Source organism: Callithrix jacchus, chromosome 1, assembly GCF_049354715.1.
Source record: "Callithrix jacchus isolate 240 chromosome 1, calJac240_pri, whole genome shotgun sequence".
Lineage (NCBI taxonomy): Eukaryota > Metazoa > Chordata > Mammalia > Primates > Cebidae > Callithrix > Callithrix jacchus.
In genome coordinates, this window is record NC_133502.1 from 172,810,072 (window position 1) to 173,072,504 (window position 262,433).

The window sequence follows — 262,433 nt, forward strand, 5'->3', positions numbered from 1 at the left end:
GTAGCCCCAGCTACTTGGGAGGCTGAAGCAGGAGAATCGCTTGAACTCAGGAGGCAGAGGTTGCAGTGAGCCAAAAGCACACCGTTACACTCCAGCCTGGGTAAAAGACAACAGAGCAAAACTCCATTTCTTTAAAAAAAAAAAAAAGGCATGTAGTAAAATCTGTCATTTTGCAATTGATCATTTCCCCCCACTAGGCATCATATTTTTAAAACGCATTTGTGTGGATACATGTTGCTCTAAGTAATTCCTTTTACCTGTTGTATAGGATTCTGTGATGGGATCAAAACAGGATTTATTTATCCGTTCTTATCCGTTCTCTTTTGAGTGATAGGTTGCTTCCAACTTTTTCTATTTCAAACAGTTCTGCAGTGAACACTTTTTTTTTTTTTTTTTTGAGACAGAGTCTCCCTCTGTCTCCAGGTGCCAGGCTGGAGTGCAGTGGCACGATTTCGGCTCACTGCAACCTCTGCCTCCCGGGTTCAAGCAATTCTCCTGCCTCAGCCTCCCGAGTAGCTGGGACTACAGGTGGGCACCACCACACCCAGCTAATTTTTGTATTTTTAGTAGAGACAAGGTTTTACCATGTTGGCCAGGATGCTCTCGATCTCTTGACCTCGTGATCTGCCTGCCTTGGTCTCCCATGCAGTGAACACTTTTATACATATTTCCGTACACATATGAGGGCTTCTCTAAGCGAACACCTAGACGAAGCATAGGGGCTGCGTGTCTTTAAGTTGATTCCAATTTTCTCTTTAGCTGTATTTATGCTACTATTCAGCCAACCTACTGAGTTTTAAATTTGAACAATTATTTTAAATTTCCAATGTCTTTTAGTGATTCATTTTCGGAACAGCCTGTCCTCAATTCATGAACAGGGCCACCTGCCTATAGATGGAAGAGGCAGCTACACTGTGGGGGCGGGAGACACAATGATGAAAGAAGCAGGACCACTGGTGACCTGTGCCTGCCCAGGAAGGGACTATGAATTCTTCTCCCATCTCCCTCGGGGTTGTAACTGCACACTTTAAGGCCTTCTTTGGCTTGTGTTTGCTCTTTCCGACTGTTTGCTTGGGTCTCAGGTCTTGTCTTTGTGAAGCCTTATGCCTCTCTTTTGGGGTCGACTTTGCTCGCATCCTTGGGCATTCTTGGTTTTCCCCTTACCTTTGCTTTGAGAATGCCTGTCTGCCTGCCCTGAAGCGCAGTGTTGACCTCAAGGGCTTGCCTCTGATACTCACTGTGAAGGAGTGCTACTACTGGTCTGTGATGGAAGTTGATGTTTTTCCCATTTGCCAGTGTGCCATTAGATACTCTAGGGCAGGGGTCCCCAATCCCCAGGCCGAGGGACCTGAGCTGGTTTGTGGTCTGTCAGGAACTGAGCTGCACAGCAGGAGGTGAGTGGCAGGCAGCAAGCATTACCACCTGAGCTCTACCTCCTAATAGGTCAGTGGCTGTGTCAGATTCTCATACGAGTACAAACCCTACTGTGAATGGACTGTGCAAGGATGTAGGCTGTGCTTTCCTTACGAGAATCTAATGCCTGGTGATCTGAGGTAGATCAGTTTCATCCCAAGACCATGCCTCCCCCAAACTCCCTCCATGGAAAGGTTGCCTCCCATGAAACTGGTCCCTGGTGCCAGAAAGTTTGGAGGCCGCTGCTTGAGGGCATGTTCTGGCTCTCAGACTTAAATATTCCCTTGCACAGCTCTGGCTAGCAGGCACATTCCTCTGCTGCTGGCTGCTTAGCATGAGTGATGGGTGGAATGGGTTGCTGGGGGCAGTCGGGCAGTGAGGGCTGGCCAGCCTGCCTGCTCTAAACTCCCTCAACCACTAACTCTCACGACTGCCCCAGGCTCTCCTGCTAGTCCAAGTACTCCTTGGTTCTGCTGGCGTTGAGCTTGGAGCACTCCTGGAGCCTGCCCCGCCTTGCACAGCAGGTCTCTCCTCCTGTGGCAGGGATGCCGTGAACCCCTCCATCAATCCAAGTCTGTCTACTGTCCATCTTTCTGGAACTCCAAATTTTCTGGCCCACTGAGGATTCTCTTTCTTGTTATAGACAGTATACATGTATTTGAATATATACGTATATGTATTTCTGACAACTGGCGATTTAGAGACAGAACTTGTGCCCAGTCTGTCCCTTTTGCTCACTGTTCTGTGCTTCTTTTCTTCCTTATTTTTTTAAAATTTATTTTGAGAAGGTGTCTTGCTGCTGTCACCCGGGCTGGAGTGCAGTGGTACCATTTCAGCTCACTGCAACCTCTGCCTTCCAGTTTCAAGCAATTCTCCTGCCTCAGCCTGCTGAGTAGCTGGGATTACAGGCGTACACCACCACTCCCAGCTTAGTTTTGTATTTTTAGTAGAGACGGGGTTTCATCCTGTTGGCCAGGCTGGTCTCAAACTCCTGACCTCAAGTGATCCACCTGCCTCGGCCTCCCAAAATTCTGGGATTACAGGCGTGAGCCACCACACCCAGTCATTGTCTGTTTTAAATTCAGTTTTCTCTCAGTCTTCATTGGATTTCTCCTACCAGAGGTCTCTGGGTTTCTCTCTGGCTGTGTGTGTCTCTTTGAGTCTCTTTCACTGGCTGTTCTGTTTCCATGTCTCTCTGTGGCTCCATCTCAGTTCTGATGATATCTACTCACGCTTGTCTCCCTCTTCCTGGTCCTCTGAGCCCCTCTTCCTCATCAGGCCCCTCATCTCAGTGGCTGCGCCCCATCAGCATGAGGCTCTGGTCCCCAGGGCTGGCTGGCTCTGGAGCAGTTTGCGGGTGGGGGAGCCCCAGATTGCTGCAACATGGGACAAGGATTTCCAACACATGCTCCCCCTGGCAGCCTGCCACCACAGCTCGCTGCCTGCCAACATCACACTTCAACTTAAAGAGGGAAAACTGCCAGACCAATGTTTTAGCTACAGCCCTGTGTCAGGGTTGCATGGGGAATCTCGCAGCAGCCCCTGCCAGGAGCTGGAGCTGAGAAGGGATTAGGGAAGGGGCTCTGGGTAGCTGGGTGGTGATGGGGGGTCTCAGCTGCCACCCTCCCCAGCCTCCCTGGTTCTGGGTACCAGAAAGTTTGCCTGGAATCCACTCTGGGGTCTGGCCTGAGCTGAGTTTCTCTGGGCTCTCCCCAGGATGGGGGTTTCCTGCATAGTCCCCTCCTGGGCAGGTACAGGTCACCAGTGGTCCTGCTTCTTTCATCATTGTGTCTCCCGCCCCCACAGTGTAGCTGCCTCTTCCGTCTATAGGCAGGTGGCCCTATGCTCTGAGCCAAGCAACCCTACACACAGGGAATGGTCTGAAGCAGAGGACACGTCAGTGGGATCACTCTGGTTTACTGGTCAAGAGTTAAGAAATGTGCCAGGCAGGCGTGGTGGCAGGTGCTTGTAATCCCAGCTACTTGGGAGGCTGAGGCGTGAGAATTGCTTGAACCCAGGAGGCAGAGGTTGCAGTGAGCCAAGATCATGCCACTGCACTCCAGCCTGGGTGACAGAGCGAGACTCTGTCTCAAAAACAAAGAGTTAGGAAATGGCAGATACCAGTGTAGAAGCACACATCCCCACCGATGAAGAAACGCCCATCCCTTTCAGTGCAAAACTCCATATTTTTCTAGGACTTAACCCCTGCCAGTATAGATATGCCCATCCTTGCCAGCATGGACATGCCCATCCACAGAAACACTAATTCTAGCAAATGTCAAGATTTCCATTTATGCGAGTGTAGGAAAGTGCCCATCTATACCTGCATAGGACACGCTTCCCTGCCAGTGTAGACTCACCAGTTCCTTCAGAAAAATCAACTCATTCCTGTCCCTGTGGACACTCCCAGCTCAACCACTGTAGATGCCTTCGTTCCCATCAGTATAGAAGCAGCCACACCTGTGAGCTCTATTTCTGTTCTTTCTTCTTCTTCTTCTTCTTTTTTTTTTTTGAGATGGAGTTTGCTCTTGTTGCCCAGGCTGGAGTGCAATGGCATGATCTTGACTCACTGCAACCTCCACCTCCCGGGTTCAAGCGATTCTCCTGCCTCAGCCTACTGAGTAGCTGGGATTACAGGTATGCACCATCAAACCCGGACAATTTTTGTATTTTTAGTAGAGACCGGGTTTCTCCGTGTTGGTCTCGAACTCTGGACCTCAGCTGATCCACCCACCTCGGCCTCCCAAAGTGCTGGGATTACTTACAGGCATGAGCCACTGCGCCCGGCCGAGCTCAATTTCTATCACTATAGAAGTTGCCCTCTTGCTGATTCCCACCAGGATTCTCTCTAGATGGCCTTTCTCCCAGGCAGCCTTCCCATTCTCCTGGGGAAGATTCCTCCTCCCTCCCATCATTCAGGGCAAACGTGAAGCATGCTTATCTCTACTGTATAGAAGCGCTTGACATGGTTGGTGCACTATTTAGTATTCCTTCTGCTGTGAATGCGCCCAGTGGTCCAGTACAAATAGAATAAGCCCATATCAGAACAGGGGCAATGCCTCTTTTAAGAGTACAGTGGCTCCTAGAACAGCAAACATAAGCACATGCTTGTGTGTAAGCATAGACGTCATCATTCTAACTAGTATAGAAACACCCATCCTTGGCTGGGCTCAGTGGCTCACACCTGTAATCCCAGCACTTTGGGAGGCCAAGGTGGGCGGATCACCTGAAGTCAGGAGTTTGAGACCAGCCTGGCCAACATGGTGAAACCCCGTCTCTACTAAAAATACAAAAATTAGCCGGGTGTGGTGATGGGCTCAACCTTGGGAAGCTGAGGCAGGAGAATAGCTTGAACTCGGGAGGTGGAGGTTGCAGTGAGCCGAGACAGCACCATTGCACTGCCTGGGCCACAAGAGTGAAACTCTGTCTCAAAACAAAAACAAAAACAAAAAAAAACACCATTCTTAAGAATACAGAGGCTGCCAATCCCACCAGCGTAGAAGTGTCCAGCTATATGGAGCCATGTACTCGTGGGAGTATAGAAGCTTCCAGCTCTGCCATTATAGATGCACCCATCTGCTATCAGAGCTCGGAAGGCCCCTTGAGACACCTGGCAGACCCAGGAAGAGCCTGTATCAATGAGGAAGGGCAGCAGGGAGGGGTGGGGCAGGGAGGAGCCACCTGATCAAACTTCCAGCCTGCGGAAGTGCCAGCTGCCAATATAAACAGATAAGCACTAATAATCACTCTTTCTTAAGAGCCCCACTTGTGTGTCCCATTTCCTGAGGACGCCACCTGCACAGCTGCTCCTAATCAAGGACCATTTAATTCGTTCCCAGATCATTGTCGCACTAATTGTCTTAAACAAACCGAAGTTCATTTCACCTTATTCCCCAAGGGACTGGAGGGCTTCTAATTACCTGTAGGTGGTTCTCCACGCAGCCCAGCTTCATTAAAGATCACAATATGTTCCTCTAATAGGTTTCCCATTAAAATCCAATGGGTTCCCATCAAAATGAGTTATGTCCTAGAAAAAAAAAATCCACTAAAATATATTTTAATTAAAGTGAATTAAATGTTGCATATGTCTGTTTCTGCCAACAGGTTGCACTTGAGACTGATATTAGCAGAAAACGGAGGGGGCAGGTGGGAAAAAAAGGGAAGGGGAGGGGACAAGAAAGCTCAGTTGTGAGGTGAAGAGCTTTGGGATCAGATGGTGGCTGTGCAGCTACTGGCAGGGTGACTTTGGGAAAGCTCTCTTTGAGCCTCAGTTTCCTCATCTCCAAAGTGGCAATAATAATCCTGAGCTTGGAGTTTATTTTTGCTAAGATTAGAGACTCTATACATATATATGTATAAAGTGCTTCATACGTAAAAAGTACTCAAGAGATGTCACTATGGTTAATAATATTATAACTAAATATTGTATTAGTCAGCTGTGCTGTGTAACAAACATCTCCCCCACTAAATCTCAATGGCTTACAGCAACAAATCTTTATTTCTCACAAGGACTGCAGATTAGCTCTACCCCATGTATTTTCTTGTTCTGGGACCCAGGCTGAAGGCACAGCCCTGCTCTGGGACATGTCACTCTCAGGATAGAGATTAGAAGTGTGGGGGAGGAAGCTGAACCATGCAACTGCACTTAAAGCTTGTGCTAGACATGCACAGGTCATGTCGCTCCCTTCCCAATGGTCAGAGGAACTCATTGCCAAGCCTAGCAAAGATGCAGAGAGCTGCACTCCCGCCTACCAGGAGGCAGAGCAAGGGTGGGGCTAGATAATCCTCTTACAAAGAAGGGAATGAACTTTATTGTCAACAATAAAACCATATACCACAGTCCTATCATTAAGTATTATAGCAGTGTTCCTCAAACTTGCCTGATGATAAGGATCTCCGGGGCAGGGGCCGAGGAGGGAAGAGGAAGAATATAGAGACTGGCTCCCACCTCAGAGCTACTAAGTCAGGTTCCTCAGGGGAGGGTCCTAGGAATCTGTATTTTTAAACAAGTATCAGAATATCCGTTTTTCTTTTTCTTTTTTTGGAGACAGTGTCTCTGTCTCTGTTGCCTCCCAGGTTCAAGCGAGTCTCCCACCTCAGCTTCCAAAATAGCTAGGATTACAGGTGCCCACCACCTACCTGCCTGGCTAATTTTTGTATTTTTAATAGAGACAGTTTCACCATGTTGACCAGGCTGGTCTCGAACTCCTGAACTCAGGTGATCCACCCACCTCAGCCTCCCAAACTGCTAGGATTACAGGCATGAGCCACTGTGCCCAGCCAGATCATCTTTATCATTAGAAATGTTTGAAAAACACGGTTTTAGAGAATAGTGGATAGGCACATGGGCTTTGAAATAGATCTGAGATTGCAAACCGTCTCTACCACATATTAGCTATGTAATCATGAGACAGCTTTTCAAATCTCCAATTCTCAGTTCCTTCATTTGTGGAATAAGATAATGCACGCAAAGCACATAGCACAGTGTCTGGTACAAGGCAAGCCTTCCAAAACATTAGCTCTTACTATTTTTTTTTAAAGATCTTATTTTTTAAGAGCTGCTTTAGGTTAACAGGAAAAATGAGAGCAAAGTATAAAGAGTTCCCACTTGCCCTCTGCTCCCGAATAGTCACAGCCTCCCCCACCAGCCACATCCCCACAAGAGTGGTCCTTTTGTTACAATTGATGAACTTGTATTGAGACATCATTATCAGAGTCCATAGTTTAGCTCAGGGTTCATTCTTGGGGTTGTACATTCCATGGCTTTGGACAAATGTATAATGACATTTCCCCACCATTATAGTATCGTACAGAGTATTTCCACTGCCCTAAAAATCCTCTGTGCTCCACTTATCCATCCTTCCAAGAGCTCTTCCTATTTCTAAAATAAAGATAGTAGTGATGATAATGAATATAAAGCACCCAGCTCAATGCATTGCAATCAATGGTAAACTCTAAGAACAATTGCATTCCATTATGATAATGATCAGAATAAAATGCATAATAGAAATATATAATAATATTCATGTAAGGATTACACAGGAAGAGCTATCTACAGCAACTAACACACACTAATTTAAGCTCTGATCACCTTAGTAATAGTCCTTGACCTTGGCTGTGCATTGGAGTTACCTATGGAACTTAAGAAATTCCCAGTGTCTTAGCCCCACCTCTGGGGATTCTGAGTTAGTTAGTCTGGGATATGGTCTATGCTGGCCATGTTCTCTAGGTGTTTCTTCTATGCAGCCAAATTTGAAACCCATGGCCTTGGAGCTTGCTACTCAAGGTGTGAGCCTCCAACCAGCCACAGCAGCAGAGCCTGGGAGCTTGTAAGAAATGTGCCGTCTCGGCTGGGTAATCCCAGCACGTTGGTAAACTGAGGTGGGTGAATCATGAGGTCATGAGATCAAGACCATCCTGCCCAACATAGTGAAACCCCATCTCTACTAAAAATACAAAAATTAGCAGGTCATGGTGGTTCAAGCCTGTAGTCTCAGCTACTCGGGAGGCTGAGGCAAGAGAATCGCTTGAACCCAGGAGGTGGAGGTTGCAGTGAGCTGAGATTGCGCCACTGCACTCCAGCCTGACAACAGAGCAAGACTCTGTCTCAAAAAAAAAAAAAAAAAAAGAAAGAAAAGAAAAGAAAAAAGAAATGTGTAGTCTCAGGCCTTGGACCTAAGGAATCAGAATTTGCAGTTTCACAAGACCCCTAGGTGATTTTGCGCACAATATAATCTGAGCAGTGGGCGGGTGTGGTGGCTCAAGCCTGTAATCCCAGCACTTTGGGAAGACAAGGTGGATGGATTGCTTGAGTCTGGGGCAATGTGGTGAAACCCTGTCTCTACAAAAAAAAAAAAAAAAAAAGCCACAGGGTGGTGGTATGCACCTGTAGTCCCAGCTACTTGGGAAGCTGAGGTGGGAGGATTACTTGAGTCCAGGAGTTTGAGACCAGGCTGGGCAACATAGGGAGACCCCCCCATATCTACAAAAATAAAAATAAAATTAGCCAGGCATGGTGGCACATGCCTGTAGTCGAAGCTACTCTGGAGGCTGAGGCAGGAGGATTGCTTGAACTGAGGAGTTTGAGGCTGCAGTGAGCTGTGATCCCACCACTGCACTCCAGGCTGGGCAACAGAGTGAGACTCTCCCAAATAATAATAATTAGTATAATTATCACAACATCTGAGCAGCACTGCCCTGGACATGTCATCACCTACCCCCAGCCCACCACGGCCCCTGTCCAGTGGTCATGTTCCTCAGCCTCTCAGCAGCTCTCCACGTTAAGCAGTTTTTCTCTTTCTTTCTTTCTTTCTTTCTTTCTTTCTTTCTTTCTTTCTTTCTTTCTTTCTTTCTCTTTCTTTCTTTCTTTTTTTTTCTTTTTGAGATGGAGCCTCACTCTGTCGCTTAGGCTGGAGCACAGTGGTAAGATCTCAGCTCACTACTGCCTTCAACTCCCAGGTTCAAGTGATTTTCCTGCCTCAACCTCTCGAGTAGCTGGGACTACAGGCACGTGCCATAACCGGTTAATTTTTTGTATTCTTAGTAGAGACAGGGTTTCACCATGTTAGCCAGGATGGTCTCAATCTCCTGATCTTGGGATCTGCCTGCCTCAGTCTCCCAAAGTGCTAGGATTACAGGTGTGAGCCACCGTGCTGGGTGCTGAGCAATTTTTCAATCATTTTCCTTTCTCAGCTTCCAGGACACCACACCTTTCTGCTTTTACTCATTTCTAGCTCTTTTGGATTTTTTTTCTTGATTCCTCTCCTCTATTGACTTCTAAATGCTTGAACGCCCAAGGTTGGTGTTGGGTCCTCTCCTTCACTGTCACCTTCTATCCTTGGGTATCCTCACCTGAATCCATAGTTTTAGATACCATGTATTTCAGTGTCATTTTGTGGCTCTGAGCCACGAGTAGTGTTGGGACAGTAAGTGCCTATATCAGGGCCGACTTCAGGGTCAGGTGGCCTGTGCAGCCTCTCATTTGGTTCAATGCTCTGTGGTCACCGTCTTAAAAATTTTTTTCCTTTTATTTTTCCCCAGGTGTCTTGCATTGGAAACTGTCTTGAAATTTGCAAGAGTTTTTGAACAAGGGGCTGTGCATTTCCATTTTGCAAGGGATTTGCATTTGTAATTTGCATAATTTGCCCTGCAAATGATGTCGCTGGTCCTGACGTCTGCTCTACCAAGACTCCTGGGGTGGGGAGCTCCCTGAAGGAGCAAAGAAGCTTGGAGTCAAGAAGGCACAGCATCCCCACCATGAGCTTCCCCCACCCCAACTTATTTCTCTTCCAGGTTTCCCCTTTTTGGCAAATGGCACCCCCAATATTCCGCTTTTCAAGCCAATAATCCTTGATCACTCTTTGCTCAACTCCACATGTATCCATGAACCTCTGAAATACATTTTGACCCTGTCCCCCTCCTCTCCAGCTTAAGCCCCGCTTGTCTCATGCTGGGTCATTTGTACCTGGTTCCCTTGCCTCCTCCTGCCTCCAGAGCAGCCAGAATGACCTTGGTGGGAATGTGGGAGGAGGGTGTCAGATCTCAGCATTCCTCAGCTAACACCTCCTTGCACCGCTGCTGATTCATTTCCTTCCTTGCTACCACTCCCTCCCCTTAGACCCCACCTCCAGCCAGACTGAGGGTCCTTTGGTGCTTTCCTCTGGGGCCTTTGGTTCCCCTGCTTAGAACACTCTCCCTTTCCCCATCCACACACTCCATCCCCCACAGCGCTGACTTCCAAGCTTTCAGAAGCCCTTCCCTGTGCAGCCTTCCCTGGGCAGCCTTCCCCGATGCTCCTCCCCACTTGGGGCTTGTTGTACCTTGAGCTCCCCTGGGCCCTGGGAATCCCCATCCAGAACTTTTCTATTTTCATTTTTTTTATCTTGAGACAGGGTTTCACTCTGTCACTGGAGTGCAGTGGTGCGATCTCGGCTCACCGCAACCTCTGCTTCCCAGGTTCAAGTGATTCTCCTGCCTCAGCCTCCCAAGTAGCTGGAATTACAGGCATGCACCACCAGGCCCAGCTACTTTTTTGTATTTTTCGTAGAAACAAGGTTTCACCATGTTGGCCAGGCTGGTCTTGAACTTCTGACTTCAGATGATCCACCTGCCCCAGCATCCCAAAGTGTTGAGATTACAGGCATGAGCCACTGCGCTGGGCCCAGAACTTTTCACAGGCAGTGCATTTTGCTTACTTGCTTTCATGTCCATAGCCTCCGCTAGACTCTAATTTCCCTGAAAGGACGGGCCATGTCTTCCTGTTCTCTTGTATCCCTGATCCCTAGCACTGTGCCTCAGACACAGTCAGCATACTCAGTCTTTGTTGAATGAATGAGTGAATGACTGAATGCCCCCAGGCTTGTCTGCTCCTCTGGCTCTGCTCATAGGCCAGAGTCCTGAGAAATGGGCCATTCTCTTATTTCCCAGGCTGAGACTCACTAGAGGAGTCACCTGCCACTCACCATGGGGATTGTGCTGGGGACATAAACACAGTCCCATGAGCAGCCAAGAAACCTGCTGTGTCTTCTGGTCCCTTTGGCAGGAGCTGCCTACCCATGCCAATCCCTTTAGTGATCCTTTGGGGCTATGGCCTCATCCCTCAGGGCCATCCAGGCCACCTGCAGATGCAGCCGTTGTGACCAGCTGTTGCCCATCCCCACTGCCCTGGCTGGCTGTGCTGGAGTCTCCGGACTGGGAATTCCTGCTTTCCAGCTCTATTTGCTGTCTCCTGCTGCCTCAGACCCTTGACACATGCTGTGCCCTCTGCCTGAACAGCTCTTCCCGAGACTGGCTCCTTCTCATCCTTCAGGTGCAATTCAGAGAGGCAGCTCTGATTCTCCCTCAAATCTAGTTTATTTTATTATTTTATTTCGAGATGGAGTCTTGCTCTGTCGCCCAGGCTGGAGTGCAGTGGCATGATCTGGGCTCACTAAAATCTCCGCCTCCCAGGTTCAAGTGATTCTCCTGCCTCAGCCTCCTGAGTAGCTGGGACTACAGGCATGTAAGACACGAACTCTGGCTTTGCCCTTCCACCATGAGTAAAAGCTCCCTAGGCCTCCCCAGAAGCAGATGCCACCATACTTCCTGTACAGACTGCAGAATTATGAGCCAATTATACCTCTTTTCCTAATAAATTACCCAGTGTCAGGTATTTCTTTCCTTTCTTTCTTTCTTTCTTTTTTTTTTTTTTTTGAGATGGAGTCTCACTCTGTCATCCAGGATGGAGTGCAGTGATGCAATCTCAGCTCACTGCAACCTCCCTTCCCGGGTTCAAGCCATTCTCCTGCCTCAGCTTCCCGAGTAGCTGGGATTCCAGGCACCCGCCACCACGCCCAGCTATTTTCAGTAGAGATGGAGTTTCATCATCTTAGCCAGGCTGGTCTTGAACCTCTGACCTCATGATCCACCCACCTCGACTTCCCAAAGTGCCAGGATTACAAGCATGAACCTCAGCGCCCGGTCCTCAGTCTCAGGTATTTCTTTACTGCGATGCAAAAATGGATAAATATCATCTCCTTTGGGTATATACTCAGAAGAAGGATTGCTGGTTCCTGGGGTAGTTCTATTTTTGATTTATTTAGGAACCTCCACACTGTTTTCCACAATGGCTGTGCTAGTCTGTATTCCCACCAACGTTGTACTGGGGTTCCCACCCTCGCTAACATTTGCCATCACTTGCCTTTGTGATAACAGCTATCCTTACTATGAGGTGCTATCTCATGGTAATTTTAATTTGCACTTCCTTATTATAGTGATTTTGGGCACCTTTTCATATAACTATTGCCCATTTTTATATCTTCTTTGGAGAAATAGCTGTTCAGGTCATTTGCCTAATTTTTAAATTGGATGATTTGTTTTTCTGCTATTGAGTTGTAAGAGTTCTTTATGGATTTTGCACATATCACATATGTGGTTGGCGATGATTTTTTTCCCAGTCTGTTAGTTGTCTTTTCATTTTGTTGATTGTTTCCTTGGTTGTGCAGAAGTGTTTTTTTAAATGCAGTCTCATTTATTTGTTTTTGTTCTTGTAGCTGGAGCTTTTTGTATGATGTCCAAAAAGTCATTGCCAAGGCCAGTGTAGAGGAGCTTTTCCCCTGTGTTCTCTTCTAGGAGCTTATTGTTTCAGGTCTTACCTTTAGGTCTTTTTTCCATTTTGGATTGATGTTTGCATATGGTATAAGATAAAGGTCCAATTTCATTTTTTTGCATATGGAAATCCAAATTTCCCAGCACCATTTATTGAAGAGACTATTTGTTCCCCATTGTGCCCTCTTGGTGCTCTTATCAAAAATTGATCCACCATATATGCTTGGATTTATTTCTGGGCTCTCTGTTTTGTACCATCAGTCTATGTTTCTGTTTTTAATGTTAGTAACATACTGTTTTAATTATTGTAGCTTTGTAATATAATTTAAACCAGGCCAGGCACAGTGGCCCACACCTGTAATCCCAGAAATTTGGGAGGCTGAGGCAGGTGGATAACCTAAGGTCAGGAGTTAGAGACCAGCCTGGCCAACATGGTGAAACCCCGTCTACTGAAAAATAGAAAAAAATTAGCTGGTTGTGGTGGTGTGAACCTATAGTCCCAGCTACTCAGGAGGCTGAAGTAGGAGAATCATTTGAACCTGGGAGGTGGAGGTTGTAGTTACCCAAGATTGCGCTAATGCACTCCAGCCTGGGTGACAGACAAGAGTAAAACTCCATGTCAGAAAAAAAAAAAAAATCAAAAAGTATGGTGCTTCTAACTTTGGTTTTCTTTCCAGTATTTCTTTGGTTATTTAGAGATTTTTGTACTTTCATTTGAATTTTAAGATTGTTTCTTCTATTTCTGTGAAAATGCCATTGGAATTTTGATAGATATTTGGGTATGGACATTTTGGATAACCTAGAGGAAATGGATAAATTCCTAGAAAAAAATGTAACCTACCAAGATTGAATTGGAGGAAATAGAAAGCTTGAACAGACTAATAACAGATAAAGGGATTGAACAAGCGTATTAAGCCATTTTCGTATTGCTATGAAGAAATATCTGAGACTGGGTAATTTATAAGAACAGAGGTTCCATTGGCTCATGGCTCTGCAGGCTGTACAGGAAGCATAATGTTGGCATATCTTCCGGGGAGACCTCAGGAAACTTACAACCATGGCAGAAGGTGAAGGGGGAGCCAGGCTGCTCACATGGTGGGAGCAGGAGCAAGAGGGGTTGGGGAGAAGGGCCACAGACTTTAAAATGACCGGATCTCAGGAGAACTCACTTACTATACCGAGGGCAGCACCAAAGGGATGGCACTAAGCCATTCATGAAAAATCCATCCTCATGATCCAAATACCTACCACCAGGCCACAGCTCCAACACTGGGGATTACATTTCAACATGAGATTTGGGTGAGGACAACATCCAAACTATATCAAAAAGTAATTTAAAATCTTCCAACAGGCACACCTGTAATCCCAGCACTTTGGGAGGTCGAGGTGGGTGGATCATGAGGTCAGGAATCGAGACCCTCCTGAATAATATGGTGAAACTCCATCTCTACTAAAAATACAAAAAATTGGCCAGATGTGGTGGCACATGTCTATAGTCCCAGCTACTCGGAAGGCTGAGGCAGAAAATCATAAGTTTAAAAAAACAACAAAAGCTTCTTCAAAATAGCTTAAAAAGAGAAGGGGGTTTATTTAAACAGGAGGATCCTAGAGCTCCAAGCCTGGGCATGCAGCAGCCTCAGGAAGATAGGAGGAAGGACCCAGAAAGTTGTCAGGAGACCTGGAGGTAGTATCTTATGCTCCTTGTGACTATTTCTCTTTTTATCTAGGTCTCTCTCATTATTTTCATTTCTCTCTCTTCTTCTCCCCCTAACCCCCTTGTCTCACTATCTCTCCTGCATGATTGCCTTTTTCTGTCTTATCTCTGCCTGTCTCTGTCACTCTCTCCCATAACTGCATTTCAACCTTTCCATCATCAAGTCTACTCTCTGCCATTCTATGAGCATGTGGCCAAATACAGCCAGCCCAGCCCAGCTTGATGCCTCCTTTCGAATAACCAGCCAAGAAGACAACCCAGTATCTCTGATTCTCAAGGCCAAAGTCACAGTAGAAAGAAGCTGATTGGCTCATCTTGAATCAGCCTCCTCCTCTGGTCCAATCAGCTGTCGCCAGGGGAGCAGAGAGGTATAAATATGGCCCCCGAGGCTCCACCTGGGGGAGAGGCGGGTCTAGGAAAAGGGAGTCCAAGGACTGCCGAGAGCATAGATGCCCACCACACCTGCCTGCCCAGTTGGACCCTCTTACAGATGGGTTTTGACCTGAATTGAGCTTTGGTCCTCTTGGCCCTTTGGCCAAGGTCTTGTAGACTGCTAGCTAAGCTCCGTTCCCTTCATCTCTGCCGGTGGTACTTCCCTTCTCTGAGCCTCTACTTCCTCATTTGTGAAATGTTAGTAACAGCCCCTCCCAGTGGGGTGGTTGCAAGATCCCACATGAGGTCCTGTGGGCAGAAGGTCCAAGGCCCTGCCAGCCACAGTGACCATGACACATCTGAATTTCCTAAAGCCCTACAGTTCCCCTGGTCCTCTCCTGCCTGCCTCACTCCTCCTTTCTTCTCCTGCCTCCACCACTGTCCCACTGCCAGTACAGCCCCAGGATGCTTGTGGTTACACCCAGTGAGACCCACCTCCCTCTGCCACCACCCACATATTACTAATTTTGGAGACACACCGGGGTGCCTGGGTTTAGCTGTTGAAACCACACATTCTGACCATTCTCTCAGTCTACTGAGCCTCCATGCTCAGCCTGCCTGAGCTCTTTGTGGGTCAGACGTTGTTCTGCAGTCCCAGGTCTAAAATCAGGTAGGGGACACCAGGCAGCAGAGGGAAGGAAACATGTGTGCCTATAGGATATCAGACACCACAGACACTACAGTGCTGTCCTGGAATGCTGCCCTACACACTGTGGACAGACGAAGCTGTTAATGTCATTTTTTTTTTTTTTTTTTTTGAGATGGAGTCTTGCTGTCACCAAGGCTGGAGTGCAGTGGTGCGATCTTGGCTCACTGCAACCTCCACCTCCCAGGTTCAAGTGATTCTCCTGCCTCAGTCTCCCGAGAAGCTGAGAATATAGGCATGTGCCACCACACCCAGCTAATTTTTGTGTTTTTGGTAGAGATGGGGTCTCACCATGTTGACAAGCTGGTCTCGAACTCCTGACCTCAAGTGATCCAGCTGCCTTGGCCTCCCAAATTGCTGAGATTACAGGCACGAGCCACCACGCCTGGCATGTTTCTTCTTATTTTGCTGTTTTCTTATTTATTGAGCCAGTGTTCCCTGCTGCCTACTCTCTTCTTACTGGAGTCAGAGCACTGGGGACTTCAGTATCTACAGAAGATGAAGGTGTTGAACTTGGAAACCTCAGGCCATGACATAAGGCTAAACAGGCCTCACCATCCTGTGGGTGCAAAAAGATCACATGAAGAGGCACATCCAGCACCCAGCCCCAAGGCCTACCTCCTTGTCCCAGAACCCCAGTCTACCACAAACCTTCTGCCTTCTGTCCCCACAAGAGAGTTCGGGTTGTTCCCAAGTGGAGTCTTCCATGCACCTGTGAATCCGAGATGGAGTCACATGGACCACGTAAGCCGAGATTGCATGGGCCTGTCGGCCTCCGACGCTCTGGTTGTGCCATGGGCCTCTCCAAGCTTTCTTTTTTTTTTTTTTTTTTTTTGAGACAGAGTCTTGCTCTGTCACCTAGGCTGGAGTGCAGTGGCGCGATCTTGGCTCACTGCAGCCACTGCCGCCTAGGTCCAAGCGATTTTCCCACCTCAGCCTCTCAAGTAGCTGGGATTACACGTGCCCACTGCCACACCTGGCTAATTTTTGTATTTTTAGTAGAGCTGGGGTAGCTCACCATGTTGACCAGGCTGATCCTCCTGCCTTGACCTCCCAAAGTGCTGGGATTATAGGCATGAGCCACCATGCCCGGCCCCTGGGCTCTGAGCCTTTGCCACACCAGCCTGTGTTCCACACAGACCTTGCCTGTGCCTTGACCCAACACCAGACCCTTCCTGACAGCTCCAGCCCTTAAGAAGCCGGCAGCTCCTGTGACAGAATGCTTTAGGCTCACTCAGGAGGTTCCTACGTTCCAAAGTGACTCAGAAGTTGATGAAGCTGCTTTCTAAGTTCAAAAACCCACAACTAGCTTTTCCCTTGGGTGCAGCACACACCTCAGCAGGAGAGTGGGGTTGGGGGTTTGAGTCCCAGCCACCACCTCAAGTCTGGAACTCTCCTTTCTGTTCGGGCCCTATTGCTTACTCCAGAGTCCATATTTTCTCATGGTACATTCTCCCTAGGAGGCCCTGCAGCCACCCACCCCAACCCACGACCCCACTGCCATCTCGGCTGCAAGTAGCAAAAACCCTAACTCGACTGATACACATTCCTTCTCACAGAGGAGAAAACTGAAGGCCAGCAGGGCTGCTTCTGGGTCAGTTATGTCCATGGCTGCATGATAGGTTGGGGTATTGGTCTGCAAATATTCACAGGCCTCCCCGAGTCCTGGGTGAGTAGACATCCTGAACCGTGCACTGGGCTTAGTCATGTAACTCTCCTCAGCCATTGGAATGTGAGCCAAGTTCTTTTTTTTTTTTTTTGCTTTTTTGAGAAAGGGTCTTGCTCTGTTGACTAGGGTGGTGTGCAGTAGGACAATCAGTTCACTGTAGCCTCAAACTCTTGGGCTCAAGTGATCCTCCCACCTCAGCCTCCCAAGTAGCTGAAAATACAGGTGCCCACCACCACGCCCAGCAAATTTTTACATTTTTTGTAGAGACAGGGTCTCGCTGTGTTGCCCAGGCTGGTCCCAAACTCTTGGGCTCAAGCAATCCACCTGCCTAGGCCTCCCAAAGTGCTGGGATTAAAGGTGTGAGCCATCATGCCTTGTCCTCCAAGGCCTTAAATGTGCTCATGTGAGTATTGGCTCAGCCCCTTGCACTCCTGAGAACTGCCATGAGAAGAATTCATCCCGGCCTGGCATGGTGGCTCATGCCTGTAATCCTAGCACTTTGGGAGGCCAAAGCAGGAGGATCACGAGGTCAAGAGATTGAGACCATCCTGGCGGATATGGTGAAACCCTGTCTCTACTAAAAATGCAAAAATTAGCTGGGCATGGGGGTGTGCACCTGTAGTCCCAGCTAGAGCTAGTTGGGAGACTGAGGCAGAAGAATCGCTTGAACCTGGGAGGTGGAGGTTGCAGTGAGCCGAGGTTGCACCACTGCACTCCAGCCTGGGTGATAGATTGAGACTCCTCCACCACAAAAAAAAAAAAAAAAAAAAAAAGAAAGAAAAGAATTCAGCCTGGTTCCCAGAATAAACACACTGTGGGGAAGACCGAAGCCCAGCCTGCAGCCTGACACAGGGTGGCCCAGCCCGTTCTAGGTTAGCTAAGCCACATCAACTTGCTTGCCTCTGACCCGGGAGCCTGAGACAAGACTGCATCAGTCACTGGGTTTGCGGGAGGGTTGTTTGCAGCATTATGGTAGTAATAGCTGACTAGTCCATATGTTTATGGCAGGTTCCCTTTGTCCTCAGGACTGTCCCCAAACGTGGGGCTGCTGCATGGCCGGGAGTTATGTCTGCAGTCACACAGAGAGGCAGGAGAAGGGGGCAGCTTTTCCTCTTGCCATGTATGCTTTTGTTTGTTTGCAAGACTGGAGTGCTGGAGTGCAGTGGCGTGATCTTGGCTTACGGCCTCTGCCTCCCAGGCTCAAGCAATTCTCCTGCCTCCGCCTCCCATGTAGCTGGGATTACAGATATGTGCCACTACCACCCAGCTACTTTCTTTGTAGGTTTTAGTAGAGATGGGGTTTCACCGTGTTGGCCAGGCTGGACTCGTGACCTCAAGTGATCCACCCATCTTGGCCTCCCAAAGTGTTGAGAATATGGCACAAGCCACCATGCCCAGCCCTTATCTTCCTTAAATTCAGTCCTATCTTTTCATTTTTGATCAAAGGGAATGTCTCCCTCTTTCTAATGGAGATCATCTCCTGTCTAAGGAGCAGAATCCTGTCCCAGGCCTATAGCCCAGGCCCTGATCGATCACACGCAAGACGGATGGAATCATTGCAATCAGTTCACCTTCATGCCCATTTCCTCGCTCCTGGTGGCCAGAAAGGGGGCCCATGAATCACAGGGACACCCAGTGGTCAACCTGAATCAGATTTTCATCAGTTCAGACGGAAGTGGAACAAGGCAATTGAGTGGGAACCCACAGGGCTGGCCACAGACTCCTGCTGCCCCACGAAACTGGTGATCAAATGTCAGATGTGTGAAGCACACGTCAAATCCGTAAGTGGGAAAACTGCACTGTAGTTCTTGTTTTCCTGCAACTCCAGTAGGTCCTCCCTGCATTTGCATCTTGAAGGGAATGGGGGTCTGCCAGGTTGTCCTTCACAGGACTGTTTTTACTTTTTTTTTGAGACAGAGTCTCGCTCTCTCATCCAGGCTGGAGTGCAGTGGCATGATATTGGCTCACTGTAACTTCCACCTCTCAGGTTCAAGCAGTTCTCCTGCCTCAGCCTCCCAAGTAGCTGGGATTACAAGTGCCTGCCACCATGCTTGGTGAATTTTTGTATTATTAGTAGAGATGGGGTTTCACCACGTTGGCCAGGCTTGTCTTGAACTCCCAACCTCAGGTGATCCACCGCCTCAGCCTCCCAAAGAACTAGGACCACAGGCATGAGCCACTGTGCCTGGCCTCACGGGACCATTTTGAAAAGCAACATATAAAATGGATAAAGTCAGAGATACTCTGGTTCCTAGGGGATTCTGGGGAGATAGGGGAGGAGAAGCCCAATTCTCTCTGCCTTCCTCTTCACTCCCTCCTACTCAGGACCCCTGAGACATGGTCAAAAACCCAGGATTCTGTCAAAGTCAGGAAACTATTGGAAATCAGAAACAGAGCTCACATATACTAAGTATCTATGACATTCTAGGCAATTGGGCACAGATTTGCTCAGATGATATCCTTCATGCTCATTTTAAGAAGAAATGAATCATTGTCCGAGGCCCTATATAGCAGAAGAGCCAGGATAGGAAACCAGATGTCTACCACCAAAACCCGCTTTTGGTCTCAGTCACAAAGCAGTGACTCCCACCCCAGCTGAGGGCTGGCCTTGGGATGGTCCTCAGCCTGGGCGTTTTGGAAACAGCGCTCACTGTGGAGCTATGTGGTGAGTGATTCTGGAGAGGCCTGGGTTTGAGCTCCAGCAGTGAGTATAACTTGCTGGCCTTGGGTATAAGTGTGGCCTTGGGCAAGACTCTTCACCTCTTTCATCTCGGTTTCCTTATCTGCAAAATGAGATGTTGGGTCTTTACATCTGTGACATCCCATGACCTAAATGTAGCCCACCCCAGTTGGCCTGGATTGAGAGCTGCTAGGGAAGCCCTCCCACCACGAGGAGGCAGGAACAGCATTGAAGGGCCTGGGCCTCCCAGAGAGGAAGTGAAACTGAAGGCCTCTGCCTTCTTCCATCCCCTCTCCGCCCTCACATGCTGCCACCTTCTGAACTAATTGAAACCCAGCCAGAGCGGGCCCCCTCCAGTGACTCAGCCCCTGGCCCTATCTGATTGTCACAGTCAATTCCTAGAAGTTGAAGAGAAGTCAGTTCTCTTCCGCCATTGCCACCACCTCCCACTGCAAGGCGAGTTCTAATTCTGTCCTTCAACCGCAGTCAGGAGGAAGGCAGTGAAGACCCAAGGGGCTCTCAGGGGAAAGTCTGGATTTGATGTGTGGAGGCCAGACAGTGCTGGAAGGGGTGAGGAAGGCAGAGGACCGTCCTCGTCATGGTTGGAACCATGATGTGTACAGCTGGGGGGACGGGGGCAAGATCTCAGCTCGCCACTTATCAGCTGTGTGACCTTGGACACATTCCATCATCTCTCTTGGCCTCGGTTGTATATGAAATAAACAGGAAATCCCTCCTTCCCAATTTCATTTCTCAGAAATAACTGCCGCTAATGGTTTAGGGTTGCAGTTACCAATCCAGGAGAGATAGAGACAGAGATGGGAATTGAGATGGAAAGTAGGTAGATGGGCAGAGAGCTGCTGACTCCACATTCAACGGTGGGGTACACTGTACTGGAAGGTGGTTCAGGGCAATAGGAAGAGTGCAGACTCCACTCTGAAGAACTTGGCTTTGAAGAATTTCCTATCTCCTTCACTGAACCCCAAGAGAACATAAACCCAACAAGAGCAGGAGCTCTGCCTGTCCTGCTCAGCAAGATACCCCCAGCACCTGGACTTGTGCCTGGCACACAGGCACTTGGACAGAGGAATGGCAGGAGGCCTGGAGACCTGGCTGCTGCCCCTTGACTCCAAGGCAAGTCAGTAGGTACTAGACAACAGCACCTGGTACCACGCACCCAGTTTCCAAGCACAAAAGGCACAGGTCTGCTGCTTCACTTCCATCTTCTAAATCTCACTCAAAATGCCTTTTTTTGTTTTTGAGACAGAGTTTTGCTCTTGTTGCCCAGACTGGAGTGCAATGGTGTGATCTCGGCTTACTGCAACCTCCACCTCCCAGGTTCAAGCCATTCTCCTGCCTCAGTCTCCCAAATAGCTGGGATTACAAGCATGTACCACCATACCCGGCTAATTTTGTATTTTTAGTAGGGGTTTCTCCATGTTGGTCAGGCTGGTCTCAAACTCCTGACCTGCCAATCGGCCTCGATCCTCCCAAAGTGCTGGAATTACAGGTGTGAGCCATCTTGCCCAGCCCCAAATGCCTTTCTTTTTTAGTTTGAGATGGAGTCCTGCTCTGTCACCCAGGTTGGAGTGCAGTGGCACAATCTCAGCTCACTGCAACATTTACCTCCAGGGTTCAAGCGATTCTGAGGTAGCTGGGATTACAAGTGCCTGCCACTACCTCTGGCTAATTTTTGTATTTTTGGTAGAGATGGGGTTTCACCGTGTTGGCCAGGCTGGTCCCAGCTCCTGACCTCAGGTGATCCACCCACCTTGGCCTCCCAAAGTGCTGGGATTACAGGCATGAGCCACCACACCCGGCCTCAAAATGTCTTATGACCCACACTACCCCAGAGCTATGGAGGGAAGGGAATCTGGGAAACATAGTTTCAGTTTAGTCAAGTTGTCAACAATATAAAGCCACCTCCGTTCAGATTATCAAGATGCCTGCAGATTGTACTGTGGCAGAGAACAGGAGAGTTAGCGTCACTTGGGGTTTAGACGGTGAATGTGGACTGATGTCTGCCCCATGTGAATATGCACTGCTCTGATCCATCTTTCTGATGGGTGTAGAAAAGAATTTACTCCCCAGATCAACAGCCACATACTACGTGCCAGAGGTGATAGCAATCTGTTCAATTAAGATGCCACATCTGGCATAGCAGCTGTGATTGGTCCTACCACTTAGTTATATTTGCAGTGATTTACTCTCTTCTGCCATGATCCACCAGGTTTTTAAAAGGCTCTCTTGGTGATCTAAATGGGGGTATGATAGGAACCACCACTCCTGCATCCTTTAAGTCTCTGAGGGTGGCTCTCATCTCTGCGATTGCTTCTAATATGCAGTATCACTTCTGATTTACTATCTTAGCAAGGCTGGAGCAGTTCACTCTAATATACCCACCTCTATGAGCTTTTTTTTGCTTTTGACAGGGTCTCACTCTGTTACTCAGTCTGGAGTATAGTGGCACAGTCACGGTTCACTGCAGCCTCAACCTCCTGAACTCAAGCAATCCTCCCACCTCAGCCTCCCGAGTAGTTGGGACTACAGGTGTGCACCCCCACACCTGGCTAACTTTTCTCGTTTTTGTAGAGATGAGGTCTCACTATGTTGTCCAGACTGCTCTTGAGCTCCTGAACTCAGGCGGTCCTCTCACTTCAGCCTCCCAGTGCGCTGGGATGGCAGGCATGTGCCACTGTGCCTGGCCAGCTCTTTTATTCTTTCCTTGAAACTTTGCCATGGCAGTTTTGGCATCTCCATCTCATTTGCTGTAGGCTCACTTCATGTCCAAGCCTCAAGCGGTAGTCCCAGCAGCATTATAGAATGGGAACAGGGCTCCAGAGTCACAGGACAGTGTCCCATGTATCCTCACATCCAAATCACCTTATATCCTCTGTCCTCTAATATAAAATCATCAAGAGCTACTCCCAGGGGTGTTCTCCTAGTTCCTACCGGTACACATGAGCCTGCTCCAGCACAATTCATCTGTTCCTACTAAAGAAAGTCTAGATTATGCTAAGATCTGACCCTAGTTATCGGTCTGAATAGCAGCTGGGAAGAATTGAGGATGTTATGGAAGAATCCACATTATCTTGAGAAGCAAAGCATTTGCCTCAGGTGAGGCTTTGCTTTGTCTGCCACCAAGGGGAGGCTGCTCTTCTTGAGCAAAGAGGATGGGGGGCCACTTCTACCAGTGTAGACTTTCAGGAGAATCTGAAGGTCTGGTTTAATAGGAATACCCCCACAAATGTTCCCCTTCTAGGTCTCAGGGTCCTAGTCTTTCCCTGTGGGCTCTCTGATTTTAGCACAGAAGTCTTTCTGGGGTTGTGCATTTAGCCCCCTGTGTACTGCCACTACTTTTTCAATCAGATCTTAGGTCTAATTTTCAGCACGGTCTGCCCTCTGGCTTCAGGAGTTAATGGTCTATTTCAGCAGTCTCTTTTAGCCGCACCCTGTAAGCCTTCTGGCTTTCACACCAGGACATAAATTGATAGCTGGTTAACCTGAGCTGTCATTTTCCTTATTTAGGGCCTTAATTGCAGTTAACTTCAGACAACTCTGCAATCCTTAGAGTTACCATTGCCCCCCATCTCTCAAATGCTAGAGATATACCACTGTGTTTCTCTCCACCTACAAATCTTTCCGATCCGATCAGTTGAGAGCCTTAGCAAGGGCGAAGCTACAGCACATCAGGGGTTACCACCACTTCACTTACCACCAGCAATGTGGCTTTTATTGCCACTTGACTGTGAGTGATTGCATCTCAGAAGTGCATCTTGAGAACCTACTTCCTAGGACCCTTTGCAATACCAATTGTCTTAGGTTATGTTCTCCTAAAGGCAGATCCTGAGGTCAGCTTTAAAATAAACTAGCTGCTTACACTTAATCCTTATCTCAGGATCTGCTTCTAAGGGAACATAACTTAAGACAGTTGGTATTGCAAATGGTACTAGAAAGCAGATTCTCAAGAAGGGCTTCTGAGATGCAGTAGGGAAATGGGGAAGCAACACCAAGGAAAGCAATAAAGTATGTGTTAATTACCAGGCTCCTGCTACGGGCAACTGAGGCTCAATCTCACTGGGGAACTGATGGAGTGGAACATGTCCTAGAGCTAACCTACTCAAGAGGGAAGGAAGCAGGTATATTTATCCTCCCGCTCCTATGCACCCTTGGCTGAATGCTATCCCTGAGGGTGTTAACAACCCCACACTCTGGCCTCAGCCAACCAACTTTGCAATATGGTGAAGAGGAAGCACTCAGGCAGAAAATCAATCACAGGTGCTTATGCAGGACACCATCTGCATGTACCGGAACATCAAGTACCCAGGGGATCTGGGTGGGGCACTGACTGCAGCAACAGGTCTGTTGAGTGTACAAGATATACACGCATTGAAATTATTAAAGAATAAAAATAGACCGGGCTCGGTGGCTCACACCTGTAATTCCAGCACTTTGGGAGGCCAGGGCAGGTGGATCATTTGAGGTCAGGAGTTCGAGACCAGCCTAGTCAACATGGGGAAACCCCATCTCTACTAAAAATATAAAAAATTAGCTGGGCGTGGTGGCACGTGCCTGTAATCCCAGCTACTCAGGAGGCTGAGGCAGCAGAATCACTTGAACCTGGGAGGTGGAGGTTGCAGTGAGCTGAGATAGAGTCACTACACTCCAGCCTAGGTGACACAGTGAGACTCCATCTCAAAAAAAAAAAAGAATAAAAATAGCGAGGTTACTGAACGCTTACTATGTGTAAGCATTTCACATGCTGTTAACTCCTTTCATCTTCATAGTAACCCTGTTAGTTTCCTAATGTTAGGATCCCTGTTTTATGGGTGAGGACACTAAGATATGGAGATACTAAGGCAGAGATACTTGCCCAACATCCCACGGTAAGTAAATCACTATTCTTCAAGCTCCATGAGGGCTGTTGACTGTTCACCCATGTATATTTAATAGACGTTTGATATATCTTTGCCATGTAAAATGTATATTTACAATGTATATTTAATGGATTAAATGAATGAGACAATGTCGTTTGTATGCGCAGTGAGCTCCTAGAGGAAAGGAGCTGGATCTTTTGGTCTTGGTCTTCAGAGCACCAAGCACTCAATGAGAATGTATTGAATAAATGAGTGAATGACTTAGGAAGAGGCTAAGAACTGGAAGTGTCTTCCTCTGCCACAAATAACTGTGGGAGCTTGGCTAAGTCACCTCCCTGGCTTGGCTTCGGTTCCCCATTCTAGAAACACCCCACACCAACACTGGCCTCCTATCCTTACAGACCCTTGCTCAAGTACCACCACTGCCATAATTCTTCACCTCTCACTGGGGCTGCCAGCCCATTGGCCCTGCCTCTTCTCACCCATTGGTCCCCTCCTGGCTTCCTTCGTCTACTTGATTGGCTCAATTTCACCTCATCATCTTCCCTTGGTGTGTGGGTTTCCTAGGGCAGATGTAACAAATTACCAGAAACTGGATGGCTTGAAGCAAAAGAGTCTATTTTCTCCCTGCTCTTGAGGCCAGAAGTCTGAAATCAAGGTGGCAGCAGGGCCGAACTCCCTCTGAAGTCTCTAGAGAGCCTTCCTCATCTCTTCCAACTTCTTCTTGCCCCAGGTGTACCTTAGCTTGGGGCTGCATAACTGCAGTCTCTCCTCCATCTTTACATGACCTTTGCTTCCTGTGTGTCTTGTCTTCTGGCGTTTATAATCAAATCTGTTATTGGATTCAGAGTCAACTGGAATAATCCACGATGATCTCATCCTGAGATCTTTAATTACATCTCCAAAGACTGCCCCCACCCTTTTTTGTCCTGAGACAGTCTTGCTTTGTCACCTAGGCTGGAGTGTGATGGTGCAATCCCAGCTTCACTGCAACTTCACCTTCCAGGTTCAAGTGATTCTCCTGCCTCAGACTCCTGAGTAGCTGGGATTACAGATGCTCACCACCACGCCTGGGTAATTTTTTTTTTTTTGTATTTTTAGTAGAGACAAGGTTTCACCATGCTGGCCAGGCTGGTCTCGAACTCCTGACCTCAAGTGATCCACCTGCCTCGGCCTCCCAAAGTGCTGGGATTACAGTCATGAGCCACCATGCCCAGCCCAAAGACCCTTTTTCTAATTAAGGCTACATTCCCAGGTTCTGGGGGGTTTGGCTCTGGACATCTCTCTGAGGCACCATTCAATTTACCACACCAAGTGACTTCCTGACTCTGTGCCTGTGCCGTTGGAGAAAAATCACACAACTAGGCTGCCGGGTTTCACTCTAAATTCATGATGACAGACCTCAAATGGGCACCTCAAGCTGCCCCACAGAGCCTTCCGGGTTTCTCTTTTCTGGAGCAGGTATTTCCTATCTTTTCGCTTTTCAAATGTGTCACCCCCTTGCCACCTCATCTCTCCCAATAGGTAACCATGTCCCAGACACCACTGACGGAACAGATACCCAAGAAGCGTGGCTGCCTTCTCAGTCTCGCCCCATCCCTGCGAACCTATCAAATCTGCCTTGGTCTTTGTGTCCTCCCTCCTGGCACCCAGAGGCCATGTCCCTTCTCTTCCCAGAGGCCAATGACATGACCTGTGCTCTGAATCCCATTCCTTCCCCCAGTTTTGTTTTGTTTGAGACAGACTCACTCTGTCAACACCTCTGTTATGCGGCGGCATGATCTCAGCTTAGTGCAACCTCTGCCTTCTGGGTTCAAGCGATTCTCCTGCGTCAACCTCCCAAGTAGCTGGGTCTACAGGCACATGCCACCACATCTGGCCAATTTTTATATTTTCAGTAGAGACAGGGATTCACCATGTTAGCCAGACTGGTCTCGAACTCCTGACCTGAAGCGATCCACCCACCTTGGCCTCCTAACCTGCTGGGATTACAGGCGTGAGCCATTGCATCTGGTCCCCCTTCTCGCCTTTTCAAGGGATTGAATCACTGTCACTCAGGCTGGAGTGTGGTGGTGCAATCCTGACTCACTGCAACTCCACCTCCCAGGTTCAAGTGATTCTCCTGCCTCAGCTTCCCGAGTAGCTAAGATTACAGGTGAACACCACCACACCCGGCTAATTTTTGTATTTTTAGTAGAGACAGGGTTTCACCATGTTGGCCAGGCTAGTCTCAGACTCCTGACCTCAGGTGATCCGCCTGCCTTGGCCTCCCAAAGTTCTGGGATTCCAGACATGAGCCACTGGGCCTGGCCCATTTAATTTTTGTACTATTAATTTTTAGACCTTTCATTTTTCATTTTTCACTTTAATTTTAATTTTTTTAACACTTCATTTTCTAGAACAGTTTTATGTTTACAGGTAAAGAAGCCGAAAGTACAGATAATTCCCACATACCCCACCATCTCCAACCCCACTACTTCCCCTATTACGAACATCTTGAATTACTGTGGTATATTTGTTAGAATTGATGAGCAATATTAACACATTATCATAAACTGAAATCCATAGTTCACACCGAGATTCACTGTAGAATGTGTGACACAAATGTATAATGCATGATGACTCATGTATACAAATGTAATATACAATGACTCACATAAAATGACAAGCACCCACCGTGACAGTATCATGCAAAATAGATTCACTGCCCTAAAATCCCCCGTGCTCCACCTTGTCATCTCCCCTAGCTCCATCCCTAACTTCTGGCAATCACCAATGTTTTTTTTAAACTGTTTTAACAGTTTTGACTTTTCCAGAGGGTCTCGTTGTTGAAATCATATAACACGTTGCCTTTTCCGACTGGCTTCTTTCACCCAGCAATATGCATTTAAGGCTCCTCTGTGCCTTCTCATGACTTAATAGCTCATTTCTTTTTTTTAATTGTGGTAAAATATATATAACATAAAATTTTTCATTTTAGCCATTTTTTTTTCCGAGATGGTGTCTGGCTCTGTGGCCCAGGCTGGAGTGGAATGGCATGATCTCAGCTCACTGCAACCTCTGCCTCCCAGGTTCTAGTGATTCTCCTGCCAAGTAGCTGGGATTACAGGCGCCCGCCATCACACCCAGCTAATTTTTGTATTTTTAGTAGAGACAGGGTTTCACTGTGTTGGCCAAACTGATCTTGAACTCCTAATCTCAAGTGATCCACTTGCCTCGGCCTCCCAAAATGCTGGGATTACAGGCATGAGCCACCATGCCCAGCCTCATTTTAACTTTTTTTTTTGAGACAGACTTTCACTCTGTCACCCAGTCTGGAGTGCAGTGGCACAATCTCAGCTCACTGCAACCTCTGCCTCCCAGGTTCAAGCGATTCTTCTGCCTCAGTCTCCCAAGTAGCTGGAACTACAGGTACGTGCCACTACACTCAGCTAATTTGTTTGTTTATTTTTTAGACAGAATTTTGCTCTGTCACCCAGGCTGGAGTGCAGTGGCACTGCAATGTCCACCTCCAAGATTCAAGCGATTCGCCTGCCTCAGCTTCCTGAGTAGCTGGGATTACAGTTGTTGCCACCACGTGACACTAATTTTTTGTATTTTTAGCAGAGACGGGGTTTCACCATGTTAGTAAGGCTGGTCTCGAACTCACGACCTCGTGATCACCCACCTCGGCTTCCCAAAGTGCTGGGATTACAGGCTTGAGCCACTGGGCCCGACCTTTTTTTTGTATTTTTTTAGTAAAGATGGGGTTTCACTATATTGGCCAGGCTGATCTCGAACTCCTGACCTCGTGATCCACCCGCCTTGGCTTCCCAAAGTGCTAGGATTATAAGCATGAGCCACCGCACCCAGCCCATTTTAACCACTTTTAAATGGCATTAAGTACATTCAAATTTTCATGCCACCATCACCGTGATCCATCTCCCAAATTGAAATCCATACCCTCTAAATGGTCACTCCTCATTCCTACAGCCTGTTTCTTTTCATTACGGGATAATATTCCATGGCCTGGATGGGCCACAGTTTGTTTATCCACTCACCTATTGAAGGACATCTTGGTTCTTCCCACATCTTGCCAATTATAAATAACGCTGCTATAAATACTTGTGTGCAGGTTTTTGTGTACACATAAGTTTCCAAGTCATTTGGGTAAACACAAAGGAGTGTGATTGCTGAGCCTCTGTCTGACTTTATTTCACCAACCACATTGAGCACCTGGAGTGTGGCAGGAGCCAGGCCCAATACTCTATGTATGTTACCTTGTTTAATAACAACCCACAATACAGCTGGGTGCGGTGGCTCACACTTGTAATTCCAGCACTTTGAGAGGCTGAGGCGGGTGGATCACCTGAGGTCAGGAGTTCGAGACCAGCCTGACCAACATGCTGAAACCCCCATCTCTACTAAAAATACAAAAAATTAGCCGGGGATGGTGGTGCAAGCTTGCAGCCCCAGCTACTCCAGAGGCTGAGGCAGGAGAATCTCTTGAACCCAGGAGATGGAGTTTCTAGGGAGCTGAGATGGTGCCACTGCACTCCAGCCTGGGCGACACAGCAAGACTCTGTCAAAAACAAAAAACAAAAAAAACCCCACAATAACCCTGAAAACAGATGCCATCATCCCCAAATTACTGAGGAGCAAACTGAGGCTTGAGGAAGTGAAAAACACTTGCCAGTGTTCACATATCTGTGAACTGACATGGCCAGGACGCCAATCCAAGTTTTCAGATTTGGAGACCCGTGCATGACCGAGAGTTGGGGGCAGAGCGATTATTTCCAGCTTTTTTTTCTAATCAGGGTGTTGTTGCTCCTTTTCTCCTTTTGACAAAACAAACAAGTTCGTTTTTGGATCTGATTGTTCTCAAAGAAATGTCCTTTCCTTCTCCGTTACTCTCGGTTTAATTGGAACCATCGTCCTCTCACTCATGAATGACCTACTTTTGGCTAATGAAGGGACCTCTTCACCTCCACAAACGCTGTCTTCTGAATTCCCTTCCTCACCCAGCGGCATCCCAGACTCACTTGGAAAGGACTCCTGGTTGTGGAAAAACAAACATCTTCAAGTGGATAAATCCCTCTCTCTTATGAGATCTTCTCCTGTGTGTGTCCTATGATTGTGGGGTCCCTGGGAACCAGGCGCGGGTCAGGCACGTAGGGAGGTGTTGGCAGCAGCAACCTCCATGGTGGTTTTCTTTATGGTCCATAGTGTGCATGGGCAATAGAGCTGAAGTTCACGGGGTCACATCACCCTGGACCCAAAGGAAAACATAACCAGAAAAAAGACTGGGCCCACCCATGCCAACAGCTCAGCCAGGCCTAGCCAGCAGCCCCCAGTGGCCTCCCCTTCCTTCCCTACCCCGGCCCATTCCCTCCATCCCCAAGCCCCCTTAAGTACCAATAATGGAAGTGCTTACCTGGCCCCGCAACAATTCACCCTTATCTTTTATTTATAGCTGACAAAGCTCCAAGCAGGAAAAATATAATCACACTTTAAATAATGGAAGTTGTAGGTATTAGAGCTACATGGGCAGTTACCGGGGTTGCCACGATGTCTCCCTGCAGACCTGACGGGGCGCATGCCGACTGCATTTTTAATTTTTAAAACATATTTCTTCCCAAATTATTCCACGTTACCGAGGAGCCACATTTATGGAGGTGATAAATTACTGTAATAAAGTGCCTCTTCCTCAAATATATAGGAGGAAGCCACGTTGAGCACAGCCCAGCACAGGCAGCCCCGAGAGAGTGGCGAGAAGTCCCACTGCCTCGCTCCTCGCTTTAATTATTTGGCTGATGTGTCCTACATTTTTAATACAGTCACAAGTTTTCTTTAAGCAAAGAATTCGAACCAGGCACTAATTTGTATTTTTGTGTGCCAGTGTCTGGGAAGACATATGTATGTGAGTCTCTGTGTGTGTACCCTTGGGCGGTGAGACATGCGTGATTGCAAACCTGTGTAATGTGCATGTATGTGTGAGCATGTCTATGATAGGCATGCATGTTTACATGTGCAAGTGTAGGGGACAGCCAGATAGGATCCACACGTGGGTGCGTGGGAGTATGAACAGATCCCTGGCTCTATTGGGCATGCATGTGTGAACACATTTACATGGATATAGGTGCTTCAGCTAAACACGCAGTTTTGCGTAGACCTGTGCACACAGTACGCATACCTGCATGGATTTGTGCAGGTCAGAGCACACCAGCGTGGATGTATGTGTTCAGGCAGGGTTTTCTAGGCTGATCTGCCTTCTTGCAGACCTTTGTGTGCATTCGAACCTTTTCTTCTGCATTGAACCACCTCCCCTTCTGTCTTCCCTCCTTCCCCACTTGTACCTGGAGCAATGTCTGGCACTAGGGAAGCATCGGACAGGTGTTATTTTCATCAGTGTGGTTCCAAATGGGCTTAGAAAGCAGTGCTAGCTTCTGTGGGCACCTACAACTGCCCTGTCACCCCACTTTACAGATGAGGACACTGAGGCCTAGGGAGGATCACACAGCTAGATGGGGCAGAGCCAGGACCTGCATCCAGGTCTGTGGCCACAGTGCCTGCATCCTCTCCTGCACCATGCTGCTGTGGGCCCTCTCTGTCTTTCTCTGTCTCTCTGTCTCTCAGTCTCTCAGTCTCTGTCTCTCTCAGTCTCTCTTTCCACCTAAGGTTCTCCCCACCCAGGTGCAGCTCTCCAGAGGCTGATGCAGGTAGTGGATGAAAATGGGGACACTGATTTTTAACGATAGTGGGTTCAAATCCCAGTCTGCCATTCGCCAGCTATGTGACTGTGCTGGGTCTGTGGCATTGTTCCCTGAGCCTCAGTTTCCCCACCATCTCCTGAGGACTTTGGGGACACTGTCTTGTTGAGAAATGCTGAGTGTATGAAAAAGTGTATTGTTTGCTAAGAACAGTGGCAAGGCAACCCTGGCCGCACCCCCAGCCCCCAGTGGAAAACTACTTGGGGCATTCTAAAGCAGCAAAATAGTATGTGTTTATCATGCACCAGTTAAAACAATTCTTTAAGCACGGGATACGTGACCCTGCCCCCAAGGCTCCCTCGTGGAGAATACTTTCTGGTTTGTCTGTGATCAGTGGTAAGCAGGCACCAGCTTTCTACCTAGTTTATCTGGGTTCTATGAGAAGACACAGAACACCTGTTTGTTAATAATAATCACCTGTTCAGAGAGAATAACTACGTGGTCAGTCTGCTCCAGGCCCTCTGCCCGGAATGCTGTCAGGCTCTGAGACTCTCAGCTTGGAAGGCCACTGGCCCTTGGTTAGTCCCACTTTGTTGTTCTATCTGGGTGTCTGCTTCTTAATGCCTTCAGCACCACTGGGGTGGGGGTCTCTAGGGCCGAGCTGGACTCTGTACTGTCTAACTGGGCAGGTTTGCTGTAACACTACAAAAGCTTCAGCTTTGCGGCTCCTCACCTGCACGGGCCCATTTGGAATACAAATTCACTTTCACAGGTAAGTTTGAATGTGATTCTTTTGTCTTCAGGCTCCTTCCTCCAGTCTGCCCCAAGACTGACTCTCTCAGATCCTTCCAGCCAGGATGAAAGACCAGGGGTGGCAGAGCATCCACGTTCACCCCACTCCTGTACCCTGCCCAGAGGTCGGGGCCTTCCCAGTGTCTGTTCTCCTATCACAAATTGGGACACGGGGGCCTGGCAGGGTGAAGGGACTTCAGGACATCATACAATAAGTTAGTGTCACAGCCGGTCTCCCAGCTTCAAGGCCAGGGCTCCCTATTCTGTGGGTAAGGGATGCACAGGACTGGCCGGGAGACAGGGCCTCTTCTTCACTTATGAGTGCTGTGGGCTGGGGCTCAGAGAGTGACGTGGTGCCTTGCAAGGGGGCCGGGGCAGCTGTGGGTGGGGGCGTCCAGGGATTGCTGCTAAAGTAAGCAGCGGCTTCCTCTGAAATGCCTCTGTGGTCTGTGGACGGGAAGGAAGTGGAGGCCCGGAAACAGGAGGGGGCAGCGGGCTGAGGCTGAAACTTCTGCCGGTATAGCAGAGACCAAGCCGGGCACCCCCCTCCCACCCAGACACAACATTTGGCCTCAGCCAAGCTGCAGCCTTGGGGCTGCAACCAGGATGGCCTGGGAAGCTCAGGCCCAGCCCTTGGCCACCCAGAAGCTGCAGAATCCCGCCGGGTGGCTCCTTGCTGGGCTTCTTCCCCTCGTCATGGCACAGGCCACTTCATGTACCATTCCCTTTGCCTGGAATGACCCTCTACATTTTCCTTTAGTACCCAATACCAGTGTCACCTCTTCTGGGAAGCCTTCCCTGACCACCTGCTGCACGCACGCGCGCGCGCACACACACACACACACACACACACACACACACAGGACAGCCACAGACCTCCATCATGAATAGCGGCATTCACTCTGACGGCGGCGTTCATCCGGTGCTTCGTGTTTACTGACCGCTCTGCATGGATGATCTCATTGAATGTTTACAAAAACACAATACGTGGCTCTATCAATAGCCTCGTGTTACAGCTGAGTGAACCAAGGCTCAGATGAGCAACTTCCCCACGGTGGCATAGTCAGAAAATAGCTGAGTGGGGAGTGTGACCCGGCTCTGACTCCACAGCTGGGTCGTTTATCCAGGCGCCCTCCTCTTAGACCGGGATGGGAACAGTGCCGTGCCTCACACCTGCTCCAAGGAGGCTGCAGTGTGACACTAGCAAAGCTTCATTTGCAGCCTTGCCCTTCCCAGCACCCCCCAAATAGCTGGGAGCTATAGAGTACTCTAGGGGGAGAGGGAAGCCAGCTTGTAATGCAGAAGGGTTTCCATGTAAACATTTCTGGTAAACCGTGTGAAGAGACCTCAGAACTATCTCCAAGCCCACAACACTGTCTTGGGTTTTGTTTTCTCCTTCTAAATAAGTGCTTTTGAATCTAATTTTGTATTCTGTTTCGAAAGATGGGGCTTCCAAAATTGAAACGCTTCAGATACCACAAATCCAAAGTCCCTCCTGTGGTGCCCTGTGACTTAACCACTGCACTGCCTGGACCCACCCAGTCCTCTCCAACACGGCTCTCACTGTACTGGGGTTTTTCTGTTGACGGATCTGCCTGCTACCTGCCATCCCCACAGCCCCCACCCATAGATGGCCTGTGAGATCCTCACGGGCAGAGGGCAAGCCCTGGTTTCTTGGTACCCTAGAGACTGCTTGGTACATAGAAGCCCAGGGCAGATTTGTTACGTGAGCGAATAAATAAATGAGTGAATGAATGGATATGGTCCCTTCAATGCCATCAGGAAGTATGAGAGGTATAACTCCACCTTTAAAACTCCATGTCAGCTGGGCAGAGTGGCTCACACTTATAATCTCAATACTTTTAGAGGCTGAGGTGAGCAGATCGCCTGAGCCTAGGAGTTCAAGACCAGCCTGGGCAACATGGCAAAACCCCATCTCTGCAAAAATTACAAAAATTAGCTTGGTGTGGTGTCATGCACCTGTAATCCCAGCTACTCCAAAGGCTGAGGTGGGATAATTGCTTAAGTCCCGTTAATCAAGACTGCAGTGACCTGTGATGGCACCAGCCTGGGCAAGAGTGAGACCCTGTCTCAAAAAAACAAAAAAACCAGTCTACAGCTATACCACGCTGAACACGCTTGGTCTCTTCTGATCTCTGAAGCTAAGCAGGGTCATGCCTGGTTAGTACTTGGAGACTGCCTAGGGATACTGGGTGCTGTAGGCTGAGCCAGGCGTGGTGGCTCACGCCTGTGATCCCAGCACTTTGGGAAGCCAAGGCAGGTGGATCATAAAGTCAGGAGTTCGAGACCAGACTGGCCAAGAAGGTAAAACCCCATCTCTACTAAAAATACAAAAATTAGCTGGGTGCTATGGTGGGGGCCTGTGGTGCTCCCTGCTACTTGGGAGGCTAAGGCAAGAGAATCACTTGAACCCAGGAAGCAGAGGTTACGGTGAGCCAAGATTGCACCACTGCACTCTAGCCTGGGTAACAGAGTGAGACTCTGTCTTACACTCAAGGTCCATTTCCCTGTATGCCACCCCTGCATGGCTGTGGAGGGCAACTGACAATTTGCACAGGGTTCGGCTGAAGCCAATCTCTAGCAAGGAGGCCCAGAGCTCCTCTGGCCACCTGTTCCCTACATAGATGGCACTCCAGCCCCCAGGCCTGGACCCCAAGCCCGCAGCAGGGCCCATGGCTGCCCCCATCACCTTGGAAGCCCCTGAGGAAGAGGCTCTTGAGTGCAGCTGCAGCTGGTCAGACGCCTCCTCTGGAGAAGGAGGAAGTGAAAGTGCTGCGGTGGGTGAGTCATCGGAGGGTCCCCCAGGAAGGACTGGTGCCATGAGTGGCATAATAGGGACAGGCTGAGTGGGAAGAGACACCAGGATTAGGAGCCCTTTCAGTGTCCTCTGGCAAGGCCCCACCTCACCTCCTGGCCCATCCCAGACACTGGGGTCTTCGGCTTAGAGAAGAGAATGCCTTGGACACACCATCTCTGTGCTAGTCTCTGAAAGGGATAGAAATTAGACACGGTCCACTGCCGAGGGGGCAGATGGAGCCAGATGGGGAGGTCACAGAGGCTAACTGGTTGCCACCAGGGCAGGGCTCTGGTATGCTGGCCACTGCCTGGTAGTAATGATGGCCCACAGCAAGTAGGTTGGTCCCCTGCTGTGGTCAGGGTGTGAATTCTGGATTTGAACCTCATGCCCTCGAACCCCAGCTCTGCCCCTCACTAGCTGCAGGATCCCAGGCCAGTGGCTTCTCTCCACATCCTCTCCTTCCCCTGCTGTAGAGCAGGATCACAGTATTTAATGCATAGGATGAGCAGGATGCATTGGGATACATGAACGTATGTGAAGTGCACAGAAGAGTGTCCGTTCCCAGGAAACCCACAATTAACGATGACTATCGTGTCTCATCAGGAAAACCAAAATGCCCTAGGTTTGAATGGAAGGAATTGAATACAGGGGCTTGTCTTCCAATGGAAGGACTGAGAAAACAGGGGGCGGTGCAGCCTCCCAGGGACAGGCCTTTGCAGTTATATTCTACCTCCGACTGATGCCATCCTCAGTCTAGTTGCTTTATTTCTCAGAGCCTCAATATTTCCACTTGTAAAATGGGGGGAAAAAAGGACTTTTCTTTTTTTTTTTTTTTTTTTGATGGAGTCTTGCTCTGTCGCCCAAGCTGGAGTGCAGTGGCATGATCTCAGCTCACTGTAACCTCTGTGCCCTGGGTTCAAACAATTCTCCTGCTTCAGCCTCCCTAGTAGTTGAGATTACAGGCATGCTACCACATCTGCCTAATTTTTGTATTTTTAGTAGAGATAGGCATGTTATTCAGGCTGGTCTTGAACTACTGACCTCAGGTGATTCACCTGTCTCAGCCTCCCAAAGTCCTGGGATTACAGGTATGAGCCACTATGCCCAGGCCATTTTTTTTTTAATTATTTTTTGAGACAGAGTCTCAAATTGTTGCCTGGGCTGAAGTGCAATGGCACAATCTTGGTTTGTTGCAACCCCCGCCTCCTGTGTTCAAGCAATTCTCCTGCCTCGACCTCCTGAGTAGCTGACATTACAGGCACCCACCACCATGCACAACTAATTTTTTGTATTTTTAGTAGAGACAGGGTTTTGGCATGTTGGCCAGGCTGGTCTTGAACTCCTGACCTCAGGTGATCCACCCGTCTCGGCCTCCCAAAGTGCTGGGATTACAGGTGTGAGCCACCACACCCAGCCCATATTTTGTTTTTAAGAATGAAATAGGAGACTGTAGGTAAGTGTTTGGTAGAGTGCTGGCTCAGTGTGAGGACTCAGTGATCCTAGCAATCACTTCCACCCCACCCTAGTTCTCATGACAGTTCTATGAAGCAAGTACTGTGATCACTATTACTCTCATTTGACAGAAGAGAAAACAGGCATGGAGAGAGCAAGTCACGTGACTAGTAAAGTGGCAGAGCTGACCTGAACAAACTGTTGGGCTCCTAGGTCCCACCCTTATCCATTACACTACGCCGCCGCTTCCCATTTTACTATCAACAGCGCTTTCTCCAGCCAGCCTCACCCAAACTCAATGCCTCTCTCCTCAAAATTTTACCCAGGGCTTCCCACTCCGTTTAATAACCAGCATCTGCTTCCAAGGGTGATACCTGACACTTAACTTCTTGCCTTTTTCCCAGGCCTGGGGCTCTGCAGTCACCAGGGTTTGAGCCCTGACTGCCCATTTTCCAGCGTGGAGCTTGTAGAAGCCACTTCCCTTCCTAAAGCTTCCATTTCCTCAACTGCAGCATGGGGAGGGTGGCTTCAGGCTGTGGCAGGGACAACTTGAAGCCACGCTCGGGGAGTGCATCGTACTGGGAGCGTCTGTGTTCAGTGTGTTCCCTTGAACACACTGTGTGTTCAGTCCATGAAACTGATCAGCAGTTAATCATATCCACAGAGTCCTGGGGACGCTGCCAAGTATTTCTTTGCTTTTCCCAACACGTTCTCAGCCCCTGCAGTGTGCATCCTGGGCAAGTGTGCTGGGCAGTCCTGTGTGCTTGCCCCTCTCCTGCAAACTGCTTTTCCCAGTTTCCTTTGCCAACTGGCTTCCTGCTAGGTTGGGCCAAGGGGAGACACTGGCAGGAGACTGGAGTGGGGGAGGGGACAATTTGAGTATTTCTCCCTCCCTCTGCTTAGGGAGGGAGTGGGGGGTCTCCTTTCCCCAGCACAGGCTGCTCTCTTCTGTGTCTTCGATTCTAGAGAACACCCACTCATCTGCAGTTCCAAATCCCCAGGTGGCTCTGAGGGTTCAAATTACCCCTGAGCAGTGTCACTGCCTGTTCCTTTTGTCTCTCCAGCCCTAAGTGGCTGTAACTTTTGTAGGACAAGCAATTGCCTCACCATTTGCTGTTTGGCTTTTCGATTCTTCCCTCTTCCAGGTAACCAATTCCCTATATTGAATTTCCTCTGTTGGAAATACCTAGAGTGGTTTCTGTTTTTCTGGCTGACCCTGACTTTTACAACGGGCCTCGTCTGCCCAAGAATTGCCTCCCTCCTCTCCAGTTCCAGAGTTTTTATCCTAGATGGGCAGTGTCAGACCCCTGAGGTCATGTCATAGGCAGGACTGATGGAAGAGGCTCTAGCTCCTTCTGTCTCTTCCCAGTAAACCTCACAAGACAGCAAAGCTTTCTTATGCTACCACTGACTGTCTCTTGTGACATAGGTGGAGTGGCATTGCACTACTGTGTTATCTCTCTACCTTCCTGAAGACTCACTGCACAAAGTGTAGGTGGAACTATTGAGAGTCAGGGGAGAGAAGAAAGTGGTGAAGGGGGCAAAAAGCCCACTCCCGCCACACTAGCAAAGTGCCTGGTACAGGGTAGGCATTCAGCAGGGTATCCATTCCCCCGCCTTCAGCATCTGCTGAGACTCAGGCTGGAGCCTCAAATATTGGAGCCAGCCCTAAGGGGAATGAAGGCTCATTCCATGCCAAGACAGCTGCCCCAGGGTTTCATTTGTTAAGGAGCAAAGGAGTGGGGACAGACTCCTTTCTGTGAGTAGTGGGGTGGTACTGCCTCCCACCTAGTGTCACTGGGACTCCTTTTGGAGGCTGCTCAGAGGTCCTCCCACCTTGGCCTCCCCATTCCCATCTGCCCTTCCAGCTTCCTGGGTAGAGGCACACCAGTGAGTCCCCTCCCTCCAGCCCATGCTGGTGGCTGGCCAGATGGAAGGCAGTGGTCCCTCAGGCCCTTGCTGGGCCTGACCTATCCCAGGATCTGGGTCCCTAGCTTCACCTGTCACTTCAAAGCTTCCTGCCCCTCAGCCAGGGACTGAGGTAAATTCTAGGCATTCTGGGCTCTCTGTGTCCTCATGTTTGTGTGTTCTTTGCAATGTGGTATCCAAGCCGCTGCAGAGGTAGGAGGAGCCAGAGAACTCATCCAGTCCGACCCCCTCCCCTGCAGTTCAGATGGGGAAACTGAAGTTCAGAATAGAAACTTGCTGGAAGCATGAAATTCATTGACAGGTTAGTAGGGACTAGGGGGTGACACGCGTGATGAGCTGGGCCAAGGCCCCAGGGACATGGGTCCCGCACTGGCACTGGCATGGACATCCACATCACCTGCACTCATTTGTAGTAAAGAGGTCATGCATGTTTACAAACCATAGGACCACCATAGGGACCACAGGCCCCGCTGCTGGGGCTGACACATGCATGCACACGCACATACACGTGTATCTCCAATGGTAAACACGCCCACCCACCATTGTGCCCACAGACGTGTATTTACACCCACATGCACATTCATTGGCACACAGAGCCACACACCTGCACCTTCCCCTACAGAATCACACACGTGTGGAGTCTCACAAATCTGCACTCTGCCACAGGCCCCATTACACATATGCACGCAAACAGATAACACACACACACATCAGTCACCAGGATGCCTCACACACGAGGACGCACATACCCCCACAGACTCATGCGCGTACCACCCCACAGGCACAAAGCAGCATCCAGCATCCGATAGCCTACCAGCATCACTCCCCTGAGAGTAACCATGGCTCCATGCACAGGCAGAGGCAACTCAGCTCACAGGTGCCACCTGTCCATGTGCAGACACAGACACACAGGTGCGTGTGCGCACACATACCCCTCCCCCTTGGCCAGCCTCCTCCACCGACCCCCTACAGCCAGGAGCTCGGACACCCTCCTTGGTGGGACCCTCTCTTTTCAAGGGGCCCAGAGCCACCTGGCTGTCCTTGGAGCTAGGCAAGCACCTTGCCCACCCCACCCACCCCCAGCCTTGTCCCCTAAACGGGGTAGCTTAGTGGAGAGAAGGCTGCCCAGAGTTCAAAGTCCAGGGGCCAATATCTTGTTTGCAGGCGCTGGTGGAAGTTGCACAACCTGCCAGCTGGACGGCTCAGGCTTGCTGTCTCCGAGTTCCCCTTGGCTGCAGGCCCAGGCCCAGCCAGCGACCTGTTTCTCTGGAGGAGGGTGAGGAAGGTGATTCCTCCCTCCCCACCTGGGGAACTGGTGGCCCAAGAGGACTCCGCCAGTCCCCAGCTATGTGTGTGACACACCTGACACTGAGATGCACAGAACTCAGAATCCCACCTGTCCTTTCCCGATCGAAACTGAAGCTCAGGGAAGGGAAGTTTTGCCGAGGGTCACCCAGCAAGCAGGAGGCCCAGCAGGACTGGCACTCAGGCTCAATTTCCTTTCTTTTTTGTTTTTTTTTCCCCCTGAGATAGAGTCTCACCCTGTCGCACAGACTGGAGTGCAATGGCACAATCTCGGCTCACTGCAACCTCTACCTCTTGGTTTCAAGCAATTCTCCTGCCTCAGCTTCCTGAGTAGCTGGGATTACAGGCACGTGCCACCACACCCAGCTAATTTTTATATTTTTAGTAGAGACAGGGTTTCACCATGTTACCCAGGCTGATCTTGAACTCCTACCTAGGTGATCTGCCTGCCTCAGCCCCACAAAGTGCTGGGATTACACGTGTGTGCCACCACACCCAGCTCAATTTTCTTTCAAACCCTTTATCAAAAGAAATATCATCCAAAGCCAGAGAGTCCTAATGTAAATAAGCAGAGCTACTCTGGGTACAAAAGGAAGGGACCCCAGAGCCCGTGAGTAGAGACCATCCTTCCCTCCCACACCGACCATGGCTAAGTCAGTTAATCAAAGGATCACTGTGCCATATCACCAGATCGAGCTTAACAAACCTATACTGACTTAAAACATTTTATTTATCTATTTTGAGACAGGGTCTTGCTCTTGTTACCCAGGCTGGAGTGCAGTGGTGCGATCTCAGCTCACTGCAGCCTCGACTTCCCAGACTCAACCCATCCTCCTGCTTCAGTCTGCCAAGTAGCTGGGACCACAGGCATGCAGCACCACACCTGGCTAAGTTTGTATTTTTTGTAGAGATGGGGTTTTGCCATGTTGCCCAGGCTGGTCTCAAACTTTGGCCTCAAGTGATCTGCTCACCTTATCCTTCCAAAGCACTAGGACTACAGGTGTGAGCGACCACACTGGGCTCTTTTTTTTTTTTTTTTCCATTTTGTTTTAATTTGAAAAATTTTGCACTATGTGTGTGAGATGAATTCGTAAGGCCAATATGGCTATGGGGAGTCAGGATCTGGGGCCTCCAGATCACTCCCACCTCTGGGACCTGCAGCCCAGACTGGGCTTAGATCTCGAGTCTGTTCCCCTCCAGTGGCAGCATCAGGGACGTGGGCTAGAGACAAACTGAACATTCCTGAAAATCCTTTTTAAAGCCTTCTAGAGCTTTAAAAACCCACCCTGCGCCTACCTGCCTTTTCCCTCTCCCTTTCACTGCCTCCCTCCATCTCTCCCTTCTTTCCCTTCTTCCTCCTATCTGCCTTCCTTTCTCAGGGCATCTGGTCAAAATCATGATGCCTCAAGATGACAGTCACTGTGGCCCTTGTGAAGCTAGGCCTAGGCAGCAGCCTGCTAAAATAAAAGATAAATATACACAGGGGTGGAGCCGAGGTGTAGCTTAGCATGGACAAGAGGATTCAGATTTCTCCCTGATGAGGCAGGGGGGCACAGATCCAGAAAGGAGGAGACCGGCTGGCTGTGGTGGCTCATGCCTGTAATCTCAGCAAGTTGGGAGGCCAAGGCATGCGGATCACCTGAGGTCAGGAGTTCGAGACTAGCCTGGCCAACATGGCAAAACCCTGTCTCTACTACAAATACAAAAATTGGCTCAGGAACCAGCATGGTGGTGGGCAGTGGTCCTTCAGTGAGCTTTTGGAGAACTGCATTTTGTCCAGTTGGGCTTTGAAGCTGTGGCAGCTTCCCCTACACTTGAAGGAGGTCCCACCCCAGGACACAGGCCCTGGCCTTGGGCATAGCCTGCCAGTCTCCCCCAGACCCACCCCAATCCCACTGGCAGCCTCCCAGCAGGAGGGGACTTACACTCCTCACAACAGCCCTTTGTGGTGTAAATACATAACCTCATTTTACAGATGAGAAAATAGAGGCTTGAAGCAACGAATTGACTTGCCCAACACTTCATAGTCAAAAAGCAACCAAATTGGACTTGGCACACAGGTTGACAAACTCCAAGGCCAGGCTTTTCTGCTTGCTCCCTCACCGCTTGGATCTCCCACCTGCTGACCCCAGACCGAATTGGGTGCTCTGCTGGCCCCTGAGGTAGGTTGGGAGGCGGGTGTGTCATTAGAGTGTGGGATTCTGGAAGCTCCCACCATGTGTCATCATGTCTGATTACATGAGTTCAGGCTTCTGTGTGGGCTGGTGGAGCCAGAGCGTCTCCGTGCCCAGGTAGCCAGGGAACTTTTGCAGCCAAGAAGTGGATGAGAGGCTTCGGAAGGGTTCCCCACATCTCCTGGAGAAAGCCGACTGCTAGGCCTCTCCCTGAGCCATGGGGTGGCCCCGATGGGGAGTTGCCATCTGTCCGTGCTTTTGTGAGGGCACTTAACCAGACTCCCACCGGAGTGGGGAGTGGAATAGAAGGAAATGGCTGCACAAGGAACACAGCCCCCAGTCCTCTCATCCAGCCCCAGACAGACACACAAGCACACACACACAAAACAGTAACATGGTGTTGGAACAAATATCTAGACTTTTTTCTTTTGTTTTGTTTTAGATGGAGTCTTGCTCTGTCACCCAGGCTGGAGTGCAATGGCGCGATCTTGGCTCACTGTAACCTCCACCCCTCTGGGTTCAAGCAATTCTCCTGCCTCAGCCTACCAAGTAGCTGGGATTGCAGATGCATGCCACCATGCCTGGCTAACTTTTGTATTTTTAGTAGAGATGGGGTTTCTTTTTTATTATGATTTTAGAGATGGGGTTTCTATTTGTGGTTATTATTATTTTTTTAGAGACAGAGTTTCTCCATGTTGGTCAGGCTGGTCTCAAACCCGCGACCTCAGGTGATCTACCCGCCTCGGCCTCCCAAAGTGCTGGCATTACAGGCTTGAGCCACCATGCCTGGCCTAGAGATGGGGATTCACCATGTTGGCCAGGCTTGTCTCCAACTCCTGACCTCAGGTGATCTGACCACCTTGGCCTCCCAAAGTGCTGGGATTATAGGCAGGAGCCACAGCACCCAGCCAAGTATCTGGACCTTTGAGTAAAGACCTGCTTACACTCTTTACTTGTTAGTTCCACTGGGTGTTCACTTTGGGGGAAGGGCAAGTGAGAAAGAATGTGGCACAGGGACAGAAAGTGTGATCATCATCCTTCCCAGGTAGATATGGGTGAGGGAGGCAATATTTGCACATGCTCATTTTATAAGCAGGTATTGGCCAGAGCGGCAGCTCATGCCTGTAATCCCAGCACTTTAGGAGCCTAAGGCAGGTGGATCACAAGGTCAGGAGTTCAAGACCAGCCTGGCCAAGATGGTGAAACCCCATCTCTACTAAAAATACAAAACTTAGCTGGGTATGGTGGTGGGCACCTGTAATCCCAGCTACTTGGGAGGCTGAGGCAGAGAATTACTTGACCCTAGGAAGTGGAGATTGCAGTGAGCCGAGATCGCACCATTGCACTCCAGCCTGGGTGGCAGAGGGAGACTCTGTCTAAAAAAAGCAAAATGAATGATAATAATAATAATAAAAATCCTGAATATTGAGTGACTTCTGTGTGCTAGGCATTGTTCTAGGTACTGAGGTTATAAATAAAGTCCCTGTTCTCAAGGGGAGAGAGACAATAACCATACACTAAATATATAATGTACCAGATAATGACAAGCAGAGTGAGGGTGAGGGGCCACGGCTCAGAGATGATGATCTGGGTGGAGAAATAGTCAAACCTTTCCCCATTGACTTCCCAAACCCAGAGGATACATGAGAAATGACTTGGGGAATAGAAAAAAGAACCCATCACCCCAGGTGCTGCCGCTGCCACTGCCACCGCCTCTTCTACTCCCTCTCATGTTGTTTTTCCTTTAAAAGTTACTTAGACCAGGTGCAGTGGCTCACATCTAATCCCAGCACTTGGGGAGGCCAAGGTGGGAGGATTATTTGAGGCCAGGAGTTTGAGACCAGCCTGGCCAACGTGGCGAAACCCCATCTTTACTAAAAATACAAAAATTAGCCAGGCAGAGATGTGCGCCTGTAATCCCAGCTACTTCGGAGGCTGAGGCACAAGAATCGCTTGATCCCGGGAGGTGGAGGTTGCAGTGAGCTGAGATCAGGCCATTGCACTCCAGCCTAGGTGACAGAGTGAGATTTTGTCTCAAAAAAATATATAAATAAATTTTTTTAAAGTTACTTAAAACATACAGAAGGGGTAGAAAATTATATGGCAAATACTTATGTACCTGCTACCCATGTTAAAAAATGAAACGTTAGGTTTGTACATAAACAAAAACTTACAAATATAGTCAAAGGTCATCGTGTTAGCCAGGAAAGGCAAGGGTATGCTGTAGTAGCAAACCCCAAATCTCAATAGCTTTAAACAACAAAGGTCTGTTTCTATTGCATTCTCAATCCTGTGAGGGTGGACTAGATTGGGCTATATTCATTGCAGTCTCTTAGGAACCCAGACTGAGGGATGCTCCACTATTTATTTGTGAAAGTCTTCAAGTTTCACAAGGTAAGGAAGGGAGCAAGAAGACTCAGGTGCTGGCTCTTATGTTTCCATTTGAAAGTGGCATAGGTCAGTTCTCCTCGCATTTCATTGGCTAAAGAAAGTCATATGTCCATGTCCAACTTCAAACGGGAAGTGAAGTAAAATCCTCTCGTGCTCAGAAAAGAACGGAAATGGTGGTGAGCATTGTTATTATCTACTACTTTTCTTATCCCATTTTCATCTACCTTTCACTCCCAGGAATAAGACCCATCTAGAAGTAGTTGTATGTCCTTTTCACCTGTGGATTTAAAAGAATTTTTAGTGTGCCTGTATATATCAATAAAGAATATATAGAAAGAAATCTGCGAGGCACGGTGCTTATACCTGTAATCCCAGCACTTTGGGAGGCCGAGGCAGGCAGATCACTTGATGTCAGGAGTTCAAGGTCACTCTGGCCAACCTGGTGAAATCAGCTGGGTGTGGTGGACACGCCTATAATCCCAGCAACTCAGGAGGGAGAGGCATGAGAATTGCTTGTACCCAGGAGGCGCACCACTGAATTCCAGCTTGATCAATAGAGCAAGACTCAGTCTCAGAAAAAAAAAATATATATATATATAGAAAGAAATCACAAAGAAAATTAGAAAATATTCTGAGCTGAATAGCAATGAAAATGTAACATATCAAAGCCTATGTGATACAGCTAAAGCAGTATGATAAAGTTATAACATTAAATGGCTTTATTCGAAAGGAAGAAAGTCCCAAAATAAATAAATTTGCTAAGCTTCCACCTTAAGGAACTAGACAAAGAAGAGCAAATTAAACCCTGAGCAGGTAGAAAGAAAGAAAGAATAAAGATAAGACTGGAAATCATGACTAGAAAACAGGAAAATGAGAGAAAATAAACCACAAGCGGGCTCTTGAAAACATCAACAAAATTGATAAACTTCGTCTTTAATCAGTAAAAACAAAAAAAGACAAATTACCAACAAGGAAAATGAAAGGCTGGGTGCAGCGGCTCTGCCTGTAATCCCAACACTTTGGGAGTCTCAAGCAAGAGACGCTTGAAGCCAGGAATTCAAAACCAGCTTGGGCAACCCAGGCAGACGCTGTCTCTACAAAAAATTTTTAAAATTCGCTGGGTGTGGTGGCTCTTGTTTATAGTCTTAGCTACTCGTGAGACTGAAGTGGGAGAATCTCTTGAGTCCAAGAGGGAGAGGCTTCAGTGAGCTATGATAGCACCACTACACTCTAGCCTGGTTGACAGAGCAAGACCTTGTCTCCAAAAAAAATAAGGAAAAGAGAAAGAATGGCATCCCTACATATCCTATGAACATTATAAAGTGAATCGGAATATTGTGCCCAACTTATGACCATAAATTTGACAACTTAGACGAGGTGGATACGTTTCTTGAAAGACACAGACTAGCAAAGTTCTCAAGAAGAAACAGAGAAGCAGAAAAGATAACGATTGGATACTGGGCTTGATACCTGAGTGATGAAATAATCTGTACAACAAACACCCAATGCATATGTTTACCTATGTAACAAACCTTCACATGTACCCAAATGTAAAATACAAGTTTTAAAAGAGAGGGAAAAAATTACTTTTTTTCTCTTACAGCTTGAGAGACCAGCAGTTAAAATGTTATTATGTGAATATGTACGCTATTTCATGTTAGCATATATGTATCAAAACCAATAAAACTGTCATCAGCACTGAAATCTAAAAAAAATAAAATATGTTGGCTTTTTCTTTTTCTGAGACAGAGTCTAGCTCTGTCGCTCAGGCTGGAGTGCAGCAGTGCGATCTCAGCTCACTGCAGCCTTCACCTTGCCAGTTCAAACTATTCTCCTGACTCAGCCTCCCAAGTAGCTGGGATTACAGGCATGTAACACTGCACTCAGCTAATTTTTGTATTTTTAGTAGAGACAGGATTTCGCCATATTGGCTAGGCTGGTCTCAAACTCCTGACCTTAAGTGGTCTGCCCACCTTAGCCTCCCCCAAAGTGCTAGGATTACAGGTGTGAGCCACCACGCCAGGTTTTTTGTTTGTTTGTTTTTGTTTTGTTTTGTTTTGACAGGGTTTCACTCTGTTGCCCAGGCTGGAGCATAGTGGTGTAATCTCGGCTCACTGCAACCTCTACTTCCTGGATTCAAGCAATTCTCCTGCCTCAGCATCCCAAGTAGCTGGGATTACAGGCGTGTGACACCACACTCAGCTAATTTTTGTATTTTTAGTAGAGATAGCGTTTCACCATGTTGGTCAGGCTGGTCTTAAACTCCTGACCTCAAGTGATCTTCCCTATTCGGCCTCCCAAAGTGCTGGGATGAAAGGCATGAGCCACCACGCCCAGCCATAATGTGTTTGGCTTTGAGTACACTTTAAATGAAGCAACACCTAAGGGTGTCACTGAGAGGTCTATGAACTAGGCTGAAGTACTAAAAACCAAGCAAAAATAATAAGAAAAGCCAAGAAAAAAACATGGAAAGGAAGAAAAATAGGAGTGAGAAAAGGTGGTCAGTGTAGTGCCTCACCCAGAAAATGTCTTTCATGCTGTTTAGTGATATTCTTGGTTAAAAATTTCTGAAAGTTGTGGAAAGCAAGTCAAATTTTGTTCTAGCCTTCTGCTGTGAAAAAATGCAGTAACAAATATGCCTCAAATCTATTGTTTTCCAAAATAGGTGTTCATGCTTGAAATGTGCTATTGCCAAAGTTGATTTTTGAAATTAAAAAAAAAAAAAAAAACAAAACAGAAGAAACAGAAAACCCAAATAGGCCTATATATCAATTAAGGAATAGAAATTCATAGTAAATACTTTCCCATAAAAAAATTTCCCAGCCCAGCCAGGTGTGGTGGCTCACGCCTGTAATCCCAGCATTTTGAGAAGCCAAGGTGGGTGAATCACAAGGTCAGGGGTTCAAGACCAGCCTGGGCAAGATGATGAAACCCATCTCTACTAAAAATACAAAAATTAGCTGAGTGTGGTGGTGGGGCCTGTAATCCCAACTACTCAGGAGGCTGAGGCAGGAGAATCGCTTGAACATGGGAGGCAGAGGTTGTACTCTAGCCTGGGCAACAGAGCAAGACTCTGTCTCAGAAAAAAAAAAAAAAAAAAAATCCCCAGCCCAGATGGCTTCACTGGTGAATTTTACCAGTTAAATTTATTTAAAAAGAAATTTTAATTCTACAGAAACTCTTCCAGAACAAAGAAGGGGAGAGCAAAATTCCTAACTAATTCTGTGAGCTCAGAATTACCCTAATACTAAAACATGACAAAGAGATGAGAAAAGAAAGCTATAGGCCTATATCCGTAATGAATACAGATACAAAAATCTTTAACAAAACATTAGCAATTCAAATCTAGTAATATGCAAAAAGGATAATATATCAAGACCAAGTGGTGTTTATCTCAGGAATGCAAGATTTGTCCAATATTCAAAAATCAATGTAACTCAACATATCAATAGATATAAAAAGAAAAACTATATGATCATCTTAATAGATGCAGAAAAAGCATTTGATAAAAATTTACTCATGATTTTTACAAAAGAAATTTTCAGCAAACTAGGAATAGAAGGGAACTTACACAATCTGATAAATAACATCTACAATAAGACCTACAGCTAACACCATACTTATTAATGAAAGATTGCTTTCCCACTGAGATTGGGAACAATGCAAGGATCTCTACTGTTGCCACTTCTATTCAGCATTGTACTAGATGTCCTAGATAGGACAATACAAAAAACAAGCAAATAAATACATAAATAAATAGCAAACAGGTTGGAAGGGATTTAGTAAAACTCTGTTTGTAGAGAGCATAGTATCTATGTAGAAAAACAGACTACAAAGATAATAGAAATAATATGTGAATTTAGCAAGGTTGTAAGATACAAGGCCAATTTGCAAAAGTCAATTGTATTTCTACATAATAGTAATTTTAAAATTTAATATTAAAATTAAAAACCAATACCACTTACATAGTATTAAAAATATGAAAAGTTAAGGGACAAATATCATGAAATAGGATTTGTGCACTAAAAACAAAATCATTACCACCAGAAATAAAAGATCTAAATAAAAGGAAATACATACCATGTTCATGGATGAGAAGATTCAGTACTTTAACAAAATATTAAAACTTCTGAAGAATTATGTTAATACTTTCCCAATTGAAATTTTGATTTATAGTTGTTGCAATTTCAATCAAAATCCCAGTAGGCTTTTCTTCTGGTAGATATTGGCAAGCTGATTTTAAATTATGTATGTAAATGCAAAGGATGCAAAAACCTAGAATAGCCAAAACAATTCTGAAAAAGAAGGATGAAGTTGGAGAACTCACATTACTCTATTTCAGTACTTACTATAAAGCTACTATAAACAAGACAGTGTGGTGATAGCATAAGATTAAACTTATGGATCAACGGAACAGAAATGAGTCCAGATATAGACCAATATACATTTGGTCAATTGATTTTTGACCAAGAAATCAAGGTAATTTCAATGGAGAAAGAAGAGTCTTTTCAACAAATGGTACAGAAGCAATTAGATATCCATATCCCAAAAAAAAGAGCCTCAACCCTTACCTCTCATACCATATAAAACTTCAAATGGATCGAAGACTTAAATATAAAATATAAATCTTCAAACAGATAAAGGAAAATATCTTTGTGACCTTGATAAAGATTATTTAAGCAGGATGCAAATAGCGTAAACCATAAAGTCAAAAATTGAAAAATTAGCCTTCAAAATTAAAAACTTTTCCTTTATGAAAGTCACTGTTCAGAAAATGAAAAGACAAGCCAAAGACTGGGGGGAAAATGATAAGTAGCTGGCATCCAAAATTTTAAAATAGCTCCTGACTCAATGATTAGAAGACAAACTAACAAATAATAAAATAATGAAGAGCTTTGAAGAGGCACTCCATCAAAGACATATGAATGGCAAGTAAGTACATAAAGTTCAACATCATTATTCGTTAGGTAAATGCAAAATAAAGCCACAATGACCTAGTGCTACATACTTATAGAATGGCTATTTTTTTTTTTTTTTTTTTTTTGAGACAGACTTGATGTTGTCGGCCTGGGCTGGAGTGCAATGGTGCGATCTCAGCTCACTGCACCCTGATCAGTTGAGCCCAGGAGTTTGAGGGCAGCCTGGGCAACATAGTGAGGCTGAACCCAGGAACTCCGCCTCCTGGGTTCCAGCAATTCTCCTGTCTCAGCCTCCCAAGTAGCTGAGATTACAGGCAGCTGCCACCACGCCTGACTAATTTTTGTATTTTTAGTGTACCTGGCACCATGTTGGCCAAGTTGGCCTTGAACTTCTGACCTCAAGTGATCCACCATCTTGGACTCCCAAAGTGCTGGGATTACAGGCATGAGACATTGTGCCTGGCCTTAGAATGGCTAAAAATTTTAATACTAACAATATGAAGTGCTGGTAAGGATGTAGAGCAACTAGCATAAATATTGCTGTCAGGGATACAAAATTTGACAACTATACTGAGAAATAGTTTGACAGGTTTTTATTTCGTTAATAGATGAATCTTGAAAACATGCTAAGTGGAAGACGTCATATATTATCTGATTCAATTTTCTGAAATTTCCAGAATGGGTAAATCCAGATCGATAGAAAGTTGATTAGTGGTTCCTTGACTGTAGGTGGGGAAGGGACGATTTCTCCTTTGGTGATGAAAACATCCTAAAATTGACTGTGGCGGTGACTGCACATATCTGTGACTATACCACATTGAATGGTACTCTTTAAATGGATGAAGTGGATTGTATGCTAATTACATCTCAATGAAGCTGCTGCTTTTAAAAAATAAAAAGATTGAGTCAGGTGATTCTTCACATTTCTCCCACTCTCCATTTCCTATCTTCATAGTTTTTCTTTTTTCCAACAAGTATTTCTTGGCTGCTCCCAAGCAATTCTTGTTTCCAGTTCTCTCTGGAAGAGAATGAATGGCCAAAGAAAGGATTCTCCCGGGGAATGGTGGGTGCAGGAGAAGCTATAAGGCAAACACAGAATCCTCCCTCTCCACGGGGCAGGCCTTGGTCCCAGGACCAGGATTAGGGTGAAGTGAGCAGGGTACCCAGGACACAAGAGAGAAAGATATGCTCACCCAGTGGATCTAAGTGAAGGTCGGCTCCTGAGAATGGGCGCTTCCTTACATCTTTTTTTTCTTTTTGTAGTAAAACACACATAACAGAAAACTTGCCAGTTCAATAACTTTAAAGTATACAATCAGTGGTTTTCAGGACATTCACAATGTTGTGGAACCATCACAATGATCTAATTCAAGACATTTTCTTTTCTTCTTGGTTTTTATTATGTTTTGTTTTGTGACAGGTTCTCCCTCTGTCACACAGGCTGCAACGAGTTGCCTCAACCTCCCAGGCTCAGGCAATCCTCCCACCTCAGCTTCCTGAATAGGTGAAACCACAGGTGTACGCCACCACACCCTGCTAATGTTTAAATTATTTGTAGAGATAGAGCCTCACTATGTTGCCCAGGCTGCCCTCAAACTCCTGGGCTCAACTAATCCATCTGCCTTGGCCTCCTAAAGTGCTGGGATTACAAGCGTGACCCACTGTTTCCAGTCCCAAGACAGTTTTATTGCCCAAAAAGAAAACCCTTCAGTCATACGTATGGTTCCGGTGTGAGCTGGATTTGTGATCTGTGGAGCTGGGGGTAGAAGCTTCCATTTGAAATGTCTGCTCAGGCGGGTGCTGGAGCATGGCAGGGCTTCAGGAGACTATGCCTTAGTTGGCTCTAGAGCAGCATCTAACAAGGTGACCAGAATTTGAAGTTCTATTAAAGGAGACCCACTTACAATACACACAAGGGAGCCGACTGTTGAAAGGGAGCCAGCAATTAATCTTTAGGCGTGCCTTTTTTTGTGTGTTGCATCCATTGGGATTTTCATAGATCAGGTTTGCAGCTTGACCACGTTCTGAAAAGTGTGGGTCCAAGTCACACAGAGGTAAAGGGAGGACTCAAGTTTCTCTGGTTTTCAGGGTACAGGGACTTTCTCCTGGGCAATCATCTCAGCTAAGAAAACAGGGCCTCCCATGTGGGCTTGGAGGGAGACGTTTCAGACTACAGAGAAAAGGGTAAACTGTGTTTTCCCCACCCACGGAGACTGAAGGTCAGACCAGATCATGTTAAAGCAGGACGATGTGGTACTCTTCCCCGGGGAACTTGTGGGTTACCAAGACTGGCAGAGAAGGGGAGGAGAGACTTTCTCTGGAGGACCAGGGATGTTCTAGACTGTCACTCAGTCCCCGTGTATCGAGGGAACATTAACCCTGTGTCATGCGCTTGGCACTTGGTACTTATTATTCCATTTAATTTCCCCAACAATCCCTTCACTTACAGATGAAGCCTGCAAAGGATCAACAAGGTAAAGTGGCTGACCAAGGCCGCAGAGCAAGTTAAGCCCTGAGGCTAGGATTGGAACCCAGATCTCATGGCTCAAGTCTTGAGGCTGGCTCCGCCAAGCCTCTGTGAAGTCCCCCTGTGAGCAACCGAGAGCCAGACACGTGGTGGTAACGGGGTCGGGGAGGGTGTTCGCAGTGGGCAGTGCTGATCTGACCCCGTGGGAGGGACATTCCTGCCTTCTCCTTTTGGTCTGTCCTGGAAAGTCCCGCATCTTTTGCAGAACTGCTTCCTAGTGTCCCTATCTGGAATTTACACCAAGGGCAGCCAAAGGCCGAGATTGGCTTAGAGGCCTGAGAAGTGGCTCAGAGCAAAGGGTCCGGTCCCTCCTGTGCAGCCCTCCCAGCCTGGGCCCCTGTGAGTCAATGGAGAAAATCAGTGTTCATCGTTCCCCTATCCCTATCCTGAGCAGGGGTCTGGGGGCCCTGGGAAAGTCCCCTGAGCTAAGACTAACCTTGCTTGCCCAAACATAGCTGCCTGGGATTCAAGGAGACTGCAAGGGAAGAGGAGGAACTTAAGATTCAGACCTGGGTTCAAATCCTGGTTCCATACCTTACTTGCTGTGTGACCTTGGCCCATGTCCCTCACCTCTCTGTGCCTTGGTTTCTCTGTCTATAAAGTGGGACCAACCCTTATCCTAGGGAAGGGGCCAGCCCATAGGAAGCACCTCTCATTGAGGAATGGGAGCTGGTATGAGGTTTCCCAGCATTCCCCCAGCTTCTGGAAGCCCCCTTCCAAGGCGTAGAACCTGTGCCTAAAGTGCCAGTGCTCTGGCCTGGGCACTGACTTGGCCCTGGGGAGCTAGCATGATAAACCAGTTACGGTCCCTGCCCTTCGGAGCTTGAAGTCTAGGGATGGGGCAGAGCCATACATGGGATAGGGCTGCAGCAGAAACACATACAGGGCTCCGAAAGGGAAGAAGGATCCTCCCTGAGGTCAGGGAAGACTCCACAGGGTCAGAGGCTGGGGGCAAAAGTCTAAACCTTTTTTTTTTAAGATGGAGTCTCACTTTGTCGCTAGGCTGGAGTGCAGTGGCATAATCTCAGCTCACTGCAACCTCTGACTCCCAGGTTCAAGCGATTCTTCTGCCTCCACCTCCCAAGTAGCTGGGACTACAGGCATGCACCACCACACTCAGCTAATTTTTGTATTTTTAGTAAAGATGGGGTCTCACCATGTTGGCCAGCATGGTCTTGATCTCTTGACCTTGTGATCCGCTTACTTCAGCCTCCCAAAGTGCTGGGATTACAGGCCTGAGCCACCGCACCTGGCTAAGTCTAAATCTTTAATAACCTGTTTGTCACAGTCACTGACCAATCAGAAAGGACACTGGCTGTAAACAATCCACAGGACCCATCGGTGTCTACCAGCTGATTATTAATGCCCTGGGAAGGGGCATTGATTGGGGTGCTGACGGATGAATAAGAGTTGTTTCAATGGGTGGGAGGAAAGGGCACTCCAGGCAGAGGGAACAGTACGTGCTCAAGCCTGGTGAGGGGAAAAACATGGCTGGAGCATAGGACGTGTTGGGGGGGACAGTGAGGGATGAGAGCACAGAGGGTCTCGGATGCCGCTAAGTGTGGGAGACAAGGTTAGGACTTCTCTGAGGTGGCGTTCCACACTGGTGACCCAGATAACAGGCACTGCAGCAGGAGTTTTCAGGGTCTGGACACGCCTCCTCTCCCGGGCCCATAACATCTCCATGGCACAGAGCTCTTACTAGGGGGTCCAGGCTCAGGCTCCATTCTCATGGGAGAGGGGCTCAGTCAGGAGGGCTCTACAGAGCCTGTTAAGTGGGGAAACTGAGGCCAATGCTCAGATGTATGGGTGGGATCAAAAAAGTGCAAGGTGGAGACACTGGTGACCTGAGCTTCCCTGGATTTGAGTCCTGCCCCTAGAGTGACCCTAAGGCCTCCTGTTTGCCCAGGAAAAACTCAGGGATGTTTAGAGAGTCAGGGCCTAGCACCAGCTCTGCTGCTGATGCCTTGAGTAAGGTACAGACCCCTCTGGGCACAAGGGACCCTGTTGATGGCTTCCTTAGAAAGGGAAGGTGTCCCAGGCTGATCCTGTTCTGCCAGCCTCCCTGACCTGGCATCATGGAGAAAGTGAGGGCTTTGGACTCAGGCAGAGCTGCGTTTGAATCTCTGCTTTGGAAATGGACCGAATGTTTGACTTGGACCAAGTGCTAAGCTCTGAGCCTTCATTTCCTCATCTACAGATCAAGAATTGATTGGTGAGGTCAGTGTTGAATGGAACAAATTAAAACTCTGGGGGGCTCAGCACAATGGCTTGAGCCTGTAACCCCAGCACTTTGGGAGACTGAGGTGGGCAGATCACCTGAGGTCAGGAGTTCAAGACCAGCCTGGGCAATACAGCAAAAACCCGTCTCTACTAAAAATACAAAAATTAGCTGGACATGGTGGTGCACACCTATAATCCCAGCTACTCATGAGGCTGAGACAGGAGAATCACTTGAACCTGGGAGGCGGAGTTGCAGTGAGCCGAGATTGGGCCATTGCACTCCAGTCTGGGCAACAAGAGCGAAACTCCTCGAACGAGAAAGAGAGAGAAAAAGGAGGGAAGGAAGGAGGTAAGGAAGGAAAGAAGGAAAGGAAAGGAAGGAAGGAAAGAAGGGAGGGAGGAAGGAAGGAAGGGAAAGAAAGAAAAAGAAAAAGCTCTGGGGGACTGGAGACAAAACAGGAAAAGGAGGTGACAGAGAGCCTTGCCTCCTCCCTTACCTCCTATGAAGTGTCCTCTGCTTGCAGAATCCCTCAACCTACAGGCTTTTGCAGAAGCTGCAGGTCAGTGGTGAGTGAGGAGGGAGGCTGTGTCATTGATTGTTCTCCGAGGACACTTTGAGCATGAAAAGGGGTGCTGTTAGTAATAAACAGCCATAAACCTGGACTATCCCAAGGAAACTGGAGTTTATGATGCCCCTGGTAATGGGTGGAGACTCAGAGATTGAAACGGAGAGGCTGAAATGGGGACATAATTGAGGAGAGATGCGAGCAGGTGCCAGGAGGAGCAGCCTTTGGAGAGAGGGCGTGGTGCTGAAGCAGGCTTTGGGATGCTTTTCTGTGGGAGGTACCGATTCACACCCCCCACCCGGCACACGGTCCCAGGTGAGCTTCAGGAAAGAGCTACTTTGCTTGGCAGCAGTTTGGGAGCTGGACCTGGGCTGGAGAAGTTTGGTAACCTTATGCCTCTGCTTGTTGGTTGGCTGCTTCACTTTTTTCTTGGTTTAACTTCCTGCACAGACTGGTCTTGGGCTGGGAGCAGGAAGGCCCCTTCGAGTTGGGTTAGGAAAGTAGAGCAGCTTTTACGATGCCTAGAAGGCAGTAGCTGCTCAATAAATTTCATCGCCTGCCATCTTCACCTGCAAGCGCCTCCGCTCTGGGGCCCTGGTCCACCGTTGCTTAGAGCCCCCAGAGGAACCGCTGCCTTCATACTCCCCCAGATGGCCTAAGCTCTCCTGCCTTCCAGCCCTCCCACGCATGAATGCTGGACCTAGACATGCAGGAAGTCCACTGAGAGCCTGCTGGATCGCTTTCCTTTCCGCTTCCTTTCTCTGCCTCTCTGGTGGGGGCTGGGATGCAGCTGGTGGAGTTGGGGGGGTCTCCCCTAGACTGCTTCCCTGCACAGCCCCCTTAAAGCGTTACTCACGGCCCTGCATACCTTCATCCCTCATGCCTCCTCTGGGAACACAGGCTTCCAGAAACCTGAGATGACCAACCAGCCGGTGCAGGCCAGAGGGAGAAGGGCCCAGACGGTGAGGGGGAGAGTGAGGGGCTTGGCTTCTGCCTTTGCTGAAAACAGAAACTGCAGGCCTCCCCCTCCACTCTCAGCTTCTGGGACTTCTAGACCAGGGAGCAAAAAGCACTAGCTTTTGCCAGTCCCACTTAGGGAGATGGAAAAGGAGAGACGGCATGGAAGTGTGTAAAGGTGGAAGAACTTTTGTCACATACACCGGGTACAAAGATTTTCATACTGGGGACCCTTTACTGTCCCTTTAGGCTTCCAGAACAATAGGGCAGACTACTAGCAGGACCAACAACAAACAGAGAGGTGAACTAGGATTAAGGAATGGGTCTCAACAACTGTCTTGCAACTCCCAAATGTTTAATGAGCAGCTCTAATTTAATAATCAGCTCCCGGTTGGGCTTGGCGGCTCACACCTGTAATCCCAGCACTTTGGGAGGCTGAGGCAGGAGGATCACGAGGTCAGGAGATCGAGACCATCCTGGCTAACATGGTGAAACCCTGTCTTTACTAAAAATACAAAGAATTAGCCACGCATGGTGGCGGGTGCCTGTAATCCCAGCTACTCAGGAGGCTGAGGCAGGAGAATCTCTTGAACTTGGGAGGCAGAGGTTGCAGTGAGCCAAGAATGTACCACTGCACGCCAGCCTGGGTGACAGAGCGAGACTCTGTCTTAAAATAAATAAATAAATAAATAAATAAATAAATAAATAAATAAATCAGCTCCTGCCAGCCAATGCACACCAGCTCTAGCATGCCACTGGTCCTATCCCTCCCGTCTCAGGCCTCGATCACCTGAGGTTAGGAGTTTGAGACCATCCTGGCCAACATGGTGAAACCTTGTCTCTACTTAAAATACAAAAATTAGCTGGGCGTGGTGGCAGGTGCCTGTAATCCCAGCTACTCAGGAGGCTGAGGCAGGAGAATTGCTTGAACCCAGAAGGCAGAGGTTGCAATGAGCCAAGATTGTGCCGCTGCACTTCAGCCTGGGCAACAGAGCAAGACTCCATCTCAGAAAAAAAAAAAAAAAAAAAAGATTCCTGGCCACACAGCCAGGAAGTAGAGGGACTGAGGTTCAAACCCAGGTTGGTTTCACAGCATCACACGGCCTCCAGGTACCTGTGTCTGGGTACAGCTGGAAGCATCCTCCTCCTCCACACCCCTCCCTGGTTAACCAATGAAATTCTCCCCTTGAGGATTTTCTTTATTCCATTGATATAAGCCCATCCTCACCTCACTACACTCTTGGAATCTTAAAATTATGGCTCATTAGGCCCAAAAGGATCTTTAGAAATTAATTTGTCCAATTCTTTTCCCTAAAGATGGGGAAACTGAGGTTCAGAAAGAACACAGGACTTGCTTGTATCAGCACTAGATCTCCTGAGACTCGGAGTGCGTCAGTGCAAAGGGTCTTATCAGACAGACCTGGCGTGAGTCCTGCCTCTGACATCCACTTTCTGGGCTGCCTTGGCTAGCAGACATTACTTCGCAGTTGTTGTTCTTTGGGTTTCTTTGAGACAAGGTCTGTGTCACCCAGGCTGGAGTGCAGTGGCATGGTCACAGCTCACTGCAGCCTCTCTCTCCTAGGCTCAAGCAATCCTCCCACATCAGCCTCCCGAGTAGCCAGAACTATAGGTGTGCACCCCCATGCCGGACTGATTTTTATGTTTTTTGTAGAGATGATGCTTCATTAGGTTGCCCAGTCTGGTCTCAAACTACTGGGCTCAAGTGATCCTCCCACCTTGGCCTCCTCTAACAGTGCTGGGATTACAGGTGTGAGCTACCATACCCAGCCAAAGTCACTTTTTAATTTGTATTATTTATTTATTTATTTATTTTTGATGGAGTCTCTCTGTTGCCCAGACTGGAGTGCAGTGGTACAACCTCGGCTCATGACAACCTCTGCCTCCCAGGTTCAAGCAGTTCTCCTGCCTCAGCCTCCTGAGTAGCTGGGATCACAGCCACCTGTCACCACACCCAGCTAATTTTTGTATTTTTAGTAGAGATGGGGTTCCGTCATGTTGGCCAGGCTGGTCTCAAACTCCTGGCCTCAGGTGATACACCTGCCTCGGCCTCCCAAAGTGCTGGGATTACAGGCATGAGTTACCATGCCTAGCCGATGCGACTTTTTTAAGCCTCTGTTTCCTTATGTATTAAGTGGAGATCATGATACCTTCACTGACAGGTTGTTAAAAGATTCAAGGAGGTCCCAGGTTGGGATGCAGCGGCCTCATTCCTGGCACACAGTGGGTGCTCAGTGCAGGCAGCCTGCCTTCTCCACAGCAAAGGAAAATAGCATCTTAAGGCTCTGAGACCAGGGTCACCCCTTTATAGGGCCTGCAAGGGGGATAGATGGAACCAGTGGGATGCTAGATTTGGTGTGCATTGACTGCCAGGAGCTGATCACTAGATAAGAGCTGCTTATTAAATATTTGGGGGCTGCAAGGCAATTGTTGGGAGCTTTATTCCAGCCAAGGTAGGAGTACTTTACAGCACAGAAATCAGTAAACTCTACGAATGAAGGATTTTATTTTTTATGTATTTTATTTATTTATTTATTTATTATTTAAGTCGGAGTCTCTGCCACCTAGGCTGGATGCAGTGGTACAGTATTGGCTCACTGCAACCTCCAGCTCCCAGATTCAAGCAGTTCTCTTGCCTCAGCCTCCCAAGTAACAGGGACTACTGGCGTGCACCACCACACCTGGCTAATTTTTGTGTTTTTTTCTTTTTTCAGTAGAGACGGGATTTCACCGTGTTGGCCAGGCTGGTCTTGAGCTCCTGATCTCAAGCGATAGTTTTTGTTTTTGTTTTTTTAATAAAGGCCTATATGGTTGAGCATGGTGGTTCACACCTATAATCCCAGCACTCTGGGATTACAGTGGGTGGATCACTTAAGGCCAGCAGTTTGAGACCAGCCTGGCTAACATGGCGAAACGTTGTTTCTACTAAAAATACGAAAATTAGCTGAGTGTGGTGGTGCACACCTGTAATTGCAGCTACTAGGGAGGCTGAAACAAGAGAATCACTTGAACCCAGGAGGTGAGGGTTTCAATGAGCCGAAATGGCACCACTGCACTCCAGCCTGGGTGATGAAGTGAGATTCTAAATAAATAAATAAAAATGAAGGACTATAGTATAGGATTTTTCAGTGGTAGAAAATAACTGATAGGGTCATTATGATAATCAACCAAACAAAAAACCCACAATGTACAAATTTGAAAAAGAGAGGAGACTTTGTTTCTTATAAAGGGTTAGTGCCTACAAGGGGGCCATCCCACAAGCTGGGAAATGTGTCTTTAGCCAAGACCAGAGACAGGGCCTTCAGGAGGAGGGGTTTGGGTAGAAGCTGTATGCAGAACTGATTGCCTGAACAGCATATGTATTCAACACGTACAGGAGAAGATTTATGAAGCTGGTCATGACACGTGTGTATTGAACAACGGGTCTGTAATATAGGACCCATGTTTATTTCGGTATGGAGACTTAGCAGTTAAATGTATTATAATTAGGCCCTATAATTCAAAAGGTCTTTTCGGGACACAAAGCACGCACCATCTCTGTAAACCCACCAGTCTAGTCAATACAGTCGGTGCTCTTTTTTTTTTTTGAGACGGAGTTTTGCTCTTGTTGCCCAGGCTGGAGTACAGAGGCATGGTCTTGGCTCACCACAATTTCCACCTCCTGGGTTCAAGCAATTCTCCTGCCTCAGCCTCCCAAGTAGCTGGGATGACAGGCATGCACCACCATGCCTGGCTAATTTTGTATTTTTAGTAGAGAGGGGGTTTCTTCATGTTGGTCAGGCTGGTCTCAAACTCCTGACCTTAAACTCTCGACCTCAGGTGATCCGCCCCCCTCGACCTCCCAAAGTGCTGGGATTACAGGCATGAGCCACTGTACCCAGCCCTCAGTGGTCTTCTTATCAGGAGAAAGTTACTGAAATTAGTCTCTTGTCTAATGAAAGTTGTAGTTATGGTTGGTGGACCAGTAAGTCAGTATTTGTGAGTTGGATGAGCTGAATTGTTTTAATGTTATTTTGAGGCTGGTGTTTGTCCAGTTGTCAGAGAAAAAGAGAAAGCTTGTGGCAGTTAAAACACATTTGATTTTTTAATTGTAGGGTGTTTGACTTAACTCTTGCCTAGCATGGCCTTGGGTCTTGCTTATAACTTTTTTTCTTTTTTTTTAAATAGGGTCCCACTCTGTCCCATAGGCTGGAGTGCAGTGGCACAATCTTGCTCACTGCAACCTCTGCCTCCTGGTTCAAGCGATTCTCCTGCCTCAGCTTCCCAAGTAGCTGGGACTATAAGGCACATACCACCACTCCTGGCTAATTTTTGTATTTTGAATAGAAACCAGGTTTTACCATGTTGGCCAGGCTGGTCTCGAACTCCTGACATCAAGTGATCCACCTGCCTCAGCCTCCCAAAGTGCTGGGATTACAGGTGTGAGCCACTGTGCCCCGCCTCTAATTTGGTATTTTGCTGTTACTGAGTCTATTTTGTCAGTCTTATTATTTCTTTTTTAACATTAACGTTGGAGCCTGGACAGGGTGGCTCATACTTATAATCCAAGCACTTTGGGAGGCCAAGGTGGGCAGATCATTTGAGGCCAGCAGTTCCAGACCCTGCCTCTACTAAAAATACAAAAATTAGCCACATGTGGTGGCTCCACCTATAACCCCAGCTACTCGGGAGGCTCAGGCATGAGAATCACTTGAACCTGGAGGCAGAGGTTGCCAAGATCATGCCACTGCGCTCCAGCCTGGGCAACAGAGCAAGACTCTGTCTCAAAAAATAAAAAATAAATATAGATGTGACTCTGGGGCTACCTGTGCCAGCCAAATGTATCTGCATGTCTGCTATGAATTGCAGCTTTCCTATGTCCCAGCTGTGTGACCTTGGGCAAGTCATTTTACCTCTCTGAACCTCTGTGCGTGTGTGGTGGGGAAACTGAGGCATGTATGTCTGTACATCTCTATAAAGGATAACACTGACACTTGCCTCATAGGCTTGTTGGGATAATGAAATGAGATGACATATGGAAAATGTACAGTGCTAGGCTCTGAGCGCGATAAACAGTATTGATGTTATCTCAGCCACACGCTGGTTTAGTGTCTTCCCGTACAGAACTATAACCTGGTGAGAAAGGTGTTAACAGCTATAGTTTCCTAATAGGCACCAAGGCCCTGAGAAGTGAAGTCACTTGTTCAAGGTCATGTTGGCAGAGCCAAACTTTGAACCTGGGTCTGATGGGCTCCAAGGCTGGGGATCTGCCAAGATTCCCTGGCCTCAGTCCAGCTCTGGGGACTGACTGCAGAGCAGGGGCTGTGGTATTTGGCCATGGGCTGCAGGCAGAATGTGTAGGCCCAGGGGCCTGCCTGAGCAACTCAGCTCAGAGCCCAAAGCCTGCTGCTCTGAGCCATGCAGCTCACACATGCCTCCTTCTTTGGGGGTGCCGGAGCCCCAGATTCACTCCCTTTCCCCAAGTGTGCCTCTCTAGCCACTCATTCTGTTTCGGGTGAATCACTCAGAAACAGCAAGAGCCACCCCAACCAGGTCCCTCAGAATACCATTTGCATGGTGGAAGTGGACTTTTTTCTCTTTTTTTGAAACAGGGTCTCAGTGTGTCACCCAGGCTGGAGTGCACAGATGAAATCATAGCTCATTGCCACTTCAAACTCCTGGGCTCAAGCGATCCTCACATCTCAGCTTCCTGAGTAACTAGAACTACAGGCGTGTACCACTAAGCACAGCTAATTTTTTTTTTTTTTTTTTAGGGACAGGGTCTTATTGTTGCCTAGGCTGATCTTGAACTCCTGGCTGCAAGCCATCCTCCTACCTTGGCCTCCCAGAGCACTGGGATTTCAGACATGAGCCACCATGCCAGCCTTAATTTTCTTTCTTGATGACAAGTTAGGCCCTGGCCACTTCCAGTCCTGGTATTGAGGGCAGGTTTTGGGACTGAGGGCAGGGAGTGGCAGTACCCAGACCCCAGCGAATCTTCTCTGATTCCCTGCCCCTACCCTCTTCCTCCGTGCTCCCATCTTCCCTTTGCCAGGTTCCTCCTCTGGTTCCTTCTCCCCACTCCACCCCTCAAGACAAGCCTGGCGTGTCCTGATGCCAGAAAATTACACCATTCCCAGCCATCCAGGGCCAGGGCTGAGAAACCCACCACCAAATGCCTGCCTCTTCCTTCAGAGCAGTTGCTTCACATTTGGGATTTGGGGTTGATGGACAGATGATGTCATCAGCCCCAAATCTAAGGGGCCCCTTGCCTCCATCTGCTCAGAGAGCAGCCAGCCCTATCAGGCATGCAGAAGAAGCCTTGAGCACAGAGGAGAGACTCACTCCAGCCACATGAGACAGGAGTTTCAGGAAGGGCACCTGAGCCCTCTCACTCATCTCCAAAGCCAAGGGGTTACCTGGACACCTGGAGAATAAATATGGCCAGGGTGGGACCCAGCTCATTGAGTTCATTTATTCCCCCTCATCGTCATGCTTGGCAGCAGAGAGAAAATAGGAACGCAGATTCTGAGCCCGTCAGACACCCTGCTGCAAAGTATGCTTGAGCCGGGTGCGCTGTGGCTCATGCCTATAATCCCAGCACTTAGGGAGGCTGAGGTAGGTAGATTGCTTGAGCTCAGGAGTTCGAGACCAGCCTGGCAACATGGAGAAACGTCATCTCTACAAAAAATACAAAAATTTACTGGGCATGGTGGCTCACGCCTGTAATCACAGCACTTTGGGAGGCTGAAGCAAGCAGATCACCTGAGGTCAGGAGTTTGAGACCAACCTGGACAACATGGCAAAACCCTATTTCTACTGAAAATACAAAAATTAGCCAGGTATGGTGGCATGTGCCTATAATCCCAGCTACTTGGAAGGCTGAGGCAAGAGGATCGCTTGAACCCTGGAGGCAGAGGTTGCAGTAAGACAAGATTGTGCTACTGCACTCCAGCCTGCACGACAGAGCAAGACTCTGCCTCAAAATAAAATAAAATAATAAAAAAAATTAGCCAGGTGTTGCACATGCTGCTTGGGAGGCTGAGGCGCTGGGAGGATCACTTGTGCCTGGGAGGTCGAGGCTGCAGTGAGCTATGATCACACTACTGCACACCAGCCTGGTGACGGAGTAAGACCCTGTTTCAAAAAACAAAACAATAAATCGTGTTTGAGACAAACTGGTTAACCTCTCCAAGCCTCAATTTTCTCCTGTGTATGTTTTCTCACCTAAGACACGGATACCCACATCCCAGAGTTGATGCTGGTGCTACCTACATGTGAGACTCAGTGCCTGAATAAGTGAGAGGCTGTTTGTTCATACATTTAGTCCTTCCCTTTGTTATTGTTTCATGTGACATGAAATTCAGGGTGGCCATATAATTTATTATCTGATCCAGGACACTTGTGAGTGTGAAAGGGGACACTATTTTATTTATTTACTTGAGATGGAGTCTTGCTCTGTCACCCAGGCTGGAGTGCAATGGCATGATCTCAGCTCACTGCAACCTCCGCCTCCTGGGCTCAAGTGATTCTCCTGCCTCAGCCTCCCGAGTAGCTAGAATTACAGGCACACATCACCATGCCCAGCTAATTTTTGTATTTTTAGTAGAGATGGGGTTTCACATGTTGGCCAGGCTGTTCTTGAATTCCTGACCTCAGGTGATCCACCACCTCAGCCTCCCAAAGTGCTGGGATTATAGGCATGAGCCATGGTGCCTGGCCAGGGGCACTATTATTAATTACGCCAGGACAGCAGGCATCACCCAGGGTCATCTTGGGTGCACAGGCAATTTTTTGTTGGGAAAGAGTTCCAGATTTCCCAGAAGGATTCATTTGCTCTTGTCATCCAGGTGTGATTACTAACAGCAGCCCCTTTCCCTCTGCAAGTGTCTTGCTTTGGATGATCAACATTAGGGTCATTTTTGTTGTCTGCAAAGGCCACTGCATTGGGGGTTTCATTTTTAACATTATAAAAATGGGGGCATCTTATCTGCACTGAGCATTTTCAGAAGTACAGTCTCAGGTGACTACCCCAATCCTGCGAGAGAGGCTGACTGCCCCCCTTTGACAGATGAGGAAACTGAGGCCCAGACTGGGGAAGTAGATAGCAGGAATTGAACTGTGAAGGAGAGGCAGACTGAGTTTTCAAGTCTCATAAGAACCTATGTCTGGGCTCTTAAAACAACTCTACAGATGCCTGGAGCAGAGAGTTTTAAAAATTAACTCTGCTGGGTGCAGTGGCTCACATCTGTGGTCCCAGCACTTTAGGAGGCCGAGGCAGGCGGATCACCTGAGGTCAGGAGTTCGAGACCAGCCTGACCAGCATGAAGAAACCCTGTCTCTACTAAAAATGCAAAGTTAGCTGGGCATGATGGCGCATGCCTGTAATCTCAGCTGCCAGGAGGCTGAGGCAGGAGAATCACTTGAACCTGGGAGATGGAGGTTGTGGTGAGCCAAGAGTACGCCATTGCAATCCAGCCTGGGCAACTCCATCTCAAAAAAAAAAAAAAAAAAAAAAAAAAAAAAAATTAGCTCCAGAGCTAACCTGGCAAACAGGCCTGGGGACCCATGGAGAGATTGTTCTTCTTTTCCTCTCCAATGTACCTGTCCCAACCAGACCATAGAATCTTGAGAGCAGGGGTCATGGCTGAAACTTCTGTCCCCTCCCACAATTATTTAGAACAGTACACAGAGTCTGTGTTTGGTCTACGTGGATTACACAGAGCAGAGGCTTGAGCTATGTGGATTTTTTTTGAGACAGAGTCTCACTCTGTCACCCACGCTGGAGTGCAGTGGTGCGGTCTCGGCTCCCTGCAACCTCCGCCTCCCAAGTTCAAGCGATTCTTCTGCCTCAGCCTCCCAAGTAGCTGGGATTACAGGCGCCTGGCACCACACCCAGCTAATTTTTGTGTTTTTAGTAGAGACAGGGTTTCACTATGTTGGCCAGGCTGGTCTCAAACTCCTGGCCTTAGGTGATCCACCCACCTTGGCCTCCCAAAGTGCTGGGATTATAGTGTGAGCCACGGCGCCCAGCTTCTATGTGAATTAAATGCAAATCTTTTGGAATACCACGCAGTCATATAAAAAGAAGCAGTTTTTCTGGAGTTAATATGAAATGGTTTCAAAGAAGTGAAGAAAACATAAGATATACAATAGTGTAGATTGTATGCTATTATATGAGCAAAAAATAAGAAATATATATACATACACATACACGTGACCATACACACATGCATACGTATATACACACCCACACAAAGCACACTGCCTGGTAACAGCTTGTTTGGCAACGATGGTTCCCTCTAGGGATAAGAACCAGGTGGCTGGGAGGCAGGGGTAGAAAGCACACTTTTCACTTTGTCCCCTTCTGTGCCTTTTGAATTTTGAACTGTAGGGAGGTATTATCTATTCAAGAAACAAATTAAACATTTTTAAAGTTAAATAACCAAAAATGAGCCTGCTACTTTATAAAGTGAGCCATATGATGGTGTGATGTTTCTTACATCCCAATCCTGAACAAAACTCCCCAGGGTCATCGGGTAACAGGAAATCTTAGAAGGTCAAGGTTGACAGGGCTCTTGGAGACGCATTCCCCCATTGTGCTAGGCAGGAACTGGCCCAGGGTCACACAGGGAGTGATGGCAGGGCTGGGGAGGAGGTGGAGAGTGTCCCAACTCCTTCTGCAGCCAGCAGGATTTGCTGCTCCTGAAAATGTGACTCAGCTGCTTAAACTCTCCTGGAAGTTCTTGGCGGAACGCTCAGACATCAGTATGTGGCAAAGAGACGCCCCCATTTTGTATAATATAAATAATGAACCCCCCAATGCAGTGGCCTTTGCAGACAACCAAAATGACCCTAAAGTTGATCATCCAAAGCAAGACACTTGCAGAGGGAAAGGGGCTGCTGTTAGTAATCACACCTGGATGACAAGAGCAAATGAATCCTTCCGGGAAATCTAGAACTCTGCCCACAAAATATCCCATCACCAGGAAGCTGGCAAGAAGGTGTTTTGTAACAAAGGGACTTCAAAAGAACATGGCCTGATTCTAAGTTCTTCTTGCCTCTCCTCTCACCCCACTACCCCCTTCCCCGATACTAACAACAATATAGGACCCAGGTTAACTTGGATTCAAATCCTGGCTGTTCCCCAACCCCTGATTTCTTCATCTATAAAATAATAACTCATGACCCCTATCTCAAGGCATGCTGTGAGAATTAAATATCTCACACAGAGCTAGGTGCAGAGAAGATGCTCAGCAAATAGTAGTTTCTCTTCCCTTCCTGCAGAGAAATAATGAAACAACACGCCCTGAATCCTGAAACTCTTGGGGGTGAACGGAGAGAGACTTTCTCCCAGACCAGATGAACAACGCCTCCGTGGGCGGAAGTGTAGGGCGCCGTGTACAGGGATATGCTCATTCTCATTCTGGGTGTCATTTTGCAAAGCACCGCTTCACGGTGACTCATTTTGGGGCTCCCTAAAAACTCCTTTGAGTTAAAAACAGAAGCTGAGTGGGGTTCAGGTTGCACTGTGCCTTATCACTCCACTGTGCCCTCCTCAGGGTAGCAGGGTACCGCAGGGGACTCCAGGATCCCTGAACAGGCTGAACCTGATGCTTCCCCCATCACATCACCAGGAGACACAGGGCCCAGGACAAAGGGAAGGAAATGGTGTGAGGGATGGAGAAGAAGGAGGAAGGGCAGGAAAATGGGGTGCACAGGACTTCTCCCTCTGCTCCCGCCCCTCCCATCTCTGAATTATAGTCCAAGGGGTGTGGGATCCCTGATGCAAAAGCACTCCTGGGTCCTCCTACCTACCCCTGCTTTATTTCTGCACCAAACTTTTTTTGTTTTTTTTTGAGACAGTCTCACTCCGTTGCCCAGGCTGCAGTGCAATGGCGCGACCTCAGCTCACTGCAACTTTGGCCTCCCAGGTTCAACCGATTCTCCAGCCTCAGCCTCCCAAGTAGCTGGGATTAGAGGCACATGCCATCATGCTCAGCTAATTTTTGTATTTTTGGTAGAGACAGGGTTTCTCCATATTGGCCAGGCTGATCTTGAACTCCTGACCTCAGGTGATCTGCCCCACTAGGCTTCCCAAAGCGCCGGGATCACAGGGTGAGCTGCCGCGCCCGGCCTCCACCAAACTTCATATCTTTGAAGTGTCAGACATTCACAGTGTCTTCCTCCCATCCCTCTCTCCCACCTTGGCTGAAGCCCCAAGAAAGTTGGCTATATTTTACTCACTCCCGTATCCTAGGACAAGGCTTCTTTATTTCTCTAACACTTAGCCTGCCTGCAGCCAGACTTACCTCTGTTGATTACCACTGGCTGTGTGACCTGGGACAAGTTGCTTAACCTCTCTGAGCTTCGGTTTCCTAACTGGAAAATGAGGACATCACAAGTATCTGTCACAGGGGTTCTATGAAGCTGGGGAGCAGCTTTGCGAACAGTAAAGTCTTACACAGATATTGTGTGTAGGGGTGGGGGGCAGTCTTTCTCCTCCCAGTGGCCTGGTGCTGCTCCCAAAGTTTCCTTTGAAAGGGAGTTTCTGGTTCTTGCTCTGTAGCTTAACTGAATAGCTGCCAGAGCATGGGACCTCCCATCACACAGTGGGTCCCTGCTGACTTTTCCCACGTCCTCATTCAGGCCTCCACTCAGATGTTGCCTCATCAGAAAGGCCTTCTCCTAGCACCCCCTATTGAAAAGCACCCCTCAGTCCTCCTACCCTTCCCTGTGATATTTCTCCACTAAACTTTTTTTTTTCTTTCTCTCATTGCCCAGGCTGGAGTGCAATGGTGCGATCTTGGCTCACCGCAGCCTCTGCCTCCCAGGTTCAAGCCATTCTGTGTCTCAGCCTCCTGAGTAGCTGGGATTACAGGCATGTGCCACCATGCCTAGCTAATTTTATATTTTTAATAGAGACGGGGTTTCTACATGTCGGTCAGGCTGGTCTCAAACTCCCGACCTCAGGTGATCCGCCCACCTCGGCCTCCCAAAGTGCTGGGATTACAGGTGTGAGCCACCACGCCCAGCCGTCCACCAAACTTCTTATCCTTGAAATGCCAGACATTCACAGTGTCTTCCTCCCACCCATCCCTCCCCGCTGATTAAAGCCCTAAGAAAGTCAGGGCTATATTTTGTTCGCTCCTGTATCCCAGTGCCTAGAAAAGTACCTGGCCCATGGAAGGTGCTCACAGATGTGTCGGGTGAACCAACAAATGAACTAAGGTTTGCTGCACGTCCTCTAGTAACACTGAAATACACCGTCTCAGAACTTCTACGTCTTCCTATTCTTTGTTGCAGTGTTTATTTCTTCTATTTAACTTTTCAATCTGTCTGACATTTATTGTGATGTATATCATGTGAGGCAAGGCTGTAAACAGATCTCTAGCTAACCAGCTAAACAATTTGCAGGACAACCCATATCCTCCCAGTTGGTTTGTGATGTCTGCATTTTCATCCCCAAGAGCTGGGACCAGGCTGGCTCCTGTGGGCCAGCTGCTGCCTCAGCCGCCCTCTTGTTCCAGCAGCCCAGGGCTATGCTCTTCCTGAGGCAGAGGTGCCTAGTGATTGGACACATGGGCACTGGAATTAGACAATCTGGCATCCACCTTCCAGCACAACCGCTTACCATCTGGGAGACTTTAAATAAAAGAATTTGCTTTTTATTGTTGTTGTCTAGGCTGGAGTGCAGTGGTGCTATGATAGCTCACTGTGGCCGCAAACTCCTGTGCTCAAGAGATCCCCCTGCCTCAGCCTCCTGGGTAGCTGGGACTGAAGGCAGGCACCACCACACCCAGCTAATTCTTAAATTATTTTGTAGACATGGGATCTTGCTATATTGTCCAGGCTGGTCTCAAACTCCTGGCCTCAAGCCATCCTCCCACCTCAGCCTCCCAAAGCACTGGGATTATAGGTGTGAGCCACCATGCCAGCCTGAAATTTCTTTTTTTTTAATTTGTGGAGATGGAGTCTCGCTCTGTCACCCAGGCTAGAGTACAGTAGCAGAATCTCAGCTCACTGCAACTTCAGCCACCCAGGTTCAAGCAATTCTGTCTCAGCCTCCCAAGTAGCTGGGATTACAGGTGGCCGCCACCTTGCCCAGCTAGTTTTTATATTTTTTTAATAGAGACGGGGTTTCACCGTGTTGGCCAGCCTGGTCTCGAACTCCTGACCTCTGGTGATGCACCTGCCTTGCCCTCCCAAAGTGCTAGGATTACAGACGTGAGCCACCACACCTGGCTTGAAATTTCATTTCTAGGCCTCATTAAACCCATCTGTAAAATGGGCACAAGGGTAAGGTTGGTACACACGGTGGACGTTCAGTTGGTGTCATTATTATAGAACATGGCCAGTCCAAGAACCTCCACTCATTTGGCAAACAGAAGCCCTACAGGCATTCACCCTGTGCCCAGTACAGCACCGTGCCCAAGCTGGGTGTATAGCAGGCAGTCAGTGCCCCTGGCTGCAGCCCTCCTGGGATGCAGCACAGTTTTGAATGTGGAGGGGAGGCAGCAGGGGTAGAAACCAGGAGTGGCCACTCTCGGTGCAAGGAGGAGGCGAAGTGAGAACTGAGCTGCTGCCTTTTGGTCCCATGGAGACTCTGACTTCTAAAGGGGGCGTTCAGCATTCTTTAGAGGGGACATTTACTACTTCCAGAAACCTTTGCACATTGGCTCTTGCTGGTCCCTGGGGCCACAGGAAGTGAGAGCTCCAGATGGAGAGTCGCTGGCACTTTAAGGGCGGCGGGGAGGGGGGGCTTCCCCACATGGGAATACTCTTGGAGCCTAATTCAGTGCCTGCATTCAGCTGGTGCACAATAAGTGCTTGTTACTATGCCAAGTTCAGTCTGACTAGGACTGTGGCAGGAGCAATGCTAGGCGATGGAGGATTCGATGATGCACGGGAGGAGTCCCAGGGTCGGCTGACTGCAGACCCTCATCCTAAGTCTAGAGCCCGGGAAGAGGGGAATACACCGGCCTGCGCCCTGTGAGTCTGGGCCTCAGTTTTCCCATCTCTAAAATGGGAAAGGGGGTCCTTGGCGGAGAGGATTGCTTGCCGTCCGCAGGACTTAGAGGAGTCGAGGGGTCCAGGCCCAGAGAGGACGCCGCCGGGGGGGCCCCCGCCCCTCAAGCCTGCGTGGCGGCAGCGCGCACGAGCGCAGGGGGCGGCGCGGCCCCGCGGCGGGGAGGGGCGGGCGCGCGCGCGCGGGCGCGCGCAGGCGACGGCGGCGGCGGAACCAAGCAGACGGGCGTGCGGCCGCAGCGCCGCCAACTCTTGTGGGACGCACCGCTCCGGCCGCTCGCGGGCCCGCGCGCCGGTCCCCCCGCGGCAGCCGAGCCCGCCCGCTCACTGGTGAGTGGCCTGGGGCCGGGGCCGGGCCGGTGGGGCCCTGAGGGCTGGGATGGGGCGGGGGACGGGCGGCAGGGCCGTCACTCCCAGCCGGGCCGAGAGCGGGCGCGCGTCCGGGGCTCCGCAGGGAGAGCGGGAGGCGGGCGCGTGTGTGGCCGCGAGGGGCTGAGCGTGTCGGCGGCCGGGCGGGGGCGGCGTGTCCGCGTGTCCTGGGGTGTGCGCGTCGCCGGCGGGTGTGCGTGTGCACCCCGGAGCCTCTGGTGGCGTTGGGGTGAGTGCGTGGGGGGACGCGGGCATGGCTCCCCGCATCCCACTTCCCGAGTGGGGACGACAGGCCGAGGAGTGTGCCGGGCGCCGCAGGGAGTCCGTGCGGGTCTCAGGGAATGTGTATGAGCACGTGTGTGCATTCCAAAGTGATTTGTGTGCACGCATATGCCTGAGCCTAGGAGGGCGAAAGTGTGCCTGTGTGGGTGTGAGTGTAACGAATGTGTAGGACCGTACAGAGGTTGAGGGACCCCCTTTGCGCCCACCAGGCCTTTGCACAGTGATGGCCCCCAAGCCAGGGAGCCCATGGAGAGAGAAGCGGCCTGGCGTGGGCTGGGGGTCGGGGCTGGGCCTGATCTGGTGAACCAGAGGCCGGGAGGACAGACTCAGCCTGACTGGGCCTGACAGGCGGTTTCAGAGCCAGGTTACTGGCAGGACGCTCCCTACACACACAGGCTGGGCCAGCGAGGCCTTTGGGGGGCCCCTCGGCCTGGCACCCGAGGACGTGTGTTCAGTTTTCCTAAATACCCTTCCGGCTCCCCTGCCTTTGTTCTTGGTTCTCTCTACAGCCAGGCCTGGGGGGCTGACCCCAGACTTATCTGTGTATGTGGGGGCCTCTCTGCCTGCCCTACTAAGTAGATGGATCCTCTGATTTATTTATACCTCGCCTGGGCTCCAAGTGTGAATCCCAGGACAGTCACACATTGATCGCAGCGGGCTTGGGACACCAGCTTCCGAGGTCTGTCCTTGTAATTTTGACTGACAGGCTTTTGTGTGTGTGTGCGCGCTCTCCAACTGTTGAAAATCTTTGCAGCTGAAAGTCATAATTGCTTTAAGGCAAACTTTAGAAACTCTAGAACTCCCTAGTTGCTCTGGCTCTTGAAAATTCAGTTTGCCTTTTTGGGGGGAAAATGTCGTCTTAGTTTGGTGTACAGTACGTGCGGGCGGGTCTTGGAGGCACGTTTAAAAACCGTGTCCTTAATGGAAGAAGAATTTCATTGAAAGGGACGCAGAGCCGGCTGGAAGCGCCTGCCCCAGACTCAGTGAGTTTGAGTTTAGGGAGTGAACTTTGGACGTCCTCTTTTAGCAAACAAAACCTGGAAGGAAGCGAAAAAGACCCACATTCTTTTTCTTTTTGTCCTGAAAATGAGAAAAAACAAAAAAACAAAAAACCGCTTTCTGGGTTTGCTGGAAATGCCCCTTCTCCTTCCCCCATCAAGGCCAAGCCCTCCCTGCGTCCCCCACCCCCAAATAAAATATGCCTGTGGGGAGCCATGGAATGAGTCACTCCCTGGCAGAGAGCCTGACGGGCAAACATTTGGGAAGGTTCTTGCCTAACTTCCCAGAAGAAAAGGCCCAGGATTTAAAATGGTCCCTGTGGTTTGTCAGCCTATGCCATCCCGTCTGCTTCGGAAATGACTAAAAAGTACTTTCTATCTCCACAAAATGAAGTCTCAGACTGAAGGCCTCAGACCCAGGTTGGTCTGGATTTAGAGCTGTTTGGGTTTCCAGAAATGGAGCGCCTGGCTTTACCAGGTGGCATTTCTGGTGGGTTTGAACAGGGGCAGAGGAGGGGAAGGGGGAGGAAATTCCTGTTTGCGGCGCAGAAGGGGCTGTGTGCTGGGAGCCGTTCTGGGGAGTGTGACTATCCCAGTGGCCTTCTGCGGCAGAAAATGGCATTTGGTTTTGTGCACAAGGAAACTGAGGCACACAGGGGTCAAGCCTGTGTCCTGGGGCAGCTGAGAGGAAGTGAGGGCAGAATCCTAAGTCACCTGACCAACCTCACAGCCTTTCCTCTTTCCATTGCACCTGGAATATGATATGATAAGGATATGGATCTGATATTTGACTGGCTAAGGTGTGCAGACCTAGTGCTGAGTACTTTAACACACATCCATTCATTTTATTCTCTTTGTAGATGGGGGTTATTTTCTCCATTTTGCAAATGAGAAAACCGAAGTTCGGAGACGTGACTTGCATAGTTTCATTAAAGTAGCACCACGACAAATGGTCCCCATTTGTTCTTATTTATTTATATATTTTTTTGAGACAGAGTCTCACTCTGTTGCCCAGGCTGGAGTACAGTGGCACAATCTTCGCTCATTGCACCCTCTGCCTCCTGAGTTTAAGTAGTCCTCCTGCCTCAGCCTCCTGAGTAGCTGGGATTACAGGAGTGCCTCACCATGCTCTGATAATTTTTGTATTTTTAGTAGAGATAAGGTTTCACCATGTTGGCCAGGCCGCTCTCGAACTCCTGACCTCAGGTGATCCACCCGCCTCGGCCTCCCAAAGTGCTGGGATTACAGGTATGAGCCACTGTGTCCAGTTTTGTCCCCATTTGTTGAGGATATACTATGTGCTAGGTCTGGTGCTGTATTTCACCCAGTCCACCCCCCAGCACTGAGATGAGAACTGTCATGATGCCTATTTACAGATGAGGAAACTGGGGCATGGAGAGATGAGAGAATGTGCCACAGGTCATGTGCTAATATGCAGCTGAGCTGGATTTGAACCCAGGCTTGTCTGAGCAGAGGCCATGGTCTCCTAACTGCACTAGGAAGGTAGCAGGCATTGTAGGCTGGGTACCTGGCCCTGCGTTGAGGTTCAGTGTCATTTTCCTGATCTTACAGAGCGAGGTTAAGTAACTAGGGCAGGGTCAGAAACCAGGAAATGGCAGTCAGAATTCGAACCCATGTCTCTGATTCCAGAGTTCTTCACCTTAAATCACATCTGGCTTTGACCTGCTTTGCTCCCATTGCCTGCTGCAAAGCCAAGTAGGTTAAGACAGGCTAGGTTCCTGCAGGGCGGGGTTGCCCCAGACCTAGGAGAGGTCTTCAGAATGCGCTGCTGGCCTTCCTTGCCCAGGGCCAGAGCTACCAGAGAGAAAGGGCTGCAGTTCTTATTTTTTCTTTTCTTTAAGTGCCACGGATACTTTTCATAAGGGAAGTGTCAAAACAATTGTCAAAAAGAGAAGAATATTTCCTTCCTCTTCTAAGGCTAGACCAAGTAAAGGAGTTGGAGGTTGGCAAGTGGAGGGCCCTGGTGAATCATCCAAGATTAAATACGGGTAAGCACTGATAGACTTGTGTGGGGATGAGGCAGGGACACTGCTCACAGGAAGAGTGCAGCATTCTGACCCCCAATGTCACCTTCACAGGCCTGACTCACAGTCCTAAATATCTGACAGTGTGCTCTAGGTAGGCTTCTTGTCACTTGTCATTTAAATCCCAGGACTGCCTCTTCTCCCTGCTCATTTCCATTTCGGTCACGGTTTCTACTGCATGTGCTCGAAAGGGATGTTTTATGTGGGGACCTGTGTGGTTTGGGCCGTGCTGTGCCCCCTGCCAGCGTCCCTCCGTATTGAAAGGAAAAGGTATTTCTCTCCCTTCCATGTATGTTCCGCAAATTGACGAACATTTGCAAATTGCTTTGAGATGCGTTAATTTAAGGTGTGAAATAATAGATCTTGTGCGAAGGCTCAGCCACATTTCTGGCATTGATGGATTTTTCTCCCGTCTGGCCTGTGATTTGGGGAGGTAAAAATAGTCCTTGTTTCCACATTTTTATCTTTTTTTTTTTGCTGACATCATTCTTAGGAAGTGGTGTGGACATGCCATGGAACTTTCTATGGAACATGGACCTCTGGGGAGCAGGAGTGCTCTTGGAGTGAGGGGTGGTCTATGGTGGCCCGGGCACCTGCTGGCTGTCCGTAAGATGAGTTTGAAATGAGCAGGCACTGTTGAGGGTCTCAGTTGCTTTTTGGCATTTGGCTGTCTTCTCTCTTATGACTCTTGCGTAATGGCAAGATACCTTTTGGGGAAAATGTTAAAGAGAAAAAAAAAAAATCAGGCCAGCACTTTCACCCATTCTTGCCCGAGCTGGTGTTTTCCTTTGGCTAAAACTGGACTAAACCAATGGCCCTCTCAGACTTGACTTCCAGACAGAGGAGCTGATGTTGGGGCCAATCAGTTTGTGGTGTAATTTCCTGTGATGTTAACTTTGGGAACTTGAACGTGGAGTGTGAGCTAGCATTCTGACATCTGTCCCTCTAACAGGACTTGCTTGTGGGGAAATGGACCCACGTACGCAGCTGCGCCATTGTCTCAATGCTGCATGTTTCCACAGATGACGTCTCGGGTGGCCTGGTGGCAAAGGCACAGGTCTTCTAGCCAGGCCTTCTTGGCCTCCAGCAAGGGCGAGATCACGGCACCCACCAGACCTGACCAGCCACCGCGTCTGTAGCTGTGGCTGGGCGATTGTGGTGGCGGGGGTGGGGGTGGGGGTGGGGGTGGGGGTGGGCGGGCATGGGAATTGAAAGATGGGTGGCCGGGATGTGAAATGCATTCAGCTGCAGTGGCCTGGATCTGCACGGAGCCATTCTTTCTGTCTCTTAGACATCTGCATGATGGTGACCTCATAGAAAAGAGAAAAGGGGCTTTATGTAGGAATTCCATAGAGTGTGAAGGAATTTGGACAGGGGAAGGGGGAGGGAAGTTGCCATTCAGAGCCTGCAGTGCCTGCATTTTCCCTAAATAGTTTAACCCTCTCGCTTCAGAATTAGGCTGGGGTTTGTCAGACGGGTCATGTTGACCTGGGTGAACAGAGATCCCTTTAAGGAGAACTTCTCCATGTTCTAGAAGTGTTTTTTTTTTTTTTTTTTTTTTTTTTTTTTGAGACAGAGTTTTGCTCATGTTGCCCAGGCTGGTATGTAATAGCGCGATCTCGGCTCACTGCGACCTCCACCTCCCGGGTTCAAGCAATTATCCTGCCTCAGCCTCCTGAGTAGCTGGGATTACAGGAGACCACACAACACCCAGCTGATTTTGTATATTTAGTAGAGACAGGGTTTCTTCCATGTTGGTTGAGCTGGTCTCGAACTCGAGACCTCAAGTGGTCCGCCTACCTTGGCCTCCCAAAGTGCTGGTATTACAGGCATGAGCCACCACGCCTAGCCCAGAGGTGCGTTCTTACTGCAGGTAAGTGGCAGAATGGGAATCAGTCCACAGGCCCCCTCTCTAATGCCTGCTACCCTCTCTTGTTCCTTGTCCTCGGTGTCTTTGAAACTTGGGCTTGTTGGGAAGACATCTGCAAAGGGATAGATGCACATGACCTTCAGCTCTAGTGAATCCAAGCTACTGACGAGGAATTCACTGGGCTCCCAATCCAGAGAGCTACATACACACCCACTGGGGTTGAGATGAGCACTGGGTTTATTTGTTGTGGACTTATTTATTGTGGACTTGTGGAGTCAGAAAGACTCTCGCCAGCCACCTGTTTCACACAATGGAACCTGAGGCTCAGAGAGAGCGAGGCGCTCCCCCACAACCACATAGAAAGCCCGAGCCTGGGCACCCAATGTGGGGTGAGACTGGAGTCCCAGACCTGCCTCTCGTGAGCACTTTGCCCACTGCTGTGGGCCTCAGTGTCCTCATCTGGAAAACAGGGACAATATTATGACAGAAGTTTTGAGGGAGGAACTGACTGAAAGCATGCATTTCAGATGCTCAGCATGAGGGCAGCACCTGGTAAGCGCTTGATGCTCATTCCCCAAGATTGCATGAGAGACACGGAAAGTCTTTAATGATCAAGGACTCGCCCAGGGTCACACAGCCGGGACCCTTGGCCCACGGCCCAGAGTGTCTCCAGCGCCCCTGCATTGAGGCCCTAAACAAGACCGAAAGGGGGTGTCTGGGAGCCCTCTGGATTCCACCGGAGCCCCTTTCTAGGATCATGGCTACTAAAATGGAAGGGAAGGAGGCAGCGAAGTTTGCAGAGGCAGGATTTAAGCACCAGGGTGGCCCTGTGGTGCCTCAGGAAAATGTTTGCCTATCAGTATCTGCTCTCATCCCCATCTGCCCCCACAAGGCGAGGCCATAAGTCCTCCGTGTGGCGTTGGAGGGTCTCTGAAGGCCCCGAGAGCTGTGTCAGCCATGGTGTGTTACGAAGCAAGGCAGATGTTTTGTTAATTATTTACACAGCGTCGGCCCCGCAGAGGACTGCGCTGACAGGAGCGGCTGTCACCAGCCTGGCCGTGGGGCATAAGTGAGCAGCCCTCTCCCCCTGGCAGGCCTCCTGGGAAGGTTGGCATAGCGAGGCCTGAGCGAGTCCTGCACGTTTTGTGCACCCCTCCAAAGCCATTTGGGGTTCCCTTAAATTGGCTCGTTTTCCTGAGCCAGTGGAGCGATCCTTGTCTTCTGGAAGTGGCCATCCCTCCAGGGCAGCTTCTGGGCCAGCTCGTCACACTGTAGACCCCGCTGTAGTCTGTGTGGCAGGAGAAGGTGTCACCGGGCTTAGAGATCCACTCCTCTGCAGTCACCTCATGCCAGGAGGGCTTCACAGGGGCCCAGCCTCTACTCCCTCATCCAGAAAACAGGCCAGTAACACCAGGCACCAGCCTCTGCACTCTCAGGCACCCTTGGGGGTGATCCCCCTTAGAAATTCAGCTTTAGGATTAGAATTCTTCTAAGAGGTTGTACCATATGACTAAAAAGGTAATTTAAAAATCACAAAGACCAGGCTGGGTGAGGTGGCTCACACATGTAATCCCAGCGCTTTGGGAGGCCAAGGCGGATGGATCACAAGGTTGGGAGGTCAAGACCAGACTGGCCAACATGATGAAACCCCATCTCTACCAAAAATACAAAAAAATTAGCTGGGTGTGGTGGTGGGCACCTTTAACCCCAGCTACTAGAGAAGCTGAGGCATGAGAATCACTTGGACCTGGGAGACGGAGGCTGCAGTGAGCTGAGATTGCTTCGCTGCACTCCAGCCTGGGCAACAGAGAGAGACTCCGTCTCAAAAAAAAAAAAAGGAAAACAAAAAAGAATCTGCAAAGAATGGGGTCTGGCATCAGAGCTTTCCCTGAAAGGCTATAAGGGTGAGGAACATGCGCTCCTGGGAGGGGAAAGGGCAAACCTGCCTTCCTGTTGCCTGTTTTACGTAAGGAGGATTTGCATAGGAGTCATTTTAAGATACATGAAATATCCACAATAGATAAATTCATAGAGACTGAAAGCAGATTGGTGGTTACCAGGGCCTGTGGGGAGGGAGAGTGGGGAGCAACTGCTTAAGGGGCACGAGGTTTTATTGGGGTGACACAGATGTTTTGGAACTGGATGAAGGTGGTGTTTGCACAGCATTTTGATTGTAATAAATCCCGTTGAACGATTTGCTTTAAAATGGTTAAATTTATGTAAGAAAAAATGTTAAACAGAAAAGTTTCTCTTGCTTTAAAAAAAAATAAGCATGAAAGCCTTTCCTTTTACAGATGGGAACACTGAGACCCAGAGAGGCCTCACAACCAGCCTCAGGTCGCACATGCAGCCAGCTGCTCTGTAGCCTAAATCAGATCACCGTCCCGACTTTCAGGCCAAGGCTCTGGTTGTGACACCTGGGCCAGGGGTGAAAAGTTCTGATGCAAAAACACAGACCATTCACCGTCCTATGGGCTGAGTGGACTCTGTGCTGCTAAGCAGAGATGCTCATGCTGGCTGGTGTGTGGCACATCCGTTTTCTCATTCATTCAAGACATATATCGGGATGCAAGTCCTGGGTCAGGCATTGTGCTGGGAGCTGGCATAAAGACACTAACGGCCCCATCCGTTGGCCTGTTACCACCTGGTGGGGATGGAGGCTGTCACGACCCCTTCTTAGGTACTCATGATTGATTTGCAGGTGGCATCTTTTGGGATGTACTCTCCTGGGAAGTAGGAGAGCTTCTAGCAGTGAGGGGTGTCTGAATCCACCAGGAGGGAGACATGGGGTTTGCCAGAGGCCTGAGACGGCTGGGGTGAAGGGCAGGTAGACCCCAGGGTGGGGAGGCCTGTGGGGCCAGGGGGTGAGAGCTGGGGCCGTGAAACTGCCTCCTGCTTCCTTGGCCTTTGCTCCCATCGGTAGATTGCCTTACCGGGTACTTGCCATGCATCCCATTCTAATCTAACCCTTAACCTGAGGGAACTCACTTCATCCTCCCAGTGATGCTGTGATGTGAGTACCATTATGCCCATTTCACAGATGAGGAAACAGAGACCCAGAGAGCCCAGGGTCTGTGGTGCTTGATGAACATCAGCGTAAGTGCTGTTAGGACACCCACGGCATGGGGGTCTAAGCAGAAAATTGGAGGACAGAGGCTGCCCTCCAGAAGTGGCCAGGATGTGGGCTGTGAGCTGCCCAGGTCAGGGCCTAGGTGAGGACTCCCAGGCAGCTGGAAGGAACAGCGTGCACCCAGGTGCCATCCCAGGGCCCCTGAGCATCCGTCATATTTGTAACCTGCCTCTCAGACTGAACATGCGCTCTAGGAGGGGGTGGGACTTGGCCTGTGGACCACAGTGGTATTCCCCATGCCCAGCGTCGTGCCTGACACGTAGGAGGAGCTCAGTTAATAGAGTGAATGAGAAGTTTTCAGTGGGCATGCAGCAGGGTCCTTGGAGAATGTTGATATGGAGTGAACGAATCTGTCAGCAAACGCTCCTCACTCCCTTCAGTGGGCTGCGCAAGGCTTAGTCGAGCCAAGCTGGCCCTTCCCTGGGAAAAGAGGTTTGTTAGAGAAACGCTCATCCTTGAATTATTCCAATGAGGAGGAACCTCAGCCCAGAAGGGCTCTACCTCCCAGAGTTACAGGGTCTCCTTCCTAACCCCCTTTCCTGCAGAGGCAGCTCCCACATGTATGTGTAGGAGGGCTTTGGGTTGGAATGGGTGAGCGCTGTGTCTTAAAGCTGCATTTTCTACCAAGCACACACTTTGTTTAGAGGGCATGCCTTTTGGGGGTGGTTTTGAGGAAAGGCTGAGGGCAGACACGGCTTTTCAGCAAGGGAGCAGGACCTCCAATTCCATCCCATCCTAGAAAGCAGGAAGCCCAGCATTGAAAGAGGAAAGATTCTGTAGCTGATGTGGCCTTGGCAGGCCACCAGGGTGGGTGCCTAGATGGCAGGATCACCGGGCACCACATGGCACACAGAAGGGAACAGAGGAGAGGGAGCCTACCCCTGGGTTTGCCAGGTCTGGTCGAGTCTGCCTGGATTCAGTTATACCAGGACCTCAAGTGGGCCCGGTGTGCCCGACTGAGTCCGTGTGTGTACAGTTCCTTTGTTCGTCTCCCCCGGGAATGTTGTGGCCTTTTGTGTTTGTTTTAAATGCCAGCCTCCTTAGCTAACCCAAGAGGAAATGAGGACTGGGTTTTTGTCTGTGCAGAGGCTGGGACAAGTGTGGGAGCCGCCTGCTCTTGGAGTCAGCCTGGTGGTGACAGCGTGGCATTTGGGAAATATTCTGTGGTTTTCTCCAGGGGGTGCTGGGCACACTGGGTGCTGGGCCACCCTGGGCTGGGCGCTGGAACCCTGAAATGAGGAAGCTCTGTGACCAGGTTTCATGTGCCATTCAGCAAGGAACGGCTGAGCACCACATCACTTCTTGGCCCTTGGGGAAACACACAGGAATCAGAGGAAGTCCCTTCCCCATCTTCATAGAGAAACATGCAGAGAAGGTACTTGCACTCTGAGCAAACACCTTTCACTCTCACAGACCTTCATGGTGTTCTGTGTCTTCAGACATTGATCCCTGTGGGTGAGACACATTATGGCTCCGCTTTCCAAACTCCCAAACAGGCAGTGATTTGTAGATTTTACTGCCATTCAGGGACAGGAGAGGCACTTTGAAAGATGCTGTCTGGTGTGTGAACTCCCTGGATGCTCAAATGGTTTATGGGGTGGCATATTTGAAATTACATAGTCCTGAAAATTTCAGGACATATGGTCACTGTGATGTGCTAATGTTAGCAATTGAGATATTTAATTACCTGGAAAAAACCCTTTTCCTGCCCAGTCCAGGTTACTGTAGAGCCTTTATTTCTCAAGAGAAGGGTCTTACACAGTGTAGTTTGGATCAGCAGAGAGGGAGTCATTATCCCTCATTAATTTATTAGCTAATTAAGTGGTTTATCTGATCACACATTTATTCCTTTCAATTGCCATTCATCCAGCACTGTTTGCTGAGGTACCTGGCCTGGTGCTGGGAACTGGCGTAGGATGAAACAGAACAAATATGACTGAGTCCCTACTATGTGCCAGCCCATAGGGTATGCTGTGTGCCACAGGTGAATGCATTCATTTTCCAGTGGACATTTAACGACAACCTACTATGTGCGGACCTGTGGAGATGCAGAAATGCAAATGGCACAGTCCCTAGTGGTTTGGACACCTGTGGTGTTTTGATGGGGTCTTTGGTCCCGGCACTCCCTCTGCTTGCTGTGATATACCCAGTCAGCCACTGTTCACAGGCCACGTGGTGACATCCCCAGAATGAACCAGAAACAATCCAGATGCCCCAGGAACCGACGTGAGAACAAGGCATCCTCTTCACACGTTGTATCTCAATTCAGTATCTTGCCACCACCCAGCATTTTGAGACAGAATGTGAGATCGCATGGTTGGCTAAATACATAAATATTTTATGTCTCGATATTCTGAAAATGAAGCCCGAATGCACAGAACTGCAGCACATCAGTGCTATAGATCATATGTTATAATAATCTGATGACATGTTGTTTAAATATTTATGGACTGATGCGACATGACAATGGGGGAGAGAGGAGGCTCGAGCAGAGTCTGCAGATGCGGGAAAGGAAGGAGCAGATTCCTGTCGTCCTGAGAAGTGTCATAGGACACCTGGGTTTCTGATGTGATGTTTTGGGGTTTTATGACAAAAACCGTGGCTGACATTTATTGAGCACTCGCTGAGTGCCATACCCTTCACTGTTATTATGTCATTGACTCATCACAGCATCCCCAGGGGGTGGGGCTCTTAACCCAAGTTACAGACGGGAAGCTGAGGCCCAAGGCAACCCCAGACCCTTTAGCCAGTGAGTGGCCCAAGAGCGGATCCAGGCTGACCCCATTCTGCAGTCTAGCTCTTAATCACTGTGCTGTGCGGCTCTAAGTCATATCCGAAAACCCACCACCCCTGCCTGGGTGACCCTTTGCTCAGTACTAACTGGATTTTCTTTTCTTTTTTGAGACAGTTTCATTCTTACCCAGGCTGGAATACAGTGGCATGATCTTGGCTCACTAAAACCTCTACCTCCTGGGTTCAAGCGATTCTCCTGCCTCAGCCTCCCAAGTAACTGGGATTACAGGTGCCTGCCACCACACCCAGCTAATTATTTTATTTTTTTTTGTATTTTTAGTAGAGATGGGGTTTCACTGTGTTGGCCAGGCTGGTCTCAGACTCCTGAAATCAAGTGATCTGCTCACCTCGGTGCACTTTCTAAATCACAGGAAAGGAAGGTGATGTCTGTAAAATGTTGGGTGGGGTTGAAAGGCACAGGAATGAGTAGCCCGGGGTGGGGGCCGTGGAGTGGTGTGGAAGGGCCACTGCAGCCTGGTGCCTGGCACATAGTAGGTGCTCAGGAATTGTGGTTCTTGAGCCTCTTTGTTGTTGGTTTTGTAGTAAAGGGAGTTTACTATAGACTGTCCCCCCATACGAGTGTCCTGTGGCCCCCGAGCCTTTGCCTCAGCCCCTTCCTCTCCCTGCAGTGCCCTGGGAGGAATTGAATGACAGCTCTTTCAGTGTCCGACAGTCCAGCCAGTTGAGTCAAGGTGTCCACCTTTTACGGAGGAGTCTCCTAGAGCTGACCATAGCATCCCTGCCTTTGAGAGCCACCTGGAATATGTCAGCTGCAGCGGCCGTTCCTTCCACACCCCCATGCTGTCTGTGGGGCATGCCACCAAGTGCTCCATCCCCCCAAGTGTTCCATCTCCCGAGTGCTCTATCCCCCTGAATGCTCCATCACCCTCAGTGCTCTGTCCCCCTAGTGCTCCGTCCCCATGCGTGCTCATCCCTGAGTGCTCCATCCCGTCCGAGTGCTCATCCCCCCGAGTGCTCTGTCCCCCAGAGTACTCCATCCCCTCCGAGTGCTCCATCCCCACGAGTGCTCATCCCCCCAAGTACTCCATTCCCCCGAGTGCTCCATCTCCCCGAGTGCTCCATCCCCCCAGTGCCCCATCCCCCCGAGTACTCCATTGCCTCCAAGTGCTCCGTCCCCACAAGTGCTCATCCCCCTAGTACTCTGTTCTCCCCTGAGTGCTTCGCCCCCCGAGTGCTCCATCCCCACGAGTGCTCCGTCTCCCCAGTGCACCATCCCCCTGAGTGCTCCGTTCCCCCCCATGCTCTGTTCCCCGCAGTACTCCATCCCCCTGAGTGCTCCGTTCCCCCCCGTGCTCTGTTCCCTGCAGTGCTCCATCCCCCTGAGTGCTCCTTCCCCCCCAGTGCTCCATCCCCTTGCATCTTCTGCCATTCGCCCTGCCTGTTGCGTTACTGCTCTGTGTCCTGGAGCCCCTCCAACGTAGAGGCCTCGAAAGGCTGATCAGACATCATCAGCACCTGGAGCAGGGCCTGGCACAGGAGACAGCAATAAACAGCCAATCATAGAAGTTCAAGCCACAAAACCTGCAGGCCAGGGGCTGCGTGTCCAACAAGCCTCTTGGGAAGCGATACTCTTAGACCCAATAGTGTCTTCTGCAGAGGCCTAGGAGTGTCCCCAGGTCCTCAGAGTGGGAGGTTATGGGTCAGAAGGTCATGGAAATGGAATGCAGGGCCAGCTGTAAAATTTGCGGTGCCCAATGCAAAATGAAAATGCAGATTCCCTTGTTCAAAGAGAGTGAAAAAACAAGAAAAAGTATTTCCCTTTCCTTTGCAATCTCTCCATCTGTCATGATGCTTTTTGTTTGCTATTTAATGTCTCACTCCCAGGCACAGGATACTTTCAGGGCAAGTGCAGACCTCACAGGTGTAGGTGCACCTGCCCCCAACCCTCCCGCCTGCACCTGGGCCCCTGCCGCAGGTGGCAAAGGTTGCTAGGTGGGGAGCAGGCAGCTGAGTACCCATCCTGGGGAGGCAGCAGAGACTCCGTGCCGCCAGCACGTGCTCCATTATTCCACCAGACTCCACTTAACACAAATTCAAAGATAACATGAAGCATTTCAGGACAGTGGATGTGCAGCATGAGGCACCACGCGTGGGGCTCCCTTCGCAGGGCAGGGCCAGGTCACCTGGACAGGAAGCCAGCCCGATCGGAGGGGCAGTAGCACCCATACACACATTTCACACAGAGCAAGGGTCCTTTATTGGTTCTCTCCATGGGGATGGGTCCAGATCTGATTTGAAGGGAAAGTTCTGTGTTAAGTACTGTCTGCAGACTGCAGGCCCAGCCAGTTAGTCGGCCAGCCAGGGGCTGTCCCTCCTCATCCTGAGCCTCTGGTGCTAAAGACACACCGTGTTCAGCCCTCCCTGACCTAATCTCTCACATCATTGCCAGAGATTATTGTGCTAACAAACCCATGCCCTCTGACTTCCGCTCCTTAAGTGACAAGGGTCAGAAATCAGGTGATGTGGTTGCCAACCTGCTCACTCAGGACCAGCGGCAAGCACGTGGTGCCCAGAGATCAGAGAGGGTGAGGAGCTTGGATTCCACCAGCCACTGTGCTGTTCCCAGTCCCGAAATGGGGAGGCTTAGCAGCCACAGGGAGTGATGTCTGGTTATTCTGAAAACATGGACAGGGAGGCTTAGGTGAAGGTACTTAGTACCTGCTGTGCACCAGAGACCTGGCCAAGTGCTTTCCATGTATTGCCTTCATTCATCCTCATGACAACTTTGAGCTGATCCCATTTTTTTAGATGAAGTGAACTGAGGCTCAGAGAATGAAGCTGCCATTCTGAAGCCGTAAGCCACACAGTTTGGAAACTGAGATTTGAATCCAAGCCTCGCTAGCCCCAAGGTTAGTGCTCTTTGCATGTGAGTCCCACACACACTGGCTGGCTGGGGTCCCTGCCTGGCTGGACCTCCTGCCCCGACTGTCTGCTGCATGTGCGTGGGGACAGGACCCAAGCCAGACCTCAGCTCTGCCTTTCTGCCCCTGCCCCTAAGCAGTCACCTTTGTTCTTGGCAGGGAGCAGATCTCAGGACCACGGCTCCAGCTTTTCTCTTGCCAGGCCCAGCCAGCTCTGTGGCTGTACTTTTGCCTGGAGAGACAGGTGGAAGAGGCAGAGTTAGGCACACCTGGCCTCGAGTCACACCCACCTTGTGCTCACCGTGTCTCTAGGCTCGTCACCTCCCACTCAGGCCTCCGTTTTCTCATTTGTGGAGCAAAGGGTGATAGCAGTTCCTGTCTCTGGGGCAGTTTGTATAATCCATTGTGTTAAGGGTGTATAGTCCTCAGTTCCACCCCACTCCTGGAAGAGGTGTTTGATCATCAGCCACTGTCATTGTGTTGGTAAACGACATGTGTGGGGTGAGATTGGTGGCACCTGTGACGCTAAGGAGCACTTCCCCAGGCCAGGGTGTGTTGGCGGGTTCCAAGCCCAGAACTACCCTGCCTGAGGAATTCATCCCTTCCGCCACACGCTCTGTTGAGATACAGTAATGAGCCCCAGGCATGAAGTCCCTGCCCCATGGGGCTGGTGTTAGGGTTCTTAGGGTACAGGGTTCTTGGCCAGGCAGCACTGGGGAGAGGTAGCTGGGACAGCATGGTGACCCATGGCTGCCACAAGGAATGGAGTTCCTTCAATCTCTTTCTTCCATTAAAGGGCAATCCCTGGGGATTTAACATGCCCCCTTTTGGGTGAGATCCCAGCACTCCCAGGGTCCTGGGAAGGCCTCATTGGGCTTGGCTTTCCTTCAAGATGTCATTGAGAAATCAGTTTTTCCAGGTGGAGTATGGTTGTTTTCTCCAGGCTCTCCTAAGACTCACAACCACTCCCCCCTAAAGCTGCTGGTTGTGGGGACCCACCTGGGCTAGGCCCTGGTCACCTGTGATCACACCAACTTCTCCCAGTGACCTTGAGAGGCAGATTCTATGAATTCATTTTACAGATGAGGAAAGGGAGGCTGAGTGAGGCTGCCTCATTGCCCAAGAGTGCACAGTAGACCCACTGCCCCGTAAGGATTTGAACCCAGGCCCTTGTCTTCCAGACTACACTCTTAGAACCACTCTGCCCTGGTGTGAACGGATTTTTAAAAAATTGTTGGCAGCAGAAAAACCACAGGTTCTGCTCAAAGCAGTAGACTCAGTGAACACCTACTATGTGTCAGAGCTGTGCTGGGTGCTGCAGGAGGGCTTTGCAGAGAGGAACAGAGACAGACTGTTGGTGTTAACATTCGCCTGAAAAATGACCATTTCCACGTGAGCCAGGATTGCGTTGACTCCTTGCTCCAGGGCTGTGAGGTGTGCCCCTCCAGGGCTGTGAGGGGTTAGATTCATGTGACAGATAAGGAAGCGGAGGCTCGGTTCATGTGATGGATGAGGAAGCAGAGGCTCAGAGAGGCTGTGTGGCTTGCCCAGGTGTCACAGCGCTGGGTGGCCTTACGCCACATCCACCTGCTCTGTTTGCCATTATTCATGGCGGTCTCCGGACTAGCATGGGCCTCCCTGACATCCTACATTTGGATAAACTGAGGCCTAAAGGACAATTCAGAGCTTGATCCCAAACAGGGGAGGGGATGGAACCTTTTCATATTTGTGGAAATGGACACCCATTCCACAGCAAAATTCTCTGCAAAATGCCACCGATTCTCAGGGCAGGAGAAGACCTAAGAAATGACAGCAGGAGGTCTCGGCGCGTGTCTCTGTGGCAGCAGAGGGACCTGTATCGACCCTTCCTGCGACCAACAGCCAGGGCGATGAGGTTTTATAGCATCTGGAACAGGCAAGCCTTTTATAAGAAAATGTTTCCAAAGCTGTCCCATCCCGCCATTGGCAAGCAGTCCTTAAACGGCAAAGAAACAGCCGTGCTCCGTATTCACAAAATGGTGAGCTGGCATTTAGGCCCATTTATTTAAAGCGGGAGTTGAGGAGGCTAAAGACTCCAGTTCTGAGCGGCAGCTTGCTGCCTCACTGCAGCAGGGGAGCATAGTCTTCAGGGTTTTCTTCCCATTTACGGTTTTTTTGTTGTTGTATATTTGTAAAATGAGGCTTCTGCTGGCAAAAGCAGGTTTTAGCGAGTGCGGCGGCTCTTTCAAGACCTAATAAGGCCCCAACGGAGGGTGAATTCCAGCAACACTTTCCTTCCCCCCAGGGCCCCCCCATTCCATCTTGCCTCATACACTTTGGGCACGGGGTACCATTCATCTTGCTTCCCATTAATGGAATTACTGCCATCACTTCTGCGGGACAAGATGGGCCCTTTGGAACTGCCTTGGGGACAGAGGCAGGATTCGCCGACAGACGGTTTTGCTTAGAGGGAAAGGGAAAGAAAAAAGAGTGAGAGAAAACGCGTACAAATGCATGCTTCCTTGAGTGGTAAAGATTCTTGACCATGGAGGAAAGGGGCCACAGGGCCCATCCAGTCTGCTTCCTGCTCATGCCCCCTGTGAGCCTTGCTGTGGCAGGGCATGTGATAGCCCCAGTGGCAGATGTGAACTAGGCTTGGCACCTGTGTACCACAGCCCCTTGAGTTCAGAAAGGAAGGAGGGACCCAGCATTTATGGGCTGCTCACAGATGCCTGGCACTGCACTGGCCAAAATTTGGGAAGTGGGTATCTTTGTCCTCTTTCTTTTTTTTTTTTTTTCCAGAATAAGTTTTGCCCTTGCTGTCCAAGCTGGAGTGTAGTGGCGCCATCTCAGCTCACTGCAACCTCTGCCTCCCAGGTTCAAGCGGTTCTCCTGCCTAAGCCTTCTGAGTAGCTGGGATGACAGGCACCTGCCACCATGCCCAGCTACTTTTTTGGTTTTTTTAGTAAAAATGGGGTTTCACCATGTTTGCCACTCCTGATCTCAGGTGATCCACCCACCTCGGCCTCCCAAAGTGCTGGGGTTACAGGCATGAGCCACTGTGCCCAACCATATCCTCATTTTTAGAGGAAACAGCAGGAACCCACAGAGTCTATACACTTGCTTTGAGTCACACAGTTCCTCAGCAGTAGCTCTGAGCTTGGAACCTCAGTCTGTCCATTTTCCTGGAGAACCCGCAGTGCCCCTCCTTAAGGCTCCAGGAAGCAACAGAGTGAGGACTCACAATCTGGGTGCCTGTCAACAGCCTGTCCCAGCATCATCCCCAAGTTCCCTGGGAAAGTGAGCAGACATCTGGAGGGCTTTTGCTTTCATGCAAGAATGCTGGTCAAGGACAATGCTGAATATCATGCATTCCACCTGGACATCTGACAGAATTTCAGGGGTCTGGGACCCTGAGAATGAGGGAGAGAGGTGGGGAGCTGACTGCTCTGACGCACTGTGCTTGCCATTCTGCATGTCCATTTGCAGCAGGGCTGGTAATCATTGTCCTCTCCAGTGCTGGCTCTGATAGATTGATTAGCAGTGTCTGCTGTGTGCACAGCAATGAAGAGATGGGTGTGAAAAGGACCAGACCTAACTTAGTACAATTCTTAACCTGAGCAGGGACCCCAGGGTAGCAGCCCTGCTTAGTTATGATTAGCTCATCGTGTACCTCGCCACACTTCCATCCCAGTAAACTCCAGAAGGGTGTGACTGTGCACAGCACACAGTGGGAATTCCACACATAACAGAAGGAAGGATTGTCGAAGGCTCTGCAGCCCCCAAAGAGCCAACAGCTGGATTCCTACAGTGAATGCTTTTAAAAACATATTTTTAAACTTCTAGGGATGAGACCTAGGTGCCCTCTTGTTTGAACCAGAGCCTTTTTTATTCCATGTCACTAACTTGCTGGGTGTCTTTGAGTCATGACTTCACCTGCCTGAGCCTCGGTTTCCTCATCCTCACTCCCAGCAGTATAGAGGGGTGACTCGGTTGATGACGGTCATTGAACCCAGAACCCATAGGTAACAGGGTCGGCATTCAGAACTGTCAGCTCCAGCTACCTGCCCTGCCTGCCGGGCCCTGTCCTTTGCCAGGTGGAGCTCCAGGCTTGCTGGACCTGTAACGCTTTCTTTCTCGCTTCTCCAATGTCACTGCCTCTGGGGAGTCTCCACTGACCTCAGCACACTGCTTAGGAACCCATGCTTGGTTCCCCCACAGCCCCCTCTGCATCTTCCCCAGCAAGGCACCCCACCCTGTGAGGCCCACTGACGGCCAGTCCCCTGTCCCAGGATCCCCTCCAGGCCTGAGACAGGCCCACTTTCCTCTGTGGTCCCAGCACTCAGCCCAGGGCCTGGCCTGGCGAAGGCCTTGGTGAGGGTAAGAAGGGAGGGAGCAGTGCATCCTTTGTTTGTTCCTCAGGCCTTGTGGCCACGGGGACAGCTGAGATGCTGAGACTTACACGCTGTGTCCAAAGCCCAGGCCTTTTTTGGGGACAGATAGTTCAGTGGGGCAGATGGAACCTGTTCTGTGACTCACACACCCGTTGTGCCTGCTACGGCGATCCTTTAAAGGACAGTTGGGTTTGATCCTGCGGGAGGTGAGTGTTCGGAAAGATTTTCAGCAGGGGAGTGGCCACCCTGAAGCAGAGGGTGGCCCATGGAGGCTTGGGGGCTGGGAGGGTGCTGTGCACTTCAGGAGAGATGAGGGGAGCAGGGCTGTCCTGGGGAGACTGGGAGGAAGTGGGGAGCAGCTGGACAGCACGGGTGCCTGGTGTCCCCAGCCTGAGCTGCTACCTGGAGACCCCTGCATCAGGGAGCAAAGAATTCAGGGCTGCGAGCCAGAAAAAATGCTCCCCAGAAGCTTCAGTGGCTACAGGATCTCAGGAATGATTTCCAGATGGGCAACTGGGGCAAGGGTGGGCTGGGGCCCTGGTCTCAGTGTCCTCACCAGTCAGGGAGAACAGTGTGCTCTTCGCCCCTGACTCCCCTCTGACCCTGGCGCTCCATACCTGGATTTGGCGTGGGGGCAGGGTGAGGCCAAGGCCCACAGAAGTCATAGGATCAGCCTAAGAGCAAGAGCAGAAAAAGAAAAATCCCAAAGCAACAGTGAGCCCCTGTGGCACATCGAGGGGGCTGTTGAATCCCCGTGCACTCAGCGCAGGCAGTGGCCAGGGCAGAGGTCGTCCGTGTGTGGCTGGAGTGTGTGTAGAAGATTCAGTGCTTGAGCCTGAATCTTCAGAGCACCTCTCTACACATGCCAATCTTACCAGTATTTAGTATTGATATGTAAATACCATTAGCTTTTTAAACAATAATTCCTCCTCCTACTGCTAATGTCACTTGTTCATCAGAGCACCCCTCTGGGTTTCCATGAGCTATCAACAGCTAGTCCTCTCTTTAAACGTCACCCACAGCTCAGAGGTAAAGCACTTACCCAAGGTCACACAGCAGGGGTTTGAACGCAGATCGATCTCCCCAGGAAGCATGTGAGCTGATGCTTTCAAGGATCAGTAGGAGTTGGCCAGCTGTGGTGAAGGTCTGCAGTTAGAGTGTGGGACGCTGCGTGAGCTGGGCGTGGAAGTGGGAAGCAGCAATTGTAGGACCCTGCAGGTGGCTCCACGGGGCTGACATGGTAGAGGAGAGATGTTACCTCGGCTTGGACATGATGGGTCAGGGGGTCTTAGGTGTGAAGCTCAGGAGGAATGGTGATGTGGGAGACTTGGAGGTGGATAAGAAAGGGGAGATGGTGGCCAGATGGGGGATTAGGAATATGTTTCTGGTGGCGCATGTGGAAAATGATGGTGCTAAGACTGGGAGGACTTAGAGGCCAGTGGGGGCCAGGTGTTGATGCCACTGAGGACATTCTCAGAGCCTCTCAGCTACCTGAGGCCGAAGTTCCACCCAAAAAGAATACTTAGCTTGGTTGGGCACTGTGGCTCGCACCTGTAATTCGAGTACTGTGGGAGGCTAAGGCAGGCGGAGGATTGCTTGAGGCCAGGAGTTCGAAACCTGCCTGGCCAACATGGTGAAACCCATCTCTACTAAAAATACAAAAATTAGCCAGGCATCATGGTGTGTGCCTATAATCCCAGCTACTTAGGAGGCTGAGGCTGGAGAATCACTTGAACCGGGAGGTGGAGGTTGTAGCGAGCCCAGATTGCACCATTGCACTCCAGCCTGGGCAATAGCGTGAGGCTCCATCTCAAAAACAAAGAATCCTCAGCTCTTTCTCCTGTCCCACCACCCACTCCCACCCATTCCTGCTCGGTGTTGGATGGTGGGGGGGGCTCTCACCTCAGCACCCTCAACCTTTCAGCTTTCCTGTGGAAAACTAGGCTGATGCCTGCCAACTTCCCAGATTGTATCATTTATTCTCGTGTCATCCCCAGTGATGACGGGAGAATAAATGATACAGTCTGCGAAGCTCCCAGCACTGCCTGGGGAGGGGAGAGTGTTGTCATACGTAAATCCCGATTTCTGCGCGTCATTTATTCTCTTCCCAGTCAAGAAGCTATTTTGATTCCCGGGGACAAGAGAGGCCCAAGTTCACGGGAGCGTACCCGCAGGCCCCATCCAGGCAGGTCAGCAGCCACAGAATTCATCTGTATTCCCAATTTCCAGGCTGCCTCGTGAATCTGCAGGAGCCGTGATCCCCATTTACTGTCGGGAGTGCGTCATGTTGTCCCTGTGACTGATTCCCATTCTCCCTGCATGTATTTGTTTATTTGGGTCTGAGGTGAAGCCATTGGAATCGTTTTAATACAGTTAAGCACCACCATGTAAGGGCACTTTGGTCAACAGCAGACCGAGTATATGACATTGGTCCCATAAGATTATAATGCCGTCTTTGTACTGCACCTTTTCCGTGTTTAGACACACAGATACTGACCATTTCATTACTGTCGCCCGCTGCAGTACTCAGTGCAGGACCATGCAGTACAGGAGTGTAGCCAGGAACCTAGGTGTGGGGGAGGCGAGACCATCTGGGTTTGTGGAAGTCCAAGATGTTCACACAGTGACAAAATCTCCTGATGATGCATTTCTCAGAGTGTGTCTCCGTTGCTAAGTGATGTGTGACTGTTTATATCTGTGGCACCTTGTATGCATTAGGGGCCTGGGCTGAGGTTGTAGGTTCCCCCTAGGTGACCAGGAGTATCCCAGGCAGTGAGGAGGGCCATTCCCAGGGTCTGTCTGGGCGTCATTTTTCATGGAGGAGAGATTGCTCAGGAAGGTGAGCCCAGGCTAGCCCACAAGCCCTGCCCTCACTCCTTGGCAGACCCAGGTAGCTGCAGGGGGATTCTAGAGGAGACTAGGTTCTGCCCACTAACAAGGGGCTTAGCCAGACACCCCCACCTGGTCCACCGTAGGACCCATGTGGGATTCGGTCAGAATATTTTTAGGTTGAATGTGTGCATGAGGTGGGGAGACGCATGTGTCAGATACTGGCTGGATGACTTCACGTGTGTTGGTTGACACATTTTACAGCTGGGGAGACTGAGACTCAGAGAGGCTAGGGTCTTGGCTAAGATATGCCCAGCAAAGAAGGCTTCATACCACATCTGACTCCCCACTCCCTTGAGCGCTCCCCTTACCTGGAACACCCACCCCAGCCCTGCTTCAGTGCTGGGGAGGAACAGGGAGGACCAGGGTGTGGGGGATCAGGCACTGTCTTGGACCTCCTGTGTGCCAGAGTGCTTTGCCTGCACAATCTCATTTTAAGTAGCTCTCCTTCCTGGTTTTCTGATCACAAAAGTGAGGCTTAGAGAGTTGATCAATTTGGGTGAAGTTTCCCAGCAAATAGTTGGAGTGTCTCATGTTTTGATGCTGGCCTGACCTGGAGAGGACACTCACCTGCTGGGACAGGTCAGGGATGGGTGGCTTCGACCAGTCTTGGTGGGATAGCCTGGGCTGTGATAACAGAGACATTGCTTTCCCACCAAAAAAGAGCAAGGGGGTCTTTATGGGAGCAAGCAGGGCAGGGATCTCCCCTTGGACCCCTGGGAAATGCAGAGCTAGATTACCAGCCCAGACCCTATGCTGCCTGCTCCAGCTTTTTCTTTCCCCCCTTTTTTTTCTTTTTCTTTTTTTGAGATGGAATCTTGCTCTGTCACCCAGGCAAGAGTGCAATGGCATCATCTTGGCTCACTGCAGCCTCTTTCCCCTGGGTTCAAGCGATTCTCCTGCCTCAGCCTCCCGAGTAGCTGGGCCTACAGGTGTACACCACCACACCTGGCTGATTTTTGTATTTTTAGTAGAGACAGGGTTTCACCGTGTTGGCCAGGCTGGTCTCAAACTCCTGACTTCAAGCAGTCCACCCATCTCGGCCTCCCAAAGTGCTGGGATTACAGGTGTGAGCCACCACGCCTGGCCCAGCCTTTCTCTTTCTGACTTTGCTTGCCCCACCTGTGCAGTGGGAGGACAGGAGAACCTTTTTATCTGCTGAGTGCTGATTATGTGCCAAGCAATTTGCTGCATGATCTGATCTGATGGCTCCAGTGACTCCCTGAAGCCCATCCCTTATTGGCACCACCCAGTCACTCCCTGGCTGCCTTTCCCTCAAGTCATGTATCACTGTCTGAAATCACCATGTCTCTTCACTGTCTGTGTCTGCCTCCTGACCACACAAAGCCTGCAGGAGGGGAAGGCCTTCTCTCCCTTGCCCACTCCTGTGTCCCCAACCCCTCAGACCGTGCTTGGCTTCATGAGCTTCTCAAGAAATGCTTGGCAAATCATGGCAGAATGGGTTAACCTGATTTTCTCAAAAGGAATGGAGGCCTGCAGAGGGCAGACCCGTCCCTCTATCACACTGCCAGGGCAGGATTGGAGCCCCTGCCTGACAAGAGTCAGCTGGGGCCTCATTCACTGACCAGCTTTGAGCCTGGAATTCCAGGTGTGCCTGTGTCCCTGCAGGTTCATGCCACCCAAAGAAACTTCCAGTCCACACTTGTGGCTTTGGATCGGCTCAGAAAAAGTGTGTCCTGTGACTGCTCAAGGAATCTGGGCATTTAGCCCAGAAAAGAGTGTGTTTCCTGGCTTCCTGAGAACTGGGGCCCACCCTGCCCCCAGCCTGGGTGTGCAGAACAGGAGGGAGGGGAGTTGAAATCAGGCCCTGGAAGGCTACGGCGTCGGACCTTATCATCCACGTGAGGCTTGCCGCTCACGTCGAGACTGTCTGGCTGAGCACTCCAGGAGATGGTATCCCTCAGAGATAGCAGCAGCGCCTGGACTTGCTGGAGAAGAAACATTCCTCACGCTCATGCGAATGTTTCCCCAGGCTGCTGTCCCGGCACTGGGTACTGTGGGGCAGACATGGGTGTGATGTTCTCTGGGCACGAGGTGACCGATGTCCATTGGGTCATCAGGCCTCCAGGACCGCGTGTTTGGAAAGCTGTTCCTGGAGCACCAGGCGTCTGGCCCCTTACTCTGTGGGCAGGCGTGGGTTTATAAAGGGACCCTGCAGAGAGCTGGTGTCCTCAGCCTTGACGTCTACACATTGTGCATAATTTCACGCTTTGCTTTTGTTGCTTTTTTTCTTTTTTTTTGAGACAGGGTCTTGCTCTGTTGCCCAGGCTGGAGTGCAGTGGTGTGATCCTGGCTCACTACAGCCTTGGCTTCCTGGGCTCAAGCGGTCCTCCCAACCCAGCCTCCTGAGTATCTGGTATTACAGGCACCTGCCACCATAGCCAGCTAATTTGCATATTTTTTGTAGAGATGGGGTTTTGCCACATTGGCCAGACTGGTCTCGAACTCCTGACCTCAGGTGACCCACCCGCCTCAGCCTCACAAAGCCCTGGGATTACAGGTGTGAGCCACTGCACCTGGCCTGCTTTGTTTTTCTTGAGAAGGGTCAGAGCTTTCCTGCTGCCTCTCCCACTTTTCAACTGTTTTCTTCTTCACCATGGGGCTGCCTCGTGGACTGGCCTGGGGGCCTCCTCCCTCAGACTGGGAGATCGCTCAGTACTCAGAGGCGGTTCGCTAGGATTACCCTTACACTTTTTGGAATACACGGGTCACGTTTCAAGAGGGAGCCCCACTTTTTGTACTTGTAGGAGAGTGGAGGAGGCCAGCCACACATCTCCTCAGCAAGGTTTGAAAAAGTCACCTAACACAGTGGCCTGAGTCTACTGGTTCCCGAATCCCAGACCCAGGCCAGGCCTAGGGTCTTATGAAGTCCTCCACAGACCTACGGTGAAATCAGAAAACGAAGGCCTGCCTTGGCATAGCTACTTTCTCTGTCAGCTGTCCTTTTCTTTTTTTTTTTTTTTTTTTTCTGAGTTGGAGTCTCTCTTTGTTGCTCAGGCTGGAGTGCAGTGGTGTGATCCCGACTCACTGCAGCCTCCACCTCCAGGGTTCAAGCGATTCTCCTGCCTCAGCCTCCTGAGTAGCTGGGATTACAGGTGCACCCTACCACACCCAGCTAATTTTGTATTTTAGTAGAGACAGGAGTTTGATCTCAAACTCCCAGCCTCAGGTGACCCACCCACCTCTGTGCCCAGCCTATCATTTCTTTTATGATAGATGGGATAATAGGTGGATGTTTTATTTTAGATGCCAGAAAACGCTGGCAACCTATGTCTGTCTTCAAAATATGGGAGCAGCTGTCCAGGCCTGGGACACTCCCAGGTCTGGGAGCCATTGATGTGTTTCTGCACCACAGACACAGAAAGGGAGCCCAGGGGAAATGTCAATGCCTCGAGGACTTCCAAGTCCTGGCCACACATGGCCCCTGGCCCTGCCCTAGTGTGCGGTGGGGTGTATTGGTTTGCTAGAGATATCATAACAAATTACTGCAAACTGGGTGCTTGAAAACAATAGAAATTCATTATCTCATGGTCCTGGAGGCCCGATGCCGGAAATAGGCTAGCAGCGGGCTCGTTTTCCTTGGAGGCTCTCACGAGGCACCTGCCATGCCTCTTTCTGGCTTCTGGCAGGGCCCGGCCACCCTCCGTGTTCGGCATTCCGTGGCTTGTCTACACATCCCTCCAGTGCTCACCTGTCGCCACACTGCCTTCTTCCTTGTGTGTCTCTGTGCCCATCCCTCATAGAAAGACACCCATCCTTGAATTTGGGCCACCATAATCCCACGTGACCTCCACTTAACTTGGTTAGTATCTGCAAGACTCCAAGTAAGGGCCTGTGCCCCAGTTCTAGATAGATAAGCATTCTGGGGAGACATTACTCAGGGGGACATAAGGGATGAGGAGGACAGATCCAGGGAGCCCGCCCCAATTCCCAGGAGGAGACAGGAGGCCAAGGAGCAGAGTCTGGCCAGGGAGCTGTCACCACAGTGAGGCCTAGGCCAGGGCCACAGGGGCTGGGTCAGATACCCCACTTCAGGAGCACAGGGGAGGGCCGGGGTTCCCCTGGCTGTCTGCATCCCAGATTCATTCCTACACTTTCATGCAGCCGCCAAAGCTGAGTGCCAACTAGATTTGGGTCTTCAGCATGATGTTTTTTAAACACAGGCTTGTAGCATTTAGTCCTTTGGTGGCACCAGCCAGGACCACTGAGGGCTGAGAGCGTCTCAGCATCCAGCACAGGCTGCCAGCCCTGGCTTTGCTCTTTTGGGTTGAGAGCAGCCCCTCCCAGTAATGACAGGGCCGCGCCATTCCCGGCAGCGCCCACCAGCACAGCCTCCCCCACTCTGTGGACAAAGGGCAGCCTGTGGGGCAGGGAGGAGGGAATCCAGCCTCCCCTGCTTCCCCAGGGGCCCCTATCTATTTTGGCAAAGGCCCTGTGGTCAGACATTTCCGCCCTGAAAACTCCCTGCCAAGTGATCTCAAGCAGGGGAGTCCCAGAGTCCCCCTGAGCCCGCTTCTCTCCTGGAAAGTAGGAGAGACAGTTCCAGCCCTGTCCATCTCAGGAAGCCTGGGGATGACAAGGCATACCCTTCCCGTGCCTAGCCCAGGTCCTGGCACATAGTAGGTGCTCAGTAAATACTGAATGAGAGAGAGGATCTTGGAACCTGGAATGTAACCTTCATGCCACTTGTGCAAAGCCTCAGCAGGGCCTCTTGAGAAGGAGATTCTGTAAGCGTTTTCTCCCCTCTGCCCCCCATCCTGAGGATGCAGCTGAGATGGCTGGGCAGGAGTGGGGGAGTTGAGTGTGTGCATGTAGCACTGGACAAAGGACAGATGCTGCTAAGATGCATCTCAGGCATTGACCGGTCACATGACCTGTTGAGTAAAACCTACCTAGAGTTGGTACCGCGGGAGGGAGAGAAGTGTGCAGGGAGTCCTGGAAGAGAGCCTGGAGAGCTGGGTGCCAGCCTGGCTCTGCACCCCTTACCAGCCATGTGCAGGTTGTGGAGGTGGCCTGTGGATCCTACTTCCTGAGCCTCCCCTCTGCAGCCCAGATGCCACCTCTGGAATTCAGGCCTCTATCCCACAACTCACACAGGGCTTGCCTTGCATCCAGGCCTTTGCATGTGCTGTGCCTCTGCCTGGAGTGCCCTGTCCCCATTCTTCCCCTCAGAGCTGCTTCCTTTTCTGAGGAAAAACCCTTTGCCCCAGGTAGACTGCACGCACGTTTCCCTGTGTTTCCATACCCTGCTCTGCAAAGCAGCGGGCATACTGGTTATAGTTTATGAGACACCCAAGAGCCCCATTGAGGATGGAGATTGTTCCCCCTTGTGCCTGGCACAAGGATGGCGCCCAGCCCTTATTTGTCCATTGAATGAGTAAATAATGGAATGTCTGGAGGCATGTCATGCCTCTGCTCTGTGCCTTCGTTTCCCCATCTTTTTTTTTTTTGAGGTGGAGTTTCACTCTTGTTACCCAGGCTGGAGTGCAATGGTGCGATCTTGGCTCATCACAACCTCTGCCTCCGGGGTTCAGGCAATTCTCTTGCCTCAGCCTCCTGAGTAGCTGGGATTACAGGCACGTGCCACCATGCCCAGCTAATTTTTTGTATTTTTAGTAGAGACGGGGTTTCACCATGTTGACCAGGATGGTCTTGACCTCATGATCCTCCCACCTCAGCCTCTCAAAGTGCTGGGATTACAGGCACCCGGCCCGGTTTCCCCATCTTTACTGGATGCAAGCCAGGTGCATTGGCTCATGCCTGTAATTCCAGCACTTTGAGAGGCTGAGGTGGGAGGATCACCTGAGGTTGGGAGTTCGAGACCAGCCTGTCCAACATGTTGGAACCCCATTTCTACTAAAAATACAGAAGTTAGCTGGGCATGGTGCTGCACGTCTGTAATCCCAGCTACTCAGGAGGTTGAGGCAGGAGAATCAGTTAAACTAGGGAGGTGGAGGTTGCAGTGAGCCAAGATGGCGCCACTGCACTCCAGCCTGGGTGACAGAGCAAGATCCCGTCCTAAAAAAAAATACTGGTTGTGGGCTGGTGGAGTCCCTAGGGATCTGGTGAAGTATGAGGCCTCAAGTGAGTGGACCCGGTCTTCCTTGCTCCCAGGACTAGAATGGGAGTGTGGCAGCCAGCACACAGTTTGTTTAATGATTATCCAATGCTGATGCAAAAATATGAACAAAGCTCCAGGGATTTTCTGGGCGTTCAGCACAGAATTCCCAGTTAATGGGTTCCAGTGTCTGAAAAGGCAGGACTGACACCGTCTCTGTGGAGTTGTTCTGACTGCAGCCAGGTTCTGTTCTTCCACACCTGCCCCCTGTGGGAATTCTCCCAACACCTGTGGAGGGAAGAATATGTTAGGGGGAGCGGGGGGCGGGGTCCGAGACCACATGCACTGCCTGGTGGAACTTTCTCTGCTCTTGCATGTCTGGCAGGAGCTCCTCTTCATGACATAGAATCTGCCGAGATTCATCCCCAACTTCCTACGCTCCAGGCCGGCACCCGTGTTCAAGCCCCTGCCTCTGTTGTCTCCCAGGTCTTCAAATTTGCCACTCTGACCCTCAGTTTCCTCATCTGCAAAATGAAGGCAGGAATGCCCACCTCATGGGGCAAGCCGGTGGACCCAAATACGTGGTACGGTAGGTGCCATGGATTAGCACGTGATTTCGTGGCTCTTAGCATGAGTATTCCTTCCTTTAGAGAGTGGAGCAAAACAGGTCAGCAGATTAAGCCAAAAGATGTCTTTTGTCTGAAGAATTTTGTTTTGGAAGGCAAGCCCAGTTTTTGGGTCTGCACTGTATTCTTTGAGGCACGACCCAGTTGAACATCGCAACATACTTTACAGACTTGGTGACCACTCAAGCCTTTGAGCCCTCCACGCGGATGCTCTGAGGTCAGGCTTTTTGGGAAGCCCTCGCACAGCTGGGCTGCTTGTTGCATCGGTAGCACGGTTTCCACAGAGCAGGCTGTGTTTGGCTGTGAATGGATGTTTTTCTCACTCTTCTTGGATGCCTGAAGGGCAGGCTCCTCCTGCAGTCCCAGAGGCCGACCTGCGTGTAAAACTCCACTGGACATCAGAGTGGGGTCGTCTGTTCATGCTTGGACTTGAGGCTCTCAGCAAGACTCAAAGAGCTGGGTCGATGGCCGCCGTGACCCAGGGAGCCTCCCGAGGGTCTCCTGGGCTGTAGTTTCTAAAGGCTACCGAGTGAACTGAAGAAATCGGAGTTCACGGAAAAGGCAGCGGATTGGAGCCACAGCTGAGATGGAGCGGGATGGTTCAGGATCTCCAAACACAGGCCCTCTGGCTCCGTGGCGTCCAAGCCGCAGATGCAAAGCCTGTTAGGACAGTAAGGGCATGAGACAGCCGCCAGGGCCTGCCGCAGGCGGGAGGGCCGGGCCACCAGCAATTAGGAGTGTGGGTTCTGGAGCCGCACAGCCTGGGTTCAGATCCCAGTTTTTCCACCTCGATTGGACAGCGTACTTTAGGCCTCAGTTTTCCCCTTCTATAAAACGGAGATGGTAATTTACCTGTCTCACGAGGCTGTTATGAGGATTAAGGTAAGTTAACATCACTTAAGTGCATAGATCAATGCTTGGTACACAGTGAACAAATACAGATAAACTGAGGCCCAGAGAGGGCGAGGGACTTCTCTGTGGTCACTCAGCAAGTCATTGGGGCAGCCAAGACTGAAACTCATGACTCCTAGTCTCGTGGACATTTCCCCCCTCCCCGCCCTCCCTCTCAGTCAGACTTTTTCAACGCTGCCTTTTGCAAAGGAAATCGCGTGACCCTTCAGCCCACAAGAATTCCGACTGCACAGAATGTCTGAAACCTCTCTGGGCTGGCTGGGGCCTTACTGCAGTTCTATTCAGCTGTTAGTTCTTTTTTTCCCCTCTTTCTTTTAAAGCTCTGTAGGATCCTCCTTTCCCATCACCACAAATAGAAAAATTAACCTCTTGACAAAGGAGTTGGAAGACTTCCGTCCCTGCTGTGTGTACCTGAACCAATCCTCCAGCCTCAGGTTCCCTGGCTGGGAAATGAGAAGGTGTCCCCTGTTGACAGGGAGGTGGCCCAACCTGTCAGTCTGTGATTGCCACAGAGACCAGCCAGTGGAGAGGTGCCACCCCGGCTGAAGTTTGGGTGAGTGCTGATTAAGCAAAATCTGGTGACGCATCCTTCTAAGAAGCGAGGTGAAACCCACCAGAGATGCTTCGTGCATCCGCCCACCCCCTCATGTCAAAGGTGGTTTGAGTCATCAGAGTGGCCTGTGCTTTTCTCACTCTCCTGTTTCCTTGCAGTGCTCCTGAGCCAGTCAGGGCTGAGGCCTGGGGGCCAGTCATGTCCCATCTGCAGGCCCCCAGGCCATCAGACCTGAGGGGCCTGGTCACCTCCTGATTGTTGCAGGGTACCCCAGACATGAGCTCCGGAGGCTGCTAGCCTAGGGTGTGAATCTGTTTCCAAAGCTGCTGACACAGGGGGAGGGACTTCCCTTCTCTGAGATTTGGTTTTCTCATCTGTGAAATGGGTGCATGAGCCCTGCCTGGCAGGGTGAGATGAGGTTCACAAGCCCTACCCTACTTCACTCCCTTCTTCCTTCCTGCCCGAGAGGACCCCTGCTCACCTGGGATCCAGACAGAGCACAGCAGATGGTGATGTGTCCAAGTCCTCTCAGGCTGAGGGGGACAGAGGGACAGCTGGCCATGCTAGGAAGCCTGCAGTCAGACCCTCAGACATCAGGGTCAGGCATGTCCAGGGTGCAGCCTTCTTGGGCCAGTGATGGGGATCCCTAGGGGAAAGACCTAGGGTCTGGGAGGTAATGGAGACAAGACTAGAACCCAGGATTGGGGCCTGGAGTACCCCCAGCCCCAGGTCCTCCTGTCCTTTGTGCAGGCTCACTTTCAGATCACCCTGGCACCAGCAGGGCCAGCCTGTTTGGGGCTGGGAATTCAGAGATGGGTGCCAAGGCGGGCCTGGGACATGATGGGGCAGATGTGAGGCCAAGCCCCACCTTCTTACCCCCTGGTAGGGGCCTTGGGCAGGTCACGGCCACTCCTGAGCCCCCATCTCCTCATCTCAGAAGTGAACCTCATTCCCTCTCTTCCCACCCACCTTTCAAGGTTGTCATAAGGCTCCCGACGATAGTGTGGACAAAAGTCCATCTGCATCCCATCAAGAACTTCCCAGAAGCTAGGCGTGGTGGCTCACGCCTGTAATCCCTGTACTTTGGGAGGCTGAGGTGGGTGGATCACCTGAGGTCAGGAGTTTGAGACCAACCTGGCAATATGGTGAAACCCCATCTTTGCTGAAAATACAAAAATTAGCTGAGTATGATGGTGTGCACCTATAATCCCAGATACTTGGGAGACTGAGGCAGAATAATCGCTTGAACCTGGGAGGTGGAGGTTGAAGTGAGCTGAGATCACACCATTGCATTCCAGCTTGGGTGACAGAGCGAGGCTGTCTCAAAAAAAAAAAAAAAAAAAAAAAAAGAACTGCCCAGAAGAAATGTGTCATGTCACCCTCTGGGGCGTTTCTGTATCCGGGTCACTGAGGCAGAGTCTGGTATGGAGTAGGTGCTCAGTAAGTGTTGAATAAATAAATGATAAAAGTTGCCTGTTCCCAAGCGTCACCCAGGGAAATTTCCATAAGGTGTTCTTATCTTCACAGCAACCCCAGGGGCTTAGGTATGGCCCATTTTACAGATAAGAAAGCTGAGGCTCAGAAAGCAAAATTTCTTACTGAAGGCCACACTGCAAGTGGCTCAGGAAGTCCAGATTCACACCCAATTCTTGAGCCTGGGTCCTTTCAGGTGTTTAGGTGCCCACTGGTTATTCCTTCCCTGGGGCACTCTGGTGAGCGTTCAACAAACAGTTCCAGGATGAGAGAGTTTGTAAACACCCCTGCTGTCTAGTATTTGTCAGTTCCCATGGTGGGTGTAAATATTCCCACCATAGCTGATTTTTTTTTTTTTTTTTTTTGAGACAGAGTTTCACTCTTGTTACCCAGGCTGGAGTGCAATGGTGCAATCTCGGCTCAGCACAACCTCCGCCTCCTGGGTTCAAGCAATTCTGCTGCCTCAGCCTCCCGAGTAGCTGGGACTACAGGTGTGCGCCACCCACCATGCTGATTTTAAGCAACCAGTGTGATGTCAGCTGTCTCACAAAATCCCTTAAGATGTAACAAGCAGCTCCCACGGCTTAGTGCGCCCCATACCCCTCTCCTTTGCACAGCCCCTTGCTCACCGGAGAACAGCCACAGAGTTAGGAGCATCCCTGGAGGCTGAAACAGCAGACCAGAACTAAGCCAATGGCGTGGGTGGGAGTACTGTGCCTTTAGACCCCCAGCCCTGTCCACCAGAGGCCCTGGAGCTCCCTGGGGTCTCAGAGTCACACAAAGACTTGGTCGGATGGATGAGACCTGAGGATGGATCTGCGGAACCAAGACTGGAATATTAAGGCCTGCCAGCCCCACAGTGTGCAATACTCCTGCCAGGCCTGGAGCAGAGCCCTGTAAACGCCGGGATATAATGGACAATAAAAGTCTCCGGAAAATAGTGACTCTCCTAGGACCCCTGTCATCTCTGCCACATGCTGCTGCTGGAACCATGAGCCACACTGTGATCATGAGGCACAATCGTCCTGTAAATATATAGGGTCTCTCACCAGCTGTGGGCCAAGATTTATTTTATGGAGACAGTGGGGGAGGGGGCCAGCTCAGGTTCATTGTCCTAGTAACTTTGTATAATGCTTTGCCATCACTTCCCAGCTCCTGGGAGGATGCAGCAGGAGCCATGTGGCCCCTCTCACCCTCCCAAAAGGGGGATCTCCAGAGGCCCTGGACGCCTCCCTCCAGGTCCGCAGTCCCAAGGGCCTGGCGTCTGTAAGGCTGGGGTCCCCTGGAAAGTGGGTTTCTGGAAATATTTGTTGCAAGGATATTGCTATTGCGTAAGTGCCAGTTGTTTATGATAACAGGAATCACAACAGTAGCAGCACCCACATTCATTGATTGATGATTGATTGAGACAGAGTCTCACTCCATCACCCAGGCTGGAATGCAATAGCATGATCTTGATTCACTGCAACCCCTACCTCCTGGGTTCAATCAATTTTCCTGCCTCAGCCTCCTGAGCAGCTAGGATTACAGGCACTCACCACCATGCCTTGCTAATTTTTTGTATTTTTAGTAGAGACAGGGTTTTGCCATATGGACCAGGCTGGTCTCGAACTCCTGACCTCAAGTGATCCACTCACTTTCACGTCCCAAAGTGCTGGGATTACAGGCGTGAACCACCATGCTCGGCCCTGTACCCACATTTATTAAGCTCTTGTGCATATCTGGGCCCTGATAGTCCTGGGCTGGTATTTTATCTGCATGTAAAATACCTCACTTGGTCCTCACAGCAAGGACCTGGCAGCCTGTGTACTCACAAAACAACCCTAGAGGCAGACAGTGTATCCATTTGACAAATGAGGGAACTGAAACTCAGGGAGGTCATGTGACTTGGTGGAGTCCTAGCTGCACCCCTACAAGATGGGTCCTACTGTGGCCCCGGTTTAGAGCAGAGGGAACTGCAAAGGGATGCCCTGGGACAGGCCCTAGCTCACATGGCCAGATGGAGGCAGCACCAGATTGTACTCGGGGCTCTCAGACCCCTGAGTCTGTGCTGGCTGCCTCTCTACCTCCTCACTGCCCGGCCTGCTATTCCCAGATCCAGGGCACTGCCTCCCTGGAGCCTCCTTTATTGCCCCAAGTTTAAATTAATGGCCCTTTTCTGTGATCCAGCAATGCAGTTAAGTACTTTGGGGTTTTTGGTTGGTTTTTGATTTTTTGTGTTTTTAGAAACAGGGTCTTGCTCTTTCACCCAGGTGGAGTGCAGTGGCACAATACTAGTTCTCCACAGCCTTGAATTCCCAGGCTTCAGTGATCCTCCCATCTCAGCCTCCCAAAGTGCTAGGATGACAGGTGGGAGCCACCACACCTGGCCTGGTTAAGCACTTTGATTGGAACCCCACACACATACTCTATCTGCTGCTTTGCTGAGGGTGTCCAGGTCAGCACTCAGGCCTGCATTCCCATCCAGGCTGTGCCTCTGCAGCTGGGACTCCAGCAAGTCACCTGACCTCCCTAAGCCTCAGTTTCCTCATCTGTCAAATGGATACATTGTCTGCCTTCCAGAGTGGTTTTGTGAACCCACAGGCTGCCACTGTCCCTGAAGGATCTGGCCCAGCACCCAACACAGATGGGTGCTCTATGTGCGTGCCCCCATACACACACCGCCATGACTGTGTGCTGGGAAGCCCGGGTGGCATCCACGCTGCAGCCCCACGTGGCCATGGCTGCTGTGCATGAGGAAGGCAGTGTGCAGGGGCTGGAGTGCTCAGAAGCGATCCAGGGTCCAAGAACAAATTCCCTTAGCAATTCCAGACCGAAAAGATCTGGTTTTCTAGTACCTAGAAACGAGCCATGATTAGATGCAGGATCCCCAGCTCTGTTTCAGAGCCACCTGGTGAGTCACAGATCCCCTGCCAGCCATGTAAGAAACATCTGCACAAGAAGGGCCCTTCTAGACTATGGAGTCTGACCCTGCCCTGTTGCAGGCAGGGGAACTGATGCCCAGAAATAGCCTGTGACTTTCCCAAGACCATGCAGCCCTGTGGGAGTCCAGGCTGTGGGAGTCCAGGGCCGCTATAGCACACACCACGCAGCTCAGAGCACAAGTCACTCCTGCAGAGCTGAAAGTGGCCACATGCTCCCTAGGCCCAACTTCGGGGCTCAGTGAGGATCCTGATCAGGAGAGCGACACAGGAAGGTGCAGGGTGGCCGTGGCATGGCCACAGGTGCTGTGATCATGCGCTAGCCCTGTCACACCATACCAGTAGTAGGACTAGGAAAAGACACCGCCGCCACCTGGATGCACTGAGCTGTGCTCAGCCTTGTGGAGGTTGTCCTGGGGGTTGCAGCGACTCTTTAGGGGTCCCTGGCCTGGCCTATCTGGAGCCTTCTCTGAATTGAGGCTGGTAACGTGCCTACTGGCACGGTTGTAAGTAACACAGATCTGTGGCCACCTCAAGGGGTGCAACACACACCGGGGCCTGTGGACGGCTGGCCTGGGCCCAGCCTCAGCCCTCGAGGGTGCTGTCGCCTGGCATATGCCCGACAGTTAGGGCCGGCTGGCAGAAAGGTATGTGGCAGGTGGCAAAGCCTCTGTGCCAGAATCTCACTCACACATCCTCCAGGGCCTCAGCTGCCATATGCCTGTGTCAGTCCCAGTGGTGGTGGAGCTGCAGATGGGGCACAGGGGTGCATTGTCCAGGGTAGAGGTGGCTCATTCTGGAGGAAGAAGCAGGCACTGCTCATGGAAAACCTGTCTTAGGGACCGAGGGCTGGGGCTGGCCTGCAGAGCCCAGATTCCTTTCACAGACTGGGTGGTGGGGGGTCTGTGCCCTTGATCCCACCATGTCCGCAGGTCGTCCTTCTGGGCCACCTGAGGTTTTCCACCTGTTGTCCGAAGCGGTCATGGCCTTGCCTTGCGAGAAGCAGGAGCCATGAGTCCTTTTCCTGGGCAGCTTCTTGCTCTCTCTGGCTTGTGGAGATCAGTTCCAGGGCTCGCTTCTGGGGACCTGTGTCTGAGTAGTCGCGGGTCCCGAAGGGAAGATGGGCCACTCCGCGTCCTCCAATCTCGGACCCACACCCTCGTTTTGGAGAGTGCACGCCTGAATAAGGATGTAATGACAACCAGATAACCCACTGACGGGGCGTCTGCTGTGCCCAGCCTGGCGCTAAGCTCTTTCAACGTGCGCGATGTCATGTAACCCGCCAGCAGCCCGCGCGGTAGATACTACCCTTTTCCCTGTTTTTCCTGTAAGAACACGGGTGCACACACTGGGATATGACTAAACCAGGGCTCGAACCAGGACTGCCGCCTGCCAGGGCTCTCATCTCATGGGCAACCAAGGATTTGGGCCCAGTTTACAAAGGAGAGAATAGAAAGGATGAAGCTTTTAAAGCGACAGCAAGATCAGTTATGCTTTTCAGCATTTTGCTGGGCTCCATTGTGAGTGGATGGGGAGCAAGCACAAGGACCAAAGGAAAGAACCCATGTCTCTCCCTGAGCTGACACTGGTCTAATCAGGAGGCGCTGCCATCAGATTCCAGTCCCTGGTGAGCAGGGGGCTCCATGGTGGCTGTAACAAGTTCCATTTGCCTTGAAGGTGGCAGCCGGAGCTATTTTTAGAGCAGCACGTGGTGGGGGAGTTTCCTTTTGGCCTTGTCTGGGGACTGGAGTCTTGGGAAGGGGAAGTCCCGTGCAGAGACAGGGGCCCTTCTTCCTGCACCCATCCCAGCCCAGAGAGGCCACCCAGCTCCCTGGTGGTCCTGGCACCTCACGTCCATCCTCAACCCAGAGCTGAGCAGACCTTCCCTGGAGCTTCTCAGGAGCCACTTCAAAAGGTACCCAGACTTTCCCTGCTCCTGCTGTGGGAACTGCTTGCTCTCAGGGGTGTGTCCAGTGAGGGATGGGGAGCCAGGCCCCAGGGACCTCCAGGGCTGGGACACCAGGGATCTCGACCTGGCTGCACCTCTGCTACCCACCATTGGCTCAACCACCTGCTAATGGGGCTGCCCATTCGGCCAGTCCCACCAGCCTGGCAGGACTTTTGCCATTCCCTGGGACAGGGTGGCTGCTCATGACTCGTTTCATGTTGAGTAATTCCCAGGCTTAGCCAGAACTTCTCAGTTTCCAGGGAAGCAGAAAAAAGCAATTCTTCTCTCTCCAGGGTGGGTTTTGTCTGTCCCTTCCTGCCTGTAGGAAGGAGAGAAAATCAGAGGAGGCCAGGGGCTTGAAAGCTTTCCCTATGTGGAGGCCACTGGATGGGATTCTAGATGCTTGCCTGCGACCCAGGCTGAGCTTTTTACAAACACCCAAGCCCTCCAGCCCCCGGGATATTCCGCTTGGTTCTCCTCCCACTGTTGATTAGCAGGGTAGTAGCCACATTCTGAGATAGGATAGGACACAGCAATCTGCTCTGAAATCCATCCCTTCCCTTAACCCCCAGCCTCTCCCCAGTGGCCCCCTACACGAGCTGGCCTGCGGGGGAGAGGCAGGCTTCTTCCTCCTGGCCTCAAGTGTTTCTGTACTGAGTTAGCCACCATTTACCCAGCCTCTCCTCTGACACCCCCCCACCCCACCCTGCCGCCGCCCCAGGGGCCGTGTGGAGAGTGGTTTAGTCTACCCCGAGGAAATTTCCGTGTTGAAGGAGAGGAAGACTCGGGAATTAGACCGAGATAGCACGGGCAGCAGGCTGTGGGGCTGGGAGTGACTGATTGGGTGAGTCCAGGAAGGCTTCCTGGAGATGCCCAGGTTGGGCCCTGAAGGAGGAGAGAAGTTTGCTGGGAGGCAGCTCATTCCAGGCAGGAGGAGCAGAGCCTGCCAAGGCCTTGAGGTAAGAGCGAGATCTTTTCCCAGGCAGGCAGGGGTCCTGGGATGGTGGGCCTGCTAGCGGGCCTGGGACTCCTAGAGTAAGACCCAACTTTCCTCAGCTGCATGGTGATTGCCAAGGATCATGCTGGGCAAATGATTAAAACACAGACTATGGAGAGAGTTGGATCTGGGTTCAAAAACAGGCCAAGCCACTTCTCAGCTGCATGAGCTTAACAAGTCACTTAACTTCTCTGCATCCCAGTTTCTTCATCTGTACAAGTGGGGGGCTTGCAGACCTCACAGCAGAGATGTGCTGAGCTGCTGCCTGCAGTGCCCAACACAGGGGAAGTGCTCAGCAGAACTCAGCTTCATCTTCAGGGCGGCTGGGGCCAGACCCAGTCTTGACCAGGTCACAGAGTCAGAAACTTTCTGGGCAGAAGCCTTGTTGCTCCTTTGACTGAGAGACAAGATGTTTACAGCTCTTGCATTTTTTTCCTTCCAGAACTGGGTTTTATGAACCGAGGAGGAAGTGAAAGGTGATTGGGATGTGCCTCGATTTTCAAAAAGGTGCTGGGAACCCTGCAGTGTGCGGCCCAGTTGGTTTTGAATCGCTCGGTGACTTTTGTCTGATATGTGACCACAGGGATGCTGAGCCCTCCGCAGAGGTTTCTTGGGGTTGCAGGAGGGTGGGAAGAGCCGCCTCCACCCACCGGTCAGAGATTCATTCCACCAGCGCCCCCTGGGTGCCCACTTTCCACCAGGCCCTGGTGAGGCGCTGGAGGTTTGGAGGTGCTCTTAAAGGCCAGCAGAGGAGGCAGACACAGCGGCAGAAGCAGCAGCTTGTGCCTCCACAGCCTGCCTTGAGGGAGAAACCTATGTAGATGCCACCAGATAAGAAAGGGAAGAAGGAGGCTCAGGGAGGGGACGGGACTTCCCCAAGGTCCCATAAGAAGTACCGAGACTGTGGCTGGGCGTGGTGGCTCACGCTTGTAATCCCAGCACTTTAGGAGGCCAAGGCGGGTGGATTGCCCGAGGTCAGGGGTTCGAGACCAGGCTGGCCAACATGGTGAAATCCTGTCTCTACTAAAAATACAAAAATTAGTTGGGCATGGTGGTGGGCGCCTGTAATCTCAGCTACTCAGGAGGCTGAGGCCGGAGAATTGCTTGAACCTGGGGAGGCGGAGGTTGCAGTGAACAGAGATTGTGCTATTGCACTCCATCCAGCCTAGGTGACAGAGCGAGACGCCACCTAAAAAAAAAAAGAAGTGTGGAGATGAAGGAGGGCCGAGAGACCTGGTCCTGACAGGTGAGTGGGACTTTGCCCGTTGAGAGGCACTGATGGGTCTTTAGTCTGGTACGTGGAATGACGTGGAAGGACCAGCGTGCTGTGTTGCTGGGGAGGGGAACTCTAATTTCATATGGCTGCGTGCAGGGCCTGGGGGATATTGAGGGCAAATGCATGAGGGCAGGCTCGTGCCAGGTGGGCAGGGAATGACTTGCTCCGGTGTACGGACCTTGTGCTGTGGAGTTTCAGGAGAGATTGACAGGTTCGGGCTTGTGTGTTAGGAAAATTTTTCCGCAGTGGGCTGGAGGTTGGGCTGGAGGGAAGTGTGGAGGCTGAAGGTGACTGCAGGGAACCGGTGAGATGGGATAAGGCCAGCACAGGGTAGAGACCCTAGGGCAGGTGAAGACATTTGGAGGAAGAATGGGTGGGACTGGATGAAGCCAGGTGTGGGTCCTGGGGGCGGGCAAGGCATCTAGAGGCTACAGCAGCCCTGTCTCTGGCCCAGTCAGCTGGCCTCCTGGTCCTGCAGGCCCACCCTGGGGGAGGCCCTGCCACTCTGAGGAAGGGAACCATGGGGAACCTGTCTACATGACCACCTTCTGGGAATGGCTCATGGTCCTGCATCCCTGCACCTAGAGAGAGAAGCCAGGCTTCCACTGATCATGGAGCCGCAGAATCTGAGCAGGATGCATAGCTTTCGGGAGTGGAGGGCTGGGGCGAGCTGAGGCAACACAGGACCCGGCCGGAAACCAGACACCATCTGTGGCTTGTCCCCTCCAGCTCGACAGGCCCCCATGACTGGCGTGAGATCGGGCTGCTTCCTGTCAAGTGATGAATGGGCAACGTCTGCTTATCCCGAGACCAGACGAGAAGAGGGGCCAGTTCTGGGGAAGGGCCCAGCGGCCAGAGCCACAGCTCTGGGCCCGGATTCCTTCCTTCGGTCATTTATTCACACCCTGTTCCAGGCAGTCTGGACCAAGGCAGACTTGGTTTCAAGTCTGTGTGGCCTCGCACCCGTCACTTGACCTGTCTGAACTTTGGTTTCTCCTCTGAGCAATGTGGATTGTAGCAGCGCCTCCCTAGGTGTTTGTAAGGGTGAACAAGGTACGAGCGGCGCTGGGCACGTGTCTAATGCACACACTGTTGGCAGGGCTGTTATTCTGGTCCTCCCTGCCAGCCAGTCTACCTGGGCGTGGCATTCCTCACAGTCCCTGGGCTTGTGCTGGATTTCTTTCTTTAATTGCTCGGTCTGGCTGATCTGAGAAGCAGGTTCCAATGGCAGCTCTCTCCACTGTGTGGACTCACTTTGGCAAGCCATGTTCTCCTTGGAGCCTTAGCTTCCTCATCAGCAAAACGAGGGGGATGGCACTTGGCAGGTTTCTTGGGAGATGCCATCTCACCTGTGGATGTTGGCTGATTGATCCGGCCTTGACCCAGCCAGAGGCCAGGTGCAGTGAGCTGTCCTTGCCAGGCCTCCGATCTCCAGTTCTCTGAGGTGTATGTCAGGCGGCGGAGCCTCTGCAGGCTGGCTGAAGGCACCAGGCAGCCGGCATCCATCCTAGGATCCTGCCACCGGCAGCCAGCTGGACCAACAGACATCGCCTCTGGTGCTGGCACTGGTGCTGCCAGTACCATTCTCTTGGGGCAGAGAGAAAGCTGTGTGTGCCTGAGTGTGAAGCCACAGGGATGGCTTCCTGCTTTAGGGAAAACAAGCTATGAGGCTGTCCACTCAGCTGGAGGGACAAAGGAGGGGCCTTGCTCAGGGAAATGGGAGTGGAGTACAGTGTCCAGCTGAGGCTGACCTCCAAGGCCAGCGGTGTGGTTCTCCCGGGATTTGGCAACACCTTTCAGCCTGGGAGCCACAGCTGCCTTTGCCACCTCTACCTTCTGCCTCAGTGGACGGAAGGAGACCATGCCTGTGCTCTGAGCCTTGTAGACATTAGATGACCCCTGACCATGCCAGTGCACATGCACACACAGGTGCAGAAGATGCAGGGGGGACACACTGTTACCACCTCCAGGATTCAGAGCAAGAAGGGGTATAAAATACAGTATATGAATGCACTTCTGTAGATCCTGGTACACATGGACCATGTGTGCACATGTCCCCAAACCTGCTCCAGGCAGGATCCTTGGACAGAGCCCTCCTGGTGTCTGAGGTCCTGCTTCACTGGCCAGGCCATCATGAGCCACCAGCCTCCACAAAGTGTACCATTTGGCAGGAGACACAGGAGGGACTTTCCCCTAGGTGAAGTTTCTAAAGATTCAGAGGCAAGGGCCAGGCGACAGCCTTAGTCAGAAAGGCCACTTGGAACCTCAGAGCCGGCCCATTACAGCAGCCAATCCCTTCCAGCAGGTGCCTGGATTAAACCGAAGTGCTCATGTCTCCCTAGAGTCATGGCACACATTAGAGCCTCATCCATGGCTGGGCAGGGTGCGGCACAGCAGTAGGCTTTGCAGCAGTAGGCTTTGCAGAAGCAGCCATGGCTCACGTAGATGATGAAGACGTTTGCTCCAGAGCAGTCCTAAAGAGGACATGCAGCATAGGACATAGAGCAGCAATCTTGGGTCCAGCAGCCCCAGCTCCGTCACTTACCAACTGTGTTACCTGGGGCAGCAACGACCCTAGGCAAGCCCCTGCCTCTGTCCCTGTGTCTGTCACATGGAGGTGATCACTCCTCCATTGTACAGTGAGGGTTAGCTTCAATAGCTGAGTAGTCTCATAGCTAAAGCTTCAGAGGTCTCCTCCCGTGTTCCAGGCTCTGTGCTAAGTAGTTTATGGTGACCCTAAGAGGAAGATCTGACTGTCAGCTCATTTTCCAGATGAGAAAACTGAGACATAGCGTGGTTAAATGAAACCGGGCCAGGATCTGGCCCACCCCACCCCCAGTCCAGCTCCCTGCTAGCTTCACTGAACCCCAAGGCTCTTCTCAATGCAGTCCCTGGGTGCTGTGGACACACAGCACATGGCAGCGTATTGTTCAAAGCCAGGAACCTGAGCGGGGAAGCCTGGCTGTGCAGCTTTCCACAGTTCCTTACAAATGCAGGGGCCTCGCTGAAGCCAGAAGAAAAGCCCTCTTTGAGGTGGTGTTCAGTGTGGCTGCGGCTCTGGGTCTTGCATTCCATGGATTTTTGGCCCCTGACTTGGGCTTGGCAGCCACTGCCTCATTGTTCTGCAACTTGGCGGGAGCCACGGGATCCCAGGGATGGACTGTCCCCAGTGTTACCCAGAGGTGCCTGCACGCATGTGCTAAGGGTCTTTTCCCTGCTCCCCAGGGCTTGCCCTTCCACAGCCCCTTTGTGTTGGTCTTTCTGCATCTGAACCCCCTAAGGAGCAGTTTCTGGCAGGAATTTCCTGAGGAGCAAGGGGCTCGGGTTTCTGTTGCGGTTCTGTTGGTAGGACCAATGGAACAAAATGGCCTAAAATCCAGTACCTACGGAGAGCCTCAAGAGGCAGTGGATTCCTGGGAATGAAGAGGGGCTTTAGAGTCACTGAGATCTGGATTTGAATCCTTGCTCTGCAGCTTATTAGCCTAATGGCATAGCCTCTTCTCTCTGAGCCTCAGTTTCCCCATCTGTAAAATGGGTCTACCCACAGCCCCGAGGGTGAATGGGAAAGATCTGGCCCATATGAACCCTCATCCCTTCCTTCTCTCTTCCCTCTTCCCCCCCACCCCTCTCCTCCTCCTCCTCCTCTGCAGGGACCCTCTCTGGCGCTTGGTGGGCAGGGGCTTGCAGAGTTCTCTGTGGCTGCTGCTTTCCTAGAACAGGGGCCCCCTCCTCCCTGGAGGCTCATGTGCAGCAGGTTCCGTTAGGTTCTGGACAGAGCAGCTCATAGTGACTGGGGTTTGGCAGCAAAGGCAGTGTAGACAGTGGTGCTGCATCAGCTTGGTGTGGTCAGTGGGGCTGAGTCTCCCAGGGGGCTCCTGCCCTGGGGACCCTGTGGGGAAAATGGGCCCTTGTGATCTGCCAGCCCTGAGACCACCCCTGGGCAGCAGCAGCACAGGTCCTGTTCACCAGTGGAGAGAGAGGGCCTGTTCGGGGTGGAGCCAGCTAGAAAGATAGTGATGTTGCTGCGTAAGAACCTGTGAGGAGTGTAGCACTGTAGTTTTGGATAAAGATGCAGTTGTTCAGTTTAAGTCCTGGCTCCTCTGTCTATGATCCATGGGACCCGGGCAGATCTCTTCACCTCTTCGTGCCTTAGTTTTCTCATCTGTAAAGTGGGACCATAATAGACCTTACCTCATGGGGTTGTTGACAAAATGAGACAGGCTGATAGAGATGAAGAGCGTAGGGCAGGACCCAGCATCATCAGGGCCCGCAGTTACTGGCTCTTCTCCCTGGTTCCCCGTGCACTGCTCCTGGAGCCCTGCCTGTTTGAGGCCACAGGTGAGCTCCTGAGAGTTTGTGGACGTTGCCTCTGGCTGCAGCTATTGGAGAATGCGGTCGGTGCCATGTGGGGAGGGCAGGGAATGGCATTCCCTAGCACCTGCTAGGCTTCTCCCCAGTGGGATTTCCCCAAGGTTATGTGCATGTAACCTCAGACCCAGCTGGTGAGTGACAGGGTCGAGATTCCACTGCCACAGTTTCCAGTACGTGGGAGGCCCCAGAACAGGTGGGCAGGTAAGCTGGTATGTGTGTGGGTCTTGCAGGGGTGGTCTGTGGGCTGAGCCTTGTGCCTTCTGAGATAAAGATGGAACTTTCTCACTGAAGACAGTTCTCCACCCTTTCCCTAGAGGTCTCCCTAAGGGCAGAGGACGGTGAACATGTCACCCTGAGGGGTCTGGGGGTGCAGCCGGAAGCAGCTGCAGGGCCTTCGGGAGGCTCGGTTTTATCTTCAAATTTGTGCACATTTTACATTCTGCTCTCTCATATTCCCCCCCGAGAAACAGAGACACCTGAGGAAGGTGCTCCATGTTTATCTGTTTATCCTGGGGCTCTTCATACCCTGGGTCTTCCACTCTGTCACCTGGGGATGACACCTATGCTCCAGTGCAGAAACTTGGCCCAAATGGTGGAGACGCTGAGGGTGCCATGGTCCCATCTGGATTTGAGGGCTTGGTGGGGAGAGCACAGAGCGCTGGGAGATCCAGGTGGGAGATGAGGTTTGTACTGAGGCGCGGGGGGAGGGGAGAGGCAGGTGCACCATAATGCCCCTCCACGTTACACTGATCTGACAGTGCTCCATGTGCTCAGAGTAAAGTGACAGCCAGAGACCTACCAGTTGATCTGTCCACACTGGGATGCACCACATCAAACGACCGAGTGTGCGGGTCAAAGTTTATTGAGTTTCTGCAGCTTCCCAGGCAAGAGACTGCATGGGCCAAGCATGGCAGGACGCGCAGCCAGCGAGGGCCCCTGTGACCCCGAGTTGGGCGTATTCTGCAGTCCCTATCATCTGCTTCCCTGAGGCCTCACATCCTGTCTGTCTTGAGAGAGCAGGCTTACCACAGCCTGTGGAAGGTGAGGCAGGGAGCGGAGCTGGGCCGCCTTGAGGACACAGAGGGAGAAGGGTGCTGGGAGCCAGCCTGCAGGTTCTGGGGAAGGTCAAGGTGTCTTTGAGGGAACAACCTGGGAGGCCAAGCTCAGCAGGTGAATTAGGGCGGTGGACATCATTTTGACCCGTCAGTGTGTCACAGACATCGCTGGAGCCTGAGAGGCCTGGTTGGCCAACTGCTGTAGCTGGAAACAGACTGCAGTGGGAATGAAGGAAGTGACTTGCAGCCTGAGACACAGAGGCTGGGCCTCTTGGCGCTGGCTGTGACAGCCCGGGGGGTGTTGATGCCTTTCCCACCACCCAGAATAGCCCCATGTTAATAGGGGTGTGGGTCTACCTGGGAGGGAGCATGGGGCTGCCGGCCCAGCAGCAGGACAAGGTGGGGAAGACTCTTGGTTTGGAATTTGACTGGGGCATAGGTGACCAGGTGAGACAGCAGGAGGCGGGGTCTGTCTGGAGATTGATGACATCTTCGGCTGGGTCCTCCAGAAGCCAAACCTGAGATGGGGATACGTAGGCATGGGATTTATCAAGTGCCTCTGGGGGAACCACTCAGGGAGGGAGGGTGAGGCCAGGAGACAGACCAAGGGTTTCATCTCAGACAAAACCCACTGACCACGCCACGGGCTCTGGGGTGCAAGTCACAGCTCGGAGGGCTCCGACCTGAGACGAGACTGGCTTTCATGCTCACCCCGCAGCTGTTGAATCAGGGCCACCACAGGGGGGCCCTCCATTTCTCCGGACTTCTGGCTCTCCAGGGGTCCCGAGGAGCTGCTCCAGGAGCCTAGGCTAGGCCTCAAGGGGTTCTGCCTAGGATGTGGTCACACGAGTGGTACCCTCGGGACATCTAGGGCTTGTCTGGGAGGAGCAGCGGCCAAGAACGGGCCCCACCACGTGCGTGATCTAGTGCCTTCCATGTATGCCATGTGGGAGCCCTGGCCCACAGGAGGTGCTGCAGAAATGCTAGTGGGTGAACGCAAGTCTCCTCCCGGGAAGGAGGAGGGTTTTCCCCCTGGCATCAGGAAGGGTCCCAGTGGTTGAGTCACACAGCTTCTGTGCACATAGCCTCAGATCCTGCCCCAGAAGCATTTGTCTGATGGGGGAGGCCAGAGGCTAAAATATTAGGGGAGTTGCTCAGATGGCCCTGAGCACAGGCCTGGGCACGTATTAGTTGCTTAACCGGGGACCTGTGGCTGCTGTGACTACCTGTGACCAGCATCCCTGGCTCTCAAGCCCTGGAGGCTGAGGCCAGCTGTTGCTTTGCACAGAGGTCTGAGCAGGACGGCAAGCAGGACCTCTTGGCCCTGGCCTTCCCTGTGTCGCATGTGTGGTGCACTAGGGCCCAGGCAAGACAAGGACGTGGGCTCCTTCCCACAGCAGCTGCTCACAGGCCTTTCCCTTCTGAGCATCCAGGCTGGCAGCATGGGTATACATGGGCGTGATGATGGGGGATAGGGGTACAGAATTGCTCCCCAAGAAGCAGGGGCAGTGCTGGGGAAAGAACAAGGCTTTAGACTCCAACCAATATGGGGTCGAGCCTGGCATCTTCCTTTCTGGCCTTCGGGGCTGCTGATGGACATTTCCCTGCCTGGAGCCTCTTTCCAGCAGAGAGAATCCTAGTGACTTAGGACAGTATAACAGAGGGAGACTGTGTCACCTGGGGGTGTCAAGTTGTAGCCCTGCCATCTCAGAGATCAGTGACCGTGGGCAAGTTACTGAACAGCTTGGCATCAGCTCACACGTCTGTAAAATGGGTTGAGCAAAAGTCCCTCCTCCTCCTGAGCATCTCTCGAAGAGAAAGTGAACAGGCCCCTGTTTTCTGTTGCAGCCCGTGCCCTTGTGAGGCTGGCATGCAGGATGGCAGGACAGCCTGGCCACATGCCCCACGGAGGGAGTTCCAACAGCCTGTGCCACACCCTGGGGCCTGCACACCCTCCTGACCCACAGGTAAGCTCTTTACCGTCATCTGCAGCACACTGCAGAGTCCCCGAGAAATACAGATCCCTGAGCCTCCTTTGTCCAAATCCCCACTGGTGGAAACCCTTCAGCTCCCCCAAACAGAACCTCTTCTTGAATGCTTCCAGTGATAGGGAGCTCACTACCAAATTTAGTGAGCTTATCAATGAATTCAGTAATACTCAGAGAAGCCTCCTCTGCCAAATTCTGGACCGGGACCCTGGACCCTGATCCTGCCCCTGGGGTGTTCCAAGTGGATGGAACAGCTTTATCTCAGGGATCAGCATGGTTGAAGGGGTACAGAAGGTGCTGTGGAGGCCCTGAGGACAGCGAGGGACTCAGAGGAATGGGCTAACTATACTTGGGGTGAGAAGATTCTTTTTTACACTGAGCAATGGTGCCTCCCAGTGTTTCAGCCCCCTTCAGCCTCTCCTAGAGCCATCGGAATGTGGGAGAACACTGGCTTCCTAACGCCTGCCTTGCGCTCTCTGTTGATACCTTGGTGAGCCAGGAAGGCTTCAGGAGCTTTTCTGAAGGTGACTTGTAGGTTTCTGAACTGCCTTGTGCACCCCATGCTGCCTGGGCCTGGCACGCCCTCCCTGACACCCTTTCCAAGTCCATACAAATGCTGCTCCCTCTGAGGAGACGTCCATTTCCACCCTGCTGTCTGCTCTGGGCTGCCAGCACACCTGTGTCCATGCACTGGGTCATGGCCGTGATCACATCCCACTGGGGCACTAGTTCCTGGGTCTGCCTCCCTTTCAACGAAGAGCTCCCCTGAAGCAGGGCACTGCTGATGGGGCCATCTCAGGCCAGGCACAGAGGGGTCCTGCATGCCCACTGAGTTGAGGAACTGCGGGTGTGTGTGTGGTACCCACACAGGATGGGACTGTGTGCAAGACACACTCAGCTCTGGGCAGCCCAGCACAGAGAGTGGGGTGGAAGTGGAGGTCTCCCCAGAGGGAGCAGCATTTGCACTGACTTGGAAGGGGAGTCGGAGAGTGTGCCAGGCCTGGACAGCATGGGGTGCACAAGGCAATTCAGCATGGGGTGCACAAGGCTTGTCTGGGCAGGTTGACCAGAGCCACATCATGTAGGGTCCTTAGAATGATGGAAAGTTCCTATCTGGTGTTGGCTTTGTGTCCAAAGGATGTAAGACCTAAATTCAGGAGAGGCTCAGAGACAGCCACCTCCTGAGCCATGGAGGGGCTTGGTCACAGCTTCTAACTGCCTAATCCCTGTTAGAGGATTTCCGATTGGCTGATGTTTAACCTCAGTGGCAAGATCGCCATGTACAGTTGTACAGGTTATGCACTGCACAAAGCTGGACTAAGGAGGCAGGTAGGTCTGCAATCCTCCTGTGCTTGCATTCTCACCAAGCCATGCTCCCTGGTGGACAGCTGCATCAGCCCAAGGGGAGCAGTGATGCTGCAGATTCACACAGAGGCGGCATGTGAGCTAGTGGACACTGTGTTTGTGTGCGTATCTGGTGGTGGAGGGATGTTGGGGGCAGGGTGTATATTGCATACACACAAGCATGCAGAGGGTCCATGGGGCATCTGTGCTATTTGTACTCACGAAGGGGCCCATTTCCTAGGTAGAATAGGGAGGCAGATCCCAGAAAGCTGGGAAGCCCCAGGACACGGTGGGTCCAGAGTCTACAAGAACACGGTGCTGATGGCTGGGGGCAGCAGGGCCTCCTCGGGTAATGTAGCAATTTGTCATATTAAGTCATTCACTAACAATTGAGTCCCCCTTGATTAATCTCCCAGAATTAGCCAGTTGCATTTTGAGCAATTAGGGTTAATTACAGCCTCATTTGGCAGAGGAGAGGGCCCGTAATTATTTCACGAACAAGGCAGGGAAGCAGTGGGCTGTGGTGGCGGCGTTCACGACGTCTCGTCGCACATGTTTGAGAGGGTAATGACATAGTTAAGTGTAATTAGACACGATGACTTGGAGCTGGGCTGCTCTGGGCGGCGGCTGTCGGGCAACGATGCCCCCAGTCCCACCAGCATCTGTCTGGGTTTGCAGAGTGGGGGTGCAAAGCCACCATGCACTGCACCAGCTCCAGGTTGGGATGGGAACGGAGGACTTCCTCTTCAGCTCCTGAAGCCCTGGAGATTTAAACACTATCTGGGAAGACATCCCGGCTGCATCTCACCTGTTTCAGGACAAAGAAATGCCTTGAACTGATGGCCCAAGCATTTTCCTTGATAGCAGGAGGCACTGCTGCTTCCTTGAAACCATCCTCAGAGGAAGGAGCCAGGCCAAAAATGCTTTGATGTGGGCCAGGCTGGTTCTGTACTCAGCTCTCCATCTCTCATTAGCCAGGCGGGACTGGGAAATGACCTCTCTGAGCCTTAGTTTCCTCATCTGTAAAATGGGATAATAGTGCTGCCTCCCTCATGAGGCAGCTGTGAAGACTGAGTGAGATGGTAACTGTAAACATCCAACATGGCACCTTACATCATGGCTGTTGAGGAAATGGTACGTCATGGATCTTACATTTTAAAGATCATTTCCGTTTTCGTAGCTAAAGACCTAGCTGGATCATACCCCCAGCGTAGAAAGAAATAAACTACAAACACTTGAACTATGGTTTTTGTTAACCTTCTGTGCCCAAGGCTAGTGGTTTGTTCATTCCAGGAAGCTTTCTAGCCTTGAGAGCCATCAGCGCCTGAAAAAATATTTGTTGAACACGGCAGAATCATATATGAAATTCATAGAGACTTAGGAAAGCTGAACATGCTTGTTTTTATAGGTGTGTTTAATGAATGAAGGAATGGAGTTGAGGACAGAAGCTTAAAATGCCTCGTGATTTTTAAATTTTACCAATTTGCTGTAGAGAGCTTTCACTGGGAATGGAGTATAAGCCTCAGCCGACACACTAAGAACCACATGAATTTCCAAAAAGGCGAAAGGTATTCTTGTCTGAGAAAGCCTTGGCTAATATGTCTTCCATCTGGAAAGTCTTTGCAAACCCACTTGGGATGTGCCAAGTTCAGTTATATTTGGGCGCTCTTCTGAGAGAACTTTGCGGAGGATGGGATCAGCTCTCTCTAGGTGTGCATTGCACAGGCCAGAATCTTTATCAAAATCTTCCCAAAGCAATGATGCTAGTTGGATAAGGTTTAATGACCAAATATGAATGGCTATTAAAATTCAGTTAGTGGGCCGGGCGCAGTGGCTCATGCCTGTAATCCCAGCACTTTGGGAGGCCAAGGTGGATGGATCACCTGAAGTCTGGAGTTCAAGACCAGCCTGGGCAACATGGTAAAACCCTGTCTCTACTAAAAATACAACCATTAGCCGGGCATGGTGGTACTCACCTGTATCTCAGCTACTCGGGAGGCCGAGGCAAGGAGAATTGCTTGAACCCGGGAGGCAGAGGTTGCGGTGAGCCAAGATTATGCCATTGCACTCCAGCCTGGGCAACAGAGCGAGACTCCCTCTCAAAAAAAAAAAATTCAGTAAGTGTCTGACCTGAATTTTAATCAGCTTTACACTGGATGGCTCTTTTTTCCCTGATATTTGCAATGCATCATTAATTTTAAGGAATTTAACTGTTGTAAATTCAGCAAGTGGATTTCCTTTCTACCATGGGAGGGTGCCTGGTGCCTGCCTTTGGGGAGGCTCCCTGTCTGCTGAGAAGCCTTTCATGTTCCAGAGAGGTGGAAGCTCCCTAGGAGAGATGGACAGATGCTGGAGGAGCCCAGAGAATGGGGAAGCCAGTTCTGCCAAATGGATGATCAAGAATTTGGGGTGGGACAGAAGAGGCCCTAGACCTGAAGGCGCATGGCCACTCAGGTTAGAGGAGGTGTTGAAAGACCTGTGCTTAGATAAGGTTAAAGAATGTATGGCGTTTATGAAGATCTCAGAGCCACGCTATCGCATTTGAAATGGACTCTGTAGCAAATGAGGAGCCCATTATGGGTTTTCAGGTGGCAAGGGGGTACTTGGGTTGGGTTCTAGATAGATCACTGTGGCTCGTGCTCAAAACTCAAGGAAGGTGAAAATAGGGAGGGGAGGAGGCCCCTTCTTCACCAGGTGAGACAATGCCTCAGCCCTAAATGGGGCTGCAGCACTGGGGGCTAGACATGGGGAGAGAGGGTTCTAGAGACTTCCAGGGAAAGCAGCCACACTTGGTAGTGGAAGGGGTGAGGGAGAGTCAAGGGTGGCAGCTGGATCTCTCTGCAGTTTCGCCCTTCATGTCTTTGCTTGTGAGTTGTCGGAGCTGGTTCCAGGTCATCCTTTGTATGTTTAAGCTTAGGCTTCTCCAGACTCGGCAGATGAGGATTGTCATGGGGGAGCCACGGTGATTTAGATTGCCTTAGGTTTGGTTATTAGGAGTCTTCCGTGTCATGGGCCTTGGCTCACTGATCCCATGAGCCAGTGGCTGCAGAGTCCGGTGCAGATGTCTGAGTTGAACCTGTAATGGTGGTGGTTGTACAAACAGTCCAGCTCCTGGGACTCACCTCCCTCAGTTCTCCTGCCAGCTCAGTGGACTTGCTTACTCAGTGCTCCATTTTGCAAGGAAGGAAGCTGATGTCATAACCTGCCATCGTGCCATCAAGGGGGAGAGTTGGGATTGGGTCCAGGCCCATGGGACCACATGGTGCCCCTTTAACCAGCCAGGTTTTCGAAAGGGAAGATTGGCTTTGGGTCTGAAGTTAGCCAGTTCGTGAGGAACTGAGCTCGGAAGAAATCTGACGTTGTGGACTCTTTGTAAATCATCCCCTTTTGTGCAATGCAGATTTAAAATCTATCGCTGTATACACATCTACCAAATCCATTACAAGTTCCCTACCCACGGTGTCAGATGTCTTTAAAGGTGAAATTCGTTTATAAGAAGTGTCATCCTGATGAAGTGCGCTTTTTAAAATCATAGAAATGGTTGCCTTAAAATTAATGATGCATTGCAAATATCAGGGAAAAAAGACCCATCCAGTGTAAAGATGATTAAAATTCAGGTCAGAAGTCTGACTTAGTCAGGCTAAATTTTTTAATGAGATTTCAGAAAATTAATTGGGCGAATGCATTTTATTCTTTTAGCATGTAATTTTATGCTCCTGTTAAAAAAAAAGATTTGTCCATGGCTGAGGCTGATTGTGGTTCAAACATTTTAAACTCAAATTAGTGCAGGGTGGGGGTGTTTGTGGCCTAATTTGATCTGACTTGGAGAAGAGAGCGTAGGTTTCTCAGAGCTTTCTGGGTGGGGGTAGCTATAGTGGTCTGAGACACCCTCCCTGCCCCCAGTCTCCCAGGCATGCCCTGCCTCTTCCTGAGAAAGCCAGCGACATTTCTTGGGAGGATGCAATTAGGATGAGGTGGCTCGGGGACCTCGGCCGTCTGATTGGCTCCTGCTTCCAGTTTCCTGCTTCTCCCCAGGGCCCTTGTTCCAGTGGCTCTTCCATCCTCCTCCTCTCGGATCCCACATGCCTGCCCCAGGCAGCTCAGGCCTCCTCCCTCATGCCCATGGTGACAGGCAGCACAGTCAGTGGTGATGCCGCAGGGTCAGCCTCCCTGTGCCCCAGCCCCTCGACCCACTCCTCTGCCTTTAGGGGAGAGCTGAGGAGCTCCACGCCCTGGTGAAGGGGCCTGAGGAGTCAGAGGTGGCCTCCTATGGTGTTGCCCCACAGTGCAGACCTGGAAGGGAGGCTGAGAGTGGCTCTTGCCTAGCATGGTCCCTCGGCAAATGGTCCTGGATGACAAAATCGCAAGGTCGTGTCTCTTACCTGCCAGCAGGTACATGTCAGCCCCACTGCCTCCCTGTAGCCCCCAAGGTTACTGCCAACCCCCAGGGTTGGGAAGCAGGTGCCATCACTAGGCCCATTTGACAGATTGCAGCACAGTGACCATCACCACAACAGATGGAGAGTGACCTCTCCCAGCACCTAGTGCCAGGCCCTCTTCCGAGGGCTTCCATTTGCTTATCCATTTAATCCCCAGCCAGCCCCCTGAAGGGGGTACTGTTATGATCTCAACTGTATGGAAGAGGAAACAGACCCAGAAGGCTCGCCCGAGGCCACAGCCGGGAAGTGATGGAATTGAGGTTGGAGCCCCAGCTTCCAGGCCCCATCGTTGGAGTCTCAATGTCAGAGCCAGAGCAGTGGTTACACCTCTGCCAACCTGTGCCCTGGGGTGGGGTTGGGGGTGTTACTTTCCCCAGGAGCCAGAACAGGGCTTCACACAGAGCAGGGACAGTGAGCACTAGAAACCAGTTTTCTGGGCGGGGCACCGTGGCTCACACCTGTAATCCCAACACTTTGGGAAGCTGAGGTGGGTGGATCACCTGAGGTCAGGAATGCAAGACCAGCCTGGCCAACATGGTGAGACCCTGCCTCTACTAAAAATACAAAAAAATTAGCTGGACGTGGTGGCACATGCCTGTAATCCCAGCTACTCAGGAGGCTGAGGCAGGAGAATTACCTGAACCTGGGAGGCAGAGATTGCAATGAGCCAAGATTGCACCACAGCCTGGTGACAAGAGCAAAACTCCATCTCAAAAAAAGAAAAAAATAATAAAGAAAAGAAGCCGGTTTTCTGATAGGCCATCAGGGTGGTCAGTCAATAGTCAGCAGTGACCACATTTGGGGCCACCCCAGACACACCATTCTGGGGCCAGCCCCATGCCCGTCTTGCAGTTTAGGGCCACATGAATGCTCACCACCATTATCTCCCAGAGAAATCCTGGGCCAGTGTTACTGTCCCTGTGTGTGGACGACCGCCCAGGGTCACTTGGCTACAGGGGAAACGTGGAACTTGCTGGGAGCTGACCCAAGAGGGGAGGGAGGTCTCAGAGGTGGTGACAGAGAGCAGCCAGGCCTTCTAGGCCAAGAACACAGTTCACCCTTTCCCTTCCGCCCAGAGCCCCCAGGTGTACCAGGGCCAGGACTTTGCCTGCCCAAGCAGCTGCCCCAGGAGCCTCGTGTCCCGAGGTGCCCCATACCTGAGCAGAGGCCACCCTGAGAACAGGGTCTCCTGGCAACCCTGGGGTGCGGTGGTGCCCCAGAGCCTGCTGGACCATGCCCTCAGACCCCATGCTGCCCTGCCAGAGGAGCTGTCCTCTAATTGGGTGGGATGGGCTATGACAGGAAATGCAAATCTGGGTCATCCATATGCATGTGAGTAGCTGGAGCCCTAGCCGCCTCCACCCACATCAACGGGGAGCTTCCACCCTGCTGTGGAGCTGCACACTGTGGCCTCCCAGGACATGTTGGAAACCTCGGCCACACTCCCACTAGTCAGAGTGAGAAGCCCGGTTTTCCCAGGGCAAAGACCCTCAGGGATCACTTTCTCCAAACTCTTCACTGTACCTGGAGGAAACTGAGGCCCAAGAGGGGAGGGAGCCTACCCCCGTCACCAGCAGTGCAGCTGGCTCTCCGTCCGACCGGGAGTTCCAGCCTGTGTCCTGGTTTGCGAGGTGGTATTCGTAACCCTTGCTTCATGAAGCTGTTAGGAGTTTGGAGTCACAGAGCTGTCTAAGCAGCTCGAAACTGGCACATAGTAGGCGTCTGATGTACAACACCTGCTGGTTATTTTTGTGAGTATGGGCAATTCCTCTAAGCATTCAGAAAGCCACCCTGGCTGTTTCTCAGGGTATGTGATTTCAGCTGCATTCCTAGAGGTGACAGCGGCTGAGTCACAGAATCCCACTGTGTACCAGGCCGTGTTGAGCACATTCCATGGGTCATTCCACAAACATGCTCCCAGCGCGGTTGCTCCGGGCAGATCAGAGCCTCAGTACAGGGGACATGGAGGGGAGTAGACAGGGCCCCCTTCTGAAGAGGCCGGTGGCAGGGCATGGGCGGGGCTCAGGTGACTGAAAGAATGGAGGCTGGAGCAGGAAGCGGCAGGCCTGGCTGGTCAGGGGATCTTGAGCGAAAAGCCGAGGAGGGGTCTGAGCTGAGAGCCCACCCGATATGGAGCAAGGGCTTGGGCAACATAGTCTCCAGTCCTGGGGTCACACCCCAGCTCTGCCATCCTTGGCTGCCTGATCAGAACAGGTCACTGCTACTCCTCCAAGCCTCCTATTCCTGAAATGGGGACAGCACTAGGGCCGACTCACAAGGTTGTTCTGAGGACCCAGAGAGCTGGCGCGTGGGCAGAGTCTGCACAGAGTCCAGCATGCAGTAGGCACTCAGGGATGCCTGCTCTTCTTAGGTGGGCGCTCCATGTACAGGCGTGAAGTGTTTACCCGACAGACATTGGCATGGGGTGGATAAAATCATCATCTTCCTCCTCCAGCAGCCCTCCAGATCAGGTCCCTTCGCAGGACCCACTGTGGGAGGTGATTAGGCCTCAAGGCTTCAAAGCCAAGGCTCCAGCCCTCCCCTTGCTGTGTGCTGTGAGGTTTGGACTCCCATTACCCACTCCTACAGGAGGCTGTTCTGTAGAGCTCCTAGAAGAGAGCTCTACAGAACAGCTCTCTTCTACAAATCTAGAAGAGACATTTTCTTTGAGATGGAGTCTCACTCTGTCACCCAGTCTGGAGCGCAATGGCATCATCCGGCCAACTGCAACCTCCGTCTCCCAGGTTCAAGCAATTCTCCTGCCTCAGCCTCCCGAGTAGATGGGATTTATAGGCATGCACCACCACACCCGGCTAATTTTTGTAAAAATACAAAAATTAGTTGGCCAGGCAGGTCTCAAACTCCTGACCACAAGTGATTTGCCTGCCTCAGCCTCCCAAAGTGCTGGGATTACAGGCATGAGCCACCATGACTGGCCTGGAAGACACATTTTCACTTTACTTTCCCCCCTGCTTTTCTAGTGACTTTCTGTTACTCATTATGTCATGATTTAGGGTCCCAGAGTAGGGATCCCCATATAACCAGGTTCCCCTCTGGCACCCTGGGAGAAGGGGAGAGGAGAAATAGATGCAGCCAGCTCAGACCTGCCCAGGAAACGCCCCCACTCCACAGCTGCCCCAGGCTGAGACCCAGGTAGTCTGGCCGCAGTTCCTGGTGTGGTTCCCAGTGGGGAAGCAGCCGGCAGAAGCGCCAGTCCTGTAGTTCTCGGTTTGGTCTTGTGCTTCCGCCTGCGTGCTGACTCTAACGACGCCCTAGTGCAGCTCCCAGCTCTGTGTGACCCTCAGCAAAGACCCGTTTCATGCTGGAAAGTTCAGCTGCTTGTTCCTGCTTCCATGGGGGGGTGGCATGGAGCCGGGTGATGTGGGCACAGCTGGCCCCTCTGGGCGTCAGTTTACTCATCAGGCAAATGAAGATATAGCAGGCCCACCTCACCAGGGACAGCCCAGGGATGTGGCATCCTCTCCCCTGTCTGTCTCCTCCTTCCCCAGCCCAGTGTTGGCTCCCCCTCCTGCCTTTTCCCAAGAGCTCACAGCACAGGTGTCACAGCCTGGAAGAGACATCTTCACTTCACTTCCCCCTGCTTTCCCAGTGACTTCCTATTACTCATTAAGTCATGATTCAGGGTCCCAGAATAGGGATCCCCACATAACCAGGTTCCCCTTTGGCACCCTGGGAGAAGGGCAGAGGAGAAGTGAATGCAGCCAGCTCAGACCTGCCCAGGAAATGCACCCCCGCTCTGCAGCCGCCCCATGTGCCTGCTGAGCACTGTGGCCTCACCTGGAGGTTTCTTCCCGGGGCAGGTTCTAGTGCAGGATCACGTGTCCTAGCTCTGGGTCCTGCAGAGTCCTCGTGGAGCTCTGGTTTCTTCATGGTGCCCTAAAAAGGGCAGTTTATCTAAAGGATGGGCTCAGAGTGTAAGGCTACACATTTTTTTTGGTGGGGGAGACAAAGTCTCACTCCACCCAGGCTAGAGTGCAGTGGCATGATCTCTGCTCACTGCAACCTCCACTTCCTGGCTTCAAGTGATTCTCGTGCCTCGGCCACCTAAGTAGCTGGTATTATAGGCATGTGCCACCACACCCAGCTAATGTTTGTATTTTTAGTGGAGACAGGGTTTTGCCATGTTGGTCAGGCTGGTCTTGAACTTCTGACCTCAAGTGATCTACCCGCCTCAGCCTCCCAAAGTGTTGGGATTACAGGCATGAGCCACCACATCTGCCAAGGCTACAGATGTTAACCTGGGTTTTCTTGTCTGACGTGGGGAATGGGCGCCCCAGGACGGGAACTTGCCATTTCTTACGATGATTTGGGGCATTTTGCATGATGGCCACAGGCCAGGGAGACCTGAGCTGCACTCACCTTGCTGGGCCCCAACTTGGGCATTAAAGATTCAGGAGTGGATGAGATGGGCAAGGCCCCTGGTCCCACAAAGCTAGACCCGGGGATGGGACTCGGAGGCAGCAAACAAGCAGTCAGATAAGGAAGGTGGTGATGAGGGCAGTGGGGAGCGTGAACAGCCTCGGTTTTTCACCTGCGCTGGGGTCCTTGAGGGGAACCAGGAACCCTGCACAGAGAGAGCCCCCAGGGGGAGTCTGGGAGGCTCTGAAAGTAGGGTTGGCAGCAGAGTCCCTCCTTCACCTTAGTGGGTGCTGTTGGGGTACTGGGGTTCTAGGGGTCCCAGGCCTCTGCTCCAGCCTGGCTGCTCACAGAGGCCCTCTGTCCCCGCCTCCAGAGACACCCCAACACCCTGTCTTTTCGCTGCTCGCTGGCGGACTTCCAGATCGAAAAGAAGATAGGCCGAGGACAGTTCAGCGAGGTGTACAAGGCCACCTGCCTGCTGGACAGGAAGACGGTGGCTCTGAAGAAGGTGCAGGTGAGCTGACCGCGCGGGCTCAAACCTGCACCACGGGAGGCTGCCTCTGCATCTGGATGGTGGGGGCAGGGCCGGGCCAGTCTCTTCCCTCCCATCCCCTCCTCTGTGAATGAGGGAAACAGCATCCAGCTTGCTGGGTTACAGAGAGAATCAGGTGGATGCCTGTTGAGGAATGCTCACTGCGAACCACAAAGGGAAAAAAACGAGCATGCATTGAGCGCCTGCTGTGTACTGGGTCATGCAAGGAGCACATGGAACCTGACAACAGTCCTGTGGGTGGGGATTATCATCTCATCTCTCAGATGAGGAAAACAGTGCAGAGACCTCATAACCCACCAGGGCCCCAGCATGAGTCATGGGGGAGCTGAGGTTCAGACCGCGTCCATAAATCCTTGTGCCTGCACACGCTCCACAGTTCTGGGCTTCTGCCCTCTGCGTTCCTCCTAAATGGAGGCAGTAGGTGAAGCGGCAAAGTCAGGACAGGAGGCACGTCCACAAGAGCCGCCAGGCCCGTCTCAGCATGGCTTTGCCAGAGGAAATGGCTTTAAATCCTCCAGCAAAGCTTCCCAAGCCCCTGGATTTGCTCACTAGTCCTTAAAGAATGAGGTTGAGAGCCTGGGCAGAGGAGGCCCGGGGGAGAGGACAGGGCTGGGAGAAGGGGAGAGAGAACCACGGGCAGCCTGAGGGCGCTGGAAAAAAGGACCAGTTTCTCTCTTGATCTTTCTTTTATTTTGAGACAGAGTCTTACTCTATCACCCAGGCTGGCGTGCAATGGCCTGATCGGCTCACTGCAACCTTGCCTCCCCGGTTCAAGCAATTCTCCTGCCTCAGCCTCCTGAGTAGCTGGGACTACATGCACGTACTACCTACCCAGCTACTTTTTGTATTTTTAGTAGAGATGGAGTTTCACCATGTTGGCCAGGCTGGTCTCAAACTCCTGACCTAATGTGTTCCGCCCACCTTAGCCTCCCAAAATGCTGGGATTAAGGTGTGAGTCACCGTGCCCAGCCCTCTCTCTTGATATTCTGAGCAGGGGCTCACATGGGCTCACATGGGCTCTCTGTCTTGGTTCTTTAGTCCCACGATGGGTTTCTGGTGGGACAGTGCTGGGGGGCCCACAGTGAGCAAGCCCTATGGGGGCTGGAGGTACAGGGGGGTCACGGTGTCCCTCGGTGAGGAGTTGGGAGAGCCGGCACTACGAAATCAGGGTACTGGACACAGATTTTAACCACTCTGTTTCTCTTTTCCTCCCACCCAAGATCTTTGAGATGATGGACGCCAAGGCGAGGCAGGACTGCGTCAAGGAGATTGGCCTCCTGAAGGTGAGCGCCTGGGACCTCACCTCCTCCAGGAGGTTCGGGGGCCCTCACCATGCCCATCACAGCCCTTGGGTGCCAGGGACCTGCAGCCCTTGCTGAGTTCACAGATGGTGGCTTTCTGGGGTCAGCAGCTGGCCAGTTTTCTCATGGCCAGGCAGGAGCGGCCCCTGCCTCATTGCTCTGCCCAGCCCTCAGGGTTGCTGCCTACACACTTCTCTCTTGGCTGCTCGCCCCTCCTGCTTGTACATGGCGGTACCTGGCACAGAAGTCCTTCCCGCCAGGGCACCCCTGACCCTGCCTTGCTGTGGCCTATGAACCAGGCTTGGCCAGGGGAGGAGTTGACAGCGGGGGCCACTTCCAGACTGCAGCTTGTCTGGCTCCACCTCTATCTCCATATCTGTCTCCATCTTTTTCTCTTTGTCATCTTTCCTTCTCTCCTCTCAGCCTTTTTCTTTGTTTTTCTGTTTTTTTAAGAGGCAAAGTCTGTTGAATGGACTGGAGTGTGGTGGCATGGTCACAGCTCACTGCGGCCTCAAACTCCTAGGCTCAAGCAGTCCCCCACTTCAGTCTCCAAGTAGCTGGGACCACTGGTGCACACCACCACAGCTGGCTCATTTTTATTTTTTATTTCTATTTTTATTGATTTATTTGAGATGGAATTTTGCTCTTGTCACCCAGGCTGCAGTGCAATGGCACAATCTTGGTTCACTGCAACCTCCACCTCCTGGGTTGAAGCAGTTCTCCTGCCTCAGCCTCCTGAATAGTTGGCATTACAGGTGCCTGCCATCACACCCAGCTAATTTTTGTATTTTTAGTAGAGACAGGGTTTCACCATGTTGGCCAGGCTGGTCTTGAACTCCTGACCTCAGGTGATCCACCCACCTCAGCCTCCCAAAGTGCTGAGATTACAGGCATGAGCCACCATGCCCAGCCAAATTTTTAAATTTTTTATAGAGACAAGGTCTCATTATATTGCTCAGGCTGGTCTCGAATTCCTGAGGCCTCAAGCAGTCCTCTCATCTCAGCCTCCCAAAGTGCTAGGATTATGGGTGGAAGCCACTGTGCCCAGCCCCCTGTGAAACATAGAGGGTTTGCTTGGCAGTTTCCAGCAAAGTAGGGCTGCTCTTGGCAGGGACGCCCGCCAAAACCACAGCTGCAGAATTTCAGATGAGCGATTTATCCTGCCACACCCTGCCCTGTGCTCTGAGGCCTTGGCCGTGCCCTTGGGGACTTCCAGGCTGGTGGGGAAGCAGGTGGGAAGCAGATGGTGACCTTCCAGGGTGAGGCAGATTAACTGGTGGGCCGGGAGCCCAGGGGGAACCCGCTTCCTGGGCAAGCCCCACAGAGGCTGGGGCACCGTCCCAGAACCTGATTCAGGGCACTTCAGTGGTGTGGATTATGGGAGGTGGGGGAGACAGAAGGGTGGACGTGGCAGCAGGGCCAGATACACACTCAGAACAAAAGGGGAGCCACTGAAGGGGCTGCGGGCGTGGGGGACGTGGCTGGGTGTGAGTTGTAAGTGCCTGTTCTGATGGCTCCCGGCCACAATGGGTGATGGAGTCAAGGCTGGAGGCAAGAGGTATCCTTATTTCTAACTATTATATGTCAAAAAATACTCCTCGAGAACATTGTTTGAATGTTTAAGTCGTGGTCAGCTTGCTGCCACTTCCCCAGCCTGAGGAATGGTTGTCCTGATCACCAGGTGCCCCCTCACCTCATGTGCCCGTCTCCCCAAGAGAAGGAGCCCCACAGGGAGCATGCTGAGCACAGCCTGATCTGCTCCCTGGTCACACAGATGCACCACTGCAGCCCCCTGTCTGGCAGTAGCCTTGCCTGGCGTCAGCCCACCTGGCTGGGGAGGGGATTCTGCCCCTTCCCCAGGGCTGCCCTGCAGCTAAGGGCATCAAGCCTGGGTTTCAGAGGACACATCCCTCACTCACTAGCTGTGTGGCTGTGGGCCAGCTGTGGGCCTCTCAGGACCTCAGTTTCCTCATCTGTAAAAGGGGCGTGATGATAACAGGGGCTCCGGAGGAGTCAGTGAGGAAACGCGTCTCATGAGCTCGGGGCAGCGCTGGTGTGTGGTGCGCTCACAGCCCGCTTAAGGCAGCCTGGTCGTCATGGTCACTACCTTTGCCTGCCAATGCCAGCCGCATTCCAGAACACCAGTCCCAGTTCCCGGGTAGCCCATGGGAAGTCAACAGGATGTGCCAGGGCATGAGGTGCTTCCTACAAAACAGAAGGAAATGTGGTTCTCAGAGGGGCGACCGGGTGACATCACTTATTTGTGCCAAGAACCCAAACCCAAAACCTCCCAAATGCAGGGGCTGGTGGGGTCGGCAGCTGCCAAGCGTGGGACAAGAGGGCAGGTCCTGTTGGAACGCAGGCATGTGTTCGTTCATTCCGTGCAATTTCTGAGCACCACTGAATGCTGACACCAGGATGCAGCCCAGTGGGGAAGACAGATCATAGACAGACACATTCTTTGTTACATCCGGGAGGGCCTGGAGCTTGGGAGCAGAGCCCCTGATGGCAGAGATCCAAAGGACAGGGACCCTTACCCTCAGCTCTCCCTCCCTTCTCTTTGGCCACCACCACAACCAGACAAAGCCCAACCACATGCATCTCTGTAGCATCTTCCCTGTTTCTGGCCCGAGTGTGTCCCCTTCCAGACCCACCTGGGCCCACCAAGAGGCCACAGGTTGAGAAGTGGACTCTGTGTAGACCAGGGTCTGGGGTCACTGGACCAGGTTCTAGACTCAGCTCAGCCCCTGCTTGCTGTAGACCCATGGCTGATCCCTTCCCCTCTCTGGGCTTTGGGGATTTAGCCCAATGGACATCCTGAGCCCCTTTCTGCCTGTGCCTCTGTACTTTACCTGGGCATAAGGAGCCCTTCCCCCTGTCCTCAGACCTGCAAGGAGACAAGGGAGGAGCCTCCCTCCTCCCCTTCCCAGGAACCAGCGCCTCCTTGACGGGGCTTTACTCCCCCCCCAACCCCTCTCATTTCTCCCTTGAAGAACCTGACATGCCTGGACTGCTGGTGACCTGGGTGGTTTTTGAGGAGTCCTCCCAGAGAGGGTGTGAGATTTCCTGGTGACATAATGAGGTGAAGTTCAAGAGGAGGGTGCAGGAGCAGGGTGTTCCTGTTTATCCTAGTAGCAACCTGCATGATCCATAGGACGTGCCTTAGAGATCTGGGAGCTCTTTCAGCTTGCCATTCACTTGCTTTGTCACTTTCGTTTGGTAACTGGAAAGCACGTCTGGAGCGTGATGTGTGCTGAGGGCGGTGCTGTGATGGCCAGTGTTTGCGTGAGATGGCCTTCTCAACACAAAATCTGGGCAAGAGGATTTTCTTTTTTTTTTTTGGTACAGGATCTCGCTCTGTCACCCAGGCTGGAGTGCAGTGGTGCGATCTCAGCTCACTGCAGCCTCCGAGCAGCCGGAATAACAGCGGTACACCACCATACCCAGCTAATTTTTGTAGAGGTGGGGTTTCACCATGTTGGCCAGGCTGGTCTTGAACTCCTGACCTCGGGTGATCCGCCCGCCTCAGCCTCCCAAAGTGCTGGGATTACAGGTGTGACCACCATGTCCAGCCCCCATTCTTTTTCACATTTCAATTTTTCTTTTAGATTCAGAGGGTCCACGTGCAGGTTTGATACAAGAGTATATGGTGTGATGCTGAGATTTGGGCTTCTGCTGATCCCATCACTCAGATAGTGAGCATCATTCGCAATAGGAAGTTTTATAGCCCTTGCCTCACTCCCCACCCCCGCGTGTAGTGCTCACTGTCTGCTGTTCCCATCTTTATGTCCGTGTGTACCCAAGATTCAGCTCCCACTTACAGAAATGAGAACATGCAGTATAGCTTTGCATAGCTTTGTTTCTGTGTTAATTCTCTTTGGATAATGGCCTCCTGCTGCATCCATGGTGCTGCAAAAGACATGATTTTATTCTTTGTAGTGGCTGCATAGTATTCCGTGGTGTATACGTACCACATTTTCTTTATCCAGTTCACCATTTCTGGGCACCTAAATTGATTCGTGTCTTTGCTATTGTAAATAATGCTGTGATGAATGCAAAAGTGTGTGTGTGTGTGTGTGTGTGTGTGTGTGTGTGTGTGTTTTGGTAGAACAATTTATATTCCTTCGGATATATGCCCAGCAATGGGATTGCTGTATCAAATGCTATTTCTATTTTTAGTTATTTGAGAAATTTCCAGATTTGTTCCACAGTGTCTGAAGTAATTTACATTCCTACCAATAGCACATACGTGTTCCCTTTTCTTTGCAGCCTCGCCAACATCTGCTAGCTTTTGACTTTTCAATAATTGCCATTCTGACTGTTGTGAGATGGCATCTCATTGTAATGGTGGGTTTTTTTTTTTTTTTTTTTTTGAGACTGGGTCACACCCCGTCACCTAAGCTGGAGTGCAGTGGTATGATCACAGCTCACTGCAGCCTCGGCCTCCCAGGATCAAGCAGTCTTCCCACTTTACCCTCCAGAGTAGCTGAGGCTGCAGGTCTGTACCACGAGGCCCAGCTAATTTTTTTTTTTCTAATGACAGGGTCTCACTATGTTGCCCAGGGTGTTCTCAAACTCCTGGGCTCAAGCAGTCCTCTCACTTCAGTCTCCTGAAGTGCTGGCATTACAGGCAGGAGCCCCTGCACCTGGCCAGCTGTGGTTTTGGTTTGTATTTCTCTGATGATTAGTGGTGTTGGGCATTTTTTTGTGTTTGTTAGTTGCTTGTATGTCTTCTTTTTTTTTTTTTTTTTTTTTTTTAATTTTTTATTGGATTATAGGTTTTGGGGTACATGAGCAGAGCATGCAAGACAGTTGCGTAGGTACACACATGGCAGTGTGCTTTGCTTTTCTTCTCCCCTTCACCCACATTTGGCATTTCTCCCCAGGCTATCCCTCCCCACCTCCCCCTCCCACTGGCCCTCCCCTTTTCCCCCCAATAGACCCCAGTGTTTAGTACTCCCCTTTCTGTGTCCATGTGTTCTCATTTTTCATCACCCACCTATGAGTGAGAATATGCGGTGTTTCATTTTCTGTTCTTGTGTCAGTTTGCGCTTGTATGTCTTCTTTTAAAGAATTCTCTGTTCATGTCCACTGCCCACTTTTAATTTTTATTATTTATTTATTTAGGGACCAAGTCTCACTCTGGCACCCAGGCTGGAGTGCAGTGGCGCTATCTCAGCTTACTGCAACCTCCACCTTCCAGGTTCAAGTGATTTCTGCCTCAGCCTCCCGAGTTTGATTGGTGATTACAGGCGCCCATCACCACGCCTGGCTAATTTTTGTATTTTTAGTAGAGATGGGGTTTCACCAGGTTGGCCAGGCTGGTCTTGAACTGCTGACTCAAGTGATCCACCTGCCTCAGCCTCCCAAAGTGCTGGGATTACAGGTGTGAGCCACCGTACCCGGCCTCCTCTGCTCACTTTTTAATGTCTTTTTTGTGTTTGTTACTGATTTAAGTTCCTTAGAGATTCTGAACATTAGTCCTCTGTCAGATGCATAGCTTGTGAATGTTTCCTCCCATTCTGTCAATTGTCTGTTTACTCCATTGATTTTTTTTTTTTTTTTTTGCTGTGCAAAAGCTCTTTCATTTAATTAGGTCCCACTTGTCAGTTTTTGGTTTTGTTGCAATTGTTTTTAAGGACTTGGTCATAAATTCTTTGTCAAGGCTAATGTTGAGAAAGGTATTTCTTAGGTTTCTTCTAGGATTTTTATAGTTTGAGGTCTTACATTTAAGTCTTTACTCAATCTTGAGTTAATTTTTGCGTATGGTGAAAGGTAGGGGTTCTGTTTCATTCTTCTGCATATAGCTAGCCAGTTTATTGAGTAGGGAGTCCTTTCCCCATTGCTTATTTTTGTCAGCTTTGTTGAGGAACAGGTGGCTGTAGGTGTGCTGCTTTATTTCCGTGTTCTGTATTCTGTTCTGTTGGTCTATGTGTCTATTTTTGTGCCAGTACCATGCTGTTTTGGTTACCATAGGCTTGTAATATAATTTGAAATCCAGTACTGAGACGCCTCCAGGTTTGTTATTTTTGCTTGGGATTGCTTTGTGTGCCACCTTCTGAAGTCCAGTCACCCCATGTAAATTACCTACATTCGTTCCTGGCCAAGGTGCTTCCACAGGGGAGCCTGCTGCTAAGATGGCAACAGGGCTCCCTGCCAGCCACCCCTGGGAACCAGGATTGAATGTGCCACACCCGGGTCTTGAGCTGTGCCGGGTGCCTGGTTTCTCAGAGTGGTATGTGATGTTTGCTGAGCCACAGTCCTGCTGGCTGAGGGGTGGGCAAGGGCTGGCACACATACCTCAGGGCCAGACCTTTCAGACAGGCAGTGGGTGCCACAGCAGAGAGGGGTCAGTCTTTGGGGGGACCTGGAAAGAGGACGGACATGTGGGGAGGAGCCAGGGCCAGTGGCTGAGGCCGCTCTGGCCTCCCGGGACCTGACTGGGGGGGCCCGCATGGGGGGCTGTCTTGGGGAGTGAATGAATCAATGAATGGGGGCTTGCATGGCTCTGCAACATCCATCCAGGCGCCCCTCATTTCAAAATCCACGGACAGGCACAGTACATCCTCCTCCCAGCCAGTTCCGGGCCTTTGGGAAAATGTGCCCCCCGCACCCCAGCCTCTGGTTGTCAGCCAGTGCCGAGACTAGGCTGACCACACTCACACCAGGGCAGGATGTTCGAGTCCCCTCTGCTCGCCCAGATCCTGGAGCCGCTTTGGTGTACAGTCAGCTTTGTTATGAACAGATGCCGGGGGCTCCTCTTAGCCTGGCAGGGCCTGGCTTCCAGCCAGGGGGGTGCCGTTCTGTCCAGCTCCATGCTCCACCTCAGGAAACAACTCAGGCTGTGGTGCAAAGGACAGAGGCAGGGTCTTGGCACTGCACACATCAGCCAGGCGGTTCTTGCACCTCCAGGGATTTTTTTCAAGATTTCACAAGGGCCAGGCATGGCAGTGTGTGCTGCCATAGTCCCAGCTTCTCAGAAGGGTGAGGTGGGAGGATCACTTGAGCCTAGGAGTTCAGTTTCAGCCTGGGCAACATAGTGAGATCCTATCTCTACAAAAAAATATTTTTTTAAAAATGATTGCATAAGAGATGGGTCAGGAATTGAGGAAGAAAGGGCAGGACGAAGGGAGGAGACCGATCCTTCTGAGGAGCGCCTGCAGGCTGTCCATGTCTGAGCACAGGTGGCCCTGATGCCGCCCCCAGGGTCTGGGAGGTGAGGAGGACGGGGAGGAGGGTCATTTCCCCAAGTGCCTGCCTTGTCTCACGTAGCTCTGTGCAGGTGCCGTGTTATACATTTCAAGAGTATTGGCACATGTTGTCTTCACAACTATGCTTCAAAACATGATGCCAGTGTTACAGGTGAGGAATCTGACACCTGGGGATACAAAGTGGCATTCCCAGTGTCACTCAGGGCTCCCTGACTCCCCAGCACAGGCCTTTCCCTGGGCATCCAGTTCTCTAGCAAATGCCAGGGCCTCAGTGATGGTGCCAGCAGGGTGCCGGTGACAGGCAGGTGCTGAGTCTGTCCCGTCTTCACTGGCACCCTTCCCTCTGTCTCTCCTCATGCAGCAACTGAACCACCCAAATATCATCAAGTATTTGGACTCATTTATTGAAGACAATGAGCTGAACATCGTGCTGGAGTTGGCCGATGCAGGGGATCTCTCGCAGATGATCAAGGTGAGCACCTGGCAGGGTGAGGGCGCTGGGGCTGCGCAGATCCAGAGCCAAAGGGGGCAGTCTGTCTTCACTCCAATCCTGTGGTACTCTGGCCTCAGCTGGAGGTGGCTGCCCAGGGACCCTGGGCCCCCCTGACGAATGCCCACAGGCCTCAGCTTTGGTCTGGTGAGGGACTCTCGGGCTCTGTCCCCCACTGCCGTTGCTGGAGGCCTCTTTCGGCCTCAGGGAAGCTCAGCTCAAAAGAGCCCATGTGCAAAAAGCAAGGCGAAGGTGACGCTAAGACAGGATGGTGGCTGGGAGGGGGCCAGCCGTGGGCAGAAGGAATCCCTCTGGCCACCCTCAGTGCCCCAGCCTACCACAGGCACGTGGGCCACTTCTTCTGCCTCACAGAAGGAGCAGGGCCAGTCCCCCATTTGGTCAGACCTCAGTTTTTGGGAAAGCACCTTGTAGATCCCACTGCCTCATTTTACAGAAAGGGAAAACTGAGCCCAGAGAGGTTTAGAGACTTGCCTGAGGATGCCCAGCATTGTGGAGAAAGAGCCATGCCTGTGGCCCAGGCTTTTTCTGGCCTGGGACTCTGGTGGACGTGGTCCCAAGATGCCCTCCCCAAGCCCTAGAGGGGACACTTCATTTCCATGTCACAGCCGATGCTCAGGCCTGGGGTCTTCAAGAGGTTGAGTGACCAGCTGAGTCACACAGGCAGGCTTAGCGCCAGGACTGGCTCGTGCTCTGCACCCCACATACCTCTCCCCCCTGACTCATCCCACCGCCCAGGGCACAGGGCCGGGTCTACCATTAGTCGGGTGTTCAGGACCACTGCAGCTTCAATGAAAGGGCAGCACTGGCTGGGTGTGGTGGCTTCCACCTGTAATCCCAGCACTTTTGAAGCCAAGGTGGGCGGATCACGAGGTCAGGAGATGAAGACAGTCCTGGCTAACATGGTGAAACCCCGTCTGTACTAAAAATCAAAAAGTTAGCCAGGCATGGTGGTGCACGCCTGTGGTCCCAGCTACTTGGGAGGCTGAGGCAGGAGAATTGCTTGAACTCTGGAGGTGGAGGTTGCAGTAAGCTGAGATTGCGTGACTGCTCTCCAGCCTGGTGACAGAGCAAGACTCTGTCTCAAAAAAAAAAAAAATAGCACCTCCTGCCAGTCTCCACCCAGCCCAGGATGCTTGTGCATCCCTCACGAGTCCATACTGTCCTCAGATGGCAAAGCTCAGAGAGGTCTAGACTCCTGCCCAAGGCAGCTCAGCCTCTAGCTGGAGGCCCCAGGCCTGCCTGTCCCCCAGGCCCAAGCCCTCAGCCCCTACACCCTGCTCCTGAGTGGAGGTCCTCATGTCCCCAGGGCTGCTGTGGCCCCATCACCTCTCTCCCCTGGACACAGCCTGCCTGTTCCCAGGTAAGGCTGGCCCTGCTCAAGCCCCCACCCTGCTCCCAGCCACGCTTGGAAACGGGCAGACATGGGTTCTCTATCTTTCCCATCAGGCACTGGGGACTGAGCAATTGCTCGGTGCGCTTCTAAAATTCGGCTCCTAGGAATACAGGCATCACTGGGAAGTGGCATTACTTGAGCTGTTATCACCTGCTCTTACATTTCCGTTGACATTTTAATGGCTTTGCAGGGATGTTAATCTGCACACCGATCCCTGGTGGGAACAGATGTGCTCGATCATGTCTTAGCTGTTCCTCTCCCCCGTCCCCGCTTTACTTGTTTCTCCTTCACATGTTCCCTTGCTGAACATGAAAGCACTGTGCACCCACTGTGTGCCAGCCCTCGTACCAAGAACTAGGGATGCTGCCAGCATGGCTACTACCCTCAGGGATCCTGGATTCTAACGGGAAGACAGACCCTCAAAGGATTAGTTAGGAGCCAGTTTGAACAAGCCATGTGCAGGGCCTGTGGGAGTCAGGGAAGGCTTCCTGGAGGAGGTGGCACTGAGCTGAGCCATTAGAGGAGGCAGGCTATCCAGAAGCAGGAACGGTCCAGCAGGGATGGGAGAGGGAAGGGGAGCTGAGATGGAGACCACCGGATCATGTGGGGCCTCTCGCTCCAGGCTTGGGATCTGGGACCATGCCCTAAGGTCAAAAGGCTTCTAAGATTCATGGTGGGGAGCAAACATGGTCAGCTCTGTGTTCTAGAAGAAAGACTGGAGGCCTGGTGGAAGGAGAGGTGACGGCGGGGACAGGAGGAGCAGGAGGTGAAGGAGCGGCCTCTCCTTGCTGCCTCCTAGGAACTCAGCCTGTGGAGAGGACGCCTCACTCTCTCAGCCCCAGTGGAGCCCAGACACTGTAGCCTCTCAGGCCATGAAGTAGGGCTGCAGTCAGACAGGCAGATGGGGGGCCGGGGCTGGCAGGTCTCTTCCCTGAGCCTCAGTCTCTGCCCTGTCCCCGGGAACCTCTTGGAGGAGCACTGTGGGAAACCCAGGCTGGGTACAGTCTCCTTCAACTGAGAGAGAAGAGGAGGCGTGGGGCATTCTATCCAGCATCCCTCCTCTATGCCAGGCCTGGGATGTGGGGTCTCCTCCCCAGCCAGCCTCCCCTTCCCCCTGCTCCCCTTCCTCACTTCCCTAGAGCCAACACTGTCTCAGGGTTCGTCAGTCATGAACCCAGCAGGACTGAGTCCAAGATGGGTGTGGCCTGAGTTTCTGAGCAGCACCTGGTCCCCCAAGCCTCAAATCCCTCCTCCTCACCTGGCATGGAGCCGCCTCTCACAGTTCCCCCCTCCTCCTTCCTATACCTGCCTGCTCCCGTTCCCTGCAACCTGGCTCAGGGGCCCTCACCTGCAGAGCTGGTTTGGTGGAACCCCCAGCAGTGGGGGCCTGGCAGGGGAGAGACTCACCCAAGTCAGACACATCCCCTGGATGGCCTTGGGTGGGTCCCTGTGCCTCAGTTTCCTCACTTGTGACATACCCAGCACAGTGCCTGGGACCTGGTGGGAGCTCAGTTCCCCTGGTTCTGCCTGCTCTCAGGCCACCTCTAGGTTTCCAGAGGAACAGGGGCCACCTCATGGTCACCTCACTGGCCTCAGAGGCTGCCAAGTAGCAGGGTGTGTGTCCTGAGAGCCTGTGCCATCACAGCCATGGTGCTCGAGTTATTTATGAGAAAGAGTAAAGCTAGGAGCTGCTGCGGCCCCAGAACCCACGAGAGACTCTGCGCCTCGCCGCTAAATGTCAGACAGTGCTTATAGGACGTGACATTTAGAAAATCACCACTCTCGGCCACACGCATCCTGCTTAAATGCTGTAATGAGGATTCGCTCTCATCACAGTGTGAATAACATCCCAGCCTGGCCCGCCACAGGCCTGGAGGTGGCCCAGGAGTGGGGTCTTTGCTGAGACCTGGGATGGCTCACCCGAGAGGCCCTCCCAGAAATGCGCCTCAGAACAACCTCAATGGGATTTACAGTGACGCCAGGGGCTCCCAGCTACAACTGTCCCACTGTGGGAAGCATCGAGACTTGGGTCCCAGCTGGGTGCTGGCTGACCTTGGCCATGTTCCTGAACCTCTTTGAGCTCAGTCTCCCATATCAATGGTTACTGGTGTTACTAGAAGTGAGCTAAGGGGGCCAGGCACAGTGGCTCACGCCTGTAATCCCAGCACTTTGGGAGGCCAAGGCAGGCGTGTCACCTGAGGTCAGGAGTTCAAGACCAGCCTGGCCAACAGGTCAAAATCCCGTCTCTACTGAAAATACAAAAAATTAGCCAGATGTGGTGGCACATACCTGCAGTCCCAGCTACTTGGGAGGCTGAGGCAGGAGAATTGCTTGAACCCAGGAGGTGGAGGTTGCAGTGAGCCAAGATTGCGCCACTGGACTCCAGCCTAGGTGACAGAGGGAGACTCTAACTCAAAAAAAGAAGAAGTGAGCTAAGGGCTTGGGCTTTCTAGGTGGGAGACCTGGGGTTGAGCTGTGATTCTACATGAGCCCAGCCCGCCCTCAGGCCCGGCATGGTGGCCACACCCTGCAGGTGCTCTGAGAGTGCCTGCCCAGGTCCTTTCCTCCACCCGCGCCCCTTCCCAGACTGGCACGTCCTGGGTCAGTCAGTTCCCAGCTCTCCAGCACGAGAGCAGCTGCCCTGACCAGTGGGCCCACAGCGCCGCCTCTGCCTGCTTTGGGGAAAGGTGGTTACTTTGAAGCAGAAAGCCCCTGAACAGAAGCTGGCATGCAGGTAACTGATGAGGGAGTCCTGCCGCACTGGCACTGACGTGGGCCTGGCGTCCAGGAGCCATCCCCGTCTCGAGCCGAACGCTGGCTGTGACATGCTCTGGGCCTGCCCTCTCCAGGACCTCCTGTTACTTTAGAGCTCACTCAGTGCCATTGGGGGCTTTCTGTGTTTGTTTTCTTCCTGGAGCGCTAAGTATGTTTTCCCAGGCAGCGAAGCCTGTTGGAACTGGGGTTCCATTTGAGTGAGTCAAGCCCATTTCCTCAAGGTTCTCGCTGTGCTTGTTAAGAATCTCGGTGCACTGAGGTCTGTTGGTTCCGAGGAGGTGGGGGCGGCTGTGATTTCACCACCACGTGTGTCCTGGGTGCCACCCTCCTGGGCCAGGCGAGGGGCCAGGGAGAGTCCACACCCATTTCAGTCCAGCAAGGAGCGCCCTTTCAGGGGTGTGTCCAGAAGGTTCTGGAAAAATGCAGTTGAGGCCCACTTTCAGCATATTTGATCTGGGGCTCCATGCAGCAAAGCCATCTGGACACGCCAGGCCTGTGTGGCCCTCACGGAGCTTGCAGGGTGGGTACAGGGTGGCCACGAAGTGCCATTCAGGTAGAAGTAGAGGCACAGACACAGCGCTCTTGGTTCTGGGCTTATTTTTGCTCAGCAGCTCAGTCTCCCACCCCGTGCCAGTCACCAGCTGTCCCCCGGGGAAAGGATACAGGCAGCGCCCTGCAGCCACCCACCTCCAAGCCCGCTCACCCGGATCTGTCCCTCTGCCTGTCTTCCTTCACTGCAGTACTTTAAGAAGCAGAAGCGGCTCATCCCAGAGAGGACGGTGTGGAAGTATTTCGTGCAGCTGTGCAGCGCCGTGGAGCACATGCACTCACGCCGGGTGATGCACCGAGGTACGCGCCACCCACCAGCCGCCGCCTGGAGCCCGGGGGCCCCAGAAGCCCCAGGAAGACGCATCCCCTTGGCTCCTCCAGGGTCCTCGGGCAGCCCCTTGAGGAAGTCAGACCACTCTGTTTTCCCAGGCAGGGTACTGTCCAGCCACCACCCACTCGTGTCAGTGTCCTCCCCGAGGTGGAGATGACATGAGCCCTAGGGGGCAGGGGCCCCGCTTGACACACCACCTGCAGTTCCTAACAGCAGCCTGGGAGGGAGGTCGGGGAAGCCTTGCACAGAGGGGACTTTGGTAGGGGCTTTGCCATCTCAGCGGGATTTGGCTGCACTGAGAAGGAGAGGCACCAGAGAGGGGCATTTCCACAGTAGACGTCATTCCAAGTGGTAAAAAGGAGCCTTCTGGGTGCCTGGCAGGATGCAGAGTCCTCTGGGTAGGCTGACACCTGTGTTCCTTTACTCTACCTGTATCTTTCAGTGTCTGCTGTACTTGAGACCCTGCCCTTGCTAGGGGGGTACAGTGCAGGGCGTCCCACTGAGCACTTCATTACACAGACTCCCCTGAGGGCCTCCTGTGTGAGGCACTGTTCTAGGCACAGAGGATACAGCTGTAACAGGAGCACAGAAACCCCTGCCCTCTACACCCTCGCAGCAGCTCTGTGAGGTTGGTGAAGGGAGACCCATTTTACAGGTGAAGACACTGAGGCTCAGAAACGGTTAATTTCTGGAGATTCCACAGCCAGAGCCAGGGAGTAGGACCTGGGCTGGGCCTCACCTCACCTGGAGCTCCCCTTCCTCTCGCCCTGCCCCACCTACTGCAAGCTTCCTGCCCCACACCAACCTCCTTCTCCTCACCCCACAGACATCAAGCCTGCCAACGTGTTCATCACAGCCACGGGTGTTGTGAAGCTTGGTGACCTTGGTCTGGGCCGCTTCTTCAGCTCTGAGACCACCGCAGCCCACTCCCTAGGTAAGGGGGGCCTGTGTGTGCCCAGCAGCCCCCAGTGGTCCTAGAGACTGTGCAGGGAGACGAAAGCATTCTCTCCACGTGCCTTTGGTCAGTTTGTGCAGGAAGATGCCATCTTGAAGCCTCAGAGTTTCTCATCTCTTCAGGACAGTGACCCAGAAGGGAGTCAGCTGTGGCCAGAGGAGGCTGGCTGGGGCTTCCTGCACCATCTGATCACCATCTGGGCCTTGCGAGAGAAGCTGACTGAGCCAGTTGCTTGGAGTGGGAGATGTGTCTGTTGAAGGGCAGTCATCCTCCCATTGCTGTGAGTGTCCCATTCACAGGCAGCACCCCGGGTCCATCCCTTCTGGAGGGTGACGTTTGTGCTGTTCCTAGTTTTTGGCTTTTAAACTGGCAGTTTAGAAGCTGTGGGATGAGGTGCCTGCCAGGGAGGAGGTGACATTGTAGCTGGACCATAAAGGGTGACCAGGTGCTGTTGGGACAGGGAAGGAGGGAGCAGCGTTCCAGGAAAGAGTGGGTGAGCCTCGGTGTGCGGCTGAGCTTAGCTTGGCCAGGGTCCTTGCAGGAGCGGCAAGAAAGGTGGGCCGGGGCTTGAACGTCGAGCTCAGTGGGCTGGACCCCACTCTAGGGGTCAGGGGTTGCTAAAAGACTGGACTTGGGAAGAGACTTGGTCACATGTGTGTTTTGGGGACATGTGAAGCAGTGGCAAGCTTCAGAATCCATACACTGGGTATGGAAGCAAGTGTGACAGCTGGAATGCTGGATGATGGAGGATCTTTCATTTAATGAGAACATAGGACCCAGGACAGCCCCCCTGCCTGCAGTGGAATTCAGGAACAGAGTCTCCTATGCATTACTCCTGGGCTGTCTGGGTTTCACCACAGCCGTCTGTGGGAACCTTTCCCAGAGGCCCATGGAGTAGGGGAGGACCCTGCTTTCTCAGGGCTAGTTCTTGGCTTTCTGAGGTACGTTTGCAGAAGAAGATGTCCCAGGCCCACCCCGTGTGCTGCCCCCGCCAGCATCTACTTCCCCAGGAGGGAGCTGGGCCCCAGGAGCTGCTGGCTGCCTCCCTGAACACCGACCCATTCCAGCCCATTTCCACCCCACTCCATGGCTCAGGCCAGGATGTCTCCCATCCCCAGACCCCAAGTGCCTGCAGCAAGCTGGGTGTGAGAGCAGCATTGTCTGGGCAGAGGCACTTTCTGGAAGTCACACTTGCCTATGGAAAGTGTCACTGTTCACACGGGTTCCAGTGAGACTCTCAGTGCGTCGCACACAATTAGGAGAAATGTACAAACCTAAAGACCAGCAGCTCCTAGCAGCTGATGGAGCCAGTGCGGGTGGCAGGGAGGGTGTTGTGTTGAAACTCTTATCCCCATCTGCCTGTGGGGACACCTGGCCAGGCCTCTTCCTTTAGCTCCAAAGGGAAGATGTATCAGGAACGCCCCCCTTGGGAGTATGGGACACTCCACTCATACCCTTGACAGCCCCAGGCATCCAGAGGCTCCTTCCGTGTAGCAGACGAAGGATCTGAAATCCAGGCACTCGAGAGATTCTTCCGAGGTCACAGCAGCAGGCCTCTCTTTCCAGAACCCACGCTGCTTCCTGGAAATGAGGGCCGGGGGCCCAGACAGATACTGTTGGAGCCCCCTTCAGGGACCCAGGCCACTGACTCTGTTACTGGAAGGAAGCCTCGTCTTTCCCTGTCCCCTCAAACATGGACTTTTCTTGTGAAAAACCAAGTGTTTCGTTGAGTTTGGGACTATTTACCTATCTGGTTGAAGAGCTTCGAAAAGACCAGGAAATTCAAGGGAATCTGTCAAAGAGAAGAGTTAAAACCGCTGCCTCCTGTCCCCTGTCAGTCAGCTCCGAGCCTTTCTCTGTCCCACTGCAGAGAAAAGACTGCGGCGCTCCGTCAGAGCCAGTTAGGATCGCATCATTAGGAAGGGGCAGAGATGCGTCTCATCCGACAGTGTGATGTTATTGACTTGGACTGGTGCACTTATTATATTAATGAGAAGGAATTGGAACTTGGGAGAAGGCCGCTCTCATAAGCCAGGCTCTTCCCAAGCCCTCTGAGCATGGCCAGGCTGCATGATGGGTGGAAGGAGCCCTCCTGGGGCCTGTCCCCGCTCCAGGCTGTGTGCCCAGCACCCAGGAGATGTCCAATAAGCTGAGGACTGCACGGGGCTGAGCAAGTCCCTGCTAGCAGGACAAGCTCCCAGAACCAAGGCCTGTACTGCCAGGTTTCAGGATGGTGACAGTGCTGAGCCAAAGCCCAGGACCTGGGTGTGTCTCCAAGATACAGGAAAGACCCCTTCCACCAAGCTAAGTCTCGCGCACACATTTGCTCAGGCAAGAGACTGAACTAATTATCATCGCATGGTGACTCAGGAGGGACATAGGGGCCAGGGCCACCTCACACCCTGTGCGTGGGAATGAATTATGCATCCGCCACATCTCATGTGCACCTACTACGTGGGGATGCTGTGGTGGCAGCCACGTTGCCCTGGCAACCACCTCGTCTCCTAAGACCGCTGACCCAAGAGCTGGGCTTATGCAAATCTGGTCTCCTCTCCCCTCCCCCCTCCTTGGACCCCCTCCCCGCCTCTGTATTTGCTAACACGAGGCTGGCATGAAAGGGCATTAGTCAGTGCCATGGTCGGGCTGACAGGTGCGGTACCCAGCGGTGGCAGAGCGGCTGCCTCGGTGTCAGAAATAGGAGCCGTAATTAGAGCGCGGAACAGAATGAGCGTCAGGCGAATTACCAGGCAGCAGATCATATTTGTCAGGAAGGATTGCATACATAAAAATTAAGTGACAGTACACGCTGGCGTAATGCAGGAAAAATGAAAGATTTGCCTATACACAGCTCACAAGCGACAAGCAAGTGTCTCGCTCCGAGCAACGGCAGCAGCTGCAAGACAAATCACGGGGCTGGGAGAGCAGGCGGGCAGGCCTGGCTCCTCAGCTCTAGTGACAGGGCAGTCTTGGTGACAGGCAGCCACGGGTGACAGGGGCAGGAAGGGCGGCTGGTCACACCCAGGCCTAGGCAGGGCCCATGCCGCCTCTCAGGGGCTGGGGGAGCAGGTCTGGTTGGGGGTGACCCTGTCAGGTACTCGAGGTCAGGGCCCCGCCAGGTCTCCTGGGGCTTAGCCTGGCCCTGAGGCATAAATCCCTTCCCCCTCCTTCCTTCAGCCAACTGCCTGGCCCTGGGCTGGGTGCTGGGGATATGTGATTATGCAGCTTCTGAGGGGACAGACACGGTCCAGGCCAAGTGGCATGGTGAGGGGACAGGTGGGACCGCCTATTGGGGCCCACTGTGGGTGGGCAGGGCAGGTGCTGGGGGTGATTCTAAACAGAGCCCCAGGGAGCCCAGGCCGGCCCCACCCCTCCCAGAGCTGCCCTCACTTCATTTCTCTGTAGCCACTGAACTCACTGCAAAGGTGAGTTAACAGCAGACAAAAAACAGTTTAAAAAACATTCTTTTGTGGGCTGGGTATGGTGGCTCTCACCTGTGATCTCAGCACTCTGGGAAGCCGAGGCAGGCAGATCACTTGAGCTCAGGAGTTTGAGACCAGCCTGGCCAATGTGATATAAGCTCACCTCTACTAAAAATTGCAAAAAAAATAAGCCGAGCATGGTGGTGCATGCCTGTAATCCCAGCTACTCAAGAGGCCGAGGCAGGAGAATCACTTGAACCCAGGAGGTGGAGATTGCTGTGAGCCAGGATGGCACCACTGCACTCCAGCCTGGCCAAGTGACTGTCTCAAAAAAAACCATTTTGCTCATTTTTCTTTTTTGTAAATCATCACAAGGCTTATTATCCCATTTTATAGATGAAGAAACTGAGGTGCAGGGAAGTAAGAGAGACTGCGTCCCTGTGGTCGCCCAGTGGGCAGGTACCAGAGCCCCATAGGAAAACAGCTCAACTCCAAGAACCCTTCTCCAGGCACCAGCCTGCAGCTTGGACAGGGAGGGCTTGGGCTGTGGGTGCCCAGGGAAGGGGTCCAGAGAGGATCCCCAGCGAGACCTCGGGTGCAAGCAACATCCAGAGCTCTGAGCACTGGCTCCCTCGAGGAAAAGCCCACCTGACTTGGCCAGCAGCAGTTGTTGGTGAGGGACCTGGAGCTCCTCCTGGGCCCCACAGGGACGGACAGAGCCTCGTCTCGTGGTGGGTGTCAGCACCGCCTTGCAGGGGATCATGCCATGCTGTGATACATCTGCGCCCAGGCCTGGCACGGGGGCCCTTGTGGAACATTTGCTGAGTGGATGAATGACCTTCATGGCCAGGCATCCTGTGGACACTCATCAGTGCAGGCACCAAGGGCCATGCAGATGTGTCCCAGGCCGCCTCCTGCCCCAGCCCCACCCTGTGTCCCATCCCAGCCATGCAGGACGCCTGAGAATGGTCTTGCCAGGCCCCCAGGCCCAGAATCCCTGGCTCAGCAGATGGCTCTCAGGCCTGAGTTTGAGCTGAAGTTCTGAGCACTAATCCTTGGGTAGCAGTCATGGGTCTGCCACATTACTGGCATTTTCAGGGGCACAAACTGTTGAGGAGAGGTGAACTGATGCCTGAGATGGGAGGGAGGAGTGGAACAGGCTTTAAGAGGCCAGCAAGTGAGGAGTCAATTTGGACCTTGGGTGTAAACTCCAGCTCTTTGGTTCATTCATTCACCCATCCATTCGATGAGGACCTGTGCTGAGCCGGGCTGCTCCCTGGGGAGGCCGGCTTGGCCCCTGCCTTCACGGAAGATGCCTCCTGTTAGGAGAATCCATTTCGTCTTCACCATGAACCAAATGTTCCAGCAATCATTTCTCATTTTCCAGAGAGGGAAACCAAGTCTCCAGAGGTTGGGGGGACCTTCTATTTTCCTGATAGGGAGACCGAGGCTGAGAGAGAGTTTCTCTTCTCAGCCAGGGAGTGGAGGAAGCAGGGCCAGCCTGCTGGCTCCAGCTCCACATCACTGCTGTCCCCACCTGCCCCTGCCTGTCCCATGGAGGATTCGGCGCCAAAGCACAGCCATCCAGCCCGATGTCCCACCAGCTGGAGGGATGTCGGCAAGGAGACCACATTTCTCCAGCTGCTTCCCAGTCTACCATCTGGGGAAGACGGGCAGTTCGCAGATACCAGCCTCTCCTTCATGTGAAGTCTGCCTTTTTCATAGCTAATGAATGTGTTTCAAACACCGAGAGCATTTCATCAAAATATGGCAAAGTTTGTTTTGACAGGAGCAGCGTGTCTTGGGGAAGTGGGGCGCCTTTAATCAGCCTCCCTCTTTCAGATCCCACATTCTCCTCTGATATCTGCTGGGTTTGAAATCGGGGAGTTCTAGGTAAAGCTTCCGGGAAGGTCAGGGTTTGTTAGGTTCTTCTTTCATACACACAGCTCTGTCCCCCACTGAGAGGAGGGGGTGGTGGGAGTCGCTGGGAGGGGCCTGAGACCCAGCTCACAGGGCTCTGCCTCTGCATCTCTGCATCACTGCATCACTGGGAGATGGGCTGGGATGAGGCCCGGGCTGTGCCGCCCACAGAGGTGGTCCTGGGCAGGGCCCCTATCTGTGGAGGCCCTCCTCCTGCCAGCTTCCCCGACTCTTCCTCAGAATCCTGGCACCCTGGCGTCTGCAGACACCTCCAGTGGCCTGCTGCAAGCTGAGGATTTCTTTGAAATCTCTCGTTTTATATTCAAAACTCACGCAAGTTGGGCATTGTGCTCTGTAACATCTGAGTGGCTGTTGTCAGCATAGAAACCAGGCTTGACATGACTTCTGCCCAGACATGCTGGCATCACAGGAGGAGGTGCTGTGTGTGTACCTGTAGCTTCACGCAGCCCTGGCTCCAGTCCAGGACACCCTGCCCCCAGGGACACACAGCACCCCAACTTTCAGATGCACAGACCAAGGGGGATCAGCCCCTCCCCTGGGTCAGGGGGCTGGGGAACCTGCCAGGAGGCAGGGACCTGAGGTCCCTGTGCCCGGCTCAGGATGGGCCAAGCCTCTCTCAGTTAAGGCTTCACCTGTTCCTTCACTTTCTTTACCTTCCTGTTACACAGATGCTCACCGAGTGCCGAAAGAGTGGGGTGGGTGAGGCCTTTTGGCTGCTCCTTTTAGACTGGAGCTAACATTAGAAGCCCCCAGGAGTTTGTAAGAGATTCAGGTGTTCACATTCCATCCCCGGAATTCTGGCCCCCCAGGTCTGGATTTTTAACCAACTTTTAACCAATTCAGATTTTTAACCAACTTTTCAGGCAGTTTAGCTGCAGCACAGATCAGTTCAGTCCTTCCTTGATAGATGTGGTCAGCTGGCTCTTTCTAGCTACTTCCCAGAATAGGCAGCTAACTCCCTGCCTTCTGATGGGGCCACGCCTGCAAGGTCCCAGCAGGGTCAAGGCTCAGTTAATCTTGGATGGAGGTGGGCAGGTGGCTGGCTGGCTGGCTGGATGATGGACAGACGGATGGATGGATGGATGGATGGATGGATGGATGAGAGGATGAAACGGTGGATGGACGGACAATAGACAATTATGGATGGGTGGATGGATGGATGGATGAAAGGATGAATGGATGAGAGGATGAAAGGGTGGATAGACGGACAATAGACAGTTATGGATGGGTGGACAGACGGGTGAATGATGAATGAATGGCAGTCGCAACACTAGCATCTTAGAAGAAAGCTCCAAATTGCATTTGGGTGTTTGCCTTTTCTTCTTAAACCAGCGGAAAGAACAGTGAGGTGGCAGAGGAGTGGAGTGAAGAGAGGAGGGGACGGAGGGCTGGTGCCCCAAACCTCTCTCTGCCCATGTGCCCGGGCTTTCAGTATAAAGCCAGGCTGAGACAGGGATCTGTGGGCCTGCCTCCAAGCCCAGCAGAGGAAGGAAGTGGTGACAGAACAAAGGGACAAACCTAACCTTTGGGTCCTGCTGAGCAGCTGGGTCTCCCTGGCCAGGGGAGGGGGACCTTAAAGGAGCCCTCTAGGTAGCAAAGGGAACGCACATGCAAAAGCACAGAAACAAGTGGAAGAATGGGCTGGGGCTGGGGCTGGGGCTGGGGCCGGAGTGACCAGTATGTGAGGACCCGGGTTGAGGGCCAGGCACTCAAAGCCCTTGCTTTCAGATGGACCTGGCCAAGGCAGCGCCAGGCCACAGCCCCGTCCTAGTGTAGGTGAATCTCCCCACAGCCTCCCTCCTGTAGAGGCCCAGGCAGATCCACAGTGAGCAGAGGAGACTGGAGGTGGGAAGAGCCGGTCAGACAGGAAGGGGCTTGGCCAGGGTCTGAAGAGCGCAGTGTAGCCAAGAGAGTGGACAGTGGCGTCCCTCACTGAGGACAGGACTCCCTGCCTCCGTCTCCCCCCTGCCATCTCCATGTGCACCCCATTGGTCCCACATCATTGTCCAGCCTGTGGGCACATCCATCCATAGCCCTGGTGCTGGAATCCACTTACCTTTGTCCTGAGCTTCCCCCTGTTCACCGAGAACTGTTTCATCCCATGGTTGGCTACAACAAGCCATCCATTCCACACTGGCCCGTTCCTTTACTTTTGCTCCCTCATGATCAAAATATACAAGGTGTTGCTACTGAAAGTCGCAATTCGCTTTCCCAGTAGAACCCCACACAGATTCACATACTGACTGACAGCCCTTTCTGCTGAGTAGTGGTTAGCCCCTGGCTGCGCTCATCAAGTATGCATAGAGGAGGACACCTTTCTCACAAGCAGGGCTTTAAGTGAGGGCTGCTGTGCTTGTTTGGGGATTGTTGCCATGAAAAGGAGCTTGGTGTCCTGATAAAGCAGTGATTACATTTCAGACACTTGAGCTCCAGGCAGCCATCAGTTAAATAAGCAGTGTGTTCAGCTGCAAAGAATTGTGGGCACTGGCACACACGGCCACGTAGCTAACAGGCAGGCGGATTCATTCATTCGGTGAGCAGACGCCTACAGGACTCCTGTGAGCTGTCCTGCGCACAGTATGGGGATGCAGCTACAAACAAGGTCCTGCCCCTGGGGGTTCACAGCCCAGAGCGGAGGTTTCCAACACCATTCACAGCCTCTCCAAGGTAGTTCTTCATCCATCTTCATTATGGTCAGAAAAACAAGGCCGGGTGCAGTGGCTCACGCCTATAATACCAACACTTTAGGAGGCCAAAGTGGGAGGATCGCTTGAGGCCAGGAGTTTGAGACCAGCCTGGGCAACATAGTGAGACCCTCTTTACAAAGCATTTTAGGTGTAGTGTGGTGATTCATGCCTGTAATCCCAGCACTTTGGGAGGCCAAAGCGGGAGGATCACCCAAGGTCAGGAGTTCAAAACCAGCCTTGCCAAGATGGCAAAACCCATCTTTACTAAAAATTAGCTGGGCATGGTGGCATAAGCCTGTAGTCTCAGCAGGAGGCTGAGGCAGGAGAATCACTTGAACCTGGGAGGTGGAGGTTGCAGTGAGCCAATGTCATGCCACTGCACTTCAGCCTGGGCAACAGAGCAAGACTCCATCTCAAAAAAAAAAAAAAAATTAAAATTTAGCCAGGCATGGTGGCCCATACCTATAGTCCCAACTACTCAGGAGGCTGAAGCAGGAAGATCACTTGAGCCCCAGAGTTCCAGGCTGCTGTGAGCTATAACTATGCCACTGCACTCCAGCCTGGGCAACAGAGCGAGACCCTGTCTAAAAAAATAAGAAGGAAAAAAATATAATGAAGTTCAAAATGTTAAACTTGTGTTCATTTTGTAAAGAACTATCCACAGTTTTGAGAAATGGGTTTTCTAAATCATGTTAAGCTGTTTTAAAAATCACAGTGACTAACACAGATGGTAGTTGGGGGCTTTGTGTGTGTTAAGTGCCCTTCCTTCATGAAATTTCAAGTTACCTGTGTTTTTTCCGAAATCTCCTGACCGTGAGACCCTAAGGCCTGGGCCTGGTGCTTTCTGAGTCCGGCCCCTGAGTGGTCCATTCTCCTCCCAGGATCCTGGGTCCCCCCTCCTCATGTCACAGGCCACATCTCAGCCCAGCCCTTGCCACACTGGGACTCCAGCTCCCGCAAAGATTCTGGTTAGGACAGCAGCAGCCTCTGCCACATGACATGGTGTCTCCAGGCCAGTGAAAATGTTCTCAGTTCAGCATCCTTAAAAGTCCAAGCCAGGCCGGGCACAGTGGCTCACTCCTGGAATCCCAGCACTTTGACAGGCTGAGGTGGGCAAATCACCTGAGGTCAGGAGTTTGAGACCGGCCTGACCAACATGGTAAAACCCCATCTCCACTAAAAATATAAAAATTAGCCAAGTGTGGTGGCGCACAGCTATTATCCCAGCTACTCAGGAGGCTGAAGCATGAGAATAATTGCTTGAACCCAAAAGGCAGAGGTTGCAGTGAGCTGAGATCACACCACTGCACTCCAGCCTGGGTGACAGAACAAGACTGTCAAAAAAAAAAAAAAAAATCCAGGCCTATGCCTCCAGAATAGCCATCTTCCCAATGGGCTGATAGGAGAATGTCAGGTTACAGGTCCAGATTCCCAGGCTCCACCCCAGACCTGCTAAATCAGCCCCTCTGCTGAGGTTTTCATGCCTCTGGTAATGGAGAGCCCACTCCCCCAGGAAATCCAGCCATCTTTGCACAGTTCCAGCTCTTCCAATGTGTGCCCTTTTGCCCAGAGATGGCCCTACAGGCAATGGGGGGAGGTCAGGGCATACCGCTCCACAGTTTGCTCTGTGTGGGCCTTTCCTGCGGGGAAGAGGGACTCTGAGGACAGGCCCTAAAGCCCTCTGGCTTCCTCTTGGCGGCAGAGCTCCACCTTCACCATAAAACCTTTTTCCTCTTTCACTTTTTATTTAATTTATGGATTTATTTTTTTGAGACAGAGTCTCGCTCTGCCACCCAGGCTGGAATGTAGTGGTGTGATCACTCACTGCAGCCTCCGCCTCCCAGGTTCAGGCTATCCTCCTGCCTTAGCACTCCTGCCAAGTAGGTTGGATTACAGGCACGTGCCTGGCTAATTCTTTTGTATTTTTAGTAGAGATGGGGTTTCTCCATGTTGACCAGACTGGTCTCGAACTCCTGACCTCAGGTGATTCACCCTCCTTGGTCTCCCAAAGTGCTGGGATCACAGGCATGAGTCACTGCGTCCAGCCCTCTTTCACTTTTTAACTGAGGTATACTATACATGCAGTGAAGCTCCTGGATCCCTTTCCTGGTCACAACTCCCATAGAGTAGTTTTTCCTGTTCTTGAACCTCACATAGATGAAATATGATAGTGTGTGCTCTTTTGTGCCTGGTTTCTTTTCCTCAGCATTATGTCTGTGAGCTGCATTCATTCTGCTGTGTGTAACTGAGGTTTGTTATTTTGCATTGCTGTATAGGTTCCCACTGTGTGAACAGACCACAGTTTATCAATTGATCCAACATTTGTTTCCAGTTTTTGCTGGAAAGCCACTCTGCACATTCTTGATTGTGTCTCTAGATGGATGGAAGCACTCATTCAGGCAGCTACCTAGGAGCGGAATTGCTTGGGTTATAGTGTTGGCAGTGTTTGACCATGGTGGAAACCACCCGATGGTCTTCCAAAGTAGTTGTACCGTTTTACCCACGTTCAAGGTGCTCCACACATCACTGACCTTGTTTTTTTTTTACTTTGTTTTTGTCTTTAAGCATTCAGATGGGTGTGTAGTTGCACCTCATTGTGTTTTGTTTCTGTTGTTTTTTGTTTTGAGATAGTCTTACTCTGTCACCCAGACTACAGTGCAGTGGCATAATCTCAGCTCACTGCAGTCTTCACCTCTTGGGTTCAAGCGATTCTCCTCCCTCAGCCTCCCAAGTAGCTGGGATTATAGGTGCACACCACTACGCCTGGCTAATTTTTATATTTTTAGTAGAGACAGGTTTTCACCATGTTGGCCTGGCTGGTCTTGAACTCCTGACCTCAGGTGATCCACACACCTCAGCCTCCCAAAGTGCTGGGTTTATAGGCATGAGCCATGGCGTCCGGCCACTCATTGTGTTGTAATTTGCCCTTCCCTGATGAGTAATGAGAAAAGTAGCCTCCCTTCACGTGCTTATTGGCCACTGGGATGTTCTCTTTTGTGAAGTGCCTGTTGGAATCTTTTGCTCATTTGAATAAGTGGGTAGTTTGTCTCATTGATTTACAGAAGCTTTGAAGTATAGTCTGTAGCATCCATTGTCAGGTGTATGTGCTGGGATGATTTTCTCCCAGTCTGCAGCTTGCCTTTTAACTCTCTGAATGGTGTGATCTGATGAACTGAAATCCCTAGTTTAGCGCCTCCGTACCTGCCCTTTTTGGGGAGCGCCTTTTCCATCTTGTTGAAGAGACCTAGGCCAACCCCGAGTCTGCACAGTCTAATAGGTGCTGGCCACGGCCAGGGCTAAGTGCTCGGTTTCTGGAGCCTGAGGGTCTGGGTTTGCACTAATTCCTGCCACTCTCATACAAACCTCTTCACCTGTCTTAGCCTCAGTTTCTCCATCTGCAAAATGGAGATGCTGCCTTATGGCGCCGTTGTGAACACGAATGAGCTGACATGTGAGATCTTGGTCAGTCTCCATGGTGGGGGTTTACTTTTCACTGTTCAAAGCCTGATCCTGACTCTTGAAGATTCAGGATTTTCCCCTTAAAGGACATGTGGTCAGCTGCTTCCCACAGTCAGGCCATGGCATCCCCTTCCCCTGGGCAGTTGGCAGAAACACCGACCCCCTGCTCTCCAGCCTCATCCTGATTCTTTTTTTTAAGACCAAGTCTCACTCTGTTGCCCAGGCTGGACTGCAGTGGCACGATCTCAGCTCACTGCAACCTCCACTTCCCAGGTTCAAGTGATTCTCCTGCCTCAGCCTCCCGAGTAGCTGGGATTATAGGCCCCCACCACCATGCCCAGCTAATTTTTATATTTTTAATAGAGATGGGGTTTTGCCATGTCTGCCAAGCTGGTCTCAAATTCCTGACCCCAGGTGATCCACCCACCTCGGCCTCTCAAAGTGCTGGGATTACAGCGTGAGCCACCACACCTGGCCTCCCGGCTGGATTCTTGGTCTATTGGCTCCAGGGAATCTACCTCAAGCCCCCAGCACCCCAGGTGTGTAGTGCCCAGATAGCATGGGAACCTGCAGTCTGATCCAGCTGCTCATCCAACAGAGGAAGACACAGGCCCCGAGAGGAAGCGGGGCTGCTCAGAGACCGAGGCGCAGTCTTTCCACAACCTGTGTGCCCTCCCTCCAGCCTCACCTCTGTGCCCTGCCCCTGCCCTGCACGGAGTGTAAGCAGCCCCCCTTGCTGTGTTACAGTGGGGACACCCTACTACATGTCGCCGGAGAGGATCCATGAGAATGGCTACAACTTCAAGTCCGACATCTGGTCCCTGGGCTGTCTGCTCTATGAGGTGAGTCTTTGCCCGAGGCTCAGCAGCATTTGGTGGGACTTGCGTTGGTGCAGGGGCAGTTACGGCAGGGCTCACTTTACCAGCTCAGGGTCAGAACCTGGGAATGTCACATCCACTTGAGGCATGGTACCACCAGGGCCCTGTCCTTCACCCTCCCCAGCCCCACATGGGGCCTGGTTTGCAGGGCCAGGCTGGCAGAGGCTATTAGTGGGTGGACAGCAGTGGGCGGGGTCCAGGAAGGGAGACAGAGGGAGCACAGGCCGGGCATCTGATCCCCAGCTACCCCTGTCCAGGTTGCCCAGGAAACCACATACCACACTGGCGACTGTATTCATTATTTATTATGGGTCAGGACCCATGCACCAGGGTCAGGAGAGGACACAGACCTGCCTCAGGCCCCTGAATCGCTCTCCACTGACAGGTGGCCACCTGTCTGGGCCCAGCAATATGGGTTTCTCCAAAGACCACACTTCTCCCCTGAGCCAGGAAGTGGAGCTAGGAGGTGGCCACTTCCAGACCTGGTAGCCTGCCTGGATGAAGGAACAGGAACATTTCCGAATCTTGGTGGGCCCAGACATGAGACAGTACAAATAAGTGGAAACCCCCCACCCATTTTGTCTAGCCACACTGGGGCCCCAGGTGATGAGGAGCGTGGGGAGCATGGCCATTAAGCTCTGGCAGCCTCTGCAGAGGGATGCCTGAGCCCTCCATGTCCAGGCTGGCAGCCACACAAGCTCCCGGCTACCCCTAGACCACTGAAGGCTGGGCAGCTCCAGACTTTCATCTGCCTGGCTGAGCCCATCCGCATCTGTAAAACGGGATCAGGAGCACCTGTCTTGCATTGTCCTAGTCCTGATAAATGACAGACAGGAAAGGGCTCTGGAAACCCCCCGAGGCCAGATACCAAGCCCAGCCCCGATTGTTTTTCTGCTTTCCTTGGAGCTGACTTAAGCCGACCGGGGGGTCGGGCCTGGAACCCACACACTGAAAGAACCTGTCTCAGCTGCTGTGGCCAGTGACAGTCCACAGCAGTGAGCTCAGAACAGTGTGTCCAAGGCCTGCCTCCAGTGCTAAGCAGTTGTCCACAGAGCCTGATGGCTGGGCCCCCTCGTGAACCATTCGAGTCTGAGGCCTGACCTCACAGCCCTTGCACATGAACTTGAGGGATACGCTGCAGTCGCTGGACCACTTGGGGCCCGTGGCAGCTCACATGGCCAGGGTCTTGTGGTGATGAGATTTCCCCTCCCCTCATTACAGATTGGGACTATGACATCAAAACCCTGATCCATTTGCAGGGTCTATACTTCACAGCATCTTTTGTTTTTTCTGAGACAGTCTGGTTCTGTCACCCAGGCTGGAGTGCAGTGGCATGATCTCGGCTCACTGCAACCTCTGCCTCCCAGGTCCAAGCAATTCTCCTGCCTCAGCCTCCCAAGTAGCTGGGACTATAGGTGCCCGCCACCCTACCCAGCTAATTTTTGTATTTTTTGGTAGAGACAGGGTTTCCCCATGTTAGCCAGGCGGGCAGCATCTTTCTTTATAAGCCAGTGACCTGCTATTTATTGTAAGAACACATATTTCATTTTAACAGACTGACTGGAGGTGTGGTCCTTGTGGAACTAGTGCTTAGGTCCCCCTCTCCTGGTGCTTAGCAGATGTGGGTGACCCAGAGCATCCTCTCGAGGGTCTGTGGGTGAGTCCGCCCCTGACAGAGCTGGGAAGCAGGCTGAGTGCTCTCTCCAGGACTCCACAGGGCATCGGTTGCAGGAGGAGCTCTTTGAAAGAGCACCTCGTTGGAGCAACCGTGGAGAGTGTCTGCAGTGGATGGGGGAGTGCCCTGAAGGTGGAAGGGGGAATGAGGCATTTGTCCTCCCTGCCTCTCCACAGCCCAGCTCCTGGGTGGGTTGGTGTGGTGAGCATTGAGCAGGGTGTGTAGGTGAGCTCAGGGGACAGCTGTGGATGCAGGAGGGAATTTGGAGGGAAGTGTCTTAGCCACAGGAGAAAAGAGGTGCAAGTCCAAACTCTTCTGAGAGGCGACAGGAAAGAAACCTGCTGGCCTGGAGGCCCCATGTACCTGCACATTCAGAGGAGCCCTGGGGAGGGTGTGTGCCTTTTATCTTGCAGAGAAAACGTTAAGTCCAGGTGGGCAGAACCCCTGGTGAGGAGAGCCACTGTGCCTCAGGGTTTGTCACCCAGGAGTCATGAGTTCAAGTCTCTCTGGGACTCCTTTAAGTTCAGGCACTTACGCAGGTGACCACTCTGGCCACCAAGGTCACGAGGCCAGCAACAGAGCCACGCCCATGTCACCTGCTAACCTGGGCTCAGAACTCTATGGTCACCGCCCTGCTCCTACCTGCCCTAGGGTCTGAGGAGGGGATGCAGACCCACCTGGAAGTGGGCATCATCCACCTGGTGTCAGATACTGAGGGGCAGAGACAGCTGTTACGGGTCTCCCAAGGCCCAGGCAAATGCCCTCAGCATAGTGGACGGTCGGGAAATGCGATTTTGAATTAGAGCATGTATATGTGTGTAGGCAACTCACTTGCAACAACTCACTTCCATCCAAATCCCAGCTCCATGGCTCCCCTACAGAAGAATCCGGGCAAGTCAGCCCCACCCCATGGGCTCCAGATGTCCCATATAGAGAATGAGATCCTAGCCTGCCTTGTCATAGTGAGGAGTAAAAGAGGCCCTGGGGTTGAGGTGCCGAGTTCGAGAAGGCCCTCGGGCCTGTCCAGCAGCCATAGGCTGAGCATGGGCACTTCTGCCTGCCCCTGGCACGAGGCTCCTGCCACTTGTCACATTTCCCTTTTTGCTTTGGCCAGCGGGAAGCCAAAATGCAGCTCAGCCTCAGTCTTGGAGCTGCACTTTGGCTTCCCGCTGGCTTCGTCGTCCTCTCCTCATGCGTCTGGACCCTGGGCCAGATGGATTTTCGTTTAACATTCTGCTTTGGATTCTTGTCAGCTGCTTCCTGTCCCCCCTGAACCACAGGGGTCTCCAAACATAAACACACACAGCACATAAACACACACAGGCTGCCCAGGCTGGCTGAGCTGTGTCCACCTACCCTGGGGCTGGGGCAGGGCTGGGGCCTGGAGGCAGGCAGCTGGCTCCCTCTCCCTGTGCCAGGCCCTCCACTTGAGAGCCAGCCCTGCGGTTCCCAGCCCCATTCCCTGCTCGAGCTTTTGTCTCAGCTCTGCAGAGGCAGACACAGCACAGCCTGTGCCAGGCCTCACTGGACTCTGGGTCAGGCAGTCCTCCTCCTCCTCCAAGTCCTCATTTCTGGGCACCTAAATGACTCTCACGAGGCAGCCCCGCCTTCATGGCTCCCTGGCATTGAGGCGCGGGTTCTGCTGAGCTGACTCAATTGTTGGAGAAGGGCTGTGCGGCTTGCAGCTGGGTGGGCGGGTACTGCCCGGGATGTGGGGGCAGGGGGACAGATCGAAGCCTGGGGGCACCAATCAGCAGCAGGAAGTGAATGAAACACAGCAGTCTGGTAACCTCAGGGATGGCTGGCGCTGATCTAACCCGAGCAGCCCTAGCCTCCTACAGCAGCAGGCTGGTGTGGCTACCCATGGCTGGCCCCTCCAAGGGTGACAGGGCAGAGGCTCTGTGCCAGGTGACCCCCTCCCCACTCCCGTAGTCATGAAAGCGGAAGGCAAAGCAGCATTTTACCAGCAGACAGGGAGGGGAGCCACATCTGAGCCCAGGACTATGTAATTGGCAAGAGGCTTCCCACCCCATAGCTTGTGGTGTCTTCCAGGCGCACCAGCCTGAAGAGCTGTAACAAAGCCCGCCACCTTCTCCGGACTACGGCTGAGGATCCCACACAAGGCACATACCCAGGTCACCTGGGCCCCGGTGACAAACACAGCAGGAGAAAACCTGCCCTTCCCCGAGCCTCAGCGTGGTGCCAGAAGACTTAGAAGCCCCTATGCCCGTCCCTTGTGGCTACAATGACAGATGCCACCATGCTGATGGCTTCAAGCAACATAAGTTTACTCTCTTGGGCCTCTTGGATTCTGGAGGCCAGAAGTCAAAATCAGTCTTGCTGGGCTGAGCCAAGGTGTCAGCAGGCAGGCCCTTCTGGAGGTTCTGCGGGCAAATCTGTTTCCTTGTGCTTCCATGGAAAATGGAGAAGCCACCGCGGTCCTCAGCCCCCTCTTCATGTCACCACAGCCTCTGGTGTGCATTAGCCTGGCTCCTTCCCCTCTTCTGTGCCTCCTCCCTCAGGCTCCATCTCAAGAGGGCTCTTGTGGCTACCTGGGGGCCCACCTGGATAATCCCCACATCTCAGGAGCCAAAATTTCATCACACCTACAAAATCGTCTTTGCCCTATAAGGTGTCATTCACAGGGCTCAAAAATTTGGGGCTGGACGTGTTTGGGGCCCGTCATTGAGTCCCCTATACTCTCTCCCAGACCTGGGCATCCAGCTATTACTGAGGACCACCTGCAGCACCTGACTTGCTGGTGCTGACCCCAGCTGGTGAGAGCCACCACAAAGCCCCGCAGCTGGCCCTTGGGTGGGGCCCCAGCAGAGTGTCTTGAAGAGGCTGGAATGAGAGCACTGGCCCTTGGATGGGGCCCCAGCAGAGTGTCTTGAAGAGGCTGAAATGAGAGCACTGGCCCTCTGGTGGGGCCCCAGCAGAGTGTCTTGAAGGAGGCTGGAATCGTGAGCACTGGACCGAACATAAGAGTAAATCACAAGACTCGAAGGCCACGTGGTGGGGAGCCCCCAGTGGGAGCTGGGAGCAGAGATGCCTGTGCTTGGTGTATTGGAAGGCCAGGCTGTTTTCATTATCCGGATGCCCATGGAGGTGCCCAGCAGGCTGCCTGCTCTGCAGGACTGATTTATCTACGTGGGAGCTCAGCTCCAAGCATGGAGCAGGAGGAGCTGGCTCACTCCGCGCCAGTCCCAGGATCCTCATGGGTGGCCTCATCGCAGCAGCCTTGACGGGCCCCACTGGGACTGAGACCCAGCAAGACAGCAGACTCAAGGGGAAGATGGCGGCACCTTGGCCGGGATGCTGCTTTGGAATCCTGCTCAGATGGCAGAGTGGCCTGGACATCCCTCCCTAGTAGAAGAGCAGGGCTGCAGACCTCCTGGCCTCTGGTCACCCTTCAGTCCGGGACATGCTCGAGAGAGACTGGGTGATGAGATGGGTGTCTGAGGCCCTCTGACAGCTCGGATCACACACCAGCTTCTCTGAGCCCTCCCAGTGGGGAGCTGGGGCCCACCCGCCCCCTTGTCCTCAGCTGTGTGTCACCCTGATAACACCAGAAAAAAGAGTGGCATCTGAGAAGCAACGCTGAGAGCTGTGGCTTCGGCAGTTCTAACGAGGCCCCAGACAGTGATTCCTCTCCGTTTTGACCAGTCAGAGGCTGGGTGGTCACTGGTACAAGGGGATCTCGTCATCCAGGGTAATCGTTCTAATCCCTGCAGCCCAGAGGTTCCTTCACAGCCTGTCGCCCTGATGAGGGTGGAAGGCCTGTGGCCGGCAGCAGAGGGGGAGAGGCTGGGGCAGACGGAGGCGGCCTGTTCTGGGGAAGGCCAAGAGGGGTCCTCTGGCATAGCTCAGTGCTGACCCCGTTCAAAAGCCTTTTCTGAAGTGACAGGGGGGAAAGTGCTGGGAAGGGCAGAGATGATCTGAAGGAGATGCCAGCTTGGGGGCTAAATGTTCCCCTGTTTTCTGGGGTCTTTGGAGGTCCAAGCAGCAAGGTTTACAAAACTCAGATCAAATGGGCTTGATCTGAAGCTGAAGGTTGCCGATTCCTCTCCCCGGTCAGACACATGAAAAACTAGGGCCTACGTTCATGGGACCAACACGCAAACTGTCCCTTCTCCTCTGCACAGTGACTGTCCAGGAAAATCCACAATCCTCTAGCCACAGCTCGGGTGGTCACAGCCCCGCTGGTGGTACCTCCTCCATGTGCCAGCCCAAGCCTGGCCACAGGCCTGTGGGTGGGAACATTTTACAGATGAGGAAACAAAAGTCCAGGCACACAGCAAGTGCAGAGCTGGGGTCAGGGCAGAGCTGTGGCTGGCTGTGGAGCCAGGCACTTCCCTCCCATCCTGAAGCTTCCCTGAAACAACCTGCTGCGCCCCCTGTCCGGGGGCAGGAGGTCACCTCCCTCCCCTGAGCCCTCTACTCGCCCTGCCCTGGGACTGGCAGCTGGCTTCCACAGGCAGCAGCTCTGCAAGGAGCTGGCAAGAACCAGCACTGTGAAATGCTATACCCTTCTCAACCCACCCTCCTGTCAGTCCATAGGTGAGGAACGCGCCTTGAATGTACAGTGCACAGACACTCCTCCCCACAGGCATCTTTGAAAGTGCTTTTTATGGAAATAAGACTGTGCACTCAGAAACCTGCCACTTGGAGCCTGGGTCCCTCGGGCTGAGGTGGGAGCGAAGTGGGGATCAGCATGCAGCATATAGCTAGCCCCTCTTTATTGCCTTTAAAGTTTTGTCACCAAAACCCCCGTGCCCACTTAATCCAGTGATAGAAGCAGGATGGTGGTGCTACGCCTGCTCCTCTATTGAACCCCCGTGTGATCAGCGATTCAGGGGAGAAGTCCTGCTGGACTCCTTGTGGCTGGGACCAGAGAGAGCCCATGCCCCGATCTGGAGCAGCCGCTTCTCCAGTCCTTCTGAGCCGTGAGGCCAAAAGCTCATCTTCATTGTCTCCCTCCCTTGCAGATGGCAGCCCTCCAGAGCCCCTTCTATGGAGATAAGATGAATCTCTTCTCCCTGTGCCAGAAGATCGAGCAGTGTGACTACCCGCCCCTCCCCGGGGAGCACTACTCCGAGAAGGTGAGTTTGCAGGAGCCGGAGGCTTCGTCAGCTCTGGCAGCCAAGGCTCATGAGGGCCACTCCAAAGCATCGCAGCTGAGGTCAGGCTTACTTTACATGGTACAGAAAGGGCACTTTCTGGAAAAGTGATTTGGAGAGGTGAAAGTAGGTGATTACACTGAAGAAGGGGTTTCACCACGCGGCTCCGGTGTAGGACCCCCAGGCGGGAGCCAGTGGGATGTGGCCCTTGGCAAACCTCCACCTGTTTGGCTCCCAGCTTGGTGCACCAGGAGGCCCGCTGCTGCAGGTCCCCAGGATGGACTCTGTGCAGTGCCAGACATGGAACAGATGCGGGGGCAGGATGTAGCTAGCAGGCCTGGCGTCCCCATACTGCCGATGGTTGCCACTGCTCCCATGGCAGGAAACCACGGCAGGGAGACTGGTCAGTTTCCTCCTTATAGTAACAGACTTAAGCCACACCCTGGGCTTCTACTGTCAACATTTTACACTGGCTGCAGGGGCCATGGACACAGACTCTGATGGGTTTGGTGTGGGCTGTGCCAGTTACTAGGAATGTGCAAATATTTTCTTCCTCGGCTCCAACACCTTGAAGATAGAACTAAACATTTTTGGTGAATAATCGTGAGGAAGATAGGTTTCTTGGCACAGTAGGGTCAAAAGTATAGACATGCCTTCACATACTGCCTGCACTGTTCCTAGGTGAGTCACCTAACCTTCCTGAGTCTGTTTCTTCATCTATACAATGGGGATAATAATAAACCTTCCACACAGGATCAGCGTAAGGATTAGGGTAAGGCACCAAGCTAACACTGCCACCACCATCAAAAGTGGCCAGTGGACAGGGCCTGGCTCAGTCAGTGCTCACTAAATGTCATGTGACCCTTATTTCTGTTCAAGGTCAGTGCTAGTGGGTGGGTCTGGGGCCTCCCTGGGCCCACCCCATAGGACCACAGGCCATCACCTCATGATAATAGCTCATGTTCAGACTTCCTGAGTTGAATCTTCCCCTGACCCGTTGACCAATAAGGAAACAGACACAGGCGATTTAAAGACAGTGAGGCAGGATCGGAACCCAGACGCCCAGCCAGAGCCCTCCTGCTACTTGGTGGCATGTCCCTTTGGTGCCCCATTAACTAGCTGGGGTGAGGCTCTGGAAGGAACACCCTTGCCCTGGCCAAGCTACACAGGACAGGTCCCACATGCTCTGCCCATGTCCAGGCAGGAGGCTCCTCGCGGGGAACCTGCGCTCAATGGCGTCGTGGACTCCAGGGCTAGAGCACGAGTGCTCTGGGGCACTGCACACGGCCCTTCCTCTCCTAGCTTCACAGTTTCAACCTGTACCTTTGGAAGAAGTATTGATGCTCCCCAGTGGGAGGAAAAACAAGTTGCATCTCTTTACAAAGTGAAGAGTTGCCATTTGCTTTTTCCTTTCTCATCTTCTGAATTTGGACTTGTGTACAATTCAGAAGCTTGAAGCCGTGCAACTGAAGCAGATGACAGCCCTGTGCTTTGGTTGTCAATCTATAAACAGGAACTGTCCTCTCTGCTTCAGTAATGAGGCTGAAATGAACACTGAAACCCCCCGTTCCAAGTCAGCCATTTCCTGGCCACGAGCCCCCGCTCCCCACAGCACCAGTTCTCACCAGGCCTGTGCAGCATTTCTGGGCCCCATGCTTGGGGTTGAGAGGTGGTACTCAGGAGCCCCTGGACACACCCTAGTTTTAGTTACATTGCTGCTTAGAAATGAAAATAACATATGTTATCATTTCTCTTGAATTCTGAAAACTTCAAACATGGACTTACTGCCAGCTGTGTGTCTACTTCATCAGTTAGTGCAGGTCACAGACTCTTCACCTGAATCTGGTTTTTCTGGGATTTTAATCTGTCAGAGGCCAACCACAGGTACCTTCCCCCGAATAGTGTAAGGTTCAGAAAACAGCCGTCTGGTCCATAGGCCACCTCAGACTCCAGGGGCAGCCCAGCAGGCTGCAGGCCCCGCTGTCACCTGGGCTTCTCCGCTATAAGGCATGCATACAGGTTGGAGCGGCTGACCTAAGGCTCTGCAGCCCAGAGAAAATGCCCCATCACCTCAGGAGCCTGTCTACAGGAAGCCCAGGCCCCACCCCTCAGCCTAAGGACCCTGGCCGGCACTAGCCCCTGGGCCTCCAGAATGTCCCTTGGCCCCTCCCCTGAGTGTGACCTCTGAGACCACCAGAGCCTCCTCTGGTTCAGGACCTCCTGGCTTCCTGCTGCCGCCATGGCTTGTGGGACTGGCCACCCCTCCAGCAGCAGGTATTTAAATGAAAACCAATGATGGTGAGCCCGTGATGCAAGTTAAGAAGATGTAGGCATTTTAAGGTCATTATTTTAATTACCATTAAAATAATTGGCACTCTGGCTATCATAAGAACTGAGCCGATCAGAGGCACTTGTGCCCCTCCCCCACCTCGGGGCAGGAGCAGCCTTCAGTGTCTGTATAATTAAAAGCTCCATCTTTCATGAGCACAATAAAGGGGCCGAGATTGGGCAGGCTGCAGCCCTGCTGCATGTTAATGCATTTATTATGATCAATAAGCCCTTTCCTTGAGTTTTGTCCTCTGGTTTGGGCATCTGCGTGACTGACAGTACACACACACACACACACACACACACACACACACTTTCCCAGCAGAGAGAAAGACACACCCACAATTTGCCCAGTGGTCTTAGGGTCTCAAAGTGCACTAGGCCCAGGAGGGGTCCTGGCTAGCCCTTGGGAGCCACGCGGCCGCACGCCCCTTGCCTGCCCCCACTAAACACTGTTCTTCAGCTCTGCGGGGACAACGGGACTGTCTAGTTGCTCTGAGGCTCAAGTACCTTCATGCAGATAGATTGCGGAGCATGGAGCCTCAGTAAGGCTGCTTTCTTGAGAATAACCCACCGTTCTCTCCCCTGCAGTTACGAGAACTAGTCAGCATGTGCATCTACCCTGACCCCGACCAGAGGCCTGACATCGGGTACGTGCACCAGGTGGCCAAGCAGATGCACGTCTGGATGTCCAGCACCTGAGCGTGGATGCACCGTGCCTTACCACTTTGCCTTACCTGAGTCGTCTTCTCTTCAAGTGGCCACCTGGTAGCCTAGAACAGCTAAGCCCACAGGGTTCAGCAGGTTCCCCAAAAGGCTGCGCAGCCTTACAGCAGATGCTGAAGGCAGAGCAGCTGAGGGAGGCGCACTGGCCACACATCACTGATGGTCAAATTCCAAAGTCCTTTCTTTATTCTGTTGCGGACAATCCCAGCTGGGTTAACAAGGGCAGTGGCTCAGTGAGCCACGGCAGCCCTGTATCTGGATTGTACTGTGAATCTTTCCGGTAATTCCTCCAGTGACCTGTCAAGGTCGATGCTAACAGGAGACTTACTTGCAGGAGACCGTGTGATTTGTATAGTGAGCCTTTGAAAATGGTTAGTACCAAGTTCAGTTTAGTTCTTAGTATCTTTTCAAACAATCAGGCTGTGTGCTTAATTTACTCTGTTGTAAAGGGATAAAGTGGAAATCATTTTTTTCCGTGGAGTGGAGATTCTGTTATTTTTATCTATGTTTTATGACTTGGTGAGTGACGATAAGAAGAGGCCTGCATCTAGCCGGAGCGTCACATGGCAAATGGCATCGAGAAGAGAGAGCATCTTCCTGGCAGCCAGGCTGGGCCATCTCCCCCTGGACACCTGCTGTGTACCAGGCACTTTGTCACCTCCTTGAATGCTGGCTGTTCATTTCATCAGTGTTACGCATTTTCCTCCATGGGAAGGAAGTGTGGATAGAGAAAACCTAAGGGCTGTCATTGACAAGTTCTGATTCTGCAACTTCCTAGTGTGACTAGGCTTGGGCAAGTTTCTTGGCCGTTCTGAGCCTCAGTGTCCTTGTCTGTACAATGAGATTAACAGTATCTACCTACCTACCTTCGGGGTTGCTGACAGAATTTGAAAGAAAATATGCACGTTAGCTAGCACAAAGCAGATGATCCAAAAATAGCAGCCACTCACCCCTCACAACCTGAAATCCAAGGACCACGGAATCCAGAATTCAAGTCCACCTGTATCATGTGTAGGAAACCAGAAATGTGTTCCTTATTTCTTGTTCCCAAACAGGATTAACTGTGAAGACTAATTTATAAATGTGAACCTAAGAAAACTCGAGCTCTGAAGGAAATCATTTGAATTTTGGTTTTGTACGCAAAGCTAACCTTCCAGTGGTCTGAGCTGTTGTCACTGACCTGATGACAGTCGGGCCCTCCAGAAAAGAGCAGTGCTGGCATCGTGCGGGTGACTCCTGACACCTGCTGCCTGCAGGCATTTGCTGACCAGGCCTTTCCTGGAGGAAACACCCAGGGCCAGGCGGCTGCTATTTTCACACGTGGACTCAGTTCTGCTACAACACTGTCGGTCCGACCGTCTCTCCACATGCAGCCTTTCCTCTGTACTTGTTCTCCATCGTTGAAATAAAACAGGGTGACAGGGAGTTACTTATAATTCATGAATGATTTTAAAACGGCTTTGGCGATTTTGCTCTTAAACCAGTAGATCCAAAACTTAAAAGTGTCTGCAGCATGATTTCTTGAGGAACCTTGAAAAACAACTTCCCAGGACCCAGACATTCACTAATCCCAGGATTTCTTTAAGTTCCCCAAATAATTTTGATACATATCAGCCAAGTTTCTGCCCTCACTAATTCCACTGTTCTCCCCAGCCTGCTCCTGGCAGCTCTAACACAGGAGCTGGCCTGAGAGCAGATTCACCCTGGAATGTTCTCTCCAAGGGAGAATCAAGTCCCTATCTCCTGCCTAGTGCTTACCACTGAAGGATTTTCTGATTCCATACAAACTTATTGCCAGTATTGTGCTTCTAGTTCTCTAAGCCCCCACTGTGCCTCCCCAACACTGCCAGCCCCAGCACGCAATGATCCTACTCTCTGCACGCCACCCACTTTCCACACTGTGAGAACAATCTGCCCAATCAGACCCTCTGAAGGTGCGATCTCAACTACTCTCCAGGCCTGAGTGTTTGTGAAATGATCACATCCTACTTACTACAAAACAGTAACCTCAAAACATCCATTTCTGTGAAACCGGCCAATGTGGGGTCCACCCAGCTTCACACAGCTCTAACGGTATACCTGCCCACCTTCTCTTGGTACTCAGAACTGAGCTGGGCTTAAGAACTCAGACTCAGAGGTTCATCTTTGCCATTTCTTTCCTACTTGACTGCTGAGGTGGAAGGCTGTGCTGCACTTATCACCCCATTTCAAATCAAACCTGGGGCCACCACGAACAAAGACAGCCAGCAAAAGGGGAGGGTATCAATGTTTACCTGAAGCCTCAAGGGAGTCCACTCTGCTGACAGCAACTGGAACCTCTCTGTCCCCAGGAGGGGTGCATGGCTCTTACACTCTCCTGAGCCTGGGCCAGTGCTCAAGGAGGATCAGCAGCCTCAGCAGCCCCCCACTGCCCCAAAAATACCACACAGTGCCCAGACCTCAGCTGCCCAATCTGGTTTTCATTTTTTATTTTCATTCAGCAAACCTGAACATGGGGCCTCCAATGCCCGCCATCTTCCAGAACCACAGCTGGCCACCCAGACGCCATTCAAGAAGTGTCCATCGTTTGGACTGTTTCTTCCAGCACCTCAATTTCCAGAGTAGTGACTTTTTCAGTGAGGACTGCAGTGGTCCCTTTCTCACACCTGTACCGCCCAAACCTAGTGAGAGAAAAACAAAAGCACAGTTAGGATTCCCTTCAAAGTGCCAGAGGGCAGGAGACAGTGAAAACAAATACTCAGGCAAGGCAGTGAGCCGGCTGGACTCCAGTCCTGACTCTCCCGATCCCAGCTCTGTGATCTTGGGGGATTCCAATTCCTCAGCTCTCAAGTGCTACAAAATGGGGGTGCCTAGGAGGCACCTAGTGTGCATAAGAGAGCACAGCCCCTGGCCCCTGATGGACATGTGACTCTCCCCCACCGCAGCATCCCCAGCAAGTGCTGGGAAGCACTTGGTCCCTTGACATCAATCTTCAATCTCCCCACAGTACCCTTCAGTGACAGTAGGAAGCAAATTCCATCATTACACAAGAGGAGGGCATGGCTGTTCTTATCATGTACAGCAACTAGGATGGCTTACTGCTACCTTAGACACTGTACCAACAGCTGGAAGCACAGACAGTACAAAAATACATGCAGCCAGGCTCTAAGCTTGTCATTTCAGACCACTCTCAAGCCTCAAGAAAAGTTAACTGTCCCCTTCAGGGATACACCCAACAACTTCTTCCTTGGAGGAAATCTGGCAGAGGTTTCTCTGAGCACCAGGCAGTCTAGAAGATACATATTTGGGCTGTGAATTCTCACATTGGGTCAGGAATCAGGATACTGTCAAATGGCAGCACACACCCAGCTGTTCCTCTGGTCTATTCCCAGCTGGGATAATATTTCTGTCAAACTGGCAGGAACTACCAGAAGGCTGATGGCCGTGCCATGACCTTGTGCTCCAGGAACACCCATCCTCTCCCCTGGGCGCATGAGCTAAAAGAGGGAGCAGGAAGCAAAACAAGGAGGGCAACTTCCACAGTTCTACATCCGGATGAGGAGCATGGTCAGCCCAGAGTGGCCTGCCTTAATTCTGCCAAGCCTCCCCTAACCCCTACTCTCTTAAAGGATCTAAGCAAAAGTACCTTTTAACAATGTGTCCCCACCCCATTAGTTTCAAGATGTCTCATTCCTTACATGCTGGAATGTGGTGGCAGCGTGCCACCTTGGAGCCAAAGTCCCACATGGCCTCTGTGTGCCTGACTCATCTGAACCAACCCTCAGTGTCTGTGGGAGGCTTGGACACATGAGCCTGCTTCACCACTGTGGTGACAGTGCCCAATTTTGGCCACATGCAGGCAGAGCTTCCACCTTAAGTGCCAGTGGACTGCAAGACCGCGTGGTGGAAGGCTGCAAGCAGAGAAGGCATCAGAGACTTGCCAGGCAAGGCCCACACTGGCAGAAAGCACAGGATGTTTACTCAGACCTATGGCCCTGCCCGCAGCCCGCACCTTGCCATGCACCCTGGGAAGGGCTCCCTAACTCAGGCAGTGCCCCCATCTTCAGTCACTGGCAGAGAAGACAACAGGGAGATTCCAGGGAGCTTGGACACTTGCTGCCTTTGACCCCAGGACACCAATGGGGAGCAGGCTCCGTGCAGGTTGCTGCACGCCCACCACGCACCCAGCACCTCTGGGTCACCTCGCTGACTTCACAAGCAGCCATGGGGCGATTTTGGTTCTGTTCTCGGGTGTTTGGAGCCTCTCTTTACAGCAGGGCAGCCCCCGCCTGAGGGAGCAGAATGTGCCGCTGCTATACTCCCTTTAGATGAGGACCCTGCACTGAGCACAGGTTCCCTAGGCGACCAGAAATACCCCTTCTCAGTGACCCAAATGTGGCTTTCAGAGTCCTCAGCCAGGACCCTGTCCAGTCTGAATAGTGTAACCATTCCCTACCCCATCACCACTTGACATGGCCTGCTCACATCATGCAGCGTCTTGCAGCAACCAGGGAAGCAGGCTATGTGGAGTACTTGGCTCCCACCTACTCGGAGCTCAGCAAAGCCCGGTCCCCCAACACAGCTCTGGGCCTGAAAGGTAGCGTCCCTTCCTCCTAAAGGCCCAAGGGACTTTGTGGGCTCATTAGAGGTCATCTGGTTTAGCTCCATTTCAAAGACAGGGAGACTGATTTGCTGGAAGCCACCCCGCCAGCCACCAACATTCCCCAACCCCAGTGCCCGAGCTCTCTGGCACCGTGCTGCCCCACTCCACCAAGGGCCCACTGAGCTTCCGCAGGGTTGAATGCAGACCACGGTGAATACCTGCTGGTTCTGAATGTTCTGTTCTTTCCTTGTGAATTACTCCTGATTTGGAGTTGAGTGTGCAGTGGGAGATGAAAGCAAGCCTGCAGAAGGTGATGCTCACTATCCTCTGGGCTAGCCATGGGGCTGGGTGGGAGCAGTAGTATATAAATACCCTGTGCTGCACTCAGATGGGTACAGCCGGAAGCAGCGCTCAGGGAGCTCATCCTGAGCTGCTTGGGGTCCCAGAAGAGGTAGGAGCCATAGGACGGTCAAGCAGCTGGATGATCATGAAACACTGCAAACGAGCTGCTCCTCTGACACATGACAGCCACCAGGTTTGGAAAACTTCCAGCTCTGTTCAGCAGATCAACTAGAACCTCTCCCACCAGTGAGTCTGAGCTGTACCACTGATCCAAGGGGCCCACTCAGCATGTAGCACAGGCTAAATGGCACAACTCCCAGTAGCACAGCAGACACACATTAGCTCCAGGCCACCACTGGGAGTCTGTTAGCACTGCTTACACCCAGTTAGGAATCTCGGAGCACTCTGAGGGAAAGTGCTGAGGCTGCTGTGAAAAATGTACCTTCTCACAGAATTCAGGGGATTCTTAAGACACGTGAGAAAGGGCAGCAGATGATCCAAACCTCTCTATTGCACTTCCCAGCCTAGGGCTCTTTCCTGGGCCACCCTCCACCCCTCCCATCAAATTAAATCACTCTCCTACACCTGACAGCACCCCACTGTCATAAAGCAAGTAATGAGCCAAAGTTCTCTGTGGGAGGCTGATTTGGGAACACTGGATGTACTTAACATGGGAAGAACCAAGAAAACTCCATCCAGATGCCATGGAGATACCAAGGGTGGCCACGAAGCCAGGGGACCCAGAAAGAACTTTGTCTCCTTCACTCACCTGGTCCCCTTCTTGTTGGGCACTGTGTATGGGCGGAGAAAATCCAGCTTGCTCTTGCTGATGACACAGAGATCAATGTTGCTTCCAGAGCCCAGGTCATTGAAGATGCCAGCAGCAATGGCTTCGCTCACCAGTTTCTTGGCTTCCTCCTCCTGAGAAAACAGAACGGCAGCAATGACGTCCATAGCTGAACCAGGGCCTGCTCTGACATCCACAACATGCTTCTACTAGCAGCGGGCGAGACCTCCTGAGAGGTAGGTGTTGCTTTTAATGCCCATTTCACAGATGAGTAAAAGATCTCAAAGTACCTCGATGATGTGCCCGAAGTTCCTGGCCCGGGCCTTAAAACTCGTTATGTACGCACTGCGTCTCCACCACATCGGACAGTCACCACACAGCAGAACTGAGGGCTAGGAACTGATCTTGTAAAGGGCCAGGGAGTAAATATTTTAGGCTTTGTAGGCATAGTCTCTACCACACCCACTCAACTCTGCCATGCTAGCACAAAACAGCCACACACAAATACATCAACAAAGGGGTGCAACTGTGATCCAATCTGACACTATGAGCAACAGGCAGCAGACTGCAATTTACTAACTAAGCCCTGATCAAGAACATCCACAACAGCTGGAAGTTACTTCCTGGTAACACAATGGGGAAAGTCAGCATTATTTTGTGGGGGGCGGGGACTAACACCAAAACACAACAGCAGATCTGGTGAAATGCTGGCAGACCAAAGGCGGGACCTCTTGCCCAAAAGAATCTGTCTCTCCTAAGGGGGCCTCTACAAGTCTACTGAAGTAATTCATTACTTTGAAACACTTTCTCCTTTGCTCTGCCTTTAAGCACAAATCCCCACCCCTAACAGTTACTGGTGAACAGATGGATTCATCCCTTTCTTATCCAAGAAGGCTTATCACATGCTAGGTCCTATACTAGGAGCTAGGGCTACAGAGGTGGATGAGACCCCCAAATCCCTGCCCTCTAGGGGCTCAGAGTCCAGCAGGGGCATCTGACCCAAGCAAGTGCAATGCAGGGTGAGGCTGGCTAAGAGCATGTGAGGAGGAGCTGGGAACAAGCTGGTCAGCAGAGCTTCAGGGAAGGCTGAAGGGCAGGCTGCACATGAGGCACTCAGGAAACAGCAGTGAAACAGAAGGCAGGCAGCGAAGGCAATGGCACCGGACTTGGGGAACACCAAGTTCAAGCTCTGTGCACAACGAGGACAAAAATGAAGCAGGCTCCCTGAAAGCAGGGAATCTAACATGTACTACGGCTCCCTCCCAGTCCACGAGGGCATGACAGTACACAAACATGCAAGGTGCACTACAGCGCTCATCTAAGCTTGTAGAAACCCTGATCCAGGCCCAAATTCCAGCCCAAGACCCTCAAAGGGCAGATCCGCTAATCTCAAGTTTTGAGAAGATCTGAACCCACTCGGGACTCCTGCCCTTCTCTGCCTGCCCCACAACAGACTAGTATTCCAGTGACATAAGCGCCCTCTACAGACTCAGAGAAGGACAGAGAAGGTTCCGCTGGAAGTGAACTCCTCAGCAAACCAGCAGCTAGGGGTTCCTTTGATATTTATTCCCCAGGCTTTTTCACTTCCGTGTGACACCTGTGTGGGGCCAATGAGGCCAATGTGTACATATGCAGACCTGTAAGAATACATTCAAACAGGATCTGCTAATTAGGAATTCTCAACAGTCTATGGGACCAGAAGGCTTCCGGAAACCAGTGAAGGTGGTAGCAAAGGAAGCCTCTTAGATGAGGAGCTGGCGGCAGCTGCTATCTAGACAGCAAAAGCCAACCACTAATTCAGCAAATTGCAACCTCATTCCAAACTGCTTCCTTTATTAAATGGCCTTAGGTGTGTGCGCACATGGGCACGTGCTGGGAACACCATACTGGTCCCCTGTTCCTGGCCTCCCACTTCTGCTCCCCTCTTCTCTTCTCTACCACTTGACTATTTCCCCTGCTTTGTTTTCATCTCATCACTGCTGCTGGGGTCTAGAGCCGGCCAACAGTACCTGGCGGACATCACAATCCTGCAGGCAGCACTTAGGACTGCACATTTACATTTTCCAAATGATCTGGGTAGAAGGGGAAGGGTGAAGACTTGGGGGAAGCAGAAATACACAAATGACATGAGACATGCATAGCTAATGTCAACTGATTCGACTGGGCACAGGATACCAGACTGCTGACAGTGCCATGTAAGATTACGAGTGATCTTCCCTCTACTTTGCAAACAGTCTGTAAGTAACTGATAAAGCTTTAAAATATGCAAATTTTAAAATTATATAGTTTCATTTACTCATAAAATTATCATGTATGCTGTTATTTAAGTATAAATAAAGGCTTTTTTTTTAATTAGGGAAATAAATCTTTTAAATTCCTTTCCTCCCCACCAATTCTAAGGAAGATCATTCCTAAAGGAAGACAATCTCAAGTCTCTCACTTTCCCCCCTCCAATCCCATCCGTGTCTCATATTCATATGGCTGAAGATGTTAGGAGATGGAATGAAACTTACATTTACGGAGCACCTATATGCCCACTAAATCAATCAATCAACATCTGTCAGCACTCTTATGTGCCAAGCACTGAGCTGGGCACTTTGCTGATCATCATGTGTATCCCTGCCCCCACCCATCTTTTGATGTTGGTATCGTCAGAAACTCTGGCTGAGTCAGTGACTTACACAAGGTCAAACAGCTGGTGAACAAAAAATAGGACGACAAGCCCCCAGGTCCCAGAGCCAGAAGGCCACAGCACCACACCAACTTGCAAGTGACCTTCCTGGGGCCGGGGGTTCCTCAACTAGTCCCTGACTCAAGGCTGTGTCATTCACTCCCCATCATCAAAGAGCCTTAAGACCTGAGCAGATTTAGGAGGATGCTGTTTGCCAGTTTCTCTGATGGTCACTCCAGCTGGGGGTTGGAGGGCAGTGTTTCCCAAAATACCCAAGACTACCACTTCAAGGGCCTTCTTCATTCTCAACCAGTTGGGCAACATTTCTACAATGCAACGTCAGATCAATATTAAGATCTAAGGTCTTTTTTAACATATCCCTCCCTTAACACCCCAAACCCTCAAAATGCAAAAAGGACAGAAATGACCAAAGGTTCTATTGTCTACCCACTACTTATACAGTTAATGTCTTTAACAAGTATCTATAGGGACCTACTGTGTTTCAGGAACTGCTTCCATGTTGAATACTGTCTCTGACTACAGTGTTTCCATACACAGAATTCTAGACACATATGCAAATATGCTACTGGGCATATTCATACTGTGTTTTCTTTATAGTGGAATTTCACAATTAAACAACTTTTGTCTTTAACATGTGCTACCAAATATTTAAGAAAACTATCAAGAAAAACCACAAACTAAAGACAAGAGGTGAGGAAAACAGCACATTTATATCTGTCTCTAGCCCACAGGAAGCGCAAGCAGCACTGCCTCTTCCGTTCAGATTCACTCTTCATAGGGAAACTGCACTTCCCTTTCCTGGAGATGCAGAGTGTCCTAGGTCCTGGGCAGCATCTGCCTGGGGACAGCGGCTATACAGGAGCCTTGACAAGGGCCCTGCAGAGCCCACGAACCCAGGTGATCAGGCCCAGGTGCGATGCTCTCTCCCACAGCAAGGGAGGCATCCTCCCCCCAGCCGGCTGCCTATGCATTTACGCTGCGGGTCACAAGGGAAACTCGGTGTGGAGATGGGCCAGTAGGACTTATCCTCTTTACCAGAAAAATGGCCCTCTAGGCCAACAGTAGCTTCCCTTTGCTTTCAGACACTCAGCCAAAAGATCACCATGACCCTGATGATGAAACACGACTTAGGGAACCCAGATTCAAGATCATCTGGCAGACGTGGAAGCAGACAGAATGGGTTTGAATCCCCAGTCTACTACTTACTGCTGTGCAACCCTGGACAAGTCACTACACCTCTCTAAGTTTACTCTCCTGCTCTAAAATATAATGATAATAAATCCTACCTCACAAGATTGCTAAAAGGTTAGAAATAAAGGCACAGAAAGCACCTGCTGTAGTTTCTGGCACACAGCTATTGCTTAATAAATGGTAAATTATTTAATAAAGCAAGCCAGAGGGCTCCTAAAAACACAACTTATCTCTAAGCAGTGACTGCCTATACCAAACCCCAGCCCAGGAGAAGGAAGTCCAAACAAACCTGCTGACAAATCTTCACAGTGCCACAGAGAAGTTCCTGTAATAATTAATCCAAGCAAAAAGCACACTCCCTAAAAGTTCAGAGAATATAAAAGGAACACTTCCTGCTTTATGGCTACAAAGACCAAACTAACTGGGAATATCAGTCCCCCGAGCCACCCCTGCTTCTTAAATGAGATTACAATAAGAGTGATGTACTGTACTACAAGTCAGCTGTGACAAGCAGCACTTTATAGAGCTATCTGTTTGTCTCCATCACTGCATCGCACAATGTGTCCCTGGACTCCAATGTGCAGCTCCATTTACCGCTACATGACAAATGGGCAGCACTTGTAAAAGGCACAAAGAGGTCCACGTCGGCCACGTAATGGTCACCACAGCTGTACCCGAGTGCTTGAGGGGACAAAACAGACCCCCAAGTTCATTAAACTGACCAGTAATGGATCTTTCAAAAAGTGCCTTAGGAATCGTACAGAAAAGGCTAAAATAAATAACTCAGCATGGAAGGCTAATCTGAAATGGTGTTTGATAAATTATTTATAACACGGGCGATTGTCTGCATTTAATATTGGAGCTACTAGTAGCATCTTTAAAAGATGATTTATGTGTTGTAATGCTATTAAACTTTATATTGGCCCACTGCTAGCTATAAAGTCTGCTGAGATTTAGAGAATGAGTTTTAAACTGTCACTGCAACATCATAGGAGATGGAGACTGTATTAAATCTTTACTTTAAACCTGTTACCTAGAGAGTTGCATTTTGTAGACACTCACAAACTGATAGATTACCTTGGCATCCGCTACAGGGCAGGTCCAAAATAGTACTGCCAAGAAACTTTGTCCGCATTATTCTTGTCTACAGCTACAATCGAATTTCTTTTCTCACTTAAGTGATTTTTAGATGAGGGATGTCACCAGAGAAAAATGTAGCTGTGCCAGCCAATGGGCACCCTGGACAGTTCAGCATCAAATTAATACTCTTTAAATAAACTCTCTTCCTTTGACTGTTCGGCTATGCATTTGAACACTGCTTTACTTACACTGGAGGCAGGAAAATATTAAACATGCACTTGACTGAAAACCTAGCAGACTGTTTTAGACACAGCTTTGGAATGTGAAAATTCACATATATGGCAAGTCATTTGACATAACTGATTCATAACTAAAAGTTTTAAAAAACTTTAAGAAGAAATAAAATTGGTTATTTGCTGGCAAAAATACTGTTTATGTAGCTGAGGTGCTGGCATAGGGGGCAGAAAACAAATACTCAGCTCCCCCAGCTCTAAGGGTTTTCAGGGCAGCACACAAGTGCCCTTTGCCTTCTGTGCCACCTCCATGCCAGGAGGAAGGGGTGTGGCTCTCCTGCCTCTGCTGGGGGAAATAAGAATGTGGATACCATCACAGCCGAATCCTGCTGACTTCCATCCACTTCCCTGTGTGTTGCTCAATCTACATGCTGTTACATTAGTTCAAACCATTTGCTCCTTCATTAACTACTAAGGATTTAACTCCCTAAGAATTGAGGCATGGGAGGGTTGGGAAGATGCTGGCCAAAGGATACAAAATCTCAGAAGGATTAAGTTCAAGAGATCTATTGTACAAAGCAGTAGTTACAGTTAATAACAATGTATTGTATTCTTGAAAACCAGCTAAGAAAGATTTAAGTGTTCTCACCACAAAAAACATCTGAGATAACGCATATGTTACTATATTAGCTTGACTTAGCCATTCCACAATGTACACATATTTCAAAACATCATTTGTATATGATAAACATACACAATTTTTATTTGTCAAGCAAAATAATTTTTTAAAAGAATTAAGGCAATCCAAATGCAGCTTGGAAAATCTTCATTATCTCTTGTCACTTTGATTTGAAACAGCAAAAAATTCCATTGCTCTGATTATCTAGAACAGAACAGATAAAAGTCTGGGTGTGATGAGAGTTTGGACTCTAAAGAGAGAGGATGAAAATTCTGAACATCAGGGGTCTGCCCTACACCTTCTCCATCTTTGTGTCCCAGGGAACGAGCCTGGTGCTTGGCATGTAGGTCAACAAATGGAAAAAAACGAAACGTTCACTTCAAATGCATGCATGGCTCTGCCAATCTCAAAGACTCTGAAATCATGAGAGAGACCCCAACCAAACGGGGTAATTCCAAAACTGCACCAGTCCCGACTGGAGACCATTCAAAGACAAGCGCTTGAGAGGAAGAGGTCTGAACACGATGTGTCTGTTAGGGCCTGCTGACCGGCTAAGGCTCTGACTATGCCACAGATGCGGGCTAAAGACTCATTAATGGTTGATGGCTGAATACAATTTAAAGAGCTCAAAAAAGTGTTTGAAATAGTCCCCGCAAAAGCAGTCTGCTCCCTGCACTGAGTCACAGACTTGACGTATCCCATATGTAGCCACACATTTTACAGTAGAAAAAGTTGTTTTTTTTTTTCCCCAGACTGGGTTGTATGACAAGAGCAAAGGTGTCTGAGTTTGGGGTTTGGCCTGAGCTGTCTGGGTGAACACCTAGGAATTCAGCAGAGCGGAGCTGCAGCTGGTGCTGACCATGCCTAGGGCTGGGAGTGAGCCAGTGACTGATTTTAGGGGTTTTAAGTGGAAATGGGAAGGGGTGTTCACGGAACTGCCAACCAGGTCTGTCCCAGGTCACTGAGTGATGCCTGTCACAACTCACAGCCTAGAAGAGATGTCAGCGGCTGCACAGCCACAATGAGCTGGAAAAGGGTCGCCCAGAATGAGGACAGCCCTGGACAGCGGGTCACTCTGAGCCACACAGTGCCGCGCGAAAGAATGAGAATAATTCCTCTGTCCAAGGAATAAAATGAGAGAAATGACCCCGACACAGAAATTTCACAAACAGTACGGTGAGCAACTCCGAGGGTAGAAGCAACAGCAAGGGTATGAGAGAACCACCACCAGGCACCCGCCACACCCCCGGGTCTCAGCCAAACATGTCATTTACTGAATTCTCAACTGCTGGTACAGATGAAGAAACTGGGGCTCTCAGAAAGATTGGCTAATGCACTCCAAGAAACATGGCTGTGTACAAGCAGGAGAGTCGGGGAGGCATGCCAAGCTAGGGCCTGGCACCACCAAAGCCTGTCTTCCTATCCCACCATTAGGAAAATCGGTGGCGGGCAAGTGGTTTTGCTGGAATCTGTGACAGTGAATGGAAGGAAAAATACCTAAGCTTCCAGAGGGAAAAAAACCAAAAGAGACGAGAACATATTGCTTTCCACAAGGAGAAGAAATCAATGTTCACAGCATATGTGTATACAAATATATATTTCCAAGGCTGCACTGAATCAAACGTAATCAGAGGAAAAAAAACAAGAAAGCTTGGGTTTCAAGAAAGTGAGAAATATGCTCAGCCATCCTTAAAATGAAAACCAGGTTGCCTCAGATACTAAGAAGATCCTCATCAGATTTCTCTCTCCAAAAACAATGCGGCCAGTGATAACTGGCAATAAATTCCTGGAGCCACTGGAAGGGCTATCACCTGAAAACAGAAATGAAGTGAGTCTGTTCCGTGGGTCACAACAAAGCAGCAGCCAGCACTAGAATTTCTCAGGATAAGGAGAGTAAGCGGTGACAGAAATCCAGTCCTGTCAGAAGCAGAGACTGAAACCAGGGTCTGAGGCCAGCGGAAGAGCCACATTCCCACCTTCAACATCTGGACAGGACATAACCACTGCTAGATGCTAGGCACATGTGGGAAGCCTATCATAGGCACTATGTCATACGGTATGATCCTGCTTCCACAGCCTCACAAGGACCAGCCAGGACCAAGAGGAGATCCAAGGAAGTACAGAGCACCCTCATTCAAATGAGGCAAATTTCAAATGATGCAAAACTCCTGCAAAATGGCCAGGTTAGCTTAGCTCAGCAAGCATGCACAAGTGCCCTGCTATGAACACACTGTACACGCTGTGCTAAACGTGGAGACCGGCCTCAACACAGACCCTGCCCATGAGGATTGTAGAGCCCAGAGGGGGAAACAAGGAGATAATCTCATTACAGTGAGGTACGAGCTAGCAAGAGACGGGCCTGACAAAGGAGCCACAGATGTACAGGGGTCTCATGGGATGCAGGTGATGAAGACTGAGCAGGGCCTTGTAATACGAGTAAAAGGTAGCCAAGCCAAAGGGAAGAAGTGTTGGCAGGAGGAGAGCCATGGAAATGGGAAGGAGAAAGGTGTGGCTGACCAGGCAGATCAGTGTGGCTGATTGCCAGAGAACCTCACAGGCTATACAAGACAGCCCACTCTTTATGCTAAGAAGCGGGGAGACATTAACCTTTTTAAGTGGAAAATGATGTACAGTCATGCGCCACATAAGATTTTGGACAACAATGGACGGCGTATACAACAGCGGTCCCTAAGATTCTCACAAAGCTAAACAATTCCAGGCCAGGTATTAGCGGCTCACAACTGGAACCTGTAACTTTGGGAGGCCATGGTGGGAGAAGTGCTTAAGCTCAGGAGTTGGAGACCAGCCTGGGCAATATAGTGAGACCCCATCTGTACAAAATAAAAAAAATTAGCCGGGTGTGGTGATGTGCACCTGTAGTCCCAGCTACTTGGGAGGCTGAGGCAGGAGGTTACTTTAGCCTGGGAGGTTCAGGTTGCAGTGAGCTGTGATCCTGCCACTGCGCTCCAGCCTGGGCAGCAGAGTGAGCCTTGTCTCAAAAAAAGATAGAGAAAAGAGAGAGAGAGAGAGAAAGAGAGAGAGAGAGATTGCTATCACCTTCTGCCTTCCAATCGGGTAATATATGGAGGCAGAAGACAGTGGTACTGATGGCCCTGGCCCTGCAAAGGCTTAAGCCAATGTGTGTGTTTGTACCTTAGTTTTTAACAAAATGTTTAAAGGGTAAAACATGAAAATAAAAAAATTTTAATAGAAAAGAGCTTATACTAGACCAGGTGTGATGGCTCATGCCTGTAATCTCAGCACTTTAGGAGGCCAAAGCAGGAGGATCACCTGAGGTCAGGACTTAAAGATCAGCCTGGTCAACAAAGCAAAACCCCATTTCCACTAAAAATACAAAAATTAGCCAGGTGTGGTGGTGGGCACCTGCAGTCCCAGCTACTCAGGAGGCTGAGGCAGAAGAATTGCTTGAACCCAGGAGGTGGAGGTTGCAGTGAGCTGAGATCGCATCACTGCACTCCAGCCTGGACACAAAGACTCCGTCTTTAAAAAAAAAAGTTTTTAATGAAAGAGCTTATAGATGAAGGAAATAAAAATATTTTGTACTGCTGAACAGTGTGCTTGTGTTTTAAATTAAGTGTTACAAGGGTCAAAAAGTTTTTACGAAGTAAAAAGGTTAGGGGGTAATTACTGAAGGAAAATTATTTTTGTGAATTGAGTGTAACCTGCATGTCCAGTGATTATAAAGTCTACAGTAATGCACAGTAACACCCTATGCCTTCATATTCACTCCCCACTCGCTCACTGACTCACCCAGAGCAATTTCCAGTTCTGCAGGCTCCATTTGTGGTTAAGTGCCCTAGACAGATAGAACACTTTTTCTCTCTTATACCGTATTTTTACTATACCTTTTCTACATTTAGATGTTAGATACACAAATACTTACTGCTGTGTTACAGCTGCTGAAAATATTCAGCACAGTAACATGCTGTACAGGCTTGTAGCCCAGGAGCAATAGGTTGCACTAGATTGCATCCAGCTAGGTTTGTCTAAGTACCTTCTATGACGTTCACATGATGATAAAATCACCTAAGGTTGCATTTCTCAGACTGTGTTCCCATCGATAAGCAACACATTAACTGTAGTTAGACTTGTGCTTTTAGAAATCACAACAGGGAAGCAGTTGGGGAGGAAATGCCAAAGGCAGGAGACCAGAGAGGTGATGATAATCTCAATCAGAGATGGTGGCAGGACAGCAGGGCCAGGGAGGAGGACCAGCAGCAGGGCAGATTCAGGTGAGGAAGAAGGGGCAGTCAGGTGAAAGTACAGGACGGAAAGACATGGAGGGTGCCACCTGGACTTCTAGCCTCAGTCACAGGTGCTGACCACCCCTCTGAACAAACTCAGCCTTCACACAAAGGCACCAGGAGAGGAGCTAACTCAGATACTTCTCCACGAGGCCTCCAGGCATGTACAGTATTCGGATAAACTGTTACTTAGGTTGGGGGAGGAGGCCTCAAAAGGGCATAACGACTCTTCTGGGGTCTGGAGCTGATGAATATAGTCACTATATTGACTGTGGTCATGAGGGACAGGGGAGGCAATGCTTCACAGAGGCAAGAATTTGAGAGAATAAAGATCCAGATATGAATCCAGTCCTGTTACTTACCAGTGGTGTGACCTTAGTGATAAAAAGTCACTCTGAATTTTTAAGTTCCAAATTCCCCATCTGCAAAGGAGGACCTAAAACCCCCCGGCACACAGGATGGTCATGAGGATTATATGAAGTGTCATGCACAGGAGAGCTGGGCCGCGGCACCTGCAGTGCAGGAAATCCATGATGAATGCCAACTTGACCTGATCCTACCCATCTCCAACGCGCACTAACATGATTACTAAGGCAAAAGACTGACCCTTCCAGAACTACCAATGTGATAGGCAACAGATACAAGCTTAGTACTTCTTTGTTTTTTCAATCCCCAGTTAAAAACAAATCAATTATGACAGTAGCCATCATACTGCAAATGAAACTCAATACACTGCCATAAAACCTTTGTTCATATGCACATTTTCCATATAGAATTACCGCCAATTCAGTGAGAAGTGTACATACCACATTTTCACTTATTCTCTTTCACCAAAAACTGTATTCTAAAAAGAGACAGAAAAAGGAGGCTGACTTCCCATGTGCAGGCTCTGTGCCAAGTACCTGATTCCACACATTCACCCAAACAACGCTTTAAGGTGGTTTGGTTTTTCCACCCAAGAAAACAAAACCTCCAGTCTCCAAAAATACAAATGATACCATCAAGGCTTCAAGTACATTTAATTTATAAATCACTCGGTTTCTCTTTTTAAAGTACTTTGCCTCTAAAATTATTTCACAGTTGTAAATATATTGCTTAAATTATGCTACCCTAACGTTCCATCACTCATCTGGCTTGTACATTTGGTAAAATTAAACACATCCTGATGAATTTCTCTACTACAGGATCTAGTCATTGAATCCCATGGCAAAGAAACTATCAAATTCATTGCGTCAAAACTACGTTCAAACGTTGACACTTTCCTAAAATACATGTAATAAAACCTCTCAGCAAATAGAATAAGTCAAATTATTTTCAGCCACCCGCGTGTCAATAAAAAAGATATCATTTAATTTTCCCATTTGGCCATTTGTTGATTGTAAATCTTAACTGAAACTGACCAAGAAAGTAAAGGCACTTTTTCTTTAAAAGATTCAGGACAAGGTGTAGTCAGAGACTGAGAGAGTAAACTCTTATTACATATGATGAGCATTTCAGAAACACGGTCCTCCTGATGATCCCTTCCAGTACTGACTTCAGTCCATTCCAAGAGACTGAGTTTTGTATTTTATAAAGTGGGGCTACAGGGGTTACACAGAGGCAAAAATCTTCCAACCCAAGCCTCTTCAGAGCCCATGCGTGCACATCCCATCCAGCCCATTCTCAGTGGTCTATCCCTGAATTCCATTCAGCTGAGTTAAAAGCCAGTGTATTTGTCAAGGAACCAAAGTTAATGAGTCTTTACATCTTTTCAATATTCTGTTATCACCAAGGTTCTGATTCTAGAAAAACTACATTCCAACATGACAGGGTGACAATGACTGCAAGTATGACCACATTCTACAGATAAAATATTCACTGCAAATATTTTTTAAAATCTGTACCACTAGGTAGAATTTTAAAATATCTATTTAGTACAACTTCCTATCATTTTTTGGTTTCTGCACAATTTCAGGGCTAGGGGAGGGTAGTATAAATTACTTAACAGACACCCAAAAGTAACATTATCTGCTAAGGTTAAAACTTTAACTACCTTCCTGAGGTATGCTGCTGGGGTCTCATTACAGCAGGTAATCTCACATTCCGCCATGCACAACACACTAAGTACCCGCATCTCCCAATTACACTGCAAGGTAAATCTCAAAGGACATCTGAAAAGTCTACACAGCTCCTGCACCCACTGCTGAAACACAAGCACCTCTAATGGAACGTGGCAGCTTTCTAAACTAAATATTCACACGCAGGGACAAGGATGCTAAGCTCTGGCCTTATCTCACACTGAAGAGCCGATGCTAATTAAAAGGCCACACTGACTTGGGAAATGACTGCCCAGACAACTTTAGACACTGTAATTTCCTTTCCCGGCTGTCCCAACTTCCAGGATTGCACAACTGAGAGACAGAGCAGGGGCCCCCATGCCTCTGGACATAACACTCCTGTCTGGAATGGTCTCCTCTTCAGCCTCCCTGTCCCACCCTTCCTCACAGCCAAGACCAAAAAAATTTACATGAGGAGTCACATGCAATTTGAGGCGGCCTTACAGTCCCCCATATGGAGTCCATCAGCTTCTCTCAGCCATACCTTTATTGCCCACGGTATACATATTGTTCTCAACTTTTCATGCCATAGGCCTTGCCTGTGGGCCTGTGACCCCACTAGGCTGTAAAGTCACTAGGAAAGAGACCATGTCTTAAAACCCGGCACAGAGCCTGATCAATAAAACTCAGGTGAAAGGCATGTAAGCTCACCCTTCACATCTCTGAAGGACCACGTCTACCAGCAGCTTACAGAGGCCTTAATGGCAACTCCAGTGGCAACACAGATCTCTTCTGGTGGTACAGACACCAAGATACACCCCCCCACTGCACTCTGCCTTCTCCAGTTTTGATGTGCCTTAGGAGTTTTTGAGAAAGAGCATCATTTCTTTTTGTAAACGCTTTCACAATAGCAGAAGTTATCCAGGGTATACTCGTTCTTACCATAATCATTTAGCTATTTTTAGAACTGTTTTTACTTCAGCTAGCAAAACCTACACTTGATATAGGCTGTCATGCAAAAAAAAAAAAAACCCTGTCATAAAAGTAGTAATGGCTTTGAAAAACCTCACCCAAGCCAACTTTATTCTTATCCCTCTTTAAGAATCACCAATCCCTTCAAATATTGGCAGTTCTGTTTATTTAGATCTTCCGATGTATAAAATTTGCTGACTTTTCCCACCTTAAGTTGATATCGATACATAAAAACTGTGAAGCATTTTTTTTTTTTCTTGACTAGAAACAAAACTTCTCTGCCTGTGTAAAATTCAGGGGCATTTTAAAATTACCATATGCTTTAGATCAGAAGGTAAAAACAGTACGGTAGCAATTTAAAATCTTCCAGCCTGTGAAAGCTGACAATTAAAATTCAGCAAAATACAGTCTAATCCGTCACACCCCCCACCAACTCTTGTGGACAGTGGTCTCAATTAACACCTAAATGCCCTGTATTAGAAGGTTTACCATTTGATATTTTAGGTTAATTTACATATATAATGTAAACCTACACAGGTACTACATTTAAATATTTGGCCCCAAATATTATTTTTAACTTAATTTTCCACAGAGCTAATTAAAAAGAGAGAGAGAGAAAAAACTTTGCTAAATTCTTCATCACGCTTTGGTGTATATTAGCGAATGTGCAGTGTGTGGCTTCCTTGCACACCCACTAGCCCACCACCTCCCCCTTTCTGCTATCACACACCACACAAGTATAATAAACCATGTGAATATTTCATACCGCTGTGAAATATGCTGGAGTATCAATTCAACATCTGCTGTCTTTAGGGTCCAGGAGTCCCGCAGAGACACTTTCAATTTGTAATTGAGTTCTATGCTGAATTAATCAGCAGTTTATCTTTTTTACTAAAATAATGTCTTCACCACTAACCCAGATTTACATTAACAATTTATGTCAAATTACCTGCCAAGGCAAACCTTATAAGATTCTAAGCTACAATCCAGTAATACTCAGTAGTCCTGTATTTCAATTCTTGTATTTCTTGAACCTACACACAAGAAAAGTGGAAATCCATTGTTCCAAGAGCTTGCAGAACTCTAATCACAGATGACCTCTTACATTTATAATAGAGCCTCACTTTGGATGGTGAGATTCATGCAGGTTTCCTCTCTCCCCCCAAAAGCCACTGTTCCGTAAGTGGTTATGATTCCAAATTTTTACCAAATAGAATTCTAAAATGAAATAAAGTCAGTGAATAACAAAAGAGTATATTTTATTTCTTTTTTTCCCCAAGGAAAATCTTCCCATTCTAAATCTTGGCTTGGCTCAAGTAACAGAAAAAAGACAACCCAGATGAAGGAAGAATTTTTAGTGCTTATTATGTATCTGAGACCCAAGTTAGCAAAGGCAGTTCAACTTGATTAGAGGGGTGAAGTTCCATTTGCTCTTTGAAATCACGATACAGAGTATTTTATTAGCAATATCTGCTTTTCAATTTCACCTGCATGGTTAGAAGTCTCCAAACATTTACTGATTTCAATACTATCCCTGAATCTAGCTCTCCACACACACACACACACACACACACACACACACACACACACTCTCTACCTCTCTCTCTCTCTCTCTCTCTCTCTCTCTCTCTCTCTCTCGTCACAAGACCAGAAGTTTTTTGCGTGCTGGACTTTTGCCACAGGTGCCAGCAGACAACATACTTCATGAAATATTTCTCCTATATGGTATATGTCCTCCTGTATTTCACAGTTCTAGGAAATATGTAAAGCAAAAACATTTCAAATGGAACACCTGCTCCAAAGAAATACATCATAAATAATTATCTATCAACTACAGAGTAGAATAATCCCTTCTTTTCAATCTACTTTGCCAATAGCTGCACAAGGAATTTCCACCACCATACACAACAGCCTCTCTCAGTACTGCCTATGCATTACAGCACCAAAGTGTAACAGCTTGCAATCATTTGGAACCTCTAAGTATCTGCTGATTACATAGTGGTCAGTGTTTACACAGCAGGGCAGAAGACGTGACAGAAGTTTCAGAAACATTTTTGGGAGAAAATCAACAAAGTCAATAACAAAGCCAATATACCCTTTGTTGATATCCTTTCATTACTCCTCTAAGAATTGGAAATAGAGAACTTCAAAATGTATAGTCACTTTCCTAAGATTTGTTGATTCTTGAATTCTAGAGACCTGGCCCCAAGAAGAATCCATTCCCAGCTTATGGAGATTTTGGGTAAACTATGCCTTTCCTTTTCTGTCTCCTTCCATCTAACCCCCTTTTATTTCCTGAAATTCAACAGCAATAAGTCACACTCCCTAAAACTTCCTTCACCTCTTACTCATAATATTCCACTTTCAACTTCAACTTTTACTAAAGGCAGATGCCATGGTAAGGGTAGAAATGAAGACCAGCCACCCCGTAACTGGGCTCTGCAGGTAAGACAGGTGAGGAAGACACAGACTTGGACAAAAGAATGCAGATTCCATGGCCCTTTCTAAGTTCAGGAAGACTAACAAATCCCAGATAATCAAGAAAGAAGCAATTACTTCTACAATTCCAAACTCTGTGTGGTAGGAAGCAGTCCTGCTCTTCAGTCAGGTGAAAGGTCAAAGAAAATTTCCAACCGCTCTGTAAGATCCCACAAAATGCAAAAGGCAAGAAGACTGAGGGAGCAGTCTTAACTCAAGGAGTCCCTTTCTACCTCGCCAAAGTTGGCCACCAGTGGTTTTCGATGAAGAACAAGCTCACTTCTTCAAAGGCGACAACTCAAAATACCTGGTGCTGGTGGGAAGCTTTCACCTTCAACAGTGTTTCTCACCATCATCTGTTCTAAAGGCATAATGGGTAATTTTCCAAATCACCCACTGAACTAAAAATGTCAACTTCCATAACTGTTCATTTCTAAAATTAACTGGTTAACACTATTAGAATAATTCTATACAGGGCCCCAGGGATTGTATCTTAGGGTTCAGACATCTCTAAAACCTAACATTTTATGTTAAAGCCAGAGAGAAAAATCATTGAGGAAAATGGATTAATCTTTTGATCTAATAATAAAGACAATTTATTACATCTTATGCTTCAGGTCTTAAGGAAGGCCAATAAGCAGGAATTATGACCAAAAGCAAATGACAGAAATAGCCTCAGGGAGAGCTTCTGAAAGGGCCCTTTCAATATTTAAACAAATGTACAATCATCAACCCAATTACTGCACAGATCCAGTATACAAAGAAGCACGTCAAATGTTTCAATTGTCCCATATAAACATTTCCATAGTTGAACTAGTTCTTAACAAAAAAATCCATCAAAACCACACAATAAGATACCAATTCACACACACCCAGCAGGATTACTGCAATCCAAAAGATAAGTGTTGGTGAGGATGTATGGAAATTGAAACTTTCATACACTGCTAGTGGCACAGACACTTTGGAAAATTCTTGGCAGTTCCACAAAAGTTTAAACATAGAGTTAACTACACGACCTGGCAATCTTGCTCCTAGAATTTCTCTTCCCAAGAGAAATCACAACATATGTCCATACAAAAACTGGTACACCAATGTTCATGGCAGCATTATATAGTCAAAAAGTGAAAACAGTCCAAATGTCCAGCTAATGAATAAATAAGTAAAATGTGGTATGTCCATACAATAGAATACTATTTGACCATCAAAAAGAAATACTGATATATGCTACAACACGGGTGAAATATTACACAAAGTGAAAGAAGTCAGACACAAAAGACCACATACTATACAATTATATTTATATGAAATGTCCAGAACAGGCAAGTGTATAGAGATAGATTAGTTACTGCCTATGGCTGGGAGGGTTGGGGGGAAAATGGGGAGTGATAGCTAATAAGAATGGAGTTTTGTTTTGTTTTTAAAGGTGATGAAAATGTCCTAAAATTTATTGTGGTAACAGCTGTACAACTCTGTGAATACACTAAAAACCACTGAATTATACACTTAGAACAGGTGAACTGTACAGGTATGAGTTATCATTGAAGCTGTTATTAAGTAGTAACAGAACTAGGCATCCCACACTCAGAATAGTAGACCTATTCTAAAAGAGTAGTTACAACATTGATTAGTCAACCAATAAACTCACACTTTAATATTAATTTTTTTAAAGCTAAGACACCAGCACAGTGGCTTGTGCCTGTAATCCAGCTACTTGGCAGGCTGAGACAGGCAGGTAGATTGCTGGAGGCCAGGAGTTCAAGACTAGCCTGGACCACATAGAGACCACTAATCTAAAAAAATTTTTTTAATTAGCTGGGCGTGGTGACACCCTACTATATTCCAGCTACTTGGGAGGCTCAGGCAGAAGGATCCCTTGAACCCAGGAGTTCAAAGCTGCAGTGAGCTATAAGTGTGCCACTGCACTACAGCCTGAGCAACAGAGCAAGATCCCATCTCTAAAAAATAAAAATAAATAAAAGCTAGGGATTGGACAGGCACAGTGGCTCATGCCTATAATCCCAGCACTTTTGGAGGCTGAGGCGGCCGATCACCTAAGGTCAGAAGTTTGAAACCAGCCTGGCCAACATGGTGAAGCACCACCTCTACTAAAAATACAAAAGTTAGCCAGGCATGGTGGCGCACATCTGTAATGCCAGCTACTTAGGAGGCTGAGACAAAGGCAGGAGAATCACTCGAACCCAGGAGGTGGAAGTTGCAGGTGACAGAGTGAGACTCCACCTCAAAAATAAAACAAAAACAAAAAGCTAGTCATCACAATTTTTAAAAATACCAGTATAAATCCTCCCCCATCCCCACCCCACAGGGTCTCAATCTGTCACCCCAGGCCAAAGTGCAATGGTACAATTTCCTGCAGCCTTGACCTCCTGGGTTCCTGACTCAAGCAATCCTCTCTCACCTCAGCCTCCTGAGTAGCTGAGACTACAGACATGTACCACCATGCCCAGCTAATTTTTTGTACTTTTTGTAGAGACGAGGTTTTGTCATGTCACCCAAGCTGGTCTCAAACTCCTGAACTCAACTGATCCGCCCATCTTGGCCTCCCAGAATGCTGGGATTACAGTCATGAGCCACGGTGCCTGGCCTAGCATAAACCCTTAAAAGCAATTAAATGATAAAATAATTTTGGTTCTAAATACACATATCCCCCCGTACCCCAGACATACAAGATACTGAAACAGATGTAACAACCAAATAGAACCTTAAAACCTAAAAATCTGTAGATATGAGTCAAGTTCAGCTCATTAAGCTGACACCTATTAAAGTGCCACAAGAAAAACAGCCTGACACACCATCAAAACAGATAGGAAAATCATTGTTTATAGCAGTTATCGAAGGTCTGGGGTTTTTTTTTTTTTGTTTAATTTTGCTTTTACTTAAAACTCTGTGTTTGATGCCAACAGGGTTCAAGTTGCACAGGAAGGTGCTTCAGCTCAACACTGATCGTCTTCCTTGATCTCCATTGTCTGCCGTGTGGGTTCCTCCAGCAAACATCCCAGCGAGTGGTCACCTTCCTATGGAGTCATTAAACCTCTGAATGTCAGCTGGTGGGATTAGCCAGCAGCTTCCACACCTGAGCCCCTGTGGCAGGGACAGAGGCATTTGGATCAAGATCACTAATGAATACAGAATTCATATGCCGCTTGTCAGGGCTCCTGAGCTCAGCGTCACACAGATGCAACCTAAATAAGACGGAGGACAGAACAATTGTTGACGGAGATTAAAAAGTTTTGGCAGTTGGGAAAAAAAGAGCACCTCATTATTCAAATATGATAGTCTTGCTTATATTTTTTTTATTTTTGTTCAAGTTATTCATGATTTGCCTCAAATGGACAAATGCCATTCACCAATATTTAGAGACTTCTTGGTCTCATTACTAAATCTGAAGAGAGCTGTGCTGTCTGTACATCAGCTATATTGAGAAAACAGCTCTCCTGTAAATATCTAAAAATTTTAGGAGAATAAAACAATCACAGGCTATTTAGGGTGGAGGGCAGTCAAAAAATGAAAAAAAATCTAGAATTAAAAGAAAACAAATGATCTTCCACAGCCAAATGATTTTACTATATTTACTAACATCTCTGACTTCCTCGAACCTTTCTGTTCCTGGGTTCCCTCCAACCACAGAGCTTGCCAAAGAGGGTTACACACTTTGTCTGACACCTGTGTTGCTTTCTGCCATCTTCACAAGACCTCATCAGAGAAAAGAAGAGCCCAAGCAGCCTACACCTCTGCTCACCTGGAATAAGACATCTTTCCCACTCTTGTTCAAGAATTCCAGAAATAATAAAATGTTCAAGAATTCCAGGAATAAGATGGCTTTCCCACTCAGTTGTTAAAGAATGACAAAGAGGCAGATACACAGCACAGTGCTGAACCTATCAGAGGGCTCTCACGTCAGGCTGACCAGGGCTCAGATTCTGACTCTACCACTGAGTCTGTGACCCCAGGCCAGTTATTGGACCTCCCTATGGCCCAATTTTCTTCTCTACAAAACGAATATAACAAAGTACTGACCTCAAGGAAGTGCTGAAAAGTAAATGAAATAACATACCATTGTCTATGACCACTACATATGCCTGTCTCCAACACTAAGCTTTCAGATAAGGACTGTATCTATGTATATCATGCTAGAAATTCACCAAGCCTGATGCCAGCACAAATAATCACAGCAGTCGTTGCTATGCGATGTTTGTATCCTACTACTGAATAACTAAAAAAATAGAAGCAGCTGCCATATTTTAGAGCCAATTTTGTGTGAGCCACCATCTAAGGTGTTTTACAAGCCACATCTAACACTCACAGCAAGCTGCAGGCAGGTCTCTGTTCCGATCATACAGATGAGGATGCCCATCTTCCCAGAGTCCTGCGGTAAGGACAGGGAAACAGACCAGCAGCCTAACCATCTAGTTCTTAAGCCCCACGCCCCTTTCCATGCGACCATACTGAACTCATGCTATGTTCTCCTTTGGGACCATTCTATATGCCAAATTGCGCAGATTTCTTTTTAATCAAAATAATGCCGATCTCTCACACTACTGTCCATCTGCAAAGCACAAATGAACTTGCAACTTATTGTCTTCCTAATACTGGACTTAAAAACAAGAAACGACATACACAGTTACTTCTAAGATTTGCTGTCAGAAACCATATTGGTATCAACTCTTTCATTACTTAAAGTGGATCTATAGCTGCCTGCAATGACAGATTAATTCTGTTTCCTCAGTAGCTAGGTGTTCGGCATCACGTTTGTGAGGTAACCACAAGCCTTTAGGGCGATAGCGGCTAGCATCTTTAGCAATCTATAAGGGCTTCTCTAGAGGCCAACACTTGCCGAGTGATGAAATATGACTCCATAAATCAGACGGCTGAAGTGGTGCCTGTATACGTCACCATCTATTCTCGTAGCTTCCCTCTGAAGGGTATAGGGTTGGAGCTCATTCCTCGGTATTGCAACCAGAGAAAGGACCATCACAGTTGGCATTGACTAAGCATGTGCTACTTAAAACTGAAGACACACTAAGACTAGGAAAAAAAAGATCCTGCTGGTGTTAGTACGCCTCAGGCAGTGGTAGAAGCTTCAGCAACTCATCTTCAAAAGGCAGAGAGCCAGAGCTCTAGAAACCTGCAAAAATTGGCTAAGCCTGCAGTCTTCATTTCTTTAAGTTGAGCATCTTCAAAGTCTAGAATTCTAACTGTAGGGCACAGCAGCTGCCACTGCAGATCTGATCCTCTCAGCTTTTGGCAGCTCTCAACTTGAGATTCTAGCAAAAGAATTTTTCAAGTTGCTATTATTGCCTGTCATGGATTTATAAATATTGTGCACTATCTGCTGTGGCATGGCTCTCATGGGACGCCAGAGCATGCCAAATGCATAACAGAATGAAAAACAGTTTCTATTCTTCAAATAAATGCTAATTTTTTTTAACTGTGCTCACACGATGTGTTTGGTGACCAACTTCAATAGTACAGAATATGTATCAGAGAGGGGGGAAAAAGCTGATTGTCTTTTCCAGCAGCATTCAGCTGCTACTTTCATTAAGCATGTTTAATTAGATTCCAGATGCTAATTTGCAAGTCGATACCAGAGGGTGCAGGACAGTTTGCCTTTGAATCATCTCCCTGTGATGTGAGGGTCCTGCTGCACACCACTACCCTTCAGCGGCCCTTGCACGATATTCTGACAATTAGTGCAAAGAGGGGGCAGTATTGATCTTGACAGACTAAATATTAATCTTCTACCCATTTTAATGAATTATAATCTCCAAGAGTTTAAATTTCTCACTAGGCTAAATAAAAACGTCCCTTCTTACAAAGAAATGAAATGGGGGAAAACCAACCTAAGTTATCGGATGCATTTATTTAATTCTCTCTCCACCCTAAAATAAAATTCGTGTTTCATTTTAGCAATTTTAGCAATTTTCAAGATACATATCCGCCAGGGTAACACGATGGTCAAGGGACCATGGTCAAATTCCTTATTCTTAACTGGAAAATGGACTGGAAATGCCCCAGTGTGGTTATCACTAGCTTCCCTGTCCAGCTAAGCTAGCCTGTGGGTAATAACCAGGACCAGGAGCTGAATTCTTACACCAGCTTTAACAACAGAGAAAAAAAAATCTGGGGGAAATGCTCTGAGCAATTCATCATCACCAAAAAAAAAACCTCGCATATAACTGACCCCTTGTCATCAGGTCAACTTACACGTTTCAAAATCTCCTGTTCTGGTAATACATTGGTACAATGTCTGAATAAGCACCTTCCCTGATAAAAATAAAGCATGAGATTTATCACCAGTAAGCAACACGGTTTTTTATGCCTTCATTTCTATCACAGCTAAGTGATACACTAAAGGTGAAATTATCAAATTGTTTCAAAGGAAGGTTACTCTCAGAACTACTAAGTAAAGTTGTGTTTAACACCTTTTTATCCACCCATTCAACACCCACTGGCTGAATACCTACTATGTACCAGTTACCATGCTAGGTCAAAGGAACAGAAAACCCCAGGTATGAGCACAGTCCCTGCCTGAAAGGAATGTCCAGGCTCATGGCAAGGGAACAAACAAAAAAATTAAAATTACAAGACCACTTGAGGTAGTGTTTAGGCCAAAACTGGGTGAGAGCTTTGGAGATTTTTAATGTGCCCTAAACTCACATGGTTAGTTGAAACTCAGGAACTGAGTGCTTTTGAGGTAAGTCATGGCTCAGATAACTTACAACAGCAGAGGCCCATCTTGGGCAGTTACGAATTCCAGCTGGGTTTCACTGTTCTGCTTTTTGAGGCTGTAATTTCCCAATGAGCATTTGCCCTTTGCACCATCTTCATTTTCCCTGTGTTCTTAATAGGGTGTTTGCTTTGCTGACTCTGTGCCCCAATAGTGCACACTATTTGAGAAATGTACTGGTTATCATCCTCTGATATCTTGAAAAGATGTTCAGCATTTCTAGATAAGAAGAAGAGAAAGTCCCTTCCATTTCCCAGGTGGTTTTGGTGACTCAAACTAAGCTCAGGGTTATCCTACTGTCAATGCAACAAACACATACTGAACCTCAGGAGCTAAGAACAGAGATGATTTCACGGCCAGCCCCTGCCCTCAAGGAGCTCCCTCTCTCACTGGCATGGGGGAGATGCCCCTGAAAACAGCCAGAAAACAACAGTAAAGGTGTGTACAGTGGAGCACAGGGACACAAATAAATGAAGCAGCCACTGAGGGCACTGCTGGCAGGCACCAGCAGTAAGGAGTCCAAGACCAGCCATTGCATGCTATATTCAAAGAACGGTAAGCAGACAAGAATGGCCAAAGGGAACCTATGTTCCCCCAAAGTTTAATCCTTGGGCTTACATGTGATGGTGTTATATGAGCCATTTTTATTTCTATTAATAGTATGTAACCACTTTAATGTGTCTTGAAGAAAAATACAGGCTGGGCATGGTGGCTGATTTGAGCACAAGAGTTCAAGACCATCCTGAGTGACACAGTGAGACCTCATCTCTACTAAAATTCAAAATAATTAGCCAAGCATGTGGTTCACAACCATAGTCCCAGCTACTTGGGAGGCAGAGGCAAGAAGATCACTTGAGCCTGGGAGCCTGGGAAGTCAAGGCTGCAGTGAGCCCTGGTCATGCCACTGCACTCCAGCCTGGGCAACAGAGCAAGACCCTGTCTCAAGAAAAAGGCAAAGAAAAATATAACCAGTACATTGTGGGAAAGATGGAGAATGAAACTGACTGGGAAGGGGCCCTCGGGGGTAAAGGAAATGTTCTCTATCTTCGTTTGAGTGCCAAAACCCACTGAACTGTACACTCAAGATCTGTGCATTTCATTATATGTAAATTATACCTTAATTTATTAAAAAGTTAATTTAAATTTTCAAAAAAATTAACAGAGCAGGTGGCACCTGGATATGGCAGAAACCTTAAATGTAGTGTGTAAATGGCAAGTTCAAAATGTGATAAGTTGGCCCTACCTAATAAATGTTCTAGTGGCTAGTTTATTTTTATTTTTATTTATTTATTTATTTTTTTTTTGAGACGGAGTTTCGTTCTTGTTACCCAGGCTGGAGTGCAATGGCGCAATCTCGGCTCACCGCAACCTCCACCTCCTGGGTTCAGGCAATTCTCCTGCCTCAGCCTCCTGAGTACCTGGGATTATAGGCACGCGCCACCGTGCCCAGCTAATTTTTTGTATTTTTAGTAGAGACGGGGTTTCACCATATTGATCAGCATGGTCTCGATCTTTTGACCTTGTGATCCACCCGCCTCAGCCTCCCAAAGTGCTGGGATTACAGGCGTGAGCCACCGCGCCCGGCTAGTTTAAAAAGCAGAAATAAATAACATTTTATTAATATTTTTATTTAGCCTATATATTTAAAACAGTACCATTTAACATATAATCAGTATAAAAATTATTGAGACCTTTTAAAAGCTTCCTGTATTAAGTCTCTGAAACCCAGTGTGTGTTTCCCACTTACAGGCCCTCTCAAGTGACATTTCAAGCACTTGATAACCATGTGAGGTTAGTGCTGGACAGTGCAGCTAGAGATGATGAGAACACAAGAAAGGTTTTTAAGGAGGGAGGAACTTGTATTCCATAAATATTATAGTCCAAAGGCCCAGCACTAACCAAAGTACAGGTTTGTAGATGAGGAAACAAAAGACTTTGGGCTTCCTCTAGTTTGTTGTTTTAACAATAAAGCCAAGAGTTTGTTTCATGCATCTGGCCGAAAAATTACTGTTGGTTAAACAATTTGTTATTACAACAGCCTAAAACTGCCCGTTTGCAATGCAGTTCTCTGTGAGTGAGTGGCAGTTACTGTCCTGGCAATCCATCCTAGGTGTGAAAGGCAGCAGTGCTGTTCTCCTGGCTTGCTGTCTGACACACATCCAGAAGCCTTTCCACACTGAAAGGAAACAGCAGGCTTAGTCACCCAACCCTGTGGTCTCTAATTAGGCAAGAAAAGTTATCTGGGGTTTCTTGACACAGAAAGAAAGACAGTCTCCCTGGAATGAAGGAAAATTAAGCCAAATTTTGGAAATTCTAAGCCAAAATGTCTTTGTTGTTATGAGTTCTACACAAATGCAGAGCCAGAAATGACAGACACCTTGGCTGAATCTAAAATGGTGTCCTCTCCACTTTGCTAGGAAGTCTCAGCCTTCATTTTACATTCACCAAAAATAAAACAGTGTGGTCAGTACAGTTAGTGACTTGGTCTTCACAATAAATATTTTCGACTATTAACATCTCTTTAGATTTTTAAACAATTATCTGCTGATAGCTATTATACTATGTGCCTTCTGTTTACTTTTAAACTCAACCACTAAAGAAGGACATACCACCTTTACCTTAATAAAGTGATTTTTGTCTAGGCATGGTGGCTCACACCTGTAATCCCAGCACTATGGGAGGCCAAGATAGGCAGACAGCTTGAGCTCAGGAATTCCAGATCAGCCTGGGCAGCATGGTGAAACCCAGTCTCTATGAGAATTGCTTCAACAGGAGGTGGAGGCTGCAGTGAGCAGAGATCATGCCACTGTACTCCAGCCTGAGTAACAGAACAAGACTTTTTTTTGAGATGGAGTCTGGCTCAGTCACCCAGGCTGGAGTGCAGTGGTATGATCTCAGCTCACTGCAACCTCCACCTCCCAGGTTCAAGTGATTCTCCTTCCTCAGCCTCACGAGTAACTGGGATTACAGGCACCCCACCACCACGCCCAGCTAATCTTTTAATATTTTTAGTAGAGACAAGTTTCACCATGTTGGTCATGCTGGTCTCAAACTCCTGACCTCAAGTGACCCACCTTGGCCTCCCAAAGTGCTGGGGTTACAGGTGTGAGCCACTGTGCCACGCCGAGACTCATTCTCTAAATAAATACATAGATTTTCACTGATTGTCAGTGTGCATGCGGTTTCAGTAACTTAAGTGAATAAAAACCAGTTACCTAAAATTGTGCATTTAAATAAAATAAGAATATAGTCAACCTGTTTCAAGGTCTCACAGCTAATACAGAACCATCAAGTGCTCATAGTTATGGTCACAACTGATCTAAGAAACATTCTTCAGATTGATAATATCAGAAGTTCTATTTGAAGGGATGCTGACATCCCCCTTCCCAAAATCACATCAAATATTAAATTCACGACCTTTGAACCATTTCAAATCCAAACTCTAAATAAGGTAAAATCACTTTTAGTGGAGTGTTAAAGTCACTTCTAATATACCTCACACTCTCAACTTTTCCTGCAATTCTCATTTTTCTTTAACATACAGAGGTCCCAATCAACTGGAAATAGACAAAACTTTCAAGAAAATTTGAAAAGATTAATGTGTTTTAAGGAAGGGTTTGGCATTAGTGAGGTGAATTTCTAAACAAAACTCAGAGTCCACCTCCCTTTACCTCTGTTAGTCCTAATGGATGTGTAGAGCCTTAGAAACTCCTCTCCTATAGTCAGAAGACTGGGGAACTTTTTTTCTTTTTTACGTGACCTAGTATTAATATATCCTATTTTTTCTCTATATATTTAAGAAGCCCAAACAGAAAATAATGCTGATATGGAAATAACTGTTCACATTGAGAAATGAGAACAGGCTCCTAATCCCATTTATAGTCTATACTTGGACCTGTTTACTATTCTTAATTGGAACAAGACACTATCATTTTTAGTATAAAACACCTAAATTCTATACACTATATTTTAATTCCTGCAGCTATCCAAGAAGGAAAGAAATCTAGCCAAGTGACCAAGTCACTTATTTGAGCTATCCCCATGTACTGAAGGTAGCCGTTGCAGCAGAAAACCCCTGTCTGTCCTGGCTCATCAATATCTTTAATCCTACTTTCTCTGGCTTTCACAGCACTTGGTCCAAACCTAAAGGGCAGAGAGAGCTTCAGCGCTCCAAAGACACTGCGTGTTCCAATGACAATGAGATGATGGAAGAACAAAATATTTTTAATATCCAATCTTCTCCAAAGATGACTGGACATAAAGCACTGTCAAAAATCAATTCCCAGAGACACCCGTTGGTACCTAAACAATATTGGCAAGTCAGAAATGGCAAAAACCTACATACTAAGAAATAGGGTAAACCACTCATAAACTGCTAGTAATTGTTGAAAAGAAACTGATACCTCCCCCTAATCAAAAAATTAACAACTATCAAAAAGGCTTTAGCAGCAAGGATGTAGTGCAGTGGAGGGATAATGTGGTACCGTATAAAGGATCCAGGCACATTCAACATTCCTGCGACTGTGACCACAGAAGAGCTGTGCATTTGTCCTGAAGTTGTAGGGTGTGGGGGTGGGGACAATCCACCATTAAAGCAGACTTAAACGGACTATCATTCAGAAGATACCACCTTCCTCCACCAACAGAGAAAATACCATAAGAGAACCTCTCATAGGTGTATTTGAGACACTAGATCATTACACTCTGAGATGATTCTGCCACATGCATGGTCTTGTCCCCATCTTCTGCCAGATGCATAATCACCTACAGGGATTTTTAAAACTGCCTCCATTTTCAGGTCAGACCTCTGTAACATGCAAAGACATACACAGTTTCTCTATTTTTTTGTGAGAGAAAACAATAACCTGTCATTTTGAGATATCGTGACACAGAAAACTTGGTGCACAAGGAAACATTCCACATTACCGCCGCATTTAGAGTCAAGAAGATTTCTAGACAGCCCAAAGCCCAAAGCAAAAAGCTGGATAGTGACAGTGCCTCAAGCCCAAGGAAGGGCACAGCTGGGCCACTACAAAAGGAAGCTGGTCTCCTCGGCAAACAGACCATCTGTGCCAAAGAACACTCCAACTAACAATGGTGCTGTACAAGCTTGGGAGGAATCAGCAATCAATCTGCAGATGTTCAGGATAAAACCAGGAAAATACTTAAAAGAGAATAAAACTGAAGGGACTTACATACCTCCATGTCTGGCTTAAACTTATCTTCAAATACAGCCATTGCTGCCAAGGAGCCAGAACCTATAAGAAAAAGATGCACTTTTAGTGTATTTTATGATATCCCAGCCTCTCCACCTCAAGTTTACCTAGAGGCAACAAACAGAGCAAAACATGCCCAATGTTTCATTCAAGTGCAGTGTAAATATTAATTCTACAGGGCCACATAAACCAGGTAAAAACAGTGCTCTTCAAAAGCCTGGAGTCACACTTACCACTATCTAAGGTAAATCTGCAACTGGCCCTACTTCTACCACTGACAGATATAACTGTAAATTATTCACAATAAAATGCTGAAGCATGAAAATGAGGTTATAGAGAATTTGTATTCTTTCAGAAAGTGACTACCACATAATTTCCCGTGTTCTATGCTGTGAGTCTAGTGCTCCATATTGTGCCTTGGCAGGCTGCTGGGTATAGCACTAAATACCAAGCCAGTTAGAAAGAAAAGATTGTTTTAATGAGCTGGCCCTGGTAGAGTCACCTTGACACGCAGGGAAGAAGCTACCGCAGCAGCAATGGTAATAGGACCGCAAGCAGCAGCCACCAGGTTATTCCAGCTACAACTGTAAAACACTTTATTGTGTGGCATTTATTTGGAGCTATTATTTTTAGTTTGTACTTTGAAGAGTAAAAGCTGAATAGACAAAATGACAAAGAAACAAAAATTTATTATCACAATAACAAATGGCTGAAAGGTTATGCTGCATAGATATTAACAGATAGCAAATTTATCCCTACAAAAGTCGGATATAAAGGCATTACAAATAAGTGTGGGCTCCCTTTGAACGGATGCAAAAGGCAGATCAGCACTACTTGAAAATTTAAATTTGCTTTGTTCAGAAACCAGAGAATCTTTAGAAAATCATCATCTTGTCTTTACAGGTCCTGGCAATATTTCAGGATACTCCACTTTTAGAGAGAGGATAGAGTTGCCCACAATTTTTTACTCCAATTAGAAGATTTTTTTGGCATTTATTACTTTTTAACTTGTTTTGCATAACACTATCTATTTAGCTGGGTCACAGAGAAAACCATATTTTCTATTTAAAATGATTTGTGTACATCGCTTGACCACCTCAATGGTTTAGCAAAGGAAAAAGGCAGCGATTAAACAGTTTCAAATGAGGTGTCCTGCTGATTTTATCAAGTCTGCTGAATGTATAATGAAAAAGGAGAAGCTGACAGCAATGCCGCATTGAGAAAATACAGACTACCTTATCTGAACCATTTAAGGAGGTCCAATTATAGATCAAATTTAAAGGGTAGAAACAGCAGATTTACAGACACAAATCAATGAACATGGTAATCCCAATGAATATGACAGATACTCCTGTTAGGGAATATTGCTGCGGTTGAGGATCATTACCTTCACAGTACCGGATACATCACATCTAAAGCAGTGGGAAGCGTCAAGTGTAGACCAGCATTACAAGCAATGACTATTCATTTAGGCTTTGGGAGCAAAAGGCAACCCCATTTTCCCCCCTCACAATTTTTTTCTCCGTTAAAAAAAAAAAATTAAAATGGTGATCTAAAGGGACATTAAAAGCCCCCTGAAAAGGAGATAGAAATTAAACAGATATAAAACTAGCACACTCAGATAAAACTAGCACATATGTGAGAGCAAATTCAGCAAAACAAACCTCTGAATTTCAAAGTAAACATGTCCTTGAAGATGTGGAAACAGGGTCAAACTCCACCACCGTTTTGTGAGTCACACGTTTACTATGAGATTCAGGGGTCAAGGGGGAAAAGTCACCTAAGTTGCTGTTTTCAGGCCCAGATGAGAACCAGTCTCCGACTTACTAGTAAAAGCAAGCTGGTTTTGTGTGGAAAGCAAAAGACAGCTGCCATGAACGAACAAGGCAACTGCAAATGAAGAAATCCCAGGAAAAAAAATACTTCTAGATATAAGCCAATTCTGCAGAGCATTCGAGAGCAGGCTGCTTCCAACAGAGTCCAAGAATATCTTCACAAAGAGCCCAAGGGTAATCAACCAGAGGCCAGAAATAAACATTCAAAAAAGGACAGGGAGAAGGCGGGCATTACCTACTAGCTAACAACTTGTGGAAAACTGTAATGAATTATTGTTAAAAGAAAAATCAAGCTTACCTTAAGGGTATTTTTCCTTAAAAATCACTAGTGGTTTTTTTCTCTGGGGCCATTCTTTCTTTGGCATTTCACAGTAATTTTTTTTCTCTATTTTTCCTAGGCACATATATCTCCTTCTGCTCAGCTTCACTCAGTAATTTAAGAAATGAAAAATATTTCCCTCCCAAATAATTATTCCTTAAAAACCTTTTTCCTGCCTAGAAACAACTACAGACAAAATTTCTTTAAGTGGAAATAACACACTAAACCCACAGACTCTTGGAACAAAAGCGTCTCTGCAGTGTGGGGAGCCTCTCTATATTATCGGACAGGCAATTTTCTTGTTTTGTTTGGAAGAACTGAAAGGTAGAACATGAGTAAACACAGGATTCAGGGCTCTAACTACACCGTATTTCTGTTTTCCCTTTTTATACCTCAAAGACAGACAGACACACACACACACACACACACTCTCTCTCTCTCTCTCTCTCTCTCTCTCTCTCTCTCTCGAAATTTTCTGAAAAGCAGGAGCTTCCCAAGCTTCCCAACCTGATTCTGCTTCCCATGAAATCAAAACAAGTGGGCCCCAAAATAAACTTGAAAAGAAAGGGAAATTCAACATTAAAAATAATTTCTAAATCACTTGCAAATTAGCTCCTGCTCCCAGCTTTTCAGGAAAGGAAGATTCTGGCGCCCCCTTTTCAGAAATACACAGAAGTGTTTGGAGACGGAAAACCTTTCAAAGGTTTCCAGGTACCTCTGAATGTGTGTCTGCCATTTAGAAAACTGCGGTGAGAATTTCAAATACAACTGCAACTGTACAAAGTGGCAACAGAACAAAATTTTAAAGCAGTGCAGTAGGGGACACAAGGAACAAAAAGTTGGCCATCAAAAAAAAAAAAAAGATGATAAACTCGGTGAGACCAGCAATTAAAGACAATTTCATTCAAGTTTCCTAGATACTGGTCCAACATCCAAAACTATACACAATAAATCACCAGCCACATCCCATTCTAGTGCAGCCTCCATGTGATCTGTAGAATGTTAAATTATACCCTCTTTTCTCCATAAACCATTAATAATGCCCCGAGACATTCTGTTATTTCACCATCAACTACCTAACCTGGCACTCTCTTCATAAATAAAACCAAGGTGAAATCTTTTGAAGGATCATTTGCTCTTTTTATTCCAAAAGCAGGGACATCTTAGACAACAGAACTGTCTGGTTTCCCATTAACGAATAGATACACAGAAAAGCCAATGGACAGTGTGGCCAGGGCTCGGCCTCTGCGGCACACTCAAGTATGCCAGTGAAGGAAAGGCACGTCAGAGAGGAAATGCTCTCCACAAATGCAGGCTACGCTTCACAAGCAAGGGTGAGGCCTCCAAGAACTTACACTCCAGTCAGGAGGAGAAGGCAGCCAAAGAAGAAGAACAAAGGCCTTCTGCTGAGCACCCGCCATGTGCCATGCAGCCTATTTTATGTCATTCCATCATCCTCATAGCAACCCGCTGATGTGAGAAAGCTCCTTGTCTAGGACTATAGGAAATAAGCACAGGGCAGGATTCCTGTATCAGCTGTGACCCCATGTCATGCTCTCATACAGAAAGTCCTACATGCCACAATACAGTTGAGCGAGGATATGCAAGACCTTCTATGAGCAGGTCTCTACCTCCTTCAGCTCCCTCCCCTCCCCAATATGGACACCTGATACTCCACCACCACCACACTGCCCATGATTTCCTAAATGCCCATGCCTGTTCAAGCCTATCTCACACTGCACACAGCAGTCCATTTCCCCCAACAGTCCACAGAACTACAAGTCACCTTCACACTCCAGCTGAGAGACCACTTTTTCCTAGAAGCCTTCCTTCGTCACCCCCACAGGGTTTATCACTCTCATCGCTGTAGCTTGTCCATCCTTTCCTATCTGCAGCCCCCATCCCCAACAGTCTCTGACACATGGCAGCATTAGGAAAGATGCTCACTGAATTAAGCTGTACTAAAATGTGAAGCCAACTGTCCAAATGAAGGAGCCAAAACAACTCTGAGCTGGCCCTGATGGAGTGAGGGTAGCAGTAAATGCTTTGGTAAGGTATAAAGGAATCTTTATTGCCTAGTTTACCATACTAGCCTGAATATAAAACAAACTCAAGTGTAAAGTCAGTTCAATTTTCAAAAAAGAAAAAAGGCTTTAAAACCACAAAACCAAGTCCTATTGTATGTCCTAGTCCCATCCAAACCACTGTGATATCATCGGAGTGAACTGTGATATCACCTGGATTTCTGCATTACATTAATACTACTGACGTTCTCAGTCTCATCAGTAGTTTCCATGAAGCTGCTCCTTAGCAACCTTCACCAAGCTTGCCTTTTCAGCATACCCACAGTTACTGAGTACTCAGTATTGCTTCCAGAACAAAGCTCTTTAAAACAGAAAAACAAGGTGCAATTCAGTGACCAGTACTTGGAGGTGACACATAGTGAGGACACTATGGCAGCCACCTAGTTCCCTCAGACTGACCTCCTGCAACCACTGCCCTCCCCCAAGCCCACCCACACACCCTGCTCAACACTCCCAACTCCCAACCCACCCAGGAGCCAGGCTGTGGGGAGACAGGGAGGCAGGGAGGACAAATGGCTCATCCCGCTTCCACTCCCCCATCCACTGCAGACACTCTCCACGGCTGCTCCAGTGAGGTGCTCTTTCAAAGAGCTCCCTCCTCCTGCAACCGATGCCCTGTGGAGTCCTGGAGAGAGCACTCAGCCTGCTTCCCAGCTCTGTCAGGGGCGGACTCACCCACAGACCCTCGAGAGGATGCTCTGGGTCACCCACATCTGCTGAGCACCAGGAGAAGGGGGTCCGAAGTACTAGTTCCATAAGGACCACACCTCCACCCAGTCTTTTAAAATCAAACATCTTATAACAGCAGGCCATTGGCTTATACAAAAAAAATTACTAGCTCCTCTAAGAATGTAAAATAAAAGCTCTGAAACTCAGAAAAATACATGCAACATGCAGAACACTAATAACTAAAAAGAGTTCCCAGATAAATACATCAGGACTCTAACGGAGAAGACAGTAGTTTGCAGAAGAGAAAAGGTCTATACACATTAAGCAACACTAATAAAGTTCACTAGCAATCAAAGAAATATGAATTGAAGTAAAATAATTACCTTTTGCCTTTGAAATTAGCAAAGATTATAAAAAACAATAGTGCTGTCAAAGGTGTGATCAAATGGGCTCTCTGACACACTTGGAGAAGCAAAAATGGATAGAGCTCTTCGATTGGGCAATTTAGAAACACCAACTAGAAATCACACAGCTATACATACCACCAAACCAGCAAGCCTGTTAGGGACTTATTCTAAAGAAACACATGGACAAATACCCAAGTCACATATCTAAAGAGATAATTGTTTGGATTAGAGGGGAAAAAAATTCCTGGGAGGTAAATGTAAAGGTTCAACAACCAGGAGCCAGGAAAAATAAACAATGAAATACTATATACACAGTCATTAAACATGGCAAACTAGAAGTAAATTTTTTTGGCAGTGGATACTCATGCTATAATATTTAGTTGGTGAAAAACATGTTCCAAAGCAAAACTGACAGATACACTTATGCAATATATATTATACAAACCTGGAAGCACATAAATCAAAATATTACGTTTATTTCTGGGTAGTGCTTTTTTTTGTTTACTTGTATTTTTAAATTTTTATTCAAAGTGTATGCATTAATAGCAATTTTTTAAGGTATAATCTTGGAGAAAATCCAACATTGTGAAGGAATGGAAAAAACAAGCAAAAGACAAGACTTTGCTAGCTGTCATAGTCTTACTGTACAACAGCAGCAGCAGGCAGCTTAATCCTTAAATTTGTATACAAGGGCCTAAAGGTCAATCCTTGCATGAGTCAACAGACCCAAAGAACAGCAGCAATCAATCATCACAAATACACCATGTCTCTCCTTACCACCACGCTTAGGAGGGCTTCCTTAGGACTGTCTTAGAGGTACAATCATCTTAATAATAAAGTCTGTGGCTGGGCACGGTGGCTCACACCTGTAATCCCAACACTTTGGGAGGCCAAGGCAGGCAGATCACCTGAGGTCGGGAGTTCAAGACCAGCCTGACCAACACGGAAAAACCCTGTCTCTACTAAAAATACAAAATTAGCTGGGTGTGACGGCACATGCCTGTAATCCTAGCTACTCAGGAGGCCGGAGCAGGAGAATTGCTTGAACCGGGGAGGCAGAGGTTGCCATGAGCTGAGATTGAGCCACTGTAGTCCAGACTCAGCAACAAGAACGAAACTCCATCTCAGAAAGTAAAATAAAATTAATAATAATAATAAAGTCCCCTGAGCATTTCAGCATGGAACTAGACCCCACTTATCCAGAAGTGTGCTCAGTGGCAAACACAGCACGGAACAAACTACAACAGATACACATAGTACTTAAGAACTTTCAAAGCACAATCATGTCAGTTTTGCTTGCTCTTCAGGCATGGCAGGTAGTAGTAGCCCCATTTTACAAAAGGAGAATAAAGCTCAGAGACAAGGAATGTGCCCAGATCACACAGCCAGTGATGAGCAAATCTGGGATTCTGAAGCCAGATCTTTCTGAATTTAAAGTGTGCGATGTGCTTTCCATTCCACCACGTTTGCCTCTTAAATAGCAAAGCCAAATGCTTGAAATCAAGATTAGCAAGTAAGCCTGGGAGAAGGAGCTATCTTTTCTTAGCTCCCCACCCCAAAAAAGCATGCTTTCAAAGTTGCTTTTTCTTTAGATTTCAGCTAAACGATTACCACACACATCTGGATATAGTTAATTTGTATTGTTTTGCTTGGAAATTCAAATGAGACTGAAATTTAGTTAAATGTTTTAAATGATTAAACATATGCCAGTCACTGTTTAGCAATGCCACTCAAGTATCTGTTATAACAGCATTTATTTTGAAATAGCCTCATTAAAAAAAAAAAAACTAACTAAAATTAGTCTCCATTTTCTAAAACCTCTGAAAGTGTTTCGATCTTAGCTTACCAGGATTAGTGATTCACTCTGAAACTAACTCTTTCTGAGAGAACAATCCAATTCAGGATGAAATCTGAAATTTTACAGTCTGGATATTGCTTTTACTTGTTATGTACATTTAAAAATGTGTTATTTTTATAAGTCAGAGTTCACTAAAATACTAAACAAACTTAGCAATTCTATAATCTATGTTATTAGACATGCTAAAGAAACAGTAAAAGACTAAAATAATTTCCTAAAACCTGCTGCTTCTAAGTCAAATGTCAGGAAGGACTTGAAAGGTAGAAATTTGCTTTTTCTAATAAGGGCTGTGCTCACTAACTCTCCAATTGGGAAAGGGGAAAATATTTATTGAGGGTCTTAGGTCCTGAACACTGAACTCAAGTACTGGGAGTATTTGCTCCTTTTATAGACAAGAAAATTGAGACTCAACTGGTTTTAAATGGTTTGCCCATGGCAGTAGAGTCAATGGGAGGTGGAGCCAAGATTGAAACCTAGGTCCTGTTCTGAAGCATGGGTTCTTGAGCTCCTGCACCTTTCAGAAGGGCAACTTCCCACTCTTTCTTCAAAGAAACCATTTCTAGGTCCCCACGCAGCAGCAGCAGGGTCTGCGAACACCAAGAGGCACAGAAGGTGCCCAGCCCTGGCGCTCCCTAGCAGGGCACATCACTCCAAGCTCTGCAAGGCTGCCAAAGTTGCTCCAGGAGGCACAAGCAATCGCATCAAGCACAGTGTGAATGCTGTGATCGTAAACCAAGCAGCACAGCAGCCCTACCAAACTGGGTTCCTTCCCCACACAAAGGGCAGGGGAGAGGAGGCACCCTCCTCAAAGGGTGGCTCTGAGGGTTGCATAAGATATTGCATGTAAAGCAAAATACTGGGGACAGTAAAAGCTCAAGAAAAACTGGCTGATGAAATTCCTCTCCAACAAGGTCCTGGCCCTCCAGGCAGCTATTTTATACAATCACTCTCAGCAAGTCCCAGGGTTGGCAGCTTTCATGGAAACAGAGGTCTTCAGAATTTCTTCTCTTAAAGTCATGTAGTTATGAGAGGCAGCAGAAAATGGATTTCTACTGCTTTTCCCCAAATCAATTTAACCAGATCTTCTCAGGGAAAAAAGCTGCTCCTTCTGCTAAAGAGTGGTCCATTTTAAGTAGCCAAGGACCCGTTTACCACTGTGGCCTGCCAAGGTGTAAGATGTATGCGGCGATAACAGAGTCACACATACAACTTTCTAATCCATCAGTGTCAGCTATCCCTGACAGAGCGCTTACTCACATTTGCTCATTGTTAGTCAACTGGCCACTCGTCCTGGGTAAAATTTGGTGCTTTCCACAGACCCACGGACTGGGATCATTTTTCACTCCACTCCTGCCTCTAAGGCCTCGTCTCCTGGTACCAGTGCTTGCTCTGGAGGCCGACAATGCCAATGTGTGCAGAGCTGATTGATGAATATAAAACAAGGCTGGTGCCGGGGGACCCTGTCCAGCCACTAGAGAGCGGTGGAGCACCTCTTACTGTTTGGTAAAACAGACGCAGGCTTTAAATGGTTTAATTGTATGCATGCATTTCATTGTAAGTCTTGGCCAAAAGCTTCCTGGCGAGGCAAGCCAAGCAATCAGACAATCTTGCATCGCTTGCTGAAATCCAGATTTGTCCTTTGTCAGCATAAACAGTTTAATTTGATGTTTTCACTCCTGAGTAAGCACTGAGTATTACATTTAAACCCCTCATGAGGGGGAAGAATGCTTCTTTTTCATCAGCAAATGTACCTCAGTGTCAAAGTCTACCTTTTATTCCCAATGAATTCAAAAAATTATTCCATTTAATATGCTAAAAATATTTCTTAAGGTATCCAATCATTTCACTCAAAAACTAATTCTTCAAAAAATGGAATTCCTTTTCTAAATGTAATGTAGTTAAATAGGAGTTAAATTTTACCCTAATAATATAGAACACCAATTGAAGGGAACAGGGATTTTTCTTACAGTTGCAACTGCAACATCTCATTGACCTGACAGGTTATAAACACTTATTCCTCACAAAAGACTATCAATCAAGGCATCAGGACCTAAAATGTGAAAGGTTTTATTAATGCATTTTAATGAAATGTCAAAAGATATGGAGAGAGAACATTTTTTCCTTAAAACATAGGAATCACCTACCTCTATTGATAGGATAAAATGGAGGATGAAAACTACCCTAAAATGCGCCTATCTTTATCAGTCCCCCACACCACGACGTCCCGCCAAGAAACCGAAGCTGAGTGTAAGGCACACCCTGCTCTCCTGCTGCAGCAATGTGGGGAGCCAGCAGCTCTCTCAAAGGTACCTTTTACTGGGGTCTTACACTTAAAAATAGCTTCCCAAATTTCAGGGAATTCCACTTTCCAGGCCTTTTCTAAGGGTTCATGGCCCTCAGAACCCCCAAAGACCAAAGGAGCACAGATTTTAGTAATTTATAGAGCACATCTAGTTTTAATCATAAGATGGATCTTTTCCATAGAGCTTGTGAGCAAACAATAAGAAATTCTGTTTACTGAAAAAAAACGTGCAGCTCCATCAATTTTCTCATTTTTAATTCACTGATGGACTAGATGGTATTATCTTCATTGTATGAATGGAAGAAGCTGAAGTTCACAGAAAGGAAGGAGGCTACCCAAAGTCATGCAGCCAGGAATGGGAGATGCAGGCGTGAACCCAGATAATTCTATGAAACACACAGTGAAGTCTTCTGATGCCTAAAACGTCTGACCAATGAGGAAGTAAAAGGCCATCAAGCACTAGGTCATAAGTGTAATAAAGGCACTTTCCATTAGCAGGGGCAACTCTGGTCCAATTCTGAAACCAGAGCAGGTAAAGATGAGCTAGCTAACCTTACTCTCTCTCAGTGGGGTTTAAAGCAAAGAACTTTAAACTGTGAGCATTTCCTTTAACTGTTCTGAAAAGTACTCTGGCAAGGGTTTTTACTTGGTTGCAGGCTAAGGACAGTTCAAATCAGGAGACTTCGTGGTAAAATGTCAGAACGGGAAAAAAAAGAGGAAGAGTTCCCACACAATTCAATACCTCACCATTTTGTCTATACAAGGCATTTAATATTTTTTTTACACAGAATCAAGAACAAAATCCAATCTAATTAGAACAGATAAAGAACTGGCAAGGGCGGACTATATTACAGTCCCTGTAACAATATGATAAATTTTAGAAGTAAATATTTTCTCATTTCCTGATATAACGGCACCATCTATTGGCTTAGTACCACCTTTGCAGCAACCAGGAAATGATGCATTCATTCAACTTTCATGGGCTTTTGCTTCCCAGTTGTTTTAACCTGGCACTCCATTGCAACATAATTTTAAGATATAAAATCCATTCACTGCACATTTTAAATATTCTAAAGTATATCTTACTTATATTAATTAAAGCAGGAAAAAGTGCCAGAAAAATCTCGAAGACAACTGCACACAGAAAAATGTATTGGCCCTAAAACTATCAAAATACTATGCACCAAACATCTACTACATGCCACATACAGAAGATTCTTATATTTGGTACCTCACTTCATGCTCACACATGAAGTAAGCATAGGACAGTTTCTCAAGTCATCATTTTACAGAAGAAATCAATGTTCACAGTCAAACAGCTAAATGAATGTTGGACTTAAGATCTGAACCCAGGCTGAGCAAAGTGGTTCACGCCTATAATCCCAGAAATTTGGGAGGCCAAAGCAGGAGGATCACTTGAGACCAGAAGTTCCAGACCAGCCCGGGCAACACAGTGAGACCCAGTCTCTACCAAAAAAATAAAGAAAGAAAAATGCAGTGGTGGTGCGCCCGTCGTCCCAACTACTCAGGAGCCTGAGGTGGAAGGATCACTTGAGCTCAGGAGTTTGAGGGTACTGCGAGCTATGATCATACCACTGTGCTACAGCCTGGGCGACAGAACAAGACCCTGCATCTAAAAAATAAAAATAAATAAGTTATATTTTTAAAAAAGATCTGAACCCAATCTGACTTCAAAAACCAGTTCTTTTCACTCAGCCACACTGCCTCAAAAAAATGACCAAGAGCAACATACGTACATAAAAAGCACACACTGATTTACAGAGCGTGTGCACATAAAATGCAATATTTCAGCATCCCAACAACCCTGTGACCTTCCCAAGTCAAAAAAAGTAGCTTGATTTTAAAAAGAGGGGTTATGAGGTTCCAGAGGTTAGGTGACTAGGCTCTGGTCAAGCAGAACTGGGACCAAAGCAAGGGCTTCCACCTCTTTTTCTAGAATCCTAAGTGATACTTCAGGAGTTTACAGAAAAGCCCACTCCAGGCAGTCACTGGCTATGTGGACAAAGCTCCTGCCGAAATAGGGTTTCCTAGACTAGCACAGCTCCTCCCTTGCCCAGCCCCTGGCCCACAGAGAGCACGGGCAGAGAAACAATCCAGTTCCAATGGAAACACATGCTTCTAAAGCCTCTTGTACATAGTCAACCACATTGCTGACCCAAAAACAGGCAAAAGAATTTCCAGCAACACACAGCTATGAAGTCCATATATACGCCCTCTGAGAAGGTTTTTATTGACTAAATAAACATGCTAAGTTTGCACCCAATTTAAGAGTTGAAAATGAATATGGAAGAAACATCTGCAAACTTAAAAGTGCATTAATTTGATCCAGCACAGGATAACTCTCAAAATCAAGTCATGAGGAGATATGAAAATATCTGTATCAAGGTTGTGCTTTAGTATAAAAATACAGAAAAGGTTGTACTTTAGTGTAAAAATGGCAAGTCCGAACTCCCTATCGATGTTTCTAAGTTCTCACTTAATTTTAAGATTCTTTTGCCCAAAAGGTGAGACATTCAGTATGTTTCCTACTCTGTCCCACATCTTTCAAACTGCTTGGGGGCCCTGTAAACTGGGACTTAGGAGATGCATTCCAGTAATTAGGAAACTGTATAACCAGTTTATCTGGAGAGAGAATTTTACCTGGATGGCCCTGGCAGTGACCCCAAGTCTTCCCTAATGGTGCATACCAATGTTTATTCCTTAAGTTAGTATTCCTAAATTGTCCAAGGACCTCATTTTCAGGAATGTCATGCTTGAAATATTATTCATGTTAATTCTCTATGTGGATAAGCAGGCAAAAACAAAAATTTTATATACCTTGCCCATGCTGCTACAAGGAACACTGCCAAGCTAATAGCAAAAGATGGTCCCCAAGCTTCCTCTGACACCACTTCAGCTTGCCTAATAAAGAAAAACTGGCAAGTTCAAAGAATAAGCTAATTAATCTGAGAATTAAAGGAACCCACATTATGTCTATAAAAGCATAACTAAAATGCTTTCCCTTTCTTAATAAAGGCAAAAAATTTGACTTGCCTGGCTCTTAACAATCAAATCAATCCATCACCAGCAATCTCTTCCAAATTACTCTCTTAAAAAAGAAGGAAATGAAACCAAAGGGATCCTTTTTCTTTTTGGAGAAAAAAACTACATGCCACATACCAACAGGAAAAAGAGACTAAAGTTCCCATTCCAACTCATGTACTTCCTTGCTGTGGTACCGTGACAAGTAACCTCTCTGAGCCCAGTTTCTTCATCTTTAAGACAGGGATAATGGTACCCACCTCACAGTGTTGCAAAGGTTTTATCAGTAAAGCATCCCGCAACAGGTGCAGGTGCTTTAGCTGGATGAACGTTGCTCTCATTATGGTCAATGTCATGTCTACAAATAAGGTTTTAGGGCAGAAGCTATCCAGGGGCCACACCACAAGGAGTCTGATATATTAGTTTCCCAAGTAAACTCTCAGGAAGGCCAGTCCTCAGAGAGGAGGCTCGAGGACCCAGCGCTCAATAGAGATCCAGCTGTGCCCGCAAGTTAAAGAGGAGCAAGACAAGACAGGTGTCTTCTATTTAATGTAAATTAAGAGCAGCCTTCAGGCGCCTGGCTAGTCGCCAATACAGGCCCATGGGTAGACAAAATTTAGACACCCTTGTCTTCCGGTTAATTTGTAGCTTCCAGCTCTCACTGTCAAATCACTCAGAAAAAAAAAAGATTAATTACAAAGTTTTATTTTTCATAATAAAAAACTCACAATCTAACTAAAACATGAGAATTCAGATGAAATATTCATTTTCTCACTTAAGCTACAATTACAGAGCCTTGATTCCACAGTGAATGCTAATGTTCCATGGAGGCATTTCATTTAGGAGGACCTTCTATTTTATTTGGAGTTTGAGGTTTGGTTCATAGCTCACTCAAAATAAGAAGCATGAATTAAAACAGAGTCAGGACAGGCACAGTGGCCCATGCCTGTAATCCCAGCACTTTGTGAGGTGAGCGGATCACTTCAGGTCAGGAGTTTGAGATCAGCCTGGCCAACATAGTGAAACCCTGTCTCTACTAAAAATACAAAAATTGGCCTGGCATGGCTAATTACAGGCACACGCCTGTAATCCCAGCTACTCAGGAGGCTGAGGCAGAATCATCTGAACCCGGGCGGCAGAGATTGCAGTGAGCCAAAACTGAGCCACTGCACTCCAGCCTAGGTGGCAGAGTGAGACTCCATCTCAAAAAAAAAAAAAAAAATTCCACCAAATTTTGGAAATTCTGAGTTCTCTCTCAAATCCCAACATCCCGCTCCTCACTCCCTCAAAAGGAAAGGAAAGGGAAAGAAGGGGGTGGAAGGGGAGGCATAAACGGGATGGGAAGGGAAACAAAAAATAAGAGACAAAACAACAAAAATCGAACTCAGATTAGGAAGAAAGGCAGCCCTGCACAGCTACGACCACAGAACAATGGCTGAAAGAAAGTCAGAGAGCCACAGAGACAAAGCCCAGGCCAGCACAAAACCGTGATCTTACATTCTCTGTAAAGAGCTCCTCTTCACAGTGGACTTGGATTGGAAAGAAACAAAAAGTAAACATCACATTGTCTTGGTGTAGTATAATTGTGGATATACATATATATATATATATATATTTTTTTTTTTTTTTTTTAATTTCTTTTGCTGCAGTAAGGCTGTTTCAGTAAATACTGTTTTCAACATGCAGGACAGAGAATCTACGCAGAGAACAGTCAAAAATACAAAAACAAGTAAGCACACTTTGGGAATTTGTGTGAACGTGTAGTATTCAGAAGTGAGGCTTAATAGCTAAGTGAAATCACATCTGCAGGATGATCAAATCACAGCAGCTGTGCCGTACTGGGGCTTGCTGGAGATGGAAGACAAGGGTTCAAATCCCAGCTTTGTCACTTAACGGGCTGAGTGCCACTAGGTCAAGTTGCTAAATCTCTTTAAGCTTCAGGTTTCTCATCAGTAAAATAGCAATAACAGCATCCCTTACAGTGAATTTTAACTGAAAATAATGTGCCAGCACCCAGCAGACTCTGGCACGGAGACATTCCATAAATATGCTTTAAATTTAAAATAATACTAGCTTAAATCAAAAAAATAAATAAATAAAAGGAACTGTCACATTTACAACACTTTAGCTAAACTGGGAACACACGAATGGAACGCAATCTAAACCCAATGCATTCCAGGGGTACTGTAAACCACTAGTTCACAAACAATGAGCAGCAGCTAAGGTTTCTAACACAAAGTTCCATTCTTTATAGCACAAACAAGTTGGAGAATCAAAATTAATTCACCATCAAATATTCACATTGAGTTGCACAGGGCTCCATGAGACCCTGGGAGTAAGGCACAGATGCTGCTCTCAGAGGGCTAGAACTGTGCAGGGGCAGGAGAGACAAGGCCTAGGGGAAGCAGGCAAAGTGGGGCCAAGGCCAGAATCCTGGGATCCTCCCTCACTCCTGGGAGGGACTTGCTATCTCCACAGGGGGCAGCCAGGAGGGAATGGCTTCCGGGCTACACTCAGGGTGGGGAAGAGGAACACTCCAGGCAGAAAACGTGTTTCTGAAAGAAGGCAGCAGTGGGTGTTAGACTCTGTTCAGGGGAGGGCCAGGGACCTGTTGCCACAGAAGCCCAGGGCACAAGGGAAGGAAGAACAGGAAATGAGATGAGAAAAAGGGCCTAGAGCCCAAGTGTAAAGGGAGGTGGCCCCAGGTGAAGGAGCAACTGCAACACCGCAGCCAAGAGCCAGCAAGGAGCTGGCGCTGAGGAAGATAAGGAGAGAATGACAACAGAATAGGTTAGCTGGCTTCTGAGAGGTCTCTGTAATGACAGTGGTTATCCCTACCGCCACTGGATTCGTTCACACCCTCAACATTTCTGACCAGGATGCAAGCTTCCTCCCTGCTCCAGGCCCCTCACACCAATGCTCCCCACAGCTGTCAGCTGCTCCTTCTAACAAGCAAAGCTAATCCTCTCATTCCCTGGCTTGAAAACTGGAGCTGGAAACCTCCAGGACTAAATCAAAACAGCTCCGCCTGCAGAGTCTGGACCCCCAGGGCCTCGCTTTCCAACCTTGCCTATGCTCCACACCCCACAACATTCATCCCTCTTCCACCCTCCCCATCTCTGCTTCTGCCACACCCCCTCCACGAGTCCCTTGCCCTACCCCCACCCACTGCTCCTGCCACACCCATGCAGCACACTCTGGCCTTTCAGTGCTTAACCACACAGAGCCCCTGTGCACCACAGGCCTGAGGCCTATCCCTTGGGGCTAAGGGGTTCGTGACGCGACTAATTCCTACTCATCCCTCAGGCGTTTAAGTGTTCTTTCTTCCCACTTTCACCCATCAGATTGGCAAAAATACTCAGTGTCCACGAGCTGGTGGGAGACAGGCATCCTTGTATTCTCTACTGGGAGTATCAACTTGTGCCAGCTTTTTGGACAGCAATTTGGCAATAGCTCTCAAAAGGTAAAATGCATTGTCATTTTTCTGGGCTGCCCAGCAGCTGTATTTCCTGCCTGTGTCCAGAGAATTCCACCGCCATCTGAGCGGGAGGCTGAGCTTCATCAGTCAGAAGCACCCACCTTCCCCCGGAGGAACTCTCTGGTAGTGGAAGGGACGGCAAGGCGGCTCAGTTCTGCGGCAGCCAGGGCCCAGCACCGGCTGTGCCCACAGTGTAGACTGAGACACTGTTCTTGGCCCCAAACCCAGTTCTTGCCCTCCCAACTCTGCTGTGAGCCACCTACTATCCTTTCTCAAAAAAAATCTCTCTTCCTTAAATCATCTGGTGGCTCAATTGCAACAGAGAATGCTGGCCAAAACATGCGTACACCTTAATCCAGAAATTCCACTGCTAAGAATTTATCTAAATGAAATACGTATCTATACAAGTAGACCAAGACACATTTGTTACCAAAATATGAAAAGCAAGATATTCAACAGTATAAGAATGGGTCAGTCAAGCATGGTATAGCCACATAATACAATTCTGTACAGCTTGCTACTACAGAAATTCTACAGGCCTACATATGCTGATACAAAAACTTCTTCCAAACAAGTTAATATAAGAGAAGAATATTATGTATAACATGAGCTCATTTGTGGTTTTTTTTTTAAAGGTGTAACTAGATGACAGAGAAGGAGATTCATGAAGGTGTATCATAACATACTTTCTGAAAAAAAATACAAACAATTCCTAACAGTGGTTGCTTTGGAGGGATTCGTTACACAGCTAACGAATGAAGAGATCCAATCCTCCTTTTAAGACTAGGCTCAAGTGAAGCTCTTCCTGAATTCCCCAGTTCGAAGTGGCCCTTTCTTCCTGGGGCCCTCTCCTGCCTCCCCCATTAGAGTGAGTATCTGAGGACAAAGACCCTGGTAATTCACCTCTATCTGTGCTGCCTGCAATGGTGCCTTTACACAGAAGGCACTCCCTAAAGAGCTCATAAATTAACAGAGGAACACACAAGACCTCAAAGTAACAATTTTCTTAGGTATTAAAATCAGATGTTACTGATGTCTCATTCTCCTTCATCTGGTATTTCAGGGCAGCAAAATCTGTCTGGGTGGAGTCAGTGGTTTCTAAACAGAATTCTCCTATAAACTCAGAGCTGTGGACCCATCACCTGGAATTCAAATTAGACTTGGAGAGACAGGAGGTCACCGCTGGCCAGGAAAAAGCAAAAAGTAGGTAGCAGAAGTGACGTGGGCAGACACAAAGCTGCTACCTACTCACTTGCAACAACTTTTCCTAATGCAGCTTTATGCTCATGACACAAATTACCACAGTTCACAGGCAAGAGAAACCAATTTTCCCATTTTACAAATGAAGCTGCTTTGTAACAATGTTAAATTTCTTAATTTCATGACTTTATCAGGGTGACAGAAGAGAACATCTTGAGGTGAAGGGTTGTGGTGCCTACTATTTACTCTCAAATGGTTCCCCGCACACCTGAAACAATGACAGCGGGAATAACAATGTGTGTGAGAAAGGCAGAGCTAATGTGGCAAAATGCTAACTGACAGATCTGAGGAAAGCACAGATCAGTGTCTGCTCAACATTCTTACTTTTCTGCAAGTCTGAAATTGTTTTAAAAAAAGAAGAAATAAAACTAATAGAAAAGGTTATTTCACCTTTACCACCATTTAAAGATATCAGCTAGGGAGAAATACAAGCAATACTTTAATGAAGATAACAAACACATTTGAATAAAGCAATTCAGAACAATTCTAAAATTACCGTATCTTCATTTTAGAATAATTACAAAGATTCATCCGTATGGTATCTGGGGGTAAATCATCTCCCCAACAAACAGTGAACATCTGTTATATAAAAACCTTGTAAGAGACTAGTTAACAACACAATGGCACAGCAAAGTCTCAAACTGGCAATTTCCAAACTATTCAAGGCAGCAGTTTTCCTAGCTGTGAAGCCAAGACACCAAGACAGAAAATATGAGAGAGGTAAACGACAGCTGGCAAAACACCAGCTACACACCATACACACAACCTGTTCAAATTTCTGGACTTATGCAATTTGACCCAGAAGCATTAACATAAATGTTAGAACTTCAAAATCCCCATTCTTCTAAATATAATTGTATCACTATTTTTTGCAGTCATTAAAAAAAGAAAATTATCAGCGGCGTGTAATCCCAGCATCTTTGGGAGGCCAAAGCAGGCAGATCACCTGAGCCCAGGAGTTCAAGACCAACCTGGGCAACATGGTGAAACCCCATCTCTATAAAAAATACAAAAATTAGGCGTGGTGGAACGCGGCTGTAGTCACGGCTACTCAGGAGGCTGCAGTGGGTGATTCACCTAAGCCCAGGAAGGTTGAGGCTACAGTGAGCCATGATCGCACCATTGTACTCCAGCCCGTGCAGCAGTGAGAACTTGTTAAAAAAAAAAAATCTATCTAGCAGCTAGAGCTAAAACATAAATGTACAAAGTTAGTTAGCAAATGAGGAAGAGAAATGGGGGGAAAAGTTATTACTATTTACAGGCCAAGCATTGGAGCAGATGCTTTATATATTGGTACCACTTCACAGGTGAGGAAATTGAGGTTCAGACAGAAATCAAATACTCCAATCCCTCAGAGATTAAGTAGTAAAGAAGGACCACAGTCACTCCTTTAGGTCAAAATGTACCAGCCAAGTTTCCATGTAAGGCTCCTACTCTAGACTTCTACTCAAATCTCACCTTCTTCATAAGACCTGTCCTGACTTTAAAAAAAAAAAAATAGGGTCTCACTCTGTTACCCAGGATGCAGTACAGTGGCTTGATCACAGCTCACTGCAACCTCAAACTCTTGGGCTCACACATCCTTCTACCTCAGCCTCCCAAGCAACTGGAACTACAGGCACAGACCACCAGACCCAGCTAATTTTTTGGGGTGTGGGGTGGGCAGGGTGCAGACTGGGTCTTGCTATGTTGCCTAGGCTGGTCTTGAACTCCTGGCCTTAGGCAATCCTCCCACCTCAGCCTCCTAAAGCACTGATTACATGCATGAGCCACCGTGCCTGGCCCTTTCTATTTAACACTGCCATCTGCCTCCACTCCAGCCCCTGCCCACCATTTCCAAGTCCCCTTATCATGTGTGAATTTAACTATTTAAGATCATTGCAAATTCATATGCAGATGTAAAAATAAGTTTCCATATGAACTTGACTCAGTTTCTCTCAAAGGAAACTCTTGTGTAACTACAGTACAAAACCACCTGTATTACTTTTTTTCTTAGTATTACTTTCTAATACAGGCTGAGTAGCCCTTATCCAAAATGCTAGGGGCCAGAACTGTTTCAGATTTCAGGTTTTGTAGTATCAGCATTATACTTAACCAATTTAGCATCCCTAGTCCAAAACTCCAGAATCAAAAATGCTCCAATGAAGCTAGGCACAGTGGCTCGTGCCTGTAATCCAAGCACTTTGGGAGGCCAAGGCAGGCAGATTACTTGAGGTCAGAAGTTTGAACCAGCCTGGCCAACATGGTGAAACTTCCATCTCTACGAAAAATACAAAAAATTAGCTGGGCATGGTGGCATGCAACTATCATCCCAGCTACTCGGGAGGCTGAGGAAGAAGAATCACTTGAACTTGGGAGGCAGAGGTTGCAGCGAGCCGAGATCACACCACTGCAATTCAGCCTGGGCAACAGAGCGAGACTCCATTCCAAAAAAGAAAAAAATAATAAAAATAAAAATGTTCCAATGAGTATCATGTTGGCACTCAAAAACTTTAAAATTTTGGAGTATTTCAGATTTTGGACTATAAAAAATATATTCGTAATACACAGATTGTGTATTCATAATACACAGATTGTGTATGATATTTATATATAAATGTTTATAACACCTGTGCATTCTATTTCTCACAGTTGTTTATTGTCTATTTACACTAACTAAAATATAATCTCCTTGAGAGCAGGAATCACTATCAGAATTGTGTTCACTGCTATATACCAAGCACCTAGAACAGGGCCTCATCTGTAGTAGGAACTCAGTAAATATTTGCTGAATGAATCAAAGCACTGTATTGCAGCTCGTCTTCTAAGAGAAAACAGACCAGCTGTTCAGAGAGACCATCTTGGTAAATAAGAGTATCTGAAACATCAGGGAAACTTTACACTCACCCATGGTGACATAAGGCAACTTATCAGTTGATCCATGAGGATAGATACTGTAGAGGTGAGGTCCAGTAACATCTACTCCGCCTAAAACTAGGGCTGCACCAATGTAACCTTGATACCTGGTGATCAGAGTATGCATAAGAAAGAAACATGAGTCCACAGAGCATCACTGTCACTTACCCAAAAGTTGCATGAGAAGTCAGACAACAAAAAGCGTTCCTTAAGACTGTTTCATTAAGGGGTTATTGTTTAGATGGGAACAAAAACGGGAAGGGAACATTAGATGAACATCTACTATTAGTCAGTATAAACTATAAATTGTGTGAGGCGCTCCACATACCTCATTTTAGCTGAGCCTCACAGCCCCCCTTATTATTAATTTTTTTATGACAAGGTCTCACTCTGTCACCCAGGCTTGAATGCAGTGGTATTATCACAGCTCACTGTAGCCTCAACCTCCCCAAGCTCAAGAAACCCTCCTACCTCAGCCTCCTGAGTAGTTGGGACTACAGGTGTGTACCACCACACCTGGCTAATTTTTTTTTTTTTTTTTTGCCGGATGTTCTCTCACCATGTTGCCCAGGCTGGTCTCAAACTCCTGTACTCAAGCAATCCTCCCACCTTGGCCTCCCCAAGTGCTGGGATTACAGGTGTGAGCCACCACCCCAGTCCACACTCCCCTTTAAAAGACAGCATTATCATTCCTATTTTAAAGAAGAGAAAACCAACCCAGTGACATTGAGAACTTGCCGGGTCTCAGAACCAAACTGGGCTGACTCCAAAGATTATCAGCACTTTTCTCCTCACACCTCTCTGTGATCATCAGCACATAAGCCACCTCCAGAGTTAACAACGAGGAGGTGCTAAGCTCAGCTGTTCCACTGTTCAAATTACCAACCTGGCCACAAAGGCCAGTCATGGTGGCTCAAACCTATAATCCCAGCATTTTAGGAGGCCGAGGTGGGCAGACCACTTGAGTCCAGGAGTTCAAGACCAGCCTGGGCAACATGGAGAGACCCTGTCTCTACAGAAAAATACGAAAAATTAGCAAGGCATAGTGGCATGCACCTGTAGTCGCAGCTACTCAGGAGGCTTAGGTGAGAGGATCCCTTGAGTCCAGGAGGCAGAAGTTGCAGTGATTCATGATCATACCACTGCACTCCAGCCTGGGAGACAGAACAAGAGTTGTCTCAAGGGGAAAAAAACAATTATCAACCTCACCACAGCCCAAACAGAAAAATGGCTGTCAAAACACCTTTGCCTTTGAATAAACCCACATTATAAGCACATACATGAACTTATATCAAGAAAAAAAGTATTTCATCATTCAGGAAAGTGAGTATTAACATAACTCCATAATAGCCTAAGAAACCAATGCTACTACACACAGGATAAACTTACACTTCTTCAGGAACATCAGAGGAATATATTTTCCGCCCACCCCAGCTCCATTTAATTGTGCACATATTTGTTCCTCTGGACCCCTTTTTTCCATTTCTATAGATTCATTTCCCTGTATTTGGTACAGTTTTTTAACATGAGAATTGCTGTGCTAGATAAACATGCTGGATTTGAAGTTATCCACTGTGAACCTTTATCTGGTTGGGAAGAAAAGCATAACCAACACATACTGAATTTGCCAAACGATGTAATCATTAAAACTGATAAACACAAGCATCAAAGTCTTAACTTCAGACTGTCTGAGACATAGCTGTACATCCAGAAGTGCTCTAAGTAAACAGAATAGTGGTCTGATACTTGCCCTGTTCCTCGATTACCAAATTGTTATTTCAAAAAGAACCTTCCATTTATAAGTAAAAACTTCAAGAACTTCCTAGGAAAGGATTTTAGAAGTAGCCTTAAAAAGAGAACAGAGCCCTAGACAAGGGAGGAAACTGGTCCAAGGCCACACAAGCTAGCAGCAGGGTCAGGCTAGGGCCAAGGGCTCCAAGAAGAGAAGCCACAATCGCCAGTCCCACCACCCCCAACTAGTCCAGTGCCTCTTCCACTACACCAGCTGTCTATTGAACAGGGTGTTTAAATAAAATCAATGGTAATCAGCTAGTTGCCTTCTAAGCTAAAATATAAACTGGTAGGTGCCTTTAAATGAATCAAGATGTTTTGGCAAATTATTGTTTGCCAAATTTTAATTATTAAAATTTCAATAATTTATTGATCCAGAAATTTTACTACCAGTACTGTATTCTAAGGACATAAACAGACACATATACAGAAATGCATGCACAAGGATGTTTACAATAGCACTGTTTATGACTAAAGTGGAAACAGCCAGAGGGAGAAATGGCTAAAGTGATCCAGCTGTACAAGAGAACATTACACAATCATAAAAATCATGCTAAGTCGAGTGTGGTGGCTCACGCCTGTAATCCCAACACTTAGGGAGGTCATGGCAGGAGGATCACTTGGGGCCAAGAATTTTAGACCGGCCTAAGCAACATAGTAAGACATCATCTACAAAAAATTTTAAGAAACAACCAACCAAAAATTAGCCAAGCACGGTGGCGTGGGCCTACAGTCCTAGCTACTCAGGAGGCTGAAGTGAGCAGATGACTTGAGCCTAGAATTTTAAGGCTCAAGTCATCTGTCATGCACCATCTTTAAGTGAGCCATGATCATGCCACTGCACTCCAGCCTGGGCAACACAAAGAGACCTTGTCTAAAATAAAATTAACCTTGTCTAAAATAAAATTCATCTAGCCCCTAATACCTCAGTATCTGACCTTACTTGGTAAGGTCAGAGGTCATTGGTTTTTTTTCTCCTGCACTACTGATGATAGTACGATGCTTGTCAAGGGAGAGCTTTGGCAACATCTATCAAAATGTTAAATGTGCAAAACTTTGAACCAACAATTCTACTTCTGGGCATTTATTCTACAGAATAAGGAATGAATCACACAAGTACTCAAAGGTTCTATGTTCCAAAGGGTTCACAGAATACCTAATAATATCTTAAATACCTTAAAATGGGCACTATCATTAACGTTCAAAAATTGGTTAAGTCATAACACAGCCACAGAGTAGATACAATGATACCACTAAAAAATGACACAGAGCCCTCTTAAAAACTGACTAAAATTGTGGAAATGTTCCCCCATAAGAGTACACACGTGGCTCAAGCCTGTAATTCCAGCACTTTGGGAGGCCGAGGCAGGTGGATCACAAGGTCAAGAGATCGAGACCATCTTGGTCAACATGGTGAAACCCCGTCTCTACTAAAAATACAAAAAATTAGCTGCGCATGGCGGCGCGTGCCTGTAATCCCAGCTACTCAGGAGGCTGAGACAGAAGAATTGCCTGAACCCAGGAGGCGGAGGTTGCGGTGAGCCGAGATCGCGCCATTGCACTTCAGCCTGGGTAACAAGAGCGAAACTCCGTCTCAAAAAAAGAACACACACATTTTTTCTGATTTCAAGAGTTACAAGTATTGGAACTTCTCTATGGACTCAAGAGAAAAACCTCTTCTACTGACAGGAACCATATTCATAAGATACTATTAAGTGAATAACAGAAATTACAAAACAACACATAACAGTAATAGTTCATTCTTTTAAATGCACACATACAAGGATACATGCGCAGAACAAAAGGTATGGAAAAAATAGATCTTCAAAAATTTACAGTGTATGTGTCTAAGTGGCAGAACATCAGGTGGTATTTACTTCCTTCTATCCAGGTTTCTGGTGTCTACATTTTTTACAATTATATTATTTGTTATAATTTTAAAAACGGGTATTTTCATTTTGAAATGCCCTGGTATATAAACCATTCAAGATGCACTGTTAGGTGAAAAGATTAGGCTCTATTATAGTCAGAACAACTATAATCCCATTTTTTTAAATATTACTGAACATATTTTTAAAACCTTGAGGGGTAATCATCTCTTAGCACTAACTGCTTGTGGGTGGCAGGAATCCGGGCAGTTTTTTACATTCTTTTTGTTTCTATCTTCCAGCTTTGTTTTTACCATGAACATGTACTAGTAATATAGAAGGAAGAGAGGAAGGGAAGAACTTAAAAGACAGAAGACTGGAATAATATACACCAAACCAACAGTGATGCTCCCTGAAAGGCAAAATTTTTATTTTGTTCTTTGAGCTTTTCAGTATTTCCCAAAGTTTCTACAATAAATGTGTATTATGTTTATTAGGGAAAAAGCTACAATATAAGAGCCTCTACATATTCAAATAATAGTTTCCAGAACATAGAACAGCATTTCACTAAGATTTTTATTAAACTCAACAAGGAGGCTCCATGCTCACAGAACAAGTATTACTTACATCAACTACATCTAGCTAGCACACATGTAAGATAAAGGCGGTGCTTAAGTAAGGGAAAATATGTCCACTTTTGTTTATTTTCTTACTAACTCACATACAAGAAAATGGGCTGTTCAGAAAAAAAAAAGTTCGGTAATACCAAGAATACCTTGTACTCCTTTTCAGACTGAATTGTATGGGGCTCTAACCAGGCAGTAGGCTCTGTAGTATGCAAGGTCATAGCCTAGCTTCCTTATTCCTTTCCTCCTCAAAAGTCAGAGAGACAGAAACTATTATCCTCATTTTACTGAGAAGGAAAACTAGCCAAGGAGGCAAGGTGAATCACCCAAACTTACAGGGTAATCAGTGCTGTAGGTGGGAGGTGAACCAAAGTTCTAAAGTCAAATCCTACACTCTTTTTCGTTATACCACTCTCATTTTATGTAATTCACCAAAAATGTAAGAGGGCATAAAAGACTATAACTATTATGCTGGTTTACATTTTTAAATGTTCCTCTCAAAATCCGGTAAAATTTAACTTTTACAAAGTATCTTAAACTAAGAAATGACAAAACACTGGAAAAAGAGACTTTAGAATATTCTAAAGTGATTAATGGGAATATTTGCTAAATTATTTTGCTAATTGTTTTACATGACATTACAAGGAATCTTGAAACATTCTATTTGCGGCAATTTTACAAGCTTAAAAATTGCCTTTATTATATAGATTATTGTATTACATAGATTATGTTACACTGTGTAAAAAAAAAAAGTTTTCAAAAAAAGTCTTATATATAATGTAGCAAGCAAGCCACCAGAGGGAGCCTTATATTTAAAATTAAAATCCACAAATGTCTCCAGAAATCTCATCAATAGACGTGCTTTAACAAATCCTACTCACACTGTACTGTAAGAATTCGGCTAGCAGTAATTCTCGTGGATTAGAATAATGATATGTACACAAACACAAAGCAGCAATTGGGTGGACTAGGCTTCTTACCCATATGGCTCTAGGCCTCAGTCTCATTTGTGAAAAGGGAACTATACTACTTGTAGCCCTTGGCCTTGCTACTGGGCTACACTAAACCTTATACACACTATTGAAAACCCAGGGGCCAGGCTAGACACAGAGATGAGGACCCGCAAATTCTCAGAAGGCCAGAGCCCTGAAGGAAACAGTGAAGTGAGCCCGGCAGAGAACGTGACAGAGCACCCACTCCCACTTCTAAGGCAACATCCACCACTGAGTTCCTGAAGTTTACTGCCTTGTGTTTCTGAATGTTTTCAAAACACAGAAATCTAGACTTTTTTTTTTTTGAGACGGAGTCTTGTTCTGTCACCCAGGCTAGAGCGCAGTGGTGTGATCTCAGCTCACTGCAACCTCCGCCTCCTGGGTTCAAATGATTCTCCTGCCTCAGCCTCCTGATTGGCTGGGACTACAGGCGTGCGCCACCACCCCCGGCTTAGTTCTGTATTTTTAGTAGAGATGGGGTTTCATCATGTTGGCCAGGCTGGTCTCAAACTCCTGACCTCAGGTGATCCACCTGCCCTGGCCTTCCAAAGTGCCAAGTTACATGTATGAGGCACCATGCCCAGCTGAAATCTAGACTTTTAATTCAAATCTCCCCGTTTACAATTATTAGCCACTATTTAAAATATATATATATATGACCCAAATAAATTTCTCTACAAGCTGTTGGCCTATGAGCCACCAGTTTAAAATCTTTACTGTCTATCCATGCTCCCCTTTAATTCTCACAACAACCCCGCAAGGGGCAGGTATCACGATATCCATTCTACACAGAAGGAAAAAGGAAAGAATTTGTTAAAGGTAAGGTACGTCCCATAAGGAGAAGCCAGTATTCAGAACTAAGACTAAATGCCCAGGCTATTTCTGCTATAAACACTGCCTCTCTTATGTGAAACAAATGAGAAAATGCACTTTGAAAACTGCCAAGACCCATACAGACATAAAGTGATGATGTAATTATTAGAGGAGAGAGAGAAACAAAACTACTAATATGAGCTGAGAGTCAGCAGAGAATGAAGGTCAGGTCAGGCAAATTACTACATCTCTTTAACTTAAATTTGTTCACTTACAAATAGGAGATGCGAATAGCCCCTATTTCAGAGTTAAAAGGACGAGATCATGCATAAAGCACTTTAGCACAGGTCTTGGAACAGAGTAAGAGGTAAATAAAAGTTGGTTAATATTATCATACCCACTCACAGCCAATTATAAATACCACTTTTTATTTCATTGTTATTTTGCCCCTAAAGGGGGTGGGGGAAAGGGGAGACAATCATTTGGGATTGTGTTTACAGGGAGGACAGAGCAGTTTCACAAGACAAATTCACAGGTCCTCCAGGTGTAACTTTCTTACTATGAGCAAGAGTTTCTCCTATCCAGTAATATCCCCCCCACATGCTTCAGGAAATGACTCAACTGGTGACATGTGATTTACTCATGGGAAAAAAAAAATCAGGCCCCACAAACTGAAATGCACTTTAAAAACCATTTAAAATGGCTCTTCAATAACAACTGATTTGTGGAGCAAAATGTGTATTTCTGGATGCTTTTCACTACTTTCCAGGCTTCCCTTGGCTGAAAAAAAAATCTAAGATATGAGAAAAAGATATTAACAGGAATACCCATTCTGGAAACTTACCTGAAGAGCATCTGCTTCAGCATCCGATTGGCTGTCACAACTCTGGGAAGACGGCCAGTGGAGAGGGAGTGGAGCTCCAAGTTGGAAGAAATGAGCTGGGTTGTCATATCTGTGTCTGCAGCTGTCCCAGCACCACAACAACTGAAAAATCCAATTAGAAACGTAGCTGAAATCCAATTATCAGAGGGCTCAATTAGAAGTAGAAGTTCTTGGATAACTTCTGTGAAGTCCAGGTACAGAGAGAGATGTTTCTGAATTTATCTATGCTATAACTTCTCTGTTTAATCCATCTTAAATAGAAAACTGAGACTATACATCTAGTTATAGACAAATATATTATCTATGGCCCAATGGAACATATGAAATTACTGGTTTCTGTGCTCCTAACAGAGGGTGCATTTCATTAATCTTACAAATATATCCAAGTTGTACAAAAGAGCAAGGTGCGTTAAAAGTCTTGCAATTCAACATCTACGAAGTATTTACTACCAGATACCAGTAATTACACTAAGCACTGGAAATAAAGAAAATATGACAGTCCTTGTGCTTGATTTCAAAGTTGAGTAGAAGACACACAAGAATCAAAAATTATAATACATCATTTAATACATTGTAGTTGCACAGGTACAAAATGCTATGGGAAACCAGAGGAGAAAGCAATTTATTCTGATCACTAAAAAAAGGTTTCGGGCTGGGCAGGGCGGCTCATGCCTGTAATCTCAGCACTCTGTGAGACCCAGGTGGAAGGATCACTTAAGTTCTGGAGATCAAGAACAGCCTGGGCAACTATAGTGAGACCACATCTCTCCAAAAAAAAAAAAAGAAATGTTGCAAAAGAAAAGATTACATATGGCCGGGCGCGGTGGCTCAAGCCTGTAATCCCAGCACTTTGGGAGGCCGAGGCGGGTGGATCACGAGGTCAAGAGATCGAGACCATCCCGGTCAACATGGTGAAACCCCGTCTCTACTAAAAATACAAAAAATTAGCTGGGCACGGTGGCGCGTGCCTGTAATCCCAGCTACTCAGGAGGCTGAGGCAGGACAATTGCCTGAACCCAGGAGGCGGAGGTTGCGGTGAGCCGAGATCGTGCCATTGCACTCCAGCCTGGGTAACAAGAGCGAAACTCCGTCTCAAAAAAAAAAAAGGTTACATATGAGCTAGAATAAAAACACTCTACAAACAGGGAAGGAAGAGTTTCTAAATAGACCCTCACATAAGCTAAGGCAGAACAGCTTGGAGATGAGGGAAAAGAGAATGGCGACATGAGGAAAATAGGAACAGTTCAGTTGTAACAGGAGCACAAGGTGACGGCAACTGAAGAGGCTTGAAAGGTAAGCTTTCTTGAGACTATGCAAGGCCACGAATTTTGATTTTTATCCTAAAAGTAGTGTGGAAATGTGACAAGTCTCTTGAGAAGCTTTTTTAAGAAAGGAATGCAATCAGATCCATGTTTTACAAGATCCAATATGGCAGAAGAGTCAACAACAGGATGGAAAAGAGAGGCCAATTAAATGATAACTGCCACAGTCCGGCTAAGAAAAAAGAACCTCTCTGGTTCAAGTTAACGTTTGAAAAAAAGAAAAAGATAAAGGAACTCAAACTAGAGCCTTATTAAAGGAAAGGATAGGAGGGAATGGATTCAAGGGGCACAGAAAAGGCAAAACTGGCTACCAATTCAATTGGAGACTGAAGCAAAGAGAGGACTTGAAGATGACTAGCTTAGGTCACAGGTGGATGGAAATGCCATTTAAGGGAGACAGAAAATACAGATTGAACAACAGATTTTAGTGAGGAGCACACAACGAAGTCAATTTTTAGCCCTGACATGTTTGAAAATACCAAAACTATTCAAACAAACCAATACTTACTAAATATTAGGAGATATGAAGTGTATTTTTGAACAGTTCTTGTCAGCAACAACCATCCCTTCCGTTGCTCTTGTATCTGCTCCAAGAACTATGCCATCCTATTTTTTAAAAAAAGTTTTTAAACAATTTTACATATATAAAACAACCACAGCTCCCCATTCTACTTTAGGGAAAACTATGTTGGCCATGTCATGCTCCCCAATCTCATAACGCAAGCCAAAACTCCTACCAAAAATATTGTGCTACACTCTCAGGATTTAAATAAAAAAAAAAAAAAGGGTTTCTTAGTAAATGCTACTACTAGTTGAATCCTAAGTAGGTAAGAATTATTCCCATTTTCAAGTGAGGCTCAGGTGTCTGGTGAATTCCTTGCAAATGACAGCTGATCTGGAAAACACCTGGATTAAAATTCAGACCTCTTTCCATTAAAATAAGTCATCTCATAACGCCAGCCAAAACTCCTAACAAAAATACTGTGCTACACTTTCAGGATTTAAAAAAAGGTTTCTTAGTAAACGCTACTAGTTGAAGCCTGAGTGGGTAAGAATTATTCCTATTTTCAAGTGAGGCTCAGGTGTCTGGTGAATTCCTTGCAAATCAGAGCTAATCTGGAAAACACCCGGATTAAGACTCAGAAATCTTTCCATTAAATTAGCCGTCATTGTCAATTTTCTTTTAAAACATGCTGCTCTTCATTAACCCTTTTGACCTTTACAACAATTTAAGGCAGGAGTTATTATCTCCATTTGAAGCATCTGAAGGTGTCCCTGTGAGGAGGAGAGTGAGCTGCCCCAAGTTGTAAGCAGCATTATAGAGCTCAAAGGTGAAACAGACCTGTCTGACCCCAAATCTCGTCATCTCCCATTACATACTTCGGTTTCCTAAACTAGTAATTAAGAAGCTAACTGACCTGTTAAAACAAGCCTCACCAAAGACAGGAAAGAACGTAAACTGTTAAGAAGCACACAAAACCTGACAAAAGCAGTCACTCCAAAAACAATCTCCTCATGTATTCTATGATATCTGCCTTTCCAGACCAAGCCGGGACAGACAGAGGAAGCCAAGTATTCAGATTTCTGTTACCGGTTCAGTCACTGCTGCTCTCTGCCTGACTCGGCTTACCTTATACACCACCCCGGCGATGGTCGTGCCAGTTTTTCGGGCCTTTGGAAGCTTGTACCCCTTCTTTGCAAAATCGGCTTCCAAGACAGCATTCCTGAGAGCAAATAAGAGAATCAAGTGTTGAAGGGCAGGACCACATCGTGCAGCACTGCCTGCCTAACAGAGAACTCAGGAAAGTTGTTACTTGCTTTCACGCCTATCTGTTTAACGAATCGTCCCACCATCAGCACTGCTTTCCCGTTTTCCAGCGAAGACAGCCTCAGTGAGGGGCCGTGACGTGACTAAGGAAACGGAGATAAACGGTGGCCGAGAGCGCTGGGAAGATGGGAGGGCAGACACCGCTTCAGGAGAAACCCACGCTCAGGCCCTGATTCCCCTGAGTCACACGGGCCGCGGGTCACAGGCCCCGCCATCCACCCTTCCCTCAGACTTTTCGAATCAGGCCGAGGCCCAGCGCCCACCCGAGCACCCTACTCTTACTCCGTCTCTGAACCAAGCCCCAGGCAAGGCCGCACCTGCGGCAGTTATCAAATGAGAAGCCTCCAACCAGTGGAGCATACACCGACACAGCCGCCATCTTCCCAAAAAAGCACTTCCGGGCCGGGGGCGGGCGCAAATAAAAAGAGCGGGGCACTTCCGGCGTCGCAGGCGATGGCGCTAAGGGGCGGGGCAAACGCTGCACTGGAGCGATTAATCTTAGAGATTCTAGTTCCTAGAGAGGCCAGAGATGTTTGAAGTATATCGCCCCAAGTGGCACGGAGGAGAAAGTGACACCCGGAACCGGTAAAGGACTTACCCAAGGTGAACACACTAGAGATCAGGTCTCCTGCCGCCCAGACTGGACCTGCTTCTACAGTTAATTCGGTTCTGCGGTGCTTTGGAGACAGTCACACCCAAGTCCCAGGCACAGCCCCACCACCTCCTTGGATTGAGCAAGTCTCCTCAACTCTCCAAGTTTGTTTCCTCCCCTATCAGATGGACATTACACCTAGCTTAAAAGGCTGCTGTGGAATGGCTGTAAGCCTGTGGAAAGAGGCTCAACACCATTAGTCATCAGGTGAATGCAAAGCACGACCACAGTGAGATCCCACTTCACACCCACTAGGATGGCCATAAACAAAAAGAAAAGCACAAGGGTTGCAAGAGTGTGGAGAAATTGGAACCCTCATACAGGGCTGGTGGGAATGCAAAATGGTGTGGCTGCTTGGGAAAACAATTTGGCAGTTCCCCCAAAACTAGTACCTTCTTAGATATGCACCCGAGAGGGCTGAAGACGTGTATTCACAAAAACCTACATAAAGGTGAGGTAGAAGGCAGGACTCCATTCAGAGATGGAGCTGAGATAACTCACCAAATTGAGGACTAGCTAAAACAGGGCCTGGGCAGAAGCTGCCTTCCTTAGGACTCCCCCACCAGTGGACCAAGTCAGTTTACTGCTGCCATGGCAACATTCGTGAGTTACCACCCTTTCCATGGCAACATTCGTGAGTTACCACCCTTTCCATGGCAACATTCGTGAGTTACCACCCTTTCCATGGCAATGGCACCATGACCCAAAAGTTACTGCCCCTTTCTTAGAAATGCCTGCATAAACCACCCCTTAATCTGCATGTAATTAAAAATGGGAAAATATATATATACACACATATACGTATATATATATGTATACATACATATATACATGTATATGTATACATACATATATACACATATATATATATATGACTGCAAAACTGCCCTGACCTGCCACCCTCTGCCTAAGGGGCTAGCCCTGCTCTGCAGGAGCAGTCATGAAGCTGTAACACCCTCACTTCAGTAAAGCTGTTTTCTTGTGCCTCCAACTTGCCCTTGAATTCTTTCCTGGGCAAAGCCAAAAACCCTTGTGGGCTAAGCCCCACTTTGGGGCTCACCTGCCCTGCATCAAAACACTGTACATGTAGAACATCTATCCTAGCATATAGAAGCTTCTTATAAGGGGTCTCATTGGCTGGGCATGGAGGCTCAGGCCTGTAATCCCAGCACTTTGGGAGGCTGAGGTGGGTGGATCACAAGGTCAGGGGATCGAGACCATCCTGGATTACACGGTGAAACCCTGTCTTTACTAAAAATGCAAAAAATTAGCCGGTTGTGGTGCCACACGCCTGTAGTCCCAGCTACTCAGGAGGCTGAGGCAGGAGAATCGCTTCAACCTGGGAGGCGGAGGTTTCAGTGAGCAGAGATTGCGCCACTGCTCTCCAATCTGGGTGACAGAGTGAGATCCATTCTCAAAAAACAAAACAAATTTCAAAAGAAAGGAGTCATTATGCACAATAGCCAAATAGTGGAAACAACCCAAATGTCCATCCACTGATGAATGGATAAACTAAACATGGTAAATCCATACAACGAAATATTATTCAGCCATAAAAAGGTCTGAAGCACAGATATACACTACAACAGGGATGGACCTCGGAAATATGCTAAGGGAAAGAAGCCAGACACAAAAGGCCACATAGTGTATCATTTCATGTATATGAAGTGTTTTTAATAGGCAAATCCACAGAGACAGAAGGTAGATATGTGGTTGCTAGGGGTTAGGGGAGGAGGAGAGAATGGGGAGAGACTGTTCAGTGAGTACAGAGTTTTTGGAAGATGATGAAAATGTTCTGGAATCACATAGTGGTATTGGTTGCACAATATTACAAATACAATAAAAACCACTGAATTGCACACTTTAAAATGGCTAAAATGGTGACTTCTATGATAGCTGAATTTTATTTTATTTCATTTTTTTATTTTAGTTTAGTTTAGTTTTTTGAGAATGAATCTCCCTCTATCACCTAGGCTGGAGTACAGTGGCTGATCTCTGTTCACTGCAACCTTTGCCTCCTGGGTTCAAGTGATTCTCATGCCTCAGCCTCCCAAGTAGATGGGAATACAGGCATGCGCCACCACATCTGGCTAATTTTTGTATTTTTAGTAGAGACAGGGTTTCACCATATTGGCCAGGCTGGTCTCAAACTGATCCACCTGCCTCAGCCTCCCAAAGTGCTGGGATTACAGGCATGAGCCACTGTGCCCAGCTGGTGAATTTTATTTTAATAAAGCTACTGTGAGTATTAACATTGTATATGAAAAAATCTATCCTAGTGTATAGAAGGTTCTTATAGTTATTATTTCATCCTGTCAACAACCCTAAGAGGTAATTATATAATTCAACTCATTTGAGAGAACTGAGGGTTCCTTGAGATGAAGTAACTTGGCTCAAATTACAGCCTGAACGACTGTGGAGCGAATTAATTTATTCACTCAACAAATACTTATTGAGCACCTACTATGCATCAGACATGGTTCTAGGTTCAAATGAATGAATGAATGGCATCCCAAGCACCTAGAACCAGTGTCTGTCACAACTGTGTGCTTAAAAACATTTGTCAAAAGCTGAATTCCCTTTCATCGCCTCTCTGAGTTTCCTGTTGAAATGAGGAAGATAAATTCATATTCTGCAGTTCTAGCTCCTAATACCTCAGCATCTGACCTTACTTGGAGGTATTCCAAATAGATTGAATTTAATTTGATATTACAGAGGTAATCAAGTTACAAAATGAGGTCAGTAGGTCCTATTCCAACAGGACTGGTGTCCTTATAAAAATTGGAAATGTGGGCAAGGCGTGGTGGCTCATGTCTGTAATCCCAGCTACTTGGGAGGCTGAGGTGAGAGGGTTGCTTGAACCTGGGAGACAGAGGTTGCAGTGAGCTGAGATGGCACTACTGAACTCCAGCCTGGGCAACAAAGTGAGACTCTGTCTCACTAAAAAAAGAAGCAAAGAAGCCAGGGCCTCTGGCACAGCACAGGGAGCTAGGGAAGCCATTGTAGAAATGACCTGTGACCTCAGTTTGCTTGAGGGGTCTTTCTCTTCCTACCTGGGTTTCTTTGGTATCTATCATTCATGCCCAGACTGAGCTGAGGAGGGAACATTGTTTTTCCTCTTATGGCCTCTGGAGATGGCCCCGGAGAGGCATCCAGAGCCCAGCAGAGGGCGACAGAGAGCCTTCAGGTGGCCTGGGCATAGCGTGCAGGAGTCAGCAGGCCGGGATGGGGGCAGTCTCTGCATCTTGAGGGGTGTGGAGGGCAGCCCAGATCCCCAGCACTCAGACTCCTGTTTGGCCTCCCTGCCCAGCATGGCTACTGACCCTAGGACTGCAGCCCATCTCAGCAGGCCCTCCCCAGGTCCTGGACACAGTCCCAATTCATCCCTGGCAGTGCTACCAAGCCCAACTCACCATTGAAGCCACCATTTCTACTCTGGATTCGGCTGTTTGACCTCAGAGGAGCCATCAGGCTCTCTGTGCCTCAGTTCCCAAATGACACAGTAACAACCAACAGTCCCTGAGAGCGCTCAACATTCTGGGCTCAGACCCAGCTGTTCTATGTGCAGGATCTCGTGATCACCCTGGGCACCTTGAATGTGGCAGGCACTAGGAAAGCACAATCAAGAGAGAGACCTAGAGCCTGTCCTCAGGGAGCCTGCAGTCCCCAGGGACCAGGCGTTATGGCCCCACTTTACAGATGAGGCAACCAAGGCCGGGAGAGGTGAAGTCACTAGCTCAAGGTCACATGACTGGCAAGTGGCAGAGTCGAGAATCAAACCACACCCCTCCCAGCCCCAGACCAGACACAGCATCACTTCCCCCACCCCTGACAATTAGGGCCCGACTGAAACCCAAGTCCCCTCGTATTTTGCCAAAGCACAGGCAGGGTTTCCTCCTCCAGGACTCTCAGACCAGCTCAGCTACTTGGCAGCTGTGGGACCTTAGGCTCATGTCTTCACATCTATGAAGCTCGGTTTCCTCATCTGTAAAATGAGAAACTATTGCGGTGCTTACCCTGCCTTACTTACGTCAAATAAGACTATGCGTCATAAACTATACAACACTTCATGTATTGTTTGTTTGTTTATTTTGAGACGGAGTCTTGGAGTCTCACTCTGTTGCCAGGCTGGAGCGCAGTGGTGCAATCTTGGCTCACCGCAACCTCTGCCTCCTAGGTGCAAGCGATTCTCCTGCCTCAGCCTCCTGAGTAGCTGGGATAACAAGCGTGAACCACCACACCTGGCCCATTATTTATTAAACCATTCCTTGGTGCCAAACTGGTGACAAGCTTGGCGCCAGCTCTGTGCTGGATGACAGACTTGGGGGCATTGGTCTTGGGTCTACGCCTCCAGTTCATTGTGCTAAGTGCCATAAGGGACATGAGCCAGAGCACAGCCAGGGAAAGAGCTTCCAAGTCTACTGGAGGCTGCAGGTGGGCACCCAAAAGACAAGAGTTAGCACCAAACCAGATGAGGGTGCATCTCACGCTGCGGAGAACTCAACTGTGCATGGCTCCGGCACCACCCTGGATTTTCTAAGGGCCCAATACGCAGCACCCTCCAAACCACCCACCCTGCAGGCTGCCCAGGAACACAGCATGGGACAGGCCCTCGAAGGCCCACCTGCATCCTCCATCAGGATAAACACATCCAAGGGTGCAGCCCGCAAGGAGACTTGGCCGTCTTCCTCCTGCAGGGAAAGCAGCCCATGATGCTCCTGGTTGCTATGGCAACTGGGCCCTTGTTTTTCCTTCTTCATAAATAAGCTATAAATAGACAGGGCAGACCTGGGCGCCTTCCTTTGCATAAATTACAGCAGCTGCTCCAGGCTCCAGGGCCCTTGGCAGAGCACCCAGGTGCCGAGCCTCACTGCATGGGCCACAGAAACCCAGCTCCCGTGGGAGGGGCCCAGCACGGCACAGGGCAGCGTCTCAAAGTGTGGATTCCCACCACCGGCTCCAGACTCTACTGGGGCACTGAGCAGATTTCAGGATCCACCTGAGACCTCCAGAATCCCCACCACTGTGAGCAGGGCCTGGCATGGGTGGGCCCTGAGTTTGCCAACCGCAGCCAATGGTGAGCAGGAGGGGGCAATCCTCCCTTCTTCCTATCCAGGGCCCATTCAAGTCACCATGAAATCATGAGAATACTCCCCACTTCAACAGAGCTTTTGAATGTGCAAACGCTCTCCCCACCTGGTTTAATCATCATGTTTCATATCTGTTCACCGCATCCTTTCTCTATGCCAGGTGCTGTGTTAAGCACCTTCCATGCCACAACCCAATTCATTCACCCAAACACCGTCTGAGGTTTCTAGCTTACAGGTAAGGGACTCTTCCACTTGGAGACAGGAGGTGTCACACAAGGTCACACAGCTGGTTAGCAAGAGAACTGGAATTTGAACCCAGGCCAATCCTGGTCAAAGCTCTTGTTCTTAACCTCAGCCTCTCCTTTCAGCAGATCTGATTCTCTTAATAATTTCCAACAGAGAGAATAGCGGGTGGGATCCTGTAAGCGGGGAGGAACAGAAAAAGGAGCTGAGCTGGATGCGGTGGTTCACGCCTGTAATCCCAGCACTTTGGGAGGCCTAGCGGGGGCGGATCACTTGAGGTCAGGAGTTCGAGACCAGCCTGGCCAACATGGTGAAACCCTGTCTCTACTAAAAATACAAAAATTAGCCAGGGTGTGGTGGTGAGCGCCAGCTTCTCAAGAGGATGAGGCACGAGAATCACTTGAACCCAGGAGTCAGAGGTTACAGTGAGCCAAGATCATGCCACTGCACTCCAGCCTGGGCAACAGAGCGAGACTCTGTTTTGGAAAAATAAAAAATAAAAAGGAGCTGAGACTCAGAAGGACCCAGGGACTGGCCTATGGCCTCACAGGGAGGACAGTCAAGGCTGAGACTTGGGTCTCTGGAAGGCCCGCTGCAGAGAGTGGAATTGCTTTCCCCATAGAGGGGAAGATTCGGGGAGACACAATTACCTGGTGGGCCCCAGGCAGACTTCTTGGAGGAGGTGAAGCTTAAACAGAGTCTTAGAAAATGGCAGTGGAGAGAAGGGGAAAAGCATTTAAGACAGAGGGCAGCTTGGATATAGTCTCAGAGGTATGGTAGCACCATCAGGTGGGCAGGATAGCAGGAAAATTGGTCCAGTTATAGGCCAGGAGCAATGTGGCCAGCTGGCCAGGCCCCAGTTAAGAAGGGCCTTGTAGAGGCCAGGCACGGTGGCTCACGCCTGTAATCCCAGCACTTTGACTTTGAAAGGCTGAGACAGGTGGATCACCTGAGGTCAGGAGTTCAAGACAAGCCTGGCCAACATGTTAAAACCCCATCTCTGCGAAAAATACCAAAACAATTAGCAGATTGCTGGTGCATACCTGTAACCTCAGCTACTGCTTCTTGGGAGGCCAAGGCACAAGAATCGCTTGAACCCAAGTAGTGGAGGTTGCAGTGAGCCAAGATTTCACCACTGCACTCCTGTCTGGGTGACAGGATGAGACTCTGTTGAAGAAGAAGGAGGAGGAGGAAGAGGAGGAGGAGGACAAGGACGAGGAGGAAAAGAAGAAGAGGAGGAGGAGGAGGAGGAGGAGGAGGAAGAAGAAGAAGGGCCTTGTAGGCTGACTCAGAAGCCTGGTCCCATCCCAAGGGCACTGGGGAGCCATGGAATGCTTTTTTTTTTTTTTTTTTTTTTTTGAGAGGGAGTCTCACTCTGTCACCCAGGCTGAAGTGCAGTGGCGCAAGCTCGGCTCACTATAGTCTCTACCTCCCGGGTTCAAGCAATTCTGCTGCCTTAACCTCCCAAGTAGCTAGGATTATAGGCATGCACCACCACACCCGGCTAGTTTTTGTATTTTTTAGAGATGGGGTTTCACCATGTTGGCCAGGCTGGCCTTGAATCCTCAGGCCTTGAATCCCTGAGCTCAAGTGATCCACCTCTCTCAGCCTCCCAAAGTGCTGGGATTAGAGGTGTGAGCCACCGCACCCAGCCTCCATGGAATGCTTTTGAGCAGAAAATCAACATGACCGTTGGAGAGAACGGGCTTCCTGCTTGACAAAGGGAGTTTGACCAGAGCTCATCACTCCAGGAACAAGGTATTCTGAAGGCTGCTGAGCGGCCAGTGGGTGCTTTCTCCAGCACACCTTGCAGGACCCATCTCTGAACGTATCCCCAACCCAGACACATCCAGCCCCATTATCATCTTCATGCTTCAGACCTGCCTTGCCCTAGGTAAATGCTGCTCCATTGATTCATTCATTCATTCACTCCTTCAGACATTCCTTACATAAACTCCAATCCTGTGTCTGGCACCATGCTAGGCACAAGGAAACAAAGACTCTGCCCTCAAGAGAAATGGATACAGAAATAAATAGCAAGTAAAAGGATCAGAAGGTCCTGATAGAGACTGTGTGGGATATAGAGACTCCAAGGAGAGAAAAAGTCAACTCCTCCAGGGGGAAAACAGCAGCAGCAAATGCTTTGAGGAAGACAGGAGATTGTAAACAGGATGCAGAAGAGGAGCACGGGTTGGCTAGCTGGGGTTGCAGTGAGGAGAGAGTGGCAATTCCAGAAGGAGAGGACTGCATGAGCAGACATGTGGAGGCGGGAAACAGCTGGGCTTGTTGGAGAACAGAAAATGAGAGGAGTAAGAGGGTGTGAGTGGCTGGAAACCGGGCATCCCAGAGTGGGAGGCGGGGACCAAGGTGGACACATCGCTGTGTGTGAAAACTCATCCAGCAGCCGGTGGGAGGACGGAACGGACAGGGAGAGACTGAAAGTGGGAGAGTGGCGGGGGGTGGTAGGTGCTCCAGCCATGGACCAGGGAGAAGAGGAAGGTGGCCTGACAGTGACAACAGCGAGAGGGAACAGTCACTGGAGATATTACAGAGGCTGGCTAGACTGCACGTGGTTGAAGTTTGGATGTAAGGAGCAGGGAAAAGGAGGTGTCCACATTGCTCTCCAGGCATCTGACTTTGGTGGCAGGAAGGTCCACGTGAGTGCCTTGGGGACACGTGGCATCAGAGTTTCCCATGGGTCCCTGGAGCTCCAGAGAAGGGTCTGGGCTGGGGAGAGAGTTGCAGGAGTTCTCCAACAACAGCGAGAGGCAGTGGAAGTCCCAAATGTGAAGACATCATGGGACCATGGACAACAGAGAGGAGAGAGCCAGGGATGGTGGTATGTTTCAGGCGGGTAAAGACCAGATGTGTGAAGAGGGGAGAGAAGGGAAACTAGAGGAGAGTGACATCACAGCTGCCAAGATCAGAGCACCTGAAGATGCAGGGAGAGCACCTGAGTCCAATGCCACAGAGTCGAGCAAGCAAGAGGAGGACATGTCCATGAGGCCACCAAGCCTGGCAAAGACCTTTTCTGTAATGACAACACTCAGTGTTAGGGATCATCTGGTGAGATAAGCACCTTCAATGGTTGCTAGTGGGAAGGCAAAATGATATCATAGGAGCTTTCTGGAAAGCTCTTTGCCAGAATAGTTCAAGATCCTCAAAAAAGTTCAGAACATTTGACCCCAAGATCCCCTCTAGGGATCTGTCTTCAGACAAAGATTGGTGTATAAAGACGTTCGCTGTAGAGGTCAGGTGCGGCGGCTCACGCCTGTAATCCCAGCATTGTGGGAAGCGGAGGCAGGAGGACCGCTTGAGGCCTGAAGTCTGAGATCAGCCTGGGCAACATGGTAAGACCTCATCTCTACAAAAAACAGAAAAATTGGCCCAGGCAAGGTGGTGTGCATCTGCAGTCCCAGCTGCTCAAGAGGTTGAGATGGGAGGACCGCTTGAGCCCAGGAGCTCCAGGTTGCAGTGAGCTGTGATTGTGCCACTGCAGTCAAACCTAGGCGACAAAGCTCAATCCCATCTCTAAAAAAAAAAACAAGGCTCATGGTAGCATTATTTATAGTGGATTATATATTGAATAATAAAATATATATATATATAGGATACTGAAATGGATTAAATATTATGATATATAGTCATATTATAATGAAAATCTAAAAACCACTTTAATGTCAAACAATGGGAGAATAAATAGTTTATGTGGAATCTATGAGACCATTAAAAATTGTCTTAAATGCATGTTAAAGAACAGAAGAATGAGAAAATGGACATGATGTGTACGGTTTTATGTGTAGGGATGTACATTCTTTATGTTAAAAATCCTTGAGATGGAGTCTCTCACTGTCATCCAGGCTGGAATGCAATGGCGTGATCTCGGCTCACTGCAACCTCTGCCTCCCAGGTTGAAGCAATTCTCCTGCCTCTATACCCAGCTAATTTTTTGTAGTTTTGTAGAGAGATGGGGTTTCACTATATTGGCCAGGCTGGTCTTGAACTCCTGATCTCATGATCTGCCTGCCTTGGCCTCCCAGAGTGCTGGGATTACAGGCGTGAGCCACCACGCCGGGCCAAAAAAAAATCCTATTATTAATAGCGGTAATTTCTTGCTGGTGGGATTTCAGCAAAAATTTTTTTTTCAAATTTTCAAGTTCTCTACATATTTATTACTTTTTTCCCCAAAATTATTATTTTGAAGTTTTTCATAGCTTCAAAAAGCTACAAGGATGGTTCAATAAACACACAGAGATCCTTTATCCCAGATTTACCACTTTCTCTTCTCTCTCTCCTCTGAACCATTTTTAAGTTACACAACACAGCTGGGCATGGTGGCTCACACCTGTAATCCCAGCTCTTTGGGAGGCCAAGGCAGGTGGATCACCTGAGGTCAGGAGTTCAAGACCAGCCTGACCAACATGGTGAAACCCAGTCTTTACTAAACATACAAAAAATTCCCAGGTGTGGTGGCGGACACCTGTAATCCCAGCTACTCGGGAGGCTGAGACAGGAGAATCACTTGAATCCAGAAGGCAGAGTTGCAGTGAGCAAAGATCGCACCACTGCCCTCCAGCCTAGGCAAAAAAGACTAAAAAGCCATCTCAAAAACAATAAAACAAACAAACATATATATATATATTTAAAGAAAGTTACACAACACTCCACCCCTAAATACTTAACCACGAATCTCCAAAGACAAGTTCATTCTCCTATACAACCACAATGCCATTCTATGAATTCACTCTTACTTGGTTTTCAATCCACATTCAAATTTCCCCTATTGTCCCGGGAATAACCTTTATGGTTTTGTGATCCGGCATCCAGCCAGGGGCCCTGCACTGAATTCACTCACCGCCACTTTTCAGCATTCTTCCACCTGAAATGATGCCCCAGGCCTTTTTTTTTTTTTTTCTCTTTCATGAAGAGACCAGGCCAGTTGTTCTGGAGAATGCTCCTCAGTGAGGACTCGCCTGTTGATTCTGGCGAGCGTTTTTGTGGGAGCACCTCGTGATGACGTCCGTCCTTCTCCAGGAATCACAGGAAGGGCACGTGATATTGACTTCCCCCAATATTTGTGGTGTTAACTCTCATCATTTAGTTAGATTTCTCCATTTATAAAGGTAACTTTTTCTCTTTATAATGAAAAAGTAACATGTGGGTGATTGTTAGAGGCTGTATGGGTGTCTCATTCCCAAAGGTCTTTAAACAGCCACTGACAGTTCTTGCCTGAACCCGTCACAATCATGTGGTTCTGAGAGGCCATTCTCTGTGTCCACCCCTGCCCTTAGCTGAAACCCTTTTGTCCCCACTGGGTTGTTATTTGGAGACAGGATCATGATCTGTCACCCATCCTGGAGTGCAGTGGCACGATCATGGTTCACTGCAGCTTCTGCCTCCTGGACTCAAGTGATCTTCCCACCTCAGCCTCCCAAGTACTTGGAACTGCAGACATGCGCCACTGTGCCTGGATAATTTTTTTAATTTTTTGTAGAGTCAGGGACCTCACTATGTTGTCCAAGGTGGTCTCAAACTCCTGGCCTCAAGTGATCCTCCTGCTTTGGCCTCCCAAAGCAGTTGGGATTATAGGCATGAACCACCAAGCTGGCCCCTCTGTTTTTTTTGAATTTTCAGTTTCTTTTTTCTATGTGTTACAATCTATTCTTATTTTAAATCATTTTTGTCTCCAATTCTCCCAAATGTGGCCAGTGGGAGCGCCACCAGAGCGGCTCCTGCCAGCTTGAGTTCTTTGTTTTCTGGCCCAATGAGATGGCCTAAATGGCGAATCACGTAAGTCCTAGAAATGACCCCTCAACTCCAGACCCACTGGGAGGCTGGAAGGAAGTGTGCAGGCACCAAGGGGAGCAGCCAGGGCTTTAATGGATGGCCCACTCCAGGGCCAGGGCCAGCTTAGACACAGGTCACCAGCTGCCTGGGCATCTTGGCTTCACATCTATCTATTCACTTCTTACATGTGGAAGGAGATTAATTATGATGCAAAGATGAAGGAAAACTCTGGATTCTTTTGCAACCTCCCTAAGGAAAGAAAAAAGGTAGGGAATCATGCTGAGATTTTAGGAAGCAAAAGTATATGTGTGCCTACGAGAGAGAGAGAGAACAAGCGTGTGTGTGTGTGTGTGTGTGTGTGTGTGTCCCAGGTCCTCCAGGCCTTCAGATCCCCTTTCTTCTCTATCTTAACATTTAAGAAATTGACATATAGTGTGCATACAGTAAAATGCATAGGTTTTAAGGGTACTGTTAGATGAATGTTGACAAACGTGTGATCAGCACCCAAACCAAGATCTAGAATGTTTCACCACCACCAGAAAGTTTCTTCATGCTCTTTCCAGTCAATCCCCCAACCTTCCATAAAGGCAACCACTTCCCATATCAAAAAATTATCAGCCAGACATGAATCCCAGCACACCTATAATTGCAGCACTTTGGGAGGCTGAGGTGGGTAGATCCCTTGAGCCCAGGGGTTCAAGACCAGACTAGGCAATGTGGCAAAACCTCATCTCTACAAAAAGAATACAAAAATTAGCCAGGTGTGGTAGTGCTCACCTGTGGTCCCAGCTACTTGAGAGGCTGAGGTGGGAGGATCCCTTGAGCCCAGGAGGCAGAGTTCACAGTGAGCAGTGATCATGCCACCACTCCAGCCTGGATGACAGAGGTAGACCCCGCCTCAAAAAAAAAAAAAAATCTAGAACTTCACACAAAAGGAATCTTACAGGGGGCATACCTCCTTTATTTTAACTGCCAAATAAAATGGTGGTGGGAGGGCTAACAGTGCCACCACTGCTCCAAAATATTTCTGAGGCCTTCTTGGGGAGAAGCAAAGAGGCCCTGATATCTCACTGTAGCTTCTGGCTCCAAATCTCTGCTCCCAGGCTGGTGGCTAAGAAGGAGATACAGACCAGGCTTCTTCCCCTACCCAGGAAAAATCATTTTCCACAGCCTAGAAACGATGGCCTCAAAACTCCACTGGACTTGGCAGCAGCCTCTCTACCCAGAAGTGAGGCTCAGCCACTCCGACAGCCCTTCTGCACCTCTGACAGCCCTCTGCACCCCTGACGGTGGGGCCCCCGGGGAACCGCAATCCTGTCTGTCTGCCAGCAGGAGCAGCCAGCAGCCACCCGTCATCCTGCTTCTCCACTGTCAATCTGCCCACTGCCCTGGGTTGTTTACTGGAAGCTGGCCTCCCTGCACAGGTTCAAAGCCCTGGCCCTGGGCACGTCTGCGGCAGGAAGCAGGCCGGGCAGTAATTGGCGGCGTGGCCGTGCTAAGTGGCCAGCACTGACCGGGCATCCTCCCCCAGAAGTTGCCTTTCAGTGGCTCCATGCTGACCTTCTAGGCCTGCGGGGACTTCCTGCCGAACGCCAAACCATATCCAGGAACAAATTACTTGTTCCCCAAGAAATCTATTAAAAGGTGATAGCAGTCATGAGACAGGTGGCCAGGAGGCCTCCAGCACCGGAAGCTGAATGTCCTCTGTTCCCAAGGGTCACCAGCCAACTCCCCCTGAACTTGCTGGCTCAGGAAACTGAGCTAGAACTCTAACTTTTGGGGCCAAGGAAAAATGGCTCAGAGCTGGAGAGAGGCTGCCATACCTGTGGCCCTATGTAGCTTCACGACAGGGGAAGCAGCAGGAGGCAGAGATCCCCAGACTTGGTTCTGTCTGCCACCCCTACTCTGTGTGACCTTGGGCAAGCCACCTAGCCTCTCTGAGCCCCTTGTGCCTATCAAGGCCATAAGAAGCTCCACCCCTTGGACTGGCACAAAGCAGATGTATGTGAAGCACCAGGCACATAACAGATGCTCCATGGATGCTGCTGGATGACAGCCGACTGGGTTTCCACTTTCTAGTGGAGAAAGAAGTGAGCCCAGAGTGACATGTGTATGGCCACATGCAGGAGGAAGCGGAGGTAGAGTCTCCAGGATTGCGTGGAGCGGGGCTGCTGCTGGAGGAGCTGGGGGAAGGGACAGGGCACAGCAGCATCTGGTCTCCCCCGGCAAGGAGCTCTTACCATCTCCAACAAGGCCCTGGCTGATCAATGAGCCGCTAGGTGAATGAATGAACAAATTCATAAATAAACTGGCAGGGCGTGGTGGCTTACACCTACAACCCTAGCACTTTGGGAGGCCGAGGTGGGTAGATCAAAAGGTCAGGAGTTTGAGACCAGCCTGGTCAATATGGTGAAACCCTGTCTCTGCTAAAAATACAAAAATTAGATGGGTGTGGTGGTGTGTGCCTGTAGTTCCAGCTACTCAGGAGGCTGAGGCAGAAGAATCGCTTAAACCTGGGAGGCAGAGGTTGCAGTGAGCCAAGATCGTACCACTGCACTCTGGCCTAGGTGACAGAGAAAGATTCCGTCTCAAAAAAAAAAAAAGAAAGAAAGAAAGAAAACTGATCATCTTGACTGGGTACAGTGGCTTATGGCTGTAATCCTAGAGATTTGGGAGGCCAAGGATCGTTTGAGGCTGCCTGGGCAACATAATAAGACCCCATCTCTACAAAAAGAATTTTTTTTAAATTAGCCAAGCTGGATGCGGTGTCTCACCCCTGTAATCCCAGTGCTTTGGGAGGCCAAAGCAGGAGCATCGCTTGAGCCCAGGAGTTTGAGAACAACCTGGGCAACATGGTGAAACCCAATCTCTACAAACAATATGAAAATTAGCCAGGTGTGGTGGCGCATGTCTGTAGTCCCAGCACACTAGTGGGGCGGAGGTGAGAGGATTGCTTGAACCCAGGGGGTTGAGGCTACAGTGAGCCATGATCACACCACGGCACTCCAGCCTGGGCAACAAAATGAGACCTTGTTTAAAAAAAAAAATTAGCCAGGTGTGGTGGCACACGCCTGTAGTCCTAGTGTGAGGATCATTTGAGCTCAAAGAGTTGGAGGTGACAGTGAGCTATGATCAAGCCTCTGCACTCCAACCTGGGCAACATGGCAAGACTTTGTCTCAAAAAAATAAAACCAAAACTAAACTAAAAATACTGGTAATCTTCCAAGTCACCCAATACATGAATTGCGGCAGGGTTCCCAAGTGCAGGATATGCTATCTCCAAAATTAACAGGGGCCCAGCAAGTGCTTTTTCTTGGTAGTAGAGAGTACAAGGGGCAATCATGTGTCCTTTACTTTAGAAGAACCATCCTGGCATATTCTAGACCACTGCACTCTTAAAAGTTCTATCAGCCAGGCACAGTGGCTCACACCTATAATCCCAGCACTTTGGGAGGCCGAGGCGGGTGGATTGCTCAGGAGTTCAAGACCAGCCTGGCCAACATGGTGAAACCCCAACTCTACTAAAAATACAAAAAGTAACCAGGCATGGTGGCAGGTACCTGTAATCACAGCTATTCAGGAGGCAGAGGCAGGAGAATTGCTTGAACCTGGGAGGCGGAAGTTGCATTGAGCTGAGATCACACCACTGCACTCCAGCCTGAGTGACAGAGGAAGCAGAGTGAGACTCTGTCTCGGAAAAAAAAAAAAAAGTTCTGTCATTATGCAGGCCGGGCACAGTGGCTCATGCCTGTAATCCTGACATTTTGGGAGGTCAAGGCAGGTGAATTGCCTGAGCGCGGGGGTTCAAGCCCGGCCTTGCCAACATGTCAAGACCCCATTTCTACTAAAAGTACAAAAAATTAGCTGGCTGTGGTTGTACATGCCTATAATCCCAGCTACTCAGGAGTCTGAGGCATGAGAATTGCTTGAACTTGGGAAGTGGAGGTTGCAGTGAGCTGAGATCAGACCACTGAATTCCAGCCTGGGCAACAGAGCAAGACTCTGCCTCAAAAAAAAAAAAAAAAAAGTTCTGTCAATATGCAGGTCCCTGAATCTCTGTAGGAGTTTTCTTTCACCCTCTGACACAGATATGTCTGACTAGGGGACCCAGAGAACTGCCCACTCTCTGCCCACTGGGGTCTGGGGCAAATGAGCACAGTGTCATCAGTAGAGTGAGTGAGTGGGATATTTGGCAGAATGCCAAGCCCTATGGACTTTGTGACACAGAATGGGAAAACTGACATAGCCCAGGAGCGAGATAATAAATGTGCGTTACTGCCTTTCTCTCACAAATGCAAACTACGTTTTTATTTGAGATGGAGTCTCACCCTGTCACCCAGGCTGGAGTGCAGTGGTGTGATCTCTGCTCACTGCAACTTCTGCCTCCTGGGTTCAAGCAATTCTCCTGCCCCAGCCTCCCAAGTAGTTGGGACTGCAAGCACACACCACTATATCTGGCTAATTTTTTGTATTTTTAGTAGAGATGGGGTTTCACCACATTGGCCAGGCTGGTCTCGAACTCCTGCCCTCAGGTGATCCGCCTGTCTTTACAGGCTTGAGCTACCTCACTGCACCGCGCTGGCTGCAAACTACTTTTGATCCTTTTGACTGGTAGGAACTCAAAAGAATGCATTTGCCAAACCAAGAGCCCCATGCCAAGTGCCTGAGGCTGTGCTGATCTATTCTATTGAAACTATGCTTGGGCTAAGTTTACTTCATTCACCATCACCCACCACAATCCATGTGGCTTTTACAGAGACAACAGAGGTAAAACAAAGAGTGTGGAGGTGGGGCCTCAAGCAGTGAATCCACTCTTAGAAGCCTGGCTCCTTGGGCCTTCTGAGCTATTCATCAATACTCTGCTAAGGCAGCACCAGCACCCCCAGCTCAACTCCTGTAGGTCATTGTCACGTCCAAGCTTCCAAGAGCCACTCCCACAGCATTTCAGGGTTTCCTCAAGGTGTCTGGCCCAGGGCACTAAATCCTGAGTCACAGGTAAGGACACCCAGGCCAATGCACTCACCCCTCTCCTGCCTTATGTCACAGCCCCCAGTACAATGACCTCAAGAGCCACCTCTGTAGGTGTCCTTAAAACTCCTGTTACTCTGTATTAGCCAGGTCCTGCAATTTTCTCAGAAGTAAACTACCCTTTCTGGAAAGTGTATCTTCACTCAGCCTGGGCTACATTTTACTTTCAGTTATTAGTCCGGAGGCAATAAAGGGAAGTGTGCCGGATGGAATAATGGCCCCCAAAGACACCCAGGTCCCAAGGCCTGGAACTGGTGAATGTTACCTTCTATGGCAAGAGCAACTTTAAGATGTGATTAAGTTAAAGATGTTGAGATGTGGAGATTGTTCTAGATTATCTGGTCACTCCTAAATATCATCACACCTGTCCTTATAAGAGGGAGGCAGGCTGGGCGCGGTGGCTCACACCTATAATCCCAGCACTTTGGGAGGCCGAGGCGGGTGGATCACGAGGTCAAGAGATCGAGACCATCCTGGTCAACAAGGTGAAACCCTGTCTCTACTAAAAATACAAAAATTAGCTGGGCATGGTGGCCCGTGCTTGTAATCCCAGCTACTCAGGAGGCTGAGGCAGGAGAACTGCTTGAACCCAGAAGGCGGAGGTTGCGGTGAGCCGAGATAGTGCCATTGCACTCCAGCCTGGGTAACAACGGTGAAACTCCGTCTCAATAAAAAAAAAGAGGGAGGCAGAGGGAGACTTGACTGAAAAAGAGGAGGAGACACGATGACAGATGGGGCTTTGAAGACCAAAGGAGGCTGGGCCTGGTGGCTCATGCCTGTAATCCCAACACTTTGGGAAGCCGAGGTGGGTGGATCACTTGAGGCCAGGAGTCTGAGACCAGCCTGGCCATCACAGAAAAACCCTGTCTCTACTAATAATACAAAAATCAGCTGGGCAGGGTGGCATACACCTGTAGTCCCAGCTACTCGGGAGGCTGAGGCAGGAGAATCGCTTGAACTTGGGAGGTGGAGGTTGCAGTGAGCCAAGATCACATGCCACTGCACTCCAGCCTGGGGGACAGAGTGAGACTCTGTCTCAAAAAAAAAAAAAAAAAGACAGAGGAAGGAGCACAAACCAAGGCATCCCAGTGACCACCAGAAGCTGAGAGAGGCGAGGAAACAGATCCTTCGCTCCGAGCCTCCAGGAGAAGCCAGCTGCACCAGCATCCCGGCTCAGCACAGTGAGACGGGTTTGGACTGTGAACTGGAAAAGGGAAATATGCGTTGTTTTCAGGCACTGAGTTTGTGGTGATTTGTTACAGCAGCGATAAGAAACTTATCCAGGAGAAGTGTGGTTTGTGGCTCTTGAGAGGGACGAGTGTGTTGCAAAGTCTTTTCCCCAGTATGGTCTTTGCAAGCTCTCTAGGCAGAAAATTATAAAAGCCTGATGTGCTTTGCAAAAGGGAAAAAAACCACTTTTTGCTGACCCAGAGGGTTCAAGGGAAAACCCTTGGGATAAGGTTTTCAGGCGCATCCATCTGAACGGCAGCGTTCTCGGCCTCAAGATCCCACTCCTCCCCTTTCAGGCCCCTGATGTCAGCACAGGACACGAGCCTAAGCAGTCAGTGTCCACTGGAGCTGCGCTGTCCTTACCATCAAATCTGGGGCCTGATTTTCAGTGCCTAAAGGATTTAGGTTCCCTTTAAGCACTGGTCTTGAGGCTTTCTGGCTTTCACAGAATGCCCTGAGCTAACTGACCTACACCAGTCATTCTCTTTCTTCAAGGTGTCCAAGGCAATGGACAGAGCTAGCCAACCCCATCACATGTGTAATTGTCAATGCTGCCACACTGCTGAAGTGCTAGAGCTATTGCGTAACCCAGTGCGTTCCTGTTCACCTATCCTCACCCCACTCCACCACAACGCACCTGAGAGTCCAGCTGTGGGGCCCCAGCATGCCGGAAATGATTGCCGCCCCTCTTACCTGTTGCCGTGGGCTTTTGCTGCCACTTGATGAGTGATCCAATTTCAGAATCTCCTTCTCAGGCTTTGTTTTCCTGTGAACTGTTTCCCATACAAAATGTCATAGTCCTTTGTAGAAAAATTATATTCTAAAGAATAAAATTGTAAAAAGCAGGGGAGCAGAAGTAAGACTATCTGGAAGGGAATAATCACTATAATTAATTAAATTCTTTATTTCTGATTTCTAGAATAATAAACCAACATTGAATTGATACATGAAAAGCTGGTGAAAGGATTCAAAAGAATAAAGGTTTAATGAAAAAATAAAGGGATGGAACAAGTTGAAAAAACATGTAATTAAACAACATGCCTGTATATTTTTTTCTTTTTTTTTTCTTTGAGACAGGGTCTCGCTCTTTCCCCCAGGCTGGAGTGTGGTAGTGCGATCATGGCTCACTGCAGCCTCACCTCTGGGCTCAAGCAATCTTCCCACCTCAGCCACCCAAGTAGCCAGATTATAGGCGCACCCTACCACACCCAGCTCATTTTTCTATTTTTTGTAGAGATGTGATTTTGCATGTTGCTCGGACTCATCTCAAACTCCTGAGCTCAAGCGATCCTCCTGCCTCAGCCTACCAAAGTGCTGGGATCACAGTCATAAGTCACTGCACCCAGCCGACAAAATATTTCTTATTAAAGTAGTCATTAGTCTGTTCACCAAATATTTCTAGACCTATCTTCAGAGCACATGGTAGGCTAAACTTCCTGGATCCCTTTTGACTGGGTGGTACTCAAGAATAGGGAACAACCTGGGCACAGTGGCTCACACCTGCAATGCCGGCCCTTTGAGAGGTCAAGGCAGGAGGATGGTTTGAGCCCAGGAATTTGAGACCAGCCTGGACAACACAGTGAGACCCCCATCTCTACCAAAAAAAAAGTTTAAAAAATTAGCCAGGTGGGCCGGGCACAGTAACTCACACCTGTAATCCCAGCTCTTTAGGAGGCCCAGGTGGGTGGATCACCTGAGGTCAGGAGTTTGAGACCAGCCCAGCCAACATGGTGAAACCCCATCTCTACTAAAAATACAAAAATTAGCCAGGCATGGTGGTGTGCACCTGTAATCCAGGCTACTCGGGAGGCTGAGGCACAAGAAAATTGCTTGAACCTGGGAGGTGGAGGTTGCAGTGAGCTGAGATTGTGCCACTGCACTCCAGCCTGGGTGACAGAGCAAGAATCCATCTCCAAAAAAAAAAAATTAAAAAAATTAGCCAGGTGTGGTAGCACTTGCCTGTAGTCCCAGCTACTCAGGAGACTGAGGTAGGAAGGTCACTTAAGCCTCTGTCACAGGGTGACAGAGACCCTGTCTCACATACACAGAACATGTCTGTCACTTCAGGGCTGGTGCATTTAAATACCAGGGTGGGTTCCTCTAGAGCTTTTTTTTTTCAGCCATAGTGACTCCTGACACCCTGGATGATTTCTGCTGTATCAGCCTGAGTCCCTTTATTAGGACATTTTTGCCAAAAGAATAGAACCTCCCCACAATGGATGTAGCATGAGCAAAACAAACAAAGCCAAAAACTCCCATTTTAAGTCACTGAGGTTTAGAGTTGTTACTGCAGCACAACCGAGCGTGTCCTGACGGGTACAGGAGCCACATGCAGATTCATGAGGAAATACGCTTTCCGAATGAAAAATGTTTTTATAAGAAAACGAAACCATCCTAGGCCCTTAGCTTACAATAAATCATACATTCCTTAAGATGCTACGGAGATAAAATCAAAACCAGTCAACTAAAATCTTCAACAGCCATCCTACTGACTTCAAATCTTTCTTCCTTCCTTTCCTTCTTTCTTCTCTCTCTCTCTCTCTCTCTCCCTTCCCCTCCCTCCTTTCCTTCCTTCCTTGACAGGTCTCACTATGGTACCCAGGCTACAGTGCAGTGGTGTGATCTTGGCTCACTGCAGCCTCAACCTTCTGGATTTAAACAATCCTCTCACCTCAGCCTCCTGAGTAGCTGGGACCTCAGGTGCACCCCGCCACACTGGCTAATTTTTGTCATTGTTTTTGTAGAGACAGGGTTTCACTATGTTGTCCAGGTTGGGCTCAAGCGATCTTCCCACCTCAATCTCCCAAAAAGTGAGTGAATCTTACCAGGGGCATTCAATATCCTTACTGGATGAACCTGGGTTATATTTCCACCTGTGGTAGTCAGAATTCTGAAGATGCCCCATAATCCCACATGACTTCCATTGTTGGTTATTCAACCAAACGCTAACCCAGGCACTGCCATGAAAACAAACACAAGGCGAATATGCCACCCCAGAAGGACACAGCGGGGTCGGCCCTGCCCAGCACCACAGGAACTGATCATGGAAGCAGAGGCTCCCCAGAGAAAACCAGGTGCTGGCCAGGCACGGCAGCTCAAGTCTGCAATCCCAGCACTTTGGGAGGCCGAGGCCAGGAGTTTAAGGCCAAGTCTAGGCAACATAACAAGACCCCACATATATCTTTATATATGTAAATGTATATATTAGCTATGCATGGAGATGCATACCTGTAGTCCTAGCAACTCAAGAGGCTGAGGTGGGGCCAGGCACAGTGGCTCATGCCTGTAATCCCAGCACTTTGGGAGGCCGAGGTGGGCGGATCACAAGGTCAGGAGTTTGAGACTATCCTGGCCAACATGGTGAAACCCCATCTCTACTAAAAATACAAAAATGAGCTGGGCGTGGTGGTGCACACCTGTAGTTCCAGCTACCCCAGCTACTCCTGAGGCTGAGGCAGGAGAATTGCTTGAACCCGGGAGTTGAAGTTGTAGTGAGCCAAGATGGTGCCACTGCACTCCAGCCTTGAAAGGCTGAGGTAGGAGGATGGCTTTGAACCAACAGTTCAAGGACTGCACCCTACTCTCCAGCCTGGGCGACAGAAACCCTGAAAAAGAAAAAAGAGGAAGGGAGGGAGGAAGGGAGACGAAAATAAAGATAGGTATTGTTTCCAGAAAGAGCAGGAAAGGGCTGAGCAGGTTGACAGTGGCGAAGCTAAAAATGCATTCCTGGAACGATCCAAGATGGCTGATCACTAACATCTCGGGATTGCAGCCCCCAGTGAAAGCGCAGAGAATGAGAGGATGCCACACTTTCAGACAAATTTTGGTCGCTCACAGAGCAGAAGATTCCCAGTGGAGGAGCTGCACGGGTCGCCAGTGCGACTCTTTTGGCCGGCGCAGCGGTTTCGCCGGCACCTCAGCACGGCAGCTCTCGGTGCAGAGTAAATGGGACCGGTTCCCCTTCTGACCGAGGTTTGGAGCTCCGGGAAGGCAGAGTCACCTATTACGGACTCAAGAAGGAAGCCAGACAGGAGATTCCCGGGCAGAAAAGCGCCATCAGTCTTAACGCCACTGTTTTGGCCGGCGCAGTGGGTTGTTCATATTTCAGCCCTGGGAATTAACAACTTGGACATCCACTCAGAGACCTAATTTGAAAGTTGATAATTACAAAGATGACAGGTGGATAAATTTACAATGATGGGAAGAAACCAGCGTAAAAAGGCTGAGAATACTCAAAATCAGAACGCCTCTCCCTCTAAAGAGGATCACAGTTCCTCATCAATAAGGGAACAAGACTTGATGGAGAACGAGCGCATTCCATTAACAGAATCAGGCTTCAGAAGATGGATAATAAGAAACTTCTGTGAGTTAAAAAAACATGTTGTAGCCCAATGTAAAGAAACTAAGAACTTTGAAAAAAGGTTTGACGAAATCCTAATGAGAATAGACAACTTAGAGAGGAATATAAGTGAATTAATGGAACTGAAGAATACAATACAGGAACTCCAAGAAGTATGCACAGGTTTAAACACTCAAATTGTTCAAGCAGAAGAAAGGATATCAGAGGGCGAAGTCCAACTTAATGAAATAAAACGAGAAGACAAGATTAGAGAAAAAGGGATAAAAAGGAATGAGCAAAGTCTCCAAAAAACGTGGGACTATGTGAAAAGACCAAATTTACGTTTGATAGGTGTACCTGAATGTGACAGAGAGAATGAATCCAAGCTGGAAAATATTCTTCAGGATATTATTCAGGAAATTTTTCCTAAACTAGCAAAGCAGGACAATATTCAACCCCAGGTAATACACAGAACACCACAAAGATATTCCTCAAGAAGACCAACCCCAAGGCACATAATCGTTAGATTCACCAGGGTTGAAACGAAGGAGAAAATACTAAGGGCAGCCAGAGAGAAAGGTCAGGTTACCCACAAAGGCAAGCCTATCAGACTTACAGCAGATCTCTCAGCAGAAACTCTACAAGCCAGAAGAGAGTGGGGCCGATATTCAACATCCTTAAAGAACAGAACTTTCAGCCCAGAATTTCATATCCAGCCAAACTAAGCTTCACAACTGAAGGAAAAATAAAATCTTTTATGAACAAGCAAGTACTCAGAGATTTTATTACCACCAGGCCTGCTTTACAAGAGCTTCTGAAAGAAGCATTACACATAGAAAGAAACAACCAGTATTAGCCTTTCTAAAAATATACCAAAAAGTAAAGAGCATCAACATAAAGAAGAATTTACATCAACGAATGGATAAAACAGCCAGTTAACATCAAATGGCAGTAATCCTAAATTTAAATCGACTAAATCCCCCAATCAAAAGACACAGCCAAAACCCAATGGCATGTTACATCCAGACCCATTTCACATGCAAGGATACACAGACTCAAAACAAAGGGATGGAGAAAGATTTACCAACCAAATGGAGAGCAAAAATAAATAAATAAATAAAAAGCAGGAGTTGCAATTCTCATATCTGATAAAATAGATTTTAAAGCAACAAAGATATAGTGGTAAAAGGATCAATGCAACGACAAGAGCTAACGATCCTAACACCCAGATACATAGAGACTTAGACTCAATGAGACAGAAAATTAATAAGGATATCAAGGACTCGAACTCAGATCCGGAACAAGTAAACTTAATAAATATTTATAGAGCTCTCCACTTTAAATACACAAAATATACATTCTTGTCAATACCACATCACACCTACTCATAGGTTTAAATGAAACATTGATTGGCCATTATTAATATCCATTTTTTTTAGAATAAAGCAACATTTCCGTTCTCTCTCCCTCTTTTTCTTCCTCTTTCTTCCTCTCCTCCACTCCTTTTTTTTCTTTCCTTCTCTCAAAAAAAGAAAAAAAAGAAATCAACTTGTAGACCTCTAGATCCAGGTTGGCAATGTCTCTCTCATTGCCTGATTTCCTTCCTTCCCTTCTCTCCCTCCCTCCCTCCCTCCCTTCCTCCTTTCCTCCCTTCCTGCCTTCCTCCCTTCCTCCCTTCCTTCCTCCCTTCCTAAAAATAAAAATAAAAAAAATAAAAAATAAAAATGCATTCCCATGGTCCAGCACCTGACACAGCCAGGCTCTCACCCAAGCAGTGGACCCATTCAAGGCGGGGTCTTGCTCCCCTTTGCTGTGCCAGGGCCATGCCCCCACAACAAGGCAGCAGTTGTTTCCTGGACCCCAGGAATCTCTCCAACTCTCCCCCAACTCTTCTCTCCATTCTTCAGCTTCTTCAGTTTTCACCCCACTACTCAGGTGTCCAGAAAACTCCCCACATCCGGCCAGCTCCCAGGGCCTGATAGGGTGAAGGTTCCACGTAATCCTTGAGCAGTCATGGAGCAGAATCCCTGGAATTGGCAGCAGGAGGAGGAGCAGGTAGGCCAAGCTGTTCCGGGCAGGGCTCCCTGATGTCACATAGCCCATCCTCATCTCAGCTCCATCAGCAGCCAGCAGGAACCCCATCTCTCAGAATAAAACAATCAAGGCATGAGGGAGGTTAGTCCTCACCCAAGGTGAGCACTTTCATTCTTCCCCTTACAAGAGACAGGAACCCAATTCAACCCAGCTTAAGAAAAAGCAGTGGCCAGTCGCAGCGGCTCACGCCTGTAATCCCAACACTTTGGGAGGCCAAGGCGGGTAGATCACCTGAGGTCAGGAGTTCAGGACCAGCCTGGCCAACATGGTGAAACCCTGGCTCTACTAAAAATACCAAAAAAATTCGCCTGGTCTGGTGGCATGTGCCTGTAATCCCAGCTATTAGGGAGGCTGAAGCAGTAGAATTACTTGAACCCAGAAGGCGGAGGTTGCAGTGAGCCAAGATTGTGCCATTGCACTCCAGCCTGGGCAACAAGAGTAAAAGTCTATGAAAGGAAAGGAAAAGGGGAGGGGAGGGGAGGGGGGTGGTGAATTCAGGCCCCCTGGAGGTCAGCAGCTGGTTTCAGGCCCCCTTTGGTTCAGGCACTGGGGAACTCCTCACTCCCCTTCTGCCTCCCTCCTTGTCTCCCTCCTTGCCTCTCTGTTTTCCTCCCTGTCTGTGTCTCCCACCTCCTCCTCCTCTCAGGCTTTATTCCCTCCCACTGCAGATGGATACGACAGGAAATGCAGCCTGTGGCAAAGACAGAAACCTGGTTTTATTTGGGGCAGCAAAATGCCAGATGATAAATGACATTCCTCAAATTCCTTTGCAATCAGTGATATGTAAGCAGAAGCTTTCTGTAGTACATCTGGGAAGACTGCCTGAAGGGAGCTGACTCTGCTGGAAGAAGTCACTCTCGGGCCCTAACCTACTTCTCCTCCTTCCTGTTGCCTAAAACGTAAGTGCAATGGCTGGAGCTTTGACAGCTATTTTGGGCCATGAGGTGAGACGGAATGTCTCAGTGAGTCACATGAGACCTGGACTGGCCACCATCAGTGGCCAGTTTATTATTAATAATAATAACAACATTATTTTTATGTTAAAAATAATAACATGTCTTTACCTGTTTCAGTCACTTTTATTTGGAGCTTTCTGTTGTGTGCAGTTAAACCTAACCCCATGGCACGGGGCCACCAGCAGCTCCAGCTTCACCTTCCCAACTCAGAAACCCAGGGGTCAGGACCACTGCTCTTCCTACTTCACACCAAGATGTCAGGCAAGGCGAAGCTCCCAACTGCACAGCTGGGCCATGACTAGAGGAATGGCCAAATCACAGCTCAGGCCCATTCCTGGGCATTTTGTATGACTTGTTGGTTTGCTTTTGCAGAAAGGCAGCTGGAGTGGAATCCCATGAATGGTGGGAGAAGAGAATTCTCCAAGAGAAGCAGGTGGGATGGACACAGGAATTAATGGGTGCCCATGGCAGCCAGCATGTGGCAAACCCATTTGTGGGGCACCCAGGCCAGGAGCTCTGTCCCACTCGGCAGTGTCTCAGTCTTCCTGGAGGGCTTCCCTGGCCACCAGAGCTCCCTGGGTGCATCTCACCTCTCCCCAGGAGGTCCATCAGGAGGCCACCATGTAGGGGTCAGGAGGACAAAGGTGTGGAGGACTCTGAGGTCAACCCCAGGGAGCACGTCTCAAGCCAGCACTGTCAATTGCTTGCAGGAGGCCAATCAAACAGACCTGGGGTCAAAGCCCGCCTCAGCCACTTCAGCTGTGTGGCCGTGGGCGAGCTGCTTTACCTCTCTGAGTCAGCACACCAGTTCCCCCGCTTCCGCCTCTAGGTCTGTCTGTCTCCCAGCTCCCCACACACCTGGAATTCCCTCTTCTTACTCTTCTGTCATCTACTCTCCCCAAAAAGGCCCACCTCAACAGCTCTAACCACTCCTAGCCTGAGACCTAACCTAGTGGCCCACTGACCCCTAGGATGTGTTGACACTCATCTTGATTCCAAAGCAATCCGTGTGGCCTAGGAAACAATTACACCTTCAGATTTTCCAAATGAGGCTGGGTGCAATGACTCACGCCTGTAATCCCAGCACTTTGGGAGGCCACAGTGGGTGGATCACTTGAGGTCAGGAATTCAAGACCAGCCTGGCCAACATAGTAAAACCCTATCTCTACTTAAAAAAAAACACAGGCTGGGCGCAGTGGCTCATGCCTGTAACCCCAGCACTTTGGGAGGCCAAGGCAGGCAAATCATGAGGTCAGGAGATCAAGACCATCCTGGCCAACATGGTGAAACCCCGTCTCTACTAAAAATACAAAAAAAATTGGCCAGTTGTGGTGCTGAGTGCCTATAATCTCAGCTACTCGGGAGGCTGAGGTAGGAGAATCTCTTGAACCCAGGAGGCAGAGGTTATATTGAGCTGAGATCATGCCACTGCACTCCAGCCTGCGGGACAGAGGGAGACTGCATCTTAAAAAAAAGAAAGAATTCAGCCAGATATGGTGGCAGATGCCCGTAATCCCAGCTATGCAGGAGGCTGAGGCAAGAGAATTGCTTGATGCCGAGGGGCAAGGTTTGCAGTGAGCTGAGATCACGCCACTGCACTCCAGCCTGGGCATGGAGCAAGGCCGTCTAAAAAAAAAGAACACAGAAAGTAGAGGTCAGTGTACTTGTCAGAAAAGAGGGAAAGATAGAGGGAACAAAGGGTAGAGAAGGAAGAGAGGGAGGCCCCCCACTTCCTTGCCGAAACAGACAGATGGACAAAATCCTGCTGGAACCCAGAGGGAACTCCTACAGCTGCCTGGAGGGGACGGGGAAGCCACCAGTGAGACCAAGCTAAGGCTTGAAGTACTAGGAACTCTCTAGAATTTCTGGACCTCCACTGGGCAGAGAAGCAGGGGAAAGACAGTTCAGGCAGAAGGCATGAGGCATGGAGAAAACACAGCATGCCTGGGCTGTCATGCAGGCCTACCCGGTACAGCCCCAGAGGAGGCTTTTTGGAGAACAGAGGGGACAGGGGAGGGATGAGGACTTGGAAAGGACTTCACGAGCTGGGCCAAGGCATCAGGATTTTCTCCCATTGATTTCAGGTAGATGCTCACTAAGTCTTGGTTGAAGGAATGACTTGGTCAATTGTTGAACCCAACTCGGAGGAGGGGACCCCAAGTCCTGCCTCTGGAGGAGTAGGAGCCCCTGGACGCCATCCCCAGCCAGGCTCCCAAGCAGCTGCTCCTCCCCCTCCCATGGACCCCAGCCTGGATGTTTTTCTCTGTGCTTGATGAAGTTAAATAAGCCCCCTCCGGAGTGAATCGCAGGCGTTCAAATTGGATTGGCACGCGGACATCAAGCAGTTGGTGGCAGGAGCCAGGGGACCAGAGAGCAGGTTTTCGCTGGAGGGGACATGAGCTTTATTTCCCTCTTGGTTGCTGACGAGGAAGCAGCTGTCCTTGCCTGATTATTTTTACCTCGAGTCACAGCCGCTGCCACTGAGCCCCACCTGCGCCCGCCTGCCTGCCAGGGCCAGGTGAGAGCCCACCACCCTAGCCCAGCTCTGCTGCAAGCCGCGAGCTCCACCTACCGCCACTTCCACTCAGGATCCAGAAGCAGCCCCGGCCTCAGGCCCAGACCCTTCCACACCACGGGGTGCTCACTGTCCGTGAGAGAGACCCCAGCAGCCTTAAGAATACTTGAGACAAACAAAAAAAGGAAAGAAAAAAATGACCAATTCCCCTGCTCTAACCCAATAGCTAATTCCTTTGTTTTAGTTCAGACTTTTAATTTGATAAAATTAAATGTGAATATCTCTTTACCATTAACCAAGAACTTCCGACTCTGTCATGTCGTTCTACCCTTGAAAAGCCCAAGAGGTGAGTGTCATTAGCTTCACTTTAATGTTGAGAAACTGATGGGAGGCTGAGGTGGGTGGATCATTTGAGGTCAGGAGTTCGAGACCAGCCTGGCCAACATGGCAAAACCCTGTCTCTACTAAAAATACACAAATTGGCCATGTGCAGTAGCATGCGCCTGTAATCCCTAGCTACTTGGGAGGCTGAGGCAGGAGAATCGCTTGAGCCTGGGAGGTGGATGTTGCAGTGAGCCAAGATCGCACCACTGCACTCCAGCGTGGGCAACAGAGCGAGACTCTGACTCAAAAAATAAAATAAAAATAAAGTGGAGGGAACAGAGACTCACAGGGGAAGTGGCTTGGCTTAAATCACACAATAAGAGAGTGGGAGAAATGGGATTTGAACTACAGTTTGACTCCAAATCTTGTGCACCATTCACTGTATTTTTAAGTCTTTGCCCATGTATCAGTTAGGAATGCTGTCAGCTCCAAGTAGTAACAGTGTGTTAAATAAATGGGGGCTTCTTTTCCTCATATACAAAGAAAAATGGTCATACATGGGTCTCCAGATTGGAGAGCAGCTCAGTGATATCACAGACCCAGAGTCTTTCAATCTTGCTGCTCCACTATCCTTTTTGCCATACTTACTGCCTCATGGACACAGAAAGGCTATTGCAGCTCCAGCCATCTCACATGCATTCAAGGCAGAAGTAAGAGGGAAAGAAGATAGTGAAACCTGTGACAATCTCTCTCTCTCTCTTTTTTCCTGAGACAGAGTCTTGCTCTGTCACCTAGGCTGAAGTACAGTGGTGCCATCATGGCTCACTGCAGCCTCCATCTCCTAGGCTCAAGCAATCCTCCCGCCTCAGCCTCCCAAGTGACTGGGACTACAGACATGTGCTACTTACACCTTGCTAAATTTTTGTGGGTTTTTTTTTTTGGAAAAATGGGGTCTTGCTATGTTGTTCAGGCTGGTCTTAAACTCCTGGGCTCAAGCAATGCTCGTGCCCTGGCCTCCCAAAGTGCTGAGATTATGTGATTACAGGCATGAGCTGCTGTGCCTGGCCAACAACCCCTTTTCCCAGGAAAGCAAAATAGTTCCCTAAATTCCCCCAGGAGACTCTGGTTTACATCTCAGTGGTAACATGACTACCCACATCCGCAAGGGAGGCTAAGAAGCAAGCATTTCTGGACAAAGAAGAAGGGCGGTGAGAACAAACACTGGACGTCGCCGACAGTATCTGCCAGGCTACGTAAAGTTGGACTTGGCTGTAATTATACCACACATAATGTTTGCTTCCCACTTCTTTCTTTCACTAGTAGATCATTTGCAGTTTCGTTATCACTATGTCGTTTCTAAATTGTCCACATTAATGGCTTAGTATTTCTTCAAGTGGATGAGGTCTGATGTATTTGTTGGACATTTATGTTGCTTCCAATTTTTAAAATATTATAATGTAATGATGAATATCTTCATGAAGCAATCATTTTCCATGGAGTACAATTACTTGGGTTGAGGATTTTAATGTCTGTTGGTGCTCTTTTTTTTTTTTTGAGACGGAGTCTCACTCTGTTACCCAGGCTGGAGTGCAATGGCGCGATCTCGGCTCACCGCAACCTCCACTTCCTGGGTTCAGGCAATTCCCCTGCCTCAGCCTCCCAAGTAGCTGGGACTACAGGCGCACACCACCACACCCAACTAATTTTTGTATTTTTAGTAGAGACAGGATTTCACCATGTTGGCCAGAATGGCCTCAACCTCTTGACCGTGTGATCTGCCCCCCTTGGCCTCCCGAAGTGCTGGGATTACAGGTGAGAGCCACTGCACCCGGCCTGTTGGTGCTCTTAATATAGTACTCTCTTGATTCCTAAGAGGCTTGTGCTATTTCCCACCTAACTGTACTTCAGTGCATTGAGTTCACCACAACTGTGCCAGCACAGAGTTTTATGATTTCAATTTTCACCAAATTCGTATCGTAAAATGTTACCATCTTACGATAATTTATTTTAGGAAGAAGGAGGGGAATCACTGGAAGATATATTGGTGTTCCATGTGCTATTATTTCACCTTTTCTCTGGGTTTGATAATTTTCAAATTAAAAATTGGGAGAAGAGCTTGGAGCATTTCCCAGTTTCCTGCGCCAGCAAAACGTGGGCAGGACATGGTTCAATAAAATGCTATTGTTTTTATTCCTGTGATGAAAATGAAGGAAGAATGTTTTTCCCCCTGTATTTTTCACTTCGTACACGTGTTTCACATTGTACTTTTTGACTTTGTTTTTGTATTGGTGAAGTATTTGTTCGCGTCTTTATTTGGTAAAATATTTGTTATCCGGAGTAAGAGACTCATTTTATAGGCAAGGCCATGCTGAGACTAGTATAAACTCTGGGCATTTTACAACTCAACTCCTTCATTTGATTGCTTCCTGGTAGAAAGGTGGGGTAGGTCACCAGGCATGGTGGTGCATGCCTGTAGTCCCAGCTACTCAGAGGCTGAGGCAGGAGAATCGCTTGAACCAGGGAGGCGGAGGTTGCAGTGAGCCGAGATGGCACCACTGCATTCTAGCCTGGGTGACAGAGGTAGACTCCATCTCAAAAAAAAAAAGAAAGGTGGAGTAGGGAACAGCATCCCAAGTCACAGATGACAGATGAAAGAACTGGAGCTTGGCCGGGTGCAGTGGTTCACACCTGTAATCCCAGCACTTTGGGAGGCCAAGGCAGGAGGATCATTTGAGCTCAGGAGTTTAAGACCAGTCTAGGCAACATGGCAAAACTCCATCTACAAAAAAAAAAATTAGACAGGTGTGGTGGCACACACCTGCAGTCCTGCTTACTTGGGAGGCTGAGGTGGGAGGATCTATTGAGTCTGGGAGGTCAAGAATGCAGTGAGTCATGTTTGTACCACTGCACTCCAGCCTCGGTGACATAGCAGGGGGAAAAGAAAAAAGAAAAAGAAAAAAAGGAAGGAAGTTTAATTTGCTCACAGTTCTTCAGGAAAGCGTGGCAGTTTCTGCTTCTGGGGAGGCTTCAGGGAGCTTTCCTCATGGCAGAGGGCAAATCAGAAGCAAGTGTCTTACATGGCGGGGGCAGGAACAAAAGAGAGAGGGAGGAAATGTTAGATACCACTTTTTTTTTTTTTTTTTTGAGATGAAGTTTTGTTCTTGTTGCCGAGGCCAGAGTGCAGTGGTGTGATCTTGGATCACTGCAACCTCTGCCTCCCTGGTTCAAGTGATTCTCCTGATTCAGCCTCCCAAGTAGCTGGCATTATGAGCACCAACTACCACATCCAGCTAATTTTTTGTATTTTTAGTAGAGACAGGGTTTCACCATGTTGGCCAGCTAGTCTTGAACTCCTGACCTCAGGTGATCCATCTGCCTCAGCCTCCCAAAGTGCTGGGATTACAGGCATGAGCCACCGCGCCTGGCCAGTGCTAGATACTTTTAAACAACCAGGTCTCATGAGAACTCTATCCCAAGAACAGCACCAGAGGATGGTGCCAAACCATTTATGAAGGATCCACCCCTATGATCTAGTCTCCTCCCCCTAGGCCCCAACTCCAACATGAATTACAGTTTGACAGGAAACTTGGGTGGGGTACAGAGTATTGAGATATAATTCACATATCACTTGCCCATTTTAAGTGTTTGGCTCAATGGTTTTTACTGCATTCACAGCTGGGCAACCATCGGCATAAACAATTTTAGAACATTTCCATCACCTCAGAAAGGTGATGTACCCTAGCAATGACTCAGTCCACCAGGTAGAGATGAAAAAATACAGAGAGAAAGAGATGGGGTCTTGCTCTGTCACCCAGGCTGGAGTACAGAAGCTCACTGCAACCTCAAACTCCCGGGCTCAGGCAATCCTTCCACCTCAGCCGCCCAAAGTGCTGGGATTACAGGCATGAGCCACTACACCCTGCTGAAAACATGTTTAAGCTTTGAGAAAAGAGATGGGTTGGACAGGGCTGTGTGAGGAAAGCTGAGGAGGATTTGGCTGTGCCGTGGCTTTGCTATGTGGCCATAGGTCCCTTCCCTTCTCTTCTCTGATTTCTGATTTTTTCCTCCTAATACAAATAGGTGTTTATTTATTTATTTAGAGACAGAGTCTTGCTCTGTCACCCAGGCTGGAGTGCAGTGGTGCGATCTCAACTCACTGCAACCTCTGCCTCCTAGGTTCAAGTGATTCTCCTGCCTCAGCCTCCCCAGTAGCTGGGATTATAGGTACATGCCACCACACCCAGCTAATTTTTGTATTTTTAGTAGAGACAGGGTTTTGCCATGTTGGCCAGGATGGTCTTGAATGCCTGACCTCAGGTGATCATTTATTGAGCACCTGCTGTGTGCCAGGCTCCAAGCCGGGCATGTCACCGATCATCTGAAACCAAAAGCAGACACGTGACTTATTCAGGTCCCTACGCTGGCTGGTGGCAGAAAGGGCCTGGAATAGGGAATGGGGGGTAGGCATCTGACTCCCAGCTCAAGGCGACTGCACCAGCTGCTTCCACGTTTTACTTCCTGAGCTGCCCCAGTGACAGGCGGGGAAACTGGGGGTAGGTGGGAGTGGCTTCTTTTTTCTCCCAGGCTGAGGAGGGCCCTGCCACAGGTTGACACTAAATAGTTGTTTCACCCTCCAGTGGCCACAAGCAGCAGTGCAGGTGTCAGGCCTTGGGGGCCCAGGAGGCAGAGTTCCTTCCCACTGTCCCCAGCACCACCACCCTCACACACACACGCAAGGCATCTGTCTGGATGTGACTAGGTCTGTTGGACCATTCCAAAGCACTCACTTTTTTTTTTTTCTTTTTTGAGACGGAGTTTCGCTCTTGTTACCCAGGCTGGAGTGCAATGGCGCGATCTCGGCTCACCGCAACCTCCGCCTCCTGGGTTCAGGCAATTCTCCTGCCTCAGCCTCCTGAGTAGCTGGGATTATAGGCACGCGCCACCATGCCCAGCTAATTTTTTGTATTTTTAGTAGAGATGGGGTTTCACCATGTTGACCAGGATGGTCTCGATCTCTTGACCTTGTGATCCATCCGCCTCAGCCTCCCAAAGTGCTGGGATTGAGCCATCACTCCCAGCCCAAAGCATTCACTTTGTCAAGCATAACCTGCGTGCTGGAGGCAGACGGGCAGACAAGTTCCTGACATTTGTGGAGATCAGGGGATTCCTGAGGCAGTTTAAGCAGAGGTCAGGGAAAGTATCCCAGAGACTTGAAGGATAAGTGGAAATGAACCAGAAAAGACCAGGGGGCGGTTCTGCCTATTCCTAAACTGAGGGAGTGGCTTACACAGAGGCCTGGGGATTTCACTCTGGCTAGAAGGTAAGGGGAAGAGGCATGGTGGAGGAGGAGCCACAGCTGGGGTGGATGGGCTGAGCCATAGGAGGAAGGGTCAACTTTCTCCTGGAGGTACTAGGGAGCCACAGAAGGATTTTGAGCAGGGGAGAGACAGAATCAGATAGAAATGTTATGGGTTTTTCTTTTCTTTTCTTTTCTTTTTAATATAAGCTGAATAGACGGGAAATTTTAGAAAGATCAGCCTGACTGCTGACTGCTGTGTGGGAGGGGTTGGAGCAGGCCAAAGAGGAGGCTGTGCCAGTGCCTGTTCTGGGCCCATCCTGGATACTCGAGGCCCAGGGTTTGTAGGGGCATGAGGGAGGAAAAGGGATCCCACTTTGTCTACAAAACAGGAGCAGGCCCCCTTGGAGAAAAATGACAGTGATCCCAACACTCCAAATCTCTTCTCACAGCCATGCTTGATGTCCCCCAGAGAAAGAGGCAATTCTCAACATTCTGTGGAAGAAGAAACAGAATGAAGAGACCTGCCTGGGTCACATGAAAGCTGGTTGATGGCCAAGCCTCAATTCTGGGGGATTAGAGTGACCCCAAAGTGAAAACATCCCAGTGGCTGGCTCTTCCTTCCAAAATACCTGGCCCTGGGCTATGGGAGGTTTAGCTGAGGAGCCGGGGTGAGGACCCAATGTCCTCAGGCCACCTTCCAGGCTCCCTTGGGTCCTGGTGGACCTCAGGCTCCCCACCCCATGTACCCAGACAATGAGCCCGAGGTCTGCAGTGGGTATCGTCCAACCACAGCCTGCAGGCTTTGTCCTTGGAGACAAGCAGCCTGTCACAGCTGCCTGCTGTAAAGCAGATGGATGGCCCTTGGCTACCGGCCGGACGAGGCCCATGCTCTGCAGAGGGGAGATTAGGCCAGCCATGGCCCAAACCAGTCCCAACCGCTCAGGCCTCAAATCGGGGTCCACTGATGCCCTGCCCCTCCATGGTACCTGGCCATCTTCAGGAGTGATTCCTGAAAATGTGATCCCCTAGAGGGGAGGGAGTTGGGCTGGGGGAGCCAGGGCAGGGACATTGCCAAAGGTGGAAAGGTCGTTGCTTAAGATACAGAGAGAGATTTGGGGTGGGACAGGAAGGGCATGGTGAGGAGGGCCAGAAAGTACACAAAGGAGATGGGCAGCACTGGGATTCGGAGGCTGCCCTGCAGCCCACCCCTTCCTCTCTTTGTGACCTTGGGCCAGTCCCTTGGTGACCTTGGACTCAGTTTGCACATGCGTAAAATGGGCTCCCAAGAATCCCTGCCCTGAGTGAGGTGGTGCAAGTGTAGGAAGGCACAGCTAGGGCCAAGCGGAGAGAGGCTTCATCTTTGGCCTCTCCTTCCACCCTTCTCACTGGCTCTGGAAACTGGGCTTGGGTGGGAAGTGGGTGGGTCGCAAACAGAAAAGAACCAAGTCCTGCCCACGTTTTCCTGGCCCAGGAACCTGGGAAATGCTCTGAGCTCTGCCTCAGATAGAGGCCTCTTGTCTCCTAATTTTTAACTTGAAAATTATCAAACCCAGAGAAAAACTGAAAGAATAGCATACAGAACGCCAATATATCTTCCATTTTGATTCCCCTTTGTGGGAATTAAAAAGTTCCTCTTCAAAGTTTCCTTTCTTGTTAAAGAATAAATCATAAGTGTGCTAATAACTCTTTGTTAAGCCCTATCCAAGGTGGCTGTTAGACATGCATGTAGTATATTCTATGTCCTTGTACTTTAACCAAGATATCTACCTGTGCTGGACATGCTCACAGGCATGTCCCAGCTTGGAGCCTATCCCCTTACCCATTTAGAAAAGTTTTAAGTTATTAGCCAATCAGGTTTTACTTTAGTTTGTGAGGTCTGGCTCCAACCCACGGAGATCAGACACAGCAGTAAGGATAACCCCAAATGCGTCAAGGATAACATGTCTGCTTTTCCTTTGTTCATTGTACTCTCATGGCAAGATGGCTAGCGAGGGTACCCTTTCTGCAGTGTAGGAAGTGAAAAAGTAAAAATTGCTTTGCTGAGAGATCCTTTGTCTCAGTGCTGATTTTTCTTTGTGGCACCCAAGCATCTGTTTCCAACACCCTCCTTTTTCTTAAAATAAACCATCATAAAAGCAAGACCCTGTCTCAATATATATATTAGATATATATAAAACAAAATATATTATACATTATAAATAAAATATATTATATATAT

General features: G+C 49.1%; 2 protein-coding genes across 5 annotated transcripts; one reads left to right on the forward strand and one right to left on the reverse strand.

The window, feature by feature from the left end:
* Window positions 1–69,477: 69,477 nt before the first annotated feature.
* NEK6 (NIMA related kinase 6) lies at window positions 69,478–164,590 on the forward strand. Of its 4 annotated transcripts, none has more exons than XM_035257168.3 (10): window positions 69,478–69,613; window positions 114,974–115,092; window positions 125,650–125,790; window positions 127,050–127,112; window positions 134,703–134,813; window positions 139,761–139,869; window positions 140,727–140,834; window positions 153,109–153,203; window positions 159,903–160,016; window positions 162,954–164,590. In XM_035257168.3, the coding sequence occupies exons 2-10, from the start codon at window positions 115,003–115,005 to the stop codon at window positions 163,062–163,064; spliced, it is 942 nt and encodes a 313-aa protein (XP_035113059.1). In that variant the 5' UTR covers window positions 69,478–69,613; window positions 114,974–115,002; the 3' UTR covers window positions 163,065–164,590. The 4 variants fall into 4 exon arrangements, with proteins under 4 accessions (XP_035113059.1, XP_009001005.1, XP_035113038.1 ...); XM_009002757.5 differs by lacking the exon at window positions 69,478–69,613 and adding an exon at window positions 69,736–69,881; XM_035257147.3 differs by lacking the exon at window positions 69,478–69,613 and adding an exon at window positions 71,233–71,352.
* Window positions 164,591–165,527: 937 nt separating this feature from the next.
* Window positions 165,528–227,051, reverse strand: PSMB7 (proteasome 20S subunit beta 7). Its single transcript, XM_002743305.6, has 8 exons — window positions 226,976–227,051; window positions 226,461–226,554; window positions 225,339–225,436; window positions 223,470–223,610; window positions 216,527–216,642; window positions 196,370–196,428; window positions 168,782–168,933; window positions 165,528–165,748 (listed from the first exon to the last, which is right to left on the reverse strand). Exons 1-8 carry the CDS (start codon window positions 227,035–227,037, stop codon window positions 165,637–165,639), a joined length of 834 nt encoding a protein of 277 aa, XP_002743351.1. The 5' UTR covers window positions 227,038–227,051; the 3' UTR covers window positions 165,528–165,636.
* Window positions 227,052–262,433: the final 35,382 nt, after the last annotated feature.

What these genes read in the sequence shown, in the direction of transcription:
- PSMB7 (XM_002743305.6), bottom strand. Translation starts at nt 227,037, where the DNA reads ATGGCGGCTGTGTCGGTGTATGCTCCACTGGTTGGAGGCTTCTCATTT. An exon ending in TCGCCGGGGTGGTGTATAAG is followed by an intron (nt 225,437 to 226,460) that starts GTAAGCCGAGTC and finishes TTTAAAAAATAG; the next exon opens with GATGGCATAGTTCTTGGAGC. An exon ending in AGTTTAAGCCAGACATGGAG is followed by an intron (nt 168,934 to 196,369) that starts GTATGTAAGTCC and finishes CTGTTTTCTCAG; the next exon opens with GAGGAGGAAGCCAAGAAACT.
- NEK6 (XM_035257168.3), top strand. Translation starts at nt 115,003, where the DNA reads ATGGCAGGACAGCCTGGCCACATGCCCCACGGAGGGAGTTCCAACAGC. An exon ending in ACGCCGGGTGATGCACCGAG is followed by an intron (nt 139,870 to 140,726) that starts GTACGCGCCACC and finishes CTCACCCCACAG; the next exon opens with ACATCAAGCCTGCCAACGTG. An exon ending in GGGAGCACTACTCCGAGAAG is followed by an intron (nt 160,017 to 162,953) that starts GTGAGTTTGCAG and finishes TCTCCCCTGCAG; the next exon opens with TTACGAGAACTAGTCAGCAT.